Below are 288,358 nucleotides of genomic sequence, written 5' to 3' on the forward strand. Positions count from 1 at the left end.
ACAAGAAATATTCGATTGCTCCTAGTAAGGAGATTTACAAACACAGGGTTGAGCTTCAAATGGAAGACAGTTTGTTACTTACATCTTGTATTGAAAATCAATTAATGAAAACCAGAAGCAATTTTTTTATACATAGTGATAAATCGAGTAAACTGTTAGCTAACCAATTGAAGAATGCTTCGGTTAAACGTTAAATTATTAAGATTCGTCAACAGAATGGTGAACTGACAGTTAACCATGATGAGATAAACAAATCTTTTCAAGATTTTTATACCTCACTGTATCATTCTGAATTTCCTCATGATCATCATACCATGCATGATTTTTTTTGAGAAATTGAATTTTCCAAAATTATCATCAGAAGAACTTTTAATATTAGAAACTCCTATTATGGATGCAGAAATTAAAAGTGTTATTTCCTCTATGAATTCTGGGAAAGCATCAGATCCAGATGGGTATACAGTGGAATTTTAAAAGTTTTTTTCCTCTACTCTTTCTCCTTGGTTATGCAGAGTGTTTGAAGAAGCAATTAGACTAGGTAAATTGCCACAATCTTTTTATAGAGCTTCCATTTCTTTAATATTGAAAAAAGATAAAGACCCTACTGACTGTGCATCCTATAGACCAATATCCTTATTGAATGTAGATTCCAAGATCTTTTCCAAGTTACTGGCAACCAGGCTGGAGAAGGTATTACCTCAAATTATCTTGGAGGATCAAACTGGTTTTATTAAAAATCGCTATTCTTTTTTCAATATTAGGAGATTATTGAATATTGTTTCTACTCCTTAACGCAGCACCTCAGAACGTGTCATTTCATTGGATGCGGAGAAAGCATTTGATAGAGTTGAATGGCCATACTTATTTACTGTGCTTGGGAAGTTTAATTTTAGTCTGACATTTATAACCTGGATTAAATTGATATATCATACTCCAGTAGCCTCGGTTTTTACTAACAACCAAAGATCTCCCTTTTTCGTTTATTTCGAGGTACCAGGCAAGGCTGTCCTCTTAGTCCATTATTGTTTGATATTGCTTTGGAACCTTTGGCAATTGCTATTAGAGAATCAACTGACATTTTTGGCATTACTCGCGGGAAGGATATACATAAGTTATCATTAATAGCAGATGACTTGTTATTATACATTTCTGATCCTGAGAAATCCATTCCTGCTGCTATATCATTGTTGGCTCAGTTTAGCAATTGTTCTGGGTATAAATTGAATCTTAATAAGAGTGAATTGTTCCCCTTAAATAGACAGGTTCCAATTTATGGAAATTTGCCTTTTAAATTATTTAATGACTTTTTTTTATATACTTAGGGATTAAAATTACAAAAAAATCATAAGGAGTTATTCAAGGTTAATTTTTTACCCTTAATTGATCAGATTAAATGTTTGTTCACTAAATGATCACCATTGTCTTTATCACTAATAGGTCAGATTAATGCTATTAAGATGATTATTTTACCTAAGTTCTTATATACATTTCAAGTGGTACCAATTTTTATTCTGAAATCCTTATTTGACAATGTTGATTCAAAAATTTCCTCATATATATGGTAGAATAAAAGTCCTAGATTAGGTAAAAGATATTTACAGAAGTCAAAGAAGGAAGGTGGATTGACATTGCCTAATTTTAGATTTTATTATTGGGCAATTAATATTCAATATCTGAAAGGTTGGTTAAGGGATTGGATTTATCTCCTAGCCCTCATTGGGTAAATCTGGAAACTAAATCTATACAAGGATTTTCATTGGGTTTTATTTTAAGGACTTCTCTTCCCTTTGCTCTTTCTAAATTGCATAAACGAATTGACAATCCGATAGTCAAACACACTTTACGTATATGGTTTCAATTTCGGAAATTTTTTGGGTTGAATCAATTTGTTTTAACTATTCCTATTGTATCCAATTTCTTTTTTCATCCCTCTATTATGGACCAAGCTTATTCAGCTTGGAAGACTAAAGGTATACTACGATTTTCTGATTTATTTTTGGATAATTGTTTTATGTCTTTTGAACAATTATCTAATAAATATAATTTGCCTACTTAGTCTCTTCAATAGATATTTTGCAGCTGCTGGAACAGAGAGTCCCCAAGTATCGAACACGACTTTCTAAATTTACAGAAGTTGAATCGATGCGAGGTAAGTGTTCAGCATGTTCGTCCACTCTGTCGTTGATCCAATCCAGTTTGGCTTCCAGCTGTTTGAAAGTAATTCTAAATTCCTTTAAAATATCATCGCGGTGTTGTTCCAGCGCAGCGAGGGTCTCAGAAGACAGGGCAGCAACTTCCTTTCTCCTGGTTTTAGAACTCTTTTTAGACATTGTAAGGTAGATGTGTTCACAGGCAAGTAAAAGAAACCAAATAAAGTTCCTAATTAAGGTTTAAAAAATGGAGACATTTAGTGCAAAGATAGCGAAAATAATGGAACAAAAGTTCGGAGCAGCTGAGCAATCGCCATCTTACCGGAAGTCCTAGCAGCTGCTAAGAAGAAAAGCAAGAATAAAGTTACATTTCCAGATTGTAATGCTTTGAATTATTTTAAAGAATCTTTCAATATTTTTGATTTGTTAATCTCTTAGCAGCTGGGGGTCACGGTCAAGACTGGCATATATTGCTCATTTTGAGTTGGTCTTGAGTAAAAGTTGGTGAATCATCTTCTTGAACTCCGTAACTCTCCGTAGGTCCCAAAAATTCACTTCTTCTGCATGAAGAAATATCTCCTCCTTATCTCAGTTGTAATTCATTCATCCTGTTATTCTGGTATTTTATCCTCTGGTTCTTAAATCCTCGACCAGGTGAAACATCCTTAATGCATCCTATTTATCTGTCAAGCCCTTTGGGGGTAGAAAAATGAGAAATTGTATCTGTAGGGAGTTATGTACTGGGGTTTAAGCCCCTACGCTGAGTTGGACTGCAGCTTGGGAGGGGCAGCACCATGGCCAGTCTGCAGAAGATCACCCTGCATTAAGCCAGATGACTTCTGATCTGAGGGCTACAGAAATTCTACCCAAAAACACATTCATTAACAAAATGAAGACAAGGTAAAGAAGGGAATCCATTCACCAGGTTTGGGAACTGCAGAGTGTTGTCTGCTCACCTATTTGTGATGTCTTCCTGAAGCTGGTCTCCATTTAATCCTACTTCCCCCTGCCCCAGCCCAAAACCAGCCTCCCCCCCCACCCCCATAATGGATTTAAAAACGCAAATACGAGGAAATCTGCAGAATGCTGGAAGTTCAAGCAACACACACAAAATGCTGGTGGAACGCAGCAGGCCAGGCAGCATTTTGTGAGTGTTGCTCCCCTCCATGGATGTTGTCTATTCTTCTCACTGTCCTAGTAATGCTGCCAATGTAATCAAAACCCCGCCCACTCTCGACATTCTCTTTTTTCACCTCTCTCATCGGACCGTAGATACAAAAGCCTGTACACCCGTACGACCAGGCTGAAGGACAGCATCTATCCCGCCGTTACAACACTATCAAATAGTTCCCAAGTATGATAACCTACTGGACTCTTGACTCCAGAGTCTATCTTGCTATGATATTGCATCAGCTGCCTGTAAGGGGTTCGTACATGAACATATGGGCTTTCTTCAGGTGCTCCAGTTTCCTCCCACCGTCCAAAGACATTACTGGGCAGTAAGTTAACTGGTCACTGTAAGTTGTCCTGTGACTAGGCTAGGGTTGCGTCAGGGGTTGCTGGGTGTCATGACTCAAAGGGCCGGAAAGGTTTGTTCCTTGTAGTACCTCAATAGAATAAAAATTAAAAATAATTATTGACCTGCATTTTATCTGCAGCTGTTACCTCAGATCGAATCTGCATGAACAGTATGCCAGACAAGCTTTCCACTGTATCTCAGTACATCCGACACTAATAAAAGAATTTCAATTCCAATTCTTTCCGCCCAATCCTGCAAGTCTTCACTTCAGTGGCAATGCTTTTTTTTCCCATGGAAAGTCACAGTTATTACTGCCCTCTGAAACAGTGCAATCGAGATCATTAAAATTCATTGAGTCAAATAGATTTTAATCACTCCCCCTGGTTTCATGCCAATTATTTTGGATCTGTGCTTTTCCATTATGTGGGGGGGCAAAGAGAAGAATTCCTCTGACTGATGGAAGGTACAGTTGTTTTAAACGGGCTGCTGCAGGAGTAAATCTCACACATTGCAATTGAAAGCCGTTGCCATTTGAGTTGTCCTCTCATATTATTTGAACTTTGGGAAGAGCAGTTGCTGATTTACAAAAGGTTAAGCTCCTGAGTGAATGCACATTTTTGATTCAGGCGCAGTAAAATCTAGCTAAGTAATCTCAGCAGAATAGACTTTAATGTTCTTTGAGCAGTTCCTAAAGATACATTGCGGAGCAGGGCTATAAAAATAGCTAATGACTATAGACCAGTATTCTCAAAAGATTGAAAGGGAGGACAATATTGTTAGATGCAGAGGATAGCCATGTTATATGATGCCGGACAGGCACAGCAGGCTGTCTACATTCTACACTGTGAACTCTGAGAGTGGTTTCCAGCATTGAAAGAGTGGTAAAAAGACCTCTTAGTCATTTCTCCTTTTCAATTAAACATAGACCATAGAACAGTAAAACACAGGAACTGGTCCCTTGGCCTAGATGGGTTCAATTCCCACCACTGCCTGTAAGGAGCTTGTATGTTCTCCTCATAACTGCCTGTGTCTCCTCCAGGTGCTCTGGTTTTCTCCCTCAGTCCAAAAACATGCCGGTTTGTAGGCTAATTGGTCATTGTAACTTGTCCCGCGATTAGGCCAGGATTAAATCGGGGATTGCTGGGTGGCTCGGCTTGAAGGGCCGGGAGGGCCTATTTCATGCTGCGTCTCAATAAAGAAGTAATTAAATACCTCCGTCATATTTACTCCTGTTGCCACTTCGGGCATTCCAGCACCTACCAGGTTCTGTGTAAAATACTTGTCCAACACACCTTCATTGAAATTAACCCCTCCCGCTCCAAATTAAATTCATGCCCTCTTTTATTAGACATTTCATATCTGGGTAAAAAGATATCTGTTGCCTACTCTATATCTTTCATAGTCTTATAAGCCTCTATCGGAACTCACCTCGATTTCTTCTGCTCCAGAGAAAAATAAAACAAACCCGTCCGATTATATAAAAGTTGACCATAGCTCAGCTTCATTTATCTGTCTTTGTTTTTATTTGCTCGGGAAATTGTATTGCATAGCAAGTATTTTTACGGTCTGTGCTCTGGCACTTTTCCTGCTTCACGCAGTGGAATCTTATCTGGAGGCCAAGAGCTAAGCAGATTAGCCCTCTAGTATACACACAGAATGCCTCAGGCAATTGTAAGGTTGGTTAATGTGGCATCTCTCTCCACCAATATAGCCTGTGCTGCTGAGCATATTCCACAGTCCTCTTAGAGACAATAACACCGAGAAAGAAAAATAACAACTCATTTGACAATTCAAATGCACAGGAATATGAGAAGCTGCAGAGAACAGTCGACTCAGCCCCACACATCACCAGTATATCCCCACCCGCCATTGGTACTTGATAGTCAGCATGGATCTGATGAAACAATCAGATTGCTTCCATGACATCGTAGTGGACAGGATTAGTAATATTAATAAGTATGTCAGGAGGTAAGTGCTTTCAACTGTTTGTGCGTCATGACTGTTTCAACTGTTTGTGAGTCATTACCGAGTCTGCACCTCCTTTCGGTCATGGCTGATCTTCTCCAACCCCATTCTCCTGTCTTTTAATCCTTAACCCCTTTGCCAATCATGTATCTATCAATCCCTGCCATAATGCGTACCTAATAGTGGTACCGCCAGATCAATCCCCACTCCACAATGCTTCCTTATGGCAAGTATATTCATGTCATTAACATGCAAGTTAAATACAGTTGAGCAGGGATAATCAGATTCGTATAGTGGTCCTAAATAACACAGTGATCTTCCTCCATCTCGTCAACAGCTTCTTAAGTGAAACGCTGTTACGTGTCATCACCTGCCTACTTAATAACCCATACCATTAGGAGTTTGAGGAGTTTTGGCATGTCACAGAAAACACTCATAAACTTCTACAATTGTACCATGGAGAGTTTCTAAATGGCTGCATCACCATTTGATATGGGGAGGCTACTGCATAGATTGAAGTAAGTTGCAGAGAGTTGTAAACTTAATCAGCTCCATTATGAACAATAAATGCCTTAAAAAGTGGCATCCATCATTAAGGACCCACATCACCCGGGACATGCCCTCTTTTCTTTGCTGCCATTAGGAAGGAGGCACAGATGTCTGAAGGCACACACTCAACAATTCAGGAGCAGATTCTTCCCCTCTACCATTCCATTTCTGAATGGACATTGAACCCAAGAACACTACCTCACTACTTTTTAAATTTCTATTTTTGCATGACTTATTTAATTTAACTATTTAATATACAGTGAAACCCCAATCTTATGCACCCTGATTTAACACAAATTCAAATAGAACATGATGAGTCATTGGACTCCATGTCCATCCATGTCCATGTCAATCGATACTCCCCCTTCTCCAACCTTGTATCCCTTTTGCCAATCAACTTCCCAGCTCTTGGCTTCATCCCTCCCCCTCCTGTCTTCTCCTATCATTTCGGGTCTCTCCCTTCCCCTCCCACTTTCAAATCTTTTACTATCTCTTTTTTCCATTAGTCCTGATGAAGGGTCTCGACCAGATGTTGCCTGGCCTGCTGCATTCCACCACCATTTTGTGTGAGTCATTGGACCTTTTTTTTTGCTCAAAATGGAACAAACTGCTAGAAGAAGAAAATCTTTTTCTGTGAAAGATAAGCTTCATGCACTTGACACAATCAAGACTAAATGTCAAACTCAAGTTGCACGAGACCTCAGGATATTGGAATCAATACTTGGTGGCTGGATATCTTACAGGCAAAAGTTACGCACGTCACTTTGCAAAGTTGAAGAAAAAGCAGGATTAAAAGTCAAACACCCGAAGACAGCCAAAGATGTCACCCTCGATGACCCCCTGTACGAGTAATACGTTCATGCTCACTCAGAAGGCCTTCCAATTTCCGGTCCTATTCTCAAAGCTCAAACCAAGATATTTGAAAAACAGATCAATGGAGAAACCTCAGAGTTCAAAACTAGCAGTGGATGGCTAGACCCGTTTAAATGCCGTCACAGGATTTCTCAAGTGTTAGTGTCAGGAGAAATTCACTCAGCCGGCAGTGCCACTGCCAGCGAATACCCAGCTGGACTAAAAACTCTCTTAAAAGAAGGTGGCTACCTAGAAGAACAAGTGTACAATTATGACGAAACAGGCCTCTGTTCCAAGATGATCCCAGACCGTACATTGGCTAGCAAAGATGATGCCCACCGAAGTAAGGAGTTCAAGCAATGCAAAAATCGTATGATGTTGTTGTTTTGTGTAAACAAGATTGGAACACTTAAATTAAAACCACTCATGAGTGGCAAATCTCGCTAGCCCCACTGTTTCCACCATGTCAACATGAAGTCCTTACCATTCGAGCACACTCACAGCAGCAATCCTTCAATGACAAGCGTCATCTTTGAGGATTGGTTTCACAAAATGTTTGTTCCTGCCATCTGCGCTCATTTGCATAAGCAAAAGCTAGAACCCAAAGTTCTTCTTGACAACTGTCCCGCTTATCCGCCAGCTGCCAACCTAGTAAGCCGTTATGGAAAGATTCGAGTTTCTTACCTCCCCAAGAAAACTACATCCAAGATCCAGCCCCTAGATCAGGGGATCATCTCCATGTTCAAGCAGAATTACGGGCCAACTTTGGGCCAGTTTGAACACTGATTTTCTTGAACCCTGATTTAGCGCGACACCACTTTTTTTGCAATGACATTTTATGGAACCAAACAATCACGTTATAACGGGGTTTCACTGTATATACTTGCCCTAATTCACATTCTTCCTATATATATCATGTATTGCATTGTTCTGCTGCTGCAAAGTTAACAAATTTCATGACATGTGCCAGTGATATTAAACCTGATTCTGATAATACCTCTTGATAGGAAGCATTTTTAGGTGTTTGTCTTAAATATATGTTAATAAGTTTGAATCGCTGTCCCTTAACAAATGCTCCAGGTTTAGTTTGAAATTAGTTCACAGATCTGCCTTTAGTGCACTACTTCACTGACATTTACCTTCGGAAGTTCATCTCACAGACCCCATCTATCAGGGCTGAATAAAATCAGAGTTTCTCTTGACTTTCTTCTAGTTTTGAACTTTGAGTGAAACTTCTTAGAAGCTTGAATATCTCTCCCATTGGGCTTCTGATGATCAGCACAGCCAAAAACTCATCAGAAATAATATAATCAGAAATTATACAAATAAATGAGTATATGTTTACATAGTTGAATATCTTATTCATTGATCATAGAGGGATCAGAAGTGGAGTGAGCATGTGTGGAGTGTGCATAATCAATCTGCTAAAGACTATACCTTCTTCTCTACAAGACATAAAACTTTCTCTCAGATAGCTTACATTCTTATATCCTTTGGTTTGCTGCCTTTGGTACACTCAAAAGAATTTTTGTCCAGACATCTATCTGATCACATCCCAATTATATCTACTTTTAATTACGGCAACATCAAAAATAAGGTTAGGTAGAGGTTTAACTCCACCCTTCTAAAAACTGACGAATTTCTAACACAACTGAGAACAAAACTGATGGAATTTATAAATTTAACTAAAAATCGTGTCTCGGATGTGACAGTGGTTTGGGCCTCCATCAAGGGTTTCTTACGAAATAACGCCATATGTTTCAGTTCCCACCTACATAAAAGCCGGCTTCAAAAGATTTCCACCATAGAAGAACAATGTAAGGTTTTGGAGAATGATCTCAAAAGGAGATACACCATAACAAAAGAAAACCTGCTCAAAACAAAACAAGCAGAATTAAATGATTTATTAAGAAACAGGGCAGAATATAACCAAACATAAGGCAGCAGGCCAAGCCATCTTTTGGCATTGACGTTCAAACACCAGGAAGCTAAAAGGTCTATACCAGTGATCAGATGTGCTAAACATGGAGTAGTATCTTCAACAGAGAAAATAAACGAGACATTCAAGAATTACTTTAAAGAACTGTATACAAGTGGCTCAATTCCTTCTGAGAATGACTTCATTGATTTTTTTAAGTGGATTAGATCTCCCTATGTTGTCGTTAGAGGACACCAAAACTCCAGACTCTCCTGGATGAGCTACTCAAAGCAGTCAAAGCTACAAATAAGGTATAGATGGCATATCTGTGGAACTTTACCTAGCACTTTGGGATACTTTTGGACCAGTATGGTTAGAAACATTAAATTATGCTATTGGAAATGACGCTTTCCATAGAGATCTAAACACAGCCCTGATTACAGTTATATCTAAGCCTGGTAAGGACCCCTTGGAGTGTGGCAATTACCGTCCAATCTCCTTGATAAATGCCGACCTCAAGATATTTTCCAAAGACTTTGCCAGTAGACTCAAGACAGTAGTTAGGAAAATAATTAGCCCAGATCAAATGGGCTTCATCAGGGGACGTCTCGCATTTGGTAATATTTGCCGGCTCTTACACATACTGAGTGTAACACATAAAATCCCGCCTGCCTGTGGCTTGCTATTTCTAGACGCTGAAAAAGCATTCGATCACCTTGAATGGCCATACCTTTGGAGAGTTCTAAAAGAATTTGAGTTTGGCGATAATTTTATCAATATGATTCAAACACTGTATGCTAATCCCACAGCCGGGATATGTGTGGGAGGATGTTTCTCAGATTATTTGACATAGGACAGGGCACACGACAAGGGAACCCTCTGTCTCCTTTAATTTTTACTATATCTATTGAACTGTTTGCACATTTAATTAGAAACTCTCCTCAGATCTCCTGTATTACAACAGGTACAACATTGGTAATCATTTTCCAATGTTCCTTAGATTCAGGATCAGTTCCTGAAGGTTGGAGAGTGGCTAATGTTATCCCACTTTTCAAGAAGGGAGGGAAGGAGAAAACGGAGAACTATCGCCCTGTTAGCCTAACGTCAGTCGTGGGGAAGATGCTTGAGTCCATTATTAAGGACGAAATAGTGGCACATCTTGGTGGCAGAAATAGGATTAGGCCGAGCCAGCATGGATTTACCAAGGGCAAATCATGCTTGACTAATCTGTTGGAGTTTTTTGAGGGTGTAACAAGGATGTTAAATGAGGGTAAGCCAGTGGATGTTGTGTACCTAGATTTTCAGAAGGCATTCGATAAGGTGCCACACAGGAGATTGGTGAGTAAAATCAGAGCTCATGGCATTGCAGGCAGGGTTTCAACATGGATAGAAAACTGGTTGGCAGATAGAAAGCAAAGGGTAGCAGTGAATTGGTGTTTCTCGGACTGGCTGGAGGTGACTAGTGGGGTACCACAGGGCTCTGTATTGGGACCACAGGGCTCTTTACGATTTATGTCAATGATTTAGATGAGGGCATTGAAAACTATATCAGCAAGTTTGCTGATGATATTAAACTGGGTGGCAGTGTGACATGCGAAGAGGACGTTAGGAGAATACAGGGAGACTTAGATAGGCTGGGTGAGTGGGCAGATACTTGGCAGATGTCATTCAATGTGAATAAATGTGAAGTTATCCACTTTGGAAGCAGGAACAAGAGGACAGAGTATTGTCTGAACGGTGTAGAGTTAGGTAAGGGAGAAATGCAAAGAGACCTAGGAGTCCTAGTTCACCAGTCAATGAAGGTGAATGAGCAAGTGCAACAGGCAGTGAAGAGGGCAAATGGAATGTTGGCCTTTGTTACAAGGGGAATTGAATACAAGAGCAAGGATGTCCTTTTGCATTTTTACAGGGCCCTGGTGAGACCACACCTGGAATATTGTGTACAGTTTTGGTCTCCAGGTTTAAGGAAGGACATTCTGGCAATTGAGGAAATGCAGCGTAGATTCACTAGGTTGATTCCTGGGATGGCAGGGCTGTCTTACGCAGAGAGATTGGAGAGATTGGGCTTGTACACGCTGGAATTGAGGAGATTGAGAGGGGATCTGATTGAAACGTTTAAGATAATTAAAGGATTTGATAGGATTGAGGCAGGAAATATGTTCCAGATGTTGGGAGAGTCCAGTACCAGAGGGCATGGATTGAGAATAAGAGGTCAGTTATTTAAAACAGAGTTGAGGAAGAGCTTCTTCTCCCAGAGAGTTGTGGAGGTGTGGAATGCACTGCCTCGGAAGACGGTGGAGGCCAATTCTCTGGATGCTTTCAAGAAGGAGCTAGATAGATATCTGATGGATAGGGGAATCAAGGGATATGGGGACAAGGCAGGGACTGGGTATTGATAGTGAATGATCAGCCATGATCTCAGAATGGCGGTGCAGACTCGAGGGGCCGAATGGTCTACTTCTGCACCTATTGTCTATTGTCTATCACACTCGATATCATTTTACGTAAATGTCACACTGGAGCAATTTGGATTTCTTTCAGGATACAAAGTTAATTTGTCAATGATGCTGATTAGTACAGATAAAAGTGAGGTGTTTCTCCCTCCTCAGATTAATGTTATAAATGAGGTCCTCTACTTGGGTATTAAAGTTAATACTTCCCTGTCACCTGTGGCTAAAACAAATTACTCTTTAATTTTGAGAAAAATGGAAGATACTAATAGATGGAGACACCTGCCAGCATCAGCCCCAGCCCATATATCAGTCATTAAAATGAACATCTTACCCCACATTAATTTTATCAGATCACTTGCGTCTTGAGCAGGATATTGGCAAAACTGGACTTCTTACTATGATGCTATGTTTGGAACGGTAAACGACCCAATATAAAGTGGTCACCTGTACAATCCAAAAAATCCAATGGAGGATTGGCATGTCCAAATTTTAAACTGTATCACTGGGCATTTGTATTAAAAATTTTAGCTATTGGAAGGAGGAGGATAAAGTTTTGTCATGGAAAAATATAGAACAAGAGCTAATAGCACCGATAAGGTTGAAGGACTTTCTCCTTATAGATATGCCTACCAAAAAATGTGATTTGTATTACAGTCCAATTTTAACCCATATGCTACAAGTGTTTAGATCAACAGAAAAATTCATAAAATTTAAAAGCATATGGTGCAAATCTTCTCCATTATGGAACAATAATCATCTTCTATCTGGGGGGAAACCATTCACTAACAGAACTTGGGAGGTTAAAGGCATTATTACTCTTCAAGATATTAATGGGGCATCTACTATCCTTAGCATTCAAGAACTGGTATCCCAATATAATATTGATAAACACTCTCTTTTCTTCTACTTTAGAGTAAGATCAGCTTGTAAAGCCTACGGGGTTCCCTGGGGGTCAGATTTAAAGGACCATCCCATTTTAAGTTGGATACAGAGTGCTCCAGGACAGATAGTGTCATATATCTATGATAAATTAACCTCCCAGAATTATATGCCCACATCAGGAATGAAAGCCTGGGATCGGGACATATCTGAATTGGGACAAAACTTAGACTGGGATGCGATTTGGGATAATGCTGCCAGTGCTTCGAAAAACCCAAATCATCGGTATATACACTTGAAATTTTGTCATAGAGCATATCTAATGCTGAGAATTAGACATCAAATAGGACTGATTCCTAACCCATATTGCTCATTTTGCCCGCACGGAACAGTTAGCTCTTTTATACACGTTGTATGGGAATGTCCAGGGGTTTTTGGTTTGTGGGGGAAGGTTATCAGTACTCTTACAGAACTAACAGGGGTACAATTACCAATGGACCCCACTGTACATCTTCTAAATGATGATGTTCACCTTTCCCTTATGGAAAAAACACATAAAATCTAGCTGGCAGGCCTGACTGCAGCTAAGAAGATTGTAGTCCAGCGTTGGAAACCTCCTCATGATATTTCATGTACTCACTGGCTTCAAAGCTTTTTGGACATTTCTTACCTGGAATTATCATCAGCAAGACTAAATGGTGCATGACCAAACGTAATCTTAATGTGGACAAATCTGATATCTAACTTAAAAGATCTTCTGTTAAAATAGGAATGCTCTGTCTATGTATGCAGTACTATTCAGTTGGTTGGTGGAGGAGAGAGGGGTGGGGGGAGGGGTGGAGGGGGAGTGGGGATGAAGGTTGGGGGTGTGGCTGGATTAAACAGTCAAAATGTAATCGGCAATTAGTTGTATTGAAGGTAATTTGTTGCTGTTGCAATAAAAATTAGTGATAAAAAAATAAGTGGAGAGAGTGAGCAGCTTCAAGTTCCTATGTGTCAAGATCTCTGAGGATCTAATCTGGTCCCAACATATTGATGTAGTTATAAACAAGGCAAGACCGCAGCTATACTTTATTATGAGTTTGAAAAGATTTGGCATGTCAACAAATACATTTAAAAACTTCTATAGTTGTACCTTGGAGAGCATTCTGACAGGCTGCATCACTACCTGGTATGGAGGGGGGGGGGGGGGGGGAGGACCAAAAGAAGCTGCAGAGGGTTGTAAATCTAGTCAGCTCCATCATGGGCACTAGCCTACAAAGGACCCAGGACGTCTTAAGGGAGCAGTGTCTGAGAAAGGCAGCATCCATTATTAAGGACCTCCAACACCCAGGGCATGCCCTTTTCTCACTGTTACCATCAGGTAGGAGGTACAGAAGCCTGAAGGCACACACTCAGCGATTCAGGGACAGCTTTTTCCTCTCTGCCATCTGATTCCTAAGTGGATATTGAAGCTTTGGACACTACCTCTCTTTTTTTTTTAATATACAGTATTTCTGCTTTTTGCACATGTTTAATCTATTTAATATACGTATACTGTAATTGATTTACTTAATTATTTATCATTATTATTATTTTTATTTTTTGTTCTCTTCTATATTATGTATTGCATTGAACTGCTTCTGCTAAGTTAACAAAATTCACATCACATGTCGCTGATAATAAACCTGATTCTGATTCTGACTACGACATATTATAGGCCCTTTGGCCCAGGACGTTGTACCGACTCCAAGATCAATTTAACCCTTCCCTCTTACATAATCTTCCATTTCTCTTTCATCCACATGCCTATCTAAGTGTTTTTTTTTTAAGTATCCCTAATATATCTGCCTCTAACACAACCCCTGGCTGGGTGTTCCATGTTCCGCGAAGGGGTTAATCTTCCTACCCGTCAAATGCCTGAGCACCACTGTGACCTTGAACATAACAGACCTTCGATTACTACCATGAGAATGCAGTACAACTGTGCGACAAACAGGGGAAACGTTGAAAGTTAGGTGAACACAAGGGTGATATTCATGAAGAGTGGTGACAACAGACAAACAGACAGACAGACATACCTCATTGATCCCGAGGGAAATTGACAAATGATGAATGGTTCTGATTGGGTGGTTTGACATGGTATTATATAGTGGTCCACTTACAGCAGTGTTTCTTATCAATGGAAGGAGAATGTAACTAGTGTGTTTGAGGGGATTGAGGTAGATTTTCTGGGGCCTCACCGATGGGCTAGTTGTGAGTGTCATCACAAATTGAAAGAACAGAAGATGTGCTGCAGTGTGGTGAGTAATTGAGGGCCTCCGTTGGTCAGAGTTGACCATGGATATTGCGTACCAGCTGCCTAGATACGCGAGCCAGGATAGTACAGTATGAAGAGCAACCTGTCACCATATAGCAAGCTCCTCTTCTCCACGCACCTGATTAACCCAAAGAAATGACAGAGACAGATACAGTTTGGTACCAGCAGCCTCAGAGGAGTTGCCGGTAGGCACTGAACTCAATGTAGGACTGCTTTAGGGACTCCAGCTTTGGATTTTTTTCTTGGCGCTTACTCACCCATGAATCAGTAAAGCAGCAAAGCAGCAGAGGTTTGAGATCGGAGTTTTCCTTTTCCGAGATGAGCTGCCAACCACGGCTGACAAGCCCCATTTGCCTGAAGTGACCGGTTTTAAGGCACCTTTTCCCCTTCTTCTGTCAGTAGGAACAGTTCTGCCGGGCTTAGTAGCTAAGCCACCCGTCAGGGCCAGGAACTAGACTTGCTTGTCAGAGGCTACTTAAGGCTGCAGTGAGACAGGCCCATGCATAACTAGATAAGTATTTTAAGGCTTGCTCAGTTCTGTTTGAACAAATACAGTTTTGTAGATTTAAGATGGTATTAGGAATGTGTGTCTTTCTGTCTATCCAAGCCAGGTCGGAGAACCTTTTGCGCAGTGAAACATTTTTCCTGCCGACTACACACAAATGTTTTGTTGCACAAAAGGTTCTTGCTTTGGTTTGAATAGGCAGAAAGACACAAACTCCAATTATCTACTTAACACTACGAAACCCTTTGCAATTTGTTGTGGTCTTGGGAAAAGCAGTTACCATACCAAGTTGTGAACATTTGTGGCAGTGTTTGGGGCAAGATGAATTTCCTTAGCCTTCTGAAGAAATAGAGGCATTGATTCTTTACAAAATTCTTTTGTAGTACTTCAAATTTATTCTGAGATCAAGGAATAGTGTGGGAATGTAAGGCTTCAGAGGACCTTGACAATTTTTATTCTGCTTTCCTGTTGACAGAAGATGTTCCCCATCTAGTTCACAGGCCATCCCTGGGTAATGACTGCTTTTTCTATTTATAGACATCCATAAGCTGCTTTTTGTCTGTAGAACAGAAAATACACAAAAATTGCACTTCAGCGCACACAATTGTTGGAGCGAATCAGCAGGTCAGGCAGTATCTATAGAAAAGAGTGAATAGTCGATATTTTGTGCAGAGACCATTCATTAAGACTGGAAGGGGGAAGAAGTCAGACTAAGAAGGCGGGGGAAGGGGAGGAAGAAGTACAAGGTGGCAGGTGATAGGTGAAACCAGGAGAGGTGGAGGGGTGGTCACCTTTTATTTCTTCCTTCCCTTCCCCCAGTCAGAATATGGGGAACCAGTGTGTAAAGTCTCAGTCTGGATGTACTGGTGGTCAACATCCAGGCCAGAGCCTGAGCTACTGGTCACACAAATAGCAGTTTGAAGGTGCCCGGGGTCGTAGGAACCGGCATTGACAGCAGTGGAATCCGGGTTCTGGATCCATTCAGGATTGTTGGATCTAGTGCTCATGATAATAGCGTCACCAGTCTGAAGGTGCCCCGAGCAGTTGGGTTGGGGATGGAGTCAGAGAGATTCGTAATCTGAGAGCATCCAATGGAATCGAGTGCCAAGCAGGAGGCAACAGGGATCATAGTCTGGGGGTGTCCAGGATTACTGGAGTTGGAGGTGGCAGGGTCCGTTGTCTGGAGACGGGCGATCTTCTGACCCTTGCTGAATGTGCGGAAAGCGAACATCTGGTGGTTGAAGGCATGGATCTGCAGAGGATAAAATATCGGAGAGGTCCACGACAAAAACTGGCGAGAAAGGCCTGGAGCTGTGACAGTGACTTTGATAGAACCACCAGGTATCTTTGCATGGTGGAAAGAGTGATGCGTAGAATGCGGAGGGAGAAGAAGTCAATTGAATGTGAGTACCTGGGGTCCTCGGCGGGTCTGAACTGAGAAGCCTGAAAATGGATCTGGAAACCCTGCGGCTCAAGATGATGGTGAAGACAAGCTCCCAGGAAGGATGTGCGGGTGCAGCAGTGGGTCTGAGTGCTCAGAGGGCAGCATCTCATGACTGTATCTGCCTCAACTACTTTCTGAATACAGACACCGCCTGCATGAACAAGTTACCTCTCAGGTCCTTTTAAAACCTCACATTAAGCCTGTGCCTTATAAGTTAATTCCCCAACTCTGGGGAAAAAGACAAAGCATTCACCCCACTTTCCCCTTTTAATTTCATATATACGATCACTCTATCTCCTCTGCTCCAGTCAATAAAATCCAAGCCCAGCCAACCTCTCCTGTAAATTCCCCGTTCGAGTCCTGGCAACATCCTCATAAACCTTCTCTGCACTTTTTCCAGTTTATTGGCATCTTCCCAGAGCTGAACACTACATTCCAAGGGGAGATTCAACAGAACTTGCTGAGTTCCTCCAGCATTTTGTGTGTGCTTCTCTGGATTTCCAGCATTTCAATATCTCTTGTGCTTACATTCCAAGTACGGCCTCACTGATGTCATGTACAACTGGAAAATAGTCTTGCTTTGGACACCCAGCCTCACCAGGTAAGACTGATGCTGAAACCTTCTCCAAAAGGATCAATAGCCCATAAAATTCAGGAAAGGCTCAACAGAGCAGATAGCAACAGAGAAAAGCAGAGTTAACCCTTTCAGGTTGCTGACTCAGGTCAGAATGAGGAAATGTTCAAAATCAAACATATTTCAAGCTGCATATGATACATTCAAACAGAGGAAGTAATGCCTGTCATTTCATCTCTTCCCTTCAGAACATCCTAAACAGTCATAGAAACATAGAAAACATACAGCACAATACAGGCCCTCTGGCCCACAAATCTGTGCTGAACATATCCCTAATTTAGAACTACCTAGGTTTTACCCATAGCCCTCTATTTTTCTAAGATCCATGCAGCCATCCAGGAGTATCTTAAAAGACCCTATTGTTTCCGCCTCCATCACCACCTCCAGCAGCCCATTCCACGCACCCACCATTCTCTGCATAAAAAACTCACCCCTGACATCCCCTCTGTACCTACTCCCAAGCACCTTAAAACTCTACCCTCTCATGCTAGCCAATTCAGCCATGGGGAAAAGCCTCTGACTAGCCACACAATCAATGCCTCTCATTATCTTGTATATCTCTATCAAGTCAGCTCTCATCGTCCGTCACTCCAAGGAGAAAAGGCTAAGTTCACTCAAATTATTCTCATAAGACATGTTCCCCAATCCAGGCAACATCCTTGTAAATCTCCTCTGCCCCCTTTCCACATCCTTCCTATAGTGAGACAACCAGAATTGAGCACAGTACTCGAAGTGGGGTCTGACCAGGGTCCTATATATCTGCAACGTTACCTCTCGACTCCTAAGTTCAATTCCACGATTGATGAAGGCCAATGTACAGTATGCCTTCTTAATCACAGAGTCAACCTGCGCAGCAGCTTTGAGTGTCCTATGGACTCGGACCCCAAGATCCCTCTGATCCTCCACACTGCCAAGAGTCTTACCATTAATGCTATATTCTGTCATCATATCCTTCCAGTGATTCATTGCTAATTCTTCTCATCACAATATGATACCAAGCACATTGAAGAAAGCAAATGTAGGTTGTGTGGTTGCTTTGTTGAGCAAATACATGCAATCCATATCAATAGCCCTGAGTTTTTAGCTTTCTGTTACTTTAATATAGTAACTATATATCCCACTGCCAGTCTGATCTAACTAACTGCATCATGTTGAAGTTAACCCAGTCTGATCTACTTAATTGCAAGATTGCAACGAGACTCAAGTCAAGCTTGGGGAAGAACACCTCATCTTCCATCGGGACATGCTGTAGCCTTTCAGACTCAGTACTGGACTCTCCAGCTTTACACAGCTCATCTGTATCAGAACTGGACATCGCTGCCTGGATCTCCTGCTCAATGGCAGCAGCAGGAAGCGGGCATAGTGGGCACCTTTGATGATAGACACCACCTTCATGAGGGATCGCCTCCTGTAGATGTTGTTAATGGTTGGGATGGCTGTGCCTGTGATGAACTAGGCTGTCCACAACTCTCTGCAATTACTTATGTTCCTCTGTCTTGGAATTGCTATAACAGGCCATGGAGCAACCAGCAACAACACTTTCTAAGGTGCATCTGTTGAAGTTATTTGTTTGGGGACATGTTGAATCACCTTGAGCTTCTAAGACCAGCCTCCTTCCTGATTGTATCCATGTGCTGGATCCAGGACAGGTCACCTGAGATGTTCAAACCCAGGAATTTAAGGTGCTGATTCTCCACTGCCCGGCCCCTCAATCAAAACTAGCAAGTGTTCCCCCAATTTCAACTTTCTGAAGTCGATGATTAGTTCCTTGCTCTCGTTAATATTGACCAAGAGGTTGTTGCAGTACCACTAAAGCAGGTGCACCATCTCATTCCTATACAGGGACTGATCTCTACCTGTGATTTGGCTGACAACAGTGACATCCTCGGTAAATTTGTAAATGGTATTGGAGCTGTGTTTACCCAGACATTTGTCAGTGTTAAGAGTATCTGTGGTGTACCTGTGTTGATTGTCAATGAGGAGGAGATGTTGCTACTGACATACATACACTGATTGAAGTCTGAGGATGAGGATTTGCTTCTGATCATGTATTTACATAAATCATAAAAACAAGAAAGTCTGTAGATGCTGGAATTCCAAAGCATCACACACAAAATGCTGGATGAACTCAGGAGGTCAGGCAGCATCTATGGATATGAATAGACAGCCGAATTTTCAGACTGAAACCCTTCTTCATGATGGGTTGAGCAAAGGAGAGAGTCAATCCTGAAGCAGGATCTCGGCTGTCCACAGATACTGCCTGACTTGCTGAGTTTCTCCAGCATGTAGTGTGTTTTGCTTTTGCACAAATATCTTGTTTTGTGCAGTTTTGCTCTTCATATTCTTGCATATTCTGTGTGTTATCTGATCATGCACATCTGTGATTCGGTTCCGAGAAAGATTTTCATTGTACTTGGACCTCATTGTATTTGTGCAATTGGCAATAGACTGGGCTTAATTTCACTTGACTGTCATTATTTCGTTTTCAACACAAGAAATTCCAGTGAATGTGAAGGAATTCACATTCAGCATCTATGGAGAGGAATAAACAGCCGTCGTTTCAGGCAGACGCCCCTCATCAGGCCTGGAAAGGAAGAGGACAGATGCTGGAATTCTGGGTTTGGTTTATCCTTTTCTGTACATAAACGCTGGGCATATCCTCATGTAACAACACATTACAGAAGCAGAGAGGCTGAAGGTGCTGGTAACTGTCCCCATTAGGCTATTTCAACTCATCCTGTCAGAAATCTGTACCACCAATCTGTCCTCTACATTCCCCTGGAGGTACAGTAAATTCTGCTTCTGTAACTACTGCAACCCACAGGAGAAGTTAACTTCTGCAGCAAGTTTTATTTTCGCTATTTTGGTGACTGGTTCAGTAAGATGTTGACTGGAAGAGAATGAGAAAAAGAAATCTCTTTCATGGCAACACTGGAAACTTTGTCATGGGCCATCCTTTACACTATTTTAGAGCATGAGATGTTCCGAGAAATTTACAAGATGAAATGTGTGCTGAGGACAAGCTTCTTCTGGTGAAATTGATTACCACCGTAAAACTCTCTCAAAGAGCAGCATACAGCAGTGATAGGATCATTTACAATCCTCCGCCATGTGTGAACTAGTTTTATAGGCACCTGTTGGAAGATTTTGAGATCTGCTATGAAACTTTGGATACAGCAACTAATGTCAGGCTGGGCGATCATCTTATATTAATGTCTGATCGTTATTGTAGCCAAACCTACGCAAAGGACCTTTTGAAAGTGGCTTTAGGAAGCTTAAGTAATGAGTAAGTAGATGTCAGAACATTCACAAAAGTTGTCACTGTTTTCGTTAGGTCAGTTAAAACTGACATTCTCAAGTGTGCTGAGGCAGATAATTTCAATATTCCTCTTCTATCTTCAAACTACAACACCACTCAGTTTCACTTCCTATTTTGAATTAAATATAGGTTACTAAAATGGCTTGCAAATTACTTCTGTAAAACTGCATTTCAGATTTCGTCAAACAACTGAAAGAATATCCTGCTATGTACATAGGAGTGATGATAGGTGACTTTATGGAAGAGAAATGCACAGTCTTTTTCCCATGGTAGGGGAACTAAGAGCCAGAGAGGATAGGTTTAAGGTGAGAGATGAAAGATCTAAAAGGGAGCTGAAGGGAATTGCTTTATGTTGAAGATGGTGCATACATAGAACAAGCTGCTGGTGAAAGTACTTGTAGCAGATATAGAACAACATTCAGAAGACATTTGGATAATCACATGGATAAGAGGGAGTCAGAGAGATATAGACCAAACACATGTAAATGGGCAGAGCTTGATAGACACCATTGATGAGTTGGATCAAAGTGTTTCCATGCTGTATAATTCTGCAACGCTGCAATATGCTCTGATTTTCGTTTGTGAGTTACTTATTTTGTTGTGTAACGAGCTGTAAGGTTTCACTGCTAATGTAATGAATTCTTTGTAATGTTCACTGCTGAGGTAAAGGTTTCCCTGTAGCAGCAATGTTTGGGTTATGGCTGGAGATGACAGGATGCATGTTAGCCAATAAGAGATTGTTGCTGTGTCTTGAGTATCTGGACAGATGTTTTCTCACGGTCTTTTGTCGAGGAGAGCTGAAGAGGGAAGACACGTGTGGAGAATGCTGGTAGACCTCCGGACAGAGTGGGCTGGGATCTGAGGGTCCGAAGGTCGGCGACGCTCGGAGGAGACCGATGGTGGAAGAATGACTACTGGGTGAGCTCAATGGGGACTTTGACTTGACTTGGGCCCCTTTTCTTGTTTATTTTCATTACTAACCCTATATTCAGATCAAGATTCATAAAGTTCAATCAGTTAATTGCATATGGTGTACAGTCTGATATTTTGCATTGTGGGTTCATAACTGGGGGTACATTACACAGCATCCACACAAACGTGATTACCCAGTTTGGCGGGGCTGAAGGCTGTTTCCCCTAGACGAACACGAGCTGGGCGAGTCCGAGGGTTACAGTTGGAATAGATTATTTATTGAAAGTAAATAGATTTCTACTATTTGGCATTGCCCAGAATATATGATGATGGATTAACCTCAAGAGAAAGTTGGGAGCTTGCTGACGTTTTTTTTCCAGTCAAGATTGTCCACCAGTGGACAATGCTACTTTGTGCGACATCTTCCAAGTAGTGTGTGAAATTGTTTCTTTCACTTCTTTTACATCTTTAAAAAAAATTTAAATACATTTCTGATACCGTTAGAGTCTTTGAGCTTTAGCTGAGTGAGAGGGCACTTTGCTATCTCCAAGGAGATTCCAGGAGGTGAGTAGCTTAGAGACGGGGCACCGGCCCATGATTGACTTTCTTGCCAATCTCACTGATTAAATCTTTGAGGAAGATTGAAGTATCAAATTGAATGCAGGAGGTGAGCAAGTGTTCGCTGCTGTCTACCAATATCTCACTCGCCGCTGCTGAGGAAAGGTCCCCGTGTTCAAATGGTTTCTCTCTCCCTTGATGCTGTCAGGGGATGGCACTGAACTTCTGAACTGCGATTTATGGACTGTACAGTAGTTCACTTGGAATCTTTTCAGTTTTATGTTTTAATATTCTGTCTTTTTGCCCCTTCTTGTTGCTGTTTGCACGATTTGTTATTTTGTACATGGAAGAGTTTTGAGGTTTTTGTTGCCACGTCTGCAGTTTGTTTTCTGTGCATAGCAGGTGGTTTTATGTTCTTATTGGCATTTGCACAACAAGGGACTTGACACTGCTCACCCTATCCACTACTGATCCCTTGATGAGGACTGGACTGTGTTCCCTTGACTTTGCCTTCCTGAAGGCCACTATCAACTCTTGGTCTTGCTGATCTTGAGGGCCAGACTGTTGTTGTAGCACCAAATAAGCAGCTGATCTATATTGCTCCTGTATGCCTCCTCATCGCCATCTGAAATTCTGTCAACAATAGTGGTGTCATTGGAAAATGTATAGATAATGTTTGAGCTGTGCCTAGCCATACAGTCATTGCTGTAGAGAGAGTAGATAGAGTGTGCTAAGCACGTGTCCTTGAGGTGCACCAGTATTAATTGTCAGTGAGCAGGAGATGTTACTTCTGGACTGTGGTTTCCTGGTGAAGAAGTCAAGGATCCTGTTGCAGAGGGAGGTATCAAAGCCAGGTTTTCAAGCTTGTTGATTAGAACTGAGGGTATGATTGTGTTGAACGCTGCGCTGTATCAATAAACAACAGTAAGACATAAGCATTGCTATTGTCCAGGTTGTTCAAGGACAAGTTGAGAACCAGTGAGATTGCATCTACTGTAGATCTCTTGTGTCAATTGATGAATTGCAGTGGGTCTAAGTTCTTTCTTAAGCAGAAGTAGATTCTGGCAATGTCCAAACTCTAAAAGCACTTTATCACAGTACAACCGAGTGACTATCATTGAGGCAGCTCACCCTGCTCTTCTTAGGTACTGGCATGATTGACACCCTTTTGACATGTGTGAACCTGTGACTGCAGCAGTGAGAGATTGAAGATGTATTTGAACAGTTGGTTGGCATAGGTTTTCAGTGCCCTACAGCTACATCATCAGAGATTGTCACCTGGTGAAGTTCACCCTCCTGAAAGATGTTTTAACACCAGTCTCACCAACATTTTATACAACTTCATTATAACATTCCAACTCCTGGAGTCAGTACTCTGATTTATGAAGGCCAATGTTCCAAAAGCTCTATTTACAACTCTATACACCTCTGACACCACTTTCAAGAAATTATGGATCTGTATTCCCAAATCCCTTTATTCTACTGCACTCTACAACGCTTTACCATTCACTGTTTAAGTCCTATCCTGATTTGTACTCCCAAAGAACAACACCTCATATTTGTCTGCATTAGATTCAATATGCCATTTAGCTCATTTTTCCAGCTGTCCAGATCTCACTGCAAGCTTTGATAGTTGTCCTTGCTGTCCACTACCTTCCCTCATTCCCTTCTGCAATTTTTCAGATCCAGTTTATCACATTGTCATCCATGTGGTTGATATACATGACGAAGAAATAGAGGAGATTTTCAGATGAAGGGTTGTGACCCAAAATCTTGACTATCCATTTCCCTTCATGGACGTTGCTTGGCCTGCTGAGTTCCTCCAAGTTTTTGTGTCCAGATCTCTAGCATCTGCAGACTGTCCAGTCTGTGTTTTAAGTTCAAGCTTTTCAACTATTACCTGTGGATCTACCAACATAAAGCAGATGTAAGGAACACTTAAAGTTCAGACACAAAATGGTAAGCGGAGATTCCAGTGTAAAACCAAAGGGAGGCTGAATTGTAGGAGGATCCAGTCTACATGCGAGGTACTCAGCCAATGCTCTACTCTATCAGATGGTAAAAAAAAATCTTGTGGCATTTTCTCCAGAGCTGCAGATGTGCCCTCTACATGTACTGAGGTACCAAGAAAAGCTTTAGTATCCAAACTGATTCAAAACATACCTAAATTGAGCTAGCACAAACAAAATGCAGAATATGGTTTTACAAAGAAAGTGCAATGGAAATTGCAAGGGTCATGACAGTGTAGATTGAACAAGAGTTCAACTTCATTGTCTAAGAAATCCATTAAAAAGTTTTATGATATTGAGATAGAAACTGAATTTGAGCTAACTTTTTTGTATTCTGCCCAGTGATAAGGCGGATAGGAGAGAAAGTTCAGATGGGTGGAGGTTTTGATGGATAGTTACAGGGAAAATTAATGGGGAATGAGAATGATTTAATATACAGAACAGACCTAAGGACCAGAATCAGAAACAGGTTTATTATCACTGGCATGTGACGTGAAATTTGTTATCTTAGAAACAGCAGTTCAATGCAATACATAATATAGAAAAAAAAGTAACAATAATAAACAAATAAGCAAATCTTATTCTGTATACTTTATACATTATATGTAATTGAATAAGATTAAAAATTGAGCAAAAAACAGAAATATCATACATTAAAAAAGTCAGGTAGTGTCCAATGGTTTAGTGTCCATTTAGGAATCAGATGGCAAAGGGGAAGAAGCTGTTGCTGAATTGCTGAGTGTGTGCCTTTAGGCTTCTGTACCTCCTACATGATGGTAACAGTGAGAAAAGGCCATGCCCTGGGTGCTGCAGGTCCTTAATAATGGATGCTGCCTTTCTAAGACACCCCTCCTTAAAGATGTCCTGGTTACTTTCTACGCTAGTGCACAAGATGGAAGTGACTAGATTTATAACCCTCTGCAACTTCTTTCGATCCTGTGCAGTCGCCCGTCCCTGTCCCGCTCCCCACAAACACCCCCCCCCCCCCACCCGCCCATACCAAACAGTGATGCAGCCGGTCAGAATACTCTCCATGGTACAGCTATAGAAATTTTTGAGTGTATTTGTTGGCATACTAAATCTCTTCAAACTCCTAATAATGTATAGATGCAGTCTTGCCTTCTTTATAACTACATCAATATGTTGAGACCAGGTTAGGTCCTCAGAGATCTTGACACCCAGAATCTTGAAACTGCTCACTCTCTCCACTTCTGATCCCTCTATGAGAATTGGTATGTGTTCCATCATCTTAACCTTCCTGAAGTCCACAATCAGCTCTTTCGTCTTACCAACATTGAGTGTCAAGTTGTTGCTGTGGCACCACTCCACTAGTTGGCATATCTCACTCCTGTACGCCCGCTCGCCACCACCTGAGATTCTACCAACAATGGCAGCACCATCATCAAATTTATAGATGGTATTTGAGCATTGCCCAGCCACACAGCCATGTGTCTATAGAGAGCAGAGCTGTGGGCTAAGCATACACGCTTTAGGTGTGCCAGTGCTGATCGCCAGCGAGGAGGATACGTTATCACCAATCTGCACAGATTGTGGCCTTTCAGCCAGGAAGCTGAGGATCCAACTGCAGAGGGAGGTACAGAGGCCCAGGTTCTGTAACTTCTCAATCAGGGTTGTGAGAATGATGGTATTAAATGCTGAGCTATAATCAATGAGCAGCATGCTGATGTAGGCGTTTGTGTTGTCCAGGTGGTCTAAAGCCGTGTGGAGAGCCATTGAGATTGTGACTGCCGTTGGCCTGTTGTGACGATAGGCAAATTGCAATGCGTCCAGGTCCTTGCTGAGGCAGGAGTTCAGTCTAGTCATGACCAACCTCTCAAAACATTTCATCACTGTTGTTGTGAGTGCTACCGGGCAATAGTCATTAAGGCACCTAACATTAATCGTTGGTGTAATTTTTGCCTTTTTGAAGCAAGTGGGAATTTTTCCCATAGCAGTGAGAGGTTGAAAATGTCCTTGAATACTCCTGCTTGTTGGTTGGCACGGGTTTTCAGAGCCCTACCGGGTACTCCATCGGGACCTCCCGCCTTGCGAAGGTTCACTCTCTTTAAAGACAGTCTAACATCAGCCTCTGAGATGGAGATCAATAGGGTCATCAGGTGCAATAGGGATCTTCACAGCTGTAGTTCTATTCTCCCTTTCAAAGAGTGCATAGAAGGCATTGATTTCATCTGGTAGTGAAGTATTACTGCCATTCATGCTATTGGGTTTTGCTTTGTAGGAAGTGATGTCTTTCAGACTCTGCCAGAGTTACCGTGCATCTGATGTCCCCTTCAACCTCGTTCAAAATGATCTCTTCACCCTTGAAATAGCCCTCCGCAAATAATACCTGTTTTTCTGGTACAAGCCTGGGTTGCCGACTTGAATGCCATAGATATAGCCTTCGGCAGATGACATACCTCCTGGTTCATCCATGGCTTTTGGTTTGAGAATGTACAGTAAGTATCTGTGGGCACACACTCATCCACACAGGTTTTAATGAAGGCGGTAACAACTGCAGTATTCTCATCCAAGTTTGAAGATGAATCCCTGAATACAGTCCAGTCCACCGATTCAAAGCAGACCTGTAGGTGCTCCTATACATATCTCACTCCTGTACACCCTCTCATCACTACCTAAGATTCTATCAATAATGGTTGTATTGTCAGCAAATTTATAGATGGTACTTGAGCTATGCCTAGCCACACAGTCATGGGTACATTGAGAGTAGAGCAGTGGACTAAGCACACACCCCTGAGGTGTACCACTGTTGATCATCAATGAAGAGGAGATGTTATCACCACAGACTGTGGTCTTCCGATTAGGAAGTCAAGGATCCAATTGCAGATGCAGGTACAGGGGCCCAAGTTCTGCAAGTTCTCAATCATGATTTTGGGGTTGATGGTATTAAATACTGAGCTACAGTTGATGCACAGAATATCTTCAGGAGAAATGGAGAGATTAATAATGTCATGATGTGTAGCAAAGAGAAATCAGCTTTCTGGATAGACAAACCTACAAGGTTCTCATTATAAAGACATAATGCAAACGCTCTTGTTGAAAATGTTACAACAAACAGAACAAAAGAAGACTTAGTTGGAAGCAAGTTTTGTTTAAAGCATTTTCATGTTTTATTAACACACATTTGATCTATACAAGTTTTGCATTTATAACTTCAACTGTTGGATCCAATGTAACTCCTTCACTTGCCTTTCCTAAGTCTGTCTTAATTATTGCACACTTTGACTGTAAGTGTGATCATAACTAAATTAGTTTTATTTTCCTCTCCACTGCGTAATCTTTGTTTGTGAAAATTGCACCCATAAGCTTGAACACCTGTTCAAATGAAAATCTGCTTGCTGTGTAAATACATTTAATGAAAAATAGCTCCACAAAAGCAGACATCAGACTATAAATTTGTGTCATTAAATTAAATGAAATATTAGAATCATTTGAACAAATTTAATTACTTTGGTTTCTCTATTTTTTCTGGCATGACATAGGAAATTAATTTGCCATAACCCAGAGAAAGTAGGTAGGAATGTTGTCAGGCATTTAAAAGGTACTTGGCAGATTCCCCAATTTTACTTTCTCAACAGTGAAACACAAGGTAATTCATTTTATAATGAACAGTTATAAAAATTTAAATTTGACTTATTTTGTCAGCAATTTCACTGAGGATGCAGCAAACACTGAAGGAAACTGTTGTCAAATGTAATGATGCCTTTCATCGTTTTCTCCCTCCACATATCCTATTTTTATTATCAGTGAATCTCAAACTTAGATTCTTGCTTAAGTGTGAAACTTGTTTTCTCCAGAGGATTGGAAACTAGGGGGAGATCTGAAAGAGATGTATAGAAGTATGAGACATAGGTAGCGTAGACAGGCAGAAGTGTCATAAACTAGAGGGCATAGGTTTAAGTTGAGAGGGGGAAAGTTTGAAGGGGATATGGGGAAGTTTTTTTTTACACAGTAAGAAGTAAATGCCAGGAAAATACTGCTGGGATGCAAGTGGAAGCAAGCATATGTTGTTCAAGAGGCTGTTAAATAGACATGAATGTGCAGGGGATGGAGAAATGCAGATCATATGTACACAGAAGGTGTGGGTTTAATTTGGCAACATGCTTAGCACACACATCGTGGGCTGAAGGGCCTCTTCTTATGTTCTATGTCCATTGTTCTGTGACATTACTCAATTAAGTCATCATCATTCTTACGTGCCCTGTCATGTGATGCATATACTCACCATATTGACCATAATTATTCTTTGCAATTTTTTTCTACAGAAGTGGTTTGCCATTGCCTTCTTCTGGGCAATATCTTTACGAGACTGGTGACCCCAGCCATTATCAATACTCTTTGGAGATAGTCTGCCTGGCATCAGTGGTCCCATTACCATGACTTGCGATATACACCACCTGCTCCCGTGGCTTCACATGACCCTGATTGGGGGGCTAAGCAAGTGCTACACCTTGCCCAAGGATGACCTGCAGGCTAACAGTGGGAAGGAGTACCTTATACTTCTTTTGGTAAAGACATATCTCCTACACCACTATCAATTAAAACTAGGATCTAATATGCTGCTTAACCAGCTTGTTAGGGCATATTCTGGACTTAGGGTGTATAGGAAAACATTAACTTCAGCAACCAATCTTTACACCTGAATGTGGACAGGAGATTAAACTTAAAATGCAGCTCTGCACAATATGTTCCTAGAACTATGAACAGGAGTTAATTGAAAAAACAGATAATGCTGATTAACATTCACTTTGGAAGTCTGGAATGTGGGTGTGAAGAATGAGGTGTGAAAATTATATGTAATTCTTTTGTCTCATTGTAGAAACATTGTAAATATAGAATTGTCCTTCGATCTTTGATCATATAAAAAGTTGTTCTGTTGGGTTGAACAGCCCTCTTCTATCAGAGAGTGTCTCATTCTGTTCCAAATCAGAATTAGAATCAGGTTTATTAGCACCAGCATGTGACATGAATAAAGGATTACTTTATATCTACCAACTTCATCTGTCTGGTGACTTTATGCACTTTGCAACACCATCGAGTTCCTCCAGCAGACTGTTGCTCCCGATTACCATGTCTGTGGTCTCCTATGTCTCCTTTTGATTTTGTAGTTGTTATGTTAGCTTATGGACAAACATAATTATACCATCAGTCACTTGTGAGACTTGGTGTGATTTTGAATTGGAAATAGGTTATAATTGGCTGGTGTGCTCTCCAACATTTTGAATGGAAATTATCACTTATTAATTTTTGGCATATGAAGAAAATATTTTAGAAAGTGTCCAGAGGTTAAACACACAGAACTTTTTTTTTAATTTTGCATATATAGGCACATGGAATAATTTTGTTGATTTAATTGTTTTCTTTCCTTCAATGTTCATCCACCTGGTTAGATGAACACTCTGTTTCCAAGTCGCTGCTGTCATGTGTCATTTGTGGTTTGGCTGTTAGAACTGTTGGCTTTCAATCTAAGCATTTTGGGCTCAAGCCCATTCCACTAACTTGGACATTAAAAACCCAGAATGACCCTTGAATGCTGTTTTGGGAGAGTGCTGCAAGTTTAGACTGCTGTCTGGTGTTGTCCCTGCCCCAGTTGTTGAATGATCACCTAGCACTGTTTCTAGAGTTATGGTCGGTGCCTTGGTCAGTGCCAGTCGCTCAGCCATTAGCACTGAAACAGTGTCCAGCTGTAGTTATGCCACCGTTTGAGGGAGGTTGTTGTGTGCATACTGGCTGCTGTGATTTTGCCATTACAGCAGTGAAATGCAAAATAGCAGCTTCAAGCAAATTCCTGCAGTGGGAGTAAAGTGTTAGGGAGATCCAAAAGAGATACAGCAGGCATTATAAAAATGAATATTTTGTTTATTTGTAAAATGTTGCTTAAAATGGTACTCACTCTTAAATTTCATTGAAAGGATCAAGGTGGAACTGTGGAGTAATAATTATTTTATTGGGAGATAAAGCATGGAACAGGATTTTCCAACTCAACGAGCCACATTCTCCAGGAACTCTTGATTTAACCCTAGCCTAATCACAGGATAATTTATAGTGACCATTTAACCTGCTAACCGGTACATCTTTGGGCGGTGGGAGGAAACTGGAGCACCCAGAGAAAACCCTTGCATTCCACAGGAAGGATGTACAAATTCCTTACAGATGAAACTGGAATTGAAATCCTAGCTCTGAAGCCCCGAGCTGAAACAGCATTGAGAGAACTGCTGTTCTACCACGGCAAAGTAATAGTATTGCATTTTTCACAGTGCCTATAACCCAGTTCGAGCCCAACCTTGGGTGTTGTCTGTGTACAGTTTGCATATTCTCCAGATCCCAAAGGTGTGCTCGAGGATGAGTTGGCTGCTGCCTGTTCCTGCTGGAGTTGATGAGAGGCAGGAAAATAAGGGTGACGATGTTGATGGATGAGTAAGAAGGGAGAGTTTTCAGGGGATGGGATAGTTAGGGGTCTGAGAGTCTGAGGAAACTTGATATCCAATTGACTTCTTTTTCATTGTAAGGAAATACAGAAATTCTAGAATGTGAAAAAAAGATGCATCTGATGGATTTTGCTTATTTTAGTAGAACTTCTTCCAAGCATAAGGTGGCACTACTTAATGCAATAACTTTCTTGCGATCCTTTAATTCATCCAAGTTTGTATCAGTGAGAATGACCTGCATTCCATCACTCCCACCTTTAGTCCTTCCTTCAGCAAATCTGACTCTTTTAGTGGCAACTAGAAAGCAACTGGAACCGCTTTAGTGGAATTTGTAAGATTGAAGTCATCTGAGAAACCAGAAAAAAGAGACAATTGTTTTACAATGACTTCAGCTGAACTGAGTCAGTAAGCTCAAAGAGTCATAGAATTGTACAGCCCTTCAACACATCATGTCTATGCCCAAACATCTAATCACACTTCTCCACATTAATTCTGTAACCTTCTGCGCCCTACTTGCTCAAATACAGGCCTTGATGGTTTTTAAGTGTTGTTAGTGTTCCTGCCTCCACCAGTTCCTCTGGCAGCTCATTCCAGATATCAACAATTTAATGATTCTGATTCTCGTTATTGAGGTAGAGATTGGTAGGTATGATGTTGTGTGGTTCACTGAGTTCTAGTTGAAAGAAGGCCATATTTTGGAACTTAATATCCAAGTATACACATTATATCAAAAAGACAGGTAGGTAGGCAGAGGGGATGAGTTGGTTCTGTTGGCAAAAAATGAAATCAAATCCTCAAAAAGAGGTGACATAGGATCAGTAGGTGTAGAATCCTTGTTGGTAGAGTTAAGAAATTGAAAGGGTAAAATTACAGGATAAAATTGAAAGGGTAAAAAGGAGTTTGCTACAGGCCTCCGAACAATAGCCAAGTTACAAATTAGAATGAGAGATTAAAAAGCCATGTTAAAAGGACAATGTTGTGATAGTCATGGGAGATTTCAATATGCAGGTAGACTGGAAAAATCAGGCTGGTGCCTGATGTCAAAGGAGGGAATTTGTAAAATGCCAAAAAGAGGGATTATTAGAGCAGCTTGATGGTTGAGCCCACTAGGGAAATGGCAGTTCCGAATTGGGTTTTATGTAATGACCTAGACTTGATTAGGGACTTTAAGATAAAGGAAAACTTAGGAGACAGTGATCATGATATAATAGACTTCACTATGCAGTTTGAGAAGAAGAAAATAGAATTGGATGCATCAGTATTGCAATGGAGCAAAGGGAATTACAGCGGCATGAGCGAGGAGCTGGACAAAGCTGATTGGAAGGGGACAGAAGTAGGGATGATGACCGAACACCAATGGCTGGAGTTTCTGGGAGCAATTTGGAAGACACAGGAAAGATACATGCCAACAATGAAGAAGTATTCTAAAGGGAGGATGAGGTAGCTATGGTTGACAGGGAAGTCAAAGTCAACATAAAAGCAAAAGAGAGGGCATTCAATATTGAAAAAAAATAGTGTGAAGCTAGAGAATTGGGTAACTTTTAAAAGCCAGAAGATGCTTAACATCATGAAGAGTACAGACGGAGTAACTAAAAATGATTTGTTCTCACTGAGGTCAGTAACAATAAGACATGGATTTATGATGATTGGCCAAAGAACCAGAGATGTCACTAAAAATGACATCTTTACAGATGTGTAATGAATACTTGGAATCTGCTGTCTAAAAGAATGCCAAATACGGATTCCATATTGACCTGCAAAAGGCAATTGAATGAAAGAAAATGAATGACAGGGAATCAAGGAGAATGCAGAGAGTGGGACCACAAAACAACATGTTTCGTTTTGAAAGAGAAGGGAAAATTGAATGGAGATAAGGTTGTTAGAATGAGGCTATGAAAAATAAAAGATTTTACCTAATTGTGATCTAGATTATCAAATGCAAAGGCTGCCACGTTACCTCTTTGCCTGTGTATGGACATACAGTATGGCAGAAGCAGTGAACTATTATCCTGGTAAACCATCCAATTAGATCTCAGCTGCTGTGATCGCATAATTTCTTTCTGTTCCAACCCATTCTAAGAACATTGAAAACAGAAGTCTCACATTACCACAAGCTCCTTCACCAGTCAACATTACGATTCATCTACAATATTTCTTGTTCATTGATGGTGCTTGAGGATCAAGTTAGAATCAAGTTTATTATCACTGACATATGTCATGAAATTTGTTGGTTTTTTTTGTTTTGTGCAAAGCAACAAACTAGCTATAAATTTCAAAAGTATTAAATAAGGCAAAAGAGGAATAGCAAGGTATTGTTCATGGGTTCATAGACTAGTCAGAAACTTGATAGCAGAGGGGAAGAAGCTGTTGTTAAAATGTTGAGTGTGGGTCGTCTGAATCCTGTACCTCCTCCGCAATGATAGTAATGAGAAGAAGACATGTCCTCATCTGGAAAAATCTATCCACGTCAATCTTGAATAGATTCAACATCTGTGTATCTTGAGCCCTTTGGGGGTAGAGTGTTAAAAAGATTTACGGCCATCTGTGTGCAGGAATTTATTACAGTTGTACTACACTCTGTAGAGGAGACTTTGAACTGAAACAGGAGAATATTTGATATGCAAAGGCAACATGCATGTAGATTGCAGCTTTGGGCTTAGTATTTCTAGTAATTCAGGGAAATACAAGATGAATAATTAAGAAATACATGAGCTTGTGTAGAAACAGACATAATGGTTATAGACACAAAATAGATTCTTGGAATGAGATCTCATCTTGGGAAGAATATAGGGGAAAGCCAGATTTTATAAGGAAGAATAAGGTTGTAGACTATTTTCTAAATGAGGGGAGAATTCATACATCAGAAATGCAAAGGGATGTTGGAGTCGTCATTCAGGTTTTCCTTCAGGTTAATCATTTGAAGTAAATTAGAAAATAAAGGCAAGGATATACTGCTCAAGCATATCAAATGGTGAAAGGGCTTGATAGAGTGTTTGTGGAGGGAATTTTTCCTATGGTGGGAGAGTCAAAGACCAGGGGACACAGAATAGAGGGGAGTCCTTTTAGAACGGAGATGAGAAGGTATTTCTTTAGCTAGTGAGTGCTGAATCTATGGAATTAATTGCCAAAGGCAGTTGCAGAGGCCAGTCTGTATGCATATTTAAGGCAAAGGTTGATAGATTCTTGATTGGGCAAGGCATGAAGGGATACAGGGAGAAGGCAGGAGACTGGGATTGAGAGGAAAACTGAATCGGCCATGATGGAATGGTGGAGCAGGTTCAATGGGCTGAATGGCTTACTTATGCTCCTATGATTTATGGTTTTATAGTCTGTACTGCCATTCAATAAGCTTATATTCTTACAACAGATAAGGAGGTCATTTGTAGATGAAATCAATGTCATCTCTTATAGCAATCCCATGGGTCCCATTCCAGCACATATTCCTCTGTAACCTGTCTCTCTCACGTGCCAAGTAACGGCCCTCCTCACAGTCACCACCCTCCAGTTCATCCACAATAGGGATAAGTTGCAGTGGCCAGTTAACTTCCCAGCAAAGCTTTGGGATGTGGGAGAAAACTGGAGCAGCTGGAAGGAACTCACTTAGTCATAGGGAGAGCTTGAAAACTCCACAGAGACAGCACTGAAGATCAGAGTTGAACCTGGGTCACTGGGACTATGAGATAGCAGCAATGCAATTGCAAGAAAAAAGAAAACTAAATTGTTAGGGGAACTCAGCTGGTCAACCAACATCTGGTGGTTCGGGTGTAAAAAAGAAATTGTCTATATTTCGGTTTGAGACCCTGTATTACCAATATTCTCCAACTCTACGAGTTGCCTGCATCTGTTTACTTCATTCTAGATTTCAGCATCTGCAGTCTCCTGTGCCTCCATCATATTTCAAACCATTTCTCAGGAAACCATCTCCCTCTGATTTAGAAATATTCATAGGCTCTACTTTCACTGCACTTTGAGGAAGAGAGTTCAGTATTGATAGAATGTATTTTTAGCTCCTGATGTTTGCTCATTAAATATAAATCTCCACTGACAGCATTTAAAACATGTCCAAGCAAGCACTGTAATTGCCTAGTCAGAGATTATGGGCCATATGCTTTGCCAAGGGAGCATGTCTTTCCTGAATATAGAAAGCAAATATAATCAGTGTACTCAAGCTTAATTGTGTACTTCCTTGTAAAAAATGTGTATAACTTATGTTTGATTTTTATTTTTTTTCTTGTGAAATCTGCTTGTGTGATGCTATATTCCTGTGATGCTACTACAAATAAGTTTCTCATTGCATCTGTGTGTACGGTGATTATGCATATGACAATTTGACAGTAGCTTTTGGACATTTTGGTGGAAAACCTCTTTCCATGCCAAATACTCCTGATTTAATGGAAGTTCAAAAGGTATCACAACATCATTGAAAGCCATTTAAACATTGGGCATTAATTGAATAGCATGGTAATGTAATGGTTAACACAATGCTTTATACCTCCAGCTATTAAATTGGGATTCATTTCCCACCGCTGTCTGTAAGGAGTTTGGATATTCTCCCTGCGTCTGTGCAGGTTCCGTCTGGGTGCTCCACATCCTAAATATTTGTGCAGGAACTGTGGCAATACCGGAGTGGATGCCCAGCACAATCCTCACTGATTTGACTTGACACAGATGATGCACTTCACTGTATATTTCAATGTACATGTGACAAGTGAAGCAAATCTAATCTAATCAAATTTAGAAATGAGAATTCGATGGAAGCACATTAGAAAAAAAAGAACAGGCCATTCAGCCCTTCAAACCTGTCTCATCATTTAATTTGATCTGCCCTAGACCTTAATTCTTCTGCAACAGTTACCATAACGATTAATTGATCTCCTCAATTATTCTAATCTCTACAACTCTCTGGGATAGAAAACTCTACAGATTTTGCACTATCTGGGCATAGGCAGGGGAAATGTGCTCAGTCTTTTTCACAGGGTTAGGGAATCAAAGTTCAAAGTTTAAAGCAGTGTGGATGGAAGGGGTAGATTTTTTCCAGTAGAGGTTGGCTGCAGAGGACTTGAGGCTACTTCCATGGCCAGATTGCTGAAGGGATTGGGTGTCCAAGGCCAGGGCCAGTGGAAAGCTATAAAATAACTCTCGGTGGTAGCTGAGCGAAGCAGCCACTGGTTATGGATGAAGAGGAGTGATGGCAGCTGGGCCCTAAAATGACCCATGGGTGGCCAGATGTGAAGTGGGGTGCACCTGGGACGCCGGGTCACAGTGTTGAGCCCTTTAGAGATGTAGTAGGCTTAAATTGGCAAAACATCTAAGAAAGGGTCTGCCCAGCTGATGACCCCTGGGAAACATCTGCCACCCACCAAGTCCCACCTCAAGATCTCTATGCTATGACCTGAGTTAGGATCTGCTGATCAAAGGAATTGAAACATCTAGTCCTATGAGCTTAAACTAGTATCAAAGTACATATATGTCACCATATACAGCCCTGAGATTCATTTTCTTGTGGGCATACTCAGCAAATCTATAGAATAGTAACTATATCAGGATCAATAAAAGATCAACCCCAGAGTGCAGAAGACAACAAACAGCAAATACAAATATAAATAAATAGCAATAAATAATGTGAACATGGAACAGTGAGATAAAAAGTCTTTGAAAGTGAGATTATTGGTTTTGGGAAAATTTCAATGATGGGATAAGTGAAGTTGAATGTAGTTACTCTCTTTGTTCAAGAGCCTGATTGTTGTTGGGTAGTAACTGTCCTTGAACCTGGTGGTGTGAGTCCTGAGGCTCTTTTACTTTCTACCTGATGGCAGCAGCGAGAAGAGAACATGACCTGGGTGGCGGCGATCTCTGATGATAACATTTCTTATTGACAACACTTCATGTAGATGTGCTCAATGTTGCGAGGGCTTTTCCTGTGTTGTACTAGGCTGAATAAACTACTTTTTGTAGGAATATCTATTCAAAGGATTAACATTTCCATACCAGGTCATTATGTAGCCAGACAAGATACTCTCCACTATGCATCTATAGAAGTCTGTCAAAGTTTTAGATGTTATGCCAAATTTCCGCAAACTTCTAAGAAGTAGAATCACTGTTGTGTTTTCTTCGCAATTGCACTAATGTTCTAGGCCCAGGTCAGGCCCTCTGAAATAGTAACAATGAGGAATTTAAGGCTGTTCACCCTCTACACCACTGATGCAGACTGTCTCATAGAACTCTGGTTTCCTACTCCTGAAGTCTATAATCAGTTCCTTAGATTTGCTGATATTGAGCGAGAGGTGTTTGTTATGATACTACTCAGCTAAATTTTCAGTCTCCCTCCTATATGCAGATTCATCACTGCCTTTGATTCAGCCCATGACAGTGGTGTCATCAGCAAACTTGAATATGGCATTGGAGATGTTCTTCGCCACACAGTTATTAAGTATAAAGCAAGTAGAGCAGTGGGCTAAGTACACAACCCTGTGATACATTTTTTTTTAATGGAGATTGTGGAGAAAATGTTCTTGCCAATTTGAAACTGCCTGAGGTCAAGAACTAGACGATGAAGTTTAAGGTGAGGGGGGAAAGATTTAATAAAAACTAGGGGGATAATTTTTCTACACAAAGGATAGTAGCTACTTTGTGAAATGAGCTGTCAGAGGAACTGGCTGAGACTGGTACAATGACAACATTTCAAAGTCCTTTGGACAAGTACATGGATAGGAAAAGTTCAGTAGATAATGAGTCAAACAGTGACAAAAGGATTAGCTTGGGTGGGGCACCTTGGTTGGCATGGACCAGTTGGGTCAAAGGGCCTGTTTCTTGTTGTATGACTCTATTGCTTTGCAAGAGGAATTTCGAATATGGCTCAATTTTAAATGGCCATTCCTATTCATGTGTTTAATCGAATTTCTGTGCCGTATGCAAATCCACTACCAATTAGCCGATTGAGCTAGCTCTGCCATTCCATCAAATCCAGGGAAGTTTTAAGTAGACCAGAGAAAACCACCTACCTGTTGAAGCACAGTGAGACGCTTGAGTTAAAAAAAGGCACTGCGACATGTGTCTCGTTGGAAGGAGGGGTGGGGGGGGAGAGAGAGAGAGTTTGATTAAAAATGAGGCAGCAAATGGCCAAATTCATAAACAATGAATACTGGGTAATAATAATTATAGATTAAAAAAAATTAGAAATGTCAGACTACATCAGAAGGATAGACTATTCAATTGCACAAGAGCTAACTTGATATTGTATATTGAGTGAATTAAGCTGTATTTTGAAGCAAAAGAAATAGCCAATGAGAAGCAAGTGCTAATTTTACTGAGTGAATTGGGTTTAAGGGCATAGAGTTTGCTTAGAAGTTCGACTGCTTCTGCCAAACCAGCCAAAGTCAGCTTTGCTAATATCATGAAAATAATGGAAGAACATTTACAACCTTTGTTGATTACAGAATGCTTAAGGTTTCATAAGTAGGTCAAAAAGAAGGGGAGTTCATATGTGGCTGAATTGGAGAAGCTGTCTGAGCATTGTCAGTTTGGTAATGAGATTAATGATGCAATAAGAGATTGTTCAGTTTGTGAAATCTTACAAGAAAGCATTCAAAAATGTCTCCGAACTGAAGCACAACATATATTTTTAAAAGTGCAGTTGAAATTGCTGTATCAAAGGAAATAACCAGAAGCCTGCCTAGTCAATTGAATTGTGGCAAGGGCTCACATACACCAGACCAATGCAGGTTTAAAGGCGAAACTTAAAATGCAACAAAGAGGTACTCATACAAAGAGCATGTCAGGCAGACAAGAATAAATGGACAACATAGGGAAGAGGCAAAGACAAAAAGTCAAGATGCACTTTCAAAAAGAGCACTAATCTGTATGCTGTAATATCCTGGGCTCTTAACTTGGTAGCAGCCTCATGTGTGGCACCTTGTCAAAGGCCTTCCAAAAGTCCAAATATACAACATCCATTGCATCCCCTTTATTTATCCAATTTGTATTCTCCTCAAAGAATTCCAACAGGTTCATCAGGCAGGATTTTCCCTGAAGGAAACCATGCTGACTTTGTACTATCTTGTCCTGTGTCACCAAGTACTCCATCACCTCATCCTTAACAATTGACTCCAACATGTTCCCAACCACTGAGATCAGGCTAACTGGTCTATAATCTCCTTTCTGCTGCCTTCCTCCTTTCGTAGAGTGGAATAACATTTACAATTTTCCAGTGCTCTGGCAACATGCCAGAGTCCAACGATTTTTCAAGGATCATTTCTAATGCTACCACAATCTCTAATGCTACCTCTTTCAGGAACTGAGGGTACAGTTTCTCTGGTCTGGGTGACTTATGTACCTTTAGGCCTTTCAGCTTTTTGAGTACCTTCTTCACACACTACAACTTCAGGCATACTGTTAAGTGTCTTCCACAGTGAAGACTGATGCAAACTACTCATTTAGTTCATCAGCCATCTCCTTGTCCCCCACTATTATTTCTCCTGCCTCATTTTATATCCAGTCTCATTTCTCTTTAATTTTTAACATACTTGAACAAACTTCTACTATCCACTTTGATATTATTTGCTAGCTTGTTTTCAAGTTTCATCTTTTCCCATCTAATGATTTTTTAGTTGCTCTCTGTAGGTTTTTAAAAACTTCCCAATCCTCTATCTTCCCACTAATTTTTGCTTTATTGTATGCCCTTCCTTTTGCTTTTACAATAGCTTTGACTTCCACAGTTGCACTATTTTACCATTGGAGTATTTCTTCATTTTTGGAATACACGTGTCCTGCACCTTCCTCATTTTTCCCAGAAACACATGCCATTACTGCTCTGCTGACATCCCTATCAGCAGCTTCCTCCAATTTACCTTAGCCAACTCCTGTCTCATAATGCTGTTATTTCCCTTACTCCACTGAAATACTGCTACATCAGACTTTACTTTCTCCCTATCAAATTTCAAGTTGAACACAATCATATTGTGAGCACTGGTTCTTTTACCTTAAGCTCCTTAATTGCATCTGGTTCATTACATTACACCTAATCCAGTACAGCTGATTGCCTAGTAGGCTCAATGACAAACTGCTCTAAAAAGCAATCTCTTAGGCATTCAACAAACTCAGTCTCTTAAGATCCATTACCAACCTAATTTTCCCAATCAACCTGCATGTTAAAATCTCCTATGACTACTATAACATTGCCCTTTAAACTTGCCTTTTATAATTCCTGTTGTAACTTGTGGTCCACCTCAGCCACTGTTAGGAGGCCTGTATATAACTGCCATCAATGTCCTTTTACCCTTGCAGTTTCTTAACTCAATCCGACAAGGATTCAACATCTTCTGATCCTATTTCACCCCCTCCAGTTCGCCTACCAGCCCTGACTAGGAGTTGAGGATGCCATCGTCTATCTGCTGAACTGTGTCTACGCCCACCTGAACAAGCCGGTGAGCACTGTGAGGGTCATGCTTTTTTGACTTCTCCAGTGCGTTCAACACCATCCGACCTGCTCTGCTGGGTGAGAAGCTGACAGTGACGCAGGTGGATGCTTCCCTGGTGTCATGGATTATTGATTACCTGACTGGCAGACCACAGTACGTGCGCTTGCAACACTGTGTGTCAGACAGAGTGGTCAGCAGCACTGTGGCTCCACAGGGGACTGTCCTGTCTCCCTTTCTCTTCACCATCTACACCTCGGACTTCAACTACAACACAGAGTCTTGCCATCTTCAGAAGTTTTCTGATGACTCTGCCATAGTTAGATGCATCAGCAAGGGAGATGAGGCTGAGTACAGGGCTACGGTGGGAAGCTTTGTCACATGGTGTGAGCAGAATGATCTGCAGCTTAATGTGAAAAGACTAAGGAGCTGGTGGTGGACCTGAGGTGGGCTAAGGCACTGGTGACCCCTGTTTCCATCCAAGGGGTCAGTGTGGACATGGTGGAGGATTACAAATACCTGGGGATACGAGTTGACAATAAACTGGACTGGTCAAAGAACACTGAGGCTGTCTACAAGAAGGATCAGAGCCGTCTCTATTTCCTGAGGAGACCTAAGGTCCTTTAGCATCTGCTGGATGATGCTGAGGATGTTCTACGAGTCTGTGGTGGCCAGTGCTATCATGTTTGCTGTTGTGTGCTGGGGCAGCAGGCTGAGGGTAGCAGACACCAACAGAATCAACAAGCTCATTTGTAAGGCCAGTGATGTCGTGGGGGTGGAACTGGACTCTCTGACGGTGGTGTCTGAAAAGAGGATGCTGTCCAAGTTGCATGCCATCTTGGACAATGTCTCCCATCCACTCCATAATGTACTGGTTAGGCACAGGAGTACATTCAGCCAGAGACTCATTCCACCGAGATGTAACACTGAACGTCATAGGAAGTCATTCCTGCCTGTGGCCATCAAACTTTACAATTCCTCCCTTGGAGTGTCAGACACCCTGAGCCAATAGGCTAGTCCTGGACGTATTTCCACTTGGCATTATTTACTTATTATTATTTAATTATTTATGGCTTTATGTTGCAAAATTTCTACACTATTCTTGGTTGGTGCAGCTGTAACAAAACCCAATTTCTATCGAGATCAATAAAGTATGTCTGTCTGTCTGTCTATACTGATCTGATGCCATTCTTTACTAGTAGAGCCATTCTACTCTCTCTGCCTAGCTTCCTCTTGCTCTGATATAACAAGTAAGCTTGGACATTCAGCCACGATTCAGTGATGGCCACAACATCATACCTGGCGATCTATAATATAGCAACAAGATCATCCACCTTATTTCTTACACTACATATATTTAGATACAACGGCCTGAGTACTGTATTTGCTGTCCTTTTTTATTCTGCATCCTTAATGTTTTGATACTCAGCTTGTTGGCTGCAACTAAGTCCCATCACCTGCCTGTCCTTCCTGGCAATCTGACTGCTCGCTATCTTTACTTTTTTTTAACCATCCATTCTTTCCTGAGTCCCTTCACTCCAATTCCCATCTCCCTGCCAATTTAGTTTAAACCCTCCCCAACAAACCTGCCCATGAGAATGTTGGTCCCCTTCGAGTTTAGGTGCAAGCCAGCACCTTTGAACAGGTCATTCCTCCCCCAGAAGAGATCCCAATGATCCAAGAACCTGAAGCTCTGCCTCCTGCACCAGCTTCTCAGCAGTTATCAGCACTTCACGCAGTTATCAGCCGAACCATCCTATTTCAACTCTCACTGGTGCGTGGCACAGGCAGCGATCCAGAAATTACTACCCTGAAGGTCCTGCTTCTCTGCTTTCTACCTAGCTCAATCTCTGACTTGAATAAATGTATTCAATGATTGAATCTCTTCACTTTGCAGTAGAGAATTCCAAAGTTTTACAACTGTCTTGGTGAAGAAATTTATTGAGGGACACTGGTGACAACAGATATTGAAACCTGGAGCAACAAGCTACTATATAATCTCTGGAAAAACTCAATGGTTGAGTAACATTTGCGGCAGGAGAAGAATTGTCAGCATATCGGATCAAATCCCTGCATCAGAATGGAGAGTGGAAGTGTGAGATAACCAGTACAAAGAGGCGAAGGGGAACAAAGAAAAAGAATTCTGAGGTGATCGGTGGACTGAGGAGGGGGGTGAGGTAATAAACATGTAAGAGAGCTGAGCAATGGTAGAGTTGAGAGATTGTGCAGGTGAATGACTGATGGAGGCAAACAAAGAGTGAGAGGGAAAAGGGGTGTATAACAAATGGAGCAAATCATAAACACAAGAGATTCTGCAGAACTGGAAATCCAAACTAACATGCACAAAATGCTAGAGGAACTCAGCAGGTCAGACAGTATCTATGGAAAGAAATAAATAGGCAATGTTTCAGGCTGAGATCCTTCATCAGAAACAGAAACAAAGGGGAAGAAGGTGGAGAAGGAGAAGGAGTACAAGTTACAAGGTGTTTGGTGAAGCCATGTGGATGAGGGAAGCTGGGATGTGATATGTAGAAAAGGTCAAGAACTCAATCAGAGCAAAGAATGAACCTAATAGAAGAGGAGAATGGACCATCAGAGAACCAGAAGGAGGAGATGTACCAAAAGGAAGTGATAGGCAAGTTAGAAGAAGAAAAGAGGTGACAAGAGAGCCAGAATGGGGAATATAAGAAGAGAGGAGGGTGAACAGGGAAAAATTATTGCATTTTAGAGAAATGGATGTTTGTGCCATCTGGTTGGAGACTACCCAATCATAATATGAGCTGTTGTTCCTCCAGCCTGAGAGTAGCCTCATCTTGGCAGTAGAGGAGGCTGTGGACTGAGATGTCAGAATGGGAATGGATATTGGACTTCAAATTGTTGGACAGCAGAAGATCCTGCTTGATGTGGATGGAGTGAAGATGCCTGATAAACTGGTCCCCAACCTACATCAAGTAGAAGAGGCCACACCTGGAGCACCAAATACAGTAGATAATCATGAAAGACTCAAAGTTCAAAGTATGTTTATTATCAAAGTACATATACTCATGTTCATATTCTGATTGAATAGACTCCAACTTGATGGCATTAACATCAATTTCTGTCACATCGATAATTTCTCCCCAGTCCCCCATCTCTCTTCTTCCATTCCCCATTCTGGCTCCCTTGTCTCCTCTTGTCTTAACTTCACCTGTCTATCACCTCCTGCTGGTGCACCTCCTCCTTCCCTTTCTTCCATGATCCATTCTCTTCTCTTTAGATTCTTTCTTCTTTAGTCCTTTACTTTCTTCCAGCTATCACCTCCTAGCCTCTCACCACCCACTCTTCACCAACTTACCTACCTCCTCACATGGCTTCACCTACCTCCTTCTTACTTGTACTCCATCCCCTCCCCCACTTTCTTATTCTGGTTTCTTCTGCTTTTTTTCTCTAGTCCTAATGTCAGGTCTTGGCCCAAAACATTGACTCTTTATTCCTTTCCATAGATGCTGCCTGACCTGCTAAGTTCCTCTAGCATTTTGTAAATGCTACAACAGATGGAGCAAAGTGTGTGTGTGTGTGTGTGTGTGTGTGTGTGTGTGTGTGTGTGTGTGTGTGTGTGTGTGTGTGTGTGTGTGTGTGTGTGTGTGTGCATGTGGGGGGGGGGGGGTGCGAGGATAAATACAACTATGTCATTGACATATTCAAGTCAGAACACAACCAGTGGCTGAAGTCTGATAAGGAAAGGAGTTGAAAATTGAAACTAATAGGGGAGAGGTGAATGGCAGATAAAAACAGATGAAGAAGAGGGTACCTGCGTATGAAGTGGATGGATGGAACCAGGAAGCTGAAGGAGTGTAGTCTGTGTTGTCATATGCTTTTGTGATATCATTCTGGCGGAGCGTTGTCTCATTTTTTAACTGCATTGCATTTGTGGTTTCTAAATGACTATAAACTGAATCTGAATCTGAATTTGAATCTGAGTGGGGTAAAATGGGTGAAGAGGGGCTGTGAGTGAGAAAGGGGATAGAAATGGGAAGACGGGATGAAGATCAGAAGGGAAGGTGGGAAGAAAAGTTAGAAGGAGGAAGGTTATAAAAAAGGCTTTTCAAAACTGGCGTACTCCGCAGTCATGCTAATGGGCTGTTGTATAAATCTCATTATAGGAGACTTTAAAGCAGAAACATAGGAACATTTGTTAAGCACTGCCTTGAGAGGCCGTGGGTTGTAACTTCACACCAACTTGCACTTGCACAGCATGTTAAACTATGATCTACCTTCCCATTCTTCAGCACATTGTAACTTCCTACGTTCTTTGTGAATCAATTAGAATTAATGAACAGTTGAAATACTGAGATCTGGGGGAAAAATGGTAGTTAATTTTAAAATAAGTTGCGGAGTGATTGCCTGGTGCTGTGAAATATGACAACATCTTCTAATGTTGAATAGTAAGACATATATTTAAAACTGGATTAAGTACATCATTCTTTGTCAAGGAGTTTGTCTCTCCTCACAGATGCTGGGACATTCATCCAATTCTTATTTCTACAGTATTGTGCCTTGAATCAAAATTATTGCAGGTTTGTACACGTAAATAAAACTATAACTGATAAACTGACCAAGTGGAGACGAATAGATGACTCTTGGAAAGAAGAGGGCAAAGTCCTCTTAAGGTGTGGTGGGAGTGAAGAATGAACAGGCAGGCCATAGCAGCCGAAATGGAGGGCACGGCATACCTACTAAGGGAAGAGTATAGAATGTCTTAGATCATTGAACATGGAACTGTATGGGCATTTCAGCTGAAGATGTGCTGACTTTTATAAACATACACCTCAACCAGTCTAACCCTTCCCTCCTACACAGCCCATAACCCTCCATTTTTCTGACAACCATGTGAATATCGGAGATTTCAAATGTCCCAGTTGTGTCAGCATCTACCACCACCTCTGACAGGGCATTCCAGGCATTCACCACTCTTTGTGTAACATATCATTCTCTGACATCTCCCCTCACCTTAAATGGATGTCCTCTGACATTGGCCATTGCCACATTGAAGTAAGATGCTGACTGTCCATTCTAGGTATTCATTTTATAATCTTGTACACCTCTGTCATGTAGTGGACATGCTATTATGCTATAAGAGTAGAATGCCACTCTTATTCTACTGACCTGGAGCTTGTAATGATTATGCGTCATTCATTCGAATTACCTATGGAGTTCTCCTCCGTGATCCAACGGCCGTTTATATATTTCCAAAGACTAATGTTAAAGCAAGAACTTGAGGTGTTGAGTGCAGAGATTAATAAACAATAACCAATCCCAATCCCTTTCAAACTATTGTCGAGGACTTCAGTCAGGCTTGTTTGAAGAAATCTCTGCCCAATTATCATCAACGCATCAACTGTAGCACCAAGGATCCCAACACACTCGAACACTGTTATACTATGACGAGGAATGCCTACCTTTGATCCTAAGACTCCATTTCAGGAAATCTGATCATCTGCTTGTCCTCCTCCTGCTTGCTTACAGGCAGAGGCTAAAGAGCAAGGCTCCAGAGAGATGGTTGTGGGAGGTAGAGAAGTGGCCACAGGATTGCTTTCAGTTGGTGGACTGGCCCATGTTCAAGAGCTCACCAGAGGATCGGAATGAATATGTCATAGTTGTCATAGCTTCTAAAATGTCAGTTATAGACAAGTGTGTCCTCACAAAATTGTTCAGAATCTTCCCCAAACAGAAGCCCTGGATGAACGAAAAGATCTGCAATCTGCTGAGAGCCAGATCAGTGATGTTCAGGTCTGGCGACCATATAAAACACAAGAGGTTCAGATGCAACCTCTGGAAAGCCATCTTACGTGTGAAGCAGCAATTCTGGACCAAACTTGAGTCACAGAAGCCTGTTTGATGGCTGTGGGAGGGATTGAATGCTATCACCTCCAGCAAAGTGAAACCAAGCAACATAGGTGATAACCAGGATTTTCTTCCAGGTAAGCTCAATGCATTTTATGCACATTTTGACTGACAAAACATGGAGGTACCTTCATGAACTTCCACAACCACCAACAACCCAGAGATTTCAAGCTCTGGGGTCGATGTTAGAGCATCTATCAGGAGTATGACCCCACACAGAGCATCTGGCCCAGATGCGGTACCTGGCCAAGTACCGAAGACCTATGCTATTTCACTTGCTGGAGTGTTCACTGATATATTTAACCTCTTGCTTCCACAGTCCGATGTACCCAGCAGATTCAAGCAAGCTTCAGTTATACCTGTGCCCAAGAAGAATGTAGTAAACTGCCTTGATGACTATCATCCAGACGCACTTGCATCCACTGTGATGAAGTGCTTTGTTCTTTGGTGTTGAAGCATATCAGCTCCTGCCTGAGGAGTGACCTTGCTCTGCTTTGATTTGCCCAGCACCACAACAGGTCAACAGCAGATGCCATTCCTTTGGCTCTTCACTCAGGCCTGTAACATCCGGGGAGTGAAGATGCATACATCAGGATGCTCTTCATTGACCATGGCTCTGCATTCAACAGTATCATCCACTCAAAACTAATCAATAAACTCCAAGACCTAGACCTCAATACCTACTGGTGCATCTGGATCCATGATTTCCACATTTGTAGACTGCAAGTCAGTTCAGATTGACATCTCTTCCACAATCACCATCAGCACAGGCAAAGCACAAGGCTCTGCGCTTAACCCCTGCTCTACTCACCTTATACCTAAGACTTGGATGTGATGTACAATTCCAATGACATATTTAAGTTTGTTGTGAGCCAAGTAAAATATGGTGATGAACCAGCATGTCGAAGGGTGATTAAAAATCTGGTTGAATGGTGCCACAACAGCAAACACTCACTCAATGTCAGCAAGACCAAAGAGATTATTATTGACTTCAGCAGGAAACTGGAGTCCAGGAACCAGTCCTTATCAGGAGATCATAGGTGGAGATAGTCCTTGGTATTATCATTTCTGAGGAGCTGTCCAGAATCCAGCATGTAAGTGCCATTACAAAGAATGCACAGCAGCCATTTTACTTTCTTAGAAGTTTGCACAGATTTGGCATGTCATCTAAAACTTTGGCAAACTTGAATAGATGTGTGATGGAGATATACAGTAGCAGAGTGGCGCAGCGGAAGCACATTGGTCTCATGACCCCGAAGTCAGCGCATTGAAACTATCCTCTACTCTCTTTTCTGAGCCAGCACGGTAGCATGGTGTTGGTTGGCATCTGTCTGTCTCGAAGGACAATGGGTGATGATGATCATCGTCACAAGCCCGGGCGGAAGGTCAGGAGATCCTGAGATGCCCAGTCATCAAGATCCCCCTCTTGGCCTCACCAGTGTCGTCCAAAGGAAAGCTCATGAAGCAATACGTTTAACACCAGCTTCATTGCAGGAACTGCCAGTACGATGTTCATTGATGTCCAGCCCGCCTTAGGGGCTCCACTCTAGATTTGCTGTCTGGGTTTACTCCCATAGGCTTTGACTCCTGCAAGGCTGCCCACAAGGCAGTGGGGCCATTTACCCATAGCCAGGGATCTAGTTCATGGGCAAAAGGGTATGTCCACATGCAGGCGGGCCTGCATGCTATGTGTGCAGGAGTCAGACTGCATCCCCATCCTCTGTATTTTAGCCCTGTCCATCACAGGAAAAGCACTTCCCACCTTTGATTTACAAGGAGTGCTGTTGCAGAAAAGCAGCATCCACCATTAAGGATCCAAACCATCCAAGATATGCTCTCTTCTCGTTGCTGCCATGAGGAAGGAGGTGCAGGAGCCTCAAGTCCCACACCTTCAGGCTCAAGAACAGTTATTACCCCTCAACCATAAGGCTCTTGATCCAAAGGGGACAACTTCACTCACCCCACCTTTTAACTGATTCCACAATCTATGGACTCAATCTTAAGAACATTACAGCTCACGTTCTTGATGTTTATTGGGTAGATGGAGCTCGTCAGCCTGGGAAGGCAGTCCATCTAAGAGAGGGAAACTCTGATTTCAAACCTTTGCTGCCTTGTGGCCATACCCACTCATGGGAAAGGCTTCAGGAGTAAACCCTGAGGACAAATCCGGAGCTGGAGTCCCTAAGGCAGTCCGACGTTTCCTTCAACCTCGTTCTGGCAACTCCTGCGACGACTCTGGTGCCAAACTGTATCGGCCTTTGCCCTTCCCTTGGACAAAACCAGTGTTGTGAAGAGGGGAGACTTGCAGCAAATGCAGCTGCCGGACTTCCACACAACCTTGCCCAGGCCTATGCCCTGGAGAGGACACTCCAGCAGATTTTCCAGGCGCAGATCCATGGTCTTGCAAGACTAACGGATGCCACCATTTATTATTATTAGTATTCATATTTTTTTTGTATTTGCACAGTTTGTTGTCTTTTGCATATTAGTTGTCTGCCTGTCTTTGTTATGTGCATTTTTTCATTGATTCTATCCTGCTTCTTTGTATATACTGTGAATGCCCACAAGAAATGAATCTCAGAGTAGCATTTGGTGCCATATGTATGTAATTTTATAATAAATTTACTCTGATCTTTGAAGTTTGAAGTTGTGTCTCCTCCTCCTTCACTCTAAAGAGAAAAAGCCCCAACTTATTCAACCTTTTGTGGGAGGAAAATGTAACAGGAGAATCAGAATGTAAGGTAGTAGTCACAGTGGAGGACACAGCCCAGGGGGAGATCACCATGTGAGAAAAAGGAGAAAGACACTGAGGAAGAAATAAAAGGATAATGACTGAGGAAAGAATAATTGGGAATGTTACTGTGGTGATGGAGGAGGTAGAAAGTTAGAAGGGGAATACTAGTGTGAAATATGTTGCGTTGAGGAATAGAAAGAAAATGTGACAATAAACAACGCTACCTTAAACTTACAATATTGTCCTGAATGGTGTGCCTTCTTCCACACTCCATAAATTGTGGGTCAATTGGCCTCCTCCCATTTCCTAATTAACTCCATTGTTCACTCCTTGCTAATTCAGTATCATCTCTCATTCAAGCAACTTCTTTAAAGTTCACAGCTTTATTTTTTCAAATTGTTCCACTGTTTCAATGCTCCTTTTGCTCTCCACTAACTCCCAGCTTAGATTCTTCCAGGATATCTGTACCTAGTGAATTCAACGTCACTGACTATAATCGCTCTACCATTGGCAAGCATGCTTACAGGTGCCAGAAATTTTCTCCACATATAAATGGAAGTTACTGTTGGAGGAAATTAAATGATTTAGCTTGAAAGGGAGAGATGGAGAGAAGGGTTTTTACCAGAATCTATGGAATGATGATAGAGGGAGGGGGAGACAGGGAGAGACAGAGAGAGAAAATTGTTTGAATCTGGAAAAGTACTTTCAATAGATCTGAACTTCACAAGCGGCAGTCAATGGGTCTAAATTATTATATTTCCTGTTAGTCCATACAATAAGAATATGGATTCCTACTCTGATATCCCTATGGAGAACTTGGGTCTTTACTGAGAATGGATGTTAACATGATTTAAATATGAGATGATATTGAATTGACTGTTGACCTTATTATAAAAACAGATCAATCTGTGCTAAATAAAACACAGGAGATTAATGTATTGTAAGGCTACTGACAGTTTGCAATGAACAATGTACAAAATTAAGCAAGTGTAATAAAATGCTGGGTAGATTATCCATCAAGCTGAACTGAATACATAGCACTTATAGCATTTTCTACATAAAGACCAAAGATTAGACTTCAATTCTCTGGAACAACACATACTGCTAAGCCTTCACAATGTCAACTGTTACAATTTGCTAAAATATTGAATTATCGCCTATAAATTCCGTGCCCTGGAGATGAGAAAACAAGGTGTGATATGATCAAAACCATCAGTATGATAGGGTGTATGTAGAAAAGCTATTTCCACTACTTGAGGGATAAAAATCGAGAAAGAGTTGTCTAAAAATCAAAGCCATCCTGTTAAGAAATCAATTAGAAGATAGGTGCACATCCAGAGAGTGGTACAAATCTGGAACAATCCTCAGAAACTACCAGGTCAACTGTTATTTTTAAATCTGAGGTTAATGGATCATTGTTCAGGAATCTTTTTAAAGGATATGGTGCAGTGGTGTTGCTGTTGTTATTTCCGTCCTCCACCAATGAGTGGTTGTTCTCCCCAGAAGGCCGTGGTGTTCAGCAGTTGCTCTCCTCGGTGCTGTCAGAGGATATTATGGAAATTCTGCGAGTTATGAATTGGACTGTGGACTGTAGTTCAAACTAACTGTAGTACATGACGGTCTGCTTCAGTTTTCTGTGTTTTTGACCTTCTTTCTTGTTGCCGATTAGGGAATTGGGATGTGACGTCCTTATTTCTGTTTTACCATGTGGACTATATGGTACATTGTGTGTGCATAGAGGCATTGTGGGATTGGAGTTTGATGTCCTCGCTGCTCTTTTTCCATGTGCAGTGATCTGTTAGTTTTTTTTTTGTGTGCAAGGAAGGGGGCCGGGCATTTGGAGTTTGTGCGTTTTTGTTTCTTTTTGCATTAATGTAATACAAGGCAAATCAATAACAGAGTGCAGAAGAGCATTACAGCTACAGAGAAGGTGCAGTTCAAGCAGGCATGCACAAAGCGAAGGGGCAAAGCCATGACAGGTTAAATTGTGAGGTCAGCATTGCTTCCAATCAGACAAGGAGAACTTGCAATAGTCTTATTGCGATAGTCAGGGTACAAGCTGTCCTTGACCCAGATGCTACATGCTTTCAGGCTTTTGTACTTTCTGCCTGACAGGAGAGGGGAGAAGAGAGAATGGAAAAAAAAACACAGAAGTGTGAGACCCCAGTGGCAGTTTTGTTCAGAACCTTGGAGCACTGTAATGTTAATGTGCCAACTATGCTAAGTGTTGCATCCATTAAAATCAGTAAGCGTGGGCCTAGGGTGTGCAACCTCAGTTGGTAAATCCAAATTTAGTGTAATCCTGATCTGGTGAAAATAATCAGAATCAGGTTTATTATCACCGGCATGTGTCGTGACATTTTTTAACTTAACAGCAGCAGTTCAATGCAATACATAGCATAGAAGAAAAGGATAATAATAATAATAATAATAATAATAATAATACACAAATAAATAAGAAAATCAATTATAGCATACGTATGTTTAATAGGTTAAAAATCGTGCAGAGACAGAAATACTATACAGGCAGTCCCCGGGTTACGTACGAGTTCCGTTCCTGAGTCCGTCTTTAAGTCGGATTTGTATGTAAGTCGGAACAAGTACGTATACATTCCAATAATTAAACCACTGCCTTGCTTAGTGATGATTGTAGCTTTCATCAGGGCAGGGCCTTTCACATGCTCCATTATTCTCACTTTATCAGTTATCCTTTAAAATTGTTCCGATCGTTGACCGACTGTAGCCTAACTCTTCCAATGACCGATGGTGATTCAACTCTTTCCAAACACTTTATTATTTCCACTTTATTTTCAATCACGATCACTTCCTGTCAGTGGAACAGAAACACTGAGGGCGGCAGGTCCCGACCTGCGCTGGCTCCCAAAGTCTGCTGGGTCCTAAGGACCACCGCACTGAATTCCCCGGGTGCTAAACTGCACTGCACTGGGACAGGTTAAATGGGACAAGTGGAGGCTGTGCTGGGTTTGGATATTTGATCCTCCACAATATTCCACATGGGAATTTAAGCTGGAGGTGGCAGTGTTTTTTTTACGAGGACGAGTTGGGAGCTCGACATCAACCCAACACGGATGGTACAGGAGTCACTGGATCAACACCAACCTGGCACAGGAGCAGTCTGTCACTAAATCGAACTTGAGAACCTCCATTCTCTAGCCTGGTACTGATCTGACTGCGCTACTAGCTGACCGGAATGGGGGGGGGGGGGGAATGGTCGGGGTCAGGGTAAAATCTTACTAATAAAAATTTAAGCCAAATACAAAGTTAAACACTCAACACTGTGTCAACGGCAATGACTTAAAATGGCGGACGGTGTCGCGATCTGACTTAAAATGGTAGGTGGTGTTTTCCTTCCTCGGTTCGTGAGTACGAGTTGACTGTAAGTCGGACGTTCGTAACTTGGGGACTGCCTGTATATTTGAAAGGTGAGTTAGTGTTCATGGGTTCAATGTCCATTTAAAAATCAGATAGCTTAGGAGAAGAAGCTGTTTCTGAATCACTGAGTGTGTGCCTTCAGGCTTCTGTACTTCCTACCTGATGATAACAGTGAGAAAAGGGCATACCCTGGGTGCTGGGGGTCCTTAATAATGGACGCTGCCTTTCTGAGACACTGCTCCTTGAAGATGTCCTGGGTACTTTGTATGCTAGTACCCAAGATAGAGCCAACTAAATTTACAACACTCCTAAGCTTCTTTCGGTCCTATGCAGCAGCAACCACCCCGCACCCACCCCCCAATTCTGGTCAGCGGGTAGCGCAGTCAGATCAGTACCAGGCTAGAGAATGGAGGTTCTCAAGTTCAATTTAGTGACAGACTGTTCTTGTGCCAGGTTGGTGTTGATCCAGTGACTCCTGTACCATCCGTGTTGGGTTGATGTCGAGCTCCCAACTCGACCTTGTAAAAAATGCTCTCCACAGTACATCTATAAATGGTTTTAAGTGTATTTGTTGTCATATCAAATCTCATCAAACACCTAATGAAGTATAGTTGCTGTCTTGCCTTCTTTATAGCTGCATCAATATGTTGTGACCAAGTTAGGTCCTTAGAGATCTTGACACCCAGGAACTTGAAACTGCTCACTCTCTCCACTTTTGATCCCTCTATGAGGACTGATATGTGTTCCCTCATCTTACCCTTCCTGAAGTCCACAATCAACTCTTTCCTCTTACTGATGCTGAGTGCCAGGTTGTTGCTGCAACACCATTCTATATCTCAATCCTATACGCCCTCTCATCACTATCTGAGATTCTACCAACAATGGTTGCATCATCAGCAAATTTGTAGATGGTATTTGAGCTATGCCTAGCCACACGGTCATGTATATACAGAGAATAGATCAGTGGGCTAAGCTCACACCCCTGAAGTGCATCAGTGTTGATCGTCAGCAAAGAGGATATGTTATCACCAAGATTGTGGTCTTCCGGTTAGGAAGTCGAGGATCCAATTGCAGAGGGAGGAACAGAGGCCCAGGTTCTGCAACTCCTCAGTCAGGATTTTGGGAATGATGGTATTAAATGCTGAGCTATAGTCGATGAACAGCATCCTGACATCGGTGTTTGCGTTGTCTAGGTGGTCTCAAGCTGTGTGGAGAGACATTGAGATTGCGTCTGCTGTTAACCTATAGTGATCATAGGCAAATCGCAATGGGTCCAAGTCCTTGCTAAGGCAGGAATTCAGTCTAGTCATGACCAACCTCTCAAAGCATTTCATCTCTGTCGATGTGAGTGCTACAGGGCAACAGTTGTTAAGGCAGCCCATGTTATTCTTCATCGACACTGGTATAATTGTTGCCTTTTTGAAGCAAGTGGGATCTTTTAGCTGTAGCAGTGAGAGGTTAAAAATGTCCTTGACTACTCTCGCCAGTTGGTTGGCATGGGTTTTCAGAGCCTCACCAACTATCTGCCAGGTCCTTTGGCCATGCGCGTGGTCACTCTCTTTAAAGACAGCCTAACACCGATCTCCAAGACAGAGATCACAGGGTCACAGGGTGAAGCAGGGATCTTTGCAACTGTAGTTATATTCTCCTTTTCAAAGCAGACATAGAAGGTGTTGAGTTCATCTGGTAGTGAAGTATCGCTGCCATTCATGCTATTGGGTTTTGCCTTGTAGGAAGAAAAGTCTTGCAAACCCTGCCAGAGTTGTCGTACATCCAATATCGCCTCCAAACTTGTTTGAAATTGTCTCTTTGCCCTTGAAATAGCCCTGTGCAGGTCATACCTGGTTTTCTGCTACAGACCTGGGCCACCAGCCTCAAATGCCACAGATCTAGCCTTCAGCAGATGACATACCTCCTGGTTCATCCACGGCTTTTGCTTTGGGAATGTACAGCAAGTCTTTGTAGGCACCCACTCATCCACACAGGTTTTAATGAAGTCAGTAACAACTGTAGCATACTCATCCAGATTCTAAGATATGTTTCCTTGTGTAAATTAAGTTATCTTGCCTTCTGTATTCAGTATAGAGCAGGGGTGGGCAAACTTTTTGACTTTTGGGCCACAAAGGGTTCTAAAATTTGACAGGGGGGCCAGACCAGGAGCAGATGGACGGAGTGTTTTGGTAATACACCGCATAAGAGAAAATAAAATATCATGGGATATGTAGAAAACATGTGCTTTAATTTCAATTGAAAATGAACAAATGCATTACAACAAAATATCTGTCTTTGAAGTCCCATGGTATTTAGCTATTTATTGAAATGACTTTTAAAACACTGAAAATTAAATGAATAAAATACAGCTTTTTTTAATAGTAACAGTTATTATTTTAAAGCACTGAAAATTCTGTTATCCTTCAAGATATTATCATCATCACTCTCCTCCTGCCTGTCTTTATTTCAAAATCGGCAGGAGATGCAGGTTTACTTGTCCTGCTCCTTCTTATTCAATTGTCCCCTGTGCCAAAACTCAACAATGACCAGCACAAGGACAGAACAGTGACAGCGCGCCAGTATGTGGAGCGCATTATTTGATCTGGAGCGCATTTTTTATTTTGAGAACGTACGTGCACCTGCACACTACTCATGTCCATCACTTAACAGAAATGACATGTAACATGTAAGGCTTATTGAAAAAAATATTTTCAAATGCATTTTTTTACATAACACAACGAAGAAACTTATTTTTAATTTCAGTGGGAACAGTGTTGTTGGTCTCCCTTTTTAGCCAGCGCATCAAAGTCTGGATTTAGTTTTGTTGTGGCGATTCTCAGGATGGATCTGAGGTGTTGGTCAGTTAACTTGGATCTGTGGCTGGCTTTGTTGATGTTCATGACGCTGAACGCCTGTTCACACAAATAGATCGAGCCGAACAAAGAGTAAAGCGCAACTGTGGAGTAATACACTGCACCTCAACAAAGGTCAATGTGTAGCGGTGTGCTACATGCAGCGCTAAAATTACGGCACGGAGTCGGTAACTGCAGTCGAAGAAAAAAACTTTATTCAAAGTCCCCAGCCTCATTTTTAAGCCTCCCTCAACCTGCCCCTCGTGGCGCAGAGGCTCCAAAGCTCTGTGCTCGCAAGTCCCCGCAGGCTATCTCCCTTAGCCGGAACGCTGGCTAATTGTGAGCCGGATCGGATGTGCCAGGAAAAGGGTCGCCACAAATGTATATAGAGTGCGTCATCTATTGGGAAAACGCCAGAATTGCGGGGAAAAAACGTTAACAAGGTTTATTAGTATAATTTCATCAAGTTCTGTGGGCCGGATTAAAAAGCTTAATGGGCCACATATGGCCCCCGGGCCGTAGTTTGCCCATGCCTGGTATAGAGCCAATTACTCGTTTGCGTATGTGCCTGTTCTTGCAGAAAGAAATAACAAAGTACAAGGAAAGTCTAAAGCTGTAACAGTATGCTGGGATTTCTTTATCTAACTGTATTACCATTGTTAAATACCTATGACTGATACAATATTAAAAAGCCTACTGTCCACACTGGGAGTTTTTAAGATGGGTTGGCCCAATGGAAGTGGCATGGTAGTGGAGCTATTTGACTTACCATTTCACAGCACCAGAGACCTACTTCAATCCCAACATTGTGCGTTGCATGTGTAGACTTTGCATGTTCTCCTTGTGACCACCTCAGTTTCCTCCTCATACGGGTCAGCAGACTGCCAATTGCTCCTCGTGCGTAGGTGAGTGGGGAGTGCTGATGAGAATGCGGGGCTAATGTAGATATAATGCAAATAGATGGCTGATAGTTGGTGTGGGCCCTCCAGGGCCAATTTCCATGCCATATCTCTCCATGGTTTTGTGACTTACTATGATTTTATTGAGATTCAACATGGAATAAACCCTTTCAGCACTTTCAGACATGCTACCCAGTAATTCCCTGATTTAATACTAGTCTATTTACAGTGACCAAGTAACCTACCAACCAGTAGGTCTTTGGACTGTGGGAGGAAACCGGAGCTCCCAGAGGAATCCCGTGCAACTGTGGGGAGAGCATACAAACTTCTTACAGGTAGTGGTGGGAATCAGGCTCCCATTCCTCCTGCCTGATGGCAGCTTTGAGAAGAGGGTATCGCACAGATGGTGGGTTTCCTGCTGATGGATGTCATCTTTCTGAGGCATGGTCCACAAGTTTACATTCAAGCAATGGTTAATTTACCTGAATAAATTAATATCTAATTGTGCTTATGTGAGGACTACAAATAATTATTCATGATTGCTAATGAATGCTGTTGTGTTACAACTCTGAGTTGTGCTTGAAATTCTATGTAGTGGAACCCTTTCAGAAAACATATTGCTATTTTCACTGAGCTGTTTGTAATGCACAAGACATTTAAAAAAAACATTGCAACACTAATGAAATATGGATTTATAGTAATAGAATATGGATTCATTGTAAAAGATGTTTTTTAATAAATATGAGAAGATGAAAAGGAAAGCTGCAAATCAGAGATAAAAATAGAAAATATTGCCACTACACAGACAGTCGACAGGATCTAAAAGAGACCGATCGGTTGAGGTTTCAGATCCTGAACCCTGCAGGTTCTTTTGAAGGTGAGCACCCAAGAACATTAATCTAACTTTCTCTTTTAGATGCTAAACATGTTGAAAGCATTACAATTCTCTGTGTAGAAACTGGGACATGTTTCTTGACAGCAATATTAAGATGGGAAGCAGTTTACTTAGTCTTGCAAGAAATAACCTGTGATGGTATTTGGCAGCGTTAATGCTAGAACCTATATTTATGATGTATAGGGATAAGCTGAATGTGTATTGTTTGACAATGAACTGACATACCACTCATCACACAGTGTGGCCCAGGATGATACCAGTCTATTTTGAACACACTAAGCATTTTCTGAAATTGGTACTGCGTGTCCAATTTGATTGGACCGTGTTTCTCTTTTGTTCAGTTAAATTGACTTTTTCGAATAGCTTGCAATTTCTCATGACAGTGTTTTGTAGTTGTCCTCTGCATGTAGTTAAACTACCAGTTTTTTCATACCACACAGTCACGGAATGATAGGAAATAGCTTCAAGCGCTTATCTTTCTATTCACACAACCTACCTGAATTCCCTTCAAGTTGGTTTTAACAGCTAAAAGGAGAGTATATTCACTGCCCCTACATTTAGTAATGGTTGCAAGACAAAAGTTTCGTGATTGCTTGTGAAAATTATGGAGTGTACTGTTTTGAAATGTCCTGTTTAATATTTATAGATCAACTTCATTTTTGAGGCCACAAACACATCTGTTTGAAAAACAATTTCATGGAAGGCTTTTCCTAGCTATGTGCTGTATCAGTTATAATGTAGAATTGTTCCACAGCTAGTGGAGATATTGCCTCACACCTTCAGTGATCCAGATTTGATTCTGGACTCCTGTGCTGTCTGTGTGTTCTCTTTATGACTGTGTCGATCAGTAGGTTAATTTGCCATCGTAAATTGCCTCCTAGTCTGTTAAGTGAGTATAAGGATCCAGAGGGAGTTAATGAGAACATGGTGGAGAAAGGGATTGGTATGAATGGGTGCTTGATAGTTAGCATAGATTTAACACATTTTAATTTCCTCCAGGTGCTCAGGATTCCTTCCACTGTCCAAAGGTGTACCAGTTGATAGGTTAATTGCTCATTATAAATTGTCCTGTGATCAGGCTGGTATTAAATTGGGGGTTTGCTGGGCAGCATGGCTCAAAGGGTCAGAAGGGCTGATTCTGCACTGTATCTCAATCAATCAACAGATAAATAAACAATAAAAACAAACAAATAAGCAAATCAGTAAATAGATAAGACCCACACCTCAAGATTCAACAACACCTTCTTCCCCACTACTATCTAACTCTACCTACCTCGGGCTATATTTGTTTGTCTCTCTCTCTCTCTCTCTCTCTCTCTCTCAATCGTACACTAGTGTTATTGTGCTTAATTATGCACATCTGTAAATATGTATAATTTATCTCGATTTCAAATTAAAACTGTTCTCATTTTGTCGTATGCTTTGCTGCTGCTGCACAGATTAATTTTCATGGTGTTTATTCTCTGTGAACACTCAGTGACTGCTTCATTATGTACCTTTTGCACATAATAAAGTGGATTCTGAGTCTCTGCTCATGTTGTGCATTCTGAGGTGTTCCTCTGCACAGCATTGTTGTAATGTGTGGTATATTTATTTACTTACAGTGCAGAATAGGCCCTTCCAGCCCTACGAGCTGCATCGCCCAGTAACCCCCGATTTAATCCTAGCCTAATCACAGGAAAATTTACAATGACCAATTAACCTTCCAAATCTTTAGATTGTGGGAGGAAACTGGCACACCCAAAGGAAACCCACATGGCCACAGGTAGAACATACAAATTCTTTACAGGCAGCAGCAGAAATTGAACCCAGGTCACTGGTACCGTAAAGCATTGTGCTGACCACTATGCTACATTATCGTTGTCCTCTAGTCTGCTCAAACTCTGTAGACTGTTGTGTGTGAAAAATCGCAGGAGATCAGCAGTTTCTGAGATACTTAAATAGCCCCATCTGGCACCAACAATCATTCCACAGTCAAAGGCACTTTGATCACATTTCATCCCCCCATTCTGATGTTTGGTCTGAACTATAACTGGGTCGCCATGGTAGTGCCATGGGACACTGCGGTAGTGTAGCAGTTAACCTGGGGCGTCAGAGTTCAGAGTTCAATTCTGGCTTCCTCTGCAAGAAAGTTTATAAGTTCTTGCAGTGAGCATGTAAGTTTCCTCCAGGAAGATGTACTGGTTAGTACAGGCATGGGCAAACTATGGCCCGCGGGCCATATGCGTCCCGTTAAGCTTTTTAATCCGGCCCGCAGAATTTGATGAAATTATATTAATAAACCTTGTTAACGTTTTCTCCCCGCAATTCTGGCGTTTTCCCAATAGATGACGCACTCTATATACATTTGTGGCGACCCATTTCCTGGCACATCCGACCCGGCTCACAATTAGCCAGCGTTCCGGTGAAGGGAGATAGCCTGCGGGGATTTGCGAGCACAGAGCTTTGGAGCCTGTGCGCAGGGGTCAGGTTGAGGGAGGGTTAAAAGTGAGGCTGGGGATTTCGAATAAAGTTTTTTTCTTCGACTGCAGTTACCGACTCCGTGTCGTAATTTTTGCGCTGCATGTAGCACACCGCTACACATTGACCTTTGTTGAGGTGCAGCGTATTACTCCACATTTGCGCTTTACTCTTTGTTCGGCTCGACCTATTTGTGTGAACAGGCATTCAGCGTCATGAACATCAACAAAGCCAGCCACAGATCCAAGTTAACTGATCAACACCTCAGATCCATCCTGAGAATCGCCACAACAAAACTAAATCCAGACTTTGATGCGCTGGCTAAAAAGGGAGACCAACAACACTGTTCCCACTGAAATTAAAAATAAGTTTCTTCCTTGTGTTATGTAAAAAATGCATTTGAAAATATTTTTTTTCAATAAGCCTTACATGTTACATGTCATTTCTGTTAAGTGATGGACATGAGTAGTGCGCAGGTACACGTATGTTCTCAAAATAAAAAATGCGCTCCAGATCAAATAACGCGCTCCGCATACTGGCGCGCTCTCACTGTTCTGTCTTTGTGCGGGTCGTTGTTGAGTTTTGGCACAGGGGACAATTGAATAAGAAGGAGCAGGATAAGTAGACCTGCATCTCCTACCGTTTTTGAAATAAAGACAGGCAGGAGGAGAGTGATGATGATAATATCTTGAAGGATAACAGAATTTTCAGTGCTTTAAAATAATAACTGTTACTATTTAAAAAAGCTGTATTTTATTCATTTAATTTTCAGTGTTTTAAAAGTCATTTCAATAAATAGCTAAATACCATGGGACTTCAAAGACAGATATTTTGTTGTAATGCATTTGTTCATTTTCAATTGAAATTAAAGCACATGTTTTCTATATATCCCATGATATTTTATTTTCTCTTATGAGGTGTATTACCAAAACACTCCGTCCATCTGCTCCTGGTCCGGCCTCACTGTCAAATTTTAGAACCCTTTGTGGCCCTCAAGTCAAAAAGTTTGCCCACCCCTGGGTTAGTAGGTTAATTGGTCAGTGCAAATTGCCCTGTGATTAGGCTTGTGTTAAAGAGAGGTGGGTTGCTATGTAGTGCAGTTTGCTGGGCAGGAGAAGGCTGTTCCACTCTATATCTCTCTGAATGATTAAACTGAACCTATTGAGCATGTCTACCTGCTTTTATGAACTGAGTTGCTGCCATATGAACGGCTAATTAAATATTAGCATTAATGAACAGGCATATAGACATACCTAGTAAAGTGGCCACTGGGTGTATGTATACCCATGACAACAATAAAGTTGAAGATATACTTGACTTTCCTCCTTTCTGGTATGCAAAAACTTTAAAGAAAACAATGGAAATAAACTGCTTATAATGCAAGAATATCACCAGTGGTTAAGATAAAATAAGAAAACCTGGGACAGGGAAGGATCATTTGGTTCAGCAAGCCTGCTCTTTCCTTTCAAAAAGATAATGGTTCATTTGATCTTGTCTTCAATTCAACCTGCCTGAGCATTACTCATCCTTCATGATTCCTCATTGTTCAAGATACTGCCAAGAAACCGTACTAGTGCCTCAGCTTCTTCAGGTCTGTACTGCACTTTCACTGTAACTGCAACCATTTATTCTACCTTCTCCTATTGCTTTCCCTTGTACTACTGCGATGTAGTGATGTGATGAGCTGATCTGTGTGCATGGCATGCAAAACAAAGATCTTTTTTTACTGTACACTACCTCTGTCCAGGGCACAGCCTCAGGATAGAGCAGCATTCATTTCAAGCAGAGATGCTGAGAAATTTCTTTAGCCAGAGGGTGGAGAATTTGTGGAAGTTGTTACCACAGGCAGCTGTGGAGGTCAGGTGTGTTTATGGTGGAAATTGATAGGTTCTTGATTGGCCACGACTTCAAAGTTTGCAAGAAGTGGGGCTGAGGATGGAGCATAAAAGGATCAGCTACGATTGAATAGTGGAGCAGATTTGATGGGCCAAGTGGCCCAATTCTGTTCCTATGTCTTTGATCTACATATGACTATTATAAACAAATTTACGAAATCTACCAGTTTATTATTTGGCTCAGCCTTGAGTGCATTCAGTAATTCAGGATCCACTACTAAATAGGGTAGAGAACTCCAAAGATTAACAATCCGTTGAGTGAAGAAACTCCTCTTCATCTCCATCATTAATTGCATGCCCCCTTATTGTAAAACTATTCCTACAAGATTACTATTTGGTTAGAGATACGGCATGGTAAGACACCCGACACTACTGGCCCAATAAGCCTGCACTGTCCAATTACACCCATGTGCCCAATTAATCTACTAATCCATACAGTTTTGGAATGTGAGAGGAAATCAGAGCACCTGGACGAAACTCACGTGGTCGCTGGGAGAACATACAAGTTCTTTAGCGACAGTGGCAGATTGAACTATGCTCACTGGTGCTGTAATAGCATTACATTAACTGGCATACAACTGTGGCTTCCTTCAATTATGCTGATTTTCCTTTCCTTAACCCATTTTTCCATTTTCTTTCCATAAACAGACACAGAATCTACTCTAAGACACTGACAGAATATTTTTTGCAAACTAAACTCTTTTCCTTCTAAACTCCAGAGAGTCTCAATTCCATTTATTGCTCAGAATGCAATACCTTCATCCCAAAATATTGAAATCTCTTCTAACTGTACTTAAGAAGTCAAGAAATCTTGACTAAAAACATCACTGGAAGTAGCTTTTCTGAGGTAAATTGTGTTAAATTATTGCTGCAAACAGTGAAGGAGGAAGTGATGGTGAGGAGAGTTCAGGGGATGAGCCGAGATGCTGTGTTGCAGAATCATTGTAGATGGAGTTCCAATGCCTGTACAACTGGCCCAGGTGAGAGGTTGGGTTGGTCTGGGTGCTGAGAGGAGAAGTAGTGGCCTGGGTTAGAGGAAAGTCGATTCCTTGACAACTGGTCTGTGTGCAAGATTGGGTTGCTCTGGGCACCGAGAGGAGAAGTCGGGGTCAGAGCATAAGAGATTTGAAGCCCGTGCAACTGGTCTGGGTGCGAAATTGATTTTCTCTGGGCGCTAAGCTGATTTGAAGAGTTTAAGAGCAGTTTTGGTCTGGGTGGTGAAATCTGGGCCTGGAGCAGGTTGCTGGGTAGCGCTGTCTAGGCCCCGAGTCCTTTGCAGTAGCCAGGTCCTAGGTCCGAGCTACGATCTACTGTTTAGACAATTTAAATGATGGCCCAGATCAGAGGCAAGAGCTGACTTTTGCTCATTCTCTGTAATGTTCACTTCTCTCTCCAGGGCACCAGAGCCTTCATTTTACCATTTGTTGATCAGTTTAAACACTTGCTCAGATAGACTATAAAGACTGGGTGTATGGATTCGGGTCGCAACATGATTTTGCTCATTCTCCATAATGGTCACTCCGCTCTCCATGGCACTGAGGCTATGAAGACTGCATCAGTTACTGTGCTCCCTACCCGCTATTATGATGAACTGATAAGCGAGACTTTGCACCTACCCTGGGTTGTTCCAGGGTTCAGATCTGAGGACTCAATTTTGGTTCAGATTGTTGTTATTCGCTTCAATTATGTGCATAATTTGTGTTTTCTTCTTGCTGTTGCTCATCAAGTGTTGGTCTTTTATTTATTTTTTTCTTTAATTGGGTTCCTTCAGGTTTCTTGCTTTGTGGCTACCTATGAGCAAACAAAACTCAATCTTGCATTATTTATACATTATTTGATAATAAATATCTTTTGAATATTTGAAATCTTATGAATACTAATAGAGTGGTTGTGGAGAGGATGTTTGCATTTACAGGAGAACCTTGGATCTGTAGGCATAGGCTCAGAATAAAGGGATGTTCGTTCAGAAGAAAGATGAGTGACGATTTTATAAACGCAAGCGGTTCTGTCGATGCTGGAAATCTTGAGCAACACACACAAAATGCTGGAGGAACTCAACAAGTCAGGCAGCATATATGGAGTGGAATTAAAAAGTCAATATATTGGGCCAAGACCCTTCATCTGGACTGGAAAGAAAGGGGGCAGAAGCTAGAATAAGAAGGTGGCTGGAGGGGAAGGTGCTAGGTGAAACCAGATAAGGTTGGGTGGGTTAGTGGGAGGGGGTGATGGAGAAGCTGGTTGATAGTGGAAGAGGTAAAGGACTGAAAAACAGGGAATCTGAAAAGAGTGAAGAGTGGATCATGAGGGAAAGGGAAGGAAGAGAGGAACCAGAAGGAGATGATGGGAAGGTGAAGAGAAGGGGTGACTGGGAGCCAAATAGGGAATGGAAAATGAGAGGTGGGGAAAGAGGGGATAAATTATTGGATGCTAGAGAATTTGATGTTCATGCCATTGGATTGGAGGCTACAGAGACAGAATATGAGGTGATGTTCTGCCAACCTGTGAGTGGGCTCATCAAGGCAGTAGAGAAATATATGTACTGACATGTCAGTATAGGAATGGAAAGTCAAATAGAAAAGGGTGGGCATTTGAAAAATCCACCTTTTGTGGCAGATGGAGCGAAAGTCCTTGACAAAGTGGTCCACTGACCTACATCAGGTCTCACTGATGTAGAAGAGGTCTCACTGGGAGCACCGAATGCAGTAGATGACCCGGACAGCCTTGCAGGTGAAGTGCCGCCTCACTTGGAAGGACTGTCCTGGGTCCTGAATGATAGTGAGGGAGGAGGTGTCGAGGCAAATAGAGAAGAACTGCTTCAGCCAGAGGATGGTGAAACTTTGGAATCAACAACCACAGAAAGCTGCAGAAGCCAAGCCATTGACCGTTTTTAAGGCAAAGATTGATATGATTTTGATTGGTTAAGGATTTAAGGGTTATTTGGAGAAGGCTGGACAATGAGTTGCAAACAAAATCGGCTATAATTGAAAGGCAGTGGAGAATCAGTGAGCTCAATGACCTAATCATGCTTGTACATCTTATGGTTTTGTGTTAAAGAAGCAGGATGCAGTTGGTCAGAAGCTGTGAGTTTCCACCAGGATAATATTTTACCTGTATTTGTTTTCGGTTGATGCCTTTTACTGGGCCACAGCTGTGCGTTGACTTCTGCCTTATTCTTACTTGTTTTCCTTTGATCCTTGTCCTCCCCACCTCTTTCTGCTACCCCTATATCCTTCTTGACTATCTCTCTCCTATGGGCATAATTCTACCTTTATCTGCTCTCGGAGGCCCAAAGAAACTCTTTGATGCCAACTTTGGAAAGTAATTACACTCTGAACTAGCCATTTCTTAGCATTTCACTGAAAGTTAACTGTGGCACTGTATCGAGGGGCTATTGAATCCTGATGAATGGTCGCGACCCGAAACATCAACTGTTTATTCTTTTCTACAGTTGTTGAGTTCCTCTCGCGTTTTGTGTGTGTTGCTTTTGATTTCAGAGGGAATTGGAAGGAAGAGAGAAAATATTTTAGCACATATAGAACATAGATATCTACAGCACATTACAGGCCCTTCAGCCCACAATGTTGTGCTAACCATGTAATCTCCTCTAGGAATTAACTAGAGTTTCCCCACTGCATAGCCCTCGATTTTTTTAATCTCCATGTATCTATCTAAGAGTCTCTTCAAAGACCTTCTTGCATCTGCAATAGGGTACATTTTTGTTTGGCTTGACGCTAATGCATTTATCTGTTACGGCTTTCATAGGTTTTGAATTTTTTTAAAATTTTTCACTGAATATGAAATATGCGATTATTCAGGTCATTGTTAATTTCTTCTTCAATCAGATGTCATCTGACTTTCTAGGATATTTTTCCAGCACGTTTTATTTCAATTTTATCTCTCCAACTTCAGTAGTAATTTTATAATTCCTATTTTCTTTCCCATCTCTCATACCTCGATCTCTCAAAGCACTTTATAGCCAATTAACAGCTTTTGAATTGTTGTCACTCATGTCTACCTAACACTGAAACACAGTAGCCAATTTGCACCCAGCAAGCTCCCACAAATTACAATGTGATAGCAGCCAACACATCATCCCTGTCTGAATGGGGTTGGCAAGTTATTTTCTGCATTAGTCAGCCAATTAGATTTTGGAACACACCAAGTGCTTCCTTACCTTCAAGTTATACACTTTGATAGTTCATTGCAGGATGTATTTTTAACTTCTTGTTAGGTTTCCCTTGACCTGTAAGATAGGTAGTATTTGCATTAATTTAAGTTTGCAATAGTTCATGTTTGTAACATACTATGCTGTTGTAAAAAACCCTGATTTCCATGACATTAATGTCCCTGATAATATATTTGAACTTGAATTTATTTAGGAATATGTAGGGATACGAAATGTTGACTGTTCTCAGTGTCTACAATTCACTGGGTTCTGCTGAAGGGTCTCAGCCTGAAAAGTCAACTGTTTTATTCCCCCTCCATCAATGTTGTCTGGACTGCTGAATGCCTCCAGCCTCTTGTGTGTATTGTTCAAGATGTCCAGGGTCTGCAGGGTCTTTTGTGTCTACTAGTCACAGGGTTTCCCATGTCCTTTGAAGACGATGTTCCCTGCACATCACTTGTCTTTTTTTTGTGCATCATGTTGGGATTGAAACCCGTTCTCGCAATGGCGTTTCAGGATGCAAGTGTTCACAAATGGCCCCATGCTACCTTGCAGAAGTTGGCAGCTCTTGGAAGCACGATTGTGTTCTTAACAGCATCCCTGCCTTGGCGGCTCTCATTAAGCACCCGAACGGCTGCAGAGTGAGTGAGGAGAGAGTCAGCCCACCGCCGTGTCTGGAACTCTTAGAGAGTGTCCCCTGTTCTGTGACGTACCCTGAATCCCAGCAAAACCCCTCCTCCCCTCTCACCTCAATCTAGGAGAGAAAATTGAATAAAAGTGAAATCCATGCATTAGCTAGCTGTGAATAAATGTAATATGCTAATACTCTGAAAGTAATTTGCACCTTCCCCAGCTGCGATCTGCTATGTCATTAGTCCCCACAAAACATTAGCATATGAATGGCATTGACCTCTGAGCTCATCTTTTAACCCTTTTAAGTGTGCGTAAAGACATTCTTTGCTCTGGAGTCGGATCCGATCTTCTCTATCACGCACCCTCTGCAATGCAAGTCCGTTTCTAATAAAGAATGCGATCAGTAGGGTGTATTCAGAGAGGCCGCACAGTGCCTGCTGTATTCTCATTTTTTTTTCTCTCGTGAAACATTACTGTTCTGTTTTCTTATCCAACTGGTAGTTCATCCACGGCCTGCAACGATCTGCACTCTATTTAATATTTACTTGACAACTGCACAAACGGGGGCACAAACACCGTGTTCGGGACCTCTAGCTAATTCCGTTTCCAGATCAGTTGCGTGCAGGTGAACACAGTGGAAGTCAACGGATAACAAGGATCAAAGCTGATAATATCCCAAAGTATTTGTCGGAGGCTTCAACTCAGGCTGAGCATATTGTCACGTGCACAAGGATGGTGAGTTACAGGTGCATTGAAAAAAAACTTGCAGCAGTCTCACAGACGCCTATAGGTGGCACACAGAACATAAATTAAACATGAATTATACAATGTAGTGTAGAGAGAGAGAAAAGTGGTGCAAAACAAGACCTTAAATGCAAAAAAAAAACACAATCAGAAGCCCTTGGTAGTGCAGGATACTGTTCTATTCCTGAGGAAGGGTTAGGGTTGTGCAGGTCAGTTCAGGAAAACCGATGGTTGAAGGGAAGTAGTTGTTCTTGAACCAGGTGGTGTGAAACTTCAGGTTTCTGTACCTCTTGCCTGACAGTAGCAGTTGAGAGGAGAGGGTGAGTCAGAAGGTGTGAGTCCTTGATGATGGATCCCTCCTTTTGGGACAGTGCTCCTGCAGATGCTGTCAATGGTGCAGAAGGTTCTACGCATGGTAAACTGTCTTCAGTAGCTTGTGTTGCCATGCATTTAAATTGCTGTACTGTACTAGGTCACGATATAACAGGATAGGGTACATTCAACAGAGCATCTGTAGAGGTTTGTTAGAGTGGTTTTTGACATAGAAACATAGAAAACCTACAGCACAATAAAGGCCCTTCGGCCCACAAAGTTGTGCTGAACATGTCCCTACCTTAGAAATTACTAGGCTTACCTATACCCCTCTATTTTTCTAAGCTCCATGTACCTATCCAAAACTCTCTTAAAAGACCCTATCGTATCCACCTCCACCAACATTGCTGGCAGCCCATTCCACACACTCACCACTCTCTGAATAAAAAACTTACCCCTTACATCTCCTCTGTACCTGCTCCTCAGCACCTTAAACCTGTGTCCTCTTGTGGCAACCATTTCAGCCCTGGGAAAAACTCTTTGACTATCCACACGATCAATGCCTCTCATCATCTTATACACCTCTATCAGGTCACCTCTCATCCTCCGTCGCTCCAAGGAGAAAAGGCCGAGTTCACTCAACATGAAGACATGCCAGATCTTCTTAAGGTTCCAAGAAAGTAGAGCAATTGGTGTGCCTTCTTCATGATTACATTGATGTTCCATACCAGAATAGGTCAACTGAGATAAGAATGTGGGAAGTAGGAGGAGGAGAGGGCATCTGGCCCAGCAAGGCTGTTCTGTCATTCAATAAGAACATGCTGTGGACTCAATGCCAACTACCTGCCTTTTACCCATAACCCTTATTTCCCCTAAAATGCAAAAATCAGTTTAACTGCATTTTAACTACATTGAATGAGACAGCCTCTACTGCTTCTCTGGGCAGAGAATTCCAGAAAATCATTACTCTCTGGAAAAAGAGTTCCTCCTCTTTTCTTCCATAAATCCACTCCCCCAAATCTTGAGGCCATTTCCCCTGATTCTAGATGTTAATGTCCAGGAATCTGAAGCTGCAAATTATCTCCATCTCTGACCCTCTATTGAGAAGTTTGTGCCACATTGTTGATAGATTGTCCTTCAGCAACAAAGAACAGATCTGTGGTGTCACAATGATTGTTTGCGGAGGAACAGCAGAATCTGTCACCGTAAATGCCAGCGATGACTCGACCCAGGAGCAGAGAAATGGCAGACTACGTAATGGTAAGTGCTGCTGATGACTTGGCCCAAGAGTAGAAGACTCCCTTGCACAGAAGGAAAGAAGAGGTTAGATACAACGTGTCCGCTAATTTGTAATGACCCAGTATGCGCAAAAATCTTGTGCTGTGCTACTTTTGCACAGTGACAACAACAGGTAGATGCTGAATTTTTAAGTAGCGATTGTGGCAACCCACTTCCTGGCGCACTCGAACCGGCTCACAAATAGTCAGCGCACCGGCATAAAGGCCAGTCCCAAAAGAGCGCCAAATCTGCTTCACCAGCAAGGGGAAAAGCCCACGTGCAGGACAGGACTGTGAATACGTGCCCCCTACAGCATCCGCGCCCGGGGAGGGCGGGATCAGGAAGGCTTTAAAGCGAGGCCGCAAAGTTCGAATAAAATCTTTTTGTAACTGCAGCTCACCGACTCCGTGTCGTTATTTCAGCGCTGCGAGTAGCACACCGCTACAATCGGTGACCCCGACGGCCCAAATGATATTTGGGCCGAAGATGACCGACGCCGCATCTGTTCATGCAGTTTCGTTGAAACTGCCAAGCTTCTGGACGCTGCGACCTCACCTGTGGTTCCAGCAAGCAGAAGCCCAATTCCACGTTCGGCAGATAACCTCGGATGACACACATTACTACTACGTGGTGAGTTGCCTCGACCAGGAGACAGCGGCCCAGCTTGAGGAGTTCATACATTCTCCCCCAGTGGACGGCAAGTACACGGAATTCAAAGCCCTGCTCATAAGGACTTTCGGACTCTCACGGCGTGAGCGGGCTGCCCGCTTACTGCACCTGGATGGCTTGGGGGACAGACTGCCATCGGCTTTGATGAATAAGATGTTGTCTCTGGCCGGAGGACACAAGCCCTGCCTCATGTTGAGCAGGCATTCCTGGAGCAGCTGCCCGAGGACATACGCCTGCTGCTGTCCGACGCGGATTTCAGCGACCCCTGGAAGGTGGCAGCCCGGGCGGACTTGCTGTGGAATGCCATGAAGGAGAGTGGAGCGTCCATCGCACAAATCACCAGGCCATGCTCCCAGCGGCAGACTAGACCAGGCCCGGCAGCAGAGCCCACTAACCCCAGAGGGAGGGGTGAGGAAACCAACAAACAAAATGGTGCTTCTACTACCAGCGGTGGGGCGCAGAAGCCCGCTGCTGTCGCCTGCCCTGTAAGTTTCCGGGAAATGCCAGGGCCAGCTGCCGCTGATGGCTATGGCGGCTGGCCCTCGGGATAGCCTCCTGTATGTGTGGGACAAGCGGTCGGGACGCCGTTATTTGGTCGACACCGGTGCCGAGATCAGCGTCTTACCTCCGACGAGTTACGACACCCGCAACAGGGCACCGGGTCCCCCCCTGAGGGCCGCGAACGGCAACACAGTAAGGACCTACGGCATCTGTATGGTGCGGCTACAGTTCGGCTCCAACCGGTTCACGTGGGACTTGACACTGGCCACCGTAGCCCAACCACTTCTGGGCGTGGATTTTTTGCGGGCTCACAGCCTACTGGTCGACCTTCCGAGGCAGAGGCTGGTCCATGCCGAGACCTTTCAGACGTTCTCCCTGGGTGAAGCAAAGCTGCCAGCCCCACGCCTTGACTCCATCACGCTGTCCGACAACGACTTCACCAGAGTCCTGGCAGATTTCCCATCGGTTCTGGCACCGCAATTCACGGCAGCCATGCCCAGACACAGCGTACAGCCCCACATCCCGACACAGGGACCACCCCTCCACACCCGTGCTTTAAGGCTTCCCTCGGACAAGCTCCGACTGGCGAAGGAGGAGTTCCAGAGGATGGAGGAATTGGGGATCATCCGGCGGTCCGACAGCCCATGGGCCCCCCCCCCTGCACATGGTGCCCAAAGCATCAGGGGGCGGGAGACCATGCGGTGACTACCGCAGGCTGAACGAAGCTACAACACCGGACCACTACCCTGTGCCGCACATTCAGGAATTTGCAGCAAACCTGCACGGCGCACGGATCTTCTCCAAGGTAGACCTCGTCCGGGGATACCATCAAATCCCGATGCATCCTGACAACGTTCCCAAAACGGCACTCATCACTCCGCTCGGCCTTTTCGAGTTCCTCTGCATGTCATTTGGCCTGAAGAATGCCACACAGACATTTCAGCGGTTAATGGACGTGGTGGGACACGACCTGGACTTCGCTTTCATCTATTTGGACGACATCCTCATAGCCAGCAGCAGTCGTCAGGAGCATCTGTCCCACCTCCGTCAACTCTACGCCTGACTGAGTGAATATGGCCTGACAATCAACCCGGCCAAATGTCAGTTCGGGCTCAACACCATCGACTTCCTGGGCCACAGGATCACTACAGACGGAGCAAACCCTCTGCCCGCTAAGGTAGACGCCATTTCTCCCGACCCACCACAATTAAAGGCCTTCAGGAATTCGTGGGTATGATAAATTTCTGCCACTGCTTCCTCCCTTCAGCTGCCCGAATCAGGCGCCCCCTGTTTGCCCTGATGTCGGGTCCGGGCAAGGACATTACCTGGGACGAGGAGTCCGCCGTCGTTTTCATTAAAACAAAAGAAGCCTTGGCAAATACCGCGATGCTAGTGCACCCCAGAATGGACGTCCCTACTGCCCTCACAGTGGACGCCTCTAACACGGCAGTCGGTGGGGTGCTGGAGCAACTCATCGCGGGTCGCTGGCAACCCCTGGCGTTTTTCAGCAAACACCTGCGACAACCCGAGCTCAAATACAGTGCTTTCGACCGGGAACTGTTGGCACTATACCTGGCAATCTGGCATTTTAGGTACTTCTTAGAAGGTAGGCCCTTCACCGCATTCACAAACCACAAACCGCTTACCTTTGCGTTCACGAAGATGTCCGATCCCTGGCCAGCAGCGCCATCTGTCCTACATCTCTGAATACACGACGGATGTCCAGCACGTCTCCGGTTTGCAGCTCCAGGGCCTCCCTGTAGGCCCAGGTGAGAGGACCCTACTCTGTGACATCACCCTCTAGTCAACCCTGTCCTGTTGTCCTGGCAACCTGGCGGTGACACGTTTTCGACTCCATTCATAACTTAGTGCACCCCTCCATCAGGACAACAGTCCGGATGGTCTCTAACAGGTTCGTTTGGCACGGACTCCGCAAGCAGGTCAGTGAATGGGCCAAAACATGCATGCACTGCCAGACGGCCAAGGAGCAGTGGCACACCAAAGCCCTGCCGCAACAGTTCCACCCCAGCCACCGGCATTTCGACCACATTCATGTGGATATCGTGGGCTCCCTGCCAGTGTCGCATGGCACCTCCTCACTATCATGGACCAGTTCACAAGATGGCCAGAGGTGATCCCGCTCACCGACACCACCTCCGAATCTTGCGCCCGGGCACTGATCACCACCTGAGTGTCCCGCTTTGGTGTACCGGCCCACATTACCTCCAACAGAGCTGCCCAGTTCACCTCCAGCCTGTGGTTAGCTATGGCCAGCCTTTTGGGGACTCAGCTGCACCACACAACTGCCTACCACCCACAGTCGAACGGCCTGGTGGAGCGTTTCCACCGTCACCTAAAGTCGGCTCTCATGGCCCGTCTGCGAGGAGCTAACTGGGCGGACGAGCTTCCCTGGGTCCTACTCGGCAACCGCACGGCGCCTAAAGAGGATCTGCACACCTTGTCGGCCGAGTTGGTGTACTGCACACCCCTGATCGTCCCCGGGGAGTTCATACCAGCCCCAAGGGGGCACGAGGAAGATCCCGCAGCAGTCCTGGGCAGACTACGCGAGAGGCTCAGTGACCTGGCCCCCATACCCACTTCGCAGCATGGGCAGAACCCGACCTGCGTACCCAAAGACCTGCAGAACTGTAAGTTTGTGTTTGTACGAAGGGGCGGGCATCGGGCACCGCTACAGCGGCCCTACAAGGGGCCGTTTACGGTGGTCAGAAACAACGGGTCCACGTTCGTGCTGGACGTTGGGGGGAGAGAGGAGGTTTTCACGGTGGACCAACTCAAATCGGCCCATATGGACGTGGTGCAACCGGTCGAGTTTCCGGTTGAGGCCGACCTCCCAGACAGGGTCCGGCCCAGACTGTGGACATTGGGGGGTGTATCGCCGGTTCTGTGGGGGGGGGTGTTATATGGCGACCCACTTCCTAGCGCACTCGAACCATCTCACAAATAGCCAGCGGGCCGGCATAAAGGCCAGTCCCAAAAGGGCGCCAAGTCTGCTTCACCAGCAAGGGGAAAAGCCCATGCGCGGGACGGGACTGTGAATACGTGCCCCCTACAGCATCCGCGCCCGGGGAGGGCGGGATCAGGATGGCTTTAAAGTGAGGCCACGAAGTTTGAATCAAATCTTTTTGTAACTGCAGTTCATTGACTCCGAGTTGTTATTTCAGCGCTGTGTGTAGCACACCGCTACACGATATTCATTTTAACAACTAGTAAAACAGTAATAAAAACTTTGATTTCCTCCATGTTTGATCATTTTTGCTTTCATTCATTTGCACTCGTAAAACGTATATAGCAGGCAATGAAGGATTTGAGCACTGGAGCTTTTGCTTATCATCCATATGTGATTTGCTTGCTAAATGATGCTTTAATAAGTCAAGTTTCCAAATTTTATGCCACCTTTTTCCCTCTTGCAAATCCTTCAGCAACTTTTGCATCATGACAATTCATGCAGGTTCTGTATTATACCTAATTATTTCTCATAGCTGCACGTTCCTGACATCGTGAGCTTTCCGTGTAGCAGTTTCTACTGTTTCATTAAGCCAGTCTGCTTGAAATGAACTAACATTTATTTTGCGCTTCACACCCTTTGTTCATCTGGAATTTGATATACCTGTAGTAACTCAATAATTTCTTCACTAAAAGCAGTATAAATAAACCAGTTCTAAAATCTGCAGACAAATCATCACAAACTCCACGTTGTCAATGCCATTTGCATCGGAAACTGTAAAAGGGAATGCGATTGTGTACAACTGCAAAATATACTTAACGTGCCAATGAAGTAGAGGGTATTGTAGCGATGTACTACATACAGATCTAGAAACAACGACACGCAGTTGGTAAGTCATTTCGGGACTAGTTTATTCAAACTTTGCCGCACAGGCTTTTAATCCCTAGTTCCGGCCCTCTCCAGGCGGAAATGACATCAGAGGTGCATTACCAAAGTCTCTCCCCGCGTGCGGGCTATTTGTCAGCCAGTTCGCCTGCGCAGAAAGTGGGTCGCCACATAACGCCCCCAGTACCGGTGATACATCCCCCAATGTCCACAGTCTGGATCAGTCTCTGTTTGACCGTCTGCCTCTGCGCCGTGGTGCCTGAACCTCGAACGGATGCGCCAAGCCCACATGGGCTGGTTTGAGTCGGTCCACTATGAAAACCTCCTCTCTCCCCCCAATGTCCAGAACGTACGTGGACCTGTTGTTGTTGATCACCTTGAACGGCCCTCATACGGCCGCTGTAGCGGTGCCCGGTGTGCACCACTTCGTACAAACACAAACTTACAGTTCTGTAGGTCTTTGGGTACGTAGATCGGGGTCTGTCCGTGCTGTGAAATCGGTACGGGGGCCAGGTTGCCGAGCCTTTCGCGTAGTCTGTCCAGGACTGTTGCGGGTTCTTCCTCTTGCCCCCTTGGGGCTGGTATGAACTCTCCCGGGACGGCCAGGGGTGCACCGTACACCAACTCGGCCGACGAGGTGTGCAGATCCTCTTTGGGCACTGTGCGAATTCCAAGCAGGACCCAGGGAAGCTCATCCACCCAGTTAGGTCCTCACAGGCGGGCCATGAGAGCCGACTTCAAGTGATGGTGGAAGCGTTCCACCAGTTCGTTCCACTGTAGGTGGTAGGCAGTTGTGTGGTGCAGCTGCATTCCCAACAGGCTGGTCACAACTGACCACAGGCTGGAGGAGAATTGGGTGCCTCTGTCAGAGGTAATGTCGGCCGGTACCCCGAAGCGTGCACCCCAGGTTGCAATCAGCGCTTGGGCGCAGGAATTAGCAGATGTGTCGGTGAGCGGGACCGCCTCAGGCCATAACATGAACAGGTCTACCATGGTTAGGAGGTACCACGCTCCTCGTGACACTGCTAGGGGCCCACGATATCCACATGAATGTGGTCGAACCTCCAGCGGGTGGGTACGAGGAAGTCCTGCAGCTGCAAACCCGAGACTGCAGTCCTGTAGCTGGGCATCTCGTCATCTGCCTGCTGCGCCTCTGCCAGTGCTGCATAGTCCACCCCCAGGGACAGGGCCTGGACACCTGGTCTGGAGAGTGCGTCCGCCACGACCTTGTCCTTTCCCGAGACATGCTGGATGTCCATCGTGTACTTAGAGATATAGGACGGATGTCGCTGCTGGCGAGCTGACCAGGGATCGGACACCTTCGTGAACGCGAAGGTCAACGGTTTGTGGTACGTGAATGTGGTGAACTGCTGGCTTGCCAGATACAGTGCCAACAGCTCCTGGTCAAAAGCACTGTACTTGAGTTTGGGTGGTCGTAGGTGCTTGCTGAAGAATGCCAGGGGTTGCCAGCGCCCCTCGAGGAGTTGCTCCAGCACCCCACCGACTGCTGTGTCGGATGCGTCCACCGTGAGGGCAGTTGGAACATCCGTTCTGGGGTGCACCAGCATCGCGGCATCTGCCAAGGCTTCCTTGGTTTTAACGAAAGCGGCCACGGCCTCCTCGTCCCAAGTAATGTCCTTGCCTTTACCCGACATCAGGGTGTACAAAGGGCGCATGATACGGGCGGCTGAGGGGAGGAAACGGTGGTAGAAGTTCACCATACCACCGAACTCCTGCAGGCTTTTGACTGTGTTAGTCTGGGCAAAGTGGCGATCACGTCTACCTTGGCGGGCAGAGGTGTTGCCCCGTCTTTGGTAATCCTGTGGCCCAGGAAGTCGATGGTATCGAGACTAAACTGGCATTTGGCCGGGTTGATCGTGAGGCCGAAATCACTCAGGCGGGAGTAGAGCTGGCGGAGGTGGGACAGATGCTCCTGACGACTACTGCTGGCTATGAGGATGTTGTCCAAATAGATGAACGCAAAGTCCAGGTCGCATCCCACCACATCCATTAGCCACTGGAACGTCTGTGTGGCATTCTTCAGGCCGAGTGGCATTCGGAGGAATTTGAACAGGCCGAACAGGGTGATGAGTGCTGTTTTGGGGATGTCTTCAGGGTGTACTGGGATTTGATGGTATCCCTGGGCGAGGTCTACTTTGGAAAAGATTCTTGCCTCATGCAGGTTTGCTGCAAAGTTCTGTATGTGCGGCACGGGGTAGCGGTCTGGAGTTGTAGCCTCGTTCAGTCTGTGGTAGTCACTGCATGGTCTCCAACCCCTGGCTGCTTTGGGTACCATGTGCAAGGGGGAAGCCCATGAGCTGTCAGACCTCCGTACGATCCCCAATTCCTCCATCCTCTTGAACTCCTCCTTCACCAGGTGGAGTTTTTCTGGGGGGAGCCTTTGTGCACGGGCGTGGAGGGGTTGTCCCTGGATCGGGATGTGGTGCTGTACTCCATGTCTGGGCATGGCTGCCGTGAACTGCGGTGCCAGAATCGATGGAAAGTCCGCCAGGATTCTGGTGAATTCATTGTCCGACAGTGTGATGGAGTCTAGGTGTGGGGCTGGCAACTTGGTTTCTCCCAGGGAGAACATCTGGAAAGTCTCGGCATGTACCAGTCTTTTCCCTTGCAAGTCGACCAGCAGGCTGTGAGCTCGCAAGAAGTCCACCCCCAGGAGTGGTTGGGCCACGGCGGCCAGTGTGAAGTCCCACGTGAACCAGCTGTTGCCGAACTGCAGCTGCACTGTGCGGGTGCTGTAGGTCCGTATCGTGCTGCCATTTGCGGCCCTCGGGGTGGGTCCTGGCTTCCTGTTGTGGGTGTCGTACCCCATTGGGGATAAGATGCTGATTTCTGCTCTGGTGTTGACCAAGAAGCAGTGTCCTGACTGTTTGTCCCAGACGTACAAGAGGCTGTCCTGGTGGCCAGCTGCCATAGCCATTAGCAGCAGCTGGCCCTGTCCCTGGCCCTTGCAGGGCGGGCAACAATGGCGGCCTTTTGAGCCCCACCGCTGTTCACTGGCCTCCTCACTCCTACCTCTGTATTGTATGCGCCCTTCTGCCGGGCCTGGTCTGGTCTGCTGTTGGGCGCGTGGCCTGGTAATCTGACTGACGGATGCCATGCTCTCCCTCTTGGCTTTCCACAGCACGTCTGCCCGTGCTGCCACCTTCCGGGGGTCGCTGAAATCTATGTTGGCCAGCAGCAGATGTATGTCCTCGGGCAGTTGCTCGAGGAACTCTTGCTCAAACATGAGACAGGGCTTGTGTCCGTCAGCCAGGGACAGCATCTCATTCATCAATGCTAAAGGCAGTCTGTCTCCCAAACCATCCAGGTGAAGCAGACGGGCCCATCACTCACGCCATGAGAGGCCAAAGGTCCCAATGAGCAGCGCTTTGAACGCTTCATATTTGCCCTCTTCCGGGGGCGACTGTATAAAATCCGCAACCTGGGCGGCCGTCTCCTGGTCAAGGGAGTTCACCACATAATAATAACGCGTGGAATCAGAAGGTATCTGCCGAATCTGGAACTGGGCTTTTGCTTGGCTAAACCACACATGTGGTCGCAGCGTCCAGAAAATCAGCAGTTTTAGCAAAACTGCATGAACAGATGAAGAGTCGGTCATCTTTGGTCCAAATCCCATTTGGACTGTCGGGGTCACCAATGTAGTGATGTGCTACACACAGAGCTAGAAACAATGACACACAGTCGGTAAGTCATTTCGGGACTAGTTTATTCAAACTTCGCGGCGCTGGCTTTTAATCCCTCGTTCCCACCCTCTCCGGGTGGAAATGACATCAGAGGTGAATTACCAAAGTCTCTCCCCGCACGCGGGCTATTTGTGAGCTGGTTCGCCTGCGCAGAAAGTGGGTCACCACAGTATCAACCTTTTGTGCGTAGTTTAAGTTCTGTTGTGTGCTAGTAGCAAAAGAGACACACGCACGCACACACACACACACACACACACACACACACACACACACACTCCTACCTTAGAGAAATAGAGAAATACCAGTCATCGGGGCATGACTGAGCAACAGCACAAGACAAATCATTCTCCACAAACACAAAAGGACTTTGCTCCAGTGCTAAATGAGAGTCTCCTTTAAATAATCATAGAGTGTGGGAAACAAGTGTCATTCACAATTAAGATTAAACAGAAAACACCACAGTTTAACATCTACAACAATGAACACATACAAGTACTGGAGAAACCATGGAGCCTAATGCTCTACAGCAATTTGCAGAGGCCCCCCAGGGTTCAGGACATGTAACTCCCATTTTGTGTGACTGCACATAAGCATCTCTGATCTACAGACTCCATTTTTGGATCTCCCCCACCCTCTACCAACCATTTAACTTCTTGCTGCCCTTACCTATGCAATTACTGGAGAGGCAGCATTTGTCCCTTTCCCTCTTCCCTTCCAAACTATCCAGAAACTCGGTCATTTTTCAGGTGAAATATTGGTGCCCTCCACAAAGGACAGGATGAAAAAGAAAAACAAAGAAGTTTTCCAATAAATTTGGTTAATTACTTCATGGTAAAAAAAGTGCAGAAGGAGGTGGACAGTCAGTTTTTGGGGTGAAGACGCTTCATAGGACTGAAAAAATAGAGGGGAAATAACCAGTATAAAGAGGTGAAGGGGGAAGGGTGGAGCAAGAGCTTGAAGGTGATAGGTGAATGGAGGGGGTGGGGGGGAAAGAGTGGAAATGGTGCAAGAGGATGGAAGGTGACATGTGGAGGCAACAAACGGCTGTGGAACAAGGAAAAAATTTAAGTATTCTAACTTATTTGCAAACTGTCCAGGTAGTAATTTGTGCATGTTGTATAATTCCTAATATAGTAACACAAGCATTATGCTTCAAATATCCTTAGTAGCAATGGATGTTGTATAAATGCTCATGGAAGGAACAGTATTGTCTGCATGTGGTATAACTCATAACATTGAACTGACAAGTTTAGGAACGTTGTACCGATGTGCTACACACAGCGCTGAAATAACGACATGCAGTCAATAAGTTGTTTGGAGACAAGTTTACTCAAACTTCCTGGCGCTGGTATTTAATCCCTAGCGCCCGCCCTCTCCGGGCGGAAATGACGTCAGAGGTGCATTACCAAAGTCTCTCCCCGCGCGCTGGCTATTTCTGAGCCAGTTCGCCTGCGACGAAAGTGGGTTGCCACAATGTCTGCTTTCCTGCAACCATCATGTTCTTAGACTGACTTGCACAACCCTAATCATCCCTAGGCAGCAGAACACTACAGACCAAGGACTTGCCTCTGTGCCATTTTTTGCACTATTGTTTTACTCTACTGATGCACTGTGCATTCAGCTGCAGCTCCTATCAGACCGAGTTCGGGAATTGGAGCAGGAGCTGGATGAACTACGGATCATTCGTGAGGCAGAGGCAGAGACAGATAAGAGTTATCAGGAGGTAGTCACACTGAAAAGACAGGAGGTAGGCAAATGGGTGACAGTCAAGAGAGGCAGGGGGAGCAGACAGAGAGAGAAGAGCACCCCTGTGGCTGTTCCCATCAACAAAAAGTATACCGTTTTGGATACTGTTGGTGAGGATGACCTACAGCTGCAGTGGTCCTGTCTCTGGCACTGAGGTTGGACCCTCAACTAGGAAGGGGAGGAGGGAAGAGAAGAGAGCGGTATTGATAGGGGATTCTATAGTCAGGGGGGCGGATAGGAGATTTTGTGGGGAAGATCGGGAGTCTCGGATGGTATGTTGCTTCCCTGGTGCCGGGGTCCGAGACGTCTCAGATCGGGTGCAGGTTATTCTCGAGAGGGAGGCCATGAATCCAGATTTTGTGGTCATGTAGGGACCAATGACGTGGTAGGATGAGTGAGGGGGTCCTGCGTAGGGAGTTCAGGGAGTTCGGTGCGAAGCTGAAGAGCAGGACCTCCAGGGTAACAATCTCAGGATTGCTACCTGTGCCACGTGTGAGTGAGGCAAGGAACAGAAGGATTATACAGATTAATACGTGGCTGAGAGGATGGTGCAGGAGGGAGGGCTTCAGGTTTGTAGATAATTGGGCTTTGTTCCAGAGAAGAAGGTGGGATCTGTTCCGAAGGGACGGTTTACACCTGAACTGGAGCGGTACTAACATTCTTGCAGGGAAGTTTGCTAGTGCTTCTTGGGGGGGGGGGGGTTTAAACTAAATTTGCAGGGGGTGGGAATCCAGAATGTGAGAGAGGATAGCGAGAGGAAGAATAAAGGACAAGTGGGGACTACACGGTTCTGGTATATTAAGTGTGTAGTAGAGAAAGGTGAGGCGGAACAAGTGATAAGGAGGACACATGTACAGAGGGATGGTCTGATGGAACGTGAAGTTAAATGTGCAGAAAGAATAAGTAAATTTAGGAAGGACAACAAAATTCTAGGGGCGTATAACCCGATGGGAGTTCGGGGAGCTGGGTTAAGCAAAATAGGCAGCGATTCAAACAGAGAGAGGAGGAATGGGCTAAAAATTCTATGTCTGAATGCACAAAGTGTCAGAAATAAGGCAGATGAGCTTGAAGCTCAAGTGCGAATGGGTAACTATGATGTTTTTGGGATAACAGAGACATGGCTTCAGGGAGATCAGACCTGGGAAATTAACATACAAGGGTATATGTGCTATCGTAGGGACAGAAGTGTGGGCAGAGGGGGTGGGGTGGCCCAGTTGGTGAGGAATGAGATTCAGTCCTTTGCAAGCGGGGACATAGGGTCAGGGGAAGTAGAGTCTGTGTGGATAGAACTGAGGAACAGTAAGGGCAAAAGGACCCAAATGGGTGTTGTCTACAGGCCAGTAGCATGGATATTGGGTGCAAGTTGAATAGGGAGTTAACATTGGCATGTGGCAAAGGTAATGTCGCAGTAGTTATGGGGGATTTCAAAATGCAGGTGAACTGGAAGAATCAGGTTGGTGCTGGACCACAGGATAGGGAGTTTGTAGAGTGCCTACGGGATGCATTCTTGGAACAGCTCGTACGAGAGCCGACCAGGGACAAGACTATTCTGGATTTAGTGTTATGTAATGAACAGGATTTGATAAGCGATCTTGCAGTAAAGGAGCCATTAGGAGGTAGTGATCATAATATGATAAGTTTTTATCTGCAATTTGAGAAAGATAAAGGCAGCTTGGAGGTGTCAGTGGTTGCATTTGAACAGGGGAAACTATGGAGCCATGAGGGAGGAGCTGGCCAAAGTTGACTGGACGGATATCCTAGCAGAAAAGACAGTGGAACAGCAATGGCAGGTATTCTTAGGAATAATGCACAAGGTGCAAAATCAGTTCATCCCCCAGAGAAGGAAGGATTCAAAGGGGGGAAAGGGGCCACAGTGGTTGACAAAGGAAGTCAGAGATTGCATAGCATTAAAAGAAAGGAAGTATGACAGAGCTAAGGTGAGTGGGAGGACGGATGATTGCAAAGTTTTTAAGTAGCAACAGAACTTAACTAAAAAGGCAATATGGGGAGAAAAAATGAGGTACAAACGCAAGCTAGCCAGGAATATAAAGGAAGATAGCAAAAGCTTTTTTAGGTATGTGAACAGAAAGAAGATAGTTAAGAACAATGTTGGGCCCTTGAAGAATGAATTGGGTGAAATTGTTATGGGAAACAGAGAAATGGCAGAAGAATTTAATAAGTACTTTAGATCTGTCTTCACTAGGGAAGACACAAGCAATCTCCCAGATGTATGGATGGGCCAAGGACATAGGGTAACAGAGGAAATGAAACAGATTGACATTAGGAAGGAAACGGTGATGAGTAGACTGATGGGACTGAAGGCTGACAAATCCCCAGGTCCAGATGGTCTGCATCTTAAGGTACTAAAGGAGGTGGCCCTGGAAATTGCGGATGCATTGGTAATCATTTTCCAATGTTCCTTAGATTCAGGATCAGTTCCTGAGGATTGGAGAATGGCTAATGTTATCCCACTTTTTAAGAAAGGAGGGAGGGAGAAAACAGAGAACTATCGACCTGTTAGCCTGACATCGGTGGTGGGGAAGATGCTAGAGTCCATTATTAAGGCTGAAATAGTGGCATATCTAGATAGCAGTGATAAGATTGGGCAAAGCCAGCATGGATTTACCAAGGGTAAATCATGCTTGACTAACCTGTTGGAGGTTTTCGAGGATGTAACCAGGACGTTAGACGGGGGAGATCCAGTGGATGTAGTGTACCTTGATTTTCAGAAGGCATTTGATAAGGTCCCACATAGGAGATTGGTGGGTAAAATCAAAGCTCAGGGCATCGGGGGGAAGGCATTGACATGGATAGAAAACTGGTTGGCAGATAGAAAGCAAAGGGTAGCGGTGAATGGGTGTTTCTCGGAATGGCAGGTGGTGACTAGTGGGGTGCCACAGGGCTCGGTATTGGGACCACAGCTGTTTACCATTTACGTTAATGATTTGGATGAAGGCATAAAAAATAACATCAGCAAATTTGCTGATCATACTAAGCTGGGTGGCAGTGTGACATGTGATGAGGATGTTAGGCAGATACTTGGCAGATGGCGTTTAATGTGAATAAGTGTGAGGTTATACACTTTGGGAGTAAGAACATGAAGGCAGATTATTATCTGAACAGTGTTGAGTTGGGTAAGGGAGAAATACAAAGAGATCTCGGAGTCCTTGTTCATCAGTCACTGAAGGTGAATGAGCAAGTGCAGCAGGCAGTGAAGAAGGCTAATGGAATGTTGGCCTTTATTACAAAGGGAATTGAGTACAAGAGCAAGGAAATCCTCTTGCATTTGTACAGAGCCCTGGTGAGAACACACCTGGAGTATTGTGTACAGCTTTGGTCTCCAAGGTTAAGGAAGGACATCCTGGCTGCGGATTCACGAGGTTAATTCCTGGGATGTCTGGACTGTCTTACGCAGAGAAGTTAGAGAGACTGGGCTTGTACACGTTGGAATTAAGGAGATTGAGATGGGATCTGATTGAAACATATAAGATTATTAAGGGATTGGACAAGATAGAGGCAGGAAATATATTCCAGATGCTGGGAGAGTCCAGTACCAGAGGGCATGGTTTGAGAATAAGGGGTAGGTCATTTAGGACAGAGTTAAGGAAAAACTTCCTCTCCCAGAGAGCTGTGGGGTTCTGGAATGCACTGCCTCAGAAGGTAGTGGAGGCCAATTCTCTGGATGTTTTCAAGAAGGAGCTAGATTGGTATCTTATGGATAGGGGAATCAAGGGATATGGGGACAAGGGAGGAACCGGGTATTGATAGTAGATGATCAGCCATGATCTCAAAATGGCGGTGCAGGCTCGAAGGGCCGAATGGTCTACTTCTGCATCTATTGTCTGATGTATAATGTATGCATAACTTGTTCCATGTGTTGTGCTTGTGATGCAACTACAAGTAAGTTGTCATTGTTTCTGTACCTCGTTGTACTTGTCCACATGACAATAAACTCCAGTTGCCTTGATTTGATTAAAAAATATGCATGCATTTCAAACAAGTGTGGTAATGTATTCATGTTGAACAACATTCCTGAAATTCAGTTCATTAAAGTCAATGGAAGTAAATGTTCCAAGCATTCTTATGTTATAGAACTATATTTTAAACTTAATGCATATAACAGAGAACATAATGAGTTTTTAAAATCATGTGCAAAATGCCATGGACTGAAAAATACCAATGTAACTCTCAGCGTGTGTGTGTGAGCCAAATATAGTTTTCCTTTTTTAAACAAAAACTCTTCTCAATCTCTGACTCCAATTAAATTTTGAAGGTACAAGATACCACACTTGTGAAATGTAATCTTCAGTGTTAGGGTGTTTATATTTCAGTAGTTATAACTTAACACAATTTTTTAAGAAATTGCTTAAGCTCGAGTGCACCCGCACCACCAGCTCTGGGTGTGCTTCACAGGTAACCAGTGAGAAAGAGCAGCAATTTCGCACACTTGCATTGAGTGAGGACTGAGATCCATCAGCAAATCTCTGGAAAGTTCTGGCTTGTGAAGGAGCAGGTTATCCATCCAAAAGCCATGATTTCCATATTTATTTATACTCTACATCAGATTTTGGAAACTGTTAAAACAATGTAAAAACCCTTACATTCTTAAAGTTATTTGGTCAGTACGTTTGATAGTGTTAACGCATTTTTTTTTGTGCATAGCACGAGTACCACATGCTCCTTGGGCGAAAAACCTTTCAATTTTTTGAGATGTATCCCCATCTGACACAGCTCAATGTCCATGAGCCGAAGGAGCCTGAACGGTGGTTCTTCTCCATTGTCTGCACTCTTCAGTGCATCCCCCTGTGCCTACTCCTGCTGCCTGGAATGTACAAATCGACAGCCTTCCCTTATGGGTATCTCATTGTGCTGGAAGACTAACAAATTCCGTGCAGACTAAGGAGTACATTTCACTGAGTTGATAACCTTCCAGCAGCACATGATGGCTGTCTCTGACCTTTCCCTGAAAACAGCCAGTAGATCAGAGAGTCCTCTGTTACGTACGTGGCTGCTAGGGATGAACCAAAATGAGAAACCTTGCATCCTGATAGGCTGCAGCTCTGCTGGCAATGCTACTGTGGCCTCATGATATGGAGCAGAGGCTTAATGAGTTAAAGGCATAAAGGGGAAAGCTCACACCTTAAAGTAAGGAGATGGCACATTGGAAAGATCAAAGAATTCAATGAGGTAATAATAATCAGGTAATAAGGTTCAAACTATACACTGAGGAATGACATTTGCTCTATCAAGCTTGTGCCTACTCTTGAAAGAACTATTCCTTTAATTTCTCTTCTCAAAAGCCCTCTGGCTGATCTTTCCTAGAATCATTTTCAAAGTAATTATTCATTTCTCTTTCTTGGTGAATCTGCATCTGTTGCTCTTTTAGACAGTGAATTCCTGATCAACTATGTAATTGTTTTTAATAATTCCTCTCCCCTGGTCCCTGCTAATTATTTTAAATCTGTACCTTCTGGTAACTGGCCTTTCTGCCAATGGAATTTGCTGTTCCTCAATAACCTCTTCAAAACCTTTTTCTCATTTTAAATGGTAAATTGAAAAGTGCACACTTAATACCTTCAATTTGGTAGGACTGGGGAAAAAAGGTGAGGAGTAGATTTGAAAGGTAGGTGGTGGTGGGGGGGGGGGGAGGGGAGAGAGAAGCAGCAGGCGTTGGGTGAAACTTGAAGGGGGAGGGATGAAGCAATAAGCAAAGAGCTAGGAAGTTGATTGATGAAAGAGACAAAAGGGGCCATGGAGGTAAGAAAAAGTGGGGGGGGGGGGAAGGAGCATTAGAAGGAGGTGATGGGCAGGCAAGGAGGTACTTGAGAAACCTTTTTTCATTGAAACCACACAGCTGTAAAACCCAACAGTGCATGACTATTTAAACCAGGGGTTCCCAACCATTTTTTAATGCCATGGATCCTTACCATTAACCAAGGGGACTGTGGACCCCAGGTTGGGAGCCCCTGATTTAAACGGTTCACCCAAGAACATTCGAGACATTGAACAGTCGATGGAAGTCAGACTGGAATTGGTTGTCAGCCAATTAATAGGCATTGATTGTTTCAGCTTGCTGTAACAGCTCCCTCTTGAAGATGGTTATGATTTGAGCCACGAGCTAATTTGGAACAAATGGCTTGCCCTGGTGAGCAGTCGTTCTTAGTAATTGCAGGCTGGTACTTTCTCAGGCACCGGTGGTCGGGGTAAAGTAAACATGTCCAGGAGGAGATGAAGGTCCAGTTCTGCGTTTGATGATCTGCCCGATGAGTATGTTATGCCTTTGGGAGCACGTGGTTGCAAGCGGTTGATGTGACGATGTCAGGGTGTCCATCTATGTTAACTTTGAAGAGCATATTCCCCATTTGTTTGACAATCTGACCTGGCACCCTGGGGTCTTTCCCATTGCGATACTGTTTTGCCCACACTAGAGCTCTGGGTTTGAACGATTTCACCCATCGACTAAGATTCTTGCAGCTGTCTTTAAGCACCTGACCATGTGCTGTTTCTGATGTTGGACACTTTGTCAGCACTGCAGCCAACGCTCTGTGCAGTTTACTTCCCAGAAGTGCTTGAGGCCTTCAGAGCTTGAGAGCCTGAGGCCCAGATGCAGTGTAATTCGATATATCAACAGAAATATGTTGAGAGCCTCGGCCAATGCTCCTTCCCCTCTTGATTTCAAAAGCGACCATTTGAAGGTACCCACAAATCTCTTTGCTTGGCCATTGGACTGTGGATGATACTTGAGAGGAGGGGTTGAGTGGACGTCGATAATTCCGCTGTTCTGGCAGAATTTAGCTTTTCAGGCATCCCAAAGTGGCTGAAGATCTGTCGCAGCTGTTGAGTAGTAGTAGCCTCTGTCATTGTTGACTTAATAGGTGATACTTCAGCCCATTTGGAACAGTTAACAAAGAAAAAGTAATAACGCCTGCTGATTGGGCCAGTGAACTCAATATGTACTCGACTCCAAGTTCTGGTGGCCTGAGGCCGTCTTTATGGATTGGCTCTACTTGTATTCTTTGCTGCCAGAGAGCTCTGAGTGCACTGCTTTGTATGGGTGTGTTATCTTTGGCAATGCCTAAGGAGGACACAAGGCTTCTTGCATGAGCTTTCATTCGATTGATTCCCAGGTGACCATAGTGTAAGTTTTTCAGAATGAGTGTTCGTGGAATCATGGTTATTTCTTCAGCGGTTTGATCGGGGCACGACTGCGTAAGCACGTGGATGTCAGCCAACGAGAACAGCAAGAAGAGTTTAAAAGGAGACAGTTTTATAGAGCGGGTGTGAGTGTGGAAGGAGACTGAGTAGGAAGGCTTTGGCTCAACAGGCTTTGGCGTTAACGGGTCGAGGCGAGGTAGTTGCCTGAGTAGAATACAAATAGAAAGTGTGTGTGTGAGGCCAGTTTTCTGTACTCGGTGTCAGATGTGGGAGGCCACAACATCACCAGTTGTGTTGAGCTGCAGCTCCTTAGGGATAATTTTAGGGAACTGGAGATGCAGCTTGATGACCTTCATCTGGTCAGGGAGATTCAGGAGGTGATAGAGAGGAGCTATAGGCAGATAGGCACACCGGGGCATCAGGAAACAGATAAGTGGGTAACAGTCAGGAGGGGGAAGGGCAATTGTCAGATGCTAGAGAGCACCCCTGTGGCTGTACCCCCTGACAACAAGTACTCCTGTTTGAGTACTGTTGGGGGGGGGGATGGCCTACCTGGGGGAAGCAACAGTGGTTGCGCCTCTGGCACAGAGTCTGGCCCTGTGGCTCAGAAGGATAGGGAAAGGAAGGGGATGGCGGCAGTGATAGGGGACTCTATAGTTAGAGGGTTGGACAGGCGATTCTGTGGATGCAGGAAAGAAACACGGATGGTAGTTTGCCTCCCAGGTGCCAGGATCTGGGATGTTTCTGATCACGTCCATGGTATCCTGAAGTGGGCTGGAGAACAGCCAGAGGTTGTGGTGCATATTGGTACCAAAGATATAGGTAGGAAAAGGGAGGAGGTCCTGAAAGCAGACTACAGCGAGTTAGGAGGGAAGTTGAGAAGCAGGACCACAAAGGTAGTCATCTCGGGATGACTGCTTGCGCCACATGACAGTGAGTGAGTGAGGTGGAGGATGAATACATGGCTGCGGGATTGGAGCAGAGGGCAGGGATTCAGATTTCTGGGTCATTGGGACATCTTTGGCGCAGGAGTGACCTGTAAGACGGGTTGCACTTGAATCCCAGGGGAACCAATATCCTGGCATGTAGGTTTGCTAAGGCTATTTGGGAGAGTTTAACAGCAAACACGAGGAAATCTGCCGATGCTGGAAATTCAAGCAAAACACACAAAATGCTGGTGGAATGCAGCAGGTCAGGCAGCATCTATAGGGAGAAGCACCGTCGGGGTCTTGGCCCAAAACGCCGACAGTGCTTCTCCTTATAGATGCTGCCTGACCTGCTGTGTTCCACTAGCATTTTGTGTGTGTTGCTTGGGGAGAGTTTAAACTAGGATTGCTGGGGAGTGGGAACCAAACTGAAGAGACGGAAAAAGAGGCAGTTGGCTTAAAAATAGAGAAAGCTTGGAGACAGTGCGAGAGGGAGGACAGGCAGGTGATAGAGAAGGAACGCGTTCAAACCGAGGGTTTGAGATATGTCTATTTTTGTCCCTAGAGTGAATGGTTTAGTTGGGTTGGAATTGGTGAGGTGTGTTCAGAAGGTTTCTTGACACAATATGTAGATAAGCCTACAACATGAGAGGCTGTACTTGATCTGGTTTTGGGAAATTATCCTGGTCAGGTCTCAGGTCTCTCAGTGCGAGAGCATTTTGGAGATAGTGATCACAATTCAATCTCCTTTACCATAGCATTGGCGAGGGATAGGGACAGACACGTTAGGAAAGCATTTAATTGGCAGGAACTTGAAAGGATAAACTGGGAACAGATGTTCTCGCAAAATGTACGGAAGAAATGTGGCAAATGTTCAGGGGACATTCACGTGGAGTTCTGCATAGGTACGTTCCAATGAGACAAGGAAAGGGTGGTAGGGTACAGGAACCATGGTGTAGAAAGGCTGTTGTAAATCAAGACGAGAAGAAAAGAAGAGTTTACAAAAAGCTCTGAAAACTAGGTAATGATAGAGATCTTGAAGATTATCAGGCTAACAGGAAGGAGCTTAAGAAAGAAATTAGGAGAGCCTGAAGGGGTATTGAGAAGGCCCTGGTGAACAGGATTAAGGAAAGCCCCAAAGCATTCTACAAGTATGCAGAGCAAGAGGATAAGACGTGAGAGAATAGGATCAATCAAGTGTGACAGAGGAAAAGTGTGTATGAAACCAGAGGAGATAGCAGAGGTACTTAATGTATTAATGTACTTCAGTATTCACTATGGGAAAGGATCTCGGTGATTATAGGGATGATTTACAGCAGACTGTAAAAATTTGAGCATGTAGATATTAAGAAAAAGGATGTGCTGGAAGTTTTGGAAAGCATCAAGTTGGATAAGGCACTGGGACTGGACAAGATGTACCGCAGGCTACTGTGGAAAGCGAGGGAGGAGATTGCTGAGCCTCTGGCGATGATCTTTGCATCATCAATGGAGATGGGACAGGTTCCGGAGGATTGGAGGGTTGTGGATGTTGTTCCACTATTCAAGAAAAGGAGTAGAGATAGCCCAGGAAAGTATAGACCAGTGAGTCTTACTTCAGTGGTTGGTAAGTTGATTGAGAAGATCCTGAGAGGCAGTGTTTATGAACATTTGGAGAGGCATAATATGATTAGGAATAGTCAGCATGGCCTTGTCAAAGACGGGTCATGCCTTACAAACCTGATTGAATTTCTTGATGATATGACTAAACACATTGATGAAGGAAGAGCAGTAGATGTAGTGTATATGAATTTCAACAAGGCATTTGATAATGTACCCCATGCAAGGCTTATTGAGAAAGTAAGGAGGCATGAGATCCAAGGGGACATTGCTTTGTGGATACAGAATTGGCTTGCACACAGAAGGCAAAGAATGGTTGTAGACAGGTCATATACTGCATGGAGGTCAGTCACCAGTGGTGTGCCTCAGAGATCTGTTCTGGGACCCCTACTCTTCATGATTTTTATAAATGACCTGGATGAAGAATTGGTGTGATGGGTTAGTAAATTTGCTGATGACACAAGGGTTGGAGGTGTTGTAGATAGTGTGGAGGGCTGTCAGAGGTTACAGCGGGACATTGATAGGATGCAAAACTGTGCTGAGAAGTGGCAGATGGAGTTCAACCCAGTTAAGTGTGAGGTGGTTCATTTTGGTAGGTCAGATATGATGACAGAATACAGAATTAATGGTAAGGTTCTTGGCAGTGTGGAGGATCAAAGGGATCTTGTGGTCCGAGTCCATAGGACACTCAAAGCTGCTACACAGATTGACTCTGTGGTTAAGAAAGCATAAGGTGCATTGGCATTCATCAATTGTGGGATTGAGTTTAGGAGCTGAGAGGTAATGTTGCAGCTATATAGGACCCTGGTCAGACACAACTTGGAGTACTGTGCTCAGTTCTGGTCGCCTCACTACAGGAAGGATGTGGAAACCATAGAAAAGGTGCAGAGGAGATTTACAAGGATGTTGCCTGGATTGGGGAGCTTGCCTTATGAGAGCAGGTTGAGTGAACTCGGCCTTTTTTTCCTTGGAGCGACGGAGGATGAGAGGTGATCTGTTAGAGATGTATAAGATGATGAGAGGCATTGATCATGTGGATAGTCAGAGGGTTTTTCCCAGTACTGAAATGGCTAGCATGAGAGGGCACAGTTTTAAGCAGCTTGGAAGTATCTACAGAGGAAACGTCAGGGTTAAGTATTTTGTGCAGAGAATGGTGAATGCGTGGAATTAGCTGCCAGTGACGGTGGTGGAGACGGATATAATAGGGTCTTTTAAGAGACTCCTGGACAAGGACATGGAGCTCAGAAAAGTAGAGGGCTATGAGTAACCCTAGGTAATTTCTAAGGTAAGAACATGTTTGGCACAGCTTTATGGGCTGAAGGACCTGTGTTGTGCTGTAGGTTTTCTATGTTTCTATGTCTCCAGACATTATGCAGTCCACAGTAGAGAATGATGTATGATATTGGTGGAAAGGTATGACATCTTCATCAGATTTGACTGGCCATCCATCAATGCGGTACCTAGAGAAATGCTGAAGAAAAGGTTCTGCAGCCGTTTCTGCTCTAATCTTGTTGATCATGACTGGGAGACCTTCTGCAGCATCCAATGCAACCTAGTGGACTTTGCGATCAACTGAAATTGCAGCCATGACTGCGTCTTTGTTTTTAGTATCCTGCTGATTCATAAGTTTGGAGAAGACATCTCCCTGACCAAGATCTTGGCCAATGTGTACTTGATTTCAAATTTGTAGGCTAATAACATCATTGCTCACCTTTGCAGACAGTCGTATACACCTTAGACCTGAAGATGGACAATAGTGGCTTATGATCGGTAAAGAGAGTGAAGCATCTTGTGGAATTTTTTCACAGCTGGTATGGCATTGACTGATGTGATTTGAAGGGCCAGTGTCTTCATACACAGCTCATCTAGAAGGCTGCTCCAGAAATCAAGCATATTCATCCAATCAAAGCCATTGACATTCAGATCTAGCTAGTCTGTTAGGTAACATACTCCATTGACTTGGTTACCGTTTGGTTTTACCATGCAATGCAGTTCACTAATCAGCAGGAGGCATGCACCAGATGCATTGCAGCTGCAGTGATGAGTTGTTTTGACAGGTGGGAACCCAAGTGGCACCATGTGTGTTTGGAGAAAGTGGAGATACCTGATGCCATATTGAGTTGCTGCTTGACCTTCCGATTGTTGACAATGACATTGGTATACAGTCTCCTTGTCACAAAGTCTCCCTTGAACTTGATCATTAAACTTCTTGTAAATTTTTATGGCTTTGAATTTTCTTGCCTTTGAGTTTCACTCAACCAGAATACACTGAAGAATGGAAAAGCCTTCTTTGTGACCATGGCATTGGTATTTGCTGTAAATGTATTTTTTTGTATTGGCAGTTTCTTAAGTAATGCCAGGCACCACAGTTTCAACAAACTATGTTTGGCTGCTTGGAGACTTGGTGAGAAATGATGTCTGAGCTATTGGACATTGTGTTGACACGATTCTGTTCGACCAGCTTGGAGTTATGTTTCATGTTGATCAAATACGGACATTCTTGAGTGATGGCATGTCGAGTCATTTCAGGGTCTTGCTCCAGTCTGGCCACGAGCCATTTGCAACTGTCTGCTTTGTCAGGTGCCTGAAATCTACAAGCAGACATATACAGACTTCAGTCATGTGAGGTCACCTTACCCAGTTTGAACTTCTCACATTCGCAAATGACAACTCCGGCATATGCGATAACATAATCGGCATTGTGTTTAATGAGTTTTAGGCCCTAGTAACGAACTTTGAAGAGAGATAACTGCTCTCCAAAAATGCTTGGTAGTTGTTGGACAGTTTCACCAAATGATAAGGTCACATGGTTTTTTTAGGCAGGAGAAAATTGAGATAATGCTCATGTTCAACAGTACCCTATATTTGGTGTAAAGTGTGTGGGTTCCATGAGTTGTCTTTACTGGCGAACTTGACCCAAAGGATATCTTAGTCAAGTCAAGTCACTTTTATTGTCATTTCTACCATAACTGCTGGTACAGTACATAGTAAAAATGAGACAACGTTTTTCAGGATCATGGTTTACATGACACAGTACAAAACTAGACTGAACTATGTAAAAAAAAAACACAGAGAAAGCTACACTAGACTACAGACCTACACAGGACTGCATAATGTGCACAAAAACAGTGCAGGCATTACAATAAATAATAAACAGGACAATAGAGCAAGGTGTCAGTCCAGGTTCTGGGTATTGAGGAGTCTGATAGCTTGGGGAAGAAACTGTTACATAATCTGGTCGTGAAAGCCCAAATGCTTTGGTGACTTTTCCCAGACAGCAGGAGGGAGGAGAGATTGTATGAAGGGTGCATGGGGTCCTTCATAATGCTGTTTCCTTTGTGGATGTAGTGTGTACTGTAAATGTCCGTGATGGTGGGAAGAGAGATTCCGATGATCTTCTCAGCTGACCTCACTATCCGCTGCAGGGACTTGCGATCTGAGATGCTGCAATTTCTGAACCAGGCAGTGATGCAGCTGCTCAGGATGCTCTCAATACAACCCCTGTAGAATGTGATGAGGATAGGGGGTGGGAGATGGAGTTCCCTCAGCCTTCGCGAAAGTAGAGACGCTGCTGGGCTTTCTTTGCTATGCAGCTGGTGTTGAGGGACCAGGTGAACACCAAGAAATTTGGTGCTCTTAATGTCGCTACCGAGGAGCCGTCGATGTTCAGCAGGGAGTGGTCGCTCCGTGCCTTCCTGAAGTCAACAACCAACTCTTTTGTTTTGTTCACATTCAGAGACAGGTTGTTGGCTCTGCACCAGTCCGTTAGCCGCTGGACCTCCTCTCTGTAAGCTGACTCGTCGTTCTTGCTGATGAGACCCACCATGGTCGTGTCATCGGCGAACTTGATGATGTGGTTCGAGCTGTGTGTTGCAGCACAGTCGTGGGTCAGCAGAGTGAACAGCAGTAGACTGAGCACACAGCCCTGGGGGGCCCCCGTGCTCAGTGTGATGGTGTTGGAGATGCTGCTCCCGATCCAGACTGATTGAGAACTCCCAGTCAGGAAGTCTAGGATCCAGTTGCAGAGGGAGGTGTTCAGGCCTAGTAGACTCAGCTTTCCAATCATTTTCAGAGGGATGATTGTGTTGAATGCTGAACTGAAGTCTATGAACAGCATCCGAACATATGTGTCTTTTTTATCCAGGTGGGTTAGGGCCAGGTGGAGGGTGGTGGCAATGGCGTCATCTGTTGATCTGTTGGGATGGTACGCAAACTGCAGGGAGTCCAGTGAGGGGTGCAGCAGGGTCTTGATATGCCTTATGACGAGCCTCTCGAAACACTTCATGATGATGGATGTAAGTGTAGTCACTTAGGCAGAACACTGAAGACTTCTTTGGCATGGGAATGATAGTGGTGGCCTTGAAGCATGTTGGAACGGTGGCGTTGCTCAGGGAGATGTTGAAGATATCAGTGAGAACATCTGCTAGCTGGTCTGCGCTTCCTCTGAGCACTCTACCAGAGATGTTGTCTGGTCGAGTTGCCTTCCATGGGTTGACCCTACACAGGGTTCTTCTCACCTCGGCCACGATGAGACACAGCACCTGGTCATTTTTTAGGAGTAACACTTGAACCAGGATTCAAATATAATTCCTGAAGAGGCATCAAACAGGAAGTTATTAATAGATGCAACAACAGACTCGTATAAGTTCTGTTCAGTGTTTAACACCAATGTTGTTGGACTCGCTTATAATCTGCTCTTCAAGGTTTTGATTAACTTCAGCTGGGCTGCATCACATTGAGCTTGCTGTTGTTGGAAGCGTTTTGCTGAAATTGTATGTCGATATAATACAGTACCTGATCACCAACCTATTGTGTTCACCTGTTTATAACTACAGATGAAATAGAACAAAGCTGGAACACAAAATAAACCTTTATTCAGTAAAATTACAAGCTACAAAATCCCAGCAGTGCATCCCAAAGCACGACTATTTAAATGGTTTACCCAAGAATTTTCGAGATGTTGTTAGGAGCAATGACCTATCAATAAAAGTCAGCCTGGGATCAATTGTCAGCCATCCATAGATGATCGATTGTTTCAGCTCGTCATAGTAGGAAGAAAACTCCAAAGATCAATGCATCATTTGTAGCACAATAATGTCATATGTAAAGAATAGTTTATTTCACCATAATTTGAGTCATTAGATTGTGAATAAATGAAAATGAAAACCACCTTTATCCAGATACCACTAGCAAGTAATTATTACAATTAATTTGGTTCCCTACTAGTAATTAGCTGTTCTTGAGGATGTAAAACCATAAGTTTTAGGAGCAGAGTTTTGCCAATCATCCATCGAGCCTGCTCCACCTTTCCAGCATGTCTGATTTATTAACCCTCTTAACCCCATTCCCCTGCCTTTTCTCCATTACATTTTGCACTCTTACTAATTGAAAGCCTATCAACTTCCGCTTTAAATATACCCAATGATTTGTCCTCCACAGCCACCTGTAGCAATAAATTCCACAGATTCACCACCCCCTGGCTGAAGAAATTTATCACAAAACTGTGTTCTAAAGGGATGTCCTTCTTTTCTGAAGCTTTATCCTCTGGTCCTAGATTCTGCCAATATAGGAAACATCCACTCCATGTCTATTTTATCTGACAGTAACAGCAATTCAATAGAGATGAAATGAGTTTAAAGAATAATAATGACAATGTTTTTCATTGTGGTCTCTAGCATACATTTGGGCTTGTTTAAGATGGATTCACCTCCATCTTCACACTTAGACACAACAGAACCATTCACAGAGCATTTGAGCCTTAAAAACCAAAGGTCTTGACATCCTGGACAAGAAGAGGCACATGCTGATGGAGACACCCGTATTTGTGCTCTTGGCGTGAGTGGATTTTGGGTGCTTTTATTGCTCCCTTGAAGCCTTGAAGATGTGGTGGCATGAAACAGAGGCCAAACAAGGCTGATCAAATGTTCAGTCCGGCAAGAAAATTGAAACTAAGCACAAAGGAGACAAGAAGAATTTCACTTCAAAGCAAGCGCATCGAATGAAAGACATATTAAGGCAGAGTTATGTCAGAAAAGTTGTAAAACTGCAAATTCATTGGAATAAGCATATGGAAATTTGGATTTTATAATGTCCTATCAATGTCATCATTTCTGTTCTTAAGATCTTGCTGGAATGTAAGCAGAAATACTTCTGCTCCAAAACCAAACAAAATACAGGAACAGACACAAAATGCTGGTGGAACACAGCAGGCCAGGCAGTATCTATAGGGAGAAGCGCTGTCAACGTTTTGGGCTGAGACCCTTCGTCAGGACTTAAGTCTAACAGTAAAATAAGCAAAAGGGTGCAACATTTTGTGTGCAGGTGTAATCATTTTTAATACATGGGTGTTGAGCTAATTCTTTGTTAGATATGTCACAGAATAAAATATAATAGATTCCAATTAATTCGGCCGTTGGTTAATTGGGGCAGCTGGTTATTTGGGACAACTCTTAAAGAACAAAAAACAAATGAAAAAATTAGCCAGGATTTCTTTATTTTATTTGGGACACTATGCCACTTACTTGGGACAGAAGACTGTTGCCGAACAGTTTCTAATTAGTGCCAGTCACGTGCATGTAATGTGTCCTTTAGACACTACACCTTGCTTAGAGCAAACAGTTTTTAAATAGCATCACTTGTCTGTCCTTGTGTTCAAAATAACAGTGATTTTTCATTTGTGATCAATAAAAAGAACAGGACGACATACGCTGGATTAATTCCTCTGTCAATAACTGTTAGGAATTAATGCACAATTTTATGGTACTGTAGTAGTTTTGGTTGTGTTCTATTTCATTTTGTATTTAATTTAAATACATAATTTGTTACTTATTTAAATGGTAGTTTGTCTTTTTCTTATCTTTTTAATTATTTGTATGAAAATTTGGCTAATTGGGGCAGTTGCTTAATTGGGCCAAATTGAACTGGTTCCATTGTGTTCCAATTAACCGGAATGCACTCTTCTTCTTCATGTGCCTTGCACGTTACAAGCTTGGGTGATTATGGCTCTCCACATCGAACGATCCCTTGCAGCGTCATTGACATCTCACACATTTAGATTTGTTAGTTCTTTCACGGTGTCCATATATTTTCTTCTTTGCCTTCCTCTTCCATGTTTCCCAGTTGTATAGCTTTGTAATGTAAGGCATTCTATTTCTCCATTTTTTAAAAAAGTTTAAAAAAATATTTACTAAAATGCATTACTTTGCCCTGAAATAATTGTCAATTTCATCCGTGGCTTGTGAGTCCTTGCCATAATCCTTGACAACAACGCAGCTGCAACCCACAACCTTGTGAGGTTTCCCTTCTCGGTCTATTTTGCACAGCCCTACCCATTCTCCGAGTTTCTTGTTGTCATCAACTTTAATCAGGTTGATCTGATGTTCAGCACAGAGTGCCTCTACCAACTTAACATATTGTGCCTCATCACAGTTGCTTGCCAGGACACACAACTGTGCTTGCCATTTATCGAGCACGTTGGCAGCTTCGCGCAGGCCACAACACAAGCCATCGTGGAAGTATGCCGTTTTCAGCACCTCCTGAAGTGCAGTATTGACATCCATGACTCCTCCTGCGGCTATGCCGGAGCCCGCAGTACAATGGCAGCAGACAGCTATTTCTCCCTTTCTGATGACGTGGCCCAGGAAATTAAGTTTCCTCTCATTTAATGTTCTCATTAAAAATCTTTTTGTATGGGTACATTGGAGTACTGTCTCATTAGTTACCTTATCTCTGTATGATGTTTTCAGCATTCTTCTAAGAAACCACATTTCTGTTGCTTCTCAGTTTCTTTGGAGTTCTGGTGTTACAGTTCATGTTTTGAAAGCATACAGCAAGGTTGACCAGATCTGACATTTTAGTAGCCTAAGCCTTGTTGTCATAGAAATGTGCCTGTTGGTAAAAATGGGTTTCATTTTTTGAAAGTTGGCTTTGGCAATGGCAAGGAATGTACTATACCTGTGTGAAATGCCGAACAAAAAGTACTGAGAATGGGGTTGATGCAACTCTTGCATTTACCGCGATTGGGAGAATATCATGGGGAAGTGACTTTATCACTGGCTACATCATTGGATAGACTGCATAATTATGAGAACATACTCTCCAAGAAGCTCAAGCTATTATTGGTTGGGTCTGATTTTCTCAGTTTGTGAGACATTTGGACATGGTATTGATACTCTTTAGCCTGTGGCTGTCTCTCTTGCTTCGGAGGATTCATGATTCTGCCTCAGAAGATCTGGCTTCAAGTCCCACACTAGGGGCCTGAGCACAAAGCCTAGGCTAGGGGTTCCCAATTTGGGGTCCACAGACCCTTCGGTTAATGGTAGGGGTCCACGGCATAAAAAAGTTTCAGAACCTCTGGCCTAAATCGGCAGCCCAGTAGCACTACTGATTAAATGCACCACTTTTAACACGAGGAATTATCTGAAGACCTGTCTACCTTGATTCCGAAGAAATATTGTGGAGGTACTCTTCACAGTTGTGTCATATGCTTATCGCTCAATCAGAATCACTTTGGCTAGATTTTTGATTGATTATCACTATACTGTTAGTGAGAATCTGCAGTGTATGTATTAAACCTGTGATTGCTGCAAACTGACAGAAAGTGATTGTTGAACACCACATTATCCACTTGACCAAAAATAAAAAGTACTAGTTTGTGTTTAATGTTAAATATTTCTCTCACTAGACAAAATATACAATCCACTGGAGCACAACTTGATATCGTCTTTAACAAATACATGATATAGGATCATGCAGTGATTTCCAATGAGAGAGATGCACCTTGGCTGAGGATGGCTCCTACACTTGAAAAACTTATTTGTCACATTTCCACGTTTTTTTCCACTCTTGCCAGCCGCTTTTGTCATTGAGTTACTGTTGCACTGTGGAAACACTTGACTGCCTGTCTGTGATTTACAGGAACTCCCAGGAGAATGGGGAATGGATTGAATGTGGGTTTAAGTGATAGAGATAAGCTCACTGCTACCCATAGCCTCCTTAAGGTTACGTAAGGCTAATGCACTTTTATGGCAGAAAGCAAAGAAAGTTTCTTTTATTCTTGAATGCATGCAGCCTTCAGATTCTGAAGCAGGTTTACTACAGTGACATATGTCATGTTTTTTTGTATATGCAAGATGTGAAATTTATTATAGAAAAATAAATAGTGAAAAAGAGGGATTATGGGGTAGTGTACATGGGTTGGTGGGGGGACAAAGCTGTTCTTAGAACTGAGAGTGAAGGTCTTCAGGTTCCTTAACCTCAATCCTGATGGCACTAATGAGAAGAGGGCACATACTGGATTCTCAGTGATGGATTCGGTCTTCTTAATGATGTCCTCGATGGTGGGGAGGATTGTGCATGTGACAGAATTGATGTAGATTGCGAGACCACTTCGCCGAGCACCTACTCTCTATCTGCCAAAAAATGCAGGACCTCCCATTTGTGGGGGGGTGGGGTGGTCACTCTGCTTGGCAGGTGAGACTTCTGACTGTGAATCAATCTCAGGTTCTGGGACCTCCTTTGTGGTAGTTGTAGTTGACTCTGACTCTGCAGGAAGTGGTTCTGACAGCGCTAGACACCCTTCTTCTCTGACAGTTGAATCTGCTCACCTCAGCTGATTGATGTGTTGGCTCCAGATAACATCAAACACAAGCTCCCCTGTGTAGAAACGTGGTCTAGTCCCACCCTTAATCTTTCCACGTACAGATATTTCATTATCTTAGAGATCCCTCACTGGGACTTCTTGTCCAGGAATGAAACATCAAACCTCCTTGTTTGAGCTCTCAGTTTGTCTCACCTGTTTGTCCTGCATACTTGTTCTGAAATTGGATTTGAGGAGATCAAAGCATTAGCCTAGGGGATGACCCAGTATCAGCACAGTTGAATGGTTGTTTTTGGTAGAGTTGTGATATGCAGAGAGGAAATTTGCAAGGTTCTATTTCAGTGTTGTGTGTTGTGGTGACATTGATCACAGTGCGTTCTTTAGAATGAGAAAAGGACGTGTCCTGGATTTTTAACAATGGATGCAGTCTTCTTGATGATGTCCTTGGTGGTGGGAAGGATTGCGTATGTAATGGAGCTGGCTGAGTCTATAACCCTTGGTTGTCCCTTTTGATCGTGTGCATTGGAGTTTCTATCTCAGGTAGTGATGCAACCAGTCAGAATATTCTCCACTGCATATCTGTAGAAATCTACTGCAGTTTTTGGTGAGATACTGAATGTCCTCAAACCCTAATGCAGTATCATCGCTGGTAAGTCATCTTCATGAACGCATTGATGTGTTGGCCCCAGGATAGTTCCTCTGAGATGCTGACACCCAAGAACTTGAAGCCAGCCTCCCATTCCAATGCTGATGCTTCAGTGAGGACTGGTGTGCGCCTCATGGATTTCACCTTCCTGAAGTCTTGCAAGGAGCAGGTGAACCCAAACGCAGGACACTGGCACGGAGATAGGATGCAGACGAGGGTGTGAGCATTAATGGAGTTGAACAGCAAACAGAAGAATGAACGGAAAAGCAAGCGGCAGGCAATACTTATCTTGACACGGAGAGACAGAGTTACACAGACAAACCTCGGTACTGAAGTAAAACTTAGAATACACAACCCTAAGCGGCTGGGAACGTGTATTACCACACTGGCTGAAACAATGATCTGGCGATGCATGGATGCAAAGCCAGGATTATTTACGCTGCAGGTTTAGATGAGAATCAGATGCCGCAATCAAGAAGCCCGGGAGAACACGTGGAAAAGGGAATTAGGAGAATAAGATGAATTAACGGTCGGCACCGTGACATCTTGCTGACATTGAATGCTTGATTGTTGTTGCAACACTACTCAACCAACGATCACTATCTCACTCATGTACACCTCCTCATTGCCATCTGAAATTCTATCAATAGCAGTGGTATCATCGATGAATTTATAGATGCCACTTGAGCTGTGTTAGCCACACTATCACAAGTCTACACATAGCTCACCTTAATCTCATGACTGACATTTATTGTACATTCAAACTGCCTTTTGAGAAATGCATTATTCTTTTATTTTCTTTTGGAGAGTTAAGGGTCAACTTCATTTCCATGGCTTTGGAGTCAAACAGAATAATCATGAGGGAAATTAATAAATCAGAGGACTGCTTGCAACCATTTCAACTTAATCATGATTACCATCTCTAACAATACTTTATTAAAGCAGAGTTATCTTCTCGATGAATGGAATTTACATTCACTAGCTGCCGTGCTGGGATATGAATTCATGTCTCTAGATGACTAATCTAAATGTACCTGTTGTCCAGAAACTAATCAAAAGGAAAACACAGGGGCTGCGTTATGTTTTGTTTACTTAGTATTTCTTTCCCTTTTTTTAATGAGGCACTCACATATGACATGGTGGTGTAATGGCATATGCCATTCATGCACTTCTTACATACAGTATAGCTCATAACAAAGAAAGAATGCTTAATTAAACAATTTCTTTATAATATTATTCGATTATTACTGAAATACTAAATACAGTACCAACAAGAGAAAACCTGGCAAATGCTCGAAATCCGGAAATCCAAGCAATAAACACAAGAGCTGGAAAAACTCAGCAGGCCAGGCAGCATCTGTGGAGATGAGCAAACAGTCGACGTTTCAGGCTGAGACACTTCAGCAGGACTGAAAGATGAGAAGATGAAAGAAAAATGAGGGTTATGGGGTAGAGTGGGTTGAGTACTTTTTTTAAGGATTATATGGATCGGCACAACATGAAGGGCTGAAGGGCCTGTACTGTGCTGTAGTGTTCTATGGTTCTATAAGAAGTCAGATTACGAAGGTGGGGGGGGGGGTGAAAGAAACACAAGGCCATAGGAAAAACTGGAGGGAGGGGGAGGGGTGAAGCAAAGAGCCCCTTTAGTTGATAGGTAAAAGAGATACAGGATGGGAGAAGGGAGAATCTGGTAGGAGAGGACAGAAGGCCATGGAAGAATGAAGGGGGGGGGGAAGCACCAGAGGGAGGTGATAGGCAAGTAAGGAGATAAGGTGAGAGAGGGAAATGGGAATGGGGAATGATGAAGGTTGGGGGTGGGGGACACACATGGAATTTCCAGAAATCGATGTTCATGCCATTGGATTGGAGTCTCCCTAGACGGAATAAAAGGTGTTGCTCCTCCAGCCTGAGTGTGGCCTCATCATGAAAGTAGAGAAGGCCATGGACTGACATGTTGGAATGGAAATGGGAAGTGGAAGTAAAATGCATGGCCACTGGGAAGTCCCACTTTTTCTGACGGATGGTACATAGGTGCTTGGCAAAGCAGTCTCCCAATTCTCCTCCCATTTCTACCTCCTAGTCAAGATCCACAACCTCCTTGTTCAGCCAGACCCGTTGTTTCTACTAGTTCCTGCCCTACTGAACTGAGATCTGCATACCCCACCTCAGTTTTATCCCCTCAGTTCAGTCCCTTCCTACCTACATTCATGACACTTCACACGCTCTTGACTTTTTCAATGATTTCAGGTTCCCTGGCCCTGATCATCTTATGTTCATTATGGATGTCCAGTGCCCATACCCCTCTATTTCCTATCAGAAAGGCCTCAAAGCTCTCATTTTTTTTTCTGGACGCCAGACCTAACCAGTTCCCCTCCACCACCACTCACCTCCATCTGGCAGAACTTGTCCTCACTCTAAATAATTTCTTCTTCTGCTCTTCCGACTTCCTTTAAACAAAAGGTGTAGCCATGGGCAGTCGCATGGGTCCCAGCTGTGGTTGCCTTTTTGTTGGCTACTTGGAGTAGTCTATGTTCCAAGCCTACACTGGTATAACTCTACAACTTTCCGTACAATACATCAATGACTGCATTGATGCTGCTTCCTGCACCCATGCTAAGCTTGTCAACTTCATCAACTTTGCCTCCAACTACCATCCTGCCCTCATATTTAGCTGGTCCATTTCCAACACCTCTCTCCCCTTTCTCAATCTCACTGACTCTATCTCTGGAGACAGTTTATCTTCTGATGTTTATTACAAACCCACAGCCTCTCATTGCTACCTGGACTATACCTCTTCCCATTCTGTTACTTTCCACCCCCTTCTCTCAGTTCTCTCTGTCGTATCAGCTCTCAAGATGAGGATTTTCATTCTAGAACTAAGGAGTTATCAATTTCCTTCAAAGAAAGAGGTTTAGCTTCCTCTATTGTCAATACTGCCCTCAACCTCATCTCTTCCATTTTGTGCACATCTGTCCTTACCCTATCCTTCCACCACCCTACCAGGGATAGGGTTCCTCTTATCCTCACCTACCATCCCACCAGCTTCTGCATCCAGCAAGTAATTCTCCGGAACTTCTGCCATCTCCAGCAGGATCCCACCACCAAGCACATCTTTCCCTCCACACTACTTTCTGCTTTCTGCAGGGGTCGCTCCCTACACGACTCCCTTGTCCATTTGTCCCTCCCTACTGATCTCCCTCCTAGCAAGTAACCCTTGCAAGTGGAACAAGTGCTACGCCTGCCCCTATACCTCTTCCCTCACTGCCATTTAGAGCCCCAAACAGTTCACCTGTGAGGGTGTTGGGGTCATCTAATGTACCCAATGCTTCCGGTGTGGTCTCCTGTATATTGGTGAGACCTGACATGGATTGGGAGACCACTTTGACAAGCACCTATGCTCCATCCCCCAGAAAAGGTGTGATCTCCCAGTGGCCGTGCATTTTAATTCCACTTCCCATTTCAACATGTCATTCCATGGCCTCCTCTACTGCCATGATGAGGCCACACTCAGGTTGAAGGAGTAACAGCTTATATTCCTTCTGGGTAGCCTCCACCATTCCATTTCCCTCTCTCATCTTATCTGCTTACCTGCCCAACAGTTCCCTCTGGTGCTCCTCCTTTTTTTTCTTCTATGGCCTTCTGTCCTCTCCTGTCAGATTCCCCCTTTTCCAACCCCATATCTCTTTCATCAATCAACTAAAGGAGCTCACTACTTCACACCTCCCCCAACACCCCGTTTCTTCCTTCCTCCCCCTCACATTCTTACTCAGATTTGTCATCTTCTCTTCTCCAGTCCTGCCAAAGGGTCTCGGTCCAAAACGTCAACTGTTAACTCATTTCCATAGATGCTGCCTGAACTGATGAGTTCCACTGGCATTATGTGTGTGTTGCTTTAGTAAATACAGTACACCCCTCCCTGCTTAGCAAAAGACTGCAAATCAATATGGAATACATCTCAACGATGTAATGTACTGATCTTCTGTCACCTTGTGTATATACTGTAGAATATAACCATGACATAGACATCCACAACATTGTAAATTTTAAGTTGTCCCATTCAGGCTTAAAGATCTGATCACTGTGGAGAATTTCTTCCACTTTCGGGATAACATCTTGCTGGTGGTGGGAGAGCTGTGGGGATGGGGGGGGGGGGGGTCACTCTGCTTGGCAGGTGAGACTTCTGACCGTGAAACAACCTCAGGTTCTGAGGCTTCCTTTGTGATAGTTGTAGGAGTTGACTCTGGGACAGCAAGAAGTGGTTCTGACAGTCCTAGATACCTTTCTTCTCCAAAAATTGTATCTGCTCTCCTCAGCTGATTGATGTGTTGTGTCCCGATTTCATCAAACACAATCTCCACTGTGCAGAATTGTGGTCCAGTTCCATCCTTAATCTTTCCAAGTACCCATATTTGATTATCTCTGAGGTTCCCCGCTGGGACTGCTTGCCCAGGAAGTGTTTGAGGAGCTCTCAATTTGTCTCACCTGTTTGTCCTGCATACTCGTTCTGAAAATGAGTTTGAGGAGATTGAAGCCTAAGCCCAGGAGACGATGCAGTAACAGCATAGTTATTTTCTATAGAGTTGTAACACTCAAGGAAGCTGTTTGCAAGCTTCTGATTTGATATATTGTGCTTTGCTGACTTTGCTCACAGCACGTTCTTTAGACTCTAGACAAACCTTTCCACCAAGCCATTTATGGTGGAGGTGCAGGTGCAGGTGTAATATGTCTTGTTCTACTCATGTTCAGGAATGACTGAAACTGTTCCGCAAAAAATTATGATCCATTCTCTCTTACTAAGTATTCTGGGACACCAGCCCTTGAGAAGAGGCTTCTCAAGACGTTAACAGTGTGCGAGGCTATAGGGGAGACTATGGGGAACACATCTGGCCACTTTGTAGCTGTATCCACTACCACCAAGAAATTTGAGCCCACGAATCCACATGAATCATCTGCCAGGGTAGTATTGGCCATTGCCAGCAACGGAGAGGAGCTGCTCTTGGCATCTTCTGGGTGTGTTTGCTTCATGAACAGTACACGGCAAGATCTGCTGATCTATCCCAGGCTACCAGAAAAAGCTTCAAGCCAATGCTTTCATTATGACCACACCTACTTGTCCAGCACTTAACTCCTCCAAAATTTTAGCTCTCAGCTTGGATAGTACAACTCCCACACCCCAGATAAGGCAACACCAGTCAAGGGCAAATTCATCCTGGCACTGGTAACACTGGGGGAACTGGATTTCTGCTGCACATTCCAGCCATTTTGGGTTGCCATGTAGACTGGAGACTGTGTGGGGTCTTTTTCCATTCTAATCATCTCTGCTCTAACAGGGAGGCTTTCGATTTGCATGTGGAAGAATGTCCTGTCCTCAATTGTAAATGTTTCAGGTATTTCCTTTTCCAGGGGTAAAGGGGACAATATCAGTGTTTCCATGATTAGTCATCCTCTTGAATTTGATCTTGTAGTTATGTCCTCCAAGAAATAAATCGCCTCTTTGTGAGTGTGCTGCTGCTGTTAATGGAACATCCTTCTGTGGTTTGAAAATGGGCCCTAATTAGAAATGAGGGTAAACTCTCTCCCATACAAGTACTGGTTGAAACGTCTTGTACCTCAAACTAGACTCAAGGCCTCTCTGTCAATCTGTGCATAATTTTTCTCAGTAGCGGAAATGAAGCAAAGGTTATTGGCTGTTCATTTCCATCACTCATAAAATGTGACACGACTGCACCTATACCATAAAGTGAGATTTCACAGGCAAGCTTCACTGAATCATCATTTATAATGATTCACCATTGTCTGATATCACCATTGCCTTTGCCTTTTGAAAAACCATTTCACATAGCTTTGTCCATTGCTATTTCTTCTCAACATGTAGTAATGAGTACAAGGGAGGGAGCACAGTAGTCAGGTTTGGTTGGAACCTGTTAAGGTAGTTGACAGGACAACAACTGTGACATGTCTTTCGGTCATGGGGCATCCACCACTGCTGGTATATTCTCAGTACAGTTGTGTGATCCTTATGTGTCAATGGTGTGACCACAATAAGTGAGGCATACACCAAGCAATGCAAGTAATTATTTCTCTCTCACCTTCTGAAGAAAAATGCACTACACTTCAATAGGTAGGTAATCATCTCGGGTTCATTGTGTGTTTTGTAACTCCAGAAGCCAATTGAAAGAAAAGCACAGGAGCCAGGATGTGTTTTGTCTACTTAGTTTCTCTTCTGTTTCTTTTAGCGAAACACTCACATATGATGAGGAGATGCTTGGTAAAGGGCTGGCCTCTCCTGTTGGTGCTGCCCTCTATTGTTACATAATTGGAATGACAAGCTGGATTGCATATTCTGCAGTGTTTTTTCTCTGCAGACTGCCAGGAACTGCATCATCAATTTGTGGGACATATCAGTCAGGGATTTGGAGCTATATATATATTTTTTTGTGTGACTATATGTGTGCCAGCTATCTTGAATGTGCCATGTGCCTGGTGCATGTATGTTTTGCACCTTGGCCCCACAGGAACATTGTTGTTTCATTCAGCTGTATTCATGTAAGGTTGAAAGTTAATTAAACTTGAATTTGAATTTGATTTAATTTGATATAACATGTTGGCGTAATGACGTACACCATTCACATACTTCTTAATGAATTGTGAGCAAACAAAGAATGCTTAATCAATCAAGATATTTACAATGTTCCTCAAATATTACTGAAATATTAAACACTACCGTTCTATATACCCGAATTATAGTACTTTCAGGTACACTTTCCAGGGAATTCTAAATAATATTTTGCATTATTACATCTTATAGTGTCATAAGATAATGAAAAATAATCCAAATCTCCTTTCTTTAATCTTTTTCAACAGCCAAGGTCCATGAATTGAATCAAAGACATGAAAGATATTGCAAGTGCAGAGGGCCAAAAAGTACTCGGAAGCTGCAAACTGATTGATGTACACTGTTACATTTACCATTTACTGTATATCCGGTCTATATGTGTGAGCAGCCAATAGTAATTGTTCATGATGGCAGTTCAGAACAAATGTCTTGTGTTCACCTGTGCCAGATATCTAGTCCACAATAAATGATGAACTTTGCATTCTTCTTTCTACCAAAATAAATGGTTTTCTATGATTGGCAACTTATATATGATTTCTTTAACTTCTGTGTTACAGGAGCAATAAACACTTTTAAGCATCAAATGACTAGAATTAAATAGAACTTTGTTATTTGAACAATTGCCTGTAAGGAAAATAAACCTATATTGCACTCAAAACTTCAAACAGCATTTTTCCAATCATACATTTTCTTATTTCAATTGCTAGTCATTTCAAACAGATACCCAATTTAAGGGAAAGCGTATTCACTTTTGTGGTATATTGGCTTTTGAATATAACTTTCATCTCACTGCAATATCACATGACATACCAATGAGAGATTCCTACGGAAATCTCCTGCTTTGAGTTCCTTTCCAACAGAGTTCAGACTTGAAATATTTTGTTTAGTCTTATTTGGAGATTCAGAATGTAACAGGCCCTTCCGGCCCAACAGGCACACGCTGCTGGTTGCACCTGTAAGATCACTTAACGTACTAATCCACACGTCTTTGGAATGTGGGAGGAAACCAGAACACCTGGAGGAAACCCATACAGTCACAGGGAGAATGTACAAACTCCTTACAGACAGCAGAATCAGAATCAGAATCACGGTTATTATCAGAGGCATATGATGTGAAATTTGCTAACTTAGCAGCAGCAGTTCAATGCAATACATAATGTAGAAGAAAAAACCAAAATAAATAATAATAATAATAATAAATAATAAATCAATTACAGTATATGCTTATTGAATAGATTAAAATCATGCAAAAAACAGAAATAATATATATTAAAAAAAGTGAGGTAGTGTTCACAGATTCAATGTCCATTTAGGAATCAGATGACAGAGGGAAGGAAGCTGTTCTTGAGTCGCAGACTGTACCTCCTATCTGATGGTAACAGTGAGGAAAGGGCATGCCCTGGGTGCTGGGGGTTCTTAATAATGGACGCTGCCTTTTTGAGACGTCACTCCTTGAAAATGTTGAAGATGTCCTGGGTACTTTATAAGCTATACCCAAAGTAGAGCTGACTAAATTTATAACCCTCTGCTGCTTCCTTCGGTCCTGTGCAGTAGCTCTTCTTGCCCCCCCCCCCCCCCCCCCCCCATACCAGACAGTGATGCACCCTGTCAGAATGCTGTCCATGGTACATCTATAGTAGTGGGAAATGAACCCGGATCACCGGCATTGTAATTGTGTTACACTACAGCAATGATACCCTGCAATTACAGACAAAGAAGCTTCCATAAAAAAGTGCAGAGAACTAGAAACGAATAGAGTCATAGAATCATGGAAGTAAACCATTTGACCCAACTCATTCATGCTGGCCAAGATTCCCATCTAAGATAGTCCTATCCGCCCACATTTCACCCATAGTCCTTTAAACCAGAGGTTCCTAACCTGAGGTCCATGGACCTCTCAGTTAATAGTAGGGGAGCATGGCATAAGAAAGGTTGGGAATTCCTGCCCTAAATCTTTCCTATGCATGTAGATGTCCAATTGTTTTTTTAAACATTGGTAATGCTTTTGCTTCAACTACTTCCTCTGGCATCTCATTCCATATACTGATCACCCTCTGGATGAAAGAGTTTCCCCCTCAGCTCCCTAGTAAATCTTTCTCCTCTTGTTGTAAACCTATGCTCTCTAGTGTTTATTCCATTCATCTTTTCTATGTACCTCATGATTGGATACGCTTCTATAAGATCACCACTGATTGTCTTAAACTCTAATTTAAAAGAAAAATCCCACCTGCTTGATCTCTCTCCTTAACCTAATCCCACTGAGCCCTGGCAATATCTCCATAAATCACTTCGAAGCTCAGTGGAATCTTTCCTATGGCAGGGTGACTGAAATCAAATGTGGCCTCACCAATATCATAAGCGTGAGAAGATCTGCCGTTGCTTGAAATCTAAAGCAATCAACACAAAATGCTGGAGGAGCTCAGCAAGTTATCTATGGAAATGAATAAACAATCAACGTTTTGGACTGAGAACACACTTCAGGACCAATATCATGTACAACAGCAACATAACACCTCAATTTTGATACTGAGTAAGTGCTGTGGCTGATGAAAGCCTGCATGCCTACGGCTTTTGTTACCACCCTGGCTACCTGCGACACCACTCTCAAGGAACCCTACACTGGTAGTCCTCAGACCCTCTGCTCGGCAGCAGTCCCTGAAAGTCCTATCCTACCAGTCTGCAAGTATTGCCATGCTTCAGGCATCAACGTAGCATGTCCACAACTGACTAACCCAAACCCATATGTCCTTGGGACATATATGTGGGAGGAAATCAGAGCAACCGGAGGAAACCCACACTGTCATAGTGAGAGTACAAACTCCTTACGGACAGCAATTGAACCCCAATCTTACAGCTAGCGTGCTGCAAAGCATTGCACTAATTCCTAAGCTACTGTGCCATCCTTTTTAAACATAAATAACAATTGAAGTGATACAGAGGTTAGAGTGGAAGCTCAAGTATAAAAATCTGAATGATGAATTTGAAAATTCATTGCTTTATTAGATTTATGAAAGAGTAGTAATCAATATATATAAAGTTAGTATTTAAGTGGCAGAAATTCAACTAAGCAGTATTTCTGGTCTAATGCACCATTAAAATCTCAGTTAGATCCTTGAGGCAAAACTGTAAGATTTTGGGGGGGCATTTTATGATGGAGGGAGTTCATATGTAGATTGATTTTGGGTCTAATGAAATGATTTTACTTGACTGTTGTGTAGGAAGCAGCAAGTGACACAGAGTTTGGGAGGAAGAACTGCATATGTGCACTGAACTATGGTGAGCAGAAATTCTAGTCACTGGCAATTCTGCAGTGTTGTGACAGTAAACATCATTGTTACAAGACTCACTTGAAATTTGAAATTTAGAAACCCACAATCGCCGTGCTTTGCGGTTAATCCCTTTATTATTCTTGACGTGGGAGGACGATGAAGCAAAAACTGTCTTTGCCAGCAGTGCAGTACTTAGAAAGAAACAATGCTTTTGCACTGATTAAATGAGTACAGTCCTGACAAGCTGCTTGGAAATGTATGAATCTAATGATGTTAAAATCCATAACTTAATTTCATTTTGATAGAAATGTGATTGTTTAGTGCTTCCAGGATAGGCGAAAGTAGATTAGTATTGCATGTGTCATCAAATTTGTCCAGAGGTGAACCTGACCCCAGTAATATCTTTCTGGCTTGAGCACAGCTTGATCTCCCTCCTCTCAACACGTCCTCTTTGCCAATTAATATCTCACTAGGTGCTGGGCTCACTGATTCCATTGGCTTTTTTTTTTGCACCATAGCAGAATTTGATATAAATAACCTTTTTAACCAGCATGAAATGTCCAGTAGCAACATTTTAAAAGTACCCTACAGGACCTGCTGCCTTCCATGGTATTAATGTGGGAAAAGGAAGAACAATGAGAATATAGTGGGTGGAAACACACTTTTGGTACACCTGCCAATGTTAGAGTTTTGTGAGCAGTTATCCCTCTTGGCAGCCTAAAATTTCAATCTGCTCCATTTCAATTAAATGACAAAAGGTATAGTATTACACTTAGACTATCAGCTGCCAAAGAGATTTGGTTGACAGGCTGTAAATATTCAAAGTTCAAAGTAAATGTTATTATCGGAGTACGTACGTATATATCTCCACATAAAATCGTGAGGTGCTTTTTCCTGTGGGCATACTTGGCAAACCTATAGAATAGTAACTATAACAAGATCAATGAAAGATCAAGTAGAGCATGGAAGACAACAAACTGTGCAACTGCAAATATAAATAAATAGAAAATAAATAATGAAAGCATGAAATAACAAGATAAAGAAACCTTAAAGTGAGATCATTGCTTGTGGGGCCATAGCAATATATGAGTGTAGTTATCTTCTTTTGTTCAAAAGCCTAATGGTTGAGGGGTAGTAACTATTCTTGAAACTTGTGGTGGGAGTCCTGAGGCTGTTGTACTTTCTTCCTGGTGACAGCAGCAAGAAAAGAGCATGGACTTGGTGGTGAGGATCTTTGATGATGGATGCTTCTTTCCCATGACAGTGTTTCATGCAGATGTGCTCAATGGTTGAAAGAGCTTTACCCATGATTTATTGAGCTGAATCCACTACATTTTGCAGGATTTTCTGTTCAAAGGCATTGGAATTCTTTCTTTCTTTCTTTTTCAATCTTTTTATTGAATTTCATGTATAAAGAAAACATAACATAATAATGAATAGGTTATAAGTGCAATAGACTTGACATTTCCTTAATAATAAGATAACAATATCCTATTAAATATCAACAACAAAAAAATAGTATATTAATCAATCAAGCCTATAATAATTATATATATGAAAAAAATAAAAATAATCATCAAAAGAAGAAAAAAAAATTAAAAAAATACAAGTAAAAATATATATTGAAAAAAAAACACTAACCTAAACTAACATGGGCAATAGTAACAGTTTATATGTATATGATAGTGTCAAAAACTCTGGAACTCCATACCTGAACAAGAATAAGCAGAGAGAAGGTCTGGAAGAGGTCAAATTAATTCATATGAAAGTGTCGAATGAACGGTCCCCAAGTTTCTTCAAATTTAATTGATGAGTCAAAAACAGTGCTTCTAATTTTTTCGAAGCTCAGATAAGAAATAGTTTGAGAGAGCCACTGAGACGTGGTAGGAGGGTTTACTTCTTTCCAGTTTTGTAATATAGACCTTCTGGCCATTAATGTTACAAAAGCGATCATTCGTCTAATTGAAGGGGAAAACTGATTACCATCCTCATTTGGTATACCAAAAATTGCAGTAATAAAATGAGGTTGTAAATCGATATTCCAAATTGAGGAAATGGTAGCAAATATGTCCTTCCAATAGTTATGTAAAGTGGGACATGACCAAAACATATGGGTCAATGAAGCCACATCTGAATGACATCTGTCACATTGAGGGTTAATATGAGAATAGAATCGAGCAAGCTTATCTTTAGACATATGAGCTCTATGTACAATTTTAAATTGTATGTTTAGCACATATAGAAGAAGAATTAACCATTTGTAAATTTTTTTCCCATTTTTCTGTTGATATATTACATTGAAGTTCTTTTTCCCATTCTTGTTTAATTCTACCTGATATTTCTGGTTGTATCTTCATAATCATATTATAAATAAAAGCCACTAATCCCTTCTGACAGGGATTTAAGGTAAAAATCAAATCTGAGAAATCCATTGAAGTTGAATTGGGGAAAGATGGTAGAACTTTATGTAAGAAATTTCTGATTTGTAGATATCTGAAAAAATTAGATTTAGGTAATTTAAATTTGTTGGAAAGTTGGTCAAAGGACATCAAAGTATCTTCAAAAAAAAGATCACAAAAACATTTTATACCTTTCCTTTTCCATATGCTAAAAGCTTGATCTGTCCAGGAAGGTTTGAAAAAAAAATTAAGTAAAATAGGGCTATCAAGAACAAAGTTTTTCAGAGTAAAAAACTTACAAAATTGAAACCAAATTCGTAATGTATGTTTGACAACAGGATTAGATATCTGTTTATTAAATTTAATTAAATCAGCAGGAAGAGAAGAACCAAGAACGGAGAATAGAGAATATCCCTGTACCTCATTGCATTCTAAATTTACCCACTGTGGGCACAGTGGTGAATCCAAATCTAATTTCCAATATATTAGGTTACGAATATTATTCGCCCAATAGTAAAATCTAAAGTTAGGTAAAGCTAAACCACCATCTTTTTTAGATTTTTGTAATTGCCTTTTACTTAACCTGGGGTTTTTATTTTGCCACACAAATGAGGAAATTTTTGAATCAATGTTATCAAAAAAAGATTTAGGAATAAAAATTGGTAAAGCTTGAAATAAATATAAAAATTTCGGTAAAATCATCATTTTAATAGCATTAATCCGACCAACTAATGATAAGGATAGGGGAGACCATCTTCTAGTAAGTTGTTGAATTTGATGGAGCATAGGTAAAAAATTCAGTCTAAATAAACCTTTATATTTCTTGGTAATTTTTATACCTAAATAGATAAAGTTATCAGTAACAACTTTAAATGATATCCTATCATTCAATAAAGTTTGCGCGTTTAAAGGGAATAAATCACTCTTATCCAAGTTTAGTTTATAACTAGAAAAACTACCAAATTGAGCCAACAAGGATAAAATAGCGGGAATAGACCTGTCAGGATCAGAAATATATAACAACAAGTCATCAGCATAAAGTGATAAATTGTATAACTTCTCATTACAGGTAATACCAAAAATATTAGGAGATTCACGAATAGCAATGGCTAAAGGTTCTAATGCGATATTAAATAATAAAGGACTTAAGGGACAACCTTGTCTCGTACCACGAGATAATGGAAAAAAAGAGGATCTGTAATTATTTGTAAGAACAGAAGCAACAGGTTTATAATATATTAGTTTGATCCATGATATAAAATTAGGACTAAAATTAAAATATTTCAAAGCATTAAATAAGTATGTGGAATTCCCATACTAGTCAATACACTTTCCACTGCACCATGCAGCCAGTCAATACCCTCTCCACTACACATCTGTAGATGTTTGTCCAAGTTTTTGCTATCATGCTGAAGCTCTGCAGACTCCTAGGAAGCAGAGGTGCTGTCAAGCCTACTTTACAAATACACTTACATGATGGGTCCAGGACAGGTCCTCACAGATAGTAGCACCTAGGGATTTAAAGTTACAGGACAGGTCCTCACAGATAGTAGCACCTAGGGATTTAAAGTTACTGACCCTCTCCACTTCTGATCCTCTGATGAGAAATGGCTCATGGACCTCTGGTTTTTCTTCCGGAAGTTTACAATTAGGTCCTTGGTCTTGCTGACACTGAGGGAGAGTTATTGTTGTGACATATATAAAAGTAAAAGTCTTCAAACAACTCCATTTTATACTCTCAAAGAATACTACACGCCAATGATTATGTGAATTTTGAAGGAATTCACTGCAGTGTCTAGTAAAACATATTTTGTAATTTCCTAAACTGCATTCCATCGGTTCTGACAAGCCTTCACATTGTAGAAACAAGCTAGTAATTTGGTCAGTGGTTCCAATAATATTTTCACTGTTATTCTCTCATCCATTCAAAAGCCAAACCCGAAATTTAAAAAGATTTGCCAGAACTAGTGTTTGGAAAGTGATAAAGAAAAATAAAAGCAATCATATCTTCTGACACAGAAAGATGTAACAGTTTCAAAATTGGAATTGGTAATGGCATTGTTTTATTATTGTTACATGTACCAAGATACAATAAAAAAATCTTGCCTTGCATGCTGTTCACATAGATCAAATCAATACACATTGCTCTGAAGTACAGAATATTAATCAATACATTATAATATTATGGCCCTTTGGCCCCTGATATTGTGCTGACATTTTAACTTACTCCAAGATCAATCTAATTCTTCTCTCCCAGATATCCATTGATGTTTCTTACATCCAAACGGTTATCTGAGACCTGCTTCTGACATCTCCCCTCTACCTTCCTTCAATCACCTTAAAATTATGCACTCTCATATTAGCCCTTTCTGCCCTGGGAAACAGGTGCTGTCTGTCCACTCTATCTATGTCTTATTATCATTTTATACACCTTAATTAAGTCACTTCTCAACTTCCTTCACATCAAAGAGTAAAGTCCTAGCTCGCTCGACTTCTTCTCATAAGGCAGTTTCTTTAATTCAGGCAACATCCGGGTAAATCTCCTCTGCACCCTTTCTAAAGGTTTTACATCCTTCCAATAATGAGGCAACCAGAACAGAACATAATACTCTAAGTGTGGTCTAACCCGAGATTTAGACAGCTGTAACAACTGTAACAGCTGTAACATTACTGTACTGTCCGCACTGTTGTAACTATATGTTAACTAAACTATATGTAACCATGTGGTTTTGTTGAGGTCTTGTACCTTTAGTTTTTGGTTTGTTGGGTGGTAGATAGGTCTCCTGATTTGGTGTGTCTGGGTAGTCTTGTTTTGTCTGGTGGTTTTGGAGATCCTTTCCAGGGGAATGCAATAAGATGGTAGCACGATATTAATATGCAGCAGCCTTTCTGGACTCTGGATTGGGGATTACCAAATGTTATATGGATTTTCTGGTGTAGTCTGTTTCATCATGTGCTTTTGTGATATCATTCTGAAGGAATGTTGTCTCATTTTTTTAACTGCATTGCATTTGTGGTTTCTAAATGACAATAAACTGAAATTCAATTCAATTCAATTCATTACCTTATGGCTCTTGAGGTCAATCCCCTTTTAATGAAGGGCAACACACTATTTACATTCTTAACTACTACAGTATATCAATTTGCATGGCAACTTTGAGGGGCCCATGCACGTGGACCACAGGATCTCACTATTCCTCAAGAATCATGTATGCTGCATTCAAGTTCAACTTTCCAAAGTGAATTACCTCACTCATTTCCTGACTAAAATCCATCAGCCACTTCTCAGCCCAGCTTTGCATTCCATCAATTTGCTGTGTAACTGACACCGATGTTCTACGATGTTCTACCACCAACCTACATATCATCTGAAAACTTGCTAACCCACCCCTCCACTTCTTCATTCAAGTAATTTGTAAAAAAAATCACAGATACTGGGGTTCCCAGAACAAATCCTTATTGAATTCCACTGGTCACTGACCTCCAGGCAGTATACTCTCCATCTTGTACCACATTTTGCCTTCTAAAGGAAAGCTAATTCTGAATCAATACTGCTAAGTTTCTCTGGATCCCAAGCTTTTACAACGAGCTTACCATAGGGAACATTATTGAATTTCTTAATAAAATCCATATATACCATATCCAATGGGGTGTGTCTCAAATAGCCTCTGACAACCAAGTCTAGCTCCTGGTCTTGACACATAGCTTAGCTACTAAGACTGGTGGACCTGTTTCTACTGACAGGAGAAGGGGCAAAGGTCAGTTACTGATGCCTTAAAGCCTGTTGCTTTGGGCAGATGGGGTTTGTCAGCTGTGGTTAGCTGCTCATCTAAGAGATGGAAGACCCTGATCTCAAAAATCTGTTGCCTTTTGGCCATACCCACTCATGGGGAAGACTTCTGGAGTAAGCCTGAGAAAAAAAATCTGCAGTTAGAGTTCCTAAGGCAGTCCCGCATCGAGTTCATCGCTGAATGGAAACTCCTGCAAAGCCGCTGGTCCCAAACTTTATGGGTCTCTGCCTTTCCTTTGGATTCTGCAGCTGCTTGGAGAGGGAAAGCCTAACGCATAGGCCACAGCTTGCTCTCCATATCGTACTGCTCTGGCTTGAGTTTCACGTAGACAGCTAGGACACAATATCCATGGTCAATCCTCAACAATGGAGGACCTGGTTATTTATTATTCTATCTACTTATTTATTTATTTATTCTAACTGATAGTAATTTTATGTGTCTTACATTGTACTTTGACCATAAAAAAACTCATTTTATAACATATGTTAGTGAGATTAAGCCTGAGGTGATTCTGATTCAAAACAAATAGGGATGGTCAATAAATGCGGGCAATGTCTGTGACATCCAGATCCTCAAATGTGAATGAAGTTTTGTGTCTCTGGGAAAATTTGGACATTACAGTATATTGTCACGATGCTTTTGCCCACGATCTTGTTTGATATCAGAATCCTCACATTTCTTGTTAATCACACCCCATTGATTTATTTAGAGGAACTGGGTTCTAGCAGCAGCTCAGAATTTATGTTTTCTGAGTTGGTGAGGAAGGACAGGTAATATAAATATAAATATAGCCAGTTACAGAGGTTGAAATGTGTCCATTTCAACTCTAGGAGTATTAGGAATAAAGGGGATGAACTTCGAGTATGGATCAGTACGTGGAACTACAATGTTGTGGCTGTTTCTGAAACTTGGCTGGAGGAAGGGCAGGATTGACTGATGCACGTATCTGGGTTTAGTTGTTTTAAAAGGAATAGGAAGGGAGGTAGAAAAGGGGGGGGGTAGCGTTACTGGTCAGGGATAGTATCATGGCTATAGAAAGGGAGGACGCTGCAAAGGGAGAGTCCACTGAGTCAGTGTGGGTGGAAGTGAGAAATAGGAAGGGACCAATCTCTCTGCTGGGAGTAGTCTATAGCTCTCCAAATAGCCCTCGGGACACCGAGGAGCAGATAAGCAGGCAGATTTTAGAATGGTGCAGGAAATACAGAGTTGCAGTTATGGATGATTTCAACTTTCCTCATATTGACTGGCACCTCCTGACTGCAAGAAGGATAGATGGGGCTGAATTCGTCAGGTGTGTTCAAGAAGGACTCCAGATACAGTACGTGGACCGGCTGACAAGAGGAGAGGCCATACTGGATCTAGTTCTGGGTAATGAACCTGGTCAGGTGGCAGACCTCTTGGTGGGGGGAGCATTTTGGTGAGAGTGACCACAACTACCTTAGCTTCAGCATAGCTATAGAAAAGGATAAAAACAGACACAATGGGAAAGTACTTAACCGGAGAAGGGCTGACTATGAAGGGATGAGGCAGGAATGAGTGAGAGTAAATTGGAAACTAATGTTCAAGGGTGAAAGCACAGTAGTAAAGTGGAGGAAGTTTAGGGACCACTTGTGCTGGGTTCAGTATAGGTTTGTCCCACTGAGACAAGGAAAAAAATTGTAGGAAAAGGGAACCGTGGCTGTCGAAACACATGAGGCAACTTGTCAAGAGGAAGAAGGAAGCATTAGTTAGATATAAGAAGCAGGAAGTAGGAGGGGCTCATGAGAAACATAAGGTAGTCAGGAAGGAGCTTAAGAAAGGACTTAGGAGAGCTCAAAAGGGGCATGAGAAGGCCTTGGCATGTAGGATTAAGGAGAACCCCAAGGCATTCTATGTGTATGTGAAGAACAGAAGGATGACAAGAATGAAGGTGGGGCTGCTAAAGGATAAAGAAAGCAACATATACCTGGAGGTGGAGGAGGTTGGGGAGGTCCTAAATGAATACTTTGCTTCAGTTTTCACAAATGAGAAGGACCTTGATCAGGGTGAGGTTGAAATAGAACAGGCCTGTGTGCTGGACAATGTGGAGATTAAGGAAGAAAAAGTGTTAGATCTTCTTAAAAACATCAAGATTGGTAAGTCCCCATGGCTGGACGTGATATACCCCAGGTTGCTGTGGGAAGTGAGAGAAGAGTTCGCTGGAGCAGTAGCTATGATCTTTGGATCCTCTTTAGCAGCAGGGGAGGTGCCTGAGGATTGGAGAATGGCAAATATAGTTCCCTTGTTTAAAAAATTTAATAAGGAGAATCTTGGCAATCTTGAGAATCTTGAGTCTTTTGTCGGGGGTCTGCAATCTATTGGAAAAGATTCTTAAGAATAGGATCTACGAGCATTTGGAGAAGTCTACTCAAGGATTGTCAACATGACTTTGTGAAGGGAAGGTTGTGCCTTACGAGCCTGATTGAAGTTGATGAGGGTAGAGCGGTAGATGTGGTCTACATGGATTTTAGCAAGGCATTTGACAAGGTCCCCCATGAGAGACCCATCCAGAAAGTCATGAGACATGGGATCAGGGGAACCTTGGCTGTTTGGATAAAAAATTGGCTTAGAGGAAGAAAGCAGAGGGTAGTAGCAGAAGGAAAGTATTCTGCCTGGAGGTCAGTGACTTGTGAAGGATCTGTCCTGGAATCCCTGCTCTTTGTGATTTAAAAAAAAATGATCTGGATGAAGAAGTGGAAGGATGGGTGAGTAAGTTTTTGGATGAAACGAAGATTGGAGGAGTTTTGGACGGAGCTGTAGGTTGTCGAAGGTTACAAGAGGATATAAACAGGATGCAGAGTTGGGCAGAAAAGTGGCGGATAGAGTTCAATTCGGATAAATGTGAGGTGATGCATTTTGGAAGGACAAACCAGAAGGCTGAGTACAGGGTTAATGGACAGTTACTTAACAGGGTGGATGAACAGAGGGACCTTAGGATTCAAATCCATACACCCCTCAAAGTCAATACACAGGTTGATAAGATATTTAAGAAGGTCTATGGGATGCTAGGCTTCATAAATAGGGGCATTGAATTCAAGAGTAGAGAGATCATGTTGCAACTCTACAAATCTCTGGTGAGACCACACTTAGAGTATTGTGTTCATTTCTGGTTACTTCATTATAGGAAGGATGTGGAAGCTATGGAGAGGGTGTAGAGGAGATTTACCAGGATGTTGCATGGATTGGAAAACAAGTTTTATGAGGCAAGGTTAGCAGAGCTGGGACTTTTCTCTTTGGAGCGTAGAAGGATGAGAGGGGACTTGATAGAGATCTACAAGATTATGAGAGACATATATAGAGTGGATAGCCAGTACCTGTTTCCCAGGGCATGAATAGCAAACACCATAGGGCATATGTACAAAGTTAAGTGAGAGAAGTTTAGGGGAGACATCAAGGGTATGTTTTTTTTTTACACAGAGGGTCGTGGGTGCCTGAAATGACTTGCCAGGGATGGCGGTGGAGGCTAAAACATTAGGGGTATTTAAGAGCCTCTTAGACAGGCACATAGATGAGAGAAAAATGGAGGGTTACGGGGTAGTGTGGGTTTAGTACTTTTTAAGGAATATATGGGTCGGCACAACATTGAGGGCTGAAGGGCTTGTACTGTGCTGTAGCATTCTAGAGTCTAGTGTCTAGCGTCCAGTGCAGGTCCCGGCATCTGCAGACCCTGTGCCTCCGGTTTCCACTTACAGCAACCACAGCGCCCAGTGCCATTTTCATAATAGAAACCCATTTTCCTGTAACAATTGATCCTGGAAAATAATAGTGCTGAATCTGTGCAACGGTGCAGCTAATTTCACAGTACGTGAGCACCAGATATGGCTCACATCATTCTGCACACAGCTTTAATCAGGATTTATATTCTGTCTGGACTTTACTTTCCAGGAGGTCCGCAGAAACAAATAATCAGGAAACCACATTAAAATCAAAAACTGTCATGATTTCAGCATTCCTTCATGCCTGAGCTTGTGAGTAATTTACCTATTGAACACAAATGAACAGGCAAATTCCCACCCTAACCCTAACTCTCTCCACCATTTTCCTCCTTAACGATACGCTTTGAAAATGATCTCTTTAATCAAATCTTATGATATGACATGAGGAATTTTATTTTATATGAAATATAAAATCGTGTGGATAGCATTGATCATGTGGATAGTCAGAGGCTGAAATGGCTAACATGAGAGGACACAGTTTTAACGTGCTTGGAAGTAGGTACAGAGGAGATGTTGGGGGAAGTTTTTTACACCGAGTGGCAAATGCGTGAAGTGGGATGCTGGCAACAGTAGTGGAGGCGGATAGAATAGGGTCTTTTAAGAGACTCCTGGATAGGTACATGGAGCTTAGAAAAATATAGGGACAGGGGTAAGTAAGTACATGTTTGGCACAGCTTTGTGGGCCAAAGGGCCTGTATTGCACTGCAGGTTTTCTATGTTTATATAAACTTTAATCATAATAACATATAGATACAAAATAGAAAATGACTTTTTTTACGTTCATATTTTCATTTGGCCCATTTTCATTAGTTTTGACACATTTTTGAAATCCTAATACCATTTCCGGTCATGTGCCCCCCTGGGGCAATACGCTAATTCAGTGTTTGAGGGACTTCACCAACTGACTCATTCCCTCCATGGGCAATAGTGGAAGGAGCCAAGCCTATGTTCCTTCCCCACAGAGCCTTTGCATTGGCTGCACCAAGCTTCTGTGCATCATTCAATACGTTCTCCTGCTGTAGCTGAGAATGTGCCAGTCCGCAACATGCCCTTATGGTCACCTCACTCGTTTTGGGCAAACCAAAGGATAGCTTTCACCCATCTGATGATCTTCCAGCAGCACTTGGTGTGTGTCCCTGCAAACAGCCTATAGATCAGAGGGTCCTCTCTTATACGGCTGCAGGGAATGAACTGAGACAAGGACCCCTGTACCCATCTCCACGCACTCTTGGCACTGTGTATAAAGAGGTGGCTGATTGTCTCTTCCCCAATGCAGTGATCCTGAAGTCAGCATGCTTTGGGAATGATACTTTGTCTGTACAGGAAGGACCTGACTGGGACAGACCCCATCACTACCAGCCAAGTGAGGCTTTGGTGCTTTTTGGTGAGTTTGGGAGATGAGCCATTCTGTCAGAGGAGTCAGACAGATCAGGAAACTACCCTTTGGTATTCAAGGAGTCCTTATCTCACAGCCTCCGCTGGATGTTCTGTGCTGACTACAGCCTAGTGAACTTGTGGTTAAAGATGTCAGCTATTTAGAATCTGCTGGAGGAACCCATTTATCTGTCTCAGTAGTCTAGTTAGCACGGAATCTGAATCAGGTTTGTTATTACCAATATGTAATGAATTCTACTGTTTTGTGGCAGCAGTACAATGCAAGACATAAAAATTACAATAAAACATGAATAAATAGCGGAAAGTAGGAGTCGTGAGGTAATGCTTATGAACCATTAAGAAATCCATGAGGTAATGTTTATGAACCATTAAGAAATCCGATGGTAGAGGGGAAGAAACTGTTCCTAAAACATTCCGTGTGCATCTTTAGGCTCCGGTACCTACTCCATGGTGTTAGCAATGAGAAATAAATGTCATGTGGTGAGCGTCCTTAATGATGGATGCTGCCTTTTGAAGATGTCCTCAGTGGTGAGGAGGGTGTGACCATGATGGCGGGGGCTGAGCCAACAACCCTCTGCAGCCTTTTTTGAAGCTGTGCATTGAAGGTTCCATACCAGGCGCTTTTGTCGCTCTGCTGTGCTTTGTCATTTCCAAAATGAGCCACACAAATACAAATTGCTAGGCTTTTAACTGCTAGCTCATTCCACTGTCCGGGTTATAAGTGAATGGAAAATGAGGCCCAGGCTTTCTCGGAGAAAATAAAGTAATTGTGGTTAGTGTCTGCCATAGGATTGTGATTGATCTTCAGGTCAAATGTCATAAAAATGATTAGGCTTTACATTTGAGGTTATTAATCTTCTTGATGTATCTGGTGAAACAGGCAACTTTTCATTAAGCATTTGCCAATCTCCAAATCCACTGAGCCATTCACATTAAAATCTCACCAAGGACGTCCCACTCCTTTAGAGTATATTTTTGACATTTTAGCAGAGAACTGCATCTGGGCTGATTTTTCTAAAGTTGGGAAAACTCTTCTTGTTAATTTTTTGTAAAATTAAACGCACTCTCTGCGGCCCTTTTTCATTTCATTCTGTTCTTAGAGCCCAGAATACAGAAGAGCACCACACAAGAACAGGCCCTTTGGCCCACAATGTTATACCCAACTAATCTAACTGATAATTAGATGCCTACCTAAACTAATCCCTTTGGCATATACAATGTCTATATCACTTCATTCTCGGAACATAGTCATGCCTATCTAAAGCCTCTTAAATGTCTCTATCATATTTGCCTCCTTCTCCACACTTGGCAGTACATTCCAGACATCCACTGCTTGCTGTGTGAACAGACTTCCCCATAATCTCCTTTGAATTTACCCACTCTCATTGTAAATATATTCCCTCTAGTATTAGATATTTTGATCTTGAGAAAAAATGATACCAATTGTCTGTTTATACCTCTATCAGATCTTCCCTCATATTCCAGCGCTCCAAAGAAAACAATCTAAGCCTGTATCACCAATCTGCTTAGCACATGCCCTGTAATCAAGACAAAATCCTGGTAAAACTTTTCTCCACCCTCTCCAAAGTTTCCACATTTTTTCTGTAATGTGGCAACCTGAACGGAATGTAATTCTTGCCAATTGATATAATTCATCATTGAGTTGATTTGAAGTGACACAATGCATTTCACTGTATGTTTCAATATATATGTATGCGACAATTAAAGCTCATCTTTAGCATTACATAACTCTATTGAAACATAAATGCAGGGGGAAGGAAAGGCATCAGTACTTCCTTGGTACAGAGAATGTTGTGTTGGTACACACAACTAATGGAGATTCTGATGGAAAGAATTTGCTCGCTAAGTGAGGCAGTGTGAGTTTAAAAAGAGCTTGGGGACCTTTGGAACTTCTCAGCAGGCTGCAATCATGATGAACTAATAGGCACTCAACAGGGGCCATTCAAAAGGTGGAAGTGGAGTGGCCATTGTGTGTGTGGGCCAGTGTTAGAGTGGCCAGTCTTTGGCTCAACAGGCTTGGGGGAAGAACAACTGCAGGCTCGATCTCACACTTGAGAAGTTAGATATGTAACAAATGTAGGCAGGATGGTAGTTCCGGCAGTGGATTTCTCTCCATGTGATATGTGGGATTTCATGGTACCTGACTGAGTTCCAGAATACAACATCTACAGGAAGTGCATCCAACTTAAGCTCCTTACTGACGAGGACAAGGAACTGGAGCTGGATCTGGTTGTACTCAAGATCATCCACGAGGTTGATGAGACTTTTAGTGAGGTGGTCACACCGAGAGTGCAAGTTCCAGTTAGTAGATGGGTGACTACCCGGAGAAGTAAGGGGAGTAGCAGTTAGTTCAGGGTATCCCTGTGGTCATTTCCTTACAGCAAAAAGTATCTTTATATACTTTTGTGGGAATGACCTGTCAGAGTACAGCAGCAGCCAGGCTAGTAGCACTGTGGCCAGCTCTGAGACTCAGCAGGGAGGAAGACAATCAGGCAGAGTGATATTGTTAGGAGACTCCATGGTTACAGGGATGAACAGGAGAGAGCAGGATGATGTGGTTCCTCCCAGGTGTTTAGGGTCCAGGATGTCTCTGAACAGCTGCAGATTTTCAAGAGGAAGGGTGAGCAGCCAGAAGTCATGGTGCACGTTGGCATCAATGGTATGGGGAGAAATGGAGAAGAGTGTCATGGTTGGATGGGAGATTAACATCCAAGGATACACATTGTATGAAAAGGACAGGCAGGGAGGTAGTAGGGGAGGGAGTGGCTCTGTTGGTAAAAAAATGAAACCAAATCCTTGGAAAATGTGAGGTAGGATCAGAAGATACAGAATCCTTTTGGGTAGTGTTAAGAAACTGCAAGGTTAAAATGACCCTGATGGGAGTTATATACAGGATAGTAGCCAGGATGTGGGGTATAATCTAGAACAGGAGATAGCAAAAGGGGAATAAAAAGGGCAATAGTGATTGGGGATTTCAATATGTGGGTATATTTGTAAAACCAGGTTGTCTACGGGATGGATTTTTAAAGCAACTTGTAGTTGAGCCCACGAGGGGAAAGGCTATTCTGAATTGGATGTTATGTAGTGAGCTGGATGTGATTACGGAGATAAGGTGAGAGAGGCAAATGAGAACAGGGAATGGTATTCCTGGTGAGACAGCCACCTGTATATTGGTGAGACCCGATGAAGATTGGGAGACCGCTTCATTGATCACAATGTGCTCTGCCCGCCAGAAAAAAGCAGGATCTCACAGTGCCCACCCATTTTAATTCTACTTCCCATTCCCATTCCGACATGTCAGTCCATTGCCTCCTCTACTGTCGCACTGAGACCACACTCAGGTTGGAGAAGCAACACCGTCTATTCTGTCTGGGTAGCCCCCAACCTGATGGCATGAATATCGATTTCTCAAACTTAGACCTCCCAGCTCTTTACTTCACCCACCTCCTGCTTCGCCTACCACCTACTACCTTGCATTTCTTACTCCCCTGCCTTCACCTTCTCACTCTGATTTCTCATTTATTTTCTTTAGCCCTGATGAAGGGTCTTGGCTCAAAACATCGACTGTATATCCTTTTCCATAGCGTAGCCTGCTGAGTTCCTCTAGCATTTTGTGAGCGTGCGTCTTGAATTTCCAGCATCTGCAGACCTTCCCGTGTTTGCACCTGTACTTAATGGAGTTCAGAAGGATGCGAGCAGATCTCAGTGAGCCTTCAAATATGGAAAGGCCTGGAATTTCTCTAGGATTTCTCTTGACACTCTAGGATTTCAGGGCACAGCCTAAGAATAAAGGAATGTCCCTTCTGAACTGAGTTGTGGAGGAATTTATTTTCCAGAGGGTGGTGGATCTGTGGAATACATTGCCACAAAGGTCTGTGGGGGTCAAGGCAATGGGTGTATTCAAGGCAAATATTGCTAGGCTCTTGGTTAATAAGAGGATCAGGAGTTATTGGATAAGGTGAAAGAACAAGATTGAGAAAAAAAGGCACCCATAACTAAATTGCAGAGCAGTCTCAATGGGCAGAATAGCCTAACTCTGCTCCAATATATCTCAATGTATTTTTGCAAGCATCAAGACCCTGTGTATAAAATTCAAAATACTGTCATAATAATCAAAAATATCTGTGACAAACATTTAATAGACTAGAGAATTTTCCTTTACTAAAAAGATAATTAAAAATGTTTGCCGCAAGATTGGTGTTCATTTTCTTGTGGAGGTCTGAGGGGGAGTGCTTCTCAAATCCTGAGCAGGGAATCCTGCCTCTGGGTTTAACGTAACACAAGAACATTAGCAGAGCCCAACTGCTTGCAGGAAGGGAATTGCATTGCTTTAGTTTGCTTCGGTCTCCTGGGCATTCGTTCTATTTGTACACACACTTGAAAGCTGTCTTCTGGACAACTGACCACACAGGGGACATTGCAACAGCTCATGAGATGGTTGGAATATGTAACCTGCTTCCTGAAAAGGAAGTGAAGTGGAGACAGTGACTCTCTGTCCATTTAAGAAACATCTGGACAAGCAGTGGAATTGCTGTGGTTTAGAAGGGTAAGGTTAAAGATATGGATAAATGGATATAGGATAGGTAAGTTAATGTTGGTTTGTTGAGATAGAGTTATAGAGTCATAGAAAATATAACACAAAAACATGCCTTTTGCCTGTCTAGTCCATGCTGAACCATTTGAACTGCTTACTTCTTACTCCTTTTAAACTGATTACTAGTTGAGTAAAAAAAAAGCCTGCTTGCATTTACCTTCTCTATACCTCTCATAATTTTGTATACTTCTATCAAATCTCCTCCCAATCTTCTATGTTGCAAGGAATGAAGTGCTAACCTATTCAAACTTTCCTTACAACTCAGGTTCTCCAGACCTAGCAACATCCTTGTAAATTTTCTCTCTACCCTCTCAACCTTATTTACATCCCTCCTGTGACTTAGAATGGGTCACACAGAGACTGGGATCAGATGTAAAAAGTCTTTTTTCAGCCTTACAAGCAGTCATTTTGAAAGAATCTCTCTTGGAGAATCCCCATGAACTCAAAGTGCTTTGAGGTTTTATACTCTTTAAGCTGGTGTCTCCTGATATTCTTGTGCTAGTTTCAGCCTTAGTGACAGGATTTCCTGCCTTGGAACTGGGAATCTTGTGGAAGCGTTTGTGATCTGCATGAACTCCATGAAGACTTTACCGAAGTAAAACAGAATTCGGAGCAAAAAATAACTCTCATTGGTGTTTTTTTTCCACTTAGGAAGCCTGAACTTTGAGAAAAGGTGATAAATCCTGATGTATCTAGGATCTGGGAGAAAGATGTGGTCCTATAGTGTTTGGAGAAAAGTTACAGATGGAAAGAGAATATATTTTTGCACTTTTATCATGTCTTTTTATATTGTATGAATACTGAAAGCTTTTTCTTTTCTCTTCAAAATAAACATACAGCATAGAACATAGAGTGCAGCCCAGGAACAGAAACAGGCTCTTTGTCCCACAATGTGCCAAGCCAATTAAATTAGTAATCAAATAACCAACAAAACTAATCCCTTCTAAATACACAACATCCATAGCCTTCCATTCCCCTCACATTCATGTGCCTATCGAAACATCTCTTCAAAGTCCCTAATGTATCTGCCTGTAGCAGGGAAGACAGTGGAACAACAATTGTAGGTATTTCTGGGAATAATGCAGAAGGTGTATGATCGGTTCATTCCAAAGAGGAAGAAAGATCCTAAGGGGAGTAAGGGGTAGCTGTGGCTGACGAGGGAAGTAAAGGACAGTATAAAAATAAAAGAGAAGAAGTATAACATAGCAAAGATGAGCGGGAAACTGGAGGACTGGGAAGCTTTTAAAGAGCAACAGAAGATAACAAAAAAGGCAATACGCCAAGAAAAAATGAGGTACAAAGGTAAACTAGCCAAGAATATAAAGGAGGATAGTAAAAGCTTCTTTAAGAATGTGAATAATAAAAGAATAGTTAAGATCAAAATTGGGCTGTTGAAGACAGAAACGGGTGAATTTATTATGAGGAACAAGGAAATGGCAGATGAGTTGAACAGGTACTTTGGATCTGTCTTCACTAGGGAAGACACAAACAATCTCCCAGATGTAATAGTGGCTAAAGGAACTAGGGTAAAAGATGAACTGAAGGAAATTTATATTAGGCAAGAAATGGTATTAGATAGACTGTTGAGTCTGAAGGCTGATAAGTCCCCGGGACCTGTTGGTCTGCATCCCAGGGTACTTAAAGAGGTGGCTCTAGAAATCATGAACGCATTGGTAATCATTTTCCAATGTTCTATAGATTCAGGAACAATTCCTGCTGATTGGAGGGTGGCTAATGTTGTCCCACTTTTCAAGAAAGGAGGGAAAGAGAAAATAGGGAATTATAGACCGGTTAGTCTGACGTCAGTGGTGGGAAAGATGCTGGAGTCAATTATAAAAGAGGAAATTATGACATATTTGGATAGCAGTAGGAGTCAGCATGGATTTATGAAGGGAAAATCATGCTTGACTAATCTTCTGGAGTTTTTTGAGGATGTGACTATGAAAATGGACAAGGGAGAGCCAGTGGATGTAGTGTACCTGGACTTCCAGAAAGCTTTTGATAAAGTCCCACATAGGAGATTAGTGGGCAAAATTAGGGTACATGGTATTGGGGGCAGAGTACTGACATGGATTGAAAATTGGCTGGCTGACAGGAAACAAAGAGTAGCGATTAATGGGTCCCTTTCGGAATGGCAGGCTGTGACCAGTGGGGTACCACAAGGTTCGGTGCTGGGACTGCAGCTGTTTATAATATAAATTAATGACTTAGATGAAGGGATTAAAAGTAACATTAGCAAATTTGCCGATGACGCAAAACTGGGTGGCAGTGTGAAATGTCAAGAAGATGTTATGAGAATGCAAGGTGACTTGGACAGGTTGGGCGAGTGGGCAAATGTATGGCAGATGCAGTTTAATGTGGATAAATGTGATGTTATCCACTTTGGTGGCAAGAACAGGAAGGCAGATTACTATCTAAATGGAGTCAAGTTAGGAAAAGGGGAAGTACAACGAGATCTAGGTGCTCTTGTACATCAGTCAATGAAAGCAAGCATATAGGTACAGCAGGCAGTGAAGAAAGCTAATGGCATGCCGGCTTTTATAACAAGAGGGATTGAGTATAGGAGTAAAGAGGTCCTTCTGCAGCTATACAAGGCCCTGGTGAGACCCTACCTGGAGTATTGTGTGCAGTTTTGGTCTCCAAATTTGAGGAAGGACATTCTTGCTATTGAGGGAGTGCAGCATAGGTTCACAAGGTTAATTCCCGGAATGGCAGGACTGTCATATGTTAGAAGACTGGAGCGACTGGGCTTGTATACACTGGAATTTAGAAGGATGAGAGGGGATCTGATTGAAACATATAAGATTATTAAGAGATTGGACACACTGGAGGCAGGAAGCATGTTCCCGCTGATGGGTGAGTCCTTATTTAAGAACAGAGATGCAGAAAAACTTTTTCATCCACAGAGTAGTGGATATGTGGAATGCTCTGCCCCAGAAGGCAGTGAAGGTCAAGTTTCTGGATGCATTCAAGAGAGAGTTAGATAGAGCTCTTATAAATAGCGGGGTCAAGGGATATGGGGAGAGGGCAGGAATGGGGTACTGATAGTGTATGATCAACCACGATCACAGTGAATGGCGCTGCTGACTAGAAGGGCCGAATGGCCTCCCCTGCACCTACTGTCTATTGTCTATTGTATCACTACCCCAGGCAGTGCATTAAAGGCACCCACCACTCTCCATGTAAAAAAAAACTTGCCCCTTACATCTCCTTTGAACTTAATCTCTCTCAACTTAAATGCATGCCCTCTGGTATTAGACATTTCAACCCTGGGAAAATTATATTGTGTGTTTACTCTATTTATGCCTCCCATAATCTTTATCAGATCTCCCCTCAGCCTGTACAACCTGAGTTTGTTCAACATCTTGTTATGTCACATCCCCTCTAATCCAGGCAGCATCCTAGCAATCCTCTTCTGCACACTCTCAACATCCTTCCTATAATGAAGTGTCCAGAACTCCATACAATACTCCAGATGTGGCCTAACTAAAGTTTTGTAAAACTGCAACGCGACTTCCTGACTTTTGATCTCAATGCCTCAACTAATAATATGTCTTCTCAACCATCCAATCAACTTGTGTAGCCGTTGTGAACTTGGACCCGATCCGTCTATTCGTCAATGCTGTATTCTTTGCTAATCTTATACACTACCTACAATACCACCAATATTGACTTAGAGGGTGGAGCAAAGTCAAAATGGTGCTAAACAGCGACTCCTTTGCTTGCACCTTCAGAAAAGCTCTACTTCTATCTTTGATTCTCTTTTTTTTCCTTTTCAAGGCTCTTTCAAAGGCCCTGACCTGGAGTTACACTCTCACTTTGTTTCTTTGTGGGAATGGGATCTGCACTCAGGGCCTCACGACTGGCTGCTTTTTGATATGCCAAGGACACGGCCTGGAAGACAAGCACACATTCGGGGTGCCAGAATTTCGTGGCTCTGGAGACAGGCTGATTCAAGGCCGGTGCCCCTGGGAGTGGCGTTGTGGGAGAACGTGGAACATCGGGAGTGGTGGGTTAGCAGGCATGGGCTGTGTGTCCAGAGAGATGAGCCTGGGGCCAACTCATGGGCACTGAGCTCGGAAAAAGCAAGGCAACGGACTCCTAACATCATTAATCAGCACGTGGTTTGTTATGTCTCCCCTCTTGCTGTGAAATGGGAACACCTGTTTTTCCTTTATTAGAGAGAAAGAGAGAGCTTGTGGTATGTCGAATTACTGGGCGAACAAGTAGTCATTGGGTACTGCAAGTCTGTGTCTTTATTGATGCTTTGCTGCATGCTTGAGTGCTCGGTGGAGGGTGTCGATGCTTTTTGCTGGTGGTGGGTTGTGGTCGTTGCCTTGCTATTGGTTTGGGGGAGCTGGTGGGAGGAAATTTGAGGTTCTAGCATTTAACTGTCTTTAGGACACTCTTCTGTTTTCATGAATGTTTGTAAAGAGAAAGAATTTCAGGAGGTATATTTTATACGTTTCTCTGACATTGAATGTACCTATTGAACCTATTGAATATTTGTATCGTCTGCAAACTTGCCAACCCATCCATCGTCATTTTCAATCAGTCATTTATATGCATCACTAATAGCAGAGGTCCCTGTACAAATCCCTCTGGAACACCACAATCACAGACCTCCAGCTAGAATAAATCCCATTGACTACTGTTGTCTTCTGTAGGCAAGTCATTTCTGAATCCAAATGGTCAATTGACCATGGTCCCATTCATCTTAATCTTCTGGATGAACCTCCCATGAATGACCATGTTAGTAAGTTAGTAAGCATGAGGAAATCTGCGGATGCTGGAAATTCAAGCAACACACACAAAATGCTGGTGGAACGCAGCAGTCCAGGCAGCATCTATAGGGAGAAGCACTGTCAACGTTTCGGGCCGAGACCCTTCGTCAGGACTAACAAAAGGAAAGACACTAAGAGATTTGAAAGTAGTAGGGGGAGGGGGAAATGCGAAATGATAGGAGAAGACCAGAGGGGGTGGGGTGAAGCTGAGAGTCGGAAAGGTGATTGGCGAAAGGGATACAGAGCTGGAGAAGGGAAAGGATCATGGGACCTAGGGAGAAAGAAAGGGGGAGGGGAGCACCAGAGGGAGATGGAGAACAGGCAGAGTGATGGGCAGAGAGAGAGAGAAAAAAAAGGTGGGGAAAAACTAAATATATTAGGGATGGGGTAAGAAGGGGAGGAGGGGCATTAACGGAAGTTAGAGAAGTCAATGTTCATGTCATCAGGTTGGAGGCTACCCGGCCGGTATACAAGATGTTGTTCCTTCAACCTGAGTGTGGCTTCACCTTGACCGTAGAGGAGGCCATGGATAGACATATCAGAATGGGAATGGGACGTGGAATTAAAATGTGTGACCATTGGGAGATCCTGCTTTCTCTGGCGGACAGAGCATAGGTGTTCAGCGAAACGGTCTCCCAGTCTGCGTCGGGTCTCACCAATATATAAAAGGCCACATCGGACACAGTACACCACACCAGCCGACTCACAGGTGAAGTGTCGCCTCACCTGGAAGGACTGTCTGGGGCCCTGAATGGTGGTGAGGGAGGAAGTGTAAGGGCAGGTGTAGCACTTGTTCCGTTTACAAGGATAAGTGCCGGGGGGGGGGGGAGATCAGTGGGAATAGATAGGAGGGTCAAATGGACAAGGGGGTCATGTAGGGAGCAATCCCTGTGGAAAGCAGAAAGGGGGGAGGGAAAGATGTGCTTGGTAGTGGGATCCCATTGGAGGTGGCGGAAGTTACGGAGAATTATACGTTGGACCCTGTGGCTGGTGGGGTGGTAGGTGAGGACAAGAGGAACCCTATCCCGAGTGGGGTGGGGGGCGGATGGGGTGAGGGCAGATGTGTGGGAAATGGGAGAGATGCACTTGAGAGCAGAGTTGATGGTGGAAGAAGGGAAGCCCCTGTGTTTAAGAAAGGAAGACATCTCCTTCGTCCTGGAATGAAAAGCCTCATCCTGAGAGCAGATGCGGCGGAGACGGAGGAATTGCGAGAAGGGGATAGCATTTTTGCAAAAGACAGGGTGGGAAGAGGAATAGTCCAGGTAGCTGTGAGAGTCTAAACTGTGAGAGTACACCAGTTAGTAAGATGCGATTTATCCCACACAAAACAAACTGGCTCTTCTTAATTTAGCCATGGTTACCCAAATGTTAATAGCACCCATCCAAGTATTTGAAGATTCAAACACATTTATTATCAAAGTATGCATGCAGTAGACAACCCTGGGATTCATCTTCCCCACAGCACAGATCAAAGAAGAACCTTGGAACCCGGTTAAAGAAATAAAAACATAAGCCTCCATGCGCAAAATAAAATGATAGGTGCAAATGGCAACAAAAAATCCGAGAGAAAAACACAGAATTTAAATACAAAATCCAAGGGCATATTCAATTCACCTCAGTGTTTGTTATCTGCAGACTGTCCCGATTCAAAATCACCCAAACCAGCAACAAAAATACGTCACTCATACATCATACGTGAATTAGAAAACATAATCAACAAACCGCGTCAATTAAACTTGCTCCAGCACTATCCTTCGGCAGCATCCAGAGAGAGAGAGATCATTCCAACACAGAACCTTCCCTCAGGAGTAGCGAGTGAGAAGGAGAGAGAGAGACTGTCCCATGCAAACACCTTCCTCTAGTAGTAGTGAACGAGAGCCTGGTTTAGGACGGCACTGAACACTTGCTTACCCTCACTCTGCACCTTCCTTGATGATTTCAATCTTCCTCAGCACTTTAAGTGGCGTGATTGGCGAGAGATGGAGTTGATCATGGGCTCTTACCCCCGTCTCCAGGCTCCCTGGCCTCCCTCGCAGCCTCGTGAAACCCTCTCAGAGACGGCAAAGCGACAAATCGCCCCCTTGGCCCAAAAACACACCACCAGGATGTAGTTAACAGGCTCCAAAAGTAGCAGAACCACACCTGAAATAAAAAGAAGACGTCAAAGGAGTGAAAGGAGTTGCTTCATGACCTGTCTTGAGGATGTCACCTTTGGTAGCATTGGTAGGTCCATCTTCCAGTAACTTTCCTACCACTGACATGAGGCTCACCGGTCTGCAGTTTCCAGGATTACACCAGTTTCCGTCTTGTATATTAGAACAACATTAACAACACGCCAGTGCCTCTGGGACCTTGCCAGTGCTAGAAAAAACAGAGATATTGGTTAAGGCCCTATCAATCTCATCTGTTACCTCTCTAAGTAACCTTAGGGTATATCCCATCAGGCCCTGGGGACTTATCCAGTTTAATGCTCTTTGAGAACACTACATCCGCAGATGATATAGTATATTTTTCACGGTTTAAAGTGTTCTGTCCACTGATCAATTCAGTCCCTATTCTTCTAGCGAGGGAAACGATGGCATATCTGATAGCGTGGGCTGTCAGTTCAGCTGTTGTCTGATGCTGTGGGCTGTGAAGCATATGGGTTCAGGGAACGTGAGCTTCATTGATAGTGCTGGCTTGTAGAGCCAGGTGCCGAGATGTCCAAAATGGCAGCCCGTGCCTTCCCTACGTTGCTGTTCAATGTACTTAATTATTTTAATAGAACCAGAACAATAACTCCGATCCTGAAAGCACGCAACATAGAAAGGACAGCAGCCAAGTGTCTGCATGCGGCACAGTGAAGTGAGTTAGGTCATCGTCAACACAAGTGTTACTATATTGTACACACACCCCTGGTGATTATTGTGCACAGGCTGTGCCCACTGCCTCCAATCGGCTGACGATGGCCCCTCTTCAACAACAGAATTCTCCAGACGACGGCACCTCAGCATTGTCTCCATGCTGACTGTGACCACCAACCCTCACTTGCCTTTCTTGACAAAGGAGCCTCGGCATTGTCCTTCCCTCTTGATAGAAACATAGAAAATAGGTGCAGGAGTAGGCCATTTGGCCCTTCGAGCCTGCACCGCCATTCAGTATGATCATGGCTGATCATCCAACTCAGAACCCTGTACCTGCTTTCTCTCCATACCCCCTGATCCCTTTAGCTGCAAGGGCCATATCTAATTTCCTCTTAAATATAGCCAATGAACCGGTCTCAACTGTTTCCTGTGGCAGAGAATTCCACAGAATCACCACTCTCTGTGTGAAGAAGTTTTTCCTCATCTCGGTCCTAAAAGGTTTCCCCTTTATCCTTAAACTGTGACCCCTCATTCTGGACTTCCCCAACATCGGAAACAATTTTCCTGCATCTAGCCTGTCCAATCCCTTTAGAATTTTATACATTTCAGTAAGATACCCCCTCAATCTTCTAAATTCCAGTGAGTATAAGCCTAGTCGATCCAGTCTTCCTTCATATGAAAGTCCTGCCATCCCAGGAATCAATCTGGTGAACCTTCTCTGTACTCCCTCTATGGCAAGAATGTCTTTCCTTAGATCAGGGGACCAAAACTGCACACAATACTCTAGGTGCGGTCTCACCAAGGCCTTGTACAACTGCAGTAGAACCTCCCAGCTCCTGTACTCAAATCCTTTTGCTATGAATGCCAACATACCATTTGCTTTTTTCACCGCCTGCTGTACCTGCATGCCCACCTTCAATGACTGGTGTACAATGACACCCAGGTCTTGTTGCATCTCCCCTTTTCCTAATCAGCCATCGTTCAGATAATAATCTGTTTTCCTGTTCTTGCAACCAAAGAGGATAACCTCACATTTATCCACATTAAATTGCATCTGCCATGAATTTGCCCACTTACCTAACCTATTCAAGTCACCCTGAATCCTCTTAGCATCCTCCTCACGGCTAACACCGCCGCCCAGCTTCGTATCATCCGCAAACTTGGAGATGTTGCATTTAATTTCCTCGTCTAAATCATGAATATATATTGTAAACAACTGGGGTCCCAGCACTGAGCCTTGCGGTACCCCACTAGTCACTGCCTGCTGTTCTGAAAAAGTCCCGTTTACTCCCACCCTTTGCTTCCTGTCTGCCAACCAATTCTCTATCCACATCAATACCATATCCCCAATACCGTGTGCTTTAAGTTTGCACACTAATCTCCTGTGTGGGACCTTGTCAAAAGCCTTTTGAAAATCTAAATATACCACATCCACTGGCTCTCCCCTATCCACTCTACTAGTTACATCTTCAAAAAATTCTATAAGATTCGTCAGACATGATTTTCCTTTCACAAATCCATGCTGACTTTGTCCGATGATTTCACCTCTTTCCAAATGTGCTGTTATCACATCTTTGATAACCGACTCTAGCATTTTCCCCACCACCGATGTCAGACTAACCGGTCTATAATTCCCCGGTTTCTCTCTCCCTCCTTTTTTAAAAAGTGGGGTTACATTAACCACCCTCCAATCCTCAGGAACTAATCAAGAATCTAAGGAGTTTTGAAAAATTATCACTAATGCATCCACTATTTCTTGGGCTACTTCTTTAAGTACTCTGGGATGCAGACCATCTGGCCCTGGGGATTTATCTGCCTTTAATCCCTTCAATTTACCTAACACTACTTCCCTACTAACATGTATTTCCCTCAGTTCCTCCATCTCACTAGACCCTCAGGTCCCTTACTATTTCTGGAAGATTATTTATGTCCTCCTTAGCGAAGACAGAACCAAAGTAGTTATTCAATTGGTCTGCCATGTCTTTGTTCCCTATGATCAATTCACCTGTTTCTGACTGTAAAGGAACTACATTTGTCTTGACCAATCTTTTTCTTTTCACGTATCTATAACAGCTTTTACAGTCAGTTTTTATGTTCCTTGCCAGCTTTCTCTCATAATTTTTTTCCCTTTCCTAATTAAGCCCTTTGTCCTCCTCTGCTGGTCTCTGAATTTCTCCCAGTCCTCAGGTGTGCCGCTTTTTTTTGCTAATTTATATGTTTCTTCTTTGGACTTGATACTATCCCTAATTTCCCTCGTCAGCCACAGGTACACTACCTTCCCTGATTTACTCTTTTGCCAAACTGGGATGAACAATTGTTGTAGTTCATCCATGCGATCTTTAAATGCTTGCTATTGCATATCCACCATCAGCCCTTTAAGTATCATTTGCCAGTCTATCTTAGCTAATTCACGTCTCATACCTTCAAAGTTATCCTTCTTTAAGTTCAGAACCTTTATTTCTGAATTAACTATGTCACTCTCCATCTTAATAAAGAATTCCACCATATTATGGTCACTCTTACCGAAGGGGCCTCGCACAACAAGATTGCTAACTAACCATTCCTCATTGCTCAATACGCAATCTAGAATGGCCTGCTCTCTAGTTGGTTCCTCAACATGTTGGTTCAGAAAACCATTCTGCATACATTCCAAGAAATCCTCTTCCTCAGCCCGCTTACCAACTTGGTTCACCCAATCTATATGTAGATTGAAGTCACCCATTATAACTACTGTTCCTTTATTGCATGCATTTCTAATTTCCTGTTTAATGCTATCCCCAACCTCACTACTACTGTTAGGTGGCCTGTACACAACTCCCACCAGCGTTTTCTGCCCCTTAGTGTTATGCAGCTCTACCCATATCGATTCCACATCCTCCAGGCTAATGTCCTTCCTTTCTATTGCGTTAATCTCCTCTCTAACCAGCAATGCTACCCCACCTCCTTTTCTTTCCTGTCTATCCCTCCTGAATATTGAATATCCCTGGATGTTGAGCTCCCATCCTTGGTCACCCTGGAGCCATGTCTCAGTGATCCCAACTATATCATATTCATTAATAACTATCTGCACATTCAATTCATCCACCTTGTTACGAATGCTCCTCGCATTGACACACAAAGCCTTCAGGCTTGTTTTTACAACACTCTTATCCCTTATACAATTACGTTGAAAAGTAGCTCTTTTTGCCCTGGATTTGCCTGCCTGCCACTTTTACTTTTCACCTTACTGCTTTTTGCTTCTACCCTCATTTTACACCCCTCTGTCTCTCTGCACTTGTTCACATCCCCCTGCCACATTAGTTTCCGTCCCCCTGATGGTCATTCAGCCCAAACTCTTAGCAGGCCCAACTCTCAGCAGTCAGGTCCTTCAGTGTGAAGTCCACGTGGGTCTCTAGGCAGGTATTTGAACTCTGTCTACAGTCGGCGCATGGCAGAGTCGAAGCTAAGCATCCGTGGAATTCTGTGGACGACTGCAAACATCTGGATTTGACTTTGAACCCCCAAATATAGTCTGGCTTTCCACCTCTGTCAGCTCCTGCTTGCTTTGTGAGCCACGGCCATCTGTCCATACACTCTCTTCATTGGATACCTGGAACACATAACTATTTACAAGTCAAACACTGGCATGTGCTCATACCAAGACATGAGGTATGTCATCACACCAGTATATTAGGACTGATTAATTGTAACGGGGCACTTGTATACAGGCCAACAAACCCTTTTCCGACATCCTTGGGGCCAGTTGCATTTCGGAATTCAGAATTTTTCAGATTTCAGAATCCCTCCTTATTGGTTCCGGGACCCCCCTGTGGATACCAAAGAACATGTATGCTCAAGTCCCTTATTTAACCTGGTTCAGTGCAGGTGGACTTTAAGACACGATGGAGCTCCGGACCTACGCACAACCTCCTGTATAATTTAGATCATCTCTAGATTACTTATAATACCTAATACAATGTAAATGCTATGTAAATAGCTGTTATACTGTATTTTTTTATGTAATAACGACAAGAAAAAAACTTTATTTCCAACAAAAACATTCAGTAAAAACATAAAAATATACAGCTTCAAATGAACCGAATCAAACACATGGTAAATGACTTATTGGAATAAATGTAGAATGTCACTGTCACTATAAAACTTCAGTAACTTGTCTTTCTGTTTCTTTAAATCATTTACAGTGGTAGTTCCGACACCATAATTCTTCAGTAAGACGCCGTACAGACACACCACAATCAAGTTTCTGTAATAACTCCACTTTCTGCGTTATTGATGCGTAATGATAGATGCTTCCTTCTCTTTTTCTCATTGTTACCCATAGGGGTACCTGCAGCTCTTTTTGACATTTTCGCAGTGAAATTAAACACAAAATCAACGGTGAACACAAAATAGCAGCGAACAGCAAATGCACGTGTAACCAGTATGAGCGCTGAGCCACAACTGACGTCTGGTGGCCTCTGCTTGTGCTGCCACGTTGCATCTAGTGACGTCAGTTGTTGGCGAAAAAAGCTTCGGTTTTCAGATCTTTCTGGATTTCAGAATTTTGGATAAGTGATTGTGGACCTGTACATTCAAACATCATTAAAGGAGCATTTTATGCAGTTTCACATGTTGCGTCTACATTCACAACCCATTTGTACCCCAGGGTGCCACTCCATTATGATGGTAAGTCACTTCGGTTACCACATGGCATGGCATGTGGATATCCAGGGGCACCAGCGAGGAGGCAGAACTCACTATGAATCAGGAATAGGAAAGAGATCCATAATTACAAGGGAGTAGCTCGGAATGTCACTTTGGAAGGTGAAATGCCACCACTTTGCCCCCTTAATAGAGTCATAGTTGCTCAAGAGAGTCCTAACACAACCTCCTCCGTTAACTCGAAATGCTCCAGCATAATACACTTAACACTGATCTTCCTATCCTCCACATCCTTCTCCTTTGTAAATACTGATGCAAATACTTGTTAAAAACCTCATTCACATTTTCTGCATCAAAGCAAATGATCCCCCCTTTAAACTTGAGTAGTCCTATCTTCTTCCAAGTCATCATTTTGTTCATGATGTATGTATAGAATGCATACATTCTCTTTAACTCTACTTGTCAGGGATTTTTCATGGCTCGTCTTGGCTTTCCTAATTCTCTTTTACAATTCTTTTCTGGCTTCTTCATAATCCTCTAGAGTTTTGCTTTATTCTAGTTTCCTAAGATTTACATGTTTTTCCTTTTCTTTCTACTCTAGAGTAAATTCATCACCTCCCTTCACAGCCAAGATTCTCTTACATTGCCATCCTTGTCTTTCCTACTGACGAGAACATACCTGTCCTGTACTCTGTACAGCAGATCTTTAAACACCCTCCATGTGTCAGTTGTGGACTTACCTATAAACAACTGTTCCCAATTAACTCTCCCTAGTTCATGGTTAATACTCCCATAATTTGTTATCTGCTCTAATTTAATGCTCTCCTGCAAGGTCCATAGTTACCCTTATATAGAGCTATCTTAAAACTTAGCAGTTGTAGTCACCGTTCCCTAAACGTTTGCCCACTGACAGGTTGGACACCTGGCCAGGCTCATTTCCCAACTGCAGGTCCAGTACAGCCCCTCCTCTTGTTGGACTACCTACAAATTGATTTAAGAAATTTTCTTGGACATACCTTATAAATTCTGTCCCATCCAAACCTCTTGCACTAAGAAGGTCCCATTTTATATTAGGGAAGTTGAAGTCAGCCATGACAGCAAATCTATTGTTTTCACATCTTTCCTTAAACAGCCTCAATGTCCCGGTGGCTATTGGAGACTCTGTAGTACAATCCCATCAGAGTGATTACAACCTGAGTTGTATGCATACGGACCCAAAGAATGAGCCCTCCATTATGTCCCCTCAGAGTGCAGCTATAATATTGTCCTTGATTAGTAATGCATCTCCCCCTCCTCTTTACCTTACACTTTATCTTTTCTGAAACATCAAAGCCCTGGGACATTAAGCATCCTATCCTCTTCTTCTCTCAACCAAATCTCTGTAATGGCCACAACATCATAGTTGAATGTAACCAGCCATTCTCTGTGTTCATCATCTTTACCCATAATATTCCTAGCATTAAAATATACACTCTTCAAACTATCCATCCCACCGTATCTATTATTTTGCTCTTGCCTGTTTTAACTGGTCCTGGCATCTCTCTTCCCCTCCATCCCTCCACTTTCTGACCTAACAGACTATTTTAAATGAAGTTTTTCTTAAAGTGAAGTCACCAGATCTTTATTTATCCATTCAAGGGTTAAACCCAAGCCTAGTTACCCTTTAGAAGGAGGTGGTGAGCAGCCTTCTTGAACCATTACTCTCAATGAGGTGTGGGTGCACCCACAGTGCTGTTAGGGAGGAAAGCAAGGGATATTGACCCAGCAACTCCAAAGGAAAGGCAATAATATTTCCAAGTCAGGATGGTGTGTGGCTTGAAGGGCATCTTCCAGAGCCCCATGCTTTTGCTGCCCCTGCCCTTGGCGCTAGTAAAAGTGATGTGCTCGGACGGTGCTGATCAAGGTGGATTGCTGCAATATATCCTCGTGCTGGTACAAACTGTTGTTATTGTGTGTTGGGTGAAGTGCTGTGGATGACTGTGCCTAGCAAGTGGACTGCCATGGCCTGCATTGGGTTGAGCTTCTTAAGTGTTGTAGCAAGAAATGTGGTGGCCTATTTGAGCAAAGCAAAATCTCACAGGTACTGACAGTATAATTAGTCCTTAATGATGGTGACTGCTGGTATTTTGTGGACTGGACACTAGGGGGAGCTCCTCCGTCTTTTTCTGTCATGAAGTGTAAAAGCTTCACTGTCTATCCAGAAGGGCATTTTATCTGCAGTCTATTATCTCAGCATACGAGTGGGACATCTAACAGGGCAGCACCCCCTCGGTACTACAAAGGATTATCAGTCTTGATTTTTGTGTTCAAATCTCTAGAATGGGACCTGCCCAATGTGTCATGGCACATCAGCAGTATCTCCAGGAGGTACGCTCTCAAGAAGACAACTTCTATCTCAAAGGTCCCCACCGTCCAGGCCATGCCATCTCCCCGCAGCTACCACCTGGCAGGATGAACAAAATCTCAACTCCCAGATCACCAGATTCAAGAACAGCTACTTCCCTTCAACCATCCAGTCCTTGGAACAAGCTGGCAAAACCTAATTGCTACAGTTTAGCCACGCTATGACCACATTGATCACTTTGCACTAGGGTGGATTTTTTTGTTCTCTTTTGTTTGAATTGTGCTCTTTCTTGTAAATCTTCTTTATGTTTATTTTCTGTTTTTCTTGTGAATACTACTTATTTGCTGCTATGTGCCTGTGATGCTGCTGGGAGTAAAATTTCCATTGCATACAACAATGAACTTGCCTTTGAATCCATGACATTTCTCTCAGAGATAATCAGGGTCCCAGCTGAGCCTTGTCTGGCGGAGAGCAAGCGGTGCCACACTTATTGGGATTGAAATGCACTGCATATTTTACCTCAGAAATATACTTTATTCAAAGATAATTTTTAAAACATGTACAAAAGACAAATACAGTGTAAAATCTTTATATCCTTAGTGTGCTTCAGTGTATTCATTAAGTACTATGCAGCATATACACTCAATGGCCACTTTATTAGGTACCTTTGTACCTAACAAAGTGGCTGCTGAGTGTGTGTTCATGGTTTTCTGCGGCTGTACACCATTCACTTCAAGTTTTAATGTGTTGGTGCAATCAGCGATGTTCTTCTGTATACCAATGCTCAAGTATTGAGCGTTGATCCCAGGGGATCATGGGTTTGTGCCTCTGGTTTGTGTCTTCTCCAGGGTGCAAGCCTGGGCGGGAAGATTTGAAGAACCGGCTGTTGCCCATGCAGTGGGTTCCCCCTCTCCATGTCACTGACGTAGTCCAAGGGAAGGGCAAGCGCCGATACAGCTTGGTACAAGTGTTGTCACAGAGGTTGCCAGAGTGAAGTTGTAAACAACATCAAACTGCGTGAGGGACTCCAGCTCCAGATTTCTTCCCTGGGGTTCACTCCCAAAGCCTTTCCCATGGGTGGGTATGGCCACGAGGCAGCAGAGGTTTAAAATCAGAATTTTCCTTCTCCTAGGCTGCTGTAATGTGTGGTTAGTTGAGCTATTGCTACATTCCAATCAGCTTTAATCACTCTGATATCTCATTAACAAGGTATCTCCACCCACAGAACTGCCAGCAACATTCTCTGTAAATTCTAGAAACTGCTGTGCATGAAAATCACAGGAAATCAGCAGTTTCTGAGATACTCAACCACCCCATCTGACCCAACAATCATTCCATGGTCAAAATAACTTAGATCACATTTATTCCCCATTCTGATGTTTCATCTGAATAACAACTAAACCTTTTGACCATGTCTGCGTGCTGCCACATGATTGGCTGATTAGATATTTGTTTTAATGAGCTGGTGTTCAGGTGTACCTAATAAAGTGGCCACTGAGTGTATATTTTTATGCGGGGTACCATTACCACTCAAGTCCCCCCAACCTTTGGATAATTCATCCTTCCAGTTTTTTGGGGAGCTTCCCCACCAGATTTAGCCCCTCCATGTCTCATAGCAGAAGGACACGCACATATGAAGTCACATGAAAATCTTGAAAGTGTGTTAGAAAGTGACAGTGATTCTATAAGCTGGTTCCTGAGGAACCCATTAACCTTTTAGCTGGCACAGTCCCTAGTAATTTAACATACACTGCTGTTACAGACATATAATTGGTTGTCGTGTGTCTCCAATTTTCTGTGTAATGAGAGGCTCCTTCATTACCCAGCAAGGCTGAACAATGCTCATCCCTGTTTGTTCTTAAGGTTACAAAATAAATAAGTCTGTCTTCACATCTTTGTTGGTCTCTTAATTTCAGTGGAAGTTAATTTCCTTAGACTGACATCCCATGTACAAAAGCTGGAAAGTACGTACTACCATGCTCAAGGACAGCTGTTATCCCACTGTTATAAGTCTGTTAAACAATATCCTCTTGTAAAATATGATAGACTCTGGACATTGCAATCTACCTCTTCATGATCTTATACCTTATTGTCTGCCTGCACTGCATATATCGTAAATCTAATATTATATTCTGTTATTGCTTTTACCCTATGCTGACTTGTTATACTGATATGATGAAAAAACCTGTATTGATGGGATGCAAAACAAAGTATTTCATTGTGCTGTTGTATATATGATAATAATAACTAACCAGTAAACCAGCTTTGAATTTGTCCACTATCATTCCAAAGCAGCCTCCATTTTCCTGGATGACCTAGATACAGGCAGATTAGTGCTAGGTTAAGTGAAGGGCTGATCACTTTCACCCTCTTCAATCTCACGTTGGGTAACGTGGTTTCCAAGGTGACTATACTGCACAATGCCAAGGCCCTGCCCTCTCCAGGGCACCTTGATAGGCTTTGACAAGAGAGGAAGCGTGGTCTGGAGCTTAGACCACTTTCAAAACTCTGAGACATTTTCAGAAACCTTAGACAATCAAAATCATTTTAAATCTATAACCTTCAAAGTAACTAATAGAAATACTGTTTGAAAACTTCCTTATTAATCTGAAAGCAAATTTAATTATGAGATGCATTGGAATTCATATAAATCAGATTCAGATATATTTAGATTTTAGATTCAGATTTAATTATCACATTTACCGTACATGGAAATAAACATTGAAATGGGTCATTTGTGTTACCAACCAGCATACCTCAGGATTTTCTGAGGGAAGCCTGCAAGTGTAGCCACACACCCTGGTACCAATATTGCGTTCCCGTAATGTCCATCAGAACTTCAGAAGCAGCAAAAACAGCAAAATAAATCACGATGACAGCAGCAAAACAAGCCTTTTTCCCACCCTCTCACCCACCAACCCATTCACACACACAGACATTCCTGCAAACCCAGGGCAGACTGCCTCTGGGCCTCCGATCATTAGCCCTGGACTCCCAGACTCACAGATGTTGATCTTCCAACCTCCAATCTCTAGCCCGGATTCACAGACTGACCCCTGACCTCTGGACAAGCCAATCCAGGTGGTTCAACCTTTGGACTTCTACTTCCAGGCTCGCTATGCTTTAAATTCCAATCTTTGGATTTGTCCTCCAGACTTCACTGAGTGACCTCAGGACTGGCCAGTCATGAGTTTCACAATTATGGGTTTGACCTTTCAGGCCTTGACTTCTGGACTTGAATGGCCCCTTGACCCCAGGACTCGCCTACTTGATTGGTGGGGAGGTTCACATGCCCTCGTGAGTCCCATCTGTCCAGATCTCTGATCTGCTACTTGCTCACCTTGTGATTGCTTGTCTCCTTAGTGCCTGCCAATCCGACCTCCGGGATCGCCGTCCTGATCTCTGGGATTGCCAACTTGACCTCCGGGATCGCTGACCCTACCTCTGGCCCCGGGATCGTCGACCTGACCTTCAGGATCGCCAACCTGACCTCCAGGATCGCTGTCCTTCAACTGTGAACCGCACTGACCTGGATTCCAAACACTGGCTCCTATCCTGGTCAATATTCCCTCTAATTTTTTTTTAACAGCTGCATGGACCAACCATTGCTCTGAGCAGGAAGTTGTTAGGCAACCTAAAAACTGCAAGGTACTTGTTATATACATACAATTAAAATTTAGAATGAAAATTGAAAATCACACACTTCTGATTTTATTTATTATTTGAAGGGTATAATGACATACAGTACAACAAAGAAAATCTTTCAGCTTTCGTAAACTTTTTTTAACTGCATCTAATTCCAAGGGAACAACAACAAAGGCTATGTGGGCAGGAACATTTCAGTGGAAGGGCCCTCATTTACAACCCCCCGATGTCTAACTCTCCCTCATCCACCCCTAAACTCTCACCTGACCTCCACTCCCCGCGTTGCCCCCAAACCCGTTGCTACAATCCCAACTATGTCTGAGCAATGACATGGATAGATATCGCAGCTCAGCACCATCTTTTCTGGAAAGAATTAAAACAAGACGTTAAGTAATCTGCAGTGAAATCATTAAAAATAAATGCCTTGTTACAAATGTGTGCCAATTTGGTGTCACAAGTTTTCAGTGTAAGGCTGTTCAACTTTGTATTCATGGAAGTCTGAGATTGTTTTCTAGTCACTCTTATTGACCAGACAGAAAACAGAATGCAGGGAGTCGGTGTCGATCTTTCAATCTAGGCTGAACATGTTCTTGGGAAAGTCCTTGCTCTTGAGTGCAATATTAGCACAGTAGACAGTGCTAGTACCTTACAGCTCCAGGAACCCAGATTCAGTCCTGACCTCCATTGCAGTCTGTGTAGCATTTGCATGTTCTCTTTGTGGCCTGATCCATCTCCTCTGGTAAATTGCTAATTTATTTATTATTGTCTCCTGTACTATGGTGCAGTGAAAAACTTTGTTTTGCATGCCTTACATACTAATCATTTCATTGCTACAGTGCATTGACGTTGTACAAGGTAAAGCTATAGTACAAGGTAAAATGAATAACACAATGCAGAATAAAGTGTGACAGTTACAGAGAAAGTGCAGTGCAGGCAGACAGTCGTGTGCAAGGGAAGACTGTGAGGTCAAGCATCCACCTTTTCAAACTAGGGGAATCAGAATCAAGTTTGTTATCACTGGCAAAAGTAGTGAAACTTGTTAACTTAGCAGCAGCGGTACAATGCAATATATGATAACGTGTAAAGGAAAAAATAAATTGGTTAATCAATTGCAATAAGTATATATATGTATATTAGACAGATTTAAAATAGTGCAAAAACAGAAGTAACATAATGTAGTGCTGTGCTACACGCAGCGCTGAAATAACGACATGGAGTCGGTAAACTGCAGTTACAGAAGATTTTATTAGAACTTTGCAGCTTCGCTTTAAAGCCTCCCTGATCCCGCCCTCCCCGGGCGCGGATGCTGTAGGAGGCACGTATTCACAGTCCCGCGCGCGGGCTTTTCCCTTTGTTAGTGAAGCAGACCTGGTGCCCTTTTGGGACTGGCCTTTATGCCGGCGCGCTGGCTACTTGTGAGCCGGTTCGAGTGCGCTAGGAAGTGGATCGCCACAATATATTAAAAAAGTGAGATAACATACGTGGGTTCAATGTCTATTTAGGAATGAGAAAAAAAGTTGTTCCTAATTGGCGAGTGTGTGCCTTCAGGCTTCTGTACCTCCTTCCTTTTTTTATTTTTATTTTTTGAAATTATTTTTATTTATTTATTAAATTTTAGAAAATTACAAAGAATAAATGTGATGATAAAATAGTAAGAAAAATAATATTAACCCTCCCCTCTCCCCTTAACCCTTCCCCCCCTTAACCCTTATCTAAAGAAAGAAAAAAAAGAAAGAAGAGAAAGATTGCCTGGATATCGGAGGATCCCCACATGCTCCATGGAGTTCAAAATAACTTTAATATTTATTTTTCCTTTTCCCAATTACTTTATACTTTTATCTTCAAAGGACCTCATGTATTTAATCCTATATTTTGTAATTATGGGAACTTGGCTGATGCACATGATAAAATATTAATAGGTGGAGATTTTAATTTTTGTTTAGATCCAGTTTTGGATAGGTCAACTAAAGTTGCTACAAAATCAAAAGTAATAAAACTAACTTTAGCATTAATGAAAGATTTAAACCTGATTGATATATGGAGAAAAATTAATCCAAGAGAAAGAGATTATTCATTTCATTCAAATAGACATAAAACTTACTCAAGGATTGATTTTTTTTATTATCAAAAAATATTCAAGATAGAGTGAAAAGTGTGGAATATAAAGCAAGAATACTGTCAGATAATTCCCCCTTGATAAAGACAATGATAATGATGGATAAGGAGGAATCGATCTATAGATGGAGATTTAATTCAATTTTATTAAAAAGTAAAGATTTTTGTGATTTTATGAAAAAACAGATTCAATTTTTTTTGGATACAAATTTACATTCAGTTGAGGATAAACTTGTATTATGGGAAGTGATGAAAGCATATTTAAGGGGTCAGATTATAAGTTATACATCTAAAATTAAGAAGGAATACATGGCAGAAATAGATCAATTGGAAAAAGGTATCATAAAGTTAGAAAAAGAATCTCAAAGACATATGACAGAAGAAAAACGAAGACAACTTGTTAATAAAAAACTACAATATAATACACTCCAGACATATCGTACAGAAAAAGTAATTATGAGAACTAAACAAAAATATTACAAATTAGGTGAAAGATCACATAAAATTTTTGCTTGGCAGTTGAAAACAGAACAGACTTCTAAAACAATAAATGCAATTAGAACAAGTGTAAATAAGGTCACTTATAAACCTTTAGAAATTAATGAAAATTTTAAAAAATTTTATACTGAACTATATCAATCAGAATCACAAAATAAGATTGCTGAGATAGATAAATTTTTATCACAAGTAACCCTTCCAAAATTAAATTTGGAAGAACAGAAAGGATTAGATATGCCCTTTACATTAAAAGAGGTTGAAGAAGCTTTAGGATCACTTCAGAGTAATAAATCCCCAGGAGAATTCCTCCTGAATTTTATAAAAAATTTAAAGATTTATTCATTCCTCCTTTTATGGAATTAATATACCTAGTGGAAAGAATGCATAAACTCCCACCATCTTTTTTAACAGCGATCATAACTGTACCTCCTTCCTGATGCTAACAATAAGAAGAGGGCATGGTCTGGGTAATGAGGGACATTAATAATGAGTGTAACCTTTCTGAGGCACTGCACCTTGAAGTTGTCTTGGATACTATGGAGGCAAGTACCCAAGATGGAGCTAACGAACTTTATAACTTTCTGTAAATTCTTTTGGTCCTGTGCCGTAGTTCCCCACCCTAACCCCTACCAGATAGTGATGCAGCCTGCCAGAATGTCCTCCACAGTAAATCTATAGAAGTTTTCAAGAGTTTTAGGTGACAAACCAAATCTCTTCGGACTCCTAAAGGAATATAGCCACTGTCTTGCCTTCTTTATAGCTGCATCGATGTTTTGGGATCAGGTTAGATCGTTAGAGATCTTGACACCCAGGAACCTGAAATTGCTCACTCTCTCTACTCCTGATCCCTCTATGAGAATTGGTATGTGTTCCTTCGCCTTACTCTTCCTGAAGCCCACAATCAGCTCTTTTGTTTTACTGATGTTGATTGCAAAGTTGTTGCTGTGACACCACTCATCTAGTTGGCATATTTCACTCCTGCAAGTCTTCTCATCTCCATCTGAGATTCTACCAAAAATGGTTGTATCATCAGCAAATTTATAGATGGTATTTGGCTATGCCTAGCCACACAGTCATGGATATACAGAGAGTAGAGCAGTGGACTAAACACACACCCCTGAAAGTGGATGTCCAGGGTGGGCAGGGTTTTTCAATATGCTTTACTGAGGTAGCAAGAGATGTGGACAGATTTCCTTCTACGTCTCCAAAGACATGCTGGTAAGTTAATATGCTACCCATTGGCATAGGATAATGTCTAAAATAATTGAAGTGGAGTTGAAGAGCATGTATGGGATTCAATAATTTGCAGGATAGAGGGAAATATGGAAAAAAAAGTTGTATAACATTACATGTATTTGCTGTAAAAAGTTTGTGAACCTTTGCTTTCGGTAACTGGTGTGGCCACTTGTACAGCAATAACTTCAACCAAACATTTTTGGTAACTGTTGATCATTCCTGCACATTGGCTGGGAGGAATTTTAGGCCATTCATCCTTACAAAACTGCTTCAACTCTGGAATGTTACTGGGCTTCCTGGCATGAACTGCTTGCTTCAGATCCTTCCACAACATTTCTAATGGATTAAGGTCAGGACTTTGAATTGGCCATTCAAGGACGGAGCGTAGGATGATGGCACCTGACGGCGACTCCTTTGCTTGCATTTTCAGAAACAGCTGTATCTCTACCTTTAGTGTCTCTAATTTTCCCTCTCAGGGTTCTTTTGAAGACCCTGACCTAGAGTTACATGCTGACTTTAGTTCTTTGTGGGAATAGGACCTGCTGTCACGGCCTCACCACTGGTAATTTTTCGATACACCAAGGACACAAGACTAGTGCCTCTTCAGGGTGCTGGATTTTCATGACTTTAGAGGTGGGCGGATTCGAGGTTGGTGCTGCGGCAGAAAACTGGTGTGGTGTGGGAGACGGAAGATCATAAGCAGAGCGCTGGCTGCTGGCTGTGTGCCCAGAGACCCGAGATCTTTGGCTACAGAGCTCGGAAAAAGCAACGCAGCAGACTTTTAACACCATAAATCGGCGAGTTGTTTTGTTTTGTCTTCCCTCTGGCTGTGAAACGGGGACATCTCTTTTTCCCTTGTTGTGGAGACAGGGAGCCTATCATATGTCGAGTTACCAGGTGAACGAGTAGTTTTTGGGGTACTGCAAGTCTGTGTCTATATTGAGGCTTTCCTGCACACTTGAGGGCTGAGTGGGGGTGGGCCATTGCCTTCCTAACGTTTGTGCGTGGAAGAGGGGAGCTGGGGGTGGGCTTTGGGGTTCTAACATTTAACCGTCATTCATTCTTTGGGGCACTACTCTGTTTTTGTGGATGCCTGCGAAGAAAAAGAACTTCAGGGTGTATATTGTATACATTTCTCTGACATTAAATTGAACCCATTGAACCTAGTGGCCATTCCAAAATGCGAATCTTCTTTTTAAAACGTTCTGAAATTTTTTTGTGTTATTTATTTAATTGGGTTCTCCTTATCTAGTTTGTGGGCTTATATGAAAATCTGATCACATTTTAGGTCATATTTATGCAGAAATAGAGAAAATTCTCCAAGGTTCTCAAACTTTATTGCACTACTGCACAACTCTGAGATTCATTTTCTTGTGGGCATACTCAATAACTCTATAAAATAATAACTATAACAGGATCTCAGAAAGACCACACACCCTCCCCAACTAGGGTATTAAACCAAAGTGCAGAAGACAACAAACTGTGCAAACACTAAAAGAAATAATAATAAATAAGCAATAAAATATAGAGAAATTTGCTCTTATATTTTGATCCATTGTCCAGACTCATGAATTATTTGTCCATGAAAATGCCATATGTTATTCTTGTCCTTTGTAAAGATAGCAATAGTGCCAATGGCAACACCTGAAGTGAACAATTAAGTTTGCAGGATCTCCAGCTGTAACATTGACCTTCTCTTGACCTCCAGAGATGTGGCCTTATAGACTGAGTTCCCCAAGCAGTTTGTTTTGTGCTCTATAGTACAGCAGTTGCCATTTCTTGTGTCTCTGAACAAATGAAATGCTTGTTTAGAGCTCCCAGCATACACCTCATGTCCACTTTATTAGGTACACCCATTTGTTAAGGCAAATATCTAATCAGCCTAGCACGTGGCAGCAACTCAATGCATAAAGGCATTCTGACATGGTCAAGAAATTCAGTTGTTGTTCAGGCCAAACATCAGAATGGGGAGGAAATGTGATCTAAGCGACAATGACCGTGTAATGATTGTTGCTCCAGATGGGGTGGTTTGAGTATTGCAGAAACTGCTGATCTCCTGGGATTCTCACACACAACAGTCTCTATGATTTACAGAGAAATAAAAAAAAGTCAGTGATAATCGTGTAAGCAGAAATGCTGTGATATTGAGAAAGGCCAGAGGCGAATAGCCAGACTGACTCAAGCAGACAGATAGGTGACAGTAGCTCAAGTAGCCACACATTACATCAGTTGCGTACTGAAGAGCATCTCTGAATGCACAAACCCTGAAGTGGGTGGGCTACAGCAGCAGATTACTACAAACATACAGTCAGTGACCACAGAAGGTACCTACTAAATGAGCCACTGAGTATTCATAGCAGAATAAAGACCTGTATGGGATTTTCCTGCCCACTTACTTAAATAGCAAATATTGCAGGGTTTCTTACACAAACCTTCCCGTCACACTTTCCTCGGAGACAATAGATTCATGTTATAACGAGGTAATATTCCTCATCCAAAGCAATTCAGAAAGAAACGTAAGAATACAAATCTAAGTGGCAAAAGGTATTTTATTGGAGTACCTATCAACCTTTGAATGTTCACTTGTAGTGTTTTACACTTTTCCATTTAAAGAATAATCAGATCGAATTAATAAATAAGGTAAACAAATATTAAATCATAATGGAGTTTATTCAACAAACTACTATTTTGACAGACTATATAATTGAAAAAATTGCTGATGTTTAAAACAAAGTCTTAGTAATAATAGTCTTCAGACCCAGGAGGCACAAACTAAAGCCTTTAATTTTAACTAAATCTGTGTCTTATAACTTTATTTTCCCATTGTAACTTGTAATTACAATTACAGCTGGCATTTTTAACAAATGGGAATAAAACTTGTTAAAGGTTACAATGAAAATTCCCCCTTGAAATAAAATGTGCTTCTGTGTAATCTGAAGTAGTCTTCTGTCTCTTTCCTGTGTTCCAAGGTCACCCTGTGCTTGGTGGAGAGACTGTTTGTACCAGGGGAGTAGACTCACTGATGAAGGTGACAGTGGCTTTATTGATTTACCACACTTCAGCTGAATTGACTTTGACATGGCAAACCTGGTTTAAAAGCCCTGTGTTTATTTTGTGTACAAAGATCTTTAATTTAGCCAGAGCAGCAAACGAATTACTGCAAAACATTTTCCCCATTCGTTGTATTTACTAATGTCAGAACACATCCAAACAAGTCTTGAGAAGAATAAGATGCTATTTGGCAGCTTTTTGAATTGCTGAGATGACACAAGGTTCTGCACCGAAAGTTCCGAGCCAATTGAACCTTCCTTTTGCTATAGGTCAGGTAAATTCAGTTGGAGGTTACAGGTGAATCAGAGATGCAAACCTTGGAGTGATGAATGGCTCTGCTTGCTGTGAATGCTGAAGCACTGAGCGATCACAAGCAGCTCGAGCAGACTTGACCACACTTACAAAATTACTTAATTGATTGGGATCTAAATCCACAGTATGATTTGACACACCAAAGTGATGCTAGACCCAGACGTTATGAGAGCAGTCATTCAAACAAAACTATAATTGATTAATCCATCACAATCAGCTAAAGTTCATTTAATGGGAAAATAATTATTATGTGAGGTTAGCGCCTTCGTCAGCTGTATTGCACAGAGTGTCCAGCCTGTAGGCTCTTCTGTAGTTGAGTTATGCGTGGATCAGTCTGTGGCAATGAAATCGTACACAGTTTCCTTCAGGGTCAGTCAGTCTCCACACTAAAGTCTGTCTTTTTGATAATGTTTCTCTAAACAGTGGTTTGAAAATGATTTATCATCAGTCAGTTCTATCTTTGCTTTCTTGTATAAATGTTGGACTAAACAGAACTCATGGACATCAGTGAATGCCTTGACTTTTCACCTAGAGGGAGGAGAGGATCTGAACCTGTCTACCCACTTACCTCACTACCCATCCCACCCTCCCCAAACACACACACACACACACACACACACACACACACACACACACACACACACACACACACACACACACACACACACACACACACACACACAACATGCCTATTGTACAAAGCACAGCAGACAGTGGGATTAAAACAGGTATTGTTGTAAATAGAAGGTCTGGCAGTATCTGTGGTGAAAGAAAGGGAGTTAAAATTTTGGATCAAATAACAAGAACTAGAATCATGGAGCCTTAGAACATAGAAACAGGACCTTAGGTTCATTGAGTCTATGATAACTATCTAGAATCCACTTAGATTAATTCTATATTAATCCCATTTGCTTCTCCTCACATTCCCATCAGTAGAGGCAATTTAAAATGGCCAGGAAATCTAACATCCTGTATGTCTTTGGGACATTGGAGAGAGCTGGTAGATACCCATGTGGTCAGAGGGAAAACAGAGTGTAAGGACAGGATTGAACCTGGGTCATTGAAGCTATGTGACTGCTGCACCACTGGCCACTCTCAACCCACAACTGAAAGGCTGTGCTGTTACTTAGACAGGATCCTGCCTGAATTGCTGGCCAATTCCAGTTACGGCTGTTGTTTTGCAAATAGCCACAGAGGCTGTGGATCCATTGGAAACTGCAGTGTGGGACAACTCAATGAAGATGTGAGAAGCATAACAGCACTGATATGACTTGCTGGAGTTCAGGAAAAAGGTTAATAGTAATCAGATTAAATAGGCAGCTTGGCAGCATAGAGGTTAGCACTATGCTTTACAGTACAGGCGATCCAGGCTCAGTTCCCGCCGCTGTCTGTATGGTGTTTGTATGTTCTCCCCGGGTGCTCCGGTTTCATCCCATAGTGCATCAGTTGGTAAATTAATTAGCCATTGTAAATTGTTCTGTGCTTAAGCTAGTATTAAATTGCGGGATTACTGAGCGGCGTGGAAGGACTGAAAGGACCTCCTCTGCACTGAATCACAAATAAAGTAAATAAAGAACATAGAACACAGGACAATAAAGCACAGGAAAGACCCTTTAGCCCACAATATTGTGCCAACTTTCTAACCTCCTGAAGATCAATCTAACTATTCCCACCCACATAACCCTCCATTTTTCCTTTATACTTTTGCCCATCTAAGAGTCTCTTTGTAATATATCTGCCTCTACAACTAGCCTTGGCAACCACCACCCTCTGTGTAAAAAAAAACTATCTCTGACATCCTGCACATGCTTTTTTTCCAATCACCTTAAAATTATTCCTTCGTGTAGACATTTCTGCTTTGGGAAAATCTCCATCGATGTCCCCTATTATCCTACATACCTCTGGCTCAAAGGGCTTCTTTGACTTGACATTTGAAAAGTTGAAGAGTGAGCTGTTGGAGGACAATGCTAGAAGTTAACTCAAATGCAATGGCACAAGTGAACATCAGATGTGGAATATACCAGGGAGATGCACTATCCCACTGCTGTTCTGTATAGGCTTGGACCCTCTCAGCAGATCATCTCAAAGAGTGGAGGTGGGTACTGGTTCAAGAGAGGAGTGAACATCAGGCATGGGTGACATCAGGCTGTATGCCAGAAATGAAAGAGACAATGACTCAATAATCCACCTGACAAGGGTGTACTGCAGAACATTGGGATGTCATTTGAACTGGAAAAGTGCAGCCAGATGGTAGTAAAAAGAGGCAAACTCATCAAGACAGGAGTCGAGTTAGCTGAAATCCACATACCAGATGTACAGGACAGCTACAAGTACCTGGGGACCCTGCTGTCGCAAGGAAGGCACAATGAGGACAAGAAAGGCTGCAATATCAAAGTGTCTCCAAAGGGTGAGGCAGGTCCTTAGAAACACCTAAATAAGAAGAACAAGATCAGAGCCATCAATACATTCATCCTACCAGTCATCAGGTACCCAGCCACAACAGTGTGCTGGCCGATGAACAAACTGGAAGCTGCTGACAGACCCAGAAACTATTAACAAGACAAGGAGGATTCATCCAAAGTCCAATGTTGAGCGACTGTACTCCCACCAGAATAAAGGAGGATGGAGATTTGGAAATGTCGAGACCACAGTCCTGAAAGAAACGTGAAACATCTACGAGTATGTCAGGATGATGGGCCCCAATATCTCAGACAGCAGGCAGCGGCCATGGAAATGGAAGTGGGTGAAGCAGAGCCAGTGTACCAGAGGCCAGGGCAGGGCATGTCACTGCGTGGGATGTGCCATCGCCAAATATCAGAGGTGGCTGACATAAGAAAGTCCTACCAATGGGTGGAAATGGCAGGGCTGAGGGACAGCACAGAGGCGCTGCTTATGGCCACACAAGAACAGGTGCTGAGCACAAGAGCAACAGAAGCAGGGGTCTATCACACCAAACAAGACCCAAGATGCAGAGTGTGTCAGGAATCCACTGAAACCATCCAGCATATTGTAGCAGGGTGCAAGACACAGGCAGAGACAGCATACACTGAACGGCACAACCATGTTGCAGAAGTCCTGTCAGGAACATCTGCACTGTGTATGGGTTGGACACGCCCAATTTTCAAATGGGAAACACCCGAGAAGGTAGTGGACAATGACAGAGCTAAGATCCTGTGAGATATCCAAATACAGACTGATAAACAGGTACTGGTCATCCAACCAGTAATACTGGACAAGGAACAGAAGAAAGCAGTGGTAATAGATGTGGCAATCCTGGATGACAGTGTTACGTACCTCGTAACTGGGTCACTTACCAGCAAAGATAGAGAGGTCCGTTGAAGTCTGATGGTACTATTTTTAACAGTATTTATTGATAAAAATACACAAAAATAATATCAATGCAACATACAGATAATATACGTTGTCAATACTAAATCTAAAAGCGCGGGTATAATAATAGTCAATAAGGAATAGTTCTTTCGTTGTCTAAGGGATAATGTATTGTCCGATGGAAATATAAAGGTCACTTTAGTTCATTCAAGCTGCAGCTTTTTGGTTGGAGAGAAAGACGGGTAAAACTTGCCCAGTCCTTTTATGATGTCAATCCTTCGAGAGTCGTTGGGAGTTGATTTCCCCGTTGTTAGCTAAAAACCGTTCTTCCATGGTAAAGGCTCACCGATTCCAGGGCAAATGGAAAAGGACACACGTGGCCTTCTCACCGGCTTTTGCTAATGTGGGATCGCTAGCGTTTCTCCTGGTGCGTCTAAAGGGGCTGTTCCCCAGACCCTCTTTTATCCTGACTCACAGGGTCTCAGATGTCAATCAGGTTGGGATGATGCAATCCCTCCACCAACCTCCCCCTCGGTTCATTGCCTGGGGGGGGGGGGGGCTTTGATGAATCGTACTGCATTCAATACACAATTCCGTCTCCAAAAGACAATGACCTGTTCCGTGACTTTTTATCCCGGAGGCCCAGGAAACATTCCAACCATTGAGGAGCCTGTGTGTCTCTCTCTCTCATTTCCTGGGCCTCTTGACTCAAATCAATAGCAATCCTGCGATTCTCAAAAAGGAGGGGGCCACGGGCGTAACAACAATAACATCAGGAAGAAAGAATATGAGAAGCTGGAGAAATAGCAAACCTTGAAAGGGCAGCTTGAAAGGATGTGGAAGGTTAAAATCAGAGTAATCCTTGTGATGATAGGAGCACTTGGAGCTGTGACGCCTGGACTGGGAGAGTGGCTTTGACAAATCCCAGGAACAACATCAAAGAACTTGGCCCAGAAGAGCACACTACTAGGAACAGCAAGGATATTGCGCTGAACGCTCAATCTCCCAGGCTTCTGGTAGTGGATCTGAGATTGAGGAAATAATACACATACACGCCACCCACAAGGGGTGAAAAAAAAAACAGTTGAATTAAATAAGTAGTGCAAAAACAGAAATAAAAAAGTAGTGAAGCAGTGTTCATGGGTTCAATGTTCATTCAGAGGGGATGGCAGAGGAGAAGAAGCTGCTCCTGAATTGTTAAATTTGTGTCTTCATGCTTCTGTACTTCCTTCCTGATGGCAACAATGAGAAGAGGGCATGCCCTGGGTGGTGGGGGTCCTTAATGATGGACACCTCTATTCTGAGGCAATTAACGCACCAACCTGCACAACTTTGGGATGTGGGAAGGAACTGGAACACCTTGGACGAAACACAGACAGTCACACATTCAATGTGCAAAGTCCACACAGACAGCACTGGAGATCTGGAATTGAACCTGGTTCCCTGGAGCTGTAAGGCTCCAACATGACCACTGTTGCACCTGTTCCCATGAACTATGAATCCATTGTTACTACTTATTTTAATTTACATCGCACAAGTTTTTTTAAGTCCTCAAATTAAAAAATAACAAGTATCTTTACCAAATGAGGAACATAAACATTTTATAATTAGTAATAATATTAGCTGCCAATTAGGCTTGATGTGCATATGTAAATTAGATTAATCAGATGAGATTTTCCAGAATTCAAAAAATTGCAAGCCTTATCTATTTGAACATGAGGGATATAATTATTATCCTATTAGAGATAATTTCTCAATTAGTTATGCTAATTACCTTTCATTTCGAAGCACATTTTTTCTCCTGTTGGAAAATAACTTCAGTATTTAAAAAATATTAGTCCTGTTTCAGGAATTTTAAATTGATGCCTCCTCCAATACTTATAAAGTTAATTATCCGAAGCCAAATAAAAGCTGTTTTACTTATGAATTAGAAGTGAGTTAATTATAAAATCAGCCTTCCTTACTAGTCCCATGTAAAGTGAAGGTAGAGATTTTTAGTTAACTGATGTGTAAAATCACTGTAATACTAAAGGAGAGGGACAGTATTGCCCATTGTGCCACATACACCTCAGCTGTAGTACAGCACACTTCTGATCAAAATTATAATATAGAGCGTACACACGCTGGGAAGAGCAAAGTAAAAACTGGTGAGAAGTTTTTACCTCTTAAGTGCCCAGGAAGACATTGTATGTAACATACCAATCGCTGCCTTGACAATGGTTCCATTGATTTCAGCACTCAACCACTTCCTAGTATAGTAAGTTCCTTTTGCTGTGTGTCAATGTTCTAGGATGCATCAGTGACACTTGCGTTGCCCCAGATTGCAATCCCACCAATAGAATTTGAACTGGCTGACTTTAATTCTTGCGCTTTGTTTCTTATGGGGCCTGTCAGGGTAGAAGCATCCCATAAGACGCAGGAGTAGAATTAGACCGCTCAATCCAAGAGGTCTGTGCCTTCAGGGCTGATTTATTATCCCTCTTAACCCCATTCTCCTCCCTTCTCCCCATACACTTTGACACCCTGACTAACCAAGAACCTATCAAACGCTGCTTTAGATATCCTGTGGCACTCTGGAGACGTGGTCAACAGCATGCTTCAGTATTCCTCCTGGCCAGCACTATTTATTGTTCTTGTTTTAAAATGTGTTCATGGGATTATAGTGGGATGTTCAAATTCATTTATTGCTACATTTTAGCTTGGATTATACAGTTATTTGCTTGTGTGTTTGTGCGTCATCCTGACTGTAACCAGGCTGTGTGATAATCATCTCCCCTGTCAGTATGTGACTCAGTGGGATCTCTCCCTGGGTCATAGCGCCCAGTCTGTTTTTGTGCTTGTTGCAATAAAGATGTTAGTTGAGGTAAATGAGCTTTTCTTGTCTGTCATCATGGACCGAATGCTTGCCACATTGGCGTCAGGAGTGGGATCGGAAATTGACGGCGGAATTGAAGAGCTATGATGTTGGATGGAGTGCCTTAAGATCCGGGGAATAAGTTGAGGGACTGAGTGGTATGCCTCCCCTGCACCCTTAGGCTGGCCTCCTGAAGACGAGATGCTGACCCAGAGGGAGAAGCTGTCAACCGAGCAATGTGCCTGCTGGGGAATCCTGATGGAGGCTCTGTACCCAGGCCCCCCAACCTGGGGGGGGTGGGCACAGTGGAAAGCACCATCTGCCTCCATTCTGGCCTGTCCCGGAGAACCCAAGGTGCCCCAGCCATGGGAAGACAGGTGACATGGCAGGCACCAACACTGCCAGAGAAAGACGGAGGACCAATGGGCCCCGACAATTAACGGCACAAGGTCAACCCTGAAGCTCCCCAGATAAAATGGGACTGGCTGCCTGAAGCCTTACCTGCCATAATTCAAACTTGCCACATGGCACAGTGCATGGAGCCCCATTAAAACGGCAGTGCATCTTGCCCTGGAAAAGGATGGAGGTGCCTTGCCTGCTTGACTTAACTCCAGCTGCACAGCATAACTACAGGACCCTTGTATTGGTGATGGAACAGCATTTTCAGCAGAGGTCATCAGAGGTAGCAATGAGGGAAGGACTGGGGAGCAGGCAGTGCCAGGTGGGAAAAAGCCTTGGGGTGTTTGCAGTAGATCTCTACCACTGTGCTTGGCATGGCTACGCCCAGTTCCCTCCCATGGCCCTGTAAGAGCTTGCCCTCCTCACCTTTGTTAAGACACTGAATCCTGAGTGCCTTCAACAGCATTTTCGTCTGACATCACCATTATCTCTGGCTGAGGTTCTGGGCAGAGGCAGAGAGGGCTGAAGCAATTTTAGCCTCCCCAAGACCTCCAGCAGTGTTGCCTCCCCTGGGTGGGCCATTTGGGTGAAGAGCAAGGCTTACACGTGGACTGCGTGGTGGAGAGCATCAGATGCTGTGCACTGGTGGGCAAGGGTACAACCATCACCAGCATCTGTCCAGTGTCGTCCCCAACACAAACCTGCCCTTCTCTACCTGGGTCAGCAGTGATGGGGAGCAGCTGACTACAGTCACTGACGATGAGAGGGAAGAGGTGGCTGCATTTTGTAGTGGAGAAAACACAGCGGAGGACAAGGTATGGCTAGCTGACATCCAGGGCTCCTGCATCATTGGTCAGGAACTGTTGTCCCACTGGGGGACCTGAGTGGACCTGCCAGGGGCAACGCTCTATCTCGGCACTGAAGCTGTGGCTCTCCGGCAGGGCAGGTTCAGGAAGTGGACGAGGCGGGCGCAAAAACAACCACTACCCGTTACCCATATCCAGCTCACTGTGCCTCTGTCATCAGCAACTGCATCGCTCAGCTTAACGATATTGGCAGCATTACTGCAGCAACCTCCAGTGCGACAGTCCAGGCCATGAAGCAACGTGGCAGCAGAGCAGCAAGGGCTTGGAGCAGGACCAGTGGCGGCGGCTGAAAGACCTCCTGGACCATCATTGGGCTAGTTCAGCACCAGGAACGCCCAGCTCTTCCGCTTGCAGCCCCACCACTGGGCCCTTGCCGAACGTCAAGCAGTAGAGCAACGGATCAAAGATGTGGCAGCGGCTGGCATCATCAAGCCAGAGAGTCCATGGGTATCCCTGGTGGTGTTGGTCAGGAAGAAAGACAAGTAATAACGGTTTTTCACTGGTATAACCTACAGCCACTTTGAATAGCATCCACAGCAATTTGAAACATGGAGTCCATGAATAGCCCAGCAATGGCAATATATACTCTTTGGCATGATGATGACGCTCATTCCCATGGGCGTAACAGGGATTATTGGGGTGCATTTGAACTTTTTGGTATCCTGAACAGCTTTTGGATAAGTTTCAGTCTGGTTATCTATTACTGGCTTTCACCCGTAGCTCCGGGCTTGACTGTATCCAGGTGTCCTTCATGCAGATTTTCTAACAATCAGGCGTGCAGTTTAGAGGGAACCACAACATGAGATCCACACATCAGCATTTTTTGGCATATCGACAGTTGGTCTCACCTCACTGAGAACTCTGGAAACATATGCTTACCATGAGCTGGCCATCCTTGCATGGTAATTTCATTGACTTTTGACAGGTCAATTCTTGCTTCTCTTTTTATTTCTAAATTTGCTACCGGCAAATGGTCCACCAACGCTCTGTGCAACACTTCTACTGGGTCACAGTATAAAGCCTTTTCTTCTTCAGTTGCCAACAGTGGAAGACGTGACAAGCCATGAGTGTTGCTGTGTTGTTTGGTGCCCATGAACACTATCTCATAACACTGAGCTCCTAGGAATATTCCCCAACCCTGTGACTGGGTAGCAATCATCACTGGAATTCCCTTCCTGGGATTGAAAATGGGCACAAGGGGCTGGTGATCTGACCAGCATAAACTTTTGTCCATAGAGGTAGTGGTGGAACATCATTATTCCCTATTCTAGGCTAAGGAACTTTCAGTTGATCTGTGCGTAGTTGAGTTCTGCACTCATCAGTGATCTTGAAGCAAACACAATCGGACATTCAGATCCATCTTTCATAGAGTGTGACAAAACGGCTCCGATGCCATAAGAGGATGCATCATATGCCTGCCTGATGGGCAGGGATGGGTCATAATGGGTGACCAGATCATCAAATGTTATTAGTCTCTTTGTTTCCTTGAATGCTTTTTCACATCTTTCTGACCATTCCCTCTTTGTTCCTGTCTGTAACAATGGATGCAGCACTGCAGTAAAACTTGGGAGACGCTGGCGGAGGTAGTTTACATGGCCCAAGTAAGACCTGAGTTGTAACACATTTTCTGGTTTGGGTGCGTGTCACACTTCTTCAATTTTCTCTTGTAACTTCTGTAAGCCTTACTTGCCAATGACATGTCTACAATGTGAGATTCCATTCATGAAAATCTCACACTTCTTCTCCCTTGTGCATAAACCATACTCACTCAGCCTGGTATGCACTTTACCAAGGTTCTGGAGGTGCTCTTCTTTCTTTTTTGCCAGTCACGATGATAACATCAAGGTATCATTGTGTTCCTGGGATACCTAGGAGCACTTGGTCCATTGTTCTTTGCCAAATTGCTGGTGCTGATGTGATGCCAAAGACGAGATGATTACATTGGAACAGCCCCTTGTGAGAGTTGATTCTGATGAACTTCCTGCTTGACTGCTCAAACTCCAGTTACCGATAGGCTTGTGACAAGTAAATCTTTGAAAACCTCTCCACACCTGCCAAAGATGCAAAAATGTCTTCTATCTGTTGCAAGCGATACTGCACAGTATGCTGCACTGGGCTGATGCTCACTTTGAAACCCCCACATATGCGAAAGGTTCTGGCCTTTCCTTTCTTGATCACCGAGGCAAAGGGCATGGCTCAATCATGCCACTCAACCTTGGAGATAATTCCAGATGCCTCCAATTTCTGAAGTTCAGCATCCGCTTTAGGGCATGGTGTGTAATGTACTAGACATGCTTTATGGAATCCTGGGGTTGCTGCTTCATTCAATTCCATTCTGGCCTTCATGCCTTTGAGTTTACCAATCCCATTCTCAAACATCTTCTCATTGGCTCTAAGCAGCTGTGCCAGTCTCTGGTTAGTGCTACCACTTGGGCTACCATTGCCTGTTGATTCCAAATTGAGAGCTTTGATTGAGTGCCAGTCTAGTCGGGTTTTTCACAACCATTCACACCCAAAAAGTGCTGGCCCTCCATTTTTCAACACATAAAGTTCTAACAGCTGTGTTGGCCTCCATATGTCACCTTCTCTTTTAGATTGCCTTTGAGGGAAGCCTTTTCACATTGTAGGTGTTTAGCATCACTGAGGTCTTCTCTAATGGTATCTTAGAAAACAGTCTGTTGTAGTTAGCCTCTGGAATTATAGACAAAACTGACACTGTATCAAGCTCCATTTTCATTTTTATACCAGATACATCTATTGTGATCCATCTTATATTGCAAACTGTTTCAGTGATACCATGCAGTTCTAGGCATTACTCTTCACTTTTGTCAGACTCTATGTTGTCAGATTCTGTTTTACGTTTGGTAACTTTATGCATTTGCATAGCTTTGTGCTTTGGACTTTTCACTCAATTGTGTTTTTTGTCTGTCTTGCATATTCTCTCTATGTGACCTCATCAGCCACACGTCCTTCACACTTTTTTCTTGAACCAACAGTCATTTGCATGATGGGAGGATTTGTCACATCAATAACTTGTTGGCTTTTTTGCACCATTCAAGGACATTTTGTGCATTTCGCATCCTAACCTCCTTTACTGTAGTTCTGCTGCATCCTTTCCTGCAGTCTGTAATGATATTGCAGTGGACAATGCCTGTTCCAGGGTTAGGTCTCTTTCGGACAGCAGCCTCCTCTGAGTGCTTTGACCATGCATGCCACATACAAGTTTGTCCCTTAATCCATCAGAAAATCCATCTTTAAAGTCACAGTACTGGGAAAATTTGCACAGTTCTGCAATGTATTCAGAAAGGCTTTCATATTTTGATTTGTTCCTTTTGTAAAATCTAAATCACTCAGCTATTACCAACAGCTTAGGGCTCAAGTGATTTAGTGAAACTAACAATGTCGTCAAACGTCTTTTTGCTGGCTTTGCACGGGTTACTAAGTTGCATAAGAGACTGAACGTTCTTGGGCCCATTAAGTATAACAAGTGATGTGAACAATACAGTTCCACCATCTTGTTATATGACTCCCAGTCTACATTAGTGCTATCAAGTTCATCAACTTCCTCGAATGAAGCCATTGCCACATTATTTTCACTTTAAATTCAGCACATACTGTAACTATGCCCTACACTTACGTGTGTGTTAGCATCTGTGATGGACTTCTCATGCTGCCTAACTCTTGCCATTTCATTCCATAACTGTCGATATAGTTGGTGATATTGTCTGACATTCTGGTTCGTACTTGTCGCAAATCTGTTGTTTTTGTGTGCAAGTACATATCAATTAAATAAAAGCTCGTGTGCAGGAGATGGCTTTAACTGGTGCATTAACATTGCAACGAGACAGAGGGGACAATGTGCATGCACAGACAACAGATCAATACATAATGTTAAGGCAGGGAGAAGTAATTACTCTAAAAGCAGTAGGTCTGTACAGTTCAGTCTAAGTATGGGTCTACTGCCCCTCCTGGAAGAAGGGGCTATCCCCCAAGCTGGAAAGCCACTGGAAGGGGTGAGGAGAGTTGCTTGACCGCTTCCCTAAAGTGGTATCCCGTGTGCAGTTGCCTGAGCTGTGGAAGGCAGTTGTGCTGTACAGTGATTGGCCAGCACCATATCGGCCTATGGCCTCCACCGACCTATCAAGGCTGAAGGAAGGAAGGAAGTGATAGTCTGCGTGCCCTTCTTCTTGAGACTGAGAAGATACTTCCCTGGGTTATAGTGCCTGGTCTGCTTTTGTGCTCGCAATAAAGATGGTACTTCAGATAAATGAGCTTCTCTGCTCTGTCATCATGGCCTGAATGCTCACTACAATACTCAATGACATGGTTTTCACAGTCATCCATGGAAATTAATTCCACAGATTTACCACCCTCTGGCTAAAGAGATCCTTCCTTATCTTTCTTCGAAAAAGACGTCCTCCTGGTCTGAGTCTGTGCCCTCTGGTCTGAGACTCATCCACTATAGGAAACATCCTCTCCTCATCCACTTTGTCTACTTTTCAGTATTCAACAGGTTTCAATGAGATCTCCCTCATTTTTCTGAACTCCAATGAGTGCAGGCCCAGATCAATTAAATGCTGCTCATATGTTAACCCTTTCATTCTAAGAAGCATTCAAGTGAACCTACTCGATCCACTCCATTGCCAGCATATCTTTTCTTAGATGAAGGACCTAAAGCCACTCACAATACTCCAAGTGTGGTCTGACCAATGGCTTGTAAAGCCTCAGCATCACAACCTTGCTCTTATACCATGGATCTCTGAAGCGAATGCAAAAATTGTATTTGCTTTCCTGACTACCTACTCAATATGCATGTTAATCTTTAGGGAATCCTACACAAGGATTTCCAAGTCCCTTTTCAACTCTGATTTTTAAATTTTCTTCCTGTTTAGAAAAAAGTCTATCCCTTTACTTCATCTATCAAAGTACATGACCATACACCTCCTGACACTTTGTCGATTCTACCAATTGCAAAGTTCAAAGTAAAATTTATTATCAGAGTTCATACGTGTCACACATACAACTCTGAAATTCTTTAGCGAATCTATAGAACAGTAACTGTAAACTGTAAACAAACTGTGCAATTGCAGATGTAAATAAATAGCAATAAATAACGAGCATGAAATAACATCTTAACAGAGTCCTTAAATAGATGTAGCTATCCCCGTTTGTTCAAGAATCTGATGGTTGAGGGTGAGTAACTATTCTTGTACCTGGAGGTGCGAGTCCTGAGGCACTTGTACCTTCTTCCTGATTGCAGCAGTGAGAAAAGACCATGGCTTGGGTGGTGAGAATCTTTGATGATGGATGCTGCTTTCTACAGCAACATTTTATGTAGATGTGCTCGGTGGCTGGGAAGGTTTTGCCTGAGATTTACTGGGCTGAATCCACCACCTTTTGTAGAATTTTCCATTCAATGATGCCAGACCAGTGTTCCCAGACCAGGCTGTAATGCAGCCAGTCAGCACCCATTCCACCACACATCTGTCAAAGTTTGCCAAGGTTTTTGATGACATGCCAAACTTCCGCAGACTCCTGAGGAAGTAGAGATGCTGCCTTGCTTTCTTTGCAATAATATTTATATGATGGGTCCAGGACAGGTCCTCTGTGATAGTGTCATTCAGGAATTTAAAGTTACTGACCCTCTCCACCTCTAATCCTCCAATGATTACTGGCTCATGGACCTCTAGTTTCCCTCTTCTGAAGTTTACAATCAGTTCCTTGGTCTTATTGACTTTGAGTTGTTATTACATCACTCAGCCTTCATTCTTCAATCTCCCTTCTGTATGCTGATTCAGCACCACCTTTGATACAGCCTACAACAGTGTTGTCATCAGCAAACTTGTATATAGTGCTGGAGCTGTACTTAGCCACACAGGCCCCATTTAGCGCAATTTATCCATGGCAACCAAGTTGCTGAACTGACCTCATACCATTCCCACCGCTGTCTGTAAGGAGTTCGTACGTCCTCCCCGTGTCCGCATGGGTTTCCTCCCACAATCCAAAATATGTAGCTTAATTGATCAATGTAAATTGTCCCATGATTAGGCTAGGCTAGGATTAAATCAGGGGATTTCAGGGCAGTACAGCTCAAAGGGCTGAAAAGGCCTATTCCATGCTCTATCTCAATAAATAAATAGACGCCTGCATTTGTCCATATCCCTGTAAACTTTTCTTATTCATGTACCTGTCTAAGTGCCTTTAAACATTTTAATTGTGCTTTTATCTACCACTTGCTATTCAACCACTCTCAGCCAACTCTTTAAGCACGCTTCTTATTGTTATAAGACCATAAGACAAAGGAGCAGAAGTCAGCCATTCGGCCCATCAAGTCTGTTCCGCCATTTTATCATGAGCTCATCCATTCTCCCATTTAGTCCCACTTCCCTGCCTACTCATCATAACCTTTGATCCCCTGGCTACTCAGATACCTATCAATCTGTGCCTTAAATACACCCAATGACTTGACCTCCACTGCCACCCGTGGCAACAAATTCCACAGATTCACCACCCTCTGGCTAAAAAAAATTCTTCGCAGCTTATCACTGTAACATTATCACTGCAACATCTCATGACTGTGGTCAGCCGACAGTGCATCCTGTTATGTATGTAATATTTCAGTAATATTTGAGTAATATTGTAAATATATTGTTTAATTAGGTATTCTATATTGTTTACACAATTTAATGGTTGTCTCTCTGGGTTTGAGGAAGACTACATTGTGCAGGGTGGCAGTGTTTTTTTACGAGGCTGAGCTGCGAACTCAACATCAACCCAGCACAGATGGAGAGCGTGCTCGGGGGGCGACCTTTCATTGAATCGAACTTGGGAAGCTCCATTCTCGAGCCCGGCACTGATCTCACCGCGCCACCAGCCGACCTTTTGCACGATGTAACCAGCTCGTGAAAGATATAAAAATGGAAATGCCTTGCACAGAGACGGTCCCACTCTCTCGGCCTCAGAAGTCAGGATCCAGTGGCACGAAGAATCGTTACGTCTGGCAACTTCCTTGGCTGCGTTGGATGGCCGCGTCTTCTTAAGTGCTCTGCCACGCCCTACGCACTCCACAATGCGTTGCTGCAACGCTTTCTCAGTCGTTGAACCCCAGGGGTTTCCTCCGCCTGATCCACCGAAGCAGTCTTTGCATGCTGGGATGAGCAAATTCCTATCTCACCAAGGGTTTCAGACCCATTGGCTACCCTCACTTGGTTTACCTGGCCTGTCGAAGCTGTTGCTAAGGGTGTGGCCACTGTCACATGCAAACAGCTACGAGGAGCCATAGGTAAGATTGGTGGGGACCAATAGATGTTGAGCCACTCCAAGGAGTGTGACAATCCTCCCCATCTAGAGGTGCTACCCCTCCCATGCACCCTGTTTACACAATACATTGCAGGTTATTTGTAAAACTACATAAATGACAGACATCATCACACTAACAAGTGATATACGCACGCCTCGCTTAAAATAACGAAGACTCACATCTCTTGTTTTCCTTTCAATGACTTTTTATGTTTCCAGTTACAATGTATAATGGTGGTAATGAGGAAGTTTTAAACAAACCTGACACGATTATTTACCTGTTGAAGCATAGTAAGATGTTCAAGTAAAAAAAAAAACACAGTACAATGTTTGAATTAAAAAAGCAGTGCAGCACATGCTTGTTTAGGAACTGACAAGGGAACTGTTGAGTCAAGAAAGGCAGGAAATGGAAGAATTCACAGGTTCATAAACAGCAAGTACAGGGTGATAATAATCACAGTGAAAAGCAGAAATAGCTGTCTACATTAGAAAGATAGACTTTTGATTACACAACAAAGTAACTGGAATATGTAAACTGAGCTAGTTTTGCTCAGGGTGGAAGATTTGGATTAGCCAACTAAACCAGCTGAAATGAGCTTTGCTGATATTGTGAAAGTAATGTAAGAACATTTAGAACCACAGCTGTTGTTGATTGCAGATTGCTTTATGTTCCATAAGTGGAATCAAAAGGAAGGGACTTGCATTTCTGCATACATGACTGACTTCAAGAGATTGTCTGAGCATTGTTAGTTCAATGATGGGCTCAATGATGCACTGAAAGATTGTTTAGTTTGTGGGATCTCACAAGAAAGCATTCAAAGATGGCTCCTAACTGAAGAATAACTTACATTTTAAAAAGTTTAAATAGCTTTATCAATGGAAACACAGACAGAGATGTAACTGAGTTGCAGTCAGGACTGAAAGTGTGAGTGAACAAAATTGCAATGTCTGAACAGAAACCAGCCAGGCTAAACAAATTGTGTTACCATCATGGCAGGGGCTCACGTATGGCAGACCAATACAGATTTAAAAGTGAAACTTGTAGAAAATGCAACAAAATGGGACACACAAGAGCATGCTGGGCAGACAAAAATAAATGGTCTTCACAGGGAAAAGAAAAAGCTAAAGAGAATCATGTTGCAGTTTCAAAATGAGCACTAATCTACATGATGTTAATGAAAAATCTGATAATGATGATAGTGACATAGGACTTGAGGTTTACAATACAAAATCTAACAACAGACAAGTAGTAAGCTGTATGGTTTACACCAGAAGTGAATGGTAAATTAGTTAAAATAGAATTGGACACTGGTTTGGCTGTTTCAATCACTCAACAAAGTAAGTGTGAGCAGCATTTCAAAGATACTGTAATGAAGTCTGCAAATATCTAATGGCAAATGTATTCTAAAAAAAAGGTAACTCCTGTGGGAATGATATGTTTTAACACTGAGATACAACAGCCAACAAACCACATTGGGCATGTATGTGGTTAAAACAGGAGGGCCAGCACTGTGGGGATATGATTGGCTGAGCCAACTACAACTAAATTGGAGATCCAGCCACCATCTGAATATCACATCCCCTGCAAGAGAGTCAACTGAGGTGAATTAAGAAAGGTGTTGGATGATGTTACAGAAGTGTTCAAGGTTGACTTTGGAAAAGTCAAACACATCGAGGGTGAAATAGCATTAAATGAAAATGCCACACACAAGCTTTTCAAAGCCTGTCAAGTTCCTTATATCATTCCTGATAATATAGCCAGTGAACTAGATTGCATGGAATGTGAAGGAATTCTTTTTAAGGTTGAATGGAGCCCATGGGCAACACCTATGGTCCCAAAACCCAAGAATAATGGGCTTGTCAGGCTCTGTGGTGATTTTAAGGTTACCATCAACCCAGTACTGAAAATAGATCAATACTCTCTGCTCAGGATAGAGTTTATCTTTCCAAACCTTTATGGACAAAAACACTTCAGCAAAGTGGACTTAGCTGAGGCTTACCTGCAGATGGAGATGGAAGAAGAGTCCAATGTGTTTCTCACCATAAACAACCACAAAAGGCTTTATCACTATAATAGGCTTATTTCTGGAGCAGCATCTACACCTGCGTTCTGACAGAAAGCTATGGACCATGTATTGCAAGGTGTCCAAACACCCAGTGTTACCTAGATGACATCAAGGTATGACAAGGAACTTCTCCAAAATCTCAAGGCAGTGAAAAAGATTAGAAGATTATGGGCTCAGATTATGATATAGCAAGCGTGAATTCTTGAAACCAAACTTTGTTTCTTGTGGTCACATCATCAAAGCACAAGGATTACACAAGTGTGCTGAGAAAGTTCAAACAACGGTGGATGCCCCAAAGCCAAAGGATGTGTCACAGTCGGGGTCCTTTTTAGATCAGGAAGAAATGGCAATGGACAAAGCAGTGTGAAGTGGCTTACCAAAAGGGAGAGAAAATGGTGACACCAGACACGGTACTCACACATTATGATCCACATCATTCAGTGAAGCTTGCCATGCCAATACATCCAGAAGAAAGGTGTCCAGAGTCAAGCCCAAAGCTGTTAGTACCACTTCCTGCAGTTCCAGAGTTAACACCTACAATCACCATGGAGGAGATCTCAGAACCTGAGATTATTTCACAACCACAAATCTCACCTGTCACGGAGGGTGAACCCCCTTGTCAGGAAAGATGTTATTCCACAGAGTAAGAAAGCCTCCACAGTGATTGAATCTTTAGACCTGAATAGGACAATTTAAAAATTACCATGCTGTGGATGTCTGTATAGCAGTTGTAGCATATGGTATAGTATACTCTATATATAGTGGTTGAAATGTATTCTGTATTGAGTTGGAACTAAGTAGGGAGGAGTGATGTGTATTTAATATTTCAGTACATTTTAGGCAACATTGTAAATATATTGTTTGATTAAGCATTCTTTATTTTTTATGATAATGCTTTGCAGGTTAGATGTAAAAGTATGTAAATTGCATTCATCATCACACCACCACGTGATACACGTGCACCTTGCTTGAAGTAAAAACAAACTAAGACTTGCATCTATTGGCTTCCTTGGTTTCCTTTCAATTAGTCTTTATGCTTTGAAGTTAGAAAAACATAGATCCTGTTGTTGGGTGCTGTATGTATTAAGTTTGCATGCTCCCCCTTGTGTCTGCATGGTTTGTCCCAGGTAGCTTCAGTTTCCTCCCACGTCCAAAGGGGTGTGGGTTGGGAGGTTAATTGTCCGATGTAAGTGACTTCTATTGTGTAGGTTAGCAGCAGAATTGTGAGAAGTTAATGGGAAATGTGGGAAGAAGAACAAATATTTCAATGCTAAGTGACTTTATGACTCATGTCTTTGAGTGGCTGCAGTGCCAAAAACCCAGCATTGGGCTTTCCTTCCTCGAAAAGATTGACATAATTATATGATATTTTCCACAACCCTCAGGAACCCACTTTGCTTTGCAGCCATCAATTATGTCTTAGAGGAACAAAAGAATGCATTCCATGTATTTGCAAGCTCCCATAAAAAAAAGGTGAAAATAACCAAATTAGCCACTTCAGTGATGTTTAAAGAATTAACGTTGCTCCAAACTCAGGGAATATAGTCAAATGTAAAGGCAGAAGTTCAGCAAATTTGCAAATTACCTCAAACTTCTAAGCATCAAATGCATTTTGAAGTCTGCTGTTGTTTGAACTTGAATCATTTTTTTCAAGAATTAATTTATTCAATGTCACTGTTGCCAGCAAGAACAGCATTAATAGTAGGTGGTGGTGAACCACTTCTTAAATCACTACAGTTTCTTTTTAAGATTAGCTTTATTTGTCACATGCACATTGAAATATTCAGTGAAATGTGTTGTTTGTGTCAATGACCAACACAGTCTGAGGATGTGCTGGAGGCATCTCCCAAATGTCACCACACTTCCGGTGCCAACATATCATTCCCACAACATACTAAATCTAACCTACACTCAATGGCCACATTATTAGGTACCTCCTGAACCTAATAAAGTGGCCACTCAGTACATGTTTGTGGTCTTCTGCTGCTGTAGCACATCCACTTCAAGGTTTGGCATGTTTTGCATTCAAAGATGCTTTTTCATTCAGTGTTACTGTAGCCTTCAGGCCAACTTTAACCAGCCTGGCCATTCTCCTCTGACCTCTCTCATTAACAAGGCATATTCACCCAAAAGCTACCGCTCATCGGATTGTTTTTTTTTTGTTTTTCACTCAATTTTCTGTAAACTCTAGAGACAGATGTGCATGAAAATCCCAGAGATCAACAGTTTCTGAGATATGCAAACTACCTTGGCTGGCATCAACAGTTATTCCATGATCAAAGTCACTTAGATCACATTTCTTCACCATTCTGATGTTTGTTCTGAACTACGTCTGACCTTCTTGACCATGTCTATATGCTTTTATGCATTGAGATGCTGCCACATGATTGTCTGATTAGATATTTGCATTAATGAGCAGGGGTTCAGGTGTATCTAATAAGGTGGCCACTGAGTGCATATGCCTTTGGAATGTTGGAGGAAGCCCAAGTATTCACAGGAAGAACATACAAAGTTCTTGCAGACAGCGACAGACAATTAAACCCTAATTGTTGTTGCTGTAAAACTTTGTGCTGACCTCTACACTTTCATGTATTCCAGATCTCTGTTTGGTTAGAATTCCAACTGCTATGCTCAACTTTACCCACAAAATGCTGCAGAAACTCAGCAGGTCAGGCAGCATGTATGGAGTGAAGTAAACAGTCAGCATTTCAGGCCAGAACTCTTCATCCAGAGGTCGTAGCTCACAGTTTCAACAGTTTATTGCCATTCATTTCCAGCATCTACACAATCTCTTGAGTCTTACATGGTGTGCATGCAGATTTTTAAATCTAATGCCAGTTCTTGATCATTATGGCAGCAATTGATTAAATTGGTAATTGGTTAATGATTGTCAAATGTAGCAAGATATAGTGAAAAGCCTTGTTTTGCATGCCATTCATACAGATCATTTCCAAATGTTGAGTACATTGAGCTAGTCCAAGGGAAAAGCAAGATCAGAATGCAGAATATATTGTTAAAGAGAAAGTTTAGGGAGACAGCAGGTGCAACATAGTTTGTGAGGACTCCAGGAGGTCAGAAAATCGTCAGACCTCTAATGATATTTAAAGAAGCATTGTTAATAATTCTTAGCATCTTAGAGTTTAGATTTTGAAAAGTAGAACAAATATAATAGATGTAATGAATAGCCCTGCAGCTTGTATCATCGTGCTCCAGTGTCATCAATTTGTATTTTAAAGGCTTTTCTATCACTTCATATTCTTTTGTCATGACAACCAGTAGAACCGATCAATCTTACTTACCTTTTTCCCATTGAAGAAACATATGACCCAAAGTTCCAAACACCCCAGCCAGGGAAAACATCTCACTGTTTGCTCTGGTAAAATGTCTTACTGCACTAGTAATAAATTAAATTATTTCAATATAACTTAGCAACAGCTGTTTTAATCAAACACCGAACTTATCTGAACACCAGCAATGTTATCACTCCCAAATAGGATCTTTTATGGATATTATATGTTATAATAATAAAATGAAAGAATGTGCAAAGCTTCATTAATTCAGGACTTCCCAGAGCACTTTATAGCAAATTAAACACTATTGAATAAGTCATCAAATTGTATATTGCCATCTCACACAAAGAGTAAGATGATAATGCTTGTTTAATTTTTTAACTGTCTATCACGGGAAAAGGTTTGAGTAGAGCCAGGGACCCTGCTCTTCAAAGAGTTTGATGGTTTACATTCATGTAGGAGAGGTTATGATGTTATAACTGGAGACATGTAGGAGTGGGGAAGAAGAGTGACATGCATGCAATCACTTCCACCAGTGCAGGACTCCATTTGCACAGCAGTGGAAGTGAGTTATGTTCTGGATTTTGGACTCAAGTTAATGGAATCATAGTTGCATTAAACCTGTGTGAGAATCCTCACATAAAGGACTGTGACATCAACCCTGAAGTTGACTTTATTGTTAAATTTATTATTTATTGAGATACAGTGTGGAATAGGCCTTTCCTGTCCTTCGAGCCATGCTGGCCAGCAATCTGCGATTGAAGGTAATTGGAATCAGAATCAGATTTATTATTACTGACTTACATGACATGAAATTTGTTGCATTCTGGCAGCAGTACAGTGGAAGACATAAAATTACCATAAATTACAAAATAAATAAATAGTGCCAAGGAGAGGAATAATGAAATACATGGTAGCTTGGACCATTTCAAAATCTAAAGGCAGAACTGTTCTGCTTTTAAGAACTTATCCTGAATCATTGAATTCCAGCTTCTGTGCCTCCTCCCCAATGTTATTAACAAGAAGAGGGCACGTTCTGAATGTTGAAGAGCCTTAGTGATGGATGTTGTCATCCTGAGGCACTGCCTCTTGAAGAAGTCCTCGATGATAGGGTGGGTTGTGCCTATGATGAAGTTGGCTGAGGTCACAGCCTCTTGTGATCCTGTGAATTGGACCTTCACAGTCTGAATGTTCTCTACTGTACACCTGCACGAATTTGCTGATGTCTTTTGTGACATACAAATTATCCTTCAACTGCTTACAAAGTAAAGCTGCTTGCTTGCCTTCTTGATGATTGCATCAATGCCTTGGGCCCAGCAGATATCTCCTGATATATTAGTGCCTAGAAACTTGAAGCCGCTCATCCTTTCCACAGGTCACCTTTTAATGAGGACTGGAGTGTGTTTTCCTGACTTTGATTTCCTGAAATCCACAATCAGTTCCTAGGTCTTCCTGACGTTGAGTGCTTGGTTGTCTTTGCAACTCTACTCAACAAGCCAATGTGCTACTGTCTTGTACATCTTTGTGTCACCACCTGAGATTCCACCAACAACAGTGATGTCACCAGCAAATTTATACATGGCATTTGAGCTATGCTTAGTCATGTAGTGATGAACTTGGAGAAAATAGAGCAGTGGCTGGCTCTTGAGCCTTGTGGTATGAGACTTTTGGCTTCCCTACTGCCTGTTTGATGGTAACTGTAAAAAGACAGCATGGCCCAGATATGTAGAGATCTTCATTTATAGGTGTCTTCTGGAGGCAGTGTCTTCTGTAGATACTACAGTGGTGGAGAAGATTATACTGGTAATGTATTGCACTTCATCTATTACCCTCTGCAGCTTCTTATGTTGCTGTGCATTCATATTGCCATAACCATGTTGCAACAACCAGGATACTTTTATTCAATTGCCAATGATTTCCATAATGTTTAGGAATTGCCCCTGAGTTGCTCACTGGAAAACAAAAGACGGCTGACCAAATGAGGATTAACACAACAGTCAAAGTAAAATTCCATGAGAACAGTAAGATCAGTCTCCCATTGTATTGATGAAACTTTGTACCTTTGATTTAATACATCTTCTGTGCTCTTTAATTAGCTCCCAGCTGCCAGATATATCTCAGATTGATTTTTTTTTTATTTTATGGATTGCACACACAGATTGTAAAATGACTGCAGCAAATACAATTTATCTCCTGATTACCCTGAACTATAAATTATCATTTAATATTCTCCAGTACCGAAGCCAGTTGGCAGTTTTCTTCCTAAACACACATCAAGGTGAAATTTGACCACATTCAGAGAAGTGTGCCAGGCAGACTTACAAAGAAAAAAAAATACTGAATAATTAATCATTCTCTTTCTCAACCTCATGGTTCCTAGTTCTGATCTCTCTCCTGTAATCAGAATCATCTTCACAGTATCTTCCCCTTTGAAATCTTCATCAAGGTAAAAATATCCCTCATGCCATCACTTAATGGTCTCAAAGCTTTCTAGCCTACTCTTACTTCCCAGCTTGGTGTAACTTCTTGTTTTTAGTGTGTTTTTTTCTAAATCTCCAATGTAGCATCTTGCAATGTTCTTTATCCTTTTTACCGATTGGAAGTTCAAAAGTGCACACATTGATCCAAATGTGACTTAACCAATGCCTCAAACAGGTATTATTTCTTTTAATTAATTTATTATCAGCATCATTATTACCTGCATCATTGCATCCAATGGCTCTGATCCCCTCAATTCTCTACATCAACAGGACATATCGTTCCATTTACTGAAGTATTTTGGAGCTGGCAACTGCTGAGCAGTGAGTGGGATCAACAAGAGGTAGTTTTCAATCCTCTGTTTCCTAAGAGTGGGCAATTTATTCTTTCAAATCACATACATAAGTACATGGAAGTAGAACAAAAGGAGAAAAACACACATAATGCAGAATATATTGTTGCTGTTACCGAGGAAGTGCAAAATTTGGTAGACAAATAAAGTGTAAATTCAAGTGAAGATACAAACCACTATATTAAACAGTAATTACTGTATTTACCATATGAGAATTCTACAAGTTGAAAAAGATCTAGTGCTTTCACAGCGTTTATGATGAATGAACTCTTTTTGGGCTTCCAGGCAGGTGTAGGTATTTATTGTAACCAATGTTTCAATGACAAACTCTGCCATCCTCCTCAGGGGTGATGCCTCAGCATGTCTAGTCCAGTAGTATTTACACCCCTGTTGTCTGTCCCTCCTAATTGGTTAGGCCTTATCCAATTAGGTTTCTGCTCTCCCAACTTGTTTATATTTGAATTCCAGTTCTTAGAGTGATATCTTTGTCTTTATTAAAGTTCTTCTCCTGTAGTTTTATTTCAATTTCTTCTTTTTCCAGGCTGTCCCCAAAACCATTCTACAAGTATTTATATATGAGTACCACATCTCCAGTTTAATGACAACTACAAAATTGTACTTCTATTCTTTGTGCCAAATGAACAATGACCAAGAATGTTTGAAAATCAGGACTTCAAACTCACCACAAGTCTTATGGTCTAGCAGGCAGTAAGGACTGCTATCCTCCCAAATGCTACTGGGTCACGGATTACCAACAACAGGCAAATCCAAACACTAGAGGCGGTTTTCTTAAGGATCTTGAACTTCTGTGGTTGGTCCAGTTGAATATCTGGCAGATAATGGAGAACTGTGGCATCTACATTTTGGCCTATGTTTGATTTGGTTATGATGAGGTCTGAGTGACTGGTCCTAGTGAAGCTCCAGTGGCATGGCCTAGTTTTCCATGGGTTCTTCATAAAAATAGAAATATCCATCATGCCATCACTTAACTGTCTTCAAGGTTTCTAGCTTACTCTTACTTCCCAGCTTGGTTTAGTATCTTGATTTCAGTTTTGTTTTCAGTTTCTGTGCCAAATTTGAATTGGTGCACTGTAGAAGATGCCTGTACTGATTCCATCCCAAGGAGTAACAAGCAATGAGTGTGGCTTAATAATTATTTTCCTTCAGTTTAACCAATTTAATTATTTCCATATATTTTAAAGAATTTTTAAAAAGTTCTGCTTTACCCATTTCCTCAGAAGGCTAAGGGTATCTAGTCTATCCCCAATGACACAGAAGCATAAAAAACCTACAGCACAATACAGGCCCTTCGGCCCACAAAGTTGTGCCAAACATGTCCCTACCTTAGAAATTACTAGGCTTACCTATTTTACTGAGCTCCATGTATCTATCTAAAAGCCTCTTAAAAGACCCTATTGTATCCTCCTCCACAGGCAGCCCATTCCACACACTCACCACTCTCTGAGTAAAAAACTTACCCCTGACATCTCCTCTGTACCTACTCCCCAGCACCTTAAACCTGTGTCCTCTTGTGCCAACCATTTCAGCCCTGGGAAAAAGGCTCTGACTATCCATATGATAAATGCCTCTCATCATCTTGTACACCTCTATCAGGTCACCTCTCATCCTCCTTCGCTCCAAGGAGAAAAGGCTGAGTTCACTCAACCTATTCTCATAAGGAATGCTCCCCAATACAGGCAACATCCTTGTAAATCTCCTCTGTACCCTTTCTATGGTTTCCACATCCTTCCTGTAGTGAGGTGACCAGAAATGAGCACAGTACTCCAAGTGGGGTCTGACCAGGGTCCTATATAGCTGCAACATTACCTTTCGGCTCCTAAATTCAGTTCCACGATTGATGAAGGCCAATACACCATATGTCTTCTTAACAACAGAGTCAACCTGCGCAGCTGCTTTAAGCGTCCCACCAAGTTTTTACAGATGCACCATAGAAGGCATTTTGTCCAAACACATCACAGGTTTACATGGCCACTGATGTGTCCAGGATCACACGCTAATGCAAAGCGTGCAGACACAACCAAACCATCACATAAACTAGCTTTCCCCTCCACAGACTCCATCAACACGACCTGCTGCCTGGGGAAGCAACCAACATATCAATGACATCTCCCAACCCCGATCATTTTCTCTTTTCTCCTTTCTCATTAGGCATAAAATACAAAAGCTTGTGAAAAATACTATTAGACTCGTAGACATCTTCTATCACACTGCTATTATATACTTGAATGGACCTCTAATACGTAAAGATGAACTCTCGATCTCTCAGCAACTTCACCATGGCCTTTGGACTTTATTTGTTCACCTGCACTACACTTTCTCTGTGACTTTAAAATTATGCTCTGAATTCAGTTCTTGTTTTCTTTTCCCCCATTTGTATGACTTTGATGGAAAGAGCTGTCTGAATGGCATGATAAACAAGGTTTTCACTGTTTGAGACAATAATAAATCTATTGCTAATATTGAGTGACATATGGTTTTCTTCATTATGACAGAGAATTAACAACTTTTGATTGCACAACTGCTCCAGTTTAGCTTTTTGTCTGAGACAGAAGGTGTATTTCAAAACCACCCATGGCTGCTGATATATGGAACTTGGCACCAAACTTGAAAGCATGGTGGAACAATTAAAAACTCAAGATCCACATCCATAACATATGAATATGGGAAGATTGAACAAAAATACTGCGCAGAAGACCAGACACTAAAATAAAAGAGATTCTGCAGATGTTGGAATCCAGAGCAACACACACACACACACACAAACACACACACACACACACACACACACACAAACACACACACACACACACACACACTCACTCTTTGCTGGAGGAACTCAGCAGTTCAGGCAGATTCAATGGAGGAAAATAAGGAGTCGACATTTCAGATCGAGAGGCCAAACCCAACCCATTACCAGAGAATCCTCAGAAGATGAAGCAGTGATCAAAAAAAAAATAATAATGCTCAGGGGAAATCAGAAACCTGCAGATGCTGCAAAACTGAAATGAAACTGAAAATGCTTCAAAATACTCTGCAGGAAAGAGAAAATAAGTTAAGACTTCAGAACAAGGTTTAGAAGGGGAAATAACTTAATGTTTAGGTCAAAATCCTGATGGAGGATCTTTGATCTTAAGCAACGGCTTAGTTTTATTAATATAGATGCTGCCTGACATACAGAGTGATTCACAGTTAATGCTTCACGTGGGTGACCTATCATCAGGAAAGGAAGATGTCAGAGATGTAATCATTTTTATAAACACAGAATAGAACAAGGAAAGAGGAGCAAAGACCAAAAGAGGCCTATGAGGATAGGATTCAATGACTAGCGCAAAGAATTATTCGGATAAGTGTGGAAGTGCAAGTTGGAACTGGGGGAGTGGTGGGGGGGAGGAGGTTGATTGGGAAGTATAACCAGCTACAAATAAATCATTGCCAACAGTCAACCTTTAATGACTTCCCAATATTTTATGGCAGATTGCAAGTTGCCACAACTCACTCAGCTTCTACGAGACCAGCCGAAACAACATCCTGAAGTCAATGCAACTCAAATGTAGGTGTAAAGAGGTTTACAAACATGTTGCCTTCTAGTAAAATTGTATTAACATGCTAATTTTTTCTCACCTTCAGTTATCAAGTTCTTGCTTGCAAGTGAATCAGAAAAAAAAGAGTATTGATCGTGTGGTGGGTTATTTATAGTTGCACTGTATTGGCTTAAAGATAATAAGTGAACTCTGAACCCTTGCAATGAAAAACTGTTTAAGCTAAAATGTCCATACAAAGTAGTTCTGCCTACTGAATGTCATTTTTCATTGTCCTGCATGTTAGTTATTGGCTATCTACGTCAACAAGTGGAACCTAATTCTGTTCCATGAATTACCATTCATTATCCATTAGTAGGAGCTCACACCAAATAATACTCATGTTTCAAATCCAAATTTAAAAACCTGTAAGCTTATGCAAATTCATTGATTATGTGGAGGATGTGTGACAATGAAATCATATATATTTTTTTCAATAAGGGTAATAAGATTCTTGGAGCAAAATATTCAAATAAATATATTTATGCTTATTAAGGTAAAGGTTGTCAGTAGTAGAGAAGAACATATTTTTGTCTGATCTTGATAGTTGAAGGCAGAAGCCCTTAAGAGCTTCAAGAACAGTTATTTCCCATTCAACCGTTCGGTTTTTGAACCAACCAGCTAAACCCTAATCATAGCAGGTTAACAAGGTTATGATCACTTTGATCACTTCACACTGAAATGAACTTATTTTTATTCTAATTGTCTTCTTTCCTCTAAAAATGTGTATAATTTATATGTAGTTTTGTTCTTGTGCATGTTGCTTATCTGATGCTAATATAAGTAAGATTTTCAGTGCATTTCAGTGCCCGTACATTGTTTTTGTGCACATTGACTTCAGGAGAGATGTGTCTCCTCTCCACCCACTCATAATCAACATCTCTATAGTTAGCACCGTTTCAACATTCAGGTTCCTGGGCATTTTTATTTTGACAAACCTCATGTGGGAGAATGTTATCTCCTTCATTAACAAAAAGGCTCAGCAGTAGATGTACTTCAGAATAAGAATCAGACTCAGGTTTAATGCCACTGGCATATGTAGTGAAATCTGTTGTTTTGCTGCAGCAATGCTGGGTACAAGGTTGTTTTTGTGACACCACTCAAACAGCAGATCTATCTCACTTCTGTATGTGCCCTTGTCACCATCTGAAATCCTGCAAACAGTAGGCACACCGCCATTGATTGCTAGCGAAGAGGAGAACTTATTTCCAATCCGCACAGGCTGTGGTCTCCCCATGAGGAAGTCAAGGATCCGATCCAGTTGTAGAGGGAGGTACAGAGGCCCAGGTTCTGGAGGTTGTTAGTTAAAACTAAGGGTATGATGGTGTTGAATGCTGAACTGTCATCAATAAACAGCAGGCTGACATGGGTATTGCAATTGTCCAGGTGATCGAAGGCTGAGAGGAGAGCCAGTGAGGTTGCATCTACTGAAGACCTACTGTGGCGATAGGCAAATAGTAGTGGGTCAATGTGCTGGTTGATCCTAGCCATGATCAACCTCTAAAAGCACTTCATCATCGTAGATGTGAGGACAACTGGGTGACAGTTGCGGAGGCAGCTCACCCTGCTCTTCTAGGGTACTGGTATGACTGTCACCCTTTTTGAAGCATGCGGGGACCCCACACTGCAACAGTGAAGATTGGAGGTGCCAACAGCCTCATCCTCAGCCCTATCACACTGGCTCCCACTCCCGCCCGAATTAGTTTAAACCCTCCCCAACAGCCCTAGGAAACCTGCCCACTAGGATGTTGGTTTCCTTGGGTTCAACTGTAACCTATCCCTTTTGTACATGTCATACCTTCGACAGAAGAGATCGCAATGATCCAAGAATTTGAAAAACCTGACCCCTGTACCAATTTCTTAGTCCATGCATTCATCTGCCAAATTGTTCCATCGTTATTCTCACCAACACTTGGCATCGTCAGCAAACCAGAGACTACTACTCTGGAGGTCCTGCTTTTCAGCTTTCTGCCTAACTCCCTGAATTCTCTCATCAGGACCATCTCCCTTTTCCTTCAGTCTTATTCACCTAAACACCCGGCTGTTCACCCTCCCCTTTTAGAATACTGTGGTCCCGATCAGAAACGTCCATGAACCTGGTGCCTGGGAAGAAACGTACCATCCCGATGTCTCTATCACATCTAAAGAATCTACTGTCTGCTCCTCTAATTATGGAATTCCCTATCACTACCATACTCCTCTTCTACACCCTTCCCTTCTGAGCCACAGAAGCAGATTCAGTGCCAGAAACCTGGACACTGCTGCATTCTCCTCATCAGTATTTAAAATGGCATACTTATTATTGAGGGGAATGGCCATAGAGTTACTCTGCACTAGCTATCTATTCCCATTCTCTCTCCTGACTGTTACCCAGGTACCCTCCTCCTGTAACTTATGGGTGACTACCTCCTTCTGTCTCCTGTTTATCTCCTCTTCATTTTCCTGTATGAGCCAGAAATCATCCAGCTGCAGCTTGGCACTCTTCATGCAGATGTAGTCATCAGGGAAACTGGAGGATTCCCATATATCCTACATCTTACACAAGGAACATATCACTACCTCCTGATCCATTCTCAGTGCAGTAGCTATGTAGTAAGAGAAAAGAAAAACTGAACTAGAAATGATCTGACTTATGTACTTAGAACCTCTGCTGGTGCCTGTTCAAGCATGTTCTCACCTGAGCCTGTTGAGCCAAAGCTGGACCACTCTGAGAATGTCCCACTCCAACAATGCCTGCTCCATTGGCTATTCTACTTTCACCTTCATTCCTTTTATTGGCCCCAAGCTGATTTCAGCCCATCAACAAGAGTTGAAAGCTCCTGAGCACTTTTTCAACCTCACACCGCGTCAAGCAACGAACGACTTCAAGCACTGATTTCAGCACGCTGACAAGAAGTTGAAAGTCCTGAGCATTTTTTAAAAACCGTGCACTACATCACCAATGAATGAACTCTCACACACTCATTTCAGCCTGTTGACGAGATATCATTTTTACATAAATGTTTATCCTTAATGATTATTGAACATTGTTGCTTTTTTGCATTTTACTTTTTGATTAACAGGCCACGGCACATTCCTAATACATGTAAATGTATATAGTGAATGAAGCCTATCCTTAATCATTTGACTTTGAAGTACTGATGGATTCATTCATTCAGTCCTCTCCACCTCTGAGTTTTGTGCAGTAGTGGGGCTGTTCAAACCTAGCAATGGTTGATTAAGGGGATTCTTGTCATAGATGTAGGGAATACTATACATCTTTACGAAGCTGGACTCCATGTGGAGTTAGAATATATTCACAAAAAATCTCTGCAATCTGTTATCTGGCAATTGCAAGACTTTTGCATACAAATAGAAATGTTAAAATTTCTGTCAGTTACACAGGTAAGTGCTAATACTTTCAGACAAGAATTAGGGCAATTGTCTCCTTATGAAGGCTGAAAATGGTTTTGCCTTGATGTGGTTTTCTGAGAATACAAATCTCACAAAGCATGTCTAATGCAGTCATTATGCTGAAGGAATAGCATGTACACATAAGCCAGGACCTAGTTCTTAGAATTTTCAAACACTTTTTAAGAAAATGCAACAAGGATTGGCTGAGACGCTAGGAAAATGCAGACCCAGATATTGTGGCAGCTTTCTAAACATGTCATGCATTTCGTAACTGTCTGGTCCAATAATGGTGCAACTTGCTGAGTTACTTCCTGTGCATCAGAGAAATATCTGCTTTCACATTCTGCAACAATTTTAGGACCAGACATTGAGACCGTGTATGAGGACCTGGGGAACAACAGGAATTAAAATTGACCTTAAAGTAAGTTGTATTTTATTTAATTCTTTTGTTTTGATTTTTATGTTTGTAATTATTTAAATGTCCTAATTTGATTTTAGTTTAATTTAGATTTTTAATTATACTTTTAAAATTTTTATTTTTAATAGTTTCGAAATGCTTCTGTGTGCCAAGGACTTTCAGAAACATGGAAATCTTTATTATGTTTGACAGATAGCAAAAATGAGAGTTTGACTTTCCTGTCTATTAAGTGCTGCTTGTGGAGCCAGGGTGTTGTTCTTGGACATCCCCAATATATTGATTTACGCTCAGTGGCCAATTTATTAGGAACATTTGTACACTTGTTTGTTAAGAAAAATATCTAATCAGCTAATCATGTTGTATCAATAAAAAATATAAGAGGGTCACGGTCTGGTTCGTGGACTCCACACTCTGGTTATTTCTTTTTCCCCGTGTTTCGTTGGGTTTGTTGATTAAGGCACCTGATCCTCTTTTCGAGCCTGCAACATAAATAGCTCTGGGGTTCAGCAATTCCTTTGCTGGACCGTCATCAGAAACTCGTCACCAGAAGCCAGTTACTGGAAGCCAGGCCGGCGGATTCAGGCACCGGGCTGCCGAGAAGTCTGGACCATCATCGGAGCCGCTAAGAATCGTGGACTCTAAGCTGCTTTGGTGCTGGTGGCTGCTTAGCGAATTCAGTCACTTTCATGTCCAGCTGAGTTGCCCGCTGTTTGCTGCTGCTCTGAGTAAGGTATGGATTCTGTCGTTTTCGTGGCCGGCTGAGACTTGCTGGTCATTTGCTGCCACTCTGAGCAAAGACATGAATGGACTGTCCTTGTTTGGTTTTGTCTCCTCATTGTCCAAGTTCTTTCCAATTGAGTGGGTCCAGCCGTTTGCCGCTGCTGTGTTGGGTGTTCTGTCTCTTCATTGTCAAAGTCTGTGTTCCAGTCCAGTCAAGTCCCAGACCAGGCTCTGTGTTCCAGTCCAGTTAAGTCCGAGTTCCAAGTCAAGTCAACTCTGAGTTCCAAGTCAGGTCACGTCAAGTCGGAGTTCCAAGACAGGTCAAGTTGAAATCCAAGTCCCAAGCCCGAGTCGAGATCCAAGTTCCGTGTTACACAGGGGTCAATATTGGGACCACCATTTTCATGTTATATGACAACTGTTGGATGATAGAATTGATGGCTTTGTGGCCAAGTTTATGGATGATACAAAGGACGGGCATGTTGTGATGAGGAAGCAGGAAGTCCGCAGATGGACTTAGACAGATTAGGCGAATGGGCAAAGAAGTGGCCAAAGGAATACAGAGTCAGGAAGTGTATGGTCATTTTCTAAATAGAGAGAAAATTCAACAATCTCAGGTGCAAAGGCACTTGGGATTCCTCATGCAGGATTCCCTGAAGGTTAATTTGAAGATCGAGTCAGTGGTAAGGAAGCAAATTTGATGCTAGCATTCATTTTGAAAGGACTATTGTGAGCAGTTTTGGACCCCTTATCTATGAAATGCTGCACTGGCATTAGAGAGGGTCCAGAAGAGGTTCACAGGAATGAAAGTTTTGATGTATGAGGAGAATTTGATGGCTCTGGGCCTGTGCTCACTGGAGTGTAGAAGAATGAACAGGAATCTCATTGAACCCTATTGATAGGGCGAGATGGGATTGACCTGGAAACAATATTCTTTATAGTTTGGGTGTCGTGGACCAGAGGGAACAGCTTCAGAAGAGTATATTTAAATGAGAGGTTGATGGGTTCTTGATTAGTAAGGGCATCAAAGGTTACAGACAGAAGGCAAGAGAATGGGGGGGTGGAGTTTCAAGATGGCGACGTAAACATCTGCCTTTTAGGCGCTCTTCATTTTTTCAACTATAATCACCCTTTAATCAAATCTTTTCGAATTTAATCATATGAGTTGATACTTTCGATTGACTTTTTTTTTCCTAAAACTATATTTGATCTAATTCTGTCGAACTTAAAATGGCTACAAGCAAGAAATCGTCTAAGGAGCCTTTATCTATCGATGCAATTTCTAATCTTCTGGATGCTAAACTTGCAAGTTTGGAAAGCAAGCTGGAAAGTAAAATAGAAAGTAAAGCAACAAGTTTGGAAAGTAAATTGGCAAGTTTGGAAAACAAGCTTACCATGAAAATGTCTGAACTTGAAGGAGTTGTTAGATCGCTTGATAATAAGCTTCAATCGCAGGCATCGGATATTCAGCGGCATGAAGATAAGTTTGCGACTCTTGAAAAATTAATTTGTGAAAAAGTACGTACAATTGAAGCATTGGACAAGAAGATACAATCGACTCTTAAAACAGTAGATCAGTATAAGTTTAAAATTACTGATCTCGAAAACCGATCTCGCAGACAGAACTTGCGAATCATCGGGTTTCCCGAAAAAGTTGAGTCCGGTGATTTAACTGAATTTTTCTCTAAATTACTGTGGGAAATTTTCGATGGTGAAGGTTTGCAAACTAAACCTGTTATCGACCGCGCTCACAGAGTTGCGAGGTTTTTGTCTACGATTGTTAAACCATGAGCGGTGATTGTTCGCCTTCATTATCCTCGTGAGAAAGAGCTTTTAATTCGATTAGCTCGTAAAAAAGGTATGATTTCTCACAACGACAACACATTTCGAATTGTTGAGGATTATTCATACGAAGTAATGAGAGCGAGAATCGCTTTTAAACCAGTGATAGCAGAGATTCACTCGATTGGACTTAAACAAGCTTTAATGTATTCAGCGAAGCTTAGAATTACGCTGAACGACAACAGTCAGGAATTTTTTAACACTCCGGAAGAAGCGAAGAAATTTGTTGAAGAATTTCGATCTTCTAGTGCAACTTGAACTATGTGTTATGTTGAAGATTTTTCGGAGAGAGGATACCATTTCACTTTAAGTTTTAATCTATGAAGCTGGGTTATAACTTCTTATCCTGATCTACGGGTCTGGTATTTTTTACTATCATCATTGTTTATAGATGCTCTTTTTAATTTTTATAATATCTTTTTTTTTATTCTTTTTTCTGTTTCGGATATATACGTTTATATTTTGTAATAATGATTTACTTTTTTTTTCAAGATGTCGTTTCTTTTTCCCGTAAGATTCTGTTTTCTGTAAGCATTTATTTGTTTGCCTGTACTTAGAAATGGGACGAATGTTTTGGATTTTTTGGTCTTTTTTTTATATATTGTAATGTCTATTAAATCCCTTTTTTAATCCTATTTTGATAACTTTTTTTTATTAAATTTCTTTTAATAGGTTGCTGAAGTTACATTTGTATTTTGTAATATGGCTTTTTCAAAATGTCGTTTCTTCTTCCCATAAGTCTTTGCTTTTGAAACATCATCTTTCTTGTATTTGAACATGGAATTTTTTTAAAGGTATATTACACTTTCAAATTTTAATGTTTATACTTTTTTTTATTAATGATTGTTTGTTTTATTATATTAGTTTTTTCATTCTGACTGATATATATTTTCTTTTTGCAACCCTATATCTTAATCTGGGTGTTATATAGTTTTTTTTAAAATCTTTTTATGGAGCTGCCATCTTGAAATGTAATGTTAGTATTAGATTATGTGCCTGCCGCTTGGCTTTATTTTGAAGGGTGGGGGGAGGAGGTAGGGATCTTTTTTCACGCTTTTGCTTTTTATTTTTTTGCTTTTAGTTTATGGGCCGACTTTAAAATATTAATATTGTTGAGGTGTCATGTTCTCCGGTTGCTCCTGAATCAATTTTCCTTCTTCCTGAATTATGGGTTATGTGTCTTTTTAACCTTTTATGATACACACAACTAATATTGGCATGATGGATAAATCTATTAACTTTATCTCTTGGAATACTAATGGTTTAAATCATCCGATTAAACGTAAAAAAAATTTAAAGTATTCCATAGATTGAAAGCTAATATTATTTTTGCACAGGAGACCCATATTAGGAGGGAGGATAATCTACATTTTTTTAGGTTCTGGAAGGGTCAACAATTTCACTCGAATTGTACCGCCAAAATTAGGGGTGTGTCTATTTTTATAGACCCCTCAATTTCGTTTACGCATCATGAAATTATTTCTGATCCACAGGGCAGATTTTTGTTGATAACTGGCTCACTTTTTAATCAAAAAGTCATTCTAGTTAATATTTATGCTCCAAACTTTGACTGCCCTGAATTTTTTAAACGTTTATTTACTTCCCTTCCTAATCTAAATGAATATATGTTGATAATGGGTGGAGATTTTAATTGTTCTTTGAATCCTTCGATGGATAGATCTAAACCTATCCGTACTCTTCCGAATAGATCAGCCTTACTTATTAATTCTTTTATGGTTGATTCGGGAATCACAGAAATATGGCGGTTTTTGAACCCTAAAGATAAAGAATTTTCATTTTTTTCACATGTATATCATAGTTATTCTAGAATTGACTATTTTCTTATTGATCATCAGTTATTAACGGATGTTATTGATTGTAAATATGATTCTATTACTATTTCGGATCATGCACCCTTGAAGTTATCTATTAAGATTTCGGACTTTTCCAATAATACTAGATCTTGGAGACTTAACGCTACTTTGCTTCAAGACCCAGAATTTATCACCTACATAAAACAGCAAATTGACTTGTTTTTCTCAACAAACTATACTGAAGAAATCGACAGAGGAATACTTTGGGATTCTTTTCAGGCTTTTATCCGTGGACAAATTATCTCATATTCTGTTGGTAAAAGAAAACAAAAGATATTTAGATATTGCTTTATTAGTGGATAAAATTAAAGAAATTGATAAGATTTATTCCGTGACTCCTACCAAAGAACTTTATAAGAAGAGAGTTGAGCTTCAAATGGAATATAGTTTACTATTATCTTCTTCAATTGAAAATCAATTAATTAGGACCAGGGCTCAATTCTATATTCACAGTGATCGAACTGGTAAACTGTTAGCTAATCAATTAAAAGCTATTTCGACTAAGCGACAAATTATTAAAATTCATAAACAAGAGGGTAATTTAACTACTGATCATAAAGAAATCAATAATACTTTTCAAGATTTTTATAAATCTTTATATCAATCAGAATTTGATGGTGACCTGTCCATGATGGATAATTTTTTTAACAATCTGAATATTCCTAAACTGATAGATGAAGATCATAGCTTGTTAGATGCTCCTATCTCTATGGCCGAAATTGGAGAGGCTATCTCATCAATGAATTCAGGGAAAGCTCCTGGTCCTGATGGTTATATTGTAGAATTTTTTAAAACTTTTTCTTCTTTGCTTTCCCCTTGGTTATGTGAAATTTTTAATGATGCGTTTGCTAAGAATAGATTACCTCAATCTTTTTATGAAGCTAATATCTCTCTAATTCTTAAAAAAGATAAAGATCTTACTTTATGTGCATCTTATCCCCCTATATCATTATTAAATGTAGATTCTAAGATTCTTACAAAAATTTTAGCCATTAGATTAGAAAAGGTACTATCACAGATTATTTCAGAAGATCAAACTGGTTTCATTAGGAATCGGTATTCCTTTTTTAATGTTAGAAAATTGATTAATATAATTTATACTTCATCACCCACAATCTCAGAATGTGTTATCTCATTAGATGCTGAAAAAGCTTTTGATAGAGTTGAATGGACATACTTATTTAATACATTGAGAAATTTTAATTTTAGTCCCAACTTCATATCATGGATTAAATTAATATATTATAAACCTGTTGCTTCTGTTCTTACAAATAATTATAGATCCTCTTTTTTTCAATTATCTCATGGTACGAGACAAGGCTGTCCCTTAAGTCCTTTATTATTTAATATCGCATTAGAACCTTTAGCCATTGCTATTCGTGAATCTCCTAATATTTTTGGTATTACCCGTAATGAGAAGTTATACAAATTATCACTTTATGCTGATGACTTGCTGTTATATATTTCTGACCCTGACAGGTCTATTCCCGCTATTTTATCCTTTTTGGCTCAATTTGGTAGCTTTTCTGGTTATAAACTAAACTTGGATAAGAGTGAATTATTTCCATTAAACGCACAAACTTTATTGAATGACCATTTAAAGTTGTTACTGATAACTTTACCTATTTAGGTATAAAAATTACCAAGAAATATAAAGATTTATTTAGACTGAATTTTTTACCTATGCTTCATCAAATTCCACAACTTACTACAAGATGGTCTCCCTTATTCTTATCATTAATTGGTCGGATTAATGCTATTAAAATGATGATTTTACCGAAATTTTTATACTTATTTCAAGCCTTACCAATTTTTATTCCTAAATCTTTTTTCGATAACATTGATTCAAAAATTTCCTCATTTGTGTGGCAAAATAAAAAACCCAGGTTAAGTAAAAAGGAATTACAAAAATCTAAAAAAGATGGTGGTTTAGCTTTACCTAACTTTAGATTTTATTATTGGGCAAATAATATTCGTAACTTAATGTATTGGAAATTAGATTTGGATTTACCACTGTGCCCGCAGTGGGTAAATTTGGAATGTAATGAGGTAAAGGGATATTCTCTATTCTCTGTTCTTGGTTCTTTTCTTCCTGCTGATTTAGTTAAATTTAATAAACAGATATCTAATCCTGTTATCAAACATACATTATGAATTTGGTTTCAATTTCATAAGTTTTTTACTCTGAAAAACTTTGTTCTTGATAGCCCTATCTTACTTAATTTTTTTTTTCAAACCTTCCTGGACAGATCAAGCTTTTAGCATATGGAAAAGGAAAGGTATAAAATGTTTTTGTGATCTTTTTTTTGAAGATACTTTGATGTCCTTTGACCAACTTTCCAACAAATTTAAATTACCTAAATCTAATTTTTTCAGATATCTACAAATCAGAAATTTCTTACATAAAGTTCTACCATCTTTTCCCAATTCAACTTCAGTGGATTTCTCAGATTTGATTTTTACCTTAAACCCTAGTCAGAAGGGATTAGTAGCTTTTATTTATAATATGATTATGAAGATACAACCAGAAATATCAGATAGAATTAAACAAGAATGGGAAAAAGAACTTCGATATAATATTTCAACAGATAAATGGGAAAAAATTTTACAAATGGTTAATTCCTCTTCTATATGTGCTAAACATGCTTTAATACAATTTAAAATTTTACATAGAGCTTATATGTCTAAAGATAAGCTTGCTCGATTTTACTCTTATATTAACCCTCAATGTGACAGGTGTCATCTAGAAGTGGCTTCATTGACCCACATGTTTTGGTCATGTCCCACTTTACATAACTATTGGAAGGACATATTTGTTACCATTTCCTCAATTTGGAATATCGATTTACAACCTCATTTTATTACTGCAATTTTTGGTATACCAAATGAGGATGGTATTCAGTTTTCCCCTTCAATCAGACGAATGATTGCTTTTGTAACATTAATGGCCAGAAGGTCTATATTACAAAACTGGAAAGAAGTAAATCCTCCTACCACATCTCAGTGGCTTTCTCAAACTATTTCATATCTAAGTTTGGAAAAAATTAGAAGCACTATTTTTGACTCATCAGTCAAATTTGAAGAAACTTGGGGACCGTTTATTTGGCATTTTCATATGAATTAATCTGACCTTTTCTAGACCTTCTTTCTGCTTATTCTTGTTCAGGTATGGAGTTCCGGAGTTTTTTTTGACACTATCACATACTTATAAACTGTTACTATTGCCCATGTTAGTTTAGTTTAGTGTTTTTTTTTATCAACATACATTTTCTTTCACTTATTTTCAATTTTTTTTCTTTTTTGACGATTATTTTTGTTTTTTTTTCATATATAGTTATATAGACTTGATTGATTAATGTACTTGTTTCTGTTGATGTTTTAATAGGATATTATTATCTTATTACCAATGTAATTTCAAGTCTATTGTATTCATAACCTATTCATTATTATGTTATGTTTTTTTTAATCTATATGAAACTTAATAAAAAGATTGAAAAAGAAAAAAAAGAAAGAAAGAAAGAAAGAGAATGAGGCTGAGAGGGATAATAAATTAGTCCTGATAGAATGGCAGAGTAGACTCAATGGGCTAAGTGACCTCATTCTGCTCCCACGTTTTATGATCTTATGGTATTTATTTCCTTCCTCATTCCACATTCAAAATGGAGTGTTCATCCTGACTGAACATTGTTTGGAGCAGTGATTTTCATTGTGCTAAATGTAAGGCATTTGTTTTATTGGCATCTTCAGGATCAATTGCTTTTCAAACTGAAGTAAAGTTCAATAAAACTTTTCTAATTTGAGTTAATATGTCAAGTAAGGTTCAATATGAGATAGAGTGAGGTTATCAAATGAGGATAGTGGTGGATTGAATCTGATACATCTGGCAACCTACTGGATTCAATTCCCTCCTCAATTAGTTATGTGATCATGTTCACACCATGTGGTTGACACTTAACATTCTCTCAAAGTCTCATAGTTCAACAAGTACTGTACATTACCCTATTCTAAGGCCTGTTGAAGAAAAGATTTGACATTTTCAATCATTCACTGCAATAAAAAAATCATATAATTACTAATATATATTTGAGTCCTGAAGTACAGCCTCAGCCTGAAAGGTTGACTGTTTACTCCTTTCCATAAATGCTGCCTGACCTGCTGAGTTCCTCCAGCATTTTGTGTGTGTGTTGCTTTGAATTTTCAGTAACTACAGCCGTTCTCAGGTTCATATAATTATAGTTATTTTGTAATTCTAAGAATGCACAAGAGGTAAGACCGTTCACTAAAGAACCAAAGGTGACAGTAGCGAAACGTACAGTTGTGATGTGAAATTAGCCATTTTAAAGATTCCTGTGGGTTCTTTCATGACTTTCAAAAAGGAATTGGAAAAATCCACAAAAGGAGTAAATGTTCAGAACTATAAGTGTGGGCCAGAGAATGGAACAAATGGGAACAATTTTAGAAAATACCTTGTTGACTCAGTAGGTAGAATAGACTCTTGTATATAATAGCTCTATTTCTCATTGCTGAGCTGATAATGGAACATCCTGCAGTTAGTTCTGCAGCATGGAATTATAATACACTAATTCAGTAGTAGCTATGAAGGTATTACTGAACTTAGCATGGTGCCATTATTGCAAAGGAGTGCAGTATAAAAGTCAGAAAATCTTGGCAGAACTGTGTATGGTGCTATTGAGCTCACACGTGAAGTACTGCCTATGGTTTTCTTCTCATTACTTATGGAGGGAAATATTGACAGTGGAAACAATTTAGAATAATTCCATTAATCTGATTTCTGGGTTGTCCCACGAGGAAACGTTATAGTTTAGAATTCTGAGAGACAATATTATTAAAAAATAGGTGATTCTGAAGGGACATCAGAAGGAATGCATTGTCCTGCAACCAGCACATAACTGCAATTGTGAAGAAAGCACGACAGCACCCTTACGTCCTTAGGAGTCTGCAGAGATTCAGCATGACATCTAAAAATGTGGCAAACTTTGACAGATGTGTAGTGGAGAGCGTACTAACTGGGTGCATCACAGCCTAGTATGGAAACACCACTGCCTTTGATTGGAAAACCTCACAGAAGTTAGTGGAGCTGGCCCAGTACATCATGGGTAAAGCCCTCCTAATCACTGAGCACATCTACTTGAAATGCTATAGTAGGAAAGCAGTATTCATCATCAGAGATCCCCACCATGCAGGTCATTCTGTCTTTTCGATGCTGCCATCAGGTAGAAGGTACAAGAGTCTCAGGTCTTGCACCACCAGGTTCTAAAACAGGTACTACCCCTCAACCATCAGACTCTTAAAAAGGGATAATTACATTCAACTTCACTTACCCCATCATTTGCATGTCCCCACAACCAATAATCGCACTTTCAGGGACTCATTATCACATGTTCTCATTATTTATTGCTATTTATTTATATTTGCATTTGTAGAGTTTGTTGTCTTCTGCACTCTGGTTGATCTTTCATTGATCCTATAATAGTTACTATTTTATAGATTTGCTGATTATGCCCACAAGAAAGTGAACCTCAGGGTTGCATATGGTGACATAAATGTACTTTGATAATAAAATTTACTTTGAACTTTGAATCAAGGTTTCATTATAAAGTTCTTTGGTAGGAAAGGTGTACGATGTTATGGGCCCAAAGCAGGCAAATACAATTAGAGTAGATAGGCATCATTGTTAGCATCCACAAGGTAGGCTGAAAGGCCTGATTTCTGTTCCAGAAATGCTTAGTAGGTCAGGCAGCATCCAGGAGAATGACTTCTCTTGAGAAGCTATGGTATTCCTTTTGTGCTGTGTGTGGCTTTCCCGCATTTCAGAAGAACATTTTCTCTGTAAGTTGAGTAGTCTGTTCTCAAAATAATTTGATTTTGATATTCTGAAGGGCTCTTCAGCTTCCATCCTCTCATGGGCCTTGCCTTGTACATTTTGATTCCACTCCCTTTATCATCAAATCATGTCTCAATCCAAACAGTTGGAGGAGAGGACTTGTCCTTCAGCTCCAAGGGACTAACTCTCCTTCTTGTCCTTGTCTTCTGAATTTTTGTGTTGCTTCTTTCAGCTCCCACATGGTCTGCAAGAAGACAGCTTCATTTTCTCAATCTTATGGAAATTAAACCAGCAAGATATGCAGCTTTGTGTCAACGCTTTTGTGAGCTCAGCGTATCCTAAGTGTTTTATAGCTAATGGAGGCTTTGATGCGTGGGCACTGTCATGTTAAAGGCCTTGAATTTGTGCCTCTTGAGGATGACCAACAAAATATATCCCTCATCAATTAGGTTATTTGCCCCTCTACAGGAAAAGCAATGAGTCAGAGGCAAAAAAAAAACTGATCATTGAACGTTTTCATATGTTCTGTAGCTGTTTTTAAGAAGCAAATTAATAAACAGTTGGCTCTACACAAAGATCATTTTTTTTATTTTCTTCTGATGTTCGTTAAAGCTCATTAATAAACACTGAATAAGCAGTTAAATATGGAGAAAATACATCATAATTTTGTCCAGCTTGTTAAGTTGTATGTTTGATTTTTGTGTAAGTTTAGTTAGTTTTGCTTCCTTGGGAACCAGAAAGATAAGACATTATTGGGATTTGCTGTTATATAGCTGTATTAAACAATCAAAGCTAGACACTGCGTCGATAGAAAATGGGCCATCTGTCAGACTGAGCCTTGATTGCAAAATCAGTAATGGCACCTGTACATTTCTCCTCATCAAAAATTAACTCATACTGCCAAAAAAGCAAACATCTTTATCGCTACAGGATCCCCCATGAGAGAGAAATAAAGAATCTAATGTGCTTGACACCTTCTGGTGTTCGTTTGAATCACAATCCAAACTTTGTTTTGTAATTAATCTTCCTTCTTCATGTACTACTGCTTCTTTTTCAGAAGTCACCTTGTTTCCACAGTAAATCCTTAAAAGATTAAACATCCAACTGCATTATTTGCAACATTCTTTCTGCACGTTCTTAATCATGTTCAAAGCTAACCCATATCAATTATAGATCTTTGAAAGTTACCAGTCAGTAGGAAGTTATGAAGATTCTGTCTTTCCCTGCTTCATTGAAATGAGCAAGTCCATACAAGCCAGTTACATATCTTTCCTCTTCTTTATTGCTTTCACATCATTACCTCAGCATTCATCAGTAAACTCATGAAAAGCCGGCAAAGTCACTAAAGACACTGACAACTTGCTAAACAATCATTGTTGTTTCTTTTTGTGCCCTGTTGAATATCAGGCAGCATTTTTGTCATTTCTGCATCATTTGACTCCTTTTTATGAGGCCGAGTTGCAAACTTGATGCTCACCCCAGCACAGATGAAAAGCGTGCATGAAGCCAACAGTATTCGAGCTAATGACCATTCACCTCAAAGTCCAATGCTGATGCTACCACACCATTGACACATATAATCATCACTGACTAGAAAGTTGAACATAGAACACAGAACAGTACAGCACAGGAACAGGACTTTGACCTACAATATTCTGAACTAATTAAACTAGCATTTGAGGGCCTAACTAAGCTGATTGCTTCCTCCTTCACAAAATCCATATCCCTCCATTCTCTGCATATCCACTTGCCTAACTAAGAGCCTCTTAAAAGCCTCTATTTTATTTGCCTCCTCTACTGCTCCTGGCTGTGCATTCTAGGCACCCACCACTTGCCTCACACACCTCCCTGAATGTAGCGCCTCCCAATTTAGAGAGGTACAGAACAGAAACAAGCCTTTGGTACATTGAGACCACACCAATCATCAGCCACCTATTTACACCAATCCTACAATAATCCCAGTTTTTAAATTCTGCCCACATTCCCTTCAGCTCCCTCAGATCCTATCATTCTTTTGTTTATAGTGGCAGTATAAAGGGGAGAAGAAGAGAGCAGTAGTGATAGGAGACTCAATAGTCAGAGGAGATTCTGTGGATGTGAACAGGACACCCGGATGTTATGTTGCTCTCCAGATGTCAGGATCAGGGGCATCTTAGATCATGTCACAGCACTTTTGACGGGGAGGGAGAGCAGCCAGCTGTCTTGGTGCATACTTGCACTTACGACATTGGAAGTAAAAGCAAAGTGGCCCTGAAGAGAAAATATAGAGAACAAGGCAGAAAGCTGAGAAGCAGGACCTCCAGGGTAATTTCTGGATTGCTACCTGTGCCATGTGCCAGAGAGGGTAGAAACAGGATGATTTGGCAGATAAATGCATGGGTGAGAAGCTGGTGCAGGGGGCAAGGCTTCAAGATTCTGGATTATTGGGATCTCTCCTGGGGGAGAAGTATATAAGGGCTGAGTTGCACCTGAACCCAAGGGGGACCATTATTCTTACGGGCAGGTTGTTAGAGCTGGTGAGGAGGGTTTAAACTAATTTGGCAGGCAGATGGGAACCAGAGTGAAGGGGCTCAAGATAGGATGGTTGGTAAAAAAGCAAAGATAGTGGGCAGTCAGACTGTCAGGAAGGGCCGGACATCAGTACTCAAAGTGTTATATCTCAATGCAAGGAATGTAAGAAATAAGGTGGATAACCTTTTACAGATTGTCAAGTATGATGTTGTGGCCATTACTGAATCATGTCTGAAGGATGGCTGTAGTTGGGAGCTGAATGTAAAAAGTTATACAATGTATTGGAGGGATAGGAAGGTCAACAGAGGGGGTGACATGCCTCTGCTGGTAAAGAATAGCATCAAATTAGTAGAAAGATGTGACATAGGATTGGAAGATATTGAATCCTTGTGGGCTGAGTTAAGAAACTGCAAGTGTAAAAGGACCCTGATGGCAGTTATTTGCAGGCCTCCAAACAGTAGATGGGATGTGGACTACAGATTACAGTGGAAAATAGAAAGGTGTGTCAAAAGGTAATGTTATGATAGTCATGGGAGATTTTAACATGCATGTGAATTGGGAAAATCAGGTTGGTAATGCATCTCAAGGGACTGAATTTATTGAACAACTATGAGATGGCTTTTTAGAACAGTTTGTCTTGAGAATATTAGAGAATTCTAGTATTCTAGATACTAGATTGGGGGTTATATAATGAATCAGAGGAAATGAGGGAGCTTAAGGAAAAGGAACCTGTAGGAAGCAGTGATCAGGATATGATTGAATTCAACTTGAAATTTGGTAGGGAGAAAGTAAAGTCTGGAGTAGCAGTATTTCAGTGGAGTAAAGGAAATTACAGAGGTATGAGACAGGAGTTGGCCAAAGGAAATTGGAAGGAAATGCTGGCAAGGATGACAGCAGAACAGCAATGGCTTGATCTTCTGAGGATAAAATGAAGTAAGTCCAGGATATATGTATTCCAAAAACAAAGAAATACTCAAATGACAAAATAGTATAACCATGGCTGATAAGGGAAGTCAAAACTAATGTAAAAGCAAAAGAAAAGGCATACAACAAAGCAAAAATTAACAGGTATATAGAGGATTAGGAAGCTTTCAGAAACCTACAGAAAGCACTACAAGAATCATTAGGAGGGGAAAAATTGAAATATGGAAGCAAACTAACAAACTATATCAAAGCATATTAAAAAAAAAGCTTTTTCAATTGTATAAAAAGTATAAGAGATGAGAATGGCTATAGGATCACTAGAAGATGAGGCGGAAGAAATAATAACAGGGACCAAGGAGATGGCAAATTAATTAATGAGTATTTTGCATCAGTCTTCATTTTGGAAGATGTTGCTGAGTTTGTAGATTATATGAAGATTGGTGGTGGGGCAGGTTGAGGAGAAAGAAAGGCTGCCGAAGGGCTTAGACAGATTAGGAGAATGAGCAAGAAAGTGGCAGATGAAAGACAATGTTGGAAAATGCATGGTCATGCACTTTGGTAGTAGAAATTAATGTGAAATCTATTTTCTAAATGGGGGAGGGGGAAATGCAAAAATCTGAGATGCAAAGGGATTTTGGAGTCCTTCTGCAGAACACCCTAAAGGCTAGCTTGCAAGTTTTGTCAGTGTGAGGAAGGCAAATGCAATATTCACGTTCATTTCAAGAGGTTGAGAATATAAGAGTAGGGATGTGATGCTGAGGCTTTATGGCTTTATAAGGCATTGGTGAGGTTTCACCTTGGGTACTGTGAACAGTTTTGGGCTCCTTATGTAAGAAAAGATGTGCTGCCATTGGAGAGACTTCAGAGGAGGGTCAGAAGGATGATTCCGGGAATGGAAGCATAATTATATGAGGAATATTTGATAGCTCTGGGTCTGTTCTCACTGGAACTTAGAAGGATGGGGGTGGGGGGGGGGTTGGGAATCTCACTGAAATGTTTTGAATGTTGAAAGACCTAGACAGGATAGATGCGGACAAGATGTTACCCATGGTGAAGGAGTCTAGGACAAGAGGGCACAGCCTCAGGATAGAGAGGAGTCCATTTAAAACAGATGCAAAGAAATTTCTTTAGCCAAAAGTGGTGAATTTGTGGAACTTGTTACCACAAGCAGCTGTGGAAGCCAGGTCATTGGGTATACTTAAGGCAGAGATTGGTAGTTACTTGATTGGCCACAGTATCAAAGGTTATGGGAAGAAGGCCAGCCAGTGAGGCTGAGGAGGGGGAGAAAAGGATCAGCAATGAGTGAATGGTGGAGCAGGCTCAATGGGCCAAATGGCCTCATCCTGCTCCTATGTCTTATGGTCTCTAAGTTAATTGTGACTGGCACTGGATTTCTGCATTCTGTTTAAAGTGGACTCTCGTTTAGTGCTGTTGGCAGAGAATGTTGTGTTGAGAATGTTTTGTCTCGTGGTGTTGCTATTTCATGCCACCAATGTCCTGTTGGTATTCCTTTGTATAACCTCTTGATTGCATCTCTACATGGGAGTCTGCCATTCCTCCGCAACTGGATTGAGTCAATGCCAGTGCTAACGGTGACGGGGTCTGCTGTTCCTCCGCACCCGGGTTGAGCCAATGCCAGTGCTAACGGTGATGGGGTCTGCTGTTCCTCCGCACCCGGGTTGAGTCATTGCCAGTGCTAACGGTGATGGGGTCTGCTGTTCCTCCGCACCCGGGTTGAGTCAATGCCAGTGCTAACGGTGACGGGGTCTGCTGTTCCACCACACCCGGGTTGAGCCAATGCCAGTGCTAACGGTGATGGGGTCTGCTGTTCCTCCGCACCCGGGTTGAGTCATTGCCAGTGCTAACGGTGACGGGGTCTGCTGTTCCACTGCACCCGGGTTGAGTCAATGCCAGTGCTAACGGTGACGGGGTCTGCTGTTCCACCGCACCCGGGTAGAGTCAATGCCAGTGCTAACGGTGATGGGGTCTGCTGTTCCACTGCACCCGGGTTGAGTCAATGCCAGTGCTAACGGTGATGGGGTCTGCTGTTCCACCACACCCGGGTTGAGTCATTGCCAGTGCTAACGGTGATGGGGTCTGCTGTTCCACCTCACCCGGGTTGAGTCAATGCCAGTGCTAACGGTGATGGGGTCTGCTGTTCCACTGCACCCGGGTTGAGTCAATGCCAGTGCTAACGGTGACGGGGTCTGCTGTTCCACCACACCCGGGTTGAGCCAATGCCAGTGCTAACGGTGATGGGGTCTGCTGTTCCACCGCACCGGGTTGAGTCAATGCCAGTGCTAACGGTGATGGGGTCTGCTGTTCCTCCGCACCCGGGTTGAGTCAATGCCAGTGCTAACGGTGATGGGGTCTGCTGTTCCACCGCACCCGGGTTGAGTCAATGCCAGTGCTAACGGTGATGGGGTCTGCTGTTCCACCGCACCCGGGTAGAGCCAATGCCAGCGCTAACGGTGATGGGGTCTGCTGTTCCACCGCACCCGGGTAGAGCCAATGCCAGTGCTAACGGTGACAGGGTCTGCTGTTCCACCGCACCCGGGTAGAGCCAATGCCAGTGCTAACGGTGATGGGGTCTGCTGTTCCTCCGCACCCGGGTTGAGTCAATGCCAGTGCTAACGGTGACGGGGTCTGCTGTTCCACCTCACCCGGGTAGAGCCAATGCCAGTGCTAACGGTGATGGGGTCTGCTGTTCCACCGCACCCGGGTAGAGCCAATGCCAGTGCTAACGGTGACGGGGTCTGCTGTTCCACCTCACCCGGGTAGAGTCATTGCCAGTGCTAACGGTGACGGAGTCTGCTGTTCCACCACACCCGGGTTGAGTCATTGCCAGTGCTAACGGTGACGGAGTCTGCTGTTCCACCACACCTGGGCTGAGTTGCTGCTAGTGTTTACCATAACAGAGATGGATGAATATGCAGGAATGAGGGATTATGGATCTTGTGTGAGTAGAGAGACTTTAATTCAGTACAGGTCCTATTCCTGTACTGAACTGTTCTATGCTCTCTGAATGTGCTGCTCCAACTCAATGGTAAGTTCTTCATACACAGCTTGGAACAGAGTATCCATTTTGAGAGTCTATTGTCAGGCATGTCAATGATATAGTCAGCCCAATGGAGCCAACTGCATGTAACCAGTGTCTTGTTACTGGAAGAGACCTCTGACATTTCTTTGCTTATCTTTGCAGTGAGTTTGAAGGGTTTTGTGTAGAAAATGTTGGTGTTATCTCTTCAGTGCCTCAAGGTGCCTGCCATGGGTAATCAAAGTCTCAAAAGGATGCAGAAGGGCAGGGATTACAGTTGCCTGTTCAATTTTGAGTTTGATGCTGGGTTTGATATCATGACCTTGAAATACCCTTTTTCTCAGCTGGCCAAAGGCAGTGCTGGTTCTCTGAAAGCAGTAATGAATTTCATCATCAACTTGTGGTGAGAAAATAATGCCATTGAGGCTTTTCCATGGGAAATTGCTTAAAGCATCAATAGGTTTGTGAATGTTGAGCAACTCAGTTCACTGGTATACATTTGATGAACCCCTATGGTCTGGCAGAAAGCCTCTTGTAAATTGAAAACTTCAAATTAAGTCAAATGAAACACAGGAGTCCATGAATACAGGTTTAACTTTGTCTTTACTTTAAGCAAGATTTGCTCAAATCATGTAGTGGCATGTTGATGTATGCAATTAATGTATATTTACCTATAACCCATAATTACTTATTTAAGTGTACAAGAAAATGTAATCCAATTAGTGTGTATAAATATACTGTATATATACACATACATGTACACATGTATGTATACATACACAAGAACAGAAGATTATTCAAATATTACTGAAATATTAAATACACAATGCTCCTCTCTGCTTAGCTATAAACTGCAACTCAGTATAGAATGCATCTCAACTATATACACAGTATACTATACAATACAACTACTATACAGACATCCACAGCATAGCAAATTTTAAATTGTTGCATTCAATCTGACAGATTTCATTGCTGCATAGGCTTTCTTATTCTTGTGGGATAACGTTCTTCCTGACAAGGTGAATCAACCTGCTTTGCAAGTTAGACTTGTGGCTGTGAAAACAATCTCAGGTTCTGAGGCCTCCTCTGAGGTGGTTGTAGGAGTTGACTCTGAGACTGCAGGAAGTGGGTCCAACAGCTCTCTAACTTTTCTTTTTTTAAATCCTTGGACCTACTTCAATATTTTTTTCCTTAAATTCCTTCTCTCCATCTTTTTCTGCATTTTCTCATTTGTGCATCTTGATCTTAGAAGGTGGTTAAGTTCACTGGATTGTTTTCTTATCAATCCTTCTATTGTCTCCTTTACGATCTGATCTCTCCTTTTGGTCGCTGCATTCATAGCATCATCTGAGAAGTCCTCTGTTTTCATGTCTTCACTGACTCTTTACTTTTTACCCTGTCATTCATCCAGCTGGTCTTTGGTTTTTGCATCTACTTCTACAAGCAGTTTTTTTGTTTTGCACTTGAAGGTCATGCAATAACCTTATTACATACAGAGCTGAGTCTAGTTCTTTATACTCACAAAAGCCAAATGCTTGTAACTTTCCTAAAGCTCCTTTAGCTCTCTTTCAGCTTAAAACCGGCACAATTCACAAGCAACGGCCTGATCAACATATCAGGATCTTTCTCAGATACATTGCCTACAAAAATTGCTGTGCCGCTTTCATCACTGTCCCAATTCCTCTGAGCAGCATTCTCCATCCTGGGTCCAACACGCTTTCCAACTCGAGGCATTGCCTGCTGGTTTTCAGTTGGGCAACGGTTCATGGTGTTCAGCATGTGGACAGTTGTGGCATCATTCACGACCTTTCTTAATTCACTTTCTGTTAAATTTATTGTCGGGAGTATGGCCTGCAAATGGTGGATGGATCTCCAATCAAGTTGTAATGTCTCAGCCAACCATGCCTTCACAATGCCAGTCCTTTTGTTTTCACCACCTGCAAGCTCAATGTGGTTTGTTGGTTGTTGTATTTCACAGTTACAAAAGTCATTCACACAGGACTTGCCTTTTCTCCAGTACAATTTCTTAATTGGATATCTTCAGGCTTCAGCTTGGTACCTTTGAAATACCATTCAAACTCATTCTCTGGAATGACTGAAACAGCTGAAATGTCTAATTCTGATTCTATTTTAATTAATTTGCCTTTCACTTCTGGTGTAAGCCATATTGCTCATCAATTGTTAGTTTTCACAATGTGAATCTCAAGGCTACTCAGTCCTGTGACACTCTCATCATCAGATTTTTCCACCATCAGCATGTAGACTAATGTTCTTTTTGAAACTGCAACTTGACTTTTTAGCTTTTACTCTTCCTTGCGCAGTTCATTTATTTTTGTCTGCCCAACATGCCCTTTGTATGTTTCAATAGGCTTCAATCGGAACATTTACTGTCAGAGAAATGTATACAATATACATCCTGAAATTCTTTGTCTTCGTAAACATTCACAAAAACAAACGAGTGCCCCAAATAATGAATGACAGTTAAATGTTAGAACACCCAAAGCCCCCCAGCTCCCCCTCCCAAGCACAAGCAAGGCAACGATCCCCCCACCCCCCAACCCCACCAGCAAAACAACATTAGCACCCTCCAAGCCCTGAAGCATGCAGCAAAACTGCAAAGACACAGAATTGCAGTACCCCAAAGACTACTCGTTCACTCAGTATTCGACACAACACAGGCTCTCTCTCTCCCTAATAAGGGAAAAAGAGGTGTCCCCATTTCACAGCGAGAGGGGAGACATAACAAAATCTTGCTAATTTATGATGTTAAAAGTCTGTTGCATCGCTTGTTGCTCTGCACCCAGAGAGTTGGTCCCAGAAAGGTGCAGCTCTCCAGACACACAACCCCTGGCAGCTAACAGGGTATTCTGATGTTCTGTGTCCTCCCACGATGCCTCAGACAGGGGCACCAGCCTAGAATCAGCATGTCTCCAGAGCCACGAAAATTCAGAACCCTGAAGGCACACTAGTCTTCAGGCTACTTCCTTGAGATATCAAAAAGTGGCCAGTTGTGAGGCCCTGAGTATGGGTCCTATTCCTGCAAAGAACCAAGTGTAACTCCAGGTCAGGGTCTTCAAAAGAACCTTGAAAAGGGGAAAAAAAAGAGACCAAAGATAGAAATAGAGCTGTTTCCGAAGATGCAAGCAAAGGACTCGCTGTTTAACGCCTTCTTGACTTTCCTCCCGTGTCTTACTATTTTCTGCAAGTTTTGCTTTTAACTCTGCATTTGTTTGGTGGATGTGAACCCCTGCCACAATGGTAACGCAGTTTGTTTGGCCAGGCCTGTTTTTATCACCGAGTGACTGAAGCTGCTACTGTGCAGATTTATCTTCAGGCATTGCAGGGAGAGGAGGGGGTGATGAATGCAGCATTTGGCACCATGGCAATATGGCTCACAAGAAGTGGACCTCCACAGGCTGCTTGATCCTGTAGTAGAGAAGAAAATTGGTAACTGCTTTATTACGTGGACTGAGAGATAGTGAAATGGTTTCACTTATGTTCTATCCAGACAGATGATAAGGACATTAAGGTAGTAAAAGGAAAAAGAAAAAGAGAATGCAGTATATAATATTACAAATACAGAGTAAGTGCAGTGCAGATAGACAGGTAAAGTGCATAGGCCATGATAAGGTGAATTGGTAGATCAAGTGTTTTTTTTTAGCACATGAGAGGCTTTTTCAAGAGTCTAATAACAATGGGAGAAAAGCTGGCTTTGAACCGAGTGATACGTGTTTTTAAGCTTTTTTATATTTTGCATTACAGGAGAGGTGAAAAGAGAGAAGTAATGAGGTTGGAGGGGCATGTAATTGGGCTGGTTAATTTCTCGAGACAGAGTCTTTGTATGAGTGGCTGGTTTTTGAGAAACCTGCTTCTGCAGTCAAATGGCAAAATTAGCTACGTGTTTTGGAAACTGGGAGGGGAATGTGTGGCACTGATGTTGTCCACCATACTCAGCCAGCAAGGGTGCTGGATGTCTGGAAGACAATGCTCTATCACACATCTGTCTGAAGGTGCCAGATTTCTGAAAGTTTGCATAGCTGTTGCTGGGACTTGAGGACCTGAGTTATAGGGAAATGTGGAATAGGTTAGGATATTGTTCCCTGGGGAACAAGGAAATGAAGAGAAGTCTTACAAGGGTATAGATGAGATGTATGCAGACTCTTTCCTCTCATGTTGGATGGGATAGAAGCTGGACTTCATAGTGAAGGGTGAAATAAGGGGAATTGGGGAAAAACTTCTTCAGAGGGTGGTGTGAGAGTGGAATGAGCTGCCAGTGAAAATAGTGGATCTATGTTGAACTAACCTTTAAAAGGTTTGGATTGATACATGGATGTGAGGGATATTGAAGGCTATGGTCAGGGTGCAGGGAAATGGGATTAGGCAGAAGACCAAGTTGGCATGTACTAGATGGGCTGAAGGGCTTATTTTTGTGCAATGGCTTTTCATGACTCTGGTTCTGGAGAACCATGCTCTTGATCAGTGTTTCGATGGAGTGCACATGAATCCGATGCACCTCACATGAAAGGTTTGCACCATTGTGTACGATCCCCAGTGAAGCGTTCTGTCAATGGGGTTTTTAAAATGAGAACTGGTCAGCTATTAGCCTCTACTACTTGCGTCACGTGCTAGTTGTTTAGCCGCTTAGTTTGAGAAAGACTGAAAGTCATTGATTTCGGACTTCTCAGAGTCTTAAGTTCCCATAATGGACTGAATGATTAATGTACAGGATATTAGCTGAACCTGAACTTCATCTTTTGGCTGGGTTCTGGGAAAGACACCAGATGCACTTAAGTAGTTGATAGGCAACATAGGTTTGATGACCTTAGGACCTTGTTTATCTTGTGTCATTTACAGAATCACTGAAAATGTTCAGCATGGAAGGCAGCCATTCAGCCCATCAGCTCTAGACTGACTCTATGTATTCCAACTGGTCCCACTTTCTCATGATTCTACAAATTATTTCCCTTCATTTACTCATCCAGATCCATTAAATCTGTCTCTACTACTCCAGGCAATGGATTCTGGATCCTGACATCTTGCTGTGCAATAAAGGTTTACCTGAAGTCACTTTTAGGTCTTTTGTCAATCACCTACATTTTATATTTCTTGGTTTTTGGCCCTTCCTCTATTCAAATCAAATCAAGTTTAATTATCATCCAAACATACATAGATAGAGCTGAACAAGACAGCATTCCTCTGGGGCTATAGTGAAAAACATTCAAAATAACAAGCAAACATTCAAAAATAGCGAGTAACACAATTCAAAATAGTGAGCAAAGAAGCACCTTCACTTGAGAATAATAAAACCTATATATAGCCCAAGACCTTGAGCAACAATGTCCGGCAATTGATGGTACAGTCTCCTGACAGTATATAGAGACACTCAATCCAGACTTTCATTCCACTGCTTAGACATGGGAGGGCAGTACCAATGGGAGAGGCCAGGCCCCAGCCGAGCTTAGATGTCACTGAGTAAATGCTTCCATGTCTCTCACCTGTACTGCAGCAGCAGGCCACCCTGAGCCTTGAGGCCTAGTTCTCGCTACAACAAGGCTACATAGCTCCCATCCCATGTTTACTGTCTCTTCACCAACAAGGGTAACAGGCCTGCATCAGCTTACAATATCACTGTCCAACAGCATCTTACGATCACAAATGACATGTCCGAGGCAATCTCCCATGATTACACTGCACCAACTTCGATGCTTCCGATTAGTAGGCAGCAACACAGTCTGCAGCTAGGTCAGTTCCTCTGCACCCAACCCGGCTACTCAGACACACCAGCGGACTCCTCTCATATCTCATCAGCTCCGTTGACACCTCAGCCAAATCTTTCTCCACCATCCTGGCCTTGGCTGGCCTCTTCGACACCTCAGCTGGCTCTGTTTCCAATATCATAGCCGGCCAATATGACCCCTCAGCGGGCTCCTTCTCCACCATCCTGGCCTTAGATGGCCCTTTCGTCACCTTGGCTGGCTCCTTCTCCTTCACCACAGCTGGCCCTCTGCTCTTCAACATCTCTGCTGGCTCCACCACTGACACCAGTCTAGCTACTCTGATCAATGGGCAGCTCACTGATGGAATAGTTCTGCAATAAGTGATGTTTTTGGAGTGGAATTGTCTTTGGATCATAAAAAAAACAAACTTTACAAAGAAGAAAACACCTTTGTTTGGCCCCTAAGAGGCTTCTGTGTTTGTATCTGCCACCAACTAACTGAAAGTTGGGAAACTGTTTCCTCTAATCTCCTCTCATCCCCTCTCAAGCCCCTCTGCTCTAAGAAGAACAACTGAATCTTTTCCATTTTAGAAAACATAAAGCACAATACAGGCCCTTCGGCCCACAAAGCTGCATCAAACATGTCACTACCTTAGAACTATCTAGGCTTTACCCATAGCCCTCTATTTTTCTAAGCTCCACATAGCCATCCAGAAGTCTCTTAAAGGACCGTATCATTCCTGCCTCCAACACCGTTGCTGGCAGCCCATTGCATGCACTCACCACTCTGAGTTTTTTTTAAAAAAACTTACCCCTGACCTATCCTCTGTACCTACTTCCAAGCACCTTAAAACTGTGCCCTCTCGTGTTAGCCATTTCAGTCCTGGGGAATAGCCTCTGACTATCCACTCGATCAATGCCTCTCATTATCTTGTACACTTCTATCAGGTCACCTCTCATCCTCCATCGCTCCAAGGAGAAAAGGCCGAGTTCACTCAACCTATTCTCATAAGGCATGCTTCCCCAATCCAGGTAACATCCTTGTAAATCTCCTCTGCACCCTTTCTATGGTTTCCACGTCCGATAGAACTAAAATTCCTCATCCCTGGAGTCATTGCAGTAAATCTCATTTTCACTTTCAACTGAATACTTCACATCTAATTTATACTGTTCCCAGAACTAGATTTAGTACTAGAGTATAAATGTAGCATTAACTTTTTCAGCCTTGTTAGCTATGACCCAGTTAGCAGCACTCCTGTCTACGCATCAATGCTGCCTCTCAATCATCATCAGTCGCAGAGACTTGGTTGCTAAAATAAAGTCTCCTGAGGGTATGAACTGCTTTGGTTGCCTTCAGGGTATCTTACAATGGATGTTAATGGCAAAGTATAAGTGTTACCTATCCCGCTATGGATTAGTGAGTATCCTACTTGTCAGGAGGATATTGGAGATGGAAAGTAAAGAAATGGTAAATTGATTTTTACTGCCACATGAACCGATGTGCAGTGAAAAACTTTGTTTTGCATGCAGTCGAGATAGATCTTTTCATCAGATCAGTACACTGTGGTAGCACATGGGAAAGGCAATAACAGAGCGGAAAAGTGTAATAGTACAGTGCAGGCAGACAATAAGTTGCAAGGCCATAATGAGGTAGATTGAGAGGTCAAGAGTTTATTCTGTCGTAAAATAAGACTCTTCAATAGACTTATAACAGTTGGATAGAAGCTGACCTTGAGCCTGTGCTTTCAGGTTTTATCTCTTTGGTCAGTGGGAGGGAGAGAAGAGAGAATATCTGGGATGGGTGTTGTCTTTGATTATGCTTAGAGCTTTACCGAGGCAACACGAAACATAGATAGTGTTCCTGGAGTGGAGGCTGCTCTCCATGGTATACTGAGATGTGCCCGCAATTCTCTGCAGCTTCTTGTGGTCCCAGGAAGTGCAGTTGCTATACCAAGATGTGATGCATCCAGCTAGCATGGGTAATAAATGCTAGGCTGATCAGCAGTGCCTAGATCTAGTGAGTGAATGAATGCAAAGTGACAATATAGACAACCAGTCAACCAAGGCTGACATAGCACATTCTAACTGCTTAAATCAGCCTCAGGGTTTAGTAACTGCATTTTCCAACTTGACTTTATTTTTTCTGATATTCTGCAGACTTTGAGAAAAAGGAAATTCTGTACTGTGTACAGTTTGGATTGCATCACCTTTTCTTTGTTTCTCAATTGTGCAAACGCCAAAGGACCTGAAGACTGAAGGAAAAAAACCGGTCAAGGAAATGGATTAGTCTTTCTGTAACTGTCCTTCTTCTTCAGCCCAATTGTTTCTTAAGGATGCAACATTATTATGCTTGCACAGTGGGAGTGATAAGAAACGACAATCATGTGAGGGTTTCTGCTGACCTTACCCAATGGAGCTTGTGTGTGACTCCAGATCTACAAATACGGTTAGCATATTCTCCATCAATGCTGTGTTTTGCTTTGATCGATATTTCAGATTAAATTAGGGTGTACGATAAATTCTAGGACAGCAGATCTCTTATTCACAACATTGTGGTAACTTTTTAAAAAAAGATGTGAAAGTAAAATCATAATGTGTGGTGGTCAGTTAGGTGCTATGCTGCTGGGTGAACTCCAAAATACAATAAAGAAATAGCTGTTTCCAAGTCGGGAACAACTTGGAGGTGAGTCCTTCTTGATGATAAGAGTTATGTTTAAGAGCTTTTGGAATGGACAGGTTAAATGGACAGGTTGGTATGATCTACTTCTGCTGCTATTTCTGATGTTTAAAATTCCTTATCACTGTAACACGGTACAATTATTGTCTTTGAATAAATAAAGAACCAGATAACGTACCAGAGAAAATCTGCAGATTCTGGAAATCCAAAGCATCACAACAAAATGCTGGAGGGACTCAGCAGGCCAGGAAACATCTATAGAAATGTGTAAACAGTCAGGCATTTTGGATTGAGACCCTTCAGCAGGATTGATGTTGGGGTCTTGGCCCAAAATGCCGTCTGTTTATTCTTTCCATAGATGCTGCCTGGCCCACGGAGTCCCTAGATAACATTCTGGTGGTACTATACTGTGGTAGCATGGATCCATGAACACTGAGCCAGGGATTTGAGTTTACATCCCATCAGAGCAGCTGGGGAACTTTAATTAAACTCACTAAAACTTGGAATTACAAAGAAAAGCTGATTTTCATAACTTGATTTTTTGAATAATTTATTTCACTTACTAATATTCTTTAGGGAAGGAAATCAAGGAAGAAACAAACTTACTCTGGGTAAAATGTAACTCCAGACTCATGGACCTGATCATTTCTTAACTTCATCTTCAATTCAGATTAATTTAACACTAAATAGCAGAATTGTCCAGGATTGTGGCTTATAAACAAACACACTAAAATTTGCTCACTAAACTTTATTATAATCTTATCTTTTGGGTGTGTTAGTGACAACACAAAGTGGATTTTAAATTGAAGTATATCGTTACACTGTAAGTCTTTGCAATGTTTCAAATAAATGTCCTGAATTACCAGGATTTATTTACAGAGAGCTTGCAACCAGAGCTTTACTGAGTGTGTGCATAATGTTTTGCCATATCAGATACATAACCATAAATGTTCACACTGGAATATATTGTCAGAAATAAGAGAGCTGTATCATTAAAAGCTGAGTGCAGATCCATGGTTCTTGCAAACCTGTTATCAGCTTATCTGAGTGCAAAATATAAACTGACAATAAGAAACATATATTTGCCATTCCGAGCTGGCAACTTACCTGTCAGTGATTCTTGGCTCCTTTTCCTGTGATTCCTTGGTAAAGTGTTCATTCCTCCAGAGAGATAGTTTTGAGGAGCTGAGTATCATTTCCTTGACAGAATCAATTTGCTTTAGAGAAGAAACAAGATCTTATTGGAGAATATGTAGCTGAAAAGCAATACATCACCTAGTTCTACAAGGTGTGTCTGAATTATTGTGATTTTATGACTTAATTATCAAAGAATTACTGTGTAGTAATAACCTTTTTCTTAAAATGGACATTCTCTTCCTATAAATGCATTCTACATTACTGACAATCACTAAATGAGATAGCATGTAGATTCAGTTTATAGCTGCAAAGAATTGCACGCATGGACTGACAGAACCGTTTCAGTACAGGAAGCACTTTAGTCCGTCCAGTTTGTGCTATTATGGCCAATGTCAAACTTCAAGGAGAAAGCAATTTGCCTTAATTCTTCAACAGAGCAACAGGCATCTGAGGACCCCTGTCAAGCTAGATGACCTTGGAAACAAGACCTCCTAACTCTGGCTCATGACCCCCAAAATTATGGACGAGTAAAGGGTGTCACTTGCACACATATTAAAACCATAAATAGGCCATTCGGCCCATTGAGTCTGTTCTGACATTGAATCATGACTATTCTTTAATCTCCACCCCATTTTTCTGCCATCTATACATAACCCTTAACAACCTTACCAATCAAGACCCCATCAATCTCTGCCTCATTGACACCAATGACTTGGCTTCCACTACCATCTGTGGCATCACTTTCCAGTGATATACTACCATCTGGCAGAAAGAAAACCTCCATTTCTCAGTTTGAAAGAGACATCATTTAATTCTAAATCTGTACCCTCTGGTTCTGGACTCTTCTACTACGTCATCTCCCCTAGACTATCCAACTCTTTCAGTATTCAGAGGGTTTCAGTGAAATACTTTTCATCTTTCTATTGGCCCAGAGCTATCAAACTCTCTCCATATGTTAACCCTTTCATTCAAAGGATCACTTCTGTGAAACTTCCTCTGGACTCTCTCCAGGGCCAGCACAGCTTTCCTTTAATAAGGGCACAAAATTGTTTGTAATATTCCAAATTTGGTCTGATAAATAAAACCTCAGCAGTCCATCCTTGCAGTTATGTACCTACAGATCAGACCTTTGGTATGTTAAAATATTATTTCCTTCTATAGGGAAGTTGTTTGTTTAACAGACCATGTTATATGTGATGAAAGCTTCAACTTCTGAAGTATAAATAGACTATCAACTGCTGATAGTTCATTAAGGTTCCTCAAAGTTGTCATAGCCAGGGATGGTAGCGGGGATAAGTTCCCACTATCTAATAAATGCTTTCAATGTTGTGTATCTCAAATAGCCACTGACAACCAAGTTCAGCTCCTGGCCCTCATGTGTGGCTTAGCTACTAAGCTTGGTGGAATTGTTTCTACTGACAGGAGAATGGACAAAGTTGGGTCACTGGTGCCTTAAAACCAGTCACTTCGGGCAGATTGACCTCATCATTTGTGGTTGTCAGCTCATCTAGGAGAAGGAAAAACACAAGAAAATCTGAAGATGCTGGAATTCTAAGCAACACATGGAAAATATTGGAAGAACTTAGCAGGCCAGGCAACTTCTATGGAAATGAGTAAATAGTTGATGTTGTGGGTTAAGAATCTTCATTGGGACTGGGGAAAAAAGATGAGTAGTCAGAATAATAAAGTGGAGGGAGAGGAGGAAGAAGTACATAGCAGTTGGTGATAGGTGAAACCGGGAGGGGGGAGTGTGCTGAAGTAAAGAATTGGTAAGTTGATTGATGAAAGAGATAAATGGCTGGAGAAAGGGGAATCTGTTAGGAGAGGGTAGAAGACCAAGGAAGAAAGGGAAGAGTGAAGAGCACCAGAGAGAGGTGATGGGCAAGTAAGGAGATAAGGTGATGGAGGAAAACGGGAATGGTGAAGGGGGGGGGAGCCATTACCAGAAGTTTCAGAAATTTATGTTCATGCCATCGGGTTGGAGGCTACCCAGACGGAATATCAGGTGTTGCTCCTTCCAACCTGAGTGTGGCCTCAACACGGCAGTAGAGGAGGCCATGAACTGACATGTCGGAATGGGAAGGTGAATTGAAATGGGTGGCCACTGGAGATCCCACTGCTTCTGGTGGATGGAACATAGGTGCTCATTGAAGTGGTCTCCCAATCTATGCCAGGCCTCACCAATATGCAGGAGCCCATATAGAGCACTAGGTACAGTAAATGACCAGCACAAACTGTCGGCTCATCTGGTAGGACTGTTGGGGGGGGGGGGGGGGCCTGAATGGTAGTGAGTGAGGTGATGTTGGGGCACGTATGGCATTCAATCTGCTTGTAAGAATAAGTACCAGGAGAGAGATCAGTGTGGTTTGTCCTTCTGATATTGCTTGCAGTACGTTCTTTAGACTCTGGATAAGCCTCTCAAAGAAGCCATTTATAGTTGGGTCATAACGGTGTAGATGCAAAATGTCTTATTCTATTCATTTTCAGAAATGAAACTCTTTTTGCCACAAACCATGGTCCATTGTCACAGACTAATAGTTCTGGATCACCCCAGTCTTGAGAACCATGTGAGGCTGTAGTGGAGGCTACTGGGAGCACTCTCACTGCATCCACAACTTCTAAGAAATCTGTGCCCCTGAATGGTCCGGCAAAACCACATGAAACCTCTGCCAGGGCAATGCAGGTCATTTCCAGGGATGGAGAGGCCTGCTTTTGGCATCTTCTGGGCTTACTCTTGGCATTCCAAACAGTGCATAACAAGCTGTTCGATCTGCTGATCTATCCCAGGCCACCAGACAGAGCTTCGAGCCAATGATTTCATTTTGACCAGGACTATATGACGGTTTGTAGCTCCTCCAACACTTTGGCTCTCAGTTTGGATGGTACTTCAACTCTTAATCCCCACTTTAGGCAATGTTCATCAAGGGCAAGTTCATCTGGTGCTGGTAAAAATGGGGGAACTGGAATTCCTGATGCAGATCCAGCCATCTTGGGTTGCCATGTCAACTGAGACAGTGCAGGGTCTTTTCTTGTTTCATCTCTGCCATAATAGAGAGATTTTCAATTTGCATTATGGAGAATGCTTCATGTAGAGTGTTGTCTTTTGTAAATTTTTCAAGTACTTCCTGAAAAAAATTCATCTGCCTGATTCTTTCTGCAGACACCCTGCTTTCTCAGCATTTTTTGCCCCTCCACACATCATTGAGCCTTCTGCATTCTTGGCCAAAAAAGCCTTTAATTCCTTTATTAAGTCATTGACATGCAAAGTGAAAAGGGGTAGTCCCAACACCAACTCCTGCAGTCCACCTCTGTTAACCGGCAGCCAACCAGAAAAGGCCCCCTTTACTCCTCCACTTTGCCTCTGGCAATCAGCCAATATTCTATACATGCAAGTATCTCTCCTGTACTGTACTCCTCTTCCCTCCCCTTCCCTTCAGAATCAGAGACCTAGTTCTGCATCTTCCCCATGATAGGTCTTCCCTCCCCCTGCCCCCCGAACAATATCCAAAGTGGTATACTTAATATTGAGGGGAATGGGCACAGAGATACTCTGCATTGGCTGGCTATTCCTTTTCCCTCTTCTGGCCATCACCAGATACCTGCTTCCTGCAACTTAGGGGTGACTCCCTCCCTGTAGCTGCTATCTATCACCAGCCCATTTTCACGTATGAGCTGTAGGCCATCCATCTGCAGTTCTAGTTCCTTCACCTGGTCTCTAAGGAGTCATAGCTCAATGCACTTCATGCAGGTGTAGTTATCAGGGAGACTGGAGGTCTCCCAATTTTCCCACATCTCACACATGGAACTCCGGACCCTTTCTCAGTGCATTATCTATGTACGGACAGAGGGAAACAAAAACTACTAGAAGTGTTCTTGCTTAGAATATCTACCTGTGCCTATCCAAGCTTGTTGAGCCAAAGCTGGACCACTCTAACAAGGCCCCATTCACATAATGGCTGCTCCAACAATGTCTGTTTCACTTGTACTTCCTTTCGTTTTATTGGCCCCATGCAGATAGTCGCCTGCCAAAAAAATCTGAAAGCTCCCAAGCTCTTTTTAAACAATTGGATAATGGATTATTGGATTTTGTTTTCCTGCACATGGATCTTATTTGCACAGAGGTGTTGCCAGTAATGCTGCTGTTGGACAGATCCAGCCAGCTGAGTCCAATCATGACCTCAGTTACCATGTTTCATTTACATATTCTCCCTGTGACTACATGGATTTTCTCTACATGTTCCAGTTTAATCCCAATTCCCAAGATGTGTGCGTGTGGTAGGTTGAATGGCTGCTATAAATGATGTAGATGAGAGGTGAAATTTGTAGGGGGGGGTGAGTTGTGGTCGTGCAGGGGGAATGAAAGGTGATGAGTGTAGGGTTGGAGTAAATGAGCATTTAATGTTTGGCAAGGACTTGGAAGACTGAAGCCTTGTTTCCATGTTATATGACTCAAGAAACGCTGTATTCCATAGAAAATTTCACTGAGGAATTGATTGCAAATTTCATTAAGATTTATAGGTAGTTGAATCAGCAGGGTACTTATTTTGTATTGTGTTATTACTTGTCAGTGGGTGATGGCCTCCATTGATCAGGTTTGACCATGGACATTGTGTCCAAGATATCTAGGTGATAAGCAAGCCAATACACTAGCCAGGGCAGTACTGATATGGAGAGCAAGCTCTGTCACTCATGCAGCAGATTCCCTCTCTCCACTCAGCTGATGAACCCAAAGGAATGGCACAGACTGATACTGTTTGGCACCAGCAACGTCATGAGAATATCCAGTCTGTGTTGAACTCAAAATAGCACTGCCTTGGGGACTACAGCTCCGGATTTCTCCTCAGGATTTATTCCCAAAGCTTTCCGCATGAGTAGGTACAACTGCAAGGCACTGGAGGTTTGAGATCAGAGTTTTCCTTCTCTTACTAAAACATTCAAAATGCTGGAAGAACTCAGCAGACAAGGCAGCATCTATGGAGAAGAGTAAACAGTTGATATTTCGGGCTGAGGATCTTCGTCAGGACTATAAGAAAAGATGAGAAGTCAGATTAATAAGGCTTTTCATTCCAGAACTAATGAGACGTCCTCCTCCTTCAAAGAAAGGGGCTTTCCTTCCTCAACATCAACGCTGCCCTCACCTGCATCTCTTCCATTCTGTGCACATCTGCCCTCACCCCACCCTCTCACCACCCCAGCAGGGATAGGGTTCCTATTGTCCTCACCTACCATCCCACTAGCGTCTGTGTCCTGCACATAATTCTCACTGACACTGAATCAGACCCAGAAGTATAAGGAGTCTCCAACAGCGATTCAATCTTTAGGCCTGAATGGGTCAATTTAGAATTTACTATGCTGTGAATGTCTTTGTAGTAGTTGTATGATATATATTTGATTTGAGGGGCATTCTATATTAAGTTGGAGTTTATAGCTAAGCAGAGAAGAATGTAGTGTATTTAATATTTCGTTAATATTTGGGTAGTATTTAAAATATACTGTTTGATTAAGCATTCCTTGTTGTTTTCATAGTTCATCATGGGTTATACGCATGAAGTAGGTGAATGGCATATGTCATTTCCCCACCACATCATATGTGAGTGCCTCGCTAAAGAAAGGGAAACTAAAACTATGTTGACCCACTTCTTGTGTTTTTCTTTTGATTTAATTTCTGGAGTTACAAAACATAACAGCGATTGTGCTAAACATCTTTTTTACCACTCTGTCTACCTGTGACACCACTTTCAATGGACTATGGACTTCTATTTTTTGATCCCTCTGTTCCATTGCACTCCCTAGTGCCCTGTTACTCTTAGTAATAAGGTAGAAGTAAGTTCAAAATGGATTCAAAAGGAACACCTTTATCCAGGGAGTAGTATGCATGTGGTAATGAAAAAAAAAGACTGTAGCTGCTGGAAACCTGAAATTGAAACAGCACTAAAAATGCTGGAGATTCTCAACAGGTCAGGAGGGATCTCTGGAGAGAGAAGCAGATTTAACTCTCCAGGCAAAGGAATAAAGCATTAACTCTGGTTCTTCCTCTAATGTTACTGAATAGTTCCAGCTTTATTTGAGTTAGTTTTAAGGAGAATTTCAGTTATGTCCATGGGGAGATTGGAATTAGAGGTTACGCTAATATATTGAGCTCAAACTGGCTGGTGAAAACTTTTGTGGGGATTTAGTTCTGTTTACTTTGTGCTTACCAAAGAATTCACTTTTGTTATTTCTGTGTTATTTTATGCAAAGGCTTGCTGAGATGGAGTAAAATTCACAACAGAAAGGAAGGAAAGGTTACTAGAAACAATAATTAAACAACCCCCTTAACTGAGTCAACTCACTATGTGGGAGTTTGATTTGAGTGATGTAATAGCTTAACAGTTCACTTCTGTTTAATCTGGACCATTTATTAGACTATTTTACCAGCCCACACACCTGCTAAAAGTAACTCCATGGTTATCAAGTGTGACTCATTTGGTCTGGAGTTGTCTTGTAATTATGAAGGTATGTGCTAAAAAGCCATATAGGTTGCCTTATTGGCCAAGGCACATTCACAAGGGAGATAGTAGAGTTATATAAAATATTACTTGGGATACAGTGAGGTCACCACAATATAGACAAGATGCAATAGCACTGGAAGGTGTATAGAGATGGTCCGTGAAGTTACCATGACTAGGCTGAGAGCACATTCCAGCAGATTCAAGTACAGCTTCTGCCTACTTCTATCAGGTTCTCAAATGAACCTCTCATATTGTTAAAGATGAACTTTTAATTTCCCAGTCCACCTCACTATAACTCTTGTACTTATCTATATGCACTGCACTTTCTCTGTATCTGCAGCATGATGCATTCAGTTCCCACCCACCCCAAAAATTCAATGTTCTCCCCTCTCACACTGGGCAAAAGATACAAGAGCCTGAAAACATGTACCTCTAGGCTCGAGGACAGCTTCTATTCCACTGTTGTCAGGCTCTTGGCTGCACTTCCTGTAAAATAGGATGGATTCTTGACCTCACAATCTACCTCATTATAATCTTCCAATCTTTCATTTTTCTCAGCTGCACCTTCCTTGTAGATTTTGCCCTTCATTCTTTATTGCTTTTTTTATATCTTCCTCAATGCACCATGGAATGATATGATCTGCGTAAATGATACGCAAGACAATCTTTTCACTCTATCTTGGTACATGTGATAATAAACCAATACCAATGCCATCTATGGGAAAAGGAGGTGCTGCTTCCATCTGGTAGGTGCTTCAGATCCCTCCAGACTAAGACTAATAGGCACTGGAGAAGTTTTTTCCCTACTGCAGTCTCTTTGCTGAACGGTTAACTGTCAGCTAACTATTACTTGGATTGCACTACTTGTATGTATAATCTATATTTTCATTTATATTTATCATCTGTTATGAGCAGAGAGACAACATCTGCCGGAAGTAAATTCCTTGTATGTGTACAGGTACTTGGCGATTAAAGTCTGATTCTGATTCTGATTATTGCGCCAGAGACCCAAGTTCAAGCCTGACCTTTGCTGGTTATTGTTTGCATGTTCTCCCTGTGACTATGTGGGTTTTCCATGACTGATTTGTCTTTTTCCCCATACTCAGTATGTGGATGGCTAGTGGGTGAATTGGTATGGGAAATTGATGGGAAGATGAGAGAGGTAAATGAGGGAATGGGACTGAAGGGATTGCTTTGAAAGCTGGCAGAAACTAAACAGGAAATCCAAGTGGTGATAGGAGGTTATACTGAAATAAAGATAAAGTTGGCAGGCAGAAATTTTTGTGGGAATCTGGCTGTGCTAATTTTGTGGTTGCCAAAGAATTTGTTTCAGAATTCCCCCCATCCATGTTGTGAGGAAATATGATAAAGTGAAATGAGATCATCCAGGCTGGAGTTGCTTGCTTTGCAATGAAGGAGACTGAGTGAAGAATTAACTGAGGTAAGTGGGACTGAGTTATTAAGAGAGGTTGAGCAGGTTGGGATTTACTCCTTTGGTGTAGACATGGTAAATAGGGAAAAAAGCTCAAGTCTAGCAGGGAAGTCAATTATCAAGGAGTTTCTATTTAAGTTAGTACAGCGAGGGATTGGAGGAGAGCTGATAAAAGAAATATTCGCTCTGTGAGTGATGTAGGTCTGAACTTACTATCTGAAGATGATGGAAGCAGACATTTACTCCATTGTCAACCTGATATTGTATCTTTATCTGAAATGATGACTATTTCTTTCCTTCCACAGCTGCTGCTTGACCTACTAAGTTCCTCCCAGTCTGTTACTCCAAATTCTGGAATCTGCAAACTCTTGTAACCCAGGCAACCTGTTCATATTCTATACCTTCACAGTATAGTCAGGGTCAATTTTGACCCGGCTGAAGAACCCCTCATAACAAGTGTCTATACCAAATTTTGAACCACAGGTCTATTTAGAATGTATAAATAGCATATCTGACATTAATAAATGGGTGATTAATCCTTAATTAATGTTTCAGAGATCTAAAATCCATTTCAATAAACATGTGTTAAATTTGACCCAGAACAGCTTCAATGTACAAAAATTTGTAGCACCTATACAAAAGTATAAAACTTATAAATATTTTCATTTCTGTGCATCTTGGGTCACTTTAGGAAAAGTCATCAAATTTCAGCTTAAAAATGGCATCTAGGGTGTTTTTACTGCTGTCAAATGTCAAAATGGGTCAAATTTGACCCGAACAGTATGTATAGGTTAAACAGCCCTGAATTGGGTCCTGAAAGGCAGTAACTTAAAGAGCATTGGACCAGGAGCTAGGAAGTGAGATTATTCTTTCTTGGTCATCATCTGGTTGAAGGGTCTCGATTTGAACCATCAATTTCTCATTATAATTTACTTCTCCAATACCTCCATTGTACAATGGGCAGAAACCCAGCTATATTCTCTCCGATCCAACACTTAATATGACAGGAGATAAGTTTGTTGATTGATGCATGTAGATCAGGAAGGATTCGGCCATTCAGCCCATGATGCCTAACTAAGCTAAACCTATCTGCCTGCTTGTGGTCCATATTCCTCCATTCCATGTTCATTTGCCTCTTAAACACCATTATCATGTCTGCTGTCATGCAGAATATTTGAGCTTCAATTCTTTGTAAGACACTTGCAATATCCTTCTCAAATGAAAAGTACAACCCTTACTCATCGTTCCTAAGAACTGAATGTAACAGCTAGACAATCAATGAACTAAACTCTCCCCAAGGGGCACTGCTCGTTCTTCAGCAGCAGGTACTGTCAACAGTGAAAAATGCAAAATGGTGAATCAACGCTCATTTTGACCAAAGGGGAGACAAACTGTAAGGCATTTAATCAAGTGGAAGGGGACCAAAGTGCTGATACACACACACACACACACACACACACACACACAACAGACAATAGGTGCAGGAGTAGGCCATTCAGCCCTTCTAGCCAGCACCACCATTCACTGTGATCATGGCTGATCATACACAATCAATACCCCTTTCCTGCCCTTTCCCCATATCCCTTGACCCCACTATCTATAAGAGCTCGATCTAACTCTCTCTTGAATGCATCCAGAGACTTGTGTCCAGAGACACAGACACCCCCTCCCCCACCTTCTCAAATGTGGCCAAAGAATTCATGGAGACTGGTCAAAAACTCACGGGGAAATTTCCATTAAAAGGATATTTGCCAAGCTTCCCCTTTTAACAACAGGAAGATAGACAAGTATTGTGGTGAAATTGCTATCTTAGTGATCTGAAACGCAAGTTCAAGAAAAAGATTTCTCCGCTCACGTAATAGTAATTCAAAAGAACATTTACTTTGCAATGATTTTAATAATGTATTGGTATAGCCTAAAAAAAATTGATGCTTGCTTGACAAATATTAAAGAAACTAGAGCCACAGTGATAAATGTGAATTAAATTCTACACTAGTCCCTGGAACATTTACAATTATGATATTTATATCACAGTACTGTTTCTACAGAAGGTTAAAACACAACCTTGTAAAATGAAATATTCCAAAAATCTTCTAAAGATCCCTTTCTTTTCTTTTTGGATGGTATTTAAAATGTGGCAATACTAGTTTCAGTCTTTGCAATCCGACAACATAAACGATTGACTACAAATGGAGGTGGACATGATGGGTTAAGCAGCAGATCTGACCTCGGATGGAGTTGATGCACTGTTATCATTTCCGAGGAACAGGTTTTCTGCATTATTTAATGAAGATTCAAATTAGAGAAGGAATTAGAGAATGAATCTTTGTAATCTAATATTAAAACATTTTTTGCATGTTATAAAAAATGGATAGTTGGAGAGTAGTTGGAAGGTGGTTTAAAAGTGATTCCATGCTCAGTAATGCAATACATGACCTTCTATTAGGGAATGAGACCGGGCAGGTGACAAAAGTTTGTGTTGGGGAACATTTTGTATCTAGTGATCATAATGCCATTAGGTTCAAAGTAGATATGGAAAAAAATAGGTCAGGTCTGGGAGCTTGAGATTTTAAATTGAAGAAAGGCCGATTTTGGGGGTGTCAGAAATGGATCCAGCAAGTGTGGATTGGGATAGGCTGTTTTCTGGCAAAGGTGTACTTGTGAAATTTTGGAAGTACAAAGCTTGTATACGTCAGTCAGAATAAAAGGTAAAGGTAACAGGTTTAGGTAACGTTGATTTTCAAGAGATGTTAAGACTCTGGTTAAGAAAAAATGCAAGATGGATAGCAGGTATTAGAAGATAAGAACAAATGAGATACTTATGGAATATAAGAAATCCAAGAGACGCTTAAGAAATAAATCAGGAGGGCTAAAGGAAGGCATGAAATTGCTCCAACAGACAAGGTGAAGGAGAATCCTAAGAGATCGATACACTATGAGCAAAAGGATAACGAGGGACAAAATTGGTCTTCTGGAAGATCAAAATAGCAATCTATGTATGGAGCCAAAAGAGATGGGGAAGATCTTAAATGGATTTTTTTGCAGCTGTATTTGATTGTAGGATGGTCACAAAGTCTACAGAAGTGAGGCAAAGTGGCATCAACTTCATGGAACCTGTGCAGTCCTGAGGCAAATTTGAGTGGGTAAAGCCCCAGGGCCAGACAAGATGTTCCCTTGGACCCTGTGAGAGATGACAGCAGAAATTGCATGGGGTTTCACAGAGATATTTAAATCGTTCTTAGCAACAGCAGAGTACTGGATGATTAGAGGATAGCTAACTTTGATCCACTGTTTCAGAAAGGTATAAGCCAGTAAATTATAAGCCAGTGAGCCTGACATCAGTAGTGGGAAAATTATTGGAAAGTATTCGAAGAGACCAGATATATGAATACTTCAATAGACCAGGACTGATTAGGAATGGTCAGTGTGGCTTTGTGCAGGGAAATTGTGTCTCACCAATCTTGTAGAGCTTTTTGAGGAAGTTACCAGGAAATATGATGAAAGCAAGGCAGTGGATGATGTCTGCATGGACTTTAGTGACACATTTGACAAGATTCCACATTGTAGATTGGTCAAAAACGTTCAGGAACTTGGAATTCAAGATGAGATAGTAAATTAGGTTAGACATTGGCTTTGTGGGAGAAGCCAGAGAGTGGTTGTAGATAGTTGCCACTCTGCCTGGAGGCCTGTGACTAGTGGAGTGCCACAGACATCAGTGTTGGGTCTGTTGTTGCTTGTCATCTAGTTCAAAGATCTGGATGATAGTGTGGTTAACAAATTTGTGGACGACACCAAAATTGGGGGTGTAGTGGACAGTGAGAAAGACTATCAGAGCTTGCACAGGGATCTGGACCACCTAGAACAACGGTACAGCAAAGGGATCTGGGATTACAGGTCCATAATTCTTTGAAAGTGGCATCACAGGCAGATAGACATAAAGAAAGCTTTTGGCACATTGGCCTTCATAAATCAAAGTAATGATCATGGCAGATGCTGAAAATGTAATATCTGTTGGTGACGCCTAATATGGAATATTGTGCGCAGTTATGGTCACCTACCTACAGAAAGATGTAAGTAACTGAAAGACCATAAGATACGGGAGCAGAAGTGGCCCATCGAGTCTGCTCTGCCATTAAATCATGGGCTGATCCAATTCTTCCAGTCATTCCCACTCCCCTGCTTTCTCCGCATACTCTTTGATGCCCTGGTTAATCAAGAACCTGTCTATCTCTGCCTTAAATGCACCCAATGACTTGGCCTTTACAGCTGCTCGTGGCAACAAATTCCACAGATTTACCAACCTCTGACTAAAGTAATTTGCCTGCATCTCGGCTCTAAATGGACGTCCTTTAATCCGGAAGTCATGCTCTCTTGTCCTAGACTCCTCTACCATGGGAAATAACTTTGCTATATCTAATCTGGTCAGGCCTTTTAACATTCAAAATGTTTCTATGAGATCCCCCCTCAGTCTCCTGAACTCCAGGGAATGCAGTCCAAGAACTGCCTGAAGTTCCTCATAGAGTAACCCTTTCATTCCTGGAATCATTCTTGTGAATCTTCTTTGAACCCTCTCCAATGTCAGTATATCTTTTCTAAAATAAGGAGCCCAAAACTGCACATAATACTCCAAGTGTGGTCTCACAAGTGTCTTATAGAGCCTCAACATCACATCACTGCTTTCATATTCTATACCTTTAGAAATTAATGCCAACATTGAATTTGCCTTCTGTACCACCAGCTGAACTGAAGTCAAGTCAAGTCAACTTTTATTGACATTTTGACCATAACTGCTGGTACAGTGCATAGTAAAAATGAGACATTTTTCAGGACCATGGTTCACATGACACAGTACAAAAACTAGACTGATCTATGTAATAAAAAAACCACAGAGAAAGCTATACTAGACTACAGACCTACACTGGACTGCATAAAGTGCACAAAAATTGTACCAGCATTACAATAAATAATAAACAGGACAGTAGGGCAAGGTGTCAGTCCAGGCTTCAGGTATTGAGGAGTCTGATAGCTTGGAGGAAGAAACTGTTATATAGTCTGCTCATAAGAGTGTGAATGCTTCGGAGCCTTTTCCCAGATGGCAGGAGGGAGAAGAGATTGTATGACGGGTGCATGGGGTCCTTCATAATGCTGTAGGTTAGCAGGGCATCCTGCACAAGGACTCCCACGTCCCTTTGTACCTTGGCATTTTGAATTCTCCCCCCATCTAAATAATAGTCAGTCCATTTATTTCTTCCACCAAAGTGCATGACCATACACTTTCCAATATTGTATTTCATTTGCCACTCCTTTGCCCATTCCCCTAAACAATCTAACTCTCTGCAGTTTCGCTGTTTCCTCAACACTACCCGCTCCTCCACCTATCATCGGCAAATTTAGCCACAAATCCATTAATTCCATAGTCCAAATTATTGACATACATCATAAAAAGCAGTGGTCTCAACACCGACCCCTGTGGAAATCCACGGGTAGCTGGCAGCCAGACAAACTAGGATCCTTTTATTTCCACTCTGCTTCCTGCTGATCAGGTAATGCTCCACCCATGCTAGTAACTCCCCTATAATTCCATGGGCTCTTATCTTGCTAAGCAGCCTCATGTCCAGCATCTTGTCAAAGGCCTTCTGAGGATCCAAGTACACCACATCTACTGCATCTCCTTTGTCTACCCTGCTTGTAATTTCCTCAAAAAATTGCAGTAGATTAGTCATTCAGGATTTTCCTTTCAGGAAACCATGCTGGCTTTGGCCTATCTTGTCATGTGCCTCTAGGTACTCCATAATCTTATCCCTAACAATCAATTTCAACAACTTTCCAATAACTGATGTCAGGCTAACAGGTCTACAGCTTCCTTTCTACTGCCTCCCACCCTTCTTAACTAGTGGAGTAACTTTTGTAATTTTCCAGTCATCTGGTACAAAGCCAGAATGTCTCTGGCTACTTCCTTCAGAACCCGAAGGTGCATTCCATCAGGTGCAGGAGATTTATCCACCTTCAGACCATTAAGCTTTCTGAGCACATTCTCAGTCGTAAGTTTCATTGCACATACTTCACTTCACTGACACTCTTTTTTTTTTTTTTTTTTTTTGAATGTCCGGTATACTGCAGATGTCTTCCACTGTGGAGACTGATGCAAAATTCACATTCAGTTCCTCTGTCATTTCTGCATCTTTCATTAAAATATCTCCAGTGTCATTTTCTATTGGACCTGTATCTACCCTCTACTCTCTTTTACCCTTTATATACTTAAAAAAGCTTTTAATATCTTCTTTGATATCATTCGCCAGCTTCCTTTCATAATTCATTTTTTCTTTCCTAATGACCTTCTTAGTTTCCTTCTGCAAGTTTTTAAAAGCTTCCCAATCTTCTATCTTCCCACTAACTTTGGCTTCCTTGAATGCTCTCTCTTTTGCTTTTACTTTGGCTCTGACTTTACTTGTCAGCCATGGTAGTGTCCTTCTTCCTTTTGAAAATTTTTTCTTATTTGGAATATATCTGTCTTGCACTTCCCTCATTTTTCACAGAAACTCCAGCCATTGCTGCTCTGCTGTCCTTCCTCCAAATGTCCCTTTCCAGTCAACCTTGGCCAATTCCCCTCATGCCATTGTAATTTCCTTTATCCCACTGAAATACTGACACTTTGGAATTTAGTTTCTTCTCAAATTTCAGAGTGAACTTGATCATATTGTCATCACTGTTCCCTAAGGGTTCTTCAACCTTAAGCTCTCTTATCACCTCCGGATCATTGCACAACACCCAATCCAGCCCAGCCAATACCTTAGTGGGGTCAACCACAAGCTGTTCTAAAAAGCCATCCTGTAGACATTCTACAAATACTCTCTTTTAAAGTCCAGTTCTGGCCTGGTTTTCCAAATCCACATCCATGTTAAAATCTCCAACCAATATCATGACATTGCCCTTCTGACATGCTTTTTCTATCCTGCTGTAATTTGTAATCCACATCCTAGCTGCTGTTTGGAGGCTTGTATACACTCCTGTTCCCATCCTCCTGCCAAATTAGTTTAAACCCTCCCTATTAAACCTGCCTGATAGGATATTGGACCCATTTAGGTTCAGGTGTAAATCATCCTTTTTGTACAGGTCAAACCTCTCCCAGGAGAGACCCCAATGATCCAGAAACCCAAAGCCCTGCCCCCTGCACCAGTCTCTCAGCCATGCTTTAATACACCTGATCGTACTATTCTTGCGCTCGTTAGCATATGGCACAGGCAGCAATCCTGAGATTACTACCCTGGAGGTCCTGCTTTTCAGCTTCCTACCCAACTTCTTGAATTCTCTCTTCAGGACCTCTTCCCTTTATCTACCAATGTCATTGGTACCAACATGTACCAATACTTCTGGCTGTTCACCCTCTCCCTTTGGAATACTCTGCTCCTGATCTGTGTCATCCTGTACCCTGGCACTGGAGGTATGCACACCATGCAGGTATCTTTATCAGGCTGACAAAACTTTCTGTGTGTTCCCCTCACTATGGTATCCCCTATGAGTATTGCATTCCTCATCTTCTCTCTCTTCTGCAACACCGATCCAGGTTAAGTGCCAGAGACCTGATCGCCATGGTCATCCTCTGTCAGGTCACTCCCCCTCAACAGCATCCAAAATGAGATAACAACTATTGAGGGGGATGGCCACAGGGGTGCTCTGTACTATCTGCGCTCTTCCCTTCCCTTCCCTGACAGTCACCCACTTGTCTAACTCCTGCAGCCTCAGGGTGACTAACTCCCTGTAGCAACCTTTCTATCTGCTGTGCACTTTCCCTAATAAGCTCTAGATCATCAAGCTGCAGTTCCAGATCCCTAACCCAGCCTTTCAGGAGCTGCATCTCGGTGCAGATGTGGCCATCTGGGAGACTGAAAGATTCCTACATCTGACACCCAGAGCAAAGCACCATACCTACAGACATGCTCTCTATTCCTCAAAAAATGCAAGGAAAAAATGAAATCCACTTACCTCACCAAAGTGCGAATGAGCCAGAGGCCTACAACTGACTCAGACCACTCTATCAGTGACCGCTCCGCTAGGCAGTTATGCCTGAACCTTCTCTGCTCTCCAACTCATGATTGGTGCTCTGGTTATAGCTGAGTTCCCGTGAAGCTTTCCCTTTTTAAACTTCACTCCTGGACCTGTGCGCCACCTTCTCTCTTGTAACTCTGCAACTCATGATTGGTGCACCCATTATAGAATGAATACAGAGAATTAACAAGGATGATGCTGGGACAGGAAGATCTGAGTTATAAGGAAAGATTGAATAGATTTGGACTTTATTCCATGGAATGTAGCAGAGTTGGGGGAGGGAGAATTGATAGATATTTAAAGTTATGAGGTGTATAGATAGGGTAAATGCAAACAGGCTTTTTCCACTGAGGTTGGGTGGGACTACAACTAGAGGTCATGGGTTAAGGGTGAAGGGTGAAAAATTTAAGGGGAACATGAGGGCAAACTTCACTCAGTATTGTGAGAGTGTGGAGCAAGCTGCCGATGCAAGTGGGGTATGCAGGCTCGATTTCAATGTTTCAAAGGTTCGTTTTTATATCAGAAGCACCCATCCATCTCGAAGCACCTCGAAGCCAACCATCTACACTCCCTCCACACAAGCAGCAGTAAAAGCATCGACCCACTTCCCATCACTCACACTAGCAGGAGCACTGATCCCTCCACTCCCCACCATGCAAGCAACAGCAGAAGCCCCCAAAGAGAACTTGATCCAAAGTCTATCAAAACTACAGTCCATAACCCAGCACTTCAGTATGCAAATGCTCCTGTAACAATGAAAGTGGAGCCTGCAACTCACTGTTCCAATGTTACTGTCTTCTGTGTCACTTCTCCTAGCCCCCGTCTCGAGGACCAATGGGCTCACACTTGAGAGAGGAGAGAGAGATTGCTCGAGTACAGAGGCTCTGCTCCGAAAGTAGCCAGCAATTAGCAAACATGCAGCCTCTTGTCTTGGTTTTCCAGTCTCCCAAGACACTTCAGTCGATGAAATCATTGAGGAACCGTGTTGTCCACAGGGCCGCTCCCCGACTTCCCAGCCTGAAGTGCACATACCTTAAGGGCGTTCCCAGAGATAGTGAAGTGTTAGGCTGAACAGTCTAAAAACACAAAGAACCCTAATTTGATCTGTGGATCATAGACTCTGAAAGATCCACGACACCTTGAAAAGTAGAGAACAATGAGCTGATTCATGGACGATCAGGAGGAAATCACTTGGTGCCATCTTTCCTCGCTCCTTCCACAGAGATGTCTGGATAGGTACATAAATGACAGGGCCCTGGAGGGCTATGTCCATGTACAGGTCAATGGGTCCTGGCAGTTTAAATGGTTCACTGCAGACTATCTCTGAAGGGCCTGTTTCAGTGCTGTACTTTCTTATGACTCTAAGATGATTTGAAATGCAACACAATCTGGGAATCAGGAATGAACTAAGAATGAGGAGGCAGCTTTGGATTGTGTAATGCTCTGCATTGGGGAACCATTTTGTATCTTCCCAATCTTTGTTTCCAAGTGTAACACTCTATTTTATATCCAAGCTACTTTCCATCCTGCTACAAACATTAGGATTGGCAAAATCCTTGTGAGAATAGTGACCTAAAGACCTGGACATGATCAACAGACATCATGAGAAATTATATTTCAATTGACTGAAGAGTAATAAAACTAGAATGAAAATTTGCTATCAGCAACAGTGACTTTATTTCTCTTTCCACAGTTCTTCTTGACCGCAGGACTTTCTCTGGTATTTTATTCTATGTCTGCAGTTCACTGGCCTGAATGATTCAGCAGCACTCAAAACCTGAGAATATGACACCCAGTATTCAGGACAGGCTTATCTTTGTCATCAGGATCAACATCTCTATTTGTGATTTGTGATCCTAGGCCACAAGAAAATAAAGCTAAATGAATTGGAGGACTGCACATCTCTTTGGTAGCTCCCAACTCAAACCTGGATACTCCCTGCCCCTGATTCTCCCAGCATTCAGGTCTCAATCGCTAAACCTTGGTGAAATTCCTCATTGGTGAGGCTGCACTTCGAATCCTGAGTTCAGTTTTGATCATACTGCTACGAGAAAGAAGCCTTTTGTAACAAGAGTGATGGATGGCAGTGAACCCAAGAGCAGAAGGAGATTGAGATTGAGAATTAACTCAGAATAAACAATGCAATGACACAAATACAATCCAAAGGCAAAATCACAAATAGAAATACTACAAATGAAACTCTTTTGCTTCAGCAATGACTGTTCAGCATAAGGTCTTTAAGCACAGACATTCCTTGAAAGAATGTGACAGGCTGTAATTGGCACCCTGAGTCTTCAAGGGACAGTGGCAGCTAGCCTTACTCTGGGGAGTTGGAGTGCTGAAGCTTGGATGCCTGTCACTGTTCAGTTGTGACCTTGGTACCATTAAGCAGGAAAGAGTGGTTGGTTGGCATCCCACTGTTTCGAAGGACAATGGGTGATGATGATCATCGTCACAAGCCTGGGCAGAAGGCAAGAGAGATCCTGAGAAGCCCAGTCATCAAGATCCCCCTCTCGGCCTCACCAGTGTCGTCCAAAGGAAAGCTTCTGAAACTGAAAGTGTGTAGAGGAGGTTTATGTAGATGTTGTTGGGACTTGAGAGACCAAGTTATGGAGGAAAGTTGAGCAGGTTAGGATTTTCCTCTTTGAAATGCAGGAGAATGAAGTAATGATTTTATATAGATGTATAAAATCATGAGGTACATTGATACGCACAGTCTTTGTCCCAAGGTTGGGGAATTAAGTTCTAGAGGGCACATTTTTAAGGTGAGAGAGGAGCGAGTTAATAGGGACCTGAGTAATAATATTGTCCCTCAAAGAGGGGTTTGTACATGGACTGAGTTGCCAGAGGAAGTGCTTGAGGCTGGTATACTAACATTTAAAAGACACTTGGAATACGTTTTGCAGAGACACGGGATTCCACACATGCTGGAAATCTTGAACAATGTCTCTGACTGAAACAGCGATTACTCATCCCTCCATAGATGCTGCCTGACCTGCCAAGATCCTCCAGTACTTTGTATGTGTTAGACAGAATTTTATACAGTTGCAACATACTGTTGGCTATTCCATGGATGTAACACAAAGTTTCAAACTCATAGCTTCCTCCACTCAGCCTCCCATCAACAATCTCAGCCCCAGTTCTTAAAGCAAATCTGTATATACAGTATCGCTCTATTACCGATTATGAAAGGTGTAGAGGGATATAGGTTAAATGGAAGCAAATACAACTAATTAAGGTGGGACACTTTGGTTGGAATAGAGCAGTTGGGCTAAAGGGCCTGTTTTGGTGCAGCTCTATCTATCGAACAAGCACTGATGTAATTGTGGTGAACTACGTGTGCCTGTCTGGACACGCCTCCTGCTGACTGCTCCTGTGGCTCCTCCCACAGACCCCTGTATAAAGGCGATCAGAGCCTGGGCCCGGCCTCTCAGTCTCCAGGATGTAGTATGGTGGTCACTCACTGCTGGTTCCTTCTTCCAGTCAATAAAAGCCGATATCTCACCTTTACGTCTCAGAGTGAGTTATTGATGGTGCATCGGTAATGCCAGCTCCTCACCCCACACCTGAGGGGTTCAGGCTTTTCCCTTTCAGACACTGGTCATCATAACTAACACAACCGTAGCTGTGCTGAGTTTATCCCCTTGTCATTTTCAACTATGAAATGCTTCACCATGTGGAGACATCACATGGTACATTATGACCTGTATAAAAATGTAATTTATGCAGCAAGGAAGTAGACTATTATTCTCTCTACTATCCAGGAATTTCACCTCAGAAAACTGATAGATTCAATCCAATCAAAGGAAAATTCTGAGTGGTAAAAAGAAGTGTAGTTGTCTTTTCTGCATGATGGCTTGATATGGCAATATGAATGTGCAGGAATGTAAGAAATGCTGAGGTATTAGATTTAGCCCAATATATCTCTGGCACATCCCTCCCCAATATTGATCATTTCTACTTGAGATGCTACCTTAAAAAGGCAACATCTATCAGAATCAGAATCAGGTTTTCTATCAATGGCATGTGTCATGATATTTGTTAACTTAGCACAGTAGTTCAATGCAATACATGATAATTTAGAAAGAAAAAAATAAATCAATTACAGTAGGTATATATGTATATTAAATAGCTAGATTAAAAATAGTGCAAAACAGAAATAATACAAAAAAAAGTGAGGTAGTGTTCATGGGTTCAATGTCCATTTAGGAATCGGATGGCAGAGGGGAAGAAGTTGTTCCTGAATCACTGAGTGCATGCCTTCAGAGTTTTGTGCCTTTTTCCTGATGGTAACAATAAGAGGAGGGCATGTCCTGGGTGATGGGGGTCCTTGGTAATGAACACTGTCTTTCTGAGGCATCACTCCTTGAAGATTTCTTGGATACTACGGAGGCTAGTACCCAAGATGGAGCTGACTAATTTTATAATTTCCTCTAACTTCTTTCAGTCCTGTGCAGTAGCATCCCTCCCCCCACATACCAGTGATGTATTCTGTCAGAATGTCCTCTGCAGTATGTCTATTGAAGTTTTCAAGGGTTTAGATGACAAAAACTTCGATAGGTGTACTGTTTTCACTTGATACACCTATTATCAATGATACAACCTTCCAGGCCGTGACAGCTTCTCACAGCTGCCACTGAGCAGAAAGTACAGAAGTTTTAAGTCCCACACAACTAGTTTCAGCAACTGCTACTTCCCTTCAACCATTCGGTTCTTGAAGCAACTTGCATAACCCTAATCACTCTCCCAGTATAGGAATGCTACGACTACTCTGACCACTTCGCACTGCAACACATAAGTGATCCTGGTTGAAGGATTGATGTTGGACAGAATAACGGGGTAAGCTTCCTTATTTCTTCTTCACCACCAGAAGAACATTTAGAACTACTTGAGAAAATAATCAGAACCTGATTAGGTAGTTGGCTTGGAGACACCTTCTTCTACTGTACAGAATTCCTTCAACTTTATACTGGAATATTTTGCTGAGATACTACACATGCAGTTCAGAGTGCAATTTGTGTTTGGAATAGTTCTGACTCTGGAGCAAGATTGCGACCCACTGAGTTATAGATAACACATAAATGAAATGTAATGCTGTCTCTGTAAACTAAATCCAAGCAAAAAAAAAAGAACTTCAATTTTGTTTGCCTCATCCGCCAATTTTCTGTAGATTTTCAGTGTGCATTACTTGCACTATCATTGTGATTCCACATCTTTAATATAGGAATTGATTTGGTTTAGCAGTGGAGCAAGTGCATTGCTTCTAATCTTTGTTTCCAAAGATCAAAGACCAGCTGTAAAATCCACAAGATGATTATTTTCATCTGGACTTTCCAAGTCTGCTGGCATACACCTCATCCACTGTGAGATTGCTTGAATTTTCTCATCCAGGCTGTACTGAATAGGGGCACTTATGCACACTGTGAAATATTGGCTAGGAGGAATTCACCATAAGGCAGCAATCTAATCAGTTTATTCTTCTACTATTTATCCGACCATACTGAAAATTACTTGCCATTTACAATTATTTTACTCCCTTGGTGCTGAGGAATTCTTAACATTTGTTGCAATGAGTGAATCTATATGATGGGAAAGCATGAAATAGTTGATAAAATATTTTCACCTTGAAGAATTAATCCCATTTTCCATTGACCCTGCTCCTCAAAATACAAGCTCCATTTCCAGAAAAGTTGGGATATTTTCCAAAATGCAATAAAAACAAAAATCTGTGATATGTTAATTCATGTGAACCTTTATTTAACTGACAAAAGTACAAAGAAATGTTTTGATGAAGGGTCTCAGCTTGAAACGTCGACAGCGCTTCTCCCTATAGATGCTGCCCGGCCTGCTGTGTTCCACCAGCATTTTGTGTGTGTTGTTGTTTGAATTTCCAGCATCTGCAGATTTCCTCGTGTTTGTTAAGAAAAGATTTTCAATAGTTTTACTGACCAACTTAATTGTATTTTGTAAATATACACAAATTTAGAATTTGATGGCTGCAACACAGTCAAGAAAAGTTGTGACAGAGGTAAATAAGATTGAAAAGTGCGCAGAATATTCAAGTACCACCGGTTTGGAAGACTCCACATCAAGCAGGCTAATTGGTAGTAGGTGAGGTATCATGACTGGGTATAAAAGTAGCGTTCATTAAAGGCTCGGTCTTTGCAAGCAAGGATGTGTCGTGGCTCAACCCTTTGTGCCAAAATTTGTGAGAAAATTGTTAGTCAGTTCAAAAGGAACATTTCCCAATGCAAGATTGCAGAGAATTTAGGTCTTTCAACATCTACAGTACATAATATTGTGAAAAGATTCAGAGACATCTCAGTGCGTAAAGGGCAAGGTCAGAAACCACTGTTGAATGCGCGTGATCTTCGAGCCCTCAGGCGGCACTGCCTAAGAAACCGTCATGCTACTGTGACAATTATAGCCACCTGGGCTCGGGAGTACTTCGGAAAACCATTGTCACTTAACACAGTCCATCGCTGCATCCAGAAATGCAACTTGAAACTGTATTACGCAAGGAGAAAGCCATACATCAACTCTTATCCAGAAATGCCGGCAAGTTCTCTGGGCCCGAGCTCATCTCAGATGGACCGAAAGACTGTGGAACCATGTGCTGTGGTCAGATGAGTCCACATTTCAGCTAGTTTTCGGAAAAAACTGGTGTCGAGTTCTCCTTGCCAAAGATGAAAACGACCATCCTGATTGTTAACAGTGAAAGGTGCAAAAGCCAGCATCTGTGATGGTATGGGGGTGCATCAGTGCCCACGACATGGGTGAGTTGCATGTATGTGAAGGTACCATTAACTCTGAGGTGTATATTAGGATTTTAGAGAGACATATGTTGCCATCAAGGCAAAATCTCTTCCCGGGTTGTCCATGCTTATTTCAGCAGGACAATGCCAGACCACATTCTGCACGGGCTACAACAGTGTGGCCCAGAACTATCTCCTACTGAAAATGTATGGCGTATCATGAAGAGGAGAATCAGACAACGGAGACCATGGACTGTTGAGCAGCTGAAGTCTTATATCAAGCAAGAATGGACAAAATTTCCAATTGCAAATCTACTACAATTAGTATCCTCATTTCCAAAATGATTAAAAAGTGTTATTAAAAGGAAAGATGATGTAACACAACGGTAAACTTGCCTCTGTCCCAACTTTTATTGAGTGTGTTGCAGCCATCAAATTCTAAATTTGTGTATATTTACAAAATACAATTAAGTTGGTCAGTAAAACTATTGAAAATCTTTTTGTACTTTTGTCAGTTAAATAAAGGTTCACGTGAATTAACATAGCACAGATTTTTGTTTTTATTACATTTTGGAAAAGATCCCAACTTTTCTGGAAATGGGGTTTGTCTAATTGCCAATGGCTTGCAGTGAAAGATACATTTGGGTACACTACAAAAGAAAAATGGTAAATGATCCTTTCATTTCCTTTTGGCACAGGATGCACAGGATTACAGTGACTCTAGTTTTCATTGTGGAACTTGAGTAATGCATAGTCCAGAAAGATAACGATGGCAGAGTCATAACTTTTCCCCCTCTCTAGCATTATCCCTTAAACTTATTGAAGGCAGTCTTGCAACCTATCACAGTTGGGGTTGCTCCTCAGAGATGACATTATGGTATCTAGGTCACCATAACTTACAAGGCCAAGGGTTATCTTTGTTCAGTGGAATGACTTTTTTTTTTGCTGTTGGTTTGAAAGTTAAAGATGTTCTCCATTTATTTTGCAGTGCATACAAGTGACCTCTTTCGTAGTAGTGACTTGTATCAGACGTTACTATCAATTCCCTCTGCCCTGAGCTCAGGAATCCCCTTTAAACATTTTTAGAGCATCTTTAAAAATAAAACGGTGAATCAGATTAGCAAGGAGTGAAGCAATATTTTCGCTTAAGGACTGGAGCTGCGATTGTTGGAGGGCTCTGAGTGGATTCAGCTATGATGTAGCTTGTGTAGCAGCTAGATAAAACACTGGATAGCCTGCATCTCTATCAGGGTTTCCCATCCTTTTTTATGGCATGGAGCCTTGACATTAATTGAAGGGTCCATGGACCGCAGGTTGTGCAACCCTGATGTACCATTGGATATTTGTTTCTGGTTGCCCCATTATAGGAGGGATGTAGAGGCTTTGGAGAAGGTGCAGGAGGATGAGAGGGCATGTGCTATGCAGAGAGCTTTGAAAAACCAGGGTGCTTTTTTTTCTGGACCAGTGGAAGGAGAGGGGAGATCTGATACAGATTATGAGACACATACATAGAGTAGACAGCCTGTAATCATTTTCTCAGGATTGAAATATCTGATATAGACAATATGCATTTAAGCTGTGTGGGTAAGTTCAAAGGGGATGTGCAAGACAAGCATTTTTTTTACACACAGAGAGTGGTGGATGTCTGGAATGTACTTCCAGAGGTGAGAGTGGGGGCAAACGCAACAGTAATGTTTAAGAGGCTCTTAGAAAGGCTCTTAAACATTCAGAGAATAGAGTGATATGGACACTGTGTAGTCAGTAGGGATTAAGTATTCTTTGCTGAAGTAGTGCAGCACAACATCATAGACCAAAGGGCCCATTCCTGTGCTGTACTGTTCAATGTTCTATATTCTATTCCAAAACTGATATCACATCACTACACAGGGACGTTGGCTCTCTTCAGGAAATTACTTCTTTGGACATCTCTTCTAGGTTTCATCTTATCTCTATGACAAAGTGTTTAGTATTTAAAGTAGGTTAGAATAATTTATTGCCATAAGCATCAGGGTGCAATGAAATTCCTTGAAATAATGGTCAAGGCAGCAGGCATCCTTGTGATATATCCTCATCTTCCTCAGTGAGGTAAATCTTCCTGGCTGTGGCTGAGTAGTTTCTTTGTTCAACCATCAGGGAGAAGGTACCTCTTGAAGCTATCCGAGTGCACGGTGCATCTGGGACCCAGTGACAGATGTTCCCACATCTGTCACTACCTCTGTCACAGTGCTCCACATGGAATCCAACGATATAAACCTGATCTTGCTGCAATTACCCAGTATTTTGTAAGAATGCACCATTCAGTACCCACATCAACCAGACCCAGCATGGGACCAGAGGCCCACTCTTTCTGATATCTTAGCTTGTGAAAGTAGCATTGCACATGCTTTTTGCCTATTTATTTTACTCTACTCTTATATCTTAAATGATTTCTAAATGATTTAATAAAACTATTTTAAAACATTTTTGTTATTCTGTTTATAATTAAATTACTTTTAGTAGACCTCAAAAATATTTAACAAAGCATAAATTCAAATGCAGTTTTTACAGGGGTCTCTTTGCCCTCAGTATTTTTTCATTCATCATGTAGCCATTTCAGTTCTGCTGATGACATTTACATCTTCTCTCCAGTTCCTGATGTGTCTTTCTAAATATATATATATATATATAAATGTAGCTGCTGGAAATCTGACATTAAAACTCAGCAGTGCAGTCTGTCCCTTTGAAAACAGAATTGGAGTTAAATTTTCATTTGAAAAGCTAAAGGTTACTAAAGATAGTATGTTGACTCCCAGGTGTTAGGGTCAGGGATGTCTCGGAATGCATCCACAACATTTCGGAGAAGGAGAAAGAGCAGCCAGATGTTGCTCTAAAGAAGTCCTGAAAAAAAATTTAGAAGGCTTGGTAGAAAGCTGAGAAGCTGGACCTCCCGGATAGTAATTTCTGGATTGCTGTGCATGCCTGGAGGAACATACCTGTTCAAAAGTGATGGGTTGCACCTGAACCCGAGGGGAACAAATATTCTTGCAGCTGTTGGGGAAGGTTTCAACTAATTTGTCAGGGGGGTGGGAAACAGAGTGAAGGGACTCAGGATAGGAGTAAAGGTAAAAAGGCAAAGATAGTGTGCAGTCAGACCGTGAGAAAGGGCAGGCAGATGGTATCACATGATTGCAGCCAGCAGGGTGAGTGTCCGTGCATTAGCGATGCAGAAACAAAAAGGATAGCAAATAGAGGACTCAAAATGTTATATCTCAATGCATGGAGTATAAGAAATAAGGTGGATGATCGTTGCACTATTACAGATTGTCAGGTAGGATGTTGTGGTCATTGCTGAATTGTGGCTGAAGGATGGTTGTAGTTGGGAGCTGAATGTCCAAGGTTACATGTTGTATTGGAGGGATGGGAAGGAAGGCAGAGGGGATGGTGTTGCTCTGCTGGTAAATAATGGCATTAAGTAGGTAGAAAGATGTTAAAGCCCTGTGGATTGAGTCAAGAAACTGCAAGATTTAAAAGGACCCTAATGGCTGATATATACAGGCTTCCCAACAGCAGCTGGGATCTGGACCACAGATTATAACATGAAATAGAAAAAGCATGTTAAAAGGGCAATGTTATGATAGTCATGGGAGATCAGGGTGATAGTGAGAGATAATATAAGCTCTAAGGAGCAGAATGTTGAATCCATCTGGGTAGAGATTAGGAATAGTAAAGGGAAAAAATCACTGGTGGGAGTTGTCTATCGGTCACCGAATAATAACATTACAGTGGCACAGGCAATAAACAGAGAAATATCTGAGGCATGTAAGAATGGAACAGCAGTTATCGTGGGGGACTTGAACTTGTGCATAGATAGGGTGGATCAAGTTGGTCGAGGTAGTCTTGACGAGGACTTCATAGAATGCATCCGTGATGGCTTTCTTGAACAGCATGTTACTGAACCTACAAGGGACGTGCTATCATTGATCTGGTCCTGTGCAACGAGACAGGTAAAATTAGTGATCTCCTAGTTAGGGATCCTCTTGGAAAGAGTGATCACAGTATGGTTGAGCTTCTCATTCAAATGGAGGGCGCAAAAGTTCAATCTAAAACCAGTGTACTATCCATAAACGATAGAGACTACGATGGGTAGAGGGAGGATGTGGCTAGTGTAGACTGGGAACACAGACTATATGTTGGGACCTTTGAGGAACAGTGGAAGACTTTCAAAAAGATTTTTCATCGTGCTCAACAAAAGTTTTTTCAGTTAAATGCAAGGACAGTAAGGGTGGGGAGAGCCAGCCTTGGTAAGTAAGGAAATAAAAGAAGGCGTCAAACTAAAAGCCCGTGTATACAAAGTCGCCAAGGTAGTGGAAACTGGAAGACAGGGAAAACTTTAAAAGCAATAAAGAACCACTGAGTGAGCAAGAAAAAGAGGGAAGCTCGATGATGAAAATAAACTAGCACAAACTATAAAAACAGATAGTAAAAGTTTTTATAATTATTTAAAGCAGAAAAGGGTGGCTAAAGTGAATGCAGATCCATTGGAGGAGGAGAAGGGGGAATTGATATTGGGTAATGAGGAAATTGCCGAGGCTTTGAATGACTATTTTGTTTCCGTCTTCACTGTGGAGGACTTGTCTAACATCCCAAAGAGAGATGTTATAATGCAATGGAATGGTGAGGTCCTCAATACAACAGCAATCACTAAAGAGGTTGTGCTGAGCAAATTTGTGGGCCTGAAGGTAGACAAATCCTCTGGTCCTGATGGAATGCATCCCAGGGTACTGAAAGAATTGGCAGGTTATAGTAGAGGCTTTGGTGATAATTTACCAAAATGCTCTGGACTCTGGGCAGGTGCCAGCAGATTGGAAGATGGTGAATGTCGGACCACTGTTCAAAAATGGATGTAGGCAAAAGACAGGTAGTTATAAGTCAGTTAGTTTAACATCTGTAGTTGGGAAAATGCTTGAATCTATCATTAAAGAATAAATTGTGAGACATCTGGAAAGAAATGGATATATTAGGCAGACACAGCATGGATTCAGCAAAAGCAGGTGCTGTTTGACAAACTTACTGGAATTCTTTGAGGATATAATGAGCGCAGTGGATATAGGGGAACAAATGAGAGTCACTTACTTGGATTTTCAGAGGTGTTTGATAAGGTGTTGCATAAAAGACTTATCCATAAGATAAGGATGCATAGAGTTGGGGACAATGTGCTAGCATGGATCAAGGATTGGTTAACAAATAGAAACAAAAGATGTGGGATATATGGGTGTTACTCTGGTAGGCAATCAGTGGCGAGCAGTGTGCAGTAGAGGTAGGTGCTGGGCCCGCAACTGTTCACAATATACATTAACAATCTGGAAGAGGGGACCGAGTGTAATGTATCTACGTTTGCTGCTGATATTAAATTGAGTGGAAAAGCAAATTATGCAGGGGATATGGAGAGGCTACAGAGAGATAGATATAGGTTAGGTGAGTGGGCAAGGGTCTGGCGGATGGAGTACATTAGTAAGTGCGATGTCATCCACTTTGGAAGGGAAAATGAAAGATCAGTTTATTATTTAAATGGTAAAAAATTGCAGCATTCAGCTGTGCAGAGGGACTCGGGAGTGCTAGTGCATGAATCACAAAAAGTTGGTTTGTAGGTACAGCAGGCTATCAAGAAGGCAAATGGAATGCTGGCCTACATTGCTAAAGGGATTGAATTTGAGAGCAGGGAGGTTATGCTGCAACTGTACAGGGTACTGGTGAGGCTGCACCCGGAGTACTGTGTAGTTCTGGTCTCTTTACTTGAGGAAGGATATACTGGCTTTGGAGGTGGTGCAGAATTCAGAAGAATGAGAGGAGATCTTATAAAAACATATAAAATTATGAAAGGGAGAGATAATATAGAGGCAGGAAAGTTGTTTCCACTGGTAGGAGAGACTAGAACTAGTGGACATAGACTCAAGATTCAGGGGAGTAGATTTAGGAGGGTGATGAGGAGGAACTGCTTTTCCCAGAGATTGGTGAATCTGTGGAACTCTCTGCCCAATGAAATAGTGGAGGCTACCTCAGTAAATATATTGAAGACAAGGTTGGATAGATTTTTTGCATAGTAGGGGAATTAAAGGTTATGGGGCAAAGACTGGTAGGGGTGGAGATTAGTCCATGGGTAGATCAGCCATGAACTTATTGAACAGTGGAGCAGGCTAAACAGGTCAGATGGCCTACTCCTGCTCCTGTTTCTATGTTCTTATTCCAACATGCAGGTTGATTGGGAAAATCAGGTTGACAATAGATATCAAGAGAGTGAGTCTGTTGAATGTCTATGAGATGGCATTTTACAGCAGTTTGTCATTGAGCCTACTAGGGAATTAATTATACTGGATTGGGTGTTATGTAATGAACCAGAGGTAATTAAGGAGTTTAAGGTAAAGAACCCTTAGGCGGAAGTGATCACAATATGATTGAGTTCAACTTGAAATTTTATAGGGGAAGAGTAAAGTCTGATATAGCAGTATTCCAATGGGGTAAAGGATATTACAGTGGTATGAGAGATGAGTTGGTCAAAGTAAATTGGAAGGAGATGCTAGCAGGGATGACAGCACAGCAGCAATGGTGTGTCTTTCTGGGAAAAATGACAAAGGTGCAGGATAAATGTATTCCAAAATTGAAGGAATACTCAAATGGCAATATAGTACAACCATGGCTGACAAGGGAAGTCAAAGCTATTATAAAAGCAAAAGGAAGGGCATACAACAAAGCAAAAAATAATGGGAAGACAGAGGATTGGGAAGATTTTAAAAAAAACCAGAGCCAGTAAAAAAAAATCATTTGGAGGGAAGAGAATATGAAAGCAAGCTAGCAAACAATATTAAAGTGGAGAGCAAAAGCTTTTTCAGGTATGTTAAAAAATAAAAGAAATAAGAATTGTTGTATTAAGGGATGCTAGAAAATGAGGATAGAAATAACGGGGCAAGGAGATGGCAGATGAAATAAGTGAGTATTTTGCATCATTCTTTACTGTGGTAGACACTAGCAGTGTGCCAGGTGTTGAAGGGTGTGAGGGAAGTGAAGAGAGTGCAGTTAATATTACATGCGAGAAAGTGCTCAGAAAGCTGAAAGACCAAAGGGTACATAAGTCACCTGGAGCAGATGAACTGCACCCTAGGGATCTGAAAGAGGTAGCATTAGAGATTGTGAGGCATCAATAATGATCTTGCAAAAATCATTGGACTCTGGCATGGTTCCTGAGGACTGGAAAATTGCAGATGTCATTCCATTCTTTAAGAAAGAGGAAGGCAGTAGAAAAGAAATTATAGATTAGTAAGCCTTACCACAGTGGTTGGGAGTCAACTGTTAGGGGTGAAGTTAAGGAATGATACAGGACAGTATAGGACAAAGTCAGTATGGTTTCCTTAAGGTAAAATCTTGCCTGACAAACCTGTTGGAAGTCTTTGAGGATATAGGGGATGCAACTTTACTAAGTTAAGTGCCCATCTTATTGCAGGTAAGTTATTGGCATGCTTAGAGCACTTGCTGTTTGGTAGGAGGCAACAAGTGGAAATAAAAGGATCCTTTATTGGTTGGCTGTCATTGACTAGTGGTGTTCCGCAGCGGACAGTGCTGGGACCACTTCTTTTATGTTGTGTGTCAATGATTTATATGATGGAAAAGGTGCCTTTGTTGCCAAGTTTGCCAAGGATATGAAGATTGGTGGAGGGTCAGGTAGCATTGAAGAAACAGGTATGTTGAATTTCCCCTTGGGGATGAATAAAGTATCTATCTATCTATCTATCTATCTATCTATCTATCTATCTATCTATCTATCTATCTATCTATCTATCTATCTATCTATCTATCTATCTATCTATCTATCAATCAGAAGGACTTGGACAGATTAGGAGAATGAGCAAGAAAGTGGCAAATGAAATACAATGTTGAAAAATACATGGCCATGCACTTTGGTAGTAGAAATAAATGTACACACTTTTTCCTAAATGGGGAGAAAACCCAAAAATTTGACTTGGGAGTCCTTTTGCAAAATACGCTAAAGGTTAACTTGCAGGTAGAGCCAGTGAGGAAGGCAAGTGAGATATTAGCATTCATTTCAAAAGGTCTAAATACAAGAGCAATGATGCAATGCTGAAGCTTTATAAGGCACTGGTGAGGCGTCACCTTGAATATTGTGAATATCTAAGAAATGATGTTTTGGCATTAGAGAGGCTTCAGAGGAAGTTCACAAGAATAATTCCAGGAATTAAAGGGTTATCATACAAGGAACATTTGATAGCTCTGGGTCTGTACTCGCTGGAATTTAGAAGGATCAGTTGGGGTGGGGGGGGGGGAATCTCATTTAAACCTTTCGAATCTTGAGGGACCTAGATAGCATAGATGTGAAAATAATGTTTCCCATGGTGGGGGAATCTAGGACAAGAGGGCACAGCCTCAGTGTAGAGGTTCGTTCATTTAAAACAGAGAAGCAAGGAAATTTGTTTTGCCAGAGGGTGGTGAATTTGTGAAATTTGTTACCACAGACAGCTGTGGAGGCCAGGATGCTGGATGTATTTAAGGCAGAGGTTGATAGATTCTTGGTTGAACATGGCATCAAAGGTTACAGGTAGAGGGCTGGGGATTGGGGCTGAGGAGGGGAAAAAAGACAGCCATGATTGAATGGCCGAGCAGACTCAATGTGCCAATTGGCCTAATTCTGCTCCTGTCTTATGATCTTATGGAGATCAAATAAGAGAGAAAAAATACAATTTTAAGTAGCAAAGAAGGTGAGTGAAGGTATACTGATACAGAGATAACAACTGTGTCCAAATCACAATTGACTGTCAACATCACCTACAGCATAAGTGACTCCTACACTACAAGTAGCTGCTTCATTTGCATTCCGAAAAAGTAGTTCAAATCTTTACTCTCTATAATGCAAAGCTGCATCTTCTGTGCTGTTCTGGAAGCTAACGTGAGTTGAAAAAATAAATCTTGTGTTGCTTCATTTATATTTTTCATATATATCAATTTGGTGAATTTTATAAGGTATATCTTTTTTGTTTGGGTAGATGTTTGTGAATTCTGTGAGGACAGAATTTAGTTACAGAAGCAGTCCAACAGAGGGTTGAACAAGTTAGGTCTTTATTCTTTGGTGCGAAGAAGGTTGAGGGGGGACTTGATAGAGGTATTTAAAATTATGAGGGGGATAGATAGAGTTGACGTGGATAGGCTTGATCCATTGAGAGTAGAGGAGATTCAAACAAGAGGACATGAGTTGAGAGTTAAGGGGCAAAAGTTTAAGGGTAACACAAGGGGGAACTTCTTTACTCAGAGAGTGGTAGCTGTGTGGAACAAGCTTCCAGTAGAAGTGGTAGAGGCAGGTTCGATTTTGTCATTTAAAGAAAAAATTGGATAGGTATATGGACAGGAAAGGAATGGAAGGTTATGGGCTGAGTGCAGGTCAGTGGGACTAGGTGACAGTAAGAGTTCAGCACATAGAATGGCCGAGATGGCCTGTTTCTGTGCTGTAATTGTTACATGGTTATATCAGGGGTCAGCTGAACATAAGACTTGGAGCCATGCAACTGAATTATTATTCCATATAAAAGAAATTTCGGAGTGCTTGGATATTTGGAAGGGAAGAGGAAGATGAGCATGATTTGGATCTCCAAAATGGAAAGTATCATAAGATAGCAAGTGGCTGGTGGGAAGTTTCTTTACTTCTGCTATTATGATCCCACTTCCCTTCCACCTTTTATAATTGAATTCTTTTTCACCACCACTCTAATACTTACATTTTCCTTGTCACTTTTTCTTCTGACTCTCAATACAGGAGCCCCTTAGGGCTGTGTACTGTGTCCCTTCCTTTACTTCCTGTTTACTCCTGACTGTATCTCCACCCTCAGCTCCAATCTGCTAATTAAATTTTCCAATGACACTACATCGATTGGCCTTATCTGAAACAACAATGAGGTGGCCCAGGGAAGAAGTGATTTCTCTGACACAGTGGTGCCAATAAAACAACCTCTCCCTTATTGTCACAAAAACAAAGGAGCTGGTCATGGATTACGGGAGAAATGGAGATGGGCTAACCCCTATTGACATCAATGGATCTGGGGTTGAGAGGGTAAACAGCTTCAAGTTCCTCGGCATCCACATCACCAAGGACCCCGGGGTCTATACATAGCAGCTGTGTGGTGAAAAAGGCACAACAGTACCTCTTTCACCTCAGACGGTTGAGGAAGTTTGGTATGTGCGCCCAAATACTAAGAACTTCCTACAGGGGCACAATTGAGAGCATCCTGACTGGCTGCATCACTGCCTGCATGGGAACTGTACCTCCCTTAATCACAGGACTCTGCAGAGAGTGGTGTGGATGGCCCAGCACATCTGTAGTTGTGAATTTCCCATGATTCAGGACACTTACACAGACTGGTGTGTAAAAAGGTTCATAGGATCATTGGGGACCCAAGTCACCCCAACCACAATCTATTCCAGCTGCTACCATGTGGGAAACGGTACCACAGCATAAAAGCCAGGGCCAGCAGGCTCCGGGACAGCTTCTTCCACCAGGCCTGATGAACTCACGCTGATTTGAGTGTACCCTATATTACATTGACTGTTCTATTTATTATAAATTACTATGATTGCACATTGCACATTTAGATGGAGATGTAACAAAATGATTTTTACTCCTCACGTGTATGAAGGATGTAAGAAATAAAGTCAATTCAATTCCCTTCATGACTCTATGTACCTATGAACAGATGCAAGATGTTTTGGGTTACAAACTTTATCCAGTTCTGATAAAAGTCATGAATCTGAAATGTTAAGTCTGTTTTCCTCTCTCCACATATGCTATCTGCCCTGCTGAGTGTTTCCTGCATGTCTTTTTTTGTGTTTGGATGGGAAATAATTTTCAGTTTTGTGGACCTCCAGGCACTGGGACTTGGCAAACAAATTTTTATTAATTAAACTGGGAATCTCGTGACTAATGACTTTGAATCATCTCATGAAATACAGATATAGCTGATACAGATTCATTGTCCCAAACAATTAATGTGACTGTGGTACGCACCCATCAGTCCCAATTTTGTATGTTCATCTCGTATCCCTTTAAACCCTGCCCCTCCATACTCCTATCAGGTACTTCTTAAATGAATCCATTGTATTTGCCTCAACCATACCCTCTTCTAGTCATTACATATACTCACCACACATGAAAAATTATCCCTTAGGTCCCTTTTAATTCTTTCCCTCTCACTCTAAACATTTCCCTCCTAGTTGAAGCAATAAAAAAGATTTAATTTATCCAGAGTTTATTTGGCAATGTTATAGCAGGTTAGCTGGAAAATAGTTGTTGAATTTTTCTCCTAAACTACTTAGCATTTTAAATATGAATAAGAAATTGATTAATGAGGACAAAGATTGATGGAAGTTTGCCAGCTAAGCTGGAAATTGACACAAAGTTGTACATCAAGAATCATTTTTGTACTTCTTGCACTATACTTAATGCAAAATTAATTACTTGAAGTGAGATCTCATAAGCATACTTTCATGCGGTGACAAAAGATTAGAAAGAGGTTCACTGAAAACAAGTTCAGAAAGTCTTGAACAGAGAAAGTTGGAATAGAGGAAAAAATACAAGTACTCACTGGGTCAGGCAGCAACTGTGGAGGAAAATAAACAGTCAACACTAAGAATCAAGATCCTTGATCTGGACTGAACAAGTAGAGGGGAAATAGCTGTATAAAGAAGTAAGGAGAACAAGTGGAGTGAGAGCTGACGGGTGATAGAACAATTCAGATTAGGAGGGATGATGGGTAGATGGGAGGTAAGGAAATTGTGACACTTAAATTTTTTCTTATATATATTCATTATGCGCCATGTCATATGATGAGGTTGACCATCATCTTGACTATGATTGTACTTTGCAAATTTTTCTACAGAAGTGGTTTGCCAATGCCGCCTTCTGGCAGTGTCTTTACAAGATGGGTAACCCAAGCCATCATCAATACTCTTCAGAGACTGTTTGACCGGCATTGGTGGTCACATAACTTGGACTTGTGATATGGACCAGCTGCTCATATGACCATCTGCAACCTGCTCAAAAATAGTGAGGTCATGCACATGAGCTCATTGCTTATTCAGAAATATGATGCCATGGGGAAGAAGCTGTTCCTAAAATGTTGAGGGTATGTCTTCAGGCCCCTGAGCCTCCTCCTTAAGCAAACCTATGAGAAAAGGATATGTCCTAAGTGATGGGGGTCCTGAATGACAGATGCTGCTATTTTGAGGCATCGCGTTTTGCAAATGTCCTCTATGCTGGGGAGGCAAATACTCATGATGGACTTGGCTAAGCTTGCTACTTTCTGCAACCTTCTTCTGATCCTGTGCAAAGGAACCTCCATGCCAGATAGCGAAGCAACCAGTGAGGATGTTCTCTATGGTCCATCTATAGAAATTTGTGAGAGTCTTTGGTGACAGATCAAGCCTCCTCAAACTCCTAGTCAAATACAACCACTACTGCATCAATATGTTGGGCTCAGGATAGATCCTCAGAGATGTTGACACCCAGGAACTTGAAACTGCTCACTCGATCCACTGCTGGTCTCTTGATGAGAAGGATGGATGCTCAACTTCCCTTTCCTGAAGTCCAAAATCAATTTCTTGGTCTTATTGACATTGAGTGCAAGGTTGTTATTGCAACACCACTCATCCAGCTGATCTACAGTACTGTGCAAGAGTTTTTGGCACCCTAGAAATTTAATATGGTTTCTGATAGTATGATCTCCACGGAGACCTTATCCCAACATCAAGGACAGAGAAAATCCAATGTCTGCAGAAGAACTGTGGCAAATTCTCCAAGATTCTTGGAACAACCTACCTGCTGATTTTCTTATAAAAGTGAACAATAGTGAACCTAAGAGAATTGAAGCAGCTTTAAAGGCAAAGGTGGCCATGTCAAATATCATTTGATGTGGATCTTATTGTTTACTGCTCTTTCTAGTAATTTTTTGATAGAAACTTTTCAATGCCTTATTTTTAAAAGCAACTTCACTTTACAGTATATTTTTACATGTGCCTAAGACTTCTGCACAGTACTGTATCTTACTCCTCTACGCCTCCTCATCACCATTTGAAATCCTGTCAACAGTAGTTGTGTCATCGGCAAAATTATAGATGGTGTTTTTGCTGTCTCTAGCCATGCAATTGTGGGTGTAGAGAGACTAGAGTAGTGGGAGAAGCATGCATCCTTGAGGTGTACCAGCTTTAATTATTTGTGAGGAGATGTTATTTCCAATTCATACTGACTGTGGTCTCCCAATGTGGAAGTCAAAGATCCAGTTGCAAAGGGAGGTACAGAGGGCCAGGTTTTGGAACTTGTTGATTAATACTGTAGGAGCAAACTGGAAGATCACATGGAGCTTTGTTTGAAGTAGCAGGTGTTTTACTAAAAACTGATCCATATCATGAGACCGGTCAAAGTTGATATACATGCATTTGGTTGATCTTTGAGCTTCTCAGTTGATGAGATTACCAGTAAATCCACATTGGATAACAGAATGGTGGCTACAGACAGACATACTTTATTGATTGTGAGGGAAACTGGGTTTCGTTACAGTCACACCGACCAAGAATAGTGTAGAAATATAGAAATATAAAACCGTAAATAATTAAATAATAATAAGTTAATCATGCCAAGTGGAAATAAGTCCAGGACCAGACTATTGGCTCAGGGTGTCTGACACTCTGAGGGAGGAGTTGTAAAGTTTGATGGCCACAGGCAGGAATGACTTCCTATGACGCTCAGTGTTACATCTCGGTGGAATGAGTCTCTGGCTGAATGTACTCCTGTGCCTAACCAGTACATTATGGAGTGGATGGGAGTCAGTGTCCAAGATGGCATGCAACTTGGACAGTATCCTCTTTTCAGACACCACTGTTAGAGAGTCCAGTTCCACTCCCACAACATCACTGGCCTTACAAATGAGTTTGTTGATTCTGTTGGTGTCTGCTACCCTCAGCCTGCTGCCCCAGCACACAACAGCAAACATGATAGCACTGGCCACCACAGACTCGTAGAACATCCTTAGCATTGTCCGGCAGATGTTAAAGGACCTCAGGCCTCCTCAGGAAATAGAGACAGCTCTGACCCTTCTTGTAGACAGCCTCAGTGTTCTTTGACCAGTCGAGCTTATTGTTAATTCTTAAGGAAGATTTAATTTAGTAATGGACTATGTCCTGATTACAGAATAAAATGAGTTTCCATGAATCTAACAGTAAATCCAATTTTCTACTACAACAATGGGTGCACACTATAACAGAATTAAGGAAACTCCTTAATCTTGAATATTGTCACTGCTGCATTCCAAATCTTTGCTTTTTGGCTTTGTCTGCTGTTCCCTGTGACCACATTAGCACAATCCATGTCCCTACTTAATAGTTACAAGCTGTCACTATTCTTTCTCCTACAATCCCTCCTCTAGGCTTTGGCATAAAATGGCCAATAGGGCCTAATGATTAGAATCCTAACAGTACCCTTGTTTGGCCAACTAAATAATAATCCCCTTAAGGCCATCGTTGTGCACGCACTAAAATGAAAACAGTCATTAAAACAATCAGCTGTACAACAATATTATGACAGAGAGTTCAAATTAGGAGTGTATTAGTACATTAAAACCCCAGCTTCCCCTCCATATCATCCTGCCCTGGCCAGTGTATCACGTAGGTAACTGGGACGCAACATCCATTCTTGACCCCGATCAACGTTTCTCTGAAACATTTCTCTCAAGCTCCTTTTCCTTCTTTGCTTTTTTGTTATAAACATGTTGTGTTTAACTTGGCTATGGAGTGAAAGAAGGCAATTTGTATTGCCCCTGCAAAAACTAGGGAGCTATAAAGCAGTCAGGTTAAAGATTATCTGCACATGTCTGCAGCCTGGTACTAGAGTATCCCTTCCACCCATATCTTCCAATAATAACGCTATACCCCCGGAGCTTCTCTGGCCTTTGCCATACTGTGGTGTTTTTGTGGTAACAAGGATCATTTCCCAGCCTTGTCACGATACAGTACAAGTTTCGTTACCACACTTCAGTGTGAAAGGTTCATTGGTTCCGTGTCTCAGTATTACCACATGGGATCTCCCTCTCCTCATGCCCACTCCCCACCGGATGTCCACCAAATGCCGTGCAGTTTTCAAACGTCCATTTCACAGAGTACCCCATTTTGAACCACGTATCATTACCCTCATTCCTAGTTACTCCCTCTGATGAAATTCTGCATTTCACTTGCTCTCCAGATATAGCTCAAAAGCACAACCTATTCAATTATCCAAATTCCCTTGAGTGTAGTTGGCTGGGTTTTATGTTTACTATTCCTGTGGAAACGTGTTTGCACTTGGTATATGGTTAAATTATCCCTGCCCAACTTGATTTTTCAGTTGGGATCAGTGTTTCTGCTTTGGCTGTTCCTTAGTTTCGGCTAGAGCACACGTCTCTCCAATCAAGATTACTGTAACAGTTTGGTCTATCTGGGTTGTAGTTCTGTTTTGCTGGTACATCCTTAATCAGTACCTAATCTCCCACTTCTGGCAGGTTCCCATTCACTGGGCATTCTCATTCCCCCAGTCCCTCACTCTATCAGTGACTTCCCCTTTTCGATCATGCAAGCGGCCAACTCCTGTACAAACTGGGTAATCCAGTCCTTACTATTGCAGCTCTCTGGTCCTCCTTTGATCACATTCTTTAGTAGATGCATAGTCCGATCTGCCGTTCAAAAGGAGTAAATCCTGTCCCATGAGCAGTACTCACTTGTAGTTTCATCAGCACTGCTCCTGTGTCTCTGGACCAACTTTCCTCAGCCTCCATCAGGCCCTTCGTTAGGCAATCTTTTATAACCATATAACAATTACAGCATGGAAACAGGCCATCTCAGTGTGCCTTATTCTTTCAACCATGCCAAAGCTCTGAAAGTGGTATGGAATGTGACCCCTAAAAACATGCAAGTCCTCTTGACTGCACTCCCAGTGTGCACCCTGATCTGAATCAGGGCTGGCTAGTACTCCCCACCTGGGTATTACCTACTCAGCTAGCATGCGGACTACTGGCTCAGCAGAGCAATTCTGACAAGGAATGCTTCCACCCACCTGATGAAGCGATCAATGATCACCAAGCAATACTGTTTACCGCTAGACCAGGGTAATGGCCCTGTGAAGTCCATATCAAGTTGCTTCCAGAGCCCTTCAGTTGGACATTAACTGCTTTTCTTGTGTCACACTAGGCACATGTTATACGCTGCTGGTAGAATTTAGCAATATCTCTCCGCATCTCTGGCCACCACCAGCATCTTTGTCCTCATCTTAGCCCACCCTGTGTGAGCTAAGCCATGGTAGGTTTTGAATAATGTAGATCTGATGCACTCGGGGGCTACCACATGGTCCCCCTCTTGCTAAATCCCAATTTATTTTTGTACTGCTGCTACCTTTTCCCAAATTCACTTTTCTTCTGAAGTTGCTCTGTCTCATATCACCTTAAATCTTCCTCCTGCATCTCCCTGATCATTGCTACCTCTACTGGGACTGGACCGCATTCCTCCACAATGCCCTGAGCTGCCTGATCAGCAAATGTATTTCCCCTTTGCTCAAGCGTGTTTACCTTTCTTTGCACCTTTACCTTTATGACTGCTACTTCCCAGGACAGGTTAGCAGCTTCATCGAACTCCTTCACCATTTCCTCATGATGTACAGGTACAGTATATGCCCTGCTGATGAGGTCACATACCCCCAATTTGCCCAAGTGGCAATGTAATCATGTACTACTCCAAGTGAGTATCTACTGTTTGTGAAAATGTTCATCCTTGGTCCCTTCCCTACTTTAAGGGCCTCTGTTAGTGTTTTTAGTTCTGCCACTCAAGCTGACCTGTTGCCCGAGAGTTTTCTTCCTGCCATTCAGTTTCCTCTTTTATACACAACAGCCCATCCCATTTGAGGACAAGTGTCATGGTATTCCGAGACCTATCTACAAAAAAGGTCCACACATCACTCCCCTCTAAGGACATTTCTCCTATGACTGGCTCCTCAGGTCCTGGCATTATCTCCTTCCACACATGAGGGGTTTCATTCTGTCCCATCAAACTCGCTGAGTTAACCAAACTGTTCCTTGTATCTGTACGTGTTTGTCAGCAGTTAACAATACTGCCTCCCATCTTGCTCGCCTGCTGTCGGACACTGGTCACAGCTTCCCTGTCTTGAGGAGAGTGACTATGCTGTGAGGTGTGTGAAAGACTATCAGACCCATTAGAGCAGTAGGTTCCTATGCTCCAATAGCCCAAGTCATGCAGTTTTTTTGCTTGCATAACCCAATTCATTCCCACCACTACCGGGTCCTGTTTTACAGAATAATATGCTTCAGTACACCACTTGTTGTTGGCATACAACAGCTGTATAAAAGTCCCCCTGATTGTCACAAAAAAGGATGAACGGTCTGTTTGTGCCCAGCAAGCCCAAAGTAAGTGCTGAGGTAAGGTTTGCTTTAGACACAAAACTAACTCTGGCACCCATTCTGTCCGTCGTTTTCTCTGTTTCCCTCCTCTCACAAGAGCTTGCAGAGGTTCTGCGAGCTCAGTGTAATTTTCCACAAAACTGCAGCAGTCATTTAGGAGCCCTACAGTCTGACAAATTCCCCTCACTGTGTACGGGCAGGGGAGATAAAGAACAGCTTTTTTTTCAAAAAACATTCCTTGGTTATTAATTTCTCACCCTGTCAAAACTTCGGTCCCAAATATACTGTTTCACAATGTCCATATTGTACCTTGAAGGGGTTTATCTTCGGTTTTGCATTTTCAATAACATGTAAAGTACTCAAAACAGCCTTGATGCTCTCCTTCTCTCCCAGAGATGTAATTAGAATATCATCCACATACTGAAGAATACTGCTACTGGTATCTGCCAAGGGAACACAGGCAATTAGTTTAGTCATACATCGATGGAAAATGGTAGGGTTGTTGTGGAAACCCTGAGGCAGCCTTGTCCAAGTACACTACTGTTCCTAGACTGTAAAAGCTAACTTATCCTGAGTATTGGGATGTACTGGAATTGACCAAAATCCCTTTGTAATATCTAAGACAGTAAAGATATCTTGTTCTGGCCTCAGGCCATTCAAAATGATAGACCATTTTGCCACTATAAAATATTCCTGAGTGGTATATTTGCTTAGAGAGGTATGTTCAATGGTTAGCCAGTAGAACCAATCGTTCTTGGGTACCAGCCAGATCGGGGAATTCGTATAGAAAATGGTTTGTCAGATCACTTCTTGTTGCTGTAGTTCTGTGACTACCTTTACCAATGAAGCTTCTGCTTCAAGTTTAATGGGGTACTGTCTATGGTCTGAGTGTGATTAGCCTTCTATCCAAATAAATGTCACCTTAACAATGCTTTAGTCTTGTTCATGAATGGTCCACACCCGGAGATTACATTTTAACAATAATACCCCACATTTCCGCCACTGCCCATTCGGCCACCCCCTTCTGCCATCAAGGGCAAGTCCTCATTCACCAAATAATTTCCCTTGTACCTGCCTTTGTCATGGCCCCCAGGCTTTCCAATGGATCTGTCTCAAATGTGGTGCCTTTCTGATTGTCCCAAACCCAGATAAGTACCCTTAATACCCAGTATTTGTACCCTTAATCTGTATTGGGACAAGTTCACTACCCTTGATCCACATAGGGACAAGTTCACTGAACTGAGTGAGCATGATATCTTCCTTTCATCCCCACCACAATTGTAGTTTTACTTGCATCAGGTAAGTTAAGATTTGCGATTGATGTTGCCTACAAATATATTGCACTGCTGAGCCCCTTAACATGACATTGACAAACATTCTGGTGTCCTCTTGTCATTGCGGGCTGATATTAGTCATTTTAACTCCACTGCAAAGATTTGGAAAACAGTTCCCACTACTCTACAGCTCAAAGCAAAGTGGTGCTCTTCAGCTTGCTGTGACAATGATCCTTGTCTCGCTTCCTCTCTGCCTTTCAACCAACGTTTGCCCTGACTATGGCCTGTTTTCTTTCAGCACCTGCACTTAACTTGACCATTTCTTTTGTCCTGATGTATCCCCAGCTGTATGTCCTTTTCTTCCTCACCTGAAGCATTCAACGTCACCTCGTCTGTCCTGTTCTACACCTGTTACTACAGCTGCACATTCTCCTGTTTTATGCCATTTTAGTATGTGATTAAATGTATGGCCAACTGGTAGTCCTAATTTTATTTTCTGGTTCAGATGTGGTCCATGCCTTTTTTCAGCAGTTGTAGGAAGATGTCATTGTCCTATTTAGGCCTTTGTAGGCCACAATGTTGCTCTTAGGTTTGATATTTTTGCTCAGCATAATCCTTTACTTTCTCTTTTGGCTCTTTCTTAATTAATGTAATTTGGGTAGATTTTGCCTGTCTTTTACATATTGTATCATTAACTGCCTCAGCAAAGTCCTTCAGTTTGTTCTCTGGGGATCTGCTTCTCCCTTTAAGCCAGTTTTTATTTTGGATATGGCAATGTGGACCAGATCTGCATGGGTATTTTAATATCATTAAGAGTCAGGTTGTGAGCCTGCCTTAATTCCTCAAACTTTAACCAAAAAAAGCACATTCCCTATACATTTGATAGCAGGTAATTCATTTAGCAACATCTGTTTCTCTGTTGGTGTATAAGGTTCTTCCATCATGAACTCTGTAGCACTATTCCCTATGGTCTTCTGATGGCCTGGAGGGGTGTTAGTTCTGAGGCAGTCGCTGCTGTCGCGTTATAGGATAGAAGCTGTGAATCTTTATTACAAGTCCCATACTCATCAGCTACATCAGCTGAACCGTCCTGATCTACATCATGGTAGAAGAGTTTAAGACCAAAGAACACAGCCTCAGAATAGAGGGACGTCCTTTAGAACAGAGTTGAGGAGGAATTTCTTTAGCCAGAGAGTGGTGAATCTGTGAATTTTTTTGCCTCCAGAAGCTGTGGAAGCCAAATCTTTATCCATATTTAAGGCAGAGGTTGATATATTCTTGATCTGTCAGGGCATGAAGGGATATAGAGCGAAGGCAGGAGATTGGGGCTGAGAGGAAAATTGGATCAGCCATGATGAAATACTGGAGCACAATTGATGGGCCAAATGGCCTAATTCTGCTCCTATCTTATGATCTTATGTTCTGGGGTGGGGTGTGGACTTACACTATCTACCATTCACCCTGAAATGGAGAAGTTCTGAGCTTGTTTGGCAGTCGCTATTCTGTGGTGATTAGACAATAACACTGCAATATTACTGCAAACTTCCCGCGTTGGTCCTTCTCTTGTGCCTTCCACTAAGCAATTTGTTCAGGGAGTGTTCCATTTGAATTGTACCTATTCTTTACTATTTTTATATCACCTTACGGTTGATGCTGTATGAGCAATCCTTCTGATTCCCACACTCCTTCTCCGGTTTCCTCCAGCTTCCTATTTTCCACCTCGTCCATACCTTACAGTGTTTGTAATTCTGACTCCTTGAGCCTGTGTCTCAAATAAAGTTGGTTAGTTAATCAGTTTCCAAAATCAATTGCATCGCATAATCCCTAGCCACCAGTTGCCCAGGCACCCTAATCCCTCGTTCTCGGACACCAAACTCCTCATACTTCAAGGTCTATTTTTACCACAACTTACGGTTGCAGTTGACTGTGGGGTTATCCCCTAACCGAACTGGGTGGTGCCTCAGACATATCCATCCAACTGTAATTAGTTGCAATCCAGTGGGGTATCCTGTTCTGAATGCCAATCGTAGGAACAGACTGAAAATTGGTGTTCGAAATTACAGTCGATTTATCAAAAACTGGTGCGCACCAGGGGACCAGTCAAAACTGATCTATTTGAGCATAGATTTTCTTGAGCTTTTACATTTCCAGTTGATATGATTATCAGTAAAACTACATTTTGATGACAGATTGTTGGTTACAGGAAGACTTAATTAAGTAACGGACAAGGTCCTGATTACAGATTAAAATTATTGTCCACAAGTCTAACAGTAAATCCAATTTTCTATTACAACATTGGGTGCACGTTATAACATAACTCTTTTGTCTTGCAACATAATTAACTAAACTCCTGAACCTTGAATGTCATTATTGCTGCAATCTGTGTTTCTACTTCTGGGCTTGCTCTGTGGTTCTGTTATCACATTAGCACAACTCACATCCCTATTTACTAGTTACTGGCTCTCAGTATTCTTTCCCCCATAATAATACCAAGGGGATAATGGTGTTGAACACTGAGCAGTATTCAATAAACAGCACCCTGACATAGGTACCGCTTTTGACCAGCAGAGTGGAGATCCAGTGAGATGGTATCTGCTGTAGACCTGTTGTGGCATTAGGCAATTTGCAACAGGTTAGGCAGGAGCTGATTCTAGCCATGACCAACCTCTCAAAGCACTTTATCACAGTAGATGTGAGTGCCTCTGGGTGGTGGTCTTTGAGGCAGCTCACCCTGGTTTAATTGCTGCCCTTTTAAAGTGAGTGGGCATCTCTACCTGCACCAGTGAAAAACAGATGACAGCCTTGTGCATTCCTGACAGTTATATGGTACAGGTTTTTAAGTGCCCTACCGGGTACAGCATCAGGGTCTGACATCTCGTGAGCATTTACCATCATGAAAGACATACTGACGTTGGCCTCTGAGACACATATTACAGGGGCACCACGTGGCTGCAGGGATTTGCACAGGTGTAGTTTAATTCTCCCTTTGAAGGCAAGCATAAAGGGTGTTTAGCTCCTCTGGAAGTGAGGCACCACAGCCATTCATTATGTTAGGTTCTGCTTTGGAGGAAGTAATGGACTGCAAACCCTGCAAGAGTTGACGTGCGTCCGATTCCATCTCTAACCTCAATTGGAATTGTTTTTCTCTCTAAAAATAGCATTCCTTAGTTTGTTCCTGGGCTTCTTGTATAGTTCTGGATCACTGGTCTTGAATGCAACAGACCCAACCCTTAGCAAACTATGAATCTCCTAGTTCATGCACAGCTTTTGGTTTGAGTATATCTGGGTGTATTTTTGAAGGCACACACTCATCCGTACAGGTCTTGATGAAGCCGATGACAACTGTGATGTATTCATTCAGATTTGATGATGAATCCCTGAATATTGTCTAGTCCACTGACTCAAAGCTGAATTGTAAGCACTCTTTCACCTCCCTTGACCCTCACCACTGGTCCTGTGGTCTTTATTCTCTGCCTATACACCAGGAAGAGAAGAACAGCTAAGTGATCAGACTTTCTAAGATGTAGGTGTGGGTGGCAAGGTAAGTGTTCTTGATGGTGCTATAACAGCGGTCAACCGTGTTAACTCCTCTGGTCCCACAGATGATATGTTGGTGGAAGTTGTTCAGAGACATCTGGCCTGGTTGAAATCTCCCCCAGTGATAGGGAAGGAATCAGGGTGCATTGTCTTGTGCCTGTTGATTACAGAGTTTAGCTTCTCCAGAGCTGCCTGATGTTGCCCTAGGTGGAATATCGACCGTTACCAGGATGATAGCAGAGAACACCCTCGGCAGATAAAATGGATAACACCTGACCACTAGATATCCCAGGTCAGGTGAGCAGGACCGGGACAGAACCATCACAATGAGTTTATCATAAAGTATATTGCCCCTCCTTTATCCTTGAAAGACTCAGCCGACCTGTCTTTACACTGCACTGCATCTCTGCATCTGAAATGACAGAGGTTAACCATGTTTCCGTGAAGCAAGGTACACGGCAGTCCTTGATGTCTCTCTGGTACTGCAATCTTGCTCTGAGGTCTTCTCTACTTTCCAGAGACACCAGCTGGGTAATCAGCCGTTCATTTTAACCATACCTGTAGCCCAGCGCACCATCCTCATTTCCATTTACTTAAAGGGGAACTGCAATTGAGACCTGAGGCTGCTGACTGGGGTCCATTGAATTTGAAGATCAATAGATTTTTAAATCTTACAATGATGTTGCTCACTGAAGTACCCATGTCGGTGATTGGGGATTTCAACAGCAGTAATTCTAAATGAGAGTATTTGATGATTCCCATTGGAGCTGCACGAAAGTTGCCTCCTATCACCACCTGGACTGTGAACGTGTGCCACCTCTAAATAGTGCAGCACCCTATTAATACTCTGGCCAGGTGTTGGTGTTGAATTGCGCTCTGAATCTAAAACTTGTTGATTCGGATGCAAGACTGGCATCCACCAAAATACAATGAATATACTAACACACAAGAATCCCTGAAAGAAATTGCAAAATATTACGGATGCTAGAAATCTCAAATAAAATTAGAACTGCTTAACAAACCAATCAGCTTCAGTGGAGAGAGAAACAAAGATGGCAATTTGGCTCTGAAACCAGCTGGGTCACTCTACAATGCTGCTGAAGACTTAATTGAATGGCCAATTTCTGGGCTGTGGTGATGTAAAAATACCAGTTTACAGACTCTTTTCAGGGCAATTCACCAGGATAACAACAATGACCCAACATTCATAATCAGTTTTATAATGTAACAGGAGTACAAAATGATTTCTTATATAAGATTCTTTTATACTGTGATGATAATCGCACAATAGCTTTAGCTTGTTGCTAAGGTGATAATGTGATAATAGTTAATTATCTGTCATAAAGCCACATGTTATAGATACTATTCTCTTTGAATTAGCTATTACTGTTTTATTCTGATGACAAGGTAATAACTGAAGGGACACCTGCAAGTTTGGATTTTGAAGCATCCACATTATACTCCTGACCCCTTTGGAAAATAGCTCAGTTGTAAGTAAAAGAAAACAAAATCATTGTTATTTTGATTCAAGGATCAGCTTAAAAGCTAGCTAAGGTTAGCTTCACAGAAATTATATTGCAGATCAAGATTGGTGACTATCAGAATTAAAGTTTTCATGATGCTGCATATCAGTGGATGGTATTTATGGCTGTTGGTGCTTGGTTGGCTGTCAGTGAATCTTTTTTGTTGTTGTAGAGAAGCATTGTCACTGTTAATTTACTTTCTGTGGAAAATTCTTGGTCACTGAGCATCACAGCATAGAGCATTGTACAGGACAGGAATAGGCTATTCAGCCCATGATGCCTGTGCCAAACAGGATGCTAAACTAAACTAAATCTCTAACAAGAGAAAATTCTGAAGGAAGGTCCCAGCCTGAAACATTGACTGTTTACTCTTTTCCATAGATACTATTTGGTCTGTGGAGTTCCTCCAGCATTTTGTGTATATTAATTAAACAAAATCTCATCTACCTGTATCCTTCCATTCCTTGCATGTTCACATGCCTAGCTAATAGACCCTCTTAAATGTCACTATCATATCTGGTCCCAACACCACTCTGGCAGCCAATTCTGGATACCCACCTTTCGTGTAAAACCTCTCCACATATCTCCTTTAAACTGTTGTTAAAATACTATATACAATTCACCCTAATAGCTCATGTGGTGTTAAGTTCCATAGAAAGAGTCCATCATATCATCTCAATAACCAATGTAATTTCATGGAAAATTTCTTAAATTGTTGTTGTCTAAATTGTTACCTCATGTAGATAGAAACTCTCTTGGTGAGTTGACTCCATCAAGGCCTATAACTTTAGAACTATAGAACATTACAGCAGAGAAACAGGCCTTTTGGCCCTTTTTGGCTGTGCCGAACCATTTTTCTGCCTAGTCCCACTGACCTGCACCTCAACCATACCCTCCATACCCCTTTTATTTTGGTTGCTCTTCATTCTTCTCTGTAGTCTGGGGCCCTATTTTCCATCTTCAATTTAAATACAAAATTACCTCAGATTTTTCATGTAGGTGCAATGGAGTTCTTGTTCATATGGAAATCAAAGAAAAAACTCATATTCTTTTTGCTTCATCCATAGACATGAGATGGGCCATTGACAGCTCCTTCGTTGTAGCTAAGTTATGGGTTCTAATGGGTCTGCCTGAAAGAGCAGCTACCAAATTCAGGTAGGTTGGATGATGGGAAACATGCAGCCTAAAAGGAGGCGTGAATGTGGACAGACCCATATGAAAGGAAACAGGTAATGAGCCGAGTCCAACATGATCCAGCCCAATCATTGTGTTTGTCCACAGATAAAGCTCTTTGCTTGAGATTCCTATTAACCAGTTAGGTCTCAGAATATTATGCAGATATTTATTTGTTAGGCTTGTGACCATTCATGATGTAAACAACAGCTGAACTTTATTACAGACAGAGGAAATTGTATTGGAAATGGAGTTAGGATTGATTAAGTGGAGATGAGATGAACATCTTATTCAAATGTACAGAGAATTGTTCACTGATACCATAACTTGCACATGTGTCCTCTCTTTCAACAAGCCATGGGTGGTGGTGTTTTCCTGAGGAATATAATCTATTAATGAAACAGCATGAGTCCAGTTGTTTTTTTGAAATGTAACCATTATTGATCACAGTAATATTTGTGGATAATCAATCACGAGAGAAAAAAAAATCTTATGTATTCATTCCAGGAGGGCTCTTGTTCCCCAGGCAACTCCATCACAATCTATCATTCCTCTGCAGATGTTATCACTTACAGTTTTCTACTCTATTCAATCAGGCTTGCTGGACATGTCCCTTAACACTAGTAGCATATTACATAGACAAATGTATTACCCATCTTAATGCACTGTGTAATGGTTCGATCTGTATGATCAGTATACAAGGCATGTTTTTCCACTGTACCTTGATACACGTGACAATAATAAAACCAATATCCGCAAATATTAATCTGAACCTAACCACTAGTCTAAACGCAACTTAACTCTTTTGGAATTACCATCTCAGACACTCCTTATGTTTTAACCATTCCTCTCCCAATTTTTGCTACTGACAATTAACTTCAATTCAATTCCATTTTAACTGTCATTTAGCCATACATGAATACAGCCAGATGAAAGAGTGCTACTCTAGGGCTAAGGTGCAAATCACAGTACCAACGGTAATACCCAGCACAATGCACACCTAACACATACAAAATAGCAAGTACATGTAAGATAACAATAAAGTACAACCAGGCAAAAAAATGGTCCAGTTTCGAGGCCATGAATGCTGCAGAAACCTGCAGTTGATCTCAATACAGCTTGACTTCTGCCAAGTGAATACTGGGGCCCAGCCTGGACGCTACGCCAAGTTGCTCCCAATTTCCTGGTCTCGTACCAGAAATGCTTACATAATTATTCTCTCTCCATTGTTGTAGCCTGGCAAACACTGGGAGAATTCACTATTTGCTGCTTCTTGGTCCAAACTTCCTGCACTTTTGATTCTCATAAATGTGGTACCACCTGCTCCAGCAGGCATCTTCCCAACTGCTTGTCCTTTATCTCAGGAGCAATTGGGATCCTCCACGCAGGCAACAAGTTTCATCTTAACAGCAACTGACATCCAGATGGCTGGAGATCCAACCTGTCTACGTGCTCTCACTGTATCATTGCAGCATGGAGCCTAGAAGTCTAGAGGAGCTCTGGTTGCCTGTTTTACTCAATCCACTTGGGATTGTCCCCATTTTCCGAGTTGCAATGTGGTTCTTTTTATTGAAAGTGTTATTGGTTCATAACTCAGGTTGTCTGCACTTTCAGCTTACTCAGGCACATCTGAATTAAATCATTCTTAGAATATGCCAAATTTTGTTCATTTTGTGTCCTAATAACTGCAACTTATACTGCTGGTATGTCCTTCAGCTTTGCTTTCCTCACCTTTGTAGAATCGTGCACAGAATCATAGAGAATGATGGAACAAAATTTGCCCCATTGTGTCCATTGGCAACCAAAGTGAAGGCATGTAGGATAATCTTGCCTCTGTATGTGGTCCTGTGGATTATTCAAAAAACAATTCCCACTTTTACCTTTCTGTCTTTCATAAGGAAGCGAGCCCCAATGTGCCGTGTATCACTGTGACAGATGTCCCACTTCTGAAGAGGGAGAAGCCCTCCAGTGGTTGAAGTCAACCATGGATGTTGTGTCCCACCTGTCTATGTGATAAGCAAGCCAGAGAAGTATGATGTAGAGAACAAGCTGTTGCCCATGTAACAGACTTCCCCTCTCCACACAGCCAATGAAACCAAAGAAACAGCAGAGACTGATACAGTTTAGCACCAGCAGCATCGCAGGAATTGCCACTCATCATTGAATTCAACGTACGGCTGCCTTAGATATTTTTGCTGCAGATTTTTCCTGGGGATTTACTCCTGAAGCTTTCCCCATAGGTGGGTGTAGCTGCAAGGGAGTGGAGATTTGAGATCAGAATTTTCCTTCTGCAAGATGAGCTACCAAACACGGCTGACGAACCCCATCAGCCTGAAGTGACCTGAGTTTAAGGCACCAGTAATCCACCTTTGGCCCTTCTCCCGTCAGTAGAAACAGTTCAGCTGGGCTTAGTAGCTAAGCCACACGTGAAGGCCATGAGCTGGTCTCAGGTTCTTAGAGACCATTTGAGACGCACACGATTGGGAGCATTTAATAGGTAGTGTGAATTTAATCCCACTACATTCTAACCCTCTCACCCCACCTATAACCCTTAAAGAACCAACATAGATCATAGAACATGTACAGCAAAGCACAGGCCCTTTGGCCTAGAGTGCTATGCCAACATTTTAACCTACTTGAAGATCAATCCGTCACTTCCCTTTCATATAGCCCTCCATAATTCTTTCATCTATCTGCCAATCCAAGAGACACCTAAGTGCCTTTAATGTATCTGCCCCATCACCACTCCAGGCACTTACCCTTCTCTGTGTGAAAAAAAACTATCTCTGACATTCCTCCCACTTTCTTACCCTCACCTTAAAAGGATGTTCTCTGGTATTATCCTCTGTTGTCCGATTACTGTATAATAATCTTGTATTATGATCTTAATCACTTCTGCCTAGTTGGCTCTCATCCTCTTTCCTTCCAGAGAGAAAAATTCTAGCTCACTCAACCTTTCCAAATAAGACAAGTTCTCTTCTTCAGGCAGCACCCCGGTGAGTCTCCTCTGCAACTTTCTGAGCAGTGGCCAAGTGGTCTGAAGTGCAAGAAGATGTCGCTCACTCAGGTTCACTGACTGAGTACATGAGGTATTGGTTCGAGGCATTTTGGTGTTTTGAGAAGCAGCCATTTTGCGATCAGGGTTGGTTGGCATGGGCAAATCAAAATAAGGCAGCCATTGTTGGAGTGGTCAGAGTTAGAGTGGGGATTGTTGAGGCTTTAGCTCTTTGAGGCTTCGGTGAGGAGAGGTTTGAGTGGCAGAATGCAAATGATTAGGTTATATTTTCCCCCCAGTTTATTTATCATTTCGCTTACACAGTTAGAACAGGCAGGATAGTTGAATGCTCCTTTTGTAGGATATGGAAAGGCAACAAGACCTCCAGTGTCCCCGATGGTTTCACCTCCGAGAAGTGGATCCTGCTGCAGTTTCTAATACTCCATGTTAAGCAGTTGGAGCTGGAATTGAATGATCTACAGATCATTTGGGAAGCTGAAAAGATGATAGATAAGACATATGGAGAGGCAGTTACAGCCAAGGTGCTGGACATAGGGGACTAGATGACAGTCAGGAAGGGGAAAAGGATTAAACAACCAATGCAAAGTACCCCTGTCGCCATCCCCCTCAACAACAGGTATACCACTTTGGATACTGTTGGGGGTTGGGGGATGACCTAGCAGAGGAAAGTCACAGCAGTCAAGTCTCCGGCACTGAGCTACGCTCTAGGACTCAGGTCAGCTATCGTGATAGGGGCTCCATTAGTTAGGGGAAGAGCTAGGAGGTTCTGTGAACAAGAATGAGATTCCTGGATAGCACGTTGTCTCTCGGATGCCAGGTCCAGGACATCTCAGATTGATTCTGCAACATTTTGAGTAGCCAGAGGTCATGGGCCATGTAGGTGCCAGTGACATAGGTTGGAAGAGCACTGAGGTCCTGCAAAGGAAGTTCAGGGAGTTAGGTGGTAAGTTAAAGGACAGGAACTCCAGGGTTGTAATCTCAGGACTGGTACCGATACCACAATCTAGTGAGGCCAGGAACAGGAAGATCATTCAGTTTAACCTGTGGCCAAGGAGTTAGTGTAGGAGGGAGGAAGTCAGAGTTTTGGATCACTGGGTTCCTTTCAGGGAAGGTGGGTCCTGTACAGGAGAAATGGTTTGCACCTGAACTGGAGGGGGGACTAAGATTCTAGCAGGAAGGTTTGCTAGTGGGAGGGGTGTTAAACTACAGCTGCAGGAGAATGGGAACCAGAGTGCCAGAAAAATTAACGGAGATGTTGTGGAGACAGATGTTTTTAAAACTTCAGACAATGTCTGGAATCAAAAGCTTAAGCAAGGTGCAACTACGTCCTGAGTTGTGTATATTTCACTGCAAGAAGTACTGTAGGAAAGACAGATGAGCATATGGACAACATGGAATTATGATATTGTCGACATTAGTGTGATTTGTTTGCAGGAGGGGCAGGACTGGTAACTCAATATTCAGAGGCAACCTGTTTTTTTTTGTAATTTATTTTTTTATTGAAGTTCATCCGACAAACATTTCCATAAGATGTATTTCAGACATTGTACATATACATCATATAATCATATGTATCACAAATCTCCACAAAGTAATTATCTGAGGTATACACTTATAGAAAAAAGTGGAAAGAAAAACAAGCAAAAGGAAAGAACTATGTACAAGTAGGGAGTGATCTTTTTTTTTACAACAGATTCATTGATTTGTGAGAATAAAATCAGGCCTATGAGGCATTGTGTAGTTAGATGCGTCAGGGTGGGGGGGGATTAACTGGGGAGGGGTGGTGTTACCAGTCAAGGAAAGTGATACAGCAGTGCTCAGTCAGGACAGACTGGAGAAATCATCTAATGAGACTTTGAGTGGAACTGAAGAATATTAAATGTATGACCACATTAATAGGGCTATATTATAAACCACCCAAAATTCTGTGGGATTTAGGGTAACAAATTTGAAAAGAGATTGCAGACTTTTGCAAAAAACATAAGGTTGTAATTAATAGGTGAGTTTAGTTTACCACGGATTGACTGGGACTCCAATACTGTAAAAGCACTAGATGGAATAAAGTTTGTCAAATATTTTCAGGACAGTTTCATTAAACAGTACATAGAAGTCCCAACAAGACAGTGTGCGGTACTAGAGCTGCTATCAGGGAATGAGACAGGGCAGGTGACAAAAGTTCATGTAGGGGAACATTTTGCATCTAATTATCATAATGTCATCAGTTTCAAAGCAAGTATGGAAAAAGATGGTCTGTGGGTTGGGGAAAAGCCAATTTTGATGGAATCAGAAAGGATCTGGCATGTGTGCATTGGGACTGGTTGTTTTCTGATAAAGGTGTTTTGGTAAATGAGAGGCCTTCAAAAGTGAAATTTTGAAAGGACAAAGCTTCTATGTGTCTATTAGAATAAAAGGACAAAATAACAGAGTTGGGGTGACATTGGTCATCAAAAGATATTGAGGCCCTGGTTAAGAAAGAAAGAGGGGTATAACAGGTATAAGCAGGTAGGAACAAATGGAGTACTTACTGGGTATAAGAAATTCAAGAGAACACTTAAGAAAGAAACCAAGAGGGCTAAAGGGAGGAATTAGAATGCCAGACAAGATGAAGAAGGTGAATGCTAAGGGCTTCAAAAATATTTTAAGAGCAAAAGGACAAAGGGACAAAATTAGTCCTCTGGAAGACACACTATGTGCGGAGCCAAAAGAGTTGGTGGAGATCTGAAGTGGAGTTTTTTGCATCTGTATGAACTCAGGAGATGGACACAGTCTATAGAAGTGAAGCAAAGCAGCGTCACTTCATGGACCCTATGCAGATTACAGGGGAGCTGACGTTTGCGGTCATGAGGCAAATCAGGGTGAATAAATCACCTGGGCCTGACAATGTGTTCCCTTGGATCCTGTGGGGGGGGGGGGGGGGGCGGCAATTGCAGAAATTGCAGGGGCCCTAGCAGAAATATTTAAATCATCATTAGCGACTAGTGAGTTACCGGAGGATAGCTAATGTTGTTCCACTGTTTAAGAAAGGCTCTAAAAGTTAACCAGGAAATTATAGGCCAGTGAACCTGATGTCAGTAGTCAGACAGCTATTGGAATGTATTCTAAGGAACTGGATATACAAGTATTTGGAGAGACATTGACTAATTAGTGATAGTCAATATGACCTTGAGCCTGTTGGGTAACATCTAACTAATCTTATAGAGTGTTTTCAGGAAGTTATCAGGAAAGTTGATGCAGTCAAGGCAGTGGATTATGTCTACATGGACTTTAGCAAGGCATTTAGCAGCCCAGCACATCTGTAATTATGAACTTCCCATGATTCAGGACATTTACAAAGACAGGTGTATAGCAAGGGCCTGAAGGATCATTGGGGACCAGAATCACCCCAATCACAATCTATTCCAGCTGCTACCATCCAGGAAACGGTATTGCAGCACAAAAGCCAGGACCAACAGGCTTTTTCCACCAGGCCATCAGACTGGTTAACTCATGCTGATTTGAGTGTATTTCTATGTTACATTGACAGTTCTATTTATTATAAATTACTAAGATTGCACATTGCACATTTTGACAGAGATGTAATGTAAAGATTTTTACTCCTCATGTATTGGAAGGATGTAAGAAATAACGTCAATTCAAAGTCAATTCAATTCAGCAAAGTCCCAGATGGGAGATTGGTCAAGAAGGTTCACCTGCTCAGCATTCAAGATGAGCTGGTAAATTGGATTAAAAATTGACTTCGTGGGAGAATTCAGAGAGTGGTAATAGATGGTTGCCTCTCTGATTGGAGGTCTGTGACTAGTGGAGTACTGCAAGGATTGGTACTGGGTCTGTTGCTGTTTGTCATCTATATCAATGATCTGGATGATAATGTGGTGAACTGGATCAGCAAAGTTAGGGATGATAGTAAGACTGGAGGTGTAGTGGACAGTGAGGAAGACTATCAGAGCTTGCAGTGGGATCTGGACCAGCTGAAAAAATGGGTTGAAAGATGGCAGATGGAACAATGCTGACAAGTTTAAAGTGTTGCACTGCGGTAGGACCAAGCAGCGTAGGTCTTACACAGTTGAATGCTAGGGTACTGAGGAGTGCAATAGAACAAAAGCATCTGGGAATACAGGTCCATAATTTACTGAGGACACAGAGACGCCTCTTTTTCCCTTACTGGGGAGAGAGAGAGCCTGTGGTGTGTCGAATACTGGGTGAATGAATAGTCCGGGGTACTGCAAGTCTGTGTCTTTGCTGTTGATTTGCTGTACTCTTCAGTGCTTGGTGGAGGGTGCCAATGTGTTTTTCTTGCTGGTAAGGGGAGGGGAGATCATTGCTTACTGCCGCTTATGCGCGGGAGGGTGGAACTGGGAGGGACTTTGGTGTTCTAACGTTTAACTGTCATTCATTCTTTGGGGACACTCCTCTGTTTTCGTGGATGGTTGCGAAGAAAAAACATTTCAGGATGTATATTGTATACATTTCTCTGACATTAAATGTACCTTTGAAACCTTTGAAAGTGGCAGTACAGGTAGATAGGGTCGTAAAGAATACTTTTGCCGCTTTTACTCTCATAAATCAAGTACAGTATTGAGAAGAGATGTTATTTTGAAGTTGTATAAGGTGTTGGTTTGGCCTAATTTGGAGCACAGTGTGCAGTTTTGGTCACCACTTTCCAGGAAAGATGTAAACAAGGTTGAAAGAGTACAGAGAAAATTTACAAGGATGTTGCCAAGACTGTAGAACCCGAGTTATAAGGAAGGGTTAAATAAGTTAGGACTTTATTCCTTGGAACATTAGAAGATTGAGGAAAGTTTTGATAGAGGTGTGCAAAATTATGACGGATATAGATGGTGTAAAGGCAAGCAGGCTTTTTCTACTGAGCAACACATCCAAAATGCTGGAGGAACTCATCACATCAGGCAGCATCTATGGGAATGAATGAACAGTCAATAATTAGCACCGAGACCCTTCTTCAGGAATGGAAGATTCCCTTCCTTGCCAAGGATGTTGGCCCCACCAAACTTGGGCCTACATGAGCATGATAGGCAGTGTTCAGCGATTGTACTTTGTTCTGCTCTCAAAGGCGTGGTGACAGAAGTACGGAGTACACAACTGGTCACTGGTAGCTGACCAGTGGTTTAGGGGCGTCAGCATCGGACATTGAGGTAAATGGTCCCGGCTTCAAATCCGGCTGACTGCTTGCACACTTTCCATCATTGCTGGGTTGAGCATCGAACTAGCAACTTGGCATCATGCTAAATAAATGGCAAGGTTGCTGCCTGATGCACAATGGTTGCTCGTGAATGGGGCGGAGCAGCAATGACTGAAAAATGCAAACCAGTGCCAGATCACATTGTCTTTTCTGCTCAGTCATTCATGCAGATTGTTCCTGTTAGGTTCCATGTCCAAATATCCTGCCACTCACATTTCCAATCCACTTACTCCTCTGTACATTGCTGTCCCCACTTAATCTCTGTTCCAATCAGCAGTTCACTCCCTTTGCAATTAGACAGCTGAGGGATGGTTCCTCCTGCTTCCAATCTGTCCTGTTGTCACTTTTCTAGATTGTGTCACAATAATGAAAATCCATGATTAAAAATGTGCATCTTTACATTTCCTCCTAATGAATATTGATTTAAACCCCCCCCACCCCCCCAGCACATAATGCAGACCAACATCAGCACAGTGTTGAGGGTGCTCTGCACAGCTACAAACTAAAGCTTCTGCTCATTCCCTCATCTAGACTTTAAGAGGCTGTATGATAATATTTTTAGCTGTATGAGAGATTCCCCCCACCCCCAGTGTAATGGCCAATACCTATCCCTCATCTTTAACAGCTGACCTGTCTATTTCTTCATATATTTTATCTTATCATGCTGGGTTAATGCATGTGAAAGCTTAAATCTACCTACAGTATATATCCTGTTCTAAGATTCTATGCTTCTACTAAATAATTAAAGCCCATCTTACACATCTAAGAACTTTAGTTGGTTACTGATTTATTTGAAAGTTATGAATATTTTAATAGCCCCCAGTGGGGAGATTTCAAATCAGCAGAAAAGGAACTATCACACAAGAAAATATTAACAGATCTGTCACACCAAGATGCAGCCTCATTGAAATAACTGAGCAAATATCGTCAATCAAGAAGAGCTCAGCTGCTTCCTGGTGTCACTTCATGAGAGAAATACTTCCAATAAAGTTAACCCTATTAAAATTAAAAACACATTTAGCTTCTCTTTGCTATCTGTGTGATTCTGAAATGTTAATGGCTCAGAATTCATCAGCATTGTGTAGGAATAATTGCACTCACGCATATCTGGACTGCAGTGTCCCAGATTTATTCTCTCATTTTGTTCCTGTCTGCCTCTTGCACTGTGGGCGCAATATTTCTTTAGCTGAATATTCATTTAGAAAGTGAAGCATTGGCTGTGGTTCACTTGTTGGAACTCCTGTCTGGGAATTTGAAAGTTGTGGGTTCTAATTCTGCTTTAGAGACTCAGGCACAACAGTCCAGAGTGGCACATCAGAGCATTCATGAGAGGGCATATTACACCTGAAAGTGCCATGTTTCAAATGAATGGAGCCCCCATTTACAAACTGAAGGGTCCTATTCCACCTTATCAAGCAGTTAAGTCTTCTCTCTGTTATAGGTAGAATATCTCATCAGCCAATGTCCCATTGAAGATTGTGTTGTTGTTCTGCGGGAATTTGGTGTTCTGAGTGCTCTCTTTCAGATGCTCTCCATTGGTGTTTTGTCATGATACTTACCACTTTTCTTTTAGTTTCATGACATCATGCTGTCTTTGGTTTTTACTTAATTATCATTGTCTTTATTTCCCTTCGCTTTCTCTGTCATCCAGCTCCATATTGCATTGGATTTAATTACAGAGATCACCAAATGGGAGAAGGTAGGTGCTGCACCTCAACATGATCTCATTCCCTTGATTTTCCCTTGTTGAGTACGTAAAACATAAACCAAAGAGCACAGTATAGGCCTTGCCCTATAAAATGGTGCGAATCTTAATGCCAATTTATGCTACTTATGTGTATAATCTATATCCCCAATTCCCTTCTTATTCACGTCTATCTAAAATCCTCTTAAACTCCATCAAACCACCTGCTTCTACTACCATCCCTAGTAACTCATTCCAGATACCTACCACTCTGCGTTTAAAAAAAAAACTTTGTATTCACATTGACTTTAAGCATCCCGACTTCTAACCTTAAAATCTTATCCTCTGGTGTCTAACTTTTCTACTCTGGGGGTAAAAAAAAAGATTCTGACTCTCTACTCTGTCTATTCCTCTTGTTATATTAAAAAAACCTCTGCCATGTCTCCCCTCAGACTGATGCTAGGGAGATCAACACAATTTTGTCCAACCTTTCCTTATAGCTATACCTTTTAATCCAGGCGCCCTTCTGATGAACCTGTTCTACATTCCTAAACTCAGGGTCTCAATGACTCACTGAAGGCAGAAATATAAAAAAGACACTCCTCGTTCCTTGATCATTTACAATGCTCTCATTTGTCGAGTATACTTCACTGCATTCTTTCTGTTTTTCCCTTGCGGCAGTATTGCAGACTCTCCATCTAGTTTACTTTCAAGTCAAAATCTCAGCCTCAGAAGCTTCATCCTCCTGAAGGGCAAACTTGGATTCTGATTTAATTTTTTGTGGTCGTGTGTGATTATGCTACTGGCTGATTGGCAGCAAGGCTAATCATTTCCAGTAACTGACCAACCAGATGTGGAATGGAGACACAAGGGGCTGCAGGTGCTACAATATGGAACAACAAACAAGATACTGGAGAAAATCAATGTATCAGACAACATCTATGAAGGGAAATAGACAGTCAGTGTTTCAGGCTAAGATCTTTTATCAGGACTTCATCAGAGAAGAGAAAGCTGGTAGATAGAGGTAGAAGAAAGGTGACGGATCAAAAAGTCGACTCGGATTGGGGGGGTGCGATAAGTAGATGCAGGAGGGGAGAGCAGAAATAACACGAGAAGCTGGGAAGAGATAGGTGGAAGCAATAAAGAGACAAAGAAAAGGACACTCAAGCTCCAACAAATTTCTAGGTGGAGAGACTCCTGACTGGTTACGTCACTGCCTGGTATGGAGACGCCGATGCACAGGATCGAAAGAAGCTGCAGAGAGTTGTAGACTCAGCTGGTTTCACCATAGACACAATCTTCCCCACTGTTGAGAACAACTTCAAGAAGGCTGCATCCATCATCAAGGGTTCATTTCCTGCACTATTTCTTTACTTTATTTTCTGTTGTAACTTATTGTAATGCAATAAATTTCATGCCATATTGAGGTGTACAAGATGATAAGAGGAATAGAACAAGTGGACAGCCAGAGATATCTTCCCGGGGTGGAAATGGCTAATTTGAGATTAAGGTGATTGGGGGAAAGCATTGGAATAAGTCAGAGGTAAGATTTTTTACACTGAAAAGTCATGCGTGCACGGAATGCACTGCTGGGGGTGTTGGTGGAGGCAAGTACATTTGGGACATTTAAGAAACTCTTAGATTGACACTTGTATTGATAGAAAATGAGGGGCCATATAGGAGGAAAGGGTTATATTGATCTCAGGGTAGGTTAAAAGGTTGGCAAACTTTATGGCTTTCTGTGCTGTATGCTGTGTCAGTTCAACCAGCTTTAGCCAGAAATGTATGAAATACATGAAATACATGAATTACAGAAATACAAACTACAGCTGAGATCATGCAATATTATAACCATATAACAATTACAGCACGGAAACAGGCCATCAGAGTCCTTCTAGTCTGTGCCGAAGGCTTACTCTCACCTAGTCCCACTGGCCCGCACTCAGCATATAACCCTCCATTCCTTTCCTGTCCATATACTTATCTAATTTTATTTTAAATGACAATACCGAACCTGCCTCTACCATTTCTACTGGAAGCTTGTTCCACACAGCTACCACTCTCTGAGTAAAGAAATTCCCCCTCGTGTTACCCTTAAACTTTTGCCCCCAACTCTCAACTCATGTCCTCTTGTTTGAATCTTCCCTACTCTCAATGGAAAAAGCCTATCCACGTCAACTCTATCTATCCCCCTCATAATTTTAAATACCTCTATCAAGTCCCCCTCAATCTTTTACGTTCCAAAGAATAAAGACAAACTTGTTCAACCTGTCTCTGTAACTTAGGTGCTGAAGCCCAGGTACCATTCTAGTAAATATTCTCTGTGCTCTCTCTATTTTGATGATTGCATTGCATTAAATCTGCTCATGTACCTGAGCTCTTTGTGACATTTTTCTTCATTGTTACTTGGCCGAGCAGTTTTGCCATTCAGATGACTTTTAAGTGTCAGAGTGTTCGATTTTCACTCTGAATTACCATCTGTCAAATTTCCCTTGCTTAAATAACTGTAGGGATGAACTCCACACAAGTCCCAGCTGAGGACTCATGTCATTTGTAACAATTGAATGAATTGTCCATTCAGTGAAAGTAACATGGACAGCAATTTATCAGAGCAAGTCCTATCTAAATTTAGCTTCTCCTTTTTTTAAATCCCCATTGTTTTAAGGAGTTGGTTGTAAATTACATGCAACCTCATTAGAGAAAAAGGCTATGATGGAATTGCAACTTTTTCACCAAGGGATTGGTCTTCTGCACTTGACCATAAAAGTAGCACACCAGAGTTTTTTTTAGATGCAGCATTACATGATCGTATTCAGTGATCAGTCTTTCATTTCACCTGTTGTTGTTCTGAGGTTTCAGTTTTCTTTGCCTGGCTAAGAATATACATAAGCGGAGTGAAAAGCGTTTCAGTGCACGGAGAGGTTCAGGGATTCCAAAGAAAGATGCAAAGGCCCTGTGAACAACAACCCGATTTCTCGCCAATATCGCTGGCTGAAGCGTTGAGAGAGATTGAAACACAGAGAAAGCAGGCGCGCCTGTTGGAGGCCACTACACTCAAAGTGATCTCACTCTTTCGATGGCGAGCGAGAGTCTGTTGGCTCAGAGTGGGGGAACTCGAATAAGACTGTAACATCGAACCAGCGAGCTGTTGGCCTCACCTCTTGCTGTGCCAGGAGCGATATCTCTCTTTCCCTCATTAGTGAGAGGGAGTGATTGTCGAGATGTCGAAGGTTTGGGATGTACAGTAGTTTCTGATAGATTCCAGATCATGGTCTCAGGGGACTTGGTATTTCTTACATGGCAGATGGGGGGAGGAGGCAATGCCTTTGGTGAAGCAAGGGGGGAGGGTTGATGTCTTGCTGCTGCTTGTGCATGGGAGGGAGAGGTGGGGCTTTGGGGTTCTAATGTTTTTCTGTCATTCATTCATCGGAGGGTTTTTTTTTTCCTCTCTGTATCGTGGATGTCTTTACAGAGCAAGGATTTTAGGTTGTATACTGTCTATATTCATTGATATTAAATTAAACCATTAACCCTTTGAACCATGGAAGCCATAAAAATTTCGCCACTTTAGGAAAATTTGGACGTGAAACATTATATTTTTCACTTCAGGTTAGTATAGACTCTTTACAGAGTCATAGACTCAGAGCAATATGGCACAGAAACAGGCCCTTAGGCCCAACTGGTCCATGCTAGGCAAGATTCCAATTGAAATTAACCCAGTTTTTCCATTTTACCATCTTCCTCCTATTAAGGTGTACGTGGACAATATAACCACACTGAACACTACTGCAGCATGCACCAAGTGACTATGTGGAAAGCAGCAGGAAAACTTCAGATGAAAATCAAACCCAGCAAGTCACGAAGCATCTTCATAGTCAATGGAATGCTGAAAGTCATGAAGTTCGTCGTCGGTGATGACCCAGTTCCAACAGTATCTGAACAGTCTATCAGAAGCCTGGGTAGATGGTACAAGGCCAGCCTCACAGACAGAGAGCAGGTGCACCAACTAAAGCAACACATTGCCAGTGGTCTGGAGAACATCAACAAGACCGTGCTGCCTGGAAAACTGAAGTTCTGGTGCTTACAGTTTGAACTCCTACCCCAGGTGATGTGGTCACTCACTGTCTATCAGGTCCTACTAACAACCATGAAGAAGCTCAATCGAACTATCACGTCATTTGTAAAGAAATGGCTTAGTGCCTCCAAAGAGTATCAGTAACATCAGTGTCTATGGTAAAGGAGTCCTTGAACTACCTTTCACTGGCCTTACAGAGAAATTCAAGTGTTCTGAAGTGTGTCTACAGATGACACTCAGAGACTTCTGTGACAAGACCATCGGTAACGCTGCATGGTCCTTATCAGCTGGGTGCAAGTGGACCCAGCTGATGCGGAAGAGCAAGAAAAAGTAGCCTTAGGCATAGAAACATTGTGGGGCAAGCCCAACAGGGCAGGTGTGGCTTTCATCTGGCAGCAAGTGGACACACCTGGCACAAGACCACAATTCCAGAGTGAAGGAAGATGGTAGTGAAGGAAGTATGGCAACAAGAAGAGTCAGACAGAAGAGCATAAGCTGTCTCCCTGGCTAAGCAGGGGCAATGGATGCAGTGGAATAGCACTGAGAGGGGGAAAATCAGCTGGAAGGACATATGGGAGGTGGAAGCAAACGGACTTATCTTTCTTATCAGAGCAACATATGATTTGCTTCCGTCACAAAAAAAAACATCCACCAGTGGTTCATTGAAGATCCAGCTTGTGCCCTGCCCTGATTCTGGCCCTCAAGCATATCCGGGCAAGCTGTAAAACCACCCTCACACAAGGCAGGTACACGTGGCGTCACAATCAGTCCTTGAAGAACCTGCAGCGGCAATCGAGACCAAGGGGATAGGAAACAACTCCTTGCCCCCTAGAATGACTACTGCTCTGAGAGCCGCAGCATCTGTCCGTGAGGAAGAGAAAAGAGCAAATAATCTTCCTCCTAAGCCAGAAACAAAAGAGATGAACATTGCATGTGACTGGAACATGCTAGTGGATGTCAATAAACAATTCACCTTTCCACCGGACATTGCTGCACTGACCTTAGGCCAGACTTGGTTCTCTGGTACAGTTCATTACAGATCGTCTACATTGTGGAACTGACAGTCCCGTGGGAAGATTCAGTGGCTGAAACATATAAACGCAAGAGGTTACGTTATGCAGATCAAGCAGCTGAAGCTCAGTGACGGGACTGGAAAACCAATGTTTGTCCTTTGAAGCAACACACACAAAATGTGCAGCAGCCAGGAAGCATCTATAGGAAGAAGAACTGTCAACGTTTTGGGTCCTGATGAAGGGTCTCGGCCCGAAATGTCGACAGTGCTTCTTCCTATAGATGCTGCCTGGCCTGCTGAGTTCCACCAGCATTTTGTGTGTGTGTGTGTTGCTTGAATTTCCAGCATCTGCAGATTTCCTCGTGTTTGCTTTGTACTTTGGAAGTGGGTTGAAGGGAATTTATAGCTACATCTACCATCCAACCCAAAAGGAGCTGGGGATCCATGGTCAGACTCCATGGCAAACCACCTGAGCCACATCAGAGGCAGCAGAAAGATAGCAGCAATGGTTTTGGATCAAGCAAAAAGATCACTCCTGGGCTCCAAGAGTGCATAAAGAGGGTGGCAGGACACAACAGGGAGTGACTCTGGGATGTCAGAAGTCATCGTTGAGTCCTCCGGAGATGTAGAGGGCTAATCAGTGAAACATTGAAGAAGGAGGGTGCCAACTTGAAAACCGCTGCATGTCAACCCTGTGCCCCTCCCAACATCAAGGCAGTCTTCAACAAGTGCTCATGGCCCATTGGCATTAAGATATTAACATTTAAAAAAAATAGGATAAGATTTTTTCTAATATGTAGACGCATTTATTTCAGTTAAACCATTAGTGGCTATGCAATTAGCAGGCTGCCTGCAAATTTCTGTTGTCAAATGTCTCCAAATAATCTGTTCTATTGCGGTACTGCTTAAAGGATCAGAACAGCTCAGGGCAGCAGGAGCAATTTCCTCCTCTCCAACAGATCTGTTATGTATAGGATGCTGGTGAATATTGAGAGCTCAGGTTGAGGTACTTGATGTGGTGGTATTAGCTTAGCTCAGCAATGAGCTTGCAGACATTTCATCACCAGTTGAGGTGACATCCTCAGTGCACAGTTATTGGTTTTTCCTCTCTGGGAGTGCTCATGCTTATATAGGCCCCCGTTTGCTTGCTTCGGTCCTGATTGGCAACCCCTGCAGTTGATCTTTGAATTTTATTGGCTTACATTTCTTTGGCTCTAAGGGATTCATAGATATTGGTTGGGGGTGGGCGACAGCACAGGATTGAAAAAAGCTACAGAAAGTTGTAAAACTAGTCAGCTCCATCATAGGTACATACTATCCAAGTCGTTGTTAAGGAGCGGTGCCACAGAAAGGCAGTGTCCATTATTAAAGACCCTCATCACCCAGGGCATGCCCTCATTGTTATCATCAGGAAAGAGGTACAGAAGCCTGAAGGTACACACTCAGTGATTCACAATAGTTTCTTCCCCTTTGCCATCTGAATTCTAAATTGACATTGAACCTATGAACACTAACTCATTCATTTTTTATTATTTCTGTTCTTGCACTATTTTTAATTTAACTCTTTAGTATACACATATGTACTGTAATTGATGTTTTTCTATGTTTGTTATGTATTGCATTGTACCGCAGCCACAAAGTTAACAAATTTCACAACAATGATATTAAACCTGATCCTGATAGATGGTGCCATAGGTGTTTTGTAGATAAAACAACTGCAAGCTAATTGCCAAGCTCGGTGAGCATCACAAAATCATCTGTAATGTATGCTTACTGGTGCCAATTCTTTTCTGCAAAAACGTACAGAAGGAAGAGAGGCTTCATGAATGAGACACTGTACTGTTGCTATTAAACATACATAACAGATCCCTCGAAGTGTAGGCATGGCACTGGAAGGTCAGCGGAGATTTCCCACTCAGGGCTGTGGAATGGAACATCACACCCAGCACTTCGGATGGAGGGTATTCTCCGAAACAAGCAACAGGCGACGCTGATGTAAAGCTTCACTTTTGCTCTCCGGTTTGAAAAGTGCATCAGCAGTTTTGAAGAGCATATAACTGCACCAGAGCACTTTGGGTTCTATTCAGCACAATGGAAATATGAAGGGGGAATAGTTGCAGCTTAAAACTGTGAACTTGGCAAACAGATGAGCAAGTGTCGTTGGAATGTGACAATAAAGCAAGAGGAAGATCACACATAACAGGCACAGAGCAAAAAAAAATGATGTTTTTCCAACAAGCTGTCAACAACAGCACAGAATGAGGTCTAGGATGTTGTGTGAGATGAAATGTATTTTATTACAGCTCCATATGGGGTGGAAGGATGATCAAGGCATTCTGTCTCACGTTGAAAGTCAATGTCATTCAGTTTTTGAAAAAATCTTATACTTAATAGAGTAACTACTGGAGAGGTGATAGAGAGAGAGAAAACAGAAAGATGTGACAGACTTGATCACCATGAATTCCAGTTGATCAGTAATAGAATGTATCAAACAATCAACAGGGGGTATTCAGAAATCAAACTGCTTAGAAAATCAGTCTCTTATTGGAGGTATGGGAGGGCTCAAATTTGCCAGGTGGCTGTTATTTTATCGTGTTGTCAACCAATATGTTGATGGTTATTTTCCCGAGTTGGACCGATGTGTCATCAAAGGATATCAGCCCAGGATGTACCTAACATAATAAACTAACGACACCTAATCACTTCCACCTGTACATGGTCTATCCCCCTCCATTCATGGTGCATTCCTGTACTTATTTAAGAGTCTTTTAAATGTATCTGCTTCCACCATCACCGCTGGCAGTGCATTCCAGACACCCTCCACACACTCTGTTCAGTTTAATTTTGCTTTTTACATTATTCATGGGAGCAGCAATTGTTTCTATTACTAGATAAGTGGCTGGAGAGGGTACACCAACAACCACAAGAATATATAGCATAGCAGCCAACTTCATAGACAGCCTTCCCTGAACCATTCTCTCGCTACACCACTGTCACACACTGGCAGAGTTTGTATCATCTGCAGGATGCACATCTGTCACTCACTGAAGCTCCTTAGAAAACACTTCCAAACCCAAGAACTCAGCCCTCTAGAAGGAACAGAGCATGGTAACTACCAGCCCCTGAATGCTGGCCTCCAAGCCACACACCATCTTGAAATATAAAACCTGCTCCTTCACCATCATTGGGTCAAAATCCTGAAATTCCCTCCCTACACCCACACCTCAGCACCTTAAAAAGACAGCTCACCACCACCTTCTCTGGAATAACTACGGTTGGCATTTATCCACTAGTTCAACCTCTGAACCCCACATCCTTTGGTTGAATATATACAAATATTGGAAAAAAATGCTCTATTCCTCAACAATGACATACAGGACTTCATAAAGAACAAAGGAAAGGCTTTTGGTTATAAAGCATCTTTCTCCTCAAGAGGCAGTGACTACAGCCGTAATGTTGGAAATTTGATGGTCAGTGTCAGCACAGGAAACTCCAATGAATACTAATCTTCATCAGATAATTTGTTAAGTTATGCTTTATGAGGGGTAGGTATTGATCAACAGAGTCACCTTTACAGCTCTAGTGATCTACATGTGATCCTGACTCTTGAAGGTGGAGCTGAGTAATGATGGTGCTAAAACGCAATTCCTTTGCTTGCATCTTTGGAAACAGCTCTATTTCCATCTTTAATATCTTCATTTTCCCTTTCCGGGTTCTTTTGAAGACCTTGACATGGAGTTATATGCTGACTTTGGTTCTTCGTGAGAATGGGACCCAATCACAGGGTTTCATAACTGGACGTTGTTGGCCAAGGGCTCGGCCTTAGAGTCCGGCTCTGATTTGGAAGCCTAGGATCTCAGGGCTCTGGAGACAGGTGGATCGAGGGTCAGTGTCACAACAGGACACCCGTGTGTCATCGGGGGAGTCGAAATATCTATACCTGTGTGCCTGGTGACCCGAGATCTTTGAGATCTTCTGGCACAGAGCTCGAAAAAAGCGACGTTACAGACTTTCAACATTGTAAAATGTTGTTATGTCTCCCTCTCACTGGGAAAATGAAAACACCTTCTACTCCCTTATTAGGGAGAGAGAGAGAGAGAGAGAGCCTATGTGAAATGCAAAGTCTTTAGAATAACTGCAAGTCTGTGTCTTTGCTATTGCTTTGTTCACACCTGAGTGTTCAATGGTGTTTGCTGATGCTGTTTGTTGCTGGTGGGGGGAAAGAGGGATTGTTCCTTGCTGCCGCTTACATGCGGGAGGGAGGGGGGAGCTGCGGGGGGACTTTGGGGTTCTAACATTTAACTGTCATCCATTTTTTGGGGGCACTCCTCTGTTTTCATGAAGAAAAAGCATTTCAGGATGTATATTGTATACATTTCTCTGACATTAAATTGGACCCTTGAACCTTTGGTACTGTCCACCTGGAGTCTACATACTCTCCCTGTGAGCTAACATTCCCTAACAATAACATGCAGGACTTGGTAAAGAACAAGTGAAGGGCTTTGGGTTATAAAGCATCTTTCTCCTCAAGAAGCAGTGACTACGGATGTAATGCTGGAGTGTTCACACTCTCCCTGTGACCGTGGGTGTTCCTTCTAGATGCTCAGGTTCCTTCCCATATCCCAAATATGTGCAGTTTGGTAAATTGTTCTAGTTCAGATGGGTGAATGGGGAATCAGAACAGATTTGATAGACGTGAGAGAGAGAATGGGTATCAATAACCGGGACACTGGGATGAATAGGATTGTTCTATGAGTCAGGATAGCCTTGTTGGGAATATGGGGAACATGATAAAAAAGAAATTAATGTCTATGCCATAAAACAATATATGAATGTAAGACCATAAGATAGAGGCATTGATTGTGTGGATAGTCAGAGGCTTTTTCCCAGGGCTGAAATGGCTAGCACGAGAGGGCATCGTTTTAAGGTGCTTGGAAATAGGTACAGAGGAAATGTCAGGGGGAAGTTTTTTTTTACGCAGACAGTGGTGAGTGCGTGGAATGGGCTGCCAGCGGCGGTGGTGGAGGCGGAAAAGATAGGGTCTTTTAAGAGACTCCTGGATAGGTATATGGAGCTTAGGAAAATAGAGGGCTATGGGTAAACCTGGGTAGTTCTAAGGTAAGAACATGTTTGGCACAGCTTTGTGGGCTGAAGGGCTTGTATTATGCTGTAGGTTTACTATGTTTCTATGTTTTCTACATAGATGCAGAATTAGGCCATTCAGCCCATCAATCTGCTCAGCCATTCCATCATAGCTGATTTATTACTTCTCTCAACCCCATTCTTCTGCTTTCTCCCTGTAATTTTTGATGCTCTTACTTATCAAGAAACCATCAACCGATGCTTTGAATATACCGAATGACTTGGCCTCCATGGCAGTCTATGGCAATAGACTTTGTATTCCAAGCTGTACCCTTTTGTCCTAGACCTCCACACTTTAGGAAACACCCTCTACAAACCAAAGCAATGGGAGATCAAATATGATGAGAAGATATGTTTTCTGGGATGCTGTGCATGTCATTAGGTTTGAGCGCAGTGCAACAAATGGAGGAAACCAAGCTCTCAAGGGTTTATATGAACTAGAGGTGATCAATGCACAAAACTCTTCTGCGGCTCAACAAGGCAGGAGTGGGAATGATGTTTCTCCTGTCTGGGGGGGCTGCTCAGCTAAAGATCACATTCTCAAAATAAGTGTCTGACCAATTTCTACTGAGATGAGAAGACATTTCTTCATCTAAAAAAGTGAATCCTTGGAAGTCTCCATCCCAGGGTCTGTTGAGACTCAAAGTAGAGCCAAAGTTGTTAAATTTAGATGCAGGTAGCCCTGCTCTTGTGCGATAGTTCTGTTCCAGAGAAACCTTTTATACAAGGAAGTGCTTTTGCAGCAGAACAAGATATAGTTGCCTTCAAAGCGCAGATTTAAACATGTTTTCCCAATTGTGATCTCATTATAACCAAAGCAGCCCATAATTCATTAGCCGCCTTATAATGTATGCAAACGCACGTTACAGCAGAACTATCAGTATTAAGATATTATGGGTATCAAGGGGTACTGAGTGCATGCAGAAACATAGCGCGGAAGCGAAATAAAATATGGCAAGGATTACACTGAATGGTGAACGGGAGCAGTTTTTGAGTCTACCTCCACAACCCTAACCCTACATCTGTGATGGTGCACTATTCCTTCCACAGGACTTTACTCTCACTGTCTTTTTTGTAAAACACCAATGTCTTGCTTTGGAGATATCTGAAGTTTTTGGACATTCTTAAGCATGTGTTTTGCTCGGTACTGCCTCTCCTCCGGAGAGAAAAATTACCACTTATTCAGAATCATGACATCAATTACAATGTCACATACCATGGATTATTACTGTCATTTAGATTAAGATGTAATTTGTGAATTGTCTGCTTACTGGAGGAGTTGATTAATTTAACTCAATTATAAAAAAAGCAGTATTTGATATTTCATTCAATATATTTAGATCAAGCTTCAAGTACAACTTCTTTTGCTAACATAGTTTTTCCTTTTATTTGGAGTCAGGTCTGCCACTAATTGGGATATTTTGATTGCACACTGGAAGCTATAAAAGTGAAGTACAGCATTTGAATTAGGAAAAGGATGAGGTCATTTGACCTTTGTGCTTATTCTAACATTTATCGAGATTATTTCTGATCCTTTGACTCTGTCCCGGTAGCAACCTTCCTTCCTATGTCTGAGAAAGCATTTGTTCTCTGCTTAGTGCCCACTTCAGCTTCTGCTGCTCATGGACAGTGCTGGCACTTTGCTCCTTTGTAAGCTCTCCCCATTCATCATCTTAAATGCCACCATAAACCAATATATCTGAGAGCACAAACCTTTACCTGGTATACCTACTAATGTCAAAATTATTAATTAATCGTGAAAGGGATTGGCTGATATGGTCCTCAAATAGAATGTGAACAACTGCATGATATTAATAATCATCCTGTCAGGGAACTGCAAATGCTATTAATATCAGGCCACCGAAACATCGATCATTAAGAGTCATTCCAACTATCTTAGATTTTAGAATGATTTTGACTGTTCAAACAGCTGGAATATGTATGTTTGAGAGAGCAGGAATATGGGCCAACTTATACCAGAATGACTTCCATTATATTCTCAAAGTGCAAAGGTCTTCTTTGATGCCCGTTGGTACCTGTGAAAGCCTGTCACTGGGTCGGAAACTGCAAGGTTCTCCGAATTTGTAATTTGTACTTCTAATAGTTGACACGCTGCTGTAAAGGTTAGCCAGAAGAATCCAGAAACTTTGAATTCCAAACACGAGGAAATCTGCAGATGCTGGAAATTCAAGTAACACACACAAAATGCTGGTGGAACGTAGCAGGTCAGGCAGCATCTATAGGGAGAAGTGCTGTCGACGTTTCGGGCCAAGACCCTTCATCAGCACTTTGAATTCCAAGGGAGTTTTGTCTAGAATGGGTACTGACAGAACCAGTAAAAGATTCTTAACAATCAGAGAACAGAGATTTAAATTGATTGCCAAAATGATTCAGACAGGTGGTGAAACATTGTTTTATCCAGAAAGTTTTTAAGATCTACAATTCATTATCTGATAAAGGACTGGAAGTAGATTTAATAATACATTTCTAAAGGGAACTACATACATATTAGCAAAGGATAAAAGTATCAGGAAAGGTTTGGGAATAAGACTAATTGGATGGATCCTTCAAAGATCTGTGATGCGACTGGATTGCTTTATGCTAAATTACTTTGACACATCACAATGTTTTCGTATCTCTCTGGTTTCAACAGGGATCTCTCACGATGGAAGCTTGTATGAATGAGTTAGACATCTGACTGATAATGCCAGCCATAAAACTTCAGGGTTTTTAAATTAATGTCTATCTGGTAAAATATTTATAAGGATGGGAATGGACATTTTTATTCCACTAAAAGAGTGCCTGTTCATAGAGAGAAGATACTGTATGACACAACCTACTCATCCCTCTTCCCTTTTTTTTCCATTATGTTCCATTCTGTAGCTGTAAAATGGAATAGAATACCTGCTCCATTCATTATAAATGCAGATTGTTGCATGCCCACATTAAGTGAAAGGAGAACACTGAGTGTGTTGGGTAGGAACAAGATTTAAAATGAAGATCAACAGCCAACTTGGAACTTGGTGAAATTAATTCTGAGCCCACCCTTGTAGCAATAAGTAACATAAGACTCCACCTCCTGCTTGAGAAGTCAGTTATAAAATAATCTGCCTTTCATCATTCAGAAGGGTGTTAAATAATTGAGAAGAGGGACTCACATAAAATGCTGTAGGAACTGAGCAAGTCAGACAACATCCATGCAGAAGAATAAACAGTCAAAAATTTGGGCCAAGACCCTTCATTGGGACAGGAAAGGGAAGGGGGGAAAAGCTGGAACAAGAGGGGTCGGGGTGATGGTGAAAAATGAGTGCAAGCTGGCAAGTGATATGTTCAGCCAATGAGTAGGAAGGTGGGTGGGTGGGGGAGGGGTTGAATTGAGAAGCTGGGAGGTGATAGGTGGAAAAGCTGAAGGGCTAAAGAAAAAGGAATCTGATTGGAGACGAGAGTGAACCGTGGGAGAAAGGGAGGGAGGAGGAGCACCAGAGGGAGTTGATAGACAAGTGAAGAGAAGAGAAATGGTAACGAGGGAGTCAGAATGGGGAAAAGAATTATGGCAGTATCAGCCCTAATTCCAATTCAGTCACACTATGCCACGTATATAAGATTGCAAGACCTGGTGCCGTTATGGACTATTATATCAGTTCAAATAGCATCCAAATGCTTTTGTGCAATTGGGAGAATTTTTGTGATATTTAATAAGTTTGAATAGATGCAAAACATTGGGAAAATGTTGAAGGTCAGATTTTCGCTGGCTGAGCTCACTTACCTCTTGTGCTCAGTCCCCTGTCCTTGAAGGTGCACTATTCTGTGAGGAAGATCAGGAAAGTCCAGTGCAATTGGTTTGAGATGTGCATGCCAAGATCTGCCCCCTGAATTCCCCCAACAACTAATGAGATCTGTCAGGTGTGAAAGTGGCTATTTCAAATTGAACACCTGTGAATGTCAAAGCAAAGTTTATGGCCATAAGAATAAGTGTGCATACACTCTATGCATAAGAGCAAATAAAAAAATACTTGGAGCAGCATCACTGGTACATAACATCAGACACAAGATTTACAGGCAACAAATAACATAAATGAACATTAGGGTGAACTGTAGTTGTTAGCATAATGCTGTACAGTACCAGCAAACCGGATTCAATTCCCGCTGCTGTCTGTAAGGAGTTTGTACATTCTCCCTGTGACTGCATGAGTTTCCTCCCACAGCCCAAAGACGCACAAGTTGTTAAGTAAATTGGTCATTGTAAATTGCCCTGCGATTATTCTAGTGTTAAATTGGGGGTGGTGTGGCTCAGAGGACCGGAAAGATTTAGTCTGTGCTATATCTTTAAAAGTAAATAAATAATATAAAGTTATGCAAGAAAAAGCACAATTAGAATAAAAAAAAAGTAAAAAAAAAAGTCCAATGTTGCAAATGGTCAAAGAGGTCGTGTACTTGCCATACTGAGGTAATGATTAGGGTTGTCCAGACTGGTTCAAGAACTGAATGTTTGAAGGAATGTAACTGTTTGTGAACCTGGTGGGTGGTACGTCGGGCTTCTGTACCTCCTGCTCAATGGTAGCTGTGAAAAATGACATAGCTGGATATTGGGGATCTCTGATGTTGCCTACTTGAGGCTGTGCCTCGTGCAGATTGTACCAATGGTGGGGAGGGTTGTGGTCAAAAAATCAAAACGTTAAGCTATTCATACACCATTAAAAAATAAATTAATTTAAACTAACTGAATCAAAATCAATATGAAGAAACCAAAATTAGCTTGAAATAAGGATGGAATGTATTGGAGGGACTCAGCAGGTCAGGGAGTATTTGTGGGAAGGGAAACAGTTAATGTTTCAAGTTGAAGAATCTGTCAGAACTGGGAAGTTGTGATTAAGCCTCAGGGAGGGAGAGATAGGACAAAGGCAATAGTTCTGACTGGATTTGGTCGAGGTTGCCTTCAGAATAAATTATCAGTGAGATCATCTAATTGATCATTTAAAGAGATGTTAAGGACAAAGAACATGGACCTTTGTTCATTGAAGCTCTAAATTCAAGGCAGATAGAAAGTATAACCACAACCAGCATAAGGTAAGAATTATAAATCATAAGGTTAGAGCCTGTCACGTTGCACTGATTGAGGGAGAACAAAGGACTGTGAGCACTCCGAAACATAATCTCTGTTTTTGTTCTACCGATGGTGACAGATGTGCTGAGTGCTTCCAGTACTTGTCTGTTTTTGTTTCAGATTTCCAGCAGCTGCAGAGTTACTTTTTGACTTTTTTTCAGGAAATCAACTTGTATTTACCATTTCTTTTCCTGATTATTTCAATCCCAGTGGACCTGCTTCAGGTTGAGAAAACAGACCATGGTTATATTTCAGTAGGCGTTTGAAGAGCCTTGGTATGTCATCAAAAACTTGCAGATGTCTACATGTGTACTGTGGAGAGCTTTCTGACTGGTTTCACCATCATTTAGTATGGAGGCTTTAATGCACAGGGTCAAAAGAAGCTGCAGAGGGTTGTAGACTCAGCCTGGTCATTTCTCTCAACCCTCCCAACCATTGAGGACATCTTCAAAAGATGGTGTCTCAAAAAGGTAGCAATCAAACATTAACAACCCTCAGCATCCAGGATGTCTCATTAATATCATCAGAGAAGAGGTACAGGATCCTAAAGACCCACATTCAATGTTTTAGGAACTGCTTCTTCCACTTTAATATCAGATTTCTGAAGAGTCCATGAACCTTTGAAGACTACCTTGCTATTCCTCTTTCGTATTATTTATTTAGTTACTTTTATTGTAATGTGTTGGTGCGTGGCCTAGTAGATAAGGCATTGGTCTAGTGATCTAAAGGTGGCTAGTTTGAGCCTCAGCTGAGGCAGTGTGTTGTGTCCTTGAGCAAGGCACTTAACAACACATCGCTCTGCGACGACACCCATGCCAAGCTGCTTGAGTCCTAGTACCCTTCCCTTGGACAATATCAGTGGCGTGGAGAGGCAAGACTTGCAGCATGGGCAACTAGCGGTCTCCCATATAACCCTGCCCAGATCTGCGCCCTGGAAACCATCCAAGGCGCAAATCCATGGTCTCACGAGACTAACGGATGCCTGTTATTTATTGTAATGTAGAGTGATTATTTTATTTCTTGCACTGCACTGCTGCCACAACATATTTCGTAACATTTGTCAGTGATAATAAAGTTGATTCTGATTCCGTAGAAGCAGATTCAACAGGTCAGAGTGCTGGGTGATTATAAGGCTGTGTCACCCTCCTGGTTTCCCTTCAGGATGCTACTGATGCTTCATTGGGCATAAGGCTGAATTTACGCACACTAATTGGAGTTTTCAGATTATGATTGGTAAAGTGGGTAGCAACATGTGGATCAAGCAACTTCCTCCACTATCAGATCATAGCTAAATTAAATTAGAGAAACATCACCTCGTATTCTCCAATCTTACAACACAAACAGTCAATTTTCAGTCTTCCAGTAACCACCCTCCCTCTGTCATCCCACTTTCTTTTCATTTCACTCTCTTCCTGATCCTACTGATCTACATCATCCTCCTTCCCCTCCCTTGTCCTGTCAATCTGCCCATCACCAACTCTGTTCTGCCACTGGTTTCCCTCCCCACCTCCAGCCCTTTATATCTTCCTATCCCATCAGATTCCATCCTTTGTTGCTTCCACCAATCACCTCCCAGCTTCAAATAGCATTCCAATTCTCCCCCTCCTCCCTCACCTGCCAATCAGACCCTCATCCACCAGTTCTTGCCCCACCTTCATATACTGGCTATCTCTACACTAGCATTCTGATGAAAGGTCTTGACCAAAACATTGTCTGTTCACTTCTCCCCATAGACACTGCCTGACCTGCTGAGTTTTTCCAGTACTTTTCCAGATTTCCAGCATCAGCTGTCTTTTGTGTCTCTCTGGATCAAACAAAACTGTTCACTTTAAAGAGAAATTCTGAGCTTCAATACTGTCTATGTACATACAGTACAGTAGTAATGAATGGAAAATTAAACAAGGACAGCAACAGTGATTGCTCTCTCTGCTAATATACCCATATGACTAATTCTGTAGCATTGTTACAGAGATTTCCCTGCCACACCTTTGCACTTGTTTCTTCTAACCCTACAGGCTTCAATCATTAGTATGTAATAGTGAATGCCAGAGAAACAGATTATCTGGTCATTATCATGCTGGTGTTTTTGGAAACCTGCTGTGTGTGGATTGCTGTTTTTCATACATTACAATATTTCAAAAATACTACATTGGCTATAAGGGGTGTCGGGATGTCTTGAGTAATGAAAGCACCTTATAAATGCAGGTCCTACTTTCAGATAGAGGGATGGCCGCATCTTACTGGTGTGAATATGCACTCAGTGCAGGAATGACAAGCTGTTAATGAAGTCTTTTGCTATATTGGATTTTACAAATTTAGCTTCCACGGTGTAATAGATTTGATAGTAGAGTCATGGAGTCTTAAAGTTGCAGAGAGCAGAAACAAGCCCTTCAGCCCAACATGTCCACACAGACTACTGCATCCACCCCTGCAAGTGGCCTCGGTGCTACACCTGCCCATGCACATCCTCCCTCACCTCCATCCAGTGCCCCAGGCAGTCCTTCCAGGTGAGGCAACCTTCACCTGTGACTCTGCTGGGGTTGCCTATTGTGTTCGGTGCTCCCAATGCAGCCACCTCTGCATTAGTGAGGCCCGTCATAAATTGGACGACCACTTAACTGAGCACCTACAATCCATCTACCAAAAGCACAACTTCCCGGTGACCAAACATTTTAATTCCCATTCCCATTCTGACGTATCAGTCCATGATCTCCTCTTGTGCCAAGATGAGGCTACCCACAGGGTGGAGTATCAACACCTTGTATTCCATCTGGGTAGTCTTCAGTGGCCACACATTTTAATTCCACACCCCATTCTCATTCTGATATGTCTATCCATGGTCTTCTCTAGTGTCAAGTTGAAGCCATGCTCAGGTTGGAGGAACAACCAGCTGGGTAGCCTCCAACCTGATGGGATGAACATTGACTTCTCTAACTTCCGTTAATGCCCCTCCTCCCCTTCTTACCCCATCCCTGATATATTTAGTTTTTCTCCCCCTCATTTTTCTCTCTTTCTGCCCATCACTCTGCCTGTTCTCCTTCTCCCTCTGTTGCTCCCCTCCCCCTTTCTTTCTCCTTAGGCCTCCCATCTCATTATACTTTCCCTTCAGCTCTGTATCCCTTTTGCCAATCACCTTTCCAGCTGACAGCTTGACCCCCTCCGGTCTTCTATCATTTTACATTTTTCCCTCCCCCTCCTCCTTTCAAATCTCTTACTATCTTTCCTTTCAGTTAGTCCTGACAAAGGGTCTCGGCCTGAAACCTTGACAGTGCTTCTCCCTGTAGATGCTGCCTGGCCTGCTGCGTTCCACCAGCATTTTGTGAGTCTTCAACCTGATGGCATGAACATTGAGTTTTCCTTCCGTTAAACAAAACCCCACCCCCTTCCTCTATTCCCCAGTCTGACCTTTTACCTCTTCCCATCTACTATTACTTCCCCCTGGGTCCCCTTCTCCTTCCCTTTCTCCTAGGTCCAGTCTACTCTCCTATCAGACTCTTTCTTCTCCAGCCCTTGACCTTTCCCACCCACCCAGCTTCATATATTACCTTCCAGCTAACCTCCTACCCCTCCCTCCACCTCTTTATTCTACCTCCTTCCTTCTCAGTCTTGAAGAAAGGCTTTGGCCTGAAATGTCAGCTATTCATTTCCATAGATGCTGCCTGACCTACTGAGCTCCCCTGAAAATTTGTGTGTGTTGCTTTGGATTTCCAGCATATTGCAGACATTCTCATGTTTATGACTTATAACCATCCCACTTACAAGTATTGGATCTGTAGTCTACAATGCCTTGGCAATCAGGCGGGGTTCTTTATGCTCCTCAGGTGTTATTAGAGTATGTGCGTCCGCCACATCCTCAGGCAGTGACTGCTCTCTGCATGTGAAAAAATTTCCTCCTCAGATTCCCTCCGAAAAAATGCTGGGAGGTGATAGGTGGAGGCGACTAACTGTTGTAAGTGATGGAATCTGATAAGAGAGGAAGGTGATCAATGGTGCATCGAGACTGCTGTGTGCACCATCTACAAAATGCATTGTAGTAACTCACCAAAATTACTCCTGGAGCAAACTCCAACCCCCCCAAGCCCTGACACCTCTCATGTCTTTACTTTCCTTTGTTGCCTCCAACTGTCACTTCAAAGCTTCTGTTTCCACTGTCTCCTCCTCCATCTGACTATCTTCCCTCCTCACCTACATCCACCTGTTAAATGCCACCTCCATTCCTTTCCTTCAAATTGTTTTACTGTCTATCTTCCCTCTATCTTTCAGTCTAGATTAAGTTCAAAGTTTAAAGTAAATTTATCATCATATACAACCCTGACATTAATTTTCTTGTGGGCAATCACAAGAAACACACTAGAATCAATGAATGACCACACCCAACAGGACAATCAAACAACCAATGTGCAATAGACAACAAACTGTGCAAATATAAAAAAGAAGGATGGAAACAATTAATAAATAAGCAATAAATATTGAGGACATGAGATGAAGTGTCCTTAAAAGAGAGTTGCCAGGTCTTGGGAACAGTTCAGTGATGGGGCAAATGAAGTTAAGTGAAGTATTCCCAGTGGTTCAATTGCCTGATGGTTGAGGGGTAAATAACTGTTCCTGAACCTTGGGGTGTGGGTCCTGAGCCTTCTGTAGCTCCTTCCTGATGTTAACAGTGGGAAGCGAGGGTTGCCTGGATGGTGGATGTCCTTAATGATGGTTGCTGCTTTCCTGAAATGTTGACTGTCCATTTCTCTCCTCAGATACTGCCTGACCTACTGATTTCCTCCAACATATTGTTTCTAGTACAAGTCAACTGTATGTTGGAATTCTTTCTACTTACCTATAGCTATATGGCTCTCATGAAGCTTGACAACATCCTGGGCAAAGCAACCTAATCGATTGACCTCCCTAAATGTTCACTTCCTACATCAATGGGATACTGGCCATCTACAAATTGTATTGTAGCATCTCACCATGAGCAGGAACTAACAAACCCATGAACTCTACCTCTACCATCTTTACATATCTCCATTTGTCTTACAAAGTCCAACTTTGGAGGCATGTTACTGTTCTTTCACTATGAGAGTACTCGTGACAGAAGGCCTGCACCCAGAAGTGTAATAAGGGATGGGTTGCACTGTGGCTGATGTTCCTGCCTCACTGCTCCAGTGACCCAGGTTCAATCTTGACCTCAGGTGCTGTTTGGTGGCTCCGCACATTCTGCCTGTGAGTGTAAGAATTCACCCCAGATGCTCCGGTTTCCTCCCACATCCCAAGGATGAGCAGGTTAACTGGCCACTGCAAATTAGCTCTCAGAGTATATGGACAATATCAAAGGGCAGTTGTTAGACGTGTGTAGGTCTGTAGTCTAGTGTAGCTTTCTCTGTGTTGTTTTTGTACTGTGTTATGTAACACCATGGTCCTGACAAACATTGTCTTATTTTTACTGTGTACTGTACCAGCAGTTATTGTCGAAATGACAATAAAAGTGACTTGACTTGACTTGACTTGACTTGATGTGTTGTTGGTGTTAGAATAAAGAAGGTGAGGGGTGACAGGAATGATGAAATTGCTCTGTGAAGAGAAAACATGGAGCTGAAGAGATAAATTAGGTGTGACACGGTAGTGTAGCAGTTAGTGTGATGCTTTACAATGCAAGCAAGCTGAGTTCAATTCTCACTGCTGTCTGTAAAGAGCTTGTACATTCTCTCCCTGTCATTCTGTGGGTTTCCACTGGGCGCTCCGGTTTCCTCACACATTCCAGAGATGTACCAGTTAGTAGGTTAATCAGTCACATAGGTGTAAATAGAACACATAAATCTACAGCACATTACAGGCCATTCAGCCCACAATGTAATGCCAACCATGTAACCTATTCTAGAAACTGTCTAGAATTACCCTACCGAATTGCCCCCTATTTTTCTAAGCTCCATTTACCCATCTAACAGTCTCTTAGAAGACTCTATCGTATCTGCTTCCACAATTGTCACCAACAAGAAACACTTAATATTTTGGGGCATCATTACCCTCAGGCTTAGAGTCATAGAGTCCTAGAGCATGGAAAAAGGTCCTTTGGCCCAACGCAGCCATGCAGACCATTAATTGCCTGAGCTAGCTTGTCCAATTTGCCTGTGTTTCATTATTATCCCTCTTAACTTGTTATGCTGAGGAGATTTTGTTTTTGGTTTTATCCTGAGATCCTCACTATTAAAAATCAGTCTGCAATCAGTTTGATTCATTCCGCATAATTTCAAGAAAAATTATTAGATCACTGTGTACAGCAAAGATGACAGGGCCGAGATGATATCCCAGTTGTAGTCCTGAAGAGCCAGGCACTAGAAATCACTCCAGCTCTACCCAAACTGTCCCAGTACAATTAAACCATGGGCATCTATTTAATAACTTGAAAAAGTGTCCAATGATGACATGCTAAGAAATCTTATCTGAGTAATTGCGCCCAATCAATCTGTTTCCAAACACTATTAGAAGATCATGGAGTAATGTTTGGGGGCATAAATAAATTAAGTCCAGGGGAAAAGTTAAAGTTCTAAAACTTAAGGTGAGAATGGGAAGTTTTTTTACACAGTGTTGGGTACCTGGAGAAGACTGCCAGGGCAATCAGATACAATAGTGGTGATTAAGAGGCTATTAGATAGGCATGTGAATGGTGAGATATGGATCATGTGCAGGTAGAAGGGATTTAATTTAATCTGGCATCATGTTCATCATGGACATTGTGGCTCAAGAAACTGTTCCTATGCTGTACCCTTCTATGTTTTATTTTCTATGTTGATTTAGGAAAAGTCAGAATGGAAGTACTTTAACGAGTTACAAAAACAATTTTTAATTAAATCTTCAATAACAAAGTTGCTGCCAACTCAGGTAATTATGTTGGTCAATGATCATGTGTTTAAATTTACCCAGCTTCTTGTTTTGGAAACCAGGCTAGTATTATAGTCTCAGTTAAAGCTGGTACAATGTAGATAATGTGATTGTTCCCCTACCAAGTGAATGGCACTAGCCCAAGAAGTCAGGTCATCTACACTTTTCTAACTACATCTCGGGCAATATATTTTAGTCTTGGTAGCAAACCCGGCAGAGACGCTAAAATGGAAAATGAAAACTGATGAGGTATTCCAAATAATCTGTCAGTTTCTGCGTAGAAATAACTCTGAACGTTGATTAAAAGCATTCTGCTATGAACAAAATTACATCTTAATATTGACATTGTTAATAAATTAAACATTTAAATCATTGACATTTAATTGAGCAGATTTCCAACATCTGCATATTGAAGGATAAAAAGCTGGTGAAGAATGGGAGTTTATGACTGTCATATCATCAGTTTTACTGTGGCCATATTCAAAGCCTTGTAAGATCATTTTAGATGTAATTGTTTAAAACTATATATTTTAATAATCCAATAGAGATGTATTACAACTCATTGAAAGAGTGTCATAATAAAAGTCTGTCCTTCTGGCCTTATTGAGAACCAAGTGCTTAATGAAATTCTCTGAAGGAACAGCAGCCTGTAAAATATGAGCTTCATTAATATTGAAAGTTCAAAGTTGCTGCTTACTTATAAGTGGTATTTATATATACTCAGTGGATACTTTGGTAGGTATAGTTGTGTACCTGCTCATTAATGCAAATATCTAATCAGCCAATAATGTGGCAGCAACTCAACGCGTGCAGTCATGATCAAGAGGTTCAGTTGTTGCTCAGATCAAACATCAGAATGAGGAAGGAATGTGATCTAAGTGACTTTGACTATGTTGGTGCCAGATGGGGTGGACTGTATATCAGGAACTACTGATCTCCTGGAATTTTCACGCACAACAGTCTCTAGAGTTTATAGAGAATGGTGCGATAAACAAATAAAAATCCAGTGAGCGGCAGTTCTGTAGATAAAAACATTTAGTTAGTGAGAGAGGTCAGAGGAGAATGGATTAGGAGACTGGATCAAGTTGACAGGAAGGTGACAGTAACTCAAATAACTGTGTTACAGCAAGAGTGTGCAGAAGGTCTTCTTTGAATGCACAACATGTTGAAATTTAAAGTGGATAGGCTACAGCAGCAGAAGACAATGAACATATGCTCAGTGGCCACTGAGTGTCTACTGTATGCTACCAGGTATTTCACTACCGTGAGATTCATCATCATGCAAGCATTAACAGGAAAAAAAAACAATAGAATTATACAGAAAAACATTATACACAAACAGATAAGGTCTGGCAAACAGCCAATGAGCAAAAGGAGATAAACACTGCAAGTAAAGATAATTTTTAAGAAATTACTTCAAAAATATGTTTGGATAAAAAAGGCACTGTTGGTAGATGGCAACAATTTGCAGGCAGCTCACAGAAACATTGCTAGAAAACATTAATGAAAAGAATATTTGTCATTGATAACTGCAACTGAAAAAGAAAATGTTGTGATGCTTTTTTCCACTGTGCTTCCAGTCAGAGATGCCTCTGACATTGATCCAAATTTCAACTTGATTAAAGGCATGGAAAATGTACCTTTTGAACTGCAGCTACTTTAGTACTTAACAATGCCATTAAATAAAAGCATGTGGTAAGCAGAGATCATAAATAACTAATTGAGAAGGACAATCAGAGGGAAGGTGGGTTTAACTGGAGGGGAAACATTGTGAAATTTACACATAGTGGTTATAAAGTCTTCCAAACTCATTGAACACATTAAAGAAAAAAAATTGAAATGCTTTTCAAAAGAGAATCACATAGAAAGATAAAAATAATATCTGAATGTGTGAGTTATACAGGTTATTTTAATTTGCAGAATTTGATGAACAAAAACAGTCTGTGGCATTTCATAAGGTACGTGCTGGATAGCTTGTTGATTGATTTCATTTTTACTCTCAGGAGCTTGTGATGTTGGCTCTTGCAATAAGCTTGCTTGATTTGAACTCAGGTAATGTTGTTTTACATAATCAGTCAGTTTTACATCGCTGGGTTTTATGGAGCTGCATTTGACAATGGTACAGCACATTCATAAACCTGTGACCTCTGAGCTGCCTTTAATGTGTTACCGTAACTAAGTGTTTCACCATTCAGTCCTTTTAACACTTGTAGAATTTTCTTGTACAGTCCTCTACTCAATTTACTCTCTAACATCCTCTACTACCAAGCTGTTTACACACCCTCTTTGTGTGTA

This window comes from Hypanus sabinus, chromosome 5 (assembly GCF_030144855.1).
Source record: "Hypanus sabinus isolate sHypSab1 chromosome 5, sHypSab1.hap1, whole genome shotgun sequence".
NCBI classification, from domain to species: domain Eukaryota; kingdom Metazoa; phylum Chordata; class Chondrichthyes; order Myliobatiformes; family Dasyatidae; genus Hypanus; species Hypanus sabinus.